At 53.9% G+C, this 277,149-nt stretch overlaps 13 protein-coding genes across 22 annotated transcripts in view; 4 read left to right on the top strand and 9 right to left on the bottom strand.

The window, feature by feature from the left end:
* Positions 1-17,004, top strand: part of LOC135983296 (RING finger protein 112-like) — a 22,802-nt gene extending 5,798 nt beyond the window's left edge. Inside the window, exons 3-13 of the mRNA XM_065594147.1 lie at positions 4,882-5,097; positions 5,475-5,612; positions 5,966-6,070; positions 6,468-6,518; positions 7,615-7,671; positions 7,878-7,964; positions 8,905-9,034; positions 9,191-9,321; positions 9,528-9,581; positions 12,375-12,449; positions 13,922-17,004. Coding sequence (XP_065450219.1) covers positions 4,882-5,097; positions 5,475-5,612; positions 5,966-6,070; positions 6,468-6,518; positions 7,615-7,671; positions 7,878-7,964; positions 8,905-9,034; positions 9,191-9,321; positions 9,528-9,581; positions 12,375-12,449; positions 13,922-14,428 — 1,551 coding nt within the window. The 3' untranslated portion in view covers positions 14,429-17,004. The remainder of the gene's footprint in view (positions 1-4,881; positions 5,098-5,474; positions 5,613-5,965; positions 6,071-6,467; positions 6,519-7,614; positions 7,672-7,877; positions 7,965-8,904; positions 9,035-9,190; positions 9,322-9,527; positions 9,582-12,374; positions 12,450-13,921) is intronic.
* Positions 17,005-30,001: 12,997 nt separating this feature from the next.
* LOC101939242 (RING finger protein 112-like) lies at positions 30,002-42,859 on the bottom strand. Of its 2 annotated transcripts, none has more exons than XM_065594137.1 (14): positions 42,733-42,859; positions 42,051-42,157; positions 41,554-41,869; positions 40,847-41,059; positions 40,071-40,208; positions 39,792-39,896; positions 39,658-39,708; positions 38,154-38,210; positions 37,923-38,009; positions 37,629-37,758; positions 37,377-37,507; positions 36,656-36,709; positions 35,869-35,943; positions 30,002-35,166 (listed from the first exon to the last, which is right to left on the bottom strand). In XM_065594137.1, exons 2-14 carry the CDS (start codon positions 42,071-42,073, stop codon positions 34,657-34,659), a joined length of 1,890 nt encoding a protein of 629 aa, XP_065450209.1. In that variant the 5' UTR covers positions 42,074-42,157; positions 42,733-42,859; the 3' UTR covers positions 30,002-34,656. The 2 variants fall into 2 exon arrangements, with proteins under 2 accessions (XP_065450209.1, XP_065450208.1); XM_065594136.1 differs by having other exon boundaries at positions 30,004-35,166; positions 40,847-41,062.
* An 8,769-nt stretch (positions 42,860-51,628) lies between these two features.
* LOC135983293 (RING finger protein 112-like) lies at positions 51,629-66,061 on the bottom strand. Its single transcript, XM_065594139.1, has 14 exons — positions 65,961-66,061; positions 65,280-65,386; positions 64,783-65,098; positions 64,083-64,298; positions 63,308-63,445; positions 63,028-63,132; positions 62,894-62,944; positions 61,204-61,260; positions 60,973-61,059; positions 60,679-60,808; positions 60,427-60,557; positions 59,796-59,849; positions 59,009-59,083; positions 51,629-56,656 (listed from the first exon to the last, which is right to left on the bottom strand). The coding sequence occupies exons 2-14, from the start codon at positions 65,300-65,302 to the stop codon at positions 56,177-56,179; spliced, it is 1,863 nt and encodes a 620-aa protein (XP_065450211.1). The 5' UTR covers positions 65,303-65,386; positions 65,961-66,061; the 3' UTR covers positions 51,629-56,176.
* A 6,463-nt stretch (positions 66,062-72,524) lies between these two features.
* Positions 72,525-85,429, bottom strand: LOC135983292 (RING finger protein 112-like). Its single transcript, XM_065594138.1, has 14 exons — positions 85,345-85,429; positions 84,663-84,769; positions 84,166-84,481; positions 83,459-83,674; positions 82,684-82,821; positions 82,404-82,508; positions 82,270-82,320; positions 80,730-80,786; positions 80,498-80,584; positions 80,204-80,333; positions 79,951-80,081; positions 79,322-79,375; positions 78,534-78,608; positions 72,525-77,524 (listed from the first exon to the last, which is right to left on the bottom strand). Exons 2-14 carry the CDS (start codon positions 84,683-84,685, stop codon positions 77,042-77,044), a joined length of 1,866 nt encoding a protein of 621 aa, XP_065450210.1. The 5' UTR covers positions 84,686-84,769; positions 85,345-85,429; the 3' UTR covers positions 72,525-77,041.
* Positions 85,430-94,961: 9,532 nt separating this feature from the next.
* LOC135983294 (RING finger protein 112-like) lies at positions 94,962-108,137 on the bottom strand. 4 transcript variants are annotated; one of them, XR_010600869.1, is made up of 15 exons: positions 108,057-108,137; positions 107,375-107,481; positions 106,879-107,193; positions 106,172-106,387; positions 105,420-105,557; positions 105,140-105,244; positions 105,006-105,056; positions 103,495-103,551; positions 103,266-103,352; positions 102,980-103,109; positions 102,728-102,858; positions 102,006-102,059; positions 101,218-101,292; positions 96,742-99,929; positions 94,962-96,253 (listed from the first exon to the last, which is right to left on the bottom strand). XR_010600869.1 is itself a non-coding variant. In XM_065594140.1 (14 exons), exons 3-14 carry the CDS (start codon positions 107,152-107,154, stop codon positions 99,420-99,422), a joined length of 1,830 nt encoding a protein of 609 aa, XP_065450212.1. In that variant the 5' UTR covers positions 107,155-107,193; positions 107,375-107,481; positions 108,057-108,137; the 3' UTR covers positions 94,962-99,419. The 4 variants fall into 4 exon arrangements, 3 of the variants coding, with proteins under 3 accessions (XP_065450212.1, XP_065450213.1, XP_065450215.1); XM_065594140.1 differs by having other exon boundaries at positions 94,962-99,929; XM_065594141.1 differs by having other exon boundaries at positions 94,962-99,929; positions 106,172-106,384.
* A 9,070-nt stretch (positions 108,138-117,207) lies between these two features.
* Positions 117,208-121,331, bottom strand: LOC135983297 (RING finger protein 112-like). Its single transcript, XM_065594149.1, has 5 exons — positions 121,072-121,331; positions 120,820-120,950; positions 120,282-120,335; positions 119,472-119,546; positions 117,208-118,881 (listed from the first exon to the last, which is right to left on the bottom strand). The coding sequence occupies exons 1-5, from the start codon at positions 121,235-121,237 to the stop codon at positions 118,372-118,374; spliced, it is 936 nt and encodes a 311-aa protein (XP_065450221.1). The 5' UTR covers positions 121,238-121,331; the 3' UTR covers positions 117,208-118,371.
* Positions 121,332-136,401: 15,070 nt separating this feature from the next.
* LOC135983295 (RING finger protein 112-like) lies at positions 136,402-157,642 on the top strand. 3 transcript variants are annotated; one of them, XM_065594144.1, is made up of 13 exons: positions 136,402-136,583; positions 140,838-141,104; positions 145,680-145,895; positions 146,275-146,412; positions 146,763-146,867; positions 147,064-147,114; positions 148,198-148,254; positions 148,458-148,544; positions 149,530-149,659; positions 149,814-149,944; positions 150,151-150,204; positions 152,988-153,062; positions 154,557-157,642. In XM_065594144.1, the coding sequence occupies exons 2-13, from the start codon at positions 140,856-140,858 to the stop codon at positions 155,064-155,066; spliced, it is 1,803 nt and encodes a 600-aa protein (XP_065450216.1). In that variant the 5' UTR covers positions 136,402-136,583; positions 140,838-140,855; the 3' UTR covers positions 155,067-157,642. The 3 variants fall into 3 exon arrangements, with proteins under 3 accessions (XP_065450216.1, XP_065450218.1, XP_065450217.1); XM_065594146.1 differs by lacking the exon at positions 140,838-141,104 and having other exon boundaries at positions 145,683-145,895; XM_065594145.1 differs by lacking the exon at positions 140,838-141,104 and having other exon boundaries at positions 136,405-136,583.
* A 12,994-nt stretch (positions 157,643-170,636) lies between these two features.
* Positions 170,637-183,520, bottom strand: LOC135983291 (RING finger protein 112-like). Of its 2 annotated transcripts, XR_010600868.1 has the most exons (15): positions 183,394-183,520; positions 182,712-182,818; positions 182,215-182,530; positions 181,508-181,723; positions 180,732-180,869; positions 180,453-180,557; positions 180,319-180,369; positions 178,813-178,869; positions 178,582-178,668; positions 178,288-178,417; positions 178,036-178,166; positions 177,315-177,368; positions 176,528-176,602; positions 172,613-175,825; positions 170,637-172,131 (listed from the first exon to the last, which is right to left on the bottom strand). XR_010600868.1 is itself a non-coding variant. In XM_065594135.1 (14 exons), the coding sequence occupies exons 2-14, from the start codon at positions 182,732-182,734 to the stop codon at positions 175,316-175,318; spliced, it is 1,893 nt and encodes a 630-aa protein (XP_065450207.1). In that variant the 5' UTR covers positions 182,735-182,818; positions 183,394-183,520; the 3' UTR covers positions 170,639-175,315. The 2 variants fall into 2 exon arrangements, 1 of the variants encoding a protein (XP_065450207.1); XM_065594135.1 differs by having other exon boundaries at positions 170,639-175,825.
* Positions 183,521-195,051: 11,531 nt separating this feature from the next.
* On the bottom strand, positions 195,052-257,644 carry LOC103306818 (RING finger protein 112-like). The gene is made up of 17 exons (XM_065590976.1): positions 257,471-257,644; positions 256,183-256,320; positions 255,551-255,766; positions 253,599-253,736; positions 251,968-252,072; positions 251,716-251,766; positions 250,849-250,905; positions 250,554-250,640; positions 250,261-250,390; positions 249,991-250,121; positions 249,298-249,351; positions 247,768-247,842; positions 246,986-247,190; positions 241,291-241,301; positions 237,019-237,033; positions 195,966-196,016; positions 195,052-195,375 (listed from the first exon to the last, which is right to left on the bottom strand). Exons 1-17 carry the CDS (start codon positions 257,642-257,644, stop codon positions 195,052-195,054), a joined length of 1,962 nt encoding a protein of 653 aa, XP_065447048.1.
* On the bottom strand, positions 196,654-198,743 carry LOC135982844 (RING finger protein 112-like). The gene is made up of 5 exons (XM_065591187.1): positions 198,030-198,743; positions 197,860-197,946; positions 197,566-197,695; positions 197,314-197,444; positions 196,654-196,829 (listed from the first exon to the last, which is right to left on the bottom strand). Exons 1-5 carry the CDS (start codon positions 198,084-198,086, stop codon positions 196,743-196,745), a joined length of 492 nt encoding a protein of 163 aa, XP_065447259.1. The 5' UTR covers positions 198,087-198,743; the 3' UTR covers positions 196,654-196,742.
* Positions 215,224-235,687, top strand: LOC101939519 (RING finger protein 112-like). Of its 3 annotated transcripts, XM_065591179.1 has the most exons (14): positions 215,224-215,376; positions 218,941-219,207; positions 222,890-223,105; positions 223,482-223,619; positions 223,971-224,075; positions 224,286-224,336; positions 225,433-225,489; positions 225,695-225,781; positions 226,768-226,897; positions 227,052-227,182; positions 227,389-227,442; positions 232,557-232,631; positions 232,928-233,197; positions 233,720-235,687. In XM_065591179.1, exons 2-14 carry the CDS (start codon positions 218,959-218,961, stop codon positions 234,248-234,250), a joined length of 2,094 nt encoding a protein of 697 aa, XP_065447251.1. In that variant the 5' UTR covers positions 215,224-215,376; positions 218,941-218,958; the 3' UTR covers positions 234,251-235,687. The 3 variants fall into 3 exon arrangements, with proteins under 3 accessions (XP_065447251.1, XP_065447252.1, XP_065447253.1); XM_065591180.1 differs by lacking the exon at positions 222,890-223,105; XM_065591181.1 differs by lacking the exon at positions 218,941-219,207 and having other exon boundaries at positions 215,227-215,376.
* Positions 257,645-259,120: 1,476 nt separating the features above from the next.
* LOC135982843 (uncharacterized) lies at positions 259,121-261,687 on the top strand. Its single transcript, XM_065591178.1, has 2 exons — positions 259,121-260,123; positions 261,118-261,687. The coding sequence occupies exons 1-2, from the start codon at positions 259,547-259,549 to the stop codon at positions 261,591-261,593; spliced, it is 1,053 nt and encodes a 350-aa protein (XP_065447250.1). The 5' UTR covers positions 259,121-259,546; the 3' UTR covers positions 261,594-261,687.
* A 6,809-nt stretch (positions 261,688-268,496) lies between these two features.
* LOC101951237 (RING finger protein 112-like) overlaps positions 268,497-277,149 on the bottom strand; it is a 10,894-nt gene continuing 2,241 nt past the window's right edge. Inside the window, exons 5-14 of the mRNA XM_065591183.1 lie at positions 276,581-276,718; positions 276,301-276,405; positions 276,167-276,217; positions 274,650-274,706; positions 274,421-274,507; positions 274,127-274,256; positions 273,875-274,005; positions 273,336-273,389; positions 272,549-272,623; positions 268,497-271,486 (exon numbers count right to left, since the gene is read on the bottom strand). Coding sequence (XP_065447255.1) covers positions 270,968-271,486; positions 272,549-272,623; positions 273,336-273,389; positions 273,875-274,005; positions 274,127-274,256; positions 274,421-274,507; positions 274,650-274,706; positions 276,167-276,217; positions 276,301-276,405; positions 276,581-276,718 — 1,347 coding nt within the window. The 3' untranslated portion in view covers positions 268,497-270,967. The remainder of the gene's footprint in view (positions 271,487-272,548; positions 272,624-273,335; positions 273,390-273,874; positions 274,006-274,126; positions 274,257-274,420; positions 274,508-274,649; positions 274,707-276,166; positions 276,218-276,300; positions 276,406-276,580; positions 276,719-277,149) is intronic.

Genomic DNA, 277,149 nt, shown 5'->3' with positions numbered 1-277,149 from the left:
AGGGAGTTGGGGTGCAGGAGGAGCGCGGTGTGCGATGGGGGCTCAGGGCAGGGAGTTGGGGCGCAGGAGGAGTGCGGTGTGCGACGGGGGCTCAGGGCAGGGAGTTGGGGCGCAGGAGGAGTGCAGTGTGCGATGGGGGCTCAGGGCAGGGAGTTGGGGCGCAGGAGGGGTGCAGTGTGCGACGGGAGCTCAGGGCAGGAGGTTGGGGTGCAGGAGGAGTGCGGTGTGCGATGGGGGCTCAGGGCAGGGAGTTGGGGTGCAGGAGGAGTGCGGTGTGCGACGGGGGCTCAGGGCAGGGAGTTGGGGCGCAGGAGGGGTGCAGTGTGCGACGGGAGCTCAGGGCAGGAGGTTGGGGTGCAGGAGGAGTGCGGTGTGCGATGGGGGCTCAGGGCAGGGAGTTGGGGTGCAGGAGGAGTGCGGTGTGCGATGGGGGCTCAGGGCAGGGAGTTGGGGCGCAGGAGGGGTGCAGTGTACGACGGGAGCTCAGGGCAGGAGGTTGGGGTGCAGGAGGAGTGCGGTGTGCGACGGGGGCTCAGGGCAGGGAGTTGGGGCGCAGGAGGAGTGCGGTGTGCGACGGGGGCTCAGGGCAGGGAGTTGGGATGCAGGAGGAGTGCGGTGTGCGACGGGGGCTCAGGGCAGGGAGTTGGGGCGCAGGAGGGGTGCAGTGTACGACGGGAGCTCAGGGCAGGAGGTTGGGGTGCAGGAGGAGTGCGGTGTGCGACGGGGGCTCAGGGCAGGGAGTTGGGGCGCAGGAGGAGTGCGGTGTGCGACGGGGGCTCAGGGCAGGGAGTTGGGGCGCAGGAGGAGTGCGGTGTGCGATGGGGGCTCAGGGCAGGGAGTTGGGATGCAGGAGGAGTGCGGTGTGCGATGGGGGCTCAGGGCAGGGAGTTGGGGTGCAGGAGGAGTGTGGTGTGCGATGGGGGCTCAGGGCAGGGAGTTGGGGCGCAGGAGGGGTGCAGTGTGCGACGGGGGCTCAGGGCAGGGAGTTGGGGCGCAGGAGGAGTGCGGTGTGCGACGGGAGCTCAGGGCAGGAGGTTGGGGTGCAGGAGGAGTGCGGTGTGCGACGGGGGCTCAGGGCAGGGAGTTGGGATGCAGGAGGAGTGCGGTGTGCGATGGGGGCTCAGGGCAGGGAGTTGGGATGCAGGAGGAGTGCGGTGTGCGATGGGGGCTCAGGGCAGGGAGTTGGGATGCAGGAGGAGTGCGGTGTGCGACGGGGACTCAGGGCAGGCAGTTGGGGTGCAGGAGGGGTGCAGTGTGCGACGGGAGCTCAGGGCAGGAGGTTGGGGTGCAGGAGGAGTGCGGTGTGCGACGGGGGCTCAGGGCAGGGAGTTGGGGCGCAGGAGGAGTGCGGTGTGCGACGGGAGCTCAGGGCAGGGAGTTGGGGCGCAGGAGGAGTGCGGTGTGCGACGGGGGCTCAGGGCAGGGAGTTGGGGCGCAGGAGGGGTGCGGTGTGCGACGGGGGCTCAGGGCAGGGAGTTGGGGCGCAGGAGGGGTGCAGTGTACGACGGGAGCTCAGGGCAGGAGGTTGGGGTGCAGGAGGAGTGCGGTGTGCGACGGGGGCTCAGGGCAGGGAGTTGGGGCGCAGGAGGGGTGCAGTGTGCGACGGGAGCTCAGGGCAGGAGGTTGGTGTGCAGGAGGAGTGCGGTGTGCGATGGGGGCTCAGGGCAGGGAGTTGGGGTGCAGGGAGGGGTGCGGAGTGAGGCAGGGGGCTCAGGGCAGGGGGTTGGGGTTCAGGAGGGGTGCGGAGTGAGGCAGGGGGCTCAGGGCAGGGGGTTGGGGTTCAGGAGGGGTGCAGCAGGGGTCTCAGGGCAGGGAGTTGGGGCGCAGGAGGAGTGCGGTGTGTGACGGGAGCTCAGGGCAGGAGGTTGGGGTGTGGGGTGCAGGGGGGTTGGGGTGCCGTCTCCGGCCCAGCGCTGCTTACCTTGAGCAGCTCTGGGGTGGCAGCAGCACGCAGGGACATGGTGCCTGCCGCTTCTGGAAGCAGCGCGGGACAGGGCAGGCAGGGAGCCTGCCTTAGCCCCACAGCCCCATGGGAGTGGCAATCCCCTGGGATGGATCCAAAGCCCTGATGGGCCGGATGTGGCCTGCGGGCTGTAGTTTGCCCACCCCTGGTTTAAAGACTTCAAGTTACAGAGAATCCACCATTTACACTAGTTCAAACCGGCAAGTGACCTGTGCCCCATGCTGCAGGGGAAGGTGAAACCCCCCAGGTCTCTGCCCATCCGACCGGGGGGGGATTCCTTCCTGACCCCAAATATGACGATCAATTAGACCCTCAGCATGTGGGTGAGTCCCACCAGCCAGACCCCTGGGAAAGAATTCTCTGTAGTAACTCACAGCCCTCCTCATCTAGTGTCCCATCTCCAGCCATTGGAGATATTTGCTACTAGCAGTTACAGATCGGCTACATGCCATGGTGGGCAGTCTCGTCATCCCATCCCCTCCATAAACTTATCAAGCTCAGCCGTGAAGCTTCAGAGCTGTGCGGCTGGAGAGCGGCGGCGGCTGGCTGGGAGCCCAGCTCTGAAGGCAGAGCCGGTGCCAGCAGCAGCGCAGAAGGAAGGATGTCAGGGTATGATACTGCCACCCCTACTTCTGCGCTGCTGCTGGCAGGGCGCTACCTTCAGAACTGGGTGCCCGGCCACCAGCTGCCGCTCTCCAGACACACAGCTCTGAAGGCAGCGCAGAATTCAGGGTGGCAATACTGTGACCCCCCCTAAAATAAAATTGCGACCCCCCCCACAATTCCCTTATGGGTCAGGACCCTCAATTTGAGAAATGCTCATGGCCCCTTCCTCCCTCCCCTGAGAACCGCTGACTAGGGACATTTGTAGCAACAGATTGTTGCAAAGAACTGTATTTCCAAGATAAAAATGTCTGTGTGACATGGGTAATGCTGTGACTAATAGATGGGGTGGGTACACTAACAGGATGGGTGTTTCTATTACTCAATAAGGGTTTGGGGGGTTGTAACAGATGTAGGCGTTTACACACTAACTTAGATAAAGAGTGTGCTGTAACTAATCCAGCGCTTACTCGACAATTTGGTTGACAGGAACAAGTATCGCAATAAAGAAGCCTGTACTCATATCCACCTCTGGGTCAACCTGCTCCTTTTCCTGCTAACAGAGTCCCTGCCTATATCTTTAGGTGTTGGCCCATGCAACCTGTCGCTTTTATCTCCACCCCATCCTGAGCGCTTGACGGTCCCACTTCTTCTTTCCTTGTTTTCTTTTTCTTTATAAGGCTGAAGAACTTTTTACTGTTGGTTTTAATTTTTTTTGCAAGCTCAATTCTGCTTGGCTTTTGGCAGTTCTCACTTTATCCCTATACGGATTCCTCCCATTTTCCATTCCTTGTAGGCTTTCTGCTTTCTCTTCATCACCAATGTGAGATCCTTGTTCGTCCAGTTTGGTCAGCAACCCCTCCCTACTGGCTTTTTCCTGGACGCAGACTCCAGAGAGTTCCTGCATCTTTGACAAGCCCCCTCCATATTCAGATCCTTCAGCTTTGCAGGCCGGGTCACTTCCCTCCCTAATTCCCTTAATTTTTTGCAGTTTGCCTGTTTGAAATCCAGGACCAGCAGCTGCCGACCTGTTTTGGTTCATCCTTCCATTTAGTTAAACTGAATTAGCTCCTGGTCACTCAAACCAAGGCTGTTCTCTACAGCCAGGTCTTCAGTGAGGTCCTCACTACTTACCAGTGCTAAATCTAAACTGGCATCACCGCTTGTTGGTTCAGTGACTATTTAGTGAAGAAATCTGTCGGCTGTCACATCCAGGAATATCCGGGCCCTACCATTATTAGTAGCACTTCTCCCCCAATCTCTGTCTGGAAAACTAAAGTCTCTCATGATCACACAATTCCAAGTGGTAATTATTTCATTCAATCTATTAAAGGGGTCTCTATCCACACCCAAACTGGACCCATGGGTCTGTAGCAGACCCCAAGAACTATCCCAGGGGAGCCTCTGGTAGTTTTCTTCCCCACAGTGATTATGACCCAAACAGATTCTGTTTTACCCATTCCAGCCCTTCTCATTTCTTTCCACCCCACCTCGTCATGAACATACAATGTTACTCCACAACCTTTGCCCTTTTCCTTTCTTTCCTGTAATCCAGCCATGGCTGTACTGCCCCATGGTTCTGTTCTCCCAATAATATCTGGTTTCCCATCCCACACCCGTAGTTCTACTTCCTCCATTTTGTCACCCGGCGCCTGGCGTTGCTGAGCAGACAACTCACTGCTTCCGCTTGGCTTTGCTCAGATTTCTCACCCGGGTAGGTACAGTCATTTTACTGCCAGTATCGGCCACCTGACTGTTAGTGTCGGTGCTCTTGGCACTGTAGTTCCTCTTGTCGTCCATTCTCCCGCCCTCTGTCCTTCCTTTCTCCACTGCTGTGCCCTGTCCTACTTGATTTGCCTCCCGCTCAGTCCGGTGGTCGAACTTCCCCAAGGCCTCCTTAGCCCCACTGCCTGAGCCACCTGGTGATCATCAGCATCTTGTCTCCCCTTCACTCTCCTCCTCCCACTGAAGATCACCCAAGCCTCCATTTCTTTAAGGGTCTTCCCCAGCCTGGCGCAGTCTCCCTTGATGTGTTCCAGCAAGAATCTAGGGGCTTTCCCCTCCAGAGAGTTCTGGCTCTGATCCAGCCCCAGGGCAGGGGGATTGGCTGGCTTGAGAGGGTGGGAATGGGGCACGGGGCTCTGATCTCGGGCACTGGCTGTGTTGGGGGTTGGGAATGGGGCATGGGGCTCTGATGCAGGGGACTGTCTATCTCAGGGGGGTGAGAATGGGGCACGGAGCTCTGATCACGGAGCCGTGGGACAGGCTCTCTTGGGGGGTGGAGTCCGAGCTCTGACCCTGCTCTCTTCCTGCAGCAGGGGCCGGGGGCTGCACCGGAGATGGGGCGCCCGGTGCAGCTGATGCAGCTGGACGAGGAAGGGGGCCTGATCCTGGACGAGGAGGCCCTGAGCCGCTGCCTGGAGCAGGGTGGGGTGGGGAACGCTCCAGTCTGCCTGGTGTCCATCATCGGGGAGCAGCGCTGGGGCAAATCCTTCCTGCTGAACTACCTGCTGCGCCGGCTCCGGAGCCCGGTGAGTGGGGACGGGAGCAGGAGTGAGCTGGGGTGTGAACAGCCCCATCCTGCCCCCTGCTGGTGGGTCAGAGCTGCACACGTGTCTGTGAACATCCCATCCCCAAACATGTCCGGTTAGCTCGGGCCATGGCTGGACCCTAAGGTGTCTGTCTGCCTGTCTGGAACACAGAGTGTCTCTCTCTGTGTCTACACAGCAGTGAGTCGGTTTGTCTATCAGATTATGAGTACACCCATCACCATGTATCCTCCCCGCCCCACACTAGTACAATTAACCCCGTCCCCTCTCAGGGTTTGCAGCCTGAGATAGGAGGAGGGGACCAGTCACTCTCCTCCCCCACCCTGCACTGACCTCCCCCCCATGATTCCTCCACGCAGGACGCGAGGGACGGGTCATGGATGGGCCAGGAGGACGAGCCCCTGGAGGGGTTTGAGTGGCGTGCGGATGAGGACCGAGTCACCAAGGGGGTGTGGGCATGGAGTCAGCCCTTCTGGGTCCCGTCCAAGGGGGGAAAGGTAAGTGGGGTTGCTGGGGGTGCATAGGGAAGGGGGAGGAGGCCATGGGGGGCTGGGAGAAGGAAAGGGGAACAGGGTAGAGGGCTGGGAACAGAGGGAATGGGGGAAACAGGGAGGGATGGACAGAGACGTGGGGAAGGAGGCCCCAGGGAACCAGTGGAGAGAGAACAGGGGGAACGGAGAAGAGACAGAAATAGGGAGCTAACACTGGGGGATTTCTGGGGAAGGCAAGAATGAGATGCCAGGTGCCATGGGGGTGGAGCAGGGGGCAGGCTCTGGGGGCAGAGGGGCCGTGGGTGACTGGACAAAGCCGGGAGCTGACCTGGGGCTCTCACTCTTGCCCCCCCCCACAGGTGGCCGTGCTGCTGGTCGACACCGAGGGCACCATGGACATTGAAAGGAACAAGGAGACCTGCATCAAACTCTCCGCCATGTCCATGCTGCTCAGCTCCTACCAGGTTGGGGGGTTCCCCAGGGGGCGCTGTGCTGCAGGGAGCGGGGCAGGGGCTCAGTAGGGGGCGCTCTCCCCAGCAATCAGAGCTGGCCCCGATGCCCCATGCGGCACCAGGGGGCGCTGTGCTGCAGGGAGCGGGGTGGGGCACAGCAGGGGGCGCTCTCCCCTGGCACTCAGGGCTGTCCCCGATGCCCCATGTGGCACTAGGGGGCGCTGTGCTGCAGGGAGTGTACCAGGGGCTCAGTAGGGGGCGCTCTCCACTGGCAGTCAGGGCTGCCCCCGATGCCCCACGCGGCACTAGGGGGCGCTGTGCTCGGGGCGGGTGACGTGGTTGGGAAGTGGCCTGGAGCGGCCATCACTGCTCGTTGCTGTAGCTCTGTCTATCTCCTGACTATTTGCAGATACTGAACATTGGCCGTCGGGTGAAGGACCCGGATTTCGAATACCTGGAGGTGAGGCCGGGCAGCGCGATGCAGAACGTGGCCGGGCCAGGTCCTCCCATTAGCCCCACAGGGTTATTATCCCTCCCCATAGCTCCTGTGGGGAAACTGAGGCCCAGAGAGAGAAGCTGACTCTCCCACGGTCACATTGGCCTCTGGAGTCAGCGCTGTCACTGCACGGCCCAGCCTGGCTCTCTGCTCCCAGGTGTCCGGCATCAGCCACTGGGCCAAAGTTCGGACCCCTCCCTCCCCTCCAGCCCAGCTCCGTTGGTGGGAAGCTGCTGGGGCCAGGGCCTGGGGCGGTCGCTCTGCCCCCTGCTCTGCTCTGCTCTGCTCCTCTCTCCAGGCTCTTACCCAGCCCCACCCCTGCCAGACTGAGCCTTTGTCAGTCACGCCCTTAGTGACGTCACTGCCGCCTGCGGCATATGTCGTGTCCTGCCCCTGTACCGCACCCCGGGGGGATTCTCTGTGCAGGGGAGGGGTTGGCTTGGGAGGGGTTTATCTGCCCTCGCTGCCCTGGGTTCTGTCACTGGCAAATACCTGGCTCATGCAGAGATACGGAGGCCCAGGCAGAGCTCAGGGAAATGCCGTGTGGCCGAGATTGTTCCAGGCGTGAGCAGAGCCGTGATTTGACCCCTGGGGCTGCACTAAGAAAGTTGGTAGCGTCCATCAGCCTAAGGCAATGGGATGTTTGTGGAGTGGGACTCCTTGGTAAAAGGACCCCAAATTTCGATCACTGACACCCCCCCACACACCTCTATGGAGCGCCCTGGAGAGAAGGAGAAAGCCCTGAAACTGGACAGAGGAGGGGTGTGCACTGACAGTCGTCCCCCAACACCACCAGACCCTTTGTCCCATGGCCTCCCCCTGCCACTCCCATGGCCGGGTGCAGCCTCTTTCTCTCTGCGCCGCTGAAATCCTCTCTGTCCATCGCACGATTCGTTTCGCACTCGCTGGGCCTCGCTCTTGGCCCTGGGCAGAGGGAGACGCTCACATGTGGGGATGGAGGGTGATCAGGCCCCTTTCTGTCCACAGGCAGGATTACCTGCCCCCAGACTAAACAGCTCCCAGGTCCCAGACTCACCCCGTCCCTCTTCTCTCTCCACAGATGTTTGTGCAGGTGGCCGAAGTGGTTGGAAAGGAATACAGACTGGAGCCCATTCAGGTGAAATGGCTTCCCCCCCAATCACCCGCCCTGCCCCATGTATCCCCACATTGCACCCCTCCCCCACTCCACAGCATGCTCCTGCCCCATGCACTCCCTGCCCCACTCCCGAGGGGTTGAGGTTACCCCAGCCGACACCGTCCTTCTTCATGTCCCAGCCTCCCCCACCCTCAGTGACCCCCACTCCCCACCTGTCTCCCCTGCAGCATCTAGACCTGCTGGTGCGAGATTCGAATATCCCCGGGGTCCTCGGAGCCCAGGGTGGGGAGCAGTATCTGAGACGCGTCAGACAGGTGAGTGTGGGACTTCGGGGGGGGGAATGGGACCTAGGGTCTGTCCCCTCTGGGGGAACCAGCTGCGATCCAGACCCAGTGTTGGGGACTGGCTGGCTAGGGGGATGGTAGCCTCACCCTTTATGAAGGTTTCCTGACAAATCCCATTATAAGACCCCTTTAAAGTTACTTATAACTTTGCCAAACTTTAAATGTTTGGGCTGAAATTTTCCATGCTTGTTCTCTGCCTCCTGCTGGATTCGTGCTTCCTCTAGCTGTTTCTGAGAATGAGGCTAAAGAAAAACACATTGTTTAGCAATATTGAAAGAAAATTCTGATGTTCCTTTTTTTTAACAACTCTAGCCCCCCCGGGCCCCGGCCCTCCCTACTTTGGAGTAAGGACTGTACATTTGGCAGGGGGTGGGGTGGCCAGTGTGTCAGAGAGACGCCAGAGTCCGTCCACACTGACCATGCTCCAGCCCCTCACAGCTCCACATGGTGCCCAGACTGAGCGTGCTCCGTCCCCACAGAGCGACCCAGTGTGCTCCAGCCGGGGGTTGCAGTAGCAAAGCTGGACTTCCCCCGCACTTGCTGCTCCAGGCCGGGCACCAGATCTGAGAGGGGATTTCCTGTCTCTCCCACGCTCTCAATGAGCCCAGGTGGGGTGGAGAAGGAAGCTGCTTGATTGCAGTGTGGAGGGGAGAAAAGCCAGACCAGGGGGAGGGAGAGGAGCAGGCTGGGACAAGACATCTGGATAGACTGGGTACAGGGTGGGGGAGGTTGAGACCTGGGACTCACTCCTGTCTCTTCCTGCCATCCCCTACTTCATTCACTGCATCCCTTCCAATGCCTACCACAAACGAGGCTGGGCCCCTCCAGCCCCTCTCTGACTGCCCGGCAGGTCGGGCTGATGTTAACAGGTGTTTGTGTGTCAATGTAACGATTCCCCCGGCTCCGGCAGAAGCTGGCGGCGACGTCCCCTTGCAAACACCCCAAGACCCTGGAAGCGCTGAGCAGAAGCAGCAGCTGCTGTTACTTGATGCCCTCCCCTGGCGAGCGGATCGTGAGTGGAAGCGAGGGAAGGCTGAGAGGTAACGGTCCCAGGACAGTGTCTCTGAGCCCCCTGCCATGTGCAGAGCAATGCAACTGGGGCGCTGATCATGCCTACACGTGGAAGGTAGAGAGAAGGGGGATCAGACAGGCCCTATATTATCCCCCACGATTGTCCATCTCTCGCCCCTTTGCAGACATGGGTGAGAATTTCCGGGAGAGCCTGAGGGAATACATCACCACCCTGGGGAGCTCGGCCGGTCAACACATCCGGACGGACCGGCATGGGGAGCTGCTCACCGGGACACAGCTCGCTACCAAGATAAAGGTGGGGACCGGCCAGCTGTGCTGGAGGGAGCAGGAAGGGGATGCTCTCTCCTTGCAGTCAGTGATGACCCCAATACCCCCAAATCCCCAGCTGCCCCACCCCAGAGGTGGCTGCATCTCAGCGCCAGGCGAGCCGTCCCCATGTTCACAGCCTTTCTAAGCCCTGTGGAGTCTGTGATGTGATGATTTCTTTTGGTTCCTTTGCAGAATTTATCTGATGTGATGAAGAAACATCGCTCCGGCTTCTCCTCTCCCTGTCAGGTACCGTCTCTGTCTCTGACCTGATCATGGGGTGTCTCCTCTCTCACGTCCATACCAGCGCTGGTGAGGTGCTGGGAACTCAGGCCATGCTACTGGAAGTGACCGGGAAAGGGTCTCAGGTTCTTGGACTCCAAGGTAGAAGAATTTGACTAGACTAGAGGGTGGCTGATGCTGGAGGGTTTGCTCAGTGTACGGATGCGTCTCCAGTTCATTGGGCCCAAAACATCAACATGCCTGTCCCCGGGCATGGGGACATACCTGCCCTATGTGTTTTGGCATGTAAATGACAGACATTTATCAGAGCTGGCCCAAAAGTGGGGATTTTTGTTTAGGTTTTTTGTGCAGAACCCGTTGAGTTTCCTACAAACCTCCCCATTTGGCAATGCTGCCGAGGTGGCTCCTAGGAACTGTAGATCATGTTTCTCACATGCCTCATACTTCTCTATGGGTTGGTGTGATGGGGGGACACTCACCTCTCATGAGCGGCTCCTGTCAGCTGGGTGCGATCCTGCACTCTTCCCTTTTTCTCATCCTGGTGCCCCCTGTTGGCGGTTCTCATTGTCAGGGGTACCTCAGCCCTCCGGCTAAGTCACACACAGTCTAAAGACACACGAAGGAACCCCTTCCCGGGTAACACAGTCCAACAAACGGTTGGCCTCTCTGGGCTCTGGAGCCTCATCTCTGGGCCTGTTTAAACTCTAGCTCCCTTCTCAGGCTCCAAAACTAAACTTGCCCCCTTCTTAGGGGGCAGGCGCTAGGAAGTCTGGGATACAGGTGATTGCACTCAGGCCTGCATAATGCAGTGTAGATGCTGGAGCTCCGAGCTGGAACCCAGGGTTCAACGAGTCCTAACCTGGGGTTACAAATGAGTGTAGACGCTCCAGTCCTAGGTTAGCAACCCCAGGGGCTGCTAACTCGATTCCTACTCACTCTGGGCTTACATCTCACTGTAGACAGAACCATAGCCATGGACTGTAAAGTTCTCTTGGGTGTCAGCCTCAGATCCGCTGGGAGAGGTGCTATCCAGGCCCCAGGAGCGCCACCAGCTTTTTTGCCGCCCCAGGCGGCGGAAGGTCCTGCCCCCAAAATGCCGACGACGACTGGGGCAGCCGAAGAACCGGCCGCCGCGGTCGCCGCCCCCCAAATGTTAGCACCCTAGGCAACTGCCTAGGTCACCTAATAGGTTGCGCCGGCCCTGCTGGGCCCTCTTCTAGAGGAGAATGGGGGGACTCAGTTTATGTACATGGGGGGAATAGACCAGCCTAACTATTCCAGAATAACTACACCCCAATAACCACTCCAGAATAGCACCACAGCAGAGACTGTCCCAGAGTCATTGTGTTACCCGGTCAATTTAGGGCCCCCAGCCTATACCCTGCCTAGGACTCAAAGTGTGACCCAGTCAATTTAAGGCACCCTCACCCTTTCCTGACTGAGGGCTTGGGGGGTAAGACACATAAGTGCATAAGAACGGCCAGACTGGGTCAGACCAAAGATCCATCTAGCCCAGTATCCTGTCTGCCGACAGTTGCCAGTGCCAGATGTCCGAGAGGGAATGAACAGAACAGGGAGGTGATCCATCCCCTGTCGCCCATTCCCAGTTTCTGGCAAACCTATCCTTACCCACAGGACTGAGGAATAAACCTGGTCAATTTAAGTACCCGCCCTTCCCCTCGGGGCTCGGGGCTGTACGGGTCTGCAGAACCTTTTCCCAGCGAAAGAGACTTACACAGTTGTGCTCTAAACATCTGTTTATTAGAAACACACACAGAATACATATACCAAGCAAATCCCTTATGCTCACCGCTCCCAACATCCAGACACATTTCACCCAATGGCCAGTCAGGATCCACTCATCCGGGGGTTCCTGGTGCCCACACACGTCACGATCATGCAGGGGGTCGGATGTTTTGCAGTTTGATGTTCCCCTGCAGTCCGGAGTTGATTCCCAAAGAGCATAGTTTTTCATTTACATTCTATAGGTAAAATTAGCTCCCTCCTTCCAATGTATTAAACCTATCACATTATCCCACACTCCTAAATGACAGAAATTTTAACCAATTACGCACTGGCACCTAGGTGTCCTTCTTCCTGCCCAAGTTCTTTACATTTTCTCTTTCGTCCCCAAATGGTAACTTGTTTGTGACCTTCTCTGTTTGTGCAGATGGTCAGCATAAAACACTGGTCAGAGCTTATCTTCCCATTTGTTGAGTCTCTTTCTGTATCCGCCCTAATTTCCCAGTGCCTGGGCGTCTCTACTTTACCACCTTGGTGGTTATAACTCTCGTTAGGGACATTCCTGAGGTGGTTTAATATGGGGGGGTTGATCAGGTCTCAGGCCAACAATTGCTCCTCCACAACAAGAGTTAACCCAGCCCAAAGCCCCTTCCCCCCAACCAAAAAAAGAGCTGAGATTCACACCCAAACCACCTGCCTCCTGCAGATTGATAAAAGCCCCCAAATACCACCAGACCCGTGAGAGCCGGTGTCACTGATGTGCTGTCAGGGGTCAGCTTCAGGCCGAGCCCGGCTGGGACAGGGGTTTGCAGAGTCCTTGGCTCCAGGACTGTGCTGCAAGTGCAAAGTGCAGGTCGGGGCGGGGAAGGGAGCTGAGACTGGGTTGCCATGAGGAACAAACTGGAGACCGGCGGCACCGGAAGTCCCAAGCAGCTGCCACCCCAGCTAGCGGCGTCGCTCTGTTACATGAGGCTGCTGCGGTGGAAGCTGCAGCCACTAGGTAGAAACAGGTCCCCATAAACTGCAGCTCACCCCGGCCTTGTCCTCCCTGCACAGATGACCATCACCTTCCACAACCAGAATGTCCTGGACAGAGCCCACGCAGACCACGCTCTCTTTCTGAAGGAGAAGGTGAGTCCAAGGGGGCAGCTGTGTCCCCAGCCAGGGGAACCCCAGGGAAACTTCCTAGCCAGTCCTGCAGGCTCTGGGCTTTGGGGCAAGAGATAGGAGTTCATACCTCTAGCTCCCAGGGTGGCTGCACAGATGGGAGAGTCCAAACCTGGCACAAGAGGGGGCCCAGTCTCGAACCTGAGGCCTGTGCAGCAACTTGCATGACGGGGCCCGGCGTGATGGGAGCTCTGATCTCAGTTAAGGGTTGTCTGTATGACCAGTAGGGTGACCAGACGTCCCGATTTTATCGGGACAGTCCCGATATTTCCTTCTTTGTTCCGCGTCCCGTCCGATGTTCGGTCAGGACACTGGACAAAAAAGCAAATTTGCCCTCCGCTCCGGCGCTCACGCCCCCCCAACCCCGACTCCGCCCCCTCCTTCCCCCATTGGATCTCTCAATGGAGGGAGGAGGTTAGGAGGAGGGTCGGGCAACTACTAGGAGCCTGGGAGGGGAAGGGAAAGTTGCCGCGGCCCCGCCGGGAAGGAGCCGCTGGAGCGCAGCCGAGCGGGAGAGGCGCGGGGCTCCCTGCCGGCGGCGGGACGCGCCGCATGTGCCCATGGCGGGCTGGGGAGCGGGAGGCTCTGCAGGGCTGGGAAAAGCCCTGGCTCCTGCCCGTTGCCCAGCCTGGAGCCCCGGGGAGCCCCTCAGGAGACCGGCCGCTACTGTGGAGGCAGCAGCCGGGGCTGGCTCTGGCCCGGGTGGGCAGCGTGGGCCGCCGGAGACATGCGGCGAAGAGAGGCTGCGGGGGCGAGACTTGTCCCAGGCAGGGAGGCCGGCGGACAGGGGTGAGGGGCCAGCCGGGGTCCCCATAAACTTCCCCGCCGCTGCCAGGGAGCCCCGCGCCTCTCTTGCTCGGCTGCACTCCAGCGGCTCGCCCCGCCTGGAAGGAGCCGCTGGAGCGCAGCCGAGCAGGAGAGGCGCGGGGCTCCCTGCCGGCGGCGGGACGCGCCGCATGTGCCCACGGCGGGCTGGGGGGCAGGAGGCTCTGCAGGGCTGGGAAAAGCCCTGGCTCCTGCCCGTTGCCCAGCCTGGAGCCCCTCAGGTGACCGGCCGCTGCTGTGGCTCGGCTGTGCCAGCCCTGGCCCCTTGCACGCCCGCGCCGCGGCCAGCCCCGGACTTTGCTACTATCCCGAGCCCCTTCTGCATCGGGGCAGCACGTGCGCCCAGCGCGGCTGGGGCCTGCTAATGCCCCCCGCCCCTGCGAAACTGTTTTTTTTTTTTTTTGCTCCGCCGCCATTTTTTTTTTTGCTCCGCCCCGCGTCCCGATATTTCATCCCTGTGATCTGGTCACCCTAATGACCAGGGCTCTGATCTCAGTTGGTGAGGGGGTCTGTGCAATGCCCCATGTGAAGTGGACCCCAATCTTAGGGTGGAGTTGTGCTGTCTCGCCCCTTTTAATGCTCTTGGCCGTCTCCTCTCCCGGCGGACGCAGGACGGCGACTCCCGGAACATGATCGACTGCCTGAAGGTGCGGCCGAGAAAGATGGTGGAGCTGTTGGCGGAGCGGCGTGGGCAGTTGCTGTGGCGGTGCCGGATCGACATGCGGGAGCCGGCGCCGGAGAAAGAGGCCCGGCTGACAGAGCTGGAGGAGGAGCTGACACAGGAGGCTGAGACCTTCCTGGAGACCTACAAGAAGTCCTTCAAGAAATTCGCCATTTTGGCAGGCATGGGTGCGGGGATGGTGGTCCTGGCCCCGGTGGGCGGAGCTGTCGGTGCCGGGATCGGTGCTGGGATCGCCGCTGCTGCCGTCGCCGCCGAGGCGGCTGTGGCCATTGGGGCTGGGACGGGCGCCGCGGCCGGTATCGTCGTGGGCGTGGGCGTGGGCGTGGGCGTGGGTGGGAACATCGCCCGGAGGGATAGGCAGAGGGCTGAGGCCGCTGGTGGGAGGGAGGAGGGGGATGGCACTGAGGATCTATCTGACGACAAACCCCTGATCTGATCGGTGTCTCCCCCTCCCCCCAATCTGGGCTGACGAATGGGGTGACGGGGCTGCAGCATAGCCCAGATACGTCCCCAAGAAGCCACCCCAGAGCGAGGAGCCATCGCCCACAGATTCTAAGAAGGGACATTTAGATCCTCTCGTCTGACCTGCTGTGGCACCCAGGCTGGAGAACGCCGCCCACTTCCTTCTGTGTTAGGCCCGATATCTCCCCTTGGACTAAATCATCTCCCGGAAGGGCGGCCAGTCTGGCTCGGAAGCCGGAAGAGATGGAGACCCCACCGCTTTCCCACTGGTGAATCACCCACGCTGTGAAAAATCCGGCGCCTCATTTCCGATTGGAGTTTGTCTGACTTTAACTTCCAGCCCTCAATCCTCGCTCTGCCTTCCTCTGACATTGCAGGGCCACTCCGGCTGCAACGCGAAGTGCTTGGAAACGCCCGGCCAACGGTCCTGTCCCGAGATCGCCCGCTGGGGGTGACCATGGGTGCCTGGCTGAGTTCCAATGTCGGCAGTCCTGTGGTCCGGTCCTGGGGGATAGATCTCCAGCCGCCCCTCTGAGCGGGAAGGCTGGTCCAGGGGAGAGGGCACAGGAAGACCCTGTGGGTTCCCTGCTCTATCAGGGACTTCCTCTGTGACCTTGGCCAAGTCCCTTAGTTTCTCCGTGCCTCAGTTTCCCATCTGTATAATGAGGGTAATAATGCACTGAAAGATGGTCAGGGGGTCGAGCTCTACTGAGAGAAAACACTATCCAAGAAACCAGCATCATTCTTTATTCCGGGGGAGGGTTATAAAACCATCCAAAGCTAAAAGGAATCGGTTCCACACCCATCAATGCACGCCGAGCACTGGACACCATCTGGCCAACTCCACAGGAAGTCTCAGCTCCCACCCTTCAGCGCTGGTGAGAGGCCAGGACTTGGGTTTGGGGATTTCTAACCAATGGGGGCTCGGGCTAGCGGGACTCTCCAGCTGTTCCACGCCAGCCTCCGCTGGCGCCTACGATCCGATAGACCACTCTAGGGTGAGGTACGGGGTCAGCTCCATCCTGGCCTGGGCTTGGTGAGTCAGGAGCGCCCCTTCCCCTCACAGATTCCAAGGCCTGGGTAATACAGGCATGACCCTGCCCTGAATTAATTCCTGCTTGAACTAGAGCGATCTGTTAGAGAAACTTCCCATCTCAATTTAAAAATGGCCGGAGATGGAGAATCTGCCACGACCCTCGGGGAATTGTTTCAATTGTTCTCACTGGTAAAAATTTCTGCCTGACTTCCAGTCTGAGTTTAGTCTACCTTTAACATCCAGCCATTGGAGCATGTTAGACCTTTCTGTGCTAGACTGAAGGACCCATTATCAAATATTTGTTCCCCAGGTGAGTGAATATAGATATTCAGTCCTGTCTGTAAAGGCCTATAGTTCAAGAACTTAGGTGTATTTTTATCACTTAGCTAGTTACAGGGGTATAAAAACAGAGAATCAAAATCACAGTCTGCCTGTGTCTGGACCTTCTCTCCCTAGGACAGTCTGAGGCCCTGTTCTTAGGTTAAGGCCTTTGGCTAAGCAGCAGGGGAAGCCATAAACCGGGAAATGAAGGGTCACATCCTCACATCCCAAACCAATCACACTGACATAAGGTGCTATTGGGCTATTAGAAATACAACCCTGTCCTGATAATGCCCATCACCACCAGATAAAGATGGTTAAAGAACACTTCGTTTGATAACATCCTGTCTGGCAAGAAATCACTTCTCAATGGTTGTGCTTGTGAAACCCTCATTTCTGTCTGTTTTAGCTTTATGGCCCCCACTTTTCTAGTGTTAATCTGTCTGGTTCTCGAATTGTTTCTGGCTGCTGTATAATTCATTTTGCTAGGGGTAAGTTAATTAGGGTAGTGGGATATAATTGGTTAGAGAATTATGTTACACTATGTTAGGATTGATTAGTTAAATTTCAATAAAATGATTGGTTAACATATAGCTGAGAATATTACTATATAAACTGTGGTCAAACAGGAAGTGGAAGGGAAATTGGAATCATGTTTGCTAAGGAACACAGGCAAGGCTCTGCAGTGTTTAGAGCTGGGAAGGGGGACACGGGGTAACGGCTCCGCGGCGTCGGAGCCAGGAAGCGGGATGCGGGGTAAACGTTCTGCAGCATCGGAGCCGGGAAGGGGGATGCAGGGTAAATGCTCTGCAGCGTTGGAGCCGGGAAGGGGAACGCGGGGTAAACACTCTGTGGTGTCAGAAATGGGAAGGGGGACGCGGGGTAAACGCTGTGCAGTGTTGGAGTCGGGAATGGGGATGTGGGGTAAAGGTTCTGCGGTGTCAGAGACAGGAAGGGGGACGCAGGGTAAATGCTCTGCAGCATCGGAGCCGGGAAGGGGGATGCAGGGTAAACACTCTGCGGCGTCGAGGCCGGGAAGGGGGACACGGGGTAAATGCTCTGCAGCGTCGGAGCTGGGAAGGGAACACTGGGGAACAGACTCTATCGGTGAGTAGAGATAAGCCCGGCTGGTGTGAAGGGCTTTGGAATATGTTTGCTTTGAAACTAACCCCAATAAACATTGCATTGTCTGTGCTTTGGACTTCTGGTTCTTTTGCTGCTTGCTGTCTGCGTGACAAGAACCAGGGAAGTGGGAGGGTGAAGGGGAAGCCCTCTAACAGTGGGTACTTATGGACTGGGATCTAGTCACCCCTTAACCTGCTCTTTGAGTCCTATCTCCCTAAGAACTCCTTGGAAACCTGATATCAGGGCTGCAGGTTTTCAAAGGCTGCACTTCTCGGGACATAGCAAGAGAAAGCAGAAGTCACTTGAGACTGTGGTCTGCAAAGTGGTTCTGCTGGAAGGTGGCCAGTCAATGGGTCCTGGGTGCAGGACAGTCTCAGAGCAATGGAGGCATTTAAGCAATTTCCTTTGTGCACAACAGGAGGAACGGTATTTGGGGTACTGTGTTAGGGTGTCAATGTACCGATAAGTGCGTGCGTTTCTCTGTGAGCACCTGTAAATGACCTCCACCGGGAGTGCTAAAGAGTAATCTCCCAGATGTAAATAACTGTGAAGTTCTGACTCATCAAACCTTGAATGGCGAGTTCCTAGTTTTGGGACAAGTCTCCACAGAAACCATCAGCTGTAATTCAATTAGGGAAAGATGCAATTTCTACCTAATGGAAGGGCTTTAAATTACTCCTGGGGGAATTCTGCACCAAAAAAATTAAAAATCCTGCGCACATCTTAAAATTATGCGAAATTCTGAAAATTTTATTTGTCAAAATAACACTATATAATCATACCAGTTTCAATTATTTTGGTAATTTATTTCAAAATACCTGTCAGCAAGTATTTCTGTAACAGTACAGATACACTCAAAAATTTCCCCAGGAGTAGAAAGTTAAAGAAACCCTGACAACTCAGTTCCTGCTTCTCTGCCCTCTCCCCCCCCAGAGCCCAGCCGGGGGCCAAACACTGACACCCCCTCCCCCCAGATCCCAGCCACTGCCCCCCCGGACCAGACACTCACAGACCCTACCCTCCGAGAGCCCAGGGGTCCAGAGGGAGAAACAGCCTGATGGTAGGTCTGGGGCTGGCACAGACTTTCCTGCATGCCCATAGGTGCTGGAACTAGTGGTGCTGGGTCCAGCACCCCCTAGCAGTGGCCAATATCCCTGCAGCCCGTTTCTGGGTGGGGGGAAATGAAAATCTGTGTGCACAACCTTAATTTTTGCAAAATTCTGTTGTGCGTAGTGGCACTGAATTCCCCCAGGAGTAGGCTTTCTGAACATCTTTATTCCTGGGGAGGACGGGTGGGGGGGACACAGAAGGGGAAACAGTTTAGCTACTATACATAAATATATAACAGGGCCATCTGAACAGGAATTTCATTTGACTCCTCAGGGCATGAGGTAAAAGATAATTTGGCTTCAGTCCTAAACGATCCAGCCAGCTGAGCTGGTTAAGTGCTAAACGGGGTTTATAACTAAAGGGACGACCTCCTCTTTAGATTTCCTCTTTTCTGATGTAAGGATTGAGTCTCACTGCTTTAATTTGGTAGAAATGTGGGCCTGGAAGGGACCTTGAGAAGTCCTTAAGCCCAGTCCTCAGTGCTGAGGCAGGACCAAGTCATCCTAGACCAGCCCTGACAGGGGTTTGTCCCACCTGCTCTTAAAAGCCTCTAATGACGGAGATTCCCTCCCTCGGTAACCTAGTGCAATGCTTGGCTAGCTTTAGGGCTACACACTTTTTACAATGTCCAACCCACGACTCCCTTGCTGCACACTAAGCTGTTTCGTTCTCGTCCTCGCCGTGGAGGACGTGGGGAACAATCGACCACCTTCCTCTTTAGAACAATCTTTGACTTATCGGACAACTGTTCTCAGGTCCCTCCCCAGCCATCTCTTCTCTAAACATACCCAGTTCTTTCAATCATTCCTCATAGGCCCTGTCTTCTAAACCTCCGATCATCTTTGTCACTCTCCTCTGGACTCTCTCCAATTTGTCCATCTGTCTTAAAATGCGATGATGAAAACTGGATATAGGATGCCAGCTGAGGCCTCACCAGTCTCTATTTTCCCTCTTTACACAGGGGTCCATTTTGGAACTTTCTGATCTTTCAGGCTTTTAAACTCAGTGCATATCAATCATGTAGGATCTGTGACAGGTTCCCCTCCTCAGGGTGCCACCTGGACCTGGGGTACCACTGAGCCCCCCTGACCCACCTGCCTGGGCTCCCTTCTACACTGTACCGCTGTGACAAACTGCCAAGCCCTCTCCAGGCTTCAGCCTGCGTTTTTACCAGCACACATACAGGTAAGGACAAGTCCAGCTGAAATTACATGCAGACTCTGACCAGCCCCTGCATGGGAAGGCAACAGCTAGAGCATCTCCCAGTTCTAAGGCACGCCCCCTCTGGAGTATAAATGCAAAATGCAGGGAACTGTACAGCATAAACTCATGAAATTTGCCCCCTCCCTCGGTGTGGAGAGGAATATGCAACAGCTTTCTGCCTCAAGTTATGACTCCCACTCACTGGTTTTAGATAAAGCAAAAACAAGTTTAACAACTACAGAAGATAGATTTTAAGCGATTATAGGAGATGGCAAACAGATCAAAGCAGATTACCCAGCAAATAAACAAAAACTCCAAACTAAAGCTTAATACACTAAATAGTTAGGAGATGAATTGCAAATTCTCACCCTCGGTGACAATACAAGCAGGCTGCAGATTCTTAAGGGGCCAGCTGCACTTGCTCACAGCTTGGAATCCCCAGGTGTTCCATTCACAGGCTAGAAATCCCTTTAGCCTGGGGCCAGCACTTCCCCCACTTCAGTCTTTGTTCCTCAGGTGTTTCCAGGAGTCTCCTTGGGTGGGGGAGTCAGTGAAGAACCACAATTTTGTCACTCCCCTGCCTTATACAGCTTTTGCATATGGTGGGAACCTTTTGTTTCACAGCTTGGTTCCCACGCCAGTCAATGGAAAAATACTGACATCCCAAGATGGAGTCCAGCACCAGGTGACCTGGTCACATGTCCCTGTGGTCACAGCAGCCATTACTCGGAGGCTGTCTGTAGGGTCCTCAGGAAGGCTCCCCAGGTGGGAGAAAAGCTTCTCCTAAGGCCTGTTCTTCTCTTAATGTACCATTGCCCTGACTTCAGATACAGAAATGATACATGAATACAAATAGGATCATCATATTCAGCAAAGCATAACCTTTCCAATGACACCTCGCATGACTTTTCTTGCATAAAAAACATTATAGAATCATAGAATCACAGAACTGAAAGGGACCTCGAGAGGTCATCTAGTCCCATCCCCTGCACTCATGGCAGGACTAAGTATTATCTAGACCATCCCTGACAGGTGTTTGTCCAACCTGCTCTTAAAAATCCCCATGGTGGAAATTCTACAGCCTCCCTAGGCAATTTATTCCAGTGCTTAACCACCCTGACAGGAAGTTTTTCCTAATGTCCAATCTAAACCGCCCTTGCTGCAATTTAAACCCATTGCTTCTTGTCCTGTCCTCAGAGGTTAAGAAGAACAAATTTTCTCCCTCCTCCTTGTAACAACCTTTCATATACTTGAAAACTGTTCTCATGTCCCCTCTCAATCTTCTCTTTTCCACACTAAACAAACCCATTTTTTTCAATCTTCCCTCATAGGTGATGTTTTCTAGACCTTTAATATTTTTGTTGCTCTTCTCTGGACTTTCTCCAATTTCTGAAATGTGGTGCCCTGAAGTGCACACAATACTCCAGTTGAGGCCTAATCAGTGCGGAGCAGAGCGGAAGAATTATTTCTCATGTCTTGCTTACAACACTCCTGCTAATACATCCCAGAATGTGGTCATAATCATATCATAATAATATCCCAGGATAATAATGCATCCCAGGATCGCATTCGCCTTTTTGGCTACAGCGTCACACTGGGAGCTCATGTTCAGCTGATTGTTCACCACAACCCCACAAATGTTTTTCAGAGTCACCGCCCTGCTGGATCGAGTCCCCAGCCTGTAAGTAGGGCCTGCATTCTTTGTTCCTAGATGTATATGAGACATACCCCGGGTACCATCTGAACTGCATAGCAGCACCTGCGAGTTACACTGTCAGTGATCTCCGGCTGCCTACAAGACTTCGCCCCTCCTGGCCGATGATGACTTAGCTTTGGTTATTTACACCATCGCCTCTCCCCTGGGTGACAGCAATGTGACACCCCAAGGCTGCGCTACTCAGGAAACTTCAGCTGTTCCACAATGCAGCAGAGCATCTCCATGAGTGTATCAACCAGCCCTCGACTGCCCACACCGACTTCCCATGGAATACCTGCGATGCTGGTTTGGGTTTCCCGGGGTGTCCGGGGCAACCACCACCCTCTGCTCCCAGCAGGATGGAGCCCTGTCTGTGCCCACCAGGGGATACTCTCGCCTGCCACTGGCGCTGGCAGACCCGGTGTGACATGCTGGGCCTCAAAGCAACACCCTGGCACCCCCATAATCACCGCGGTCATCTAATTATGGTGTGTTTTGTACAAAGTCTGTCTTGTGAGGCATCACTTTAAAAGTCTTGATCTGTTGAACATTAACACCCTGTTGGATGGTGTGAGCTGTCACTGGATGGGAAGGTATAAAGTTTTGCTCTGTGTGTGTCACTGAAATATATTGTGAGGTTGGGAACACCCACAACCAGCCTTTCAGGTGCAACAATAGAGCAGCCAGACGTGCTGGTGGCCCATTAAAGGAATCCACACTCCCAAGGACTGTCATAGGAGCTGGATACAATGGAGACTTCTCAGAGAGAAGCATGTAGCCAATGGAGGCTGCTTGACTCACGTCATAGCAAAGAGCCTTTCCGGCGAGCTGGAAGAAGCTATAAAAGAGGGGAAGTGACATCATCACTTAGCCTTACTCCCCGCCACCCCTAATTGAACACCTGGAAACACGTCTGGAGAACAAAGACTGAACTGGGGAGGGGGACCAGGCTGGACAGAAGAATCCCAGCCTATGTATTAAGGAACTAGACCATCAGGGTGAGACACTGCTTGATTCAAATCCTGTCTAGTTTATAGAACTCAGATTGTGATTTTAACTTTATTTCTTAGGAAACCAACTCTCTCCGTCCCCCTGATCACCCCAGCAGCCCCTCTCTGCACCTGGCCCGGCACAGAGCCCTCTTGCTGCGACATAGAGTGACAGATCCCCGGGCCAGAAGGGACCTTGTGATCACCTAGCCTGAGCTCCCTGTATAACCCGGGCCAGAGAACGGCCCAGAACTAATTCCTAGTTCAACTAGAGCAGATCTGTTAGAAAAACAGTGGTCAGTGATGGAGAATCCCCCGCGCCTCTTGGTAAGCCATGCCAATGGGCAGTGACTCTTACTGTTAAACGTTGACACATTATTTCCAATCTGAATTTGAGTAGCTTCAACTTCCAGTCAATGGGTTGCATCAGACCAAAGAAATGGACGAGGTCTCTAAGATCTAATTTCTATTCCCCTTGTAGGTACGTTCAGATGGGCTCTAGGCTCCCCTGAACCTCCTCGTTGCTAAGCTGAATAGATGGGTGCCAGATTTGGACACAGGATTGCAGACGAGGGCTTCCCAGTGGTCGCGTGATACACAGAACAGAACGCTGTGCAACAGCACTCAGAAATCCCATCCAACCCATTCCTAGTTAGAAGGTTTCACTTCTTTATACGGAAGCTCCATTAGAGGAAATAGCTTTGCTTTCGGTGGATACAGACTCTCTGTCCACCGTCTGGGTGTCCCGTGTGCTCCTCTTCGGAGAACATTGTGCTGCCCTCTCTCAACAAATGCCTCAGGCACCTCGTCAGCACAAAGATGGTGACATGACAATTTTCATTTCATTTCTCTCCATACCCCGACTTTTTAAATTAACCTCTCCCCACCTCTCCAGCTCTCTGACACACACACACACACACACACACTTTTTGAGTATGAGAGAAAAGGAACATAATTTTGTAAAAATGAAAATTGTTTCATATTAGGATTTATTTTTGTCAAGAAAACAATTTTTTTGGACCAGAACATACATTCTCAATTTGGTCCAAAAGCCCAAAAAGTTCTCAATCCACTCTCCTTAAATTATTTCTTGACATTTAGGACAGTGTTTGGCTGGCGAAGTACAAACCCATTATGCCCTTAAGTCATCCTCAGACTTCACAGCCTATAAATGTAAATAGTTAAACAGAGTATAGACCATACAGTGTTGGAGCAGAAGGGAATTACATGCAGAAAACAAGCTGTCGGTACCTGCCTATGGTCTGGTCTACACTATGAGTTTAATTCGAATTTAGCAACGTTAAATTGAATTAACCCTGCACCCGTCCACACAACGAAGCCATTTATTTCGAAATAAAGGGCTCTTAAAATCGATTTCTGTACTCCTCCCCGACGAGCGGAGTAGTGCCAAAATCGATATTGCCATACCGAATTAGGGTTAGTGTGGCCACAATTCGATGGTATTGACCTCGGGGAGCTATCCCACAGTGCACCATTGTGACCGCTCTGGACAGCAATCTGAACTTGGATGCACTGGCCAGATAGACAGGAAAAGCCCCGCGAACATTTGAATTTCATTTCCTGTTTGCCCAGCACAGGACAGCACAGGTGACCACAAAGAGCTCATCAGCACAGGTAACCATGCAGGCCGATAATCGAAAAAGAGCACCAGCATGGACCGTACGGGAGGTACTGGATCTGATCGCTATATGGGGAGAGGATTCAGTGCTAGCAGAACTTCGTTCAAAAAGACGAAATGCCAAAACTTTTGAAAAAATCTCCAAGGGCATGATGGAGAGAGGCCACAATAGGGACTCAGATCAGTGCCGCATGAAAGTCAAGGAGCTCAAACAAGCCTATCAAAAAACAAAGGAGGCAAACGGTCGCTCCGGATCAGAGCCGCGGACATGCCACTTCTACGCTGAGCTGCATGCAATTCTAGGGGGGGCCGCCACCACTACCTCACCTGTGACCGTGGATTCCGAGGCGGGGGTAATCTCATCAGCCACACCTGAGGATTCTGCGGACGGGGAAGAGGAGGAGGAGGAGGAGGAGGACAAGCTTGCAGAGAGCACACAGCACTCCGTTCTCCCCAACAGCCAGGATCTTTTTCTCAGCCTGACTGAAGTACCCTCCCAAGCCTCCCAAGCCAGTATCCAAGACCATGAACCCATGGAAGGGACCTCAGGTGAGTTTACCTTTTAAAATATAAAACTTGTTTTAAAAGCAAGCATTGTTTAATGATTACTTTGCCCTGAGGACTTGGGCTGCATTCACGGCCAGTACAGCTACTGGAAAAGTCTGTTAACATGTCTGGGGATGGAGCGGAAATCCTCCAGGGACATCTCCATGAAGCTTTCCTGGAGGTACTCCAAAAGCCTTGCTACAAAGTTTCTGGGCAGTGCAGCCTTATTCCGTCCTCCATGGTAGGACACTTGACCACGCCATGCTAGTAGCAAGTAATCTGGTATCATTGCATGACAAAGCCTGGCAGTGTATGGTCCCAGTGTTTACTGGCATTCAAGCAACATTCGTTCTTTATCTCGCTGTGTAATCCTCAGAAGAGTGATATCACTCATGGTAACCTGGTTGAAATACGGGAATTTAATTAAGGAGACAGAGGTGGCCCTTCCTACTGGGCTGTTTGCCTGTGGCTGAAAAGAAATCCTTCCCTGCAGTTAGCCAAGCGCGCGGGGGGTGAGGGGAATTGGCCCTGAGCTTTTCGCATTTGGCTAGCAGGGATCTTCCCTGATACCAGCCACGTGGTGGGGGGAGAGATAAAGCGATCATCCAGAGAATTGGATCGGGGGGGGGTTAGTTTGTTTTCTGCTGCTGAAGGTTAACAGGAAAACCGCAGCACTCAATGGGCTTTGCTTGGTATGTGGGAAAGGAGGGCGCAGAAGCCAAAAGACAATGGCTTACCATGGCTGCATGCAAGCCGAATTCTGTTGCCCGGACCTGCGTCTGTGATCTCTAGCAGCAAAGCCACAGGCACTCAATATTAAGAGGCAAAATGCGACCTTGCACAGAAATCACATGTGCTATGTAATGTGAATAGTGTTGTTCACCGTGAAAGAGTATAAGCATTGTTCTGCAAAATGTATCTTTGTAAAAAATTCTCTCTTTTTTCCCTCCCTCCAGCAGCTGCAAATTTTTCAAGCCTCCCTCCTCCGTCCCGAAGGCTATCTCAGATAAGGCGTCGGAAAAAGAGGACGTGAGACGAGATGTTCACGGAAATCATGGAATCCACCCGCAGTGAAAGAGCTTATCTGAATGAGTGGAAGGACACGGTTTCAAAGTATCGGAAAGATGCCAGTGAACATGAGGACAGGAGGGACCAACATGAGGAGAGGAGAGACGCTCGAGATGAGAGGTGGTGGCAGGAAGATCAGAGGAGGCAGGATGCAACGCTGGGGCTGCTGCGTGAGCAAACAGACATGCTCCGGCATCTGGTGGAGCTTCAGGAACGGCAGCAGGATCACAGACTGGCGCTACAGCCCCTGTATAACCCCCCTTTCCCCTCACCATGTTCCATAGCCTCCTCACCCAGACATGTAAGAACGTGGAGGGGGAGGCTCCGTGCACCCTCCCACTCCACCCCAGTGGACAGCCCAAGCAAAAGGCTGTCATTTTTTTATCCCTTTTTTAGTGGCCTTTTCCTTCCCTCCGATCCTCCTCCCAAACCCCACCCGGGTTCTCTCCCTCTTTTTATAATCAATTAATAAAGAATAAATTATTTGTAAACGATAGTGACTTTATTTCCTTTGAAAGCAAGCTGTGATCGAAGTGGGAGGGTGGGTTCCTTACAGAGAATGAATCAATAAAGGGGGCGGGTTTTCATCAAGGAGAAACAAACAGAAATTTCACACTGTAGCCTGGCCAGTCATGAAACTGGTTTTCAAAGCTTCTCTGATGCACAGCACTTCCTGGTGTGCTCTTCTAAGCGCCCTGGTGTCTGGCTGCATGTAATCAGCAGCCAGGCAATTTGCCTCAGCTTCCCACCCCGCCATAAAGGTCTCCCCCTTACTTTCACAGAGATTGTGGAGCACACAGCAAGCAGAAATAACAATGGGGATATTGGTTTGGCTGAGGTCTGACCGAGTCAGTAACGATCGCCAGCGACCTTTTAAACGGCCAAATGCACATTCTACCACCATTCTGCACTTGCTCAGCCTGTAGTTAAACAGCTCCTGACTCCTGTCCAGGCTGCCTGTGTACGGCTTCATGAGCCATGGCATTAAGGGGTAGGCTGGGTCCCCAAGAATAACTATTGGCATTTCAACATCCCCAATGGTTATTTTCTGGTCCGGGAAGTAAGTCCCTTGCTGCAGCCGTTTAAACAGAGTAGTGTTCGCGAAGACGCGAGCGTCATGAACCCTTCCCGCCCAGCCCGCGTTGATGTTGGTGAAATGTCCCTTGTGATCCACCAGTGTTTGCAGCACCATTGAAAAGTACCCCTTGCGGTTTATGTACTGGGTTCCCTAGTGCTCCGGTGCCAAGATAGGGATATGAGTTCCATCTATCGCCCCAGCACAGTTAGGGAATCCCATTGCAGCAAAGCCATCCACTATGACCTGCACATTTCCCAGAGTCACTACCTTTCGTAGCAGCACCTGAGTGATTGCTTTGGCTACTTGTATGACAGCAGCCCCCACAGTAGATTTGCCCACTCCAAATTGATTCCCGACTGACCGGTAGCTGTCTGGCGTTGCAAGCTTCCACAGGGCTATCGCCACGCGCTTCTCAACTGTGAGGGCTGCTCTCATCTTGGTATTCTGGTGCTTCAGGGCAGGGGAAAGCAAGTCACAAAGTTCCATGAAAGTGCCCTTACACATGCGAAAGTTTCGCAGCCACTGGGAATCATCCCACACCTGCAACACTATGCGGTCCCACCAGTCTGTGCTTGTTTCCCGGGCCCAGAATCGGCGTTCCACGGATAGAACCTGCCCCATTAACAACATGATCTCCAAAGCGCCGGGACCCACGGTTTGAGAGAATTCTGTGTCCATGTCCATGTCCTCATCACTCCCGTCGCCGCGCTGCCGTCGCCGCCTCCTCCTCGCCTCGTTTTTCTGGTCCTAGTTCAGCATAAACTGCACGATAATGTGCGAGGTGTTTACAAGTTTCTTGACTGCTGTCTTGAGCTGAGCGGGCTCCATGCTTGCCATGGTATGGAGTCTGCAGTGTTCACCCATGAAAAAAGGTGCAAAACGGTTGTCTGCCGTTGCTTTCATGGGGTGAGGCTGTACCCAGAACCATCTGCGACAATGTTTTTTGCCCCATCAGGCACTGGGATCTCAACCCAGAATTCCAATGGGTGAGGGAGACTGCGGGAACTATGGGATAGCTATGGGATAACTACCCACAGTGCAATGCTCTGGAAATCAACGCTAGCCCCGGTACATGGATCCACACCGCCAAATTAATGTGCTTAGTGTGGCCGCATACATTCGACTTTATACAATCTGTTTCCAAAATTCGAATTCAGTGAATTCGGATTAATCCCGTAGTGTAGACATACCCTATGAGATAGACATGGATTTTCCAACCCAGCCTCTAGACCTCGAGGATTTAGTTCCACTGGGTTCATCTACAATTGACTTGATGCTGGGAGCAGCTGTACGGTTCTTACTAGATTTCAGCACAAGTTTCCTTCAAGAGTCTCTGGATGCGTCTTTGAGGGCAAGTCAGGTAACAAACTTTCATATTTAATAACACATGGCCCATCAAGTTGAACCACTTCTCACTTTAGCTATCATCATTTTTACAGTCTAAGAGAAATACGGGCTGACTCATGTAGTTTCGTTGTTTGCAATAGGATACAATCAACTCCCGATTATCCAAATAGCTTGGGGGGGACATGGATTTTTATTCAGATGATTGGAAGTTTGGATAATCCAGAGGGCAGGAGCCATTCAGCAACGGGGGGGCTCTCACTCATCTGGAGGGGGTCATCGTCCTCCTCCTATTCCTGGCCGGGGGGTCTCTGCTCTATTATCTGGACCTCCACATTGTCCAAATCCCTTCCTGGTCCCGTAGCATGAGATACATGAGACCATGCTGCAGAGGACAAGTGTTTCATGCTGGGGGACAAGGAAGGGACTCGGATAATGCAGAGTTTGGATAACAGGGTTTCAGATAAATAGAAGTACACCGTATATCTATTATTGTGGGGGTTAACTTCAGGATCAGTCATGGGTTACAGACGTCCCTAGATTCTACCTTTCAGAACTTTGCAGCTGGGAGAAGGTTGGCTAACTGCCATGATTTGTCATCTAGGGTTCTCTACACAAACGTCTTGAGGCTTTCTATTGGGGGTCGTGTCCATCACCCAAGAAACGCCAGACTGACCTTTCTAGTTGCTATTTTCCCTCTTTACACAGGTGTCCATTTAGGAACTTTCTGATCTTTCAGGCTTTTAAACTCAGTGCATATCAATGGAGGAGCCAGACACGCTGGTGGTCCATTAAAGGAATCCACACTCCCAAGGATGTCGTAGGAGCTGTATACAATGGAGACTTCTCAGAGAGAGCACATGGACAATGGAGGCTGATTGACTCACATCGTAGCAAAGGCTCTTTCCAGCAAGCTGGAAGAAGCTATAAAAGAGGGGAAGTGACATCATCATTGGGCCTCACTCCCCCCCTCACCTCCAACTGAACATCTGGAGAACAAAGACTGAACTGGGGAGGGGGTCCCAGGCTGGACAGGAGAATCCCAGCCTGTGTAGTAAGGAACTAGACCATCAGGGTGAGACACGGCTTGTTTCAAATCCTGTCTAGTTTATAGAACTCAGATCGGAATTTTACTTTTATTTCAATTACTTTTAAACCAATTTTGATCTGTGCGCTTATTACTTATAATCTCATCAAACCTGTCTTTCTATAGTTGATAAACTAGTTTTATATTTTACCTAAAACAGTGGATTTTGGTTGAAGTGTTTGGGAAATCTGCTTAGGAACAAGAGCTGGTGCATGTCCTCTCTGCATTGAGGGAGGGGTGGACTGGTTATAAACTTACAATGGTCAGGGCAAGATGGTACAGCCCTGGGGTTGTAGGCTGGGGAACTGGGGGGAATTGGCTGGAACCTCTTTATTGTTAGTTCCTGAGTGAACTGGGAGAAGCATCCCTATAACTCAGCAGGGTGTGCCCTTGCCTGTGGAAACACCGTATGTGACAGAGGTTTGTGGCTTAGCAAGAGCATCACAGTGTGAGAGAAAGCCCCACTTGGAGGGACTCAGTGGTACCCCAGTTCCAGGTTACATTCGAGGCACCCTCTCACACCAGGTGCTCTGCAAACCCCTCTGTATCCCACTGCAGGCTGGCCATTTACACACCTGATTCCATTACACTCCAGTGCCCAGTCACCTGCCTTCGGCACACCCGCAATATGCGCCAATCTGCTGCCTCCATGGAAACAGAGCTCCACTGCTCCACTTCAGTTCCATGCTCCCTGCACACCTCGTCCTCAGGCAGGTTTTGTAAGGAGCTGGGGACTAGAACCCAGGTCTGCAGAGCCTGGGGCAGCTGATATTCCCACAGTGCCACCGGGGGCCAGGCGGAGGCACAGCCAGGGAGCACTGTGGGAAATTGGCACCACAGGAAGTGCCGCCCACAAGACCCAGCGTGACAGTACCCTGCCGCCCTCTGATTGGCCAGCTGCCCCTACTTAACCTGCAGGGGAGGGCCAGGAAATTGGCTGGGCAACCACAGACCTTCACCTGCTGCAATGCCAGAGTCCAGTATGTCTCCCGCTCTCCGGTCTCTGACTCCAGCCTGACTCTGAGCCCGACTCCAGTCTACAGGACCTGGCCGTGTGATTCCTCCAACTCCTGAATGGCGACACCCGTCCCTGGTGGGCAGGCCTCAGCCCCGCTGTGACAGCTAGGCCAAACCACCTATGCCCCTGTCTGGGTTCACATCCACACACTGAACTCTGGGGTACAGATGTGGGGACCTGCATGAAAGACCCCCTAAGCTTATCTTCTACCAGCTTAGGTTAAAAACTTCCCCAAGGCACAAATTCCTTTCCTTGTCCTTGGACGGTATTGCTGCCACCACGAAGTGATTTACACAAAAATTCAGGGGTCAGTTGGAATCCCTATTTCCCCAAAATATCCCCCCAAGCCTCTTCACCCCCTTTCCTGGGGAGACTTGAGAATAAAATACCAACCAATTGCTTTAGCAATGTGAGCACAGACCAGACCCTTTGGCTTCAGGACACTGAAAATCAATCGGGTTCTTAAAAGAAGAACTTTATTTATAAAGAAAAAAAATCACACCTGCAAAATCAGGATGGAAGGTAACTTTACAGGGTAATAAAAAGATTTAAAAGACAGAGGATTCCCCTCTGGACTCAGTTTCACAGTCACAAAAAGAGTAATAAAACTACCTCTGTAGCACAGGAAAATTCACAAGCTAGACCAAAGATAACCGAATGCATTTCCTTCCCTTGCTTACAATTTCTGTGGATTTAGATGGATTATTCCAGGTATATTTTCAGGAGATGTTGTACCCGCTTGGCTTCTCCCTCCATCCAGAGAAGGAACAACAACAACAAACAAATCCTCCGCCAGATTTGAAAGTATTTTCTTTTCTTATTGGTCCTTCTGGTCAGGTGCCGACTAGGTTATTTGAACTACTTAATCCCTTACAGGTAAGGCAATTCAGTACAGTTGCCAAGGGTACATAAATCCCCCCTATTCATGACAGTCCCCCTGTCCCTTACAGGTTTACAATCAGATCAAATTGAAGTTCATTTAACAGAGCCTCAGATAGAGATTCAAATAAAAAGCAAGGAACAGGCTTTGGAAACCTGAGGTTACAGGTAAAAGGAAAACATCAGATGCCGTCTAGATCCCGTCCTTGCTAACAGATTCCTTTCCTGTCTGCTGAGGTGTTTCTCTCCCGCTGGTTGGTTCTCACAGCGCTTGTCCAGTCTGGGATCCCTTGTTCCCCCCACTGGCAGAGTCACTCCTCTGTAATGGGCCATTTCTTCTGCTCTGATCCAGGCACAAGCTATTATCTCTGAGCCCAGGGGCCCCCTTGCCTGAGCATTCCCTTGGGGTCGGTTTGTCTCTGTAGATGGCCAGCCTGCATCTCGTCCAGCCAGCAGACAGAGGCTGCCTCCACGGATGTGCATTGTTCTCACATTGACCGGGTTGGCTCCCAGCCTCCCCCCGCCTCAGGATTGACTCCCAGAAGATTCAGAACTCAATGTCCTACCTGGGACCTGGCTCTAAAACCGTTGCTCATACAAACATCTGGCAACAACCGTGACAAGCAGCTGCTTCCCAGCATTCAGCAGAGCCCACACATGACCCCCTTCGGTGAAATATTGAGAAGAAGGCCGGACACAGGGGCCATATGCCCACATCTGTGCTACAATATTGAATCAAGTTCATGGTCTCAGGCTTATCTTCAAGGCACTTCATGTCCTGGGTCCACTGTGTCTGAAAGAGCTGAGAGATCCAGGATGAAGACCATGGTTGACCTGCTGGTCCAATGGAGTTCTCGACAATAAGGGTGAAGCTCATCGCTGTGGGAGACAGACGTTTCTCCGGGGCCTGGTCCAGATGGTGGAATGACCTCCCCCAGGATCTAAGGACCATCCCAAACCTCCCTACCTTCCGCTTCGAGAGTTGGGTGCCTTTTTAGAGGTTGGGGCAAAGGCAGGGGTTGGATGTTAGATGGGTTAGTGGCAGGGTTGGAGGGTGGGAGTTAGAGGTAGGGTTAAAGGTGAGGGTTAGATTTATGGGTTAGATATGGGGGCTGCTTGGGTTAGGCAGGGTTAGGGTTCATGGCCAGATGGCCAGACCAGCTACTCTGAGGTGTATATCACAGGCCCCCCAACACCCCCCAGACGCCCCCACACCAAGCCAACAGCTAGAATTAGACCCAAGCATTACAGCCCTCAGGAGACTGACTGGCTTGTGCCACGGGCAGAGAACAGGAGAGGCTGAGGTGCACCATGACCACGGCCCCTGCAAAGGCAGGGAATTGATTTAAGTGACACATACCCAGTCGGGGGTTAAGGTTATGAGGCGCTGTTAAGGGTTAGGGTTTCCTCTGCAGCTGGGATCAGGGTTCTCTCATGCCAGGCACCAGACAGACCCTATGAGAACCACAGTTACTTTACGGGAAGCTAATGGCTTTCCTCAGCGGCTTGGCTGGTACCAGCCAAAGATTCTCTATGGTTCTGGCCCAAGTTGCTGATTGAAAGAAAAAAAAAAAAAAAGACCCAGTGTGCTTTCTAGCCATTTTGTTACAAGTAAAACAACCCTGAATACAAAATCAAGAAAACAGATCGCTAAGACCAAGCCAACACAAACTCTACCCAACTGACTCGGCCATTCTCCAGTTGAGGTGAAAATAAGATCAAGTAATCAAATTAGCAGCAGCAATATTAGAATCAAGTCATCAACGCAGACAAATCACTAAAGACAAGAGTGTGATGGGGAGTAAAAATGGGAAATGTCATGTTGGGTGTATTAACTGGAAGGTCGTATGTGAGACACGGGAGGTAACTGTCCCACTCTACTCAGCACTGGTGAGGCTTCGGCTCACATCCTATTTCCAGTTTTCATCACTGCATTTCCTTGAATCTATTTCCCCATGTTAAGTATCCTCACACCTTCTTCTCAAACTGTCTTAAATGGGCTATCTTGATGATCACTACAAAGGTTATTTTCTCCTGCTGACAATAGCTCATCTTAATTAATTAGCCTCTTAGAGTTGGTAGGACAACTCCCACCTTTTCACGTTCTCTGTATGTTTATAGATCTCCTCACTATATGTTCCATTCTATGCATCCGATGAAGTAGACTGTAGCCCACGAAAGCTTATGCTCAAATAAATTTGTTAGTCTCTAAGGTGCCACAAGTACTCCTGTTCGTTTAATGGCTAATCTGTTTCCCCTTCTGTGTCCGCCCCCCCCCCCTCCCCGCAACCACAGGAATACACGTTAACAAAGCACTTCCGATTAGCAGCAGCTGTATCTTCCCCTAACCAAATTACAGCTGATGGTTTCTGTGGAGACTTGTCCCAAAACTAGGAACTCGCCATTCAAGGTTTGATGAGTCAAAACTTCACAGTTATTTACATCTGGGAGATTACTCTTTAGCACTCCCCAGGGCGGTTATTTACAGGTGCTCACAGACACACACACGCACTCATCCGTACATTGACACCCTAACCCAGTGCCCCAAATACCTTACCTCCTGTTTCGCACAAAGGAAATTGCTTAAATGCCTCCATTGCTCTGAGACTGTCCTGCACCCAGGACCCGTTGACTGGCCACCTTCCAGCAGAACCACTTTACAGTCCATAGTCTCAAGTGACTTCTGCTTTCTCTTGCTCTGTCCCGAGAGGTGCAGCCTCTGAAAACCCGCAGCCCTGATATCAGGTTTCCAAGGAGTTCTTAGGGAGATAGGACTCAAAGAGCAGGTTAAGGGGTGACTAGATCCCAGTCCATACGTACCCATCCGGGGAACAAATATTTGACAATAGGTCCTTCGGTCTAGCACAGAAAGGTCTAGACTAAACTCAGACTGGAAGTAAGGCAGACATTTTTAACAGTGAGAACAATTGGAACAGATTCTCCATCACTGGACATTGTTATCCAGGCCCTGGAATCTGTGAGGGGAAGGGGCGCTCCCGACTCACCAAGCCCAGGCCAGGATGGAGCTGACCCCCTACCTCACGCTAGAGCGTCTATCGGATCATAGGCACCAGCGGAGGCTGGCGTGGAACAGCTGGAGAGTCCCGCTAGCCCGAGCCCCCATTGGTTGGAAATCCCCAAGCCCAAGTCCTGGCCTTTCACGAGCACTGAAGGGTGGGAGCTGAGACTTCCTGTGGAGTTGGCCAGATGGTGTCCAGTGCTCGGCGTGCATTGATGCGTGTGGAACTGATTCCCTTTAGCTTCGGATGGTTTTATAGCCCTCCCCCGGAATAAAGAATGATGCTGGTTTCTTGGATAGTGTTTTCTCTCAGTAGAGCTCAAACCCCTCACCATCTTTCAGTGCATTATTACCCTCATTATACAGATGGGAAACTGAGGCATGGAAAAACTAAGTGACTTGGCCAAAGTCAGAGAGGAAGTCCATGGTAGAGCAAGAAACCCACGTCTCCCTGTGCCGTCTCCCCTGGACACGTCTTCCCGCTCAGAGGGGCGACTGGAGATCTATCCCCCAGGAGCGGACCACAGGACTGTTCATGTAGGAAGTAAGCCAGGCACCCGTTGTCACCCCCAGTGGGTGATCTCGGGACAGGACCGTCGGCCGGGCATTTCCAAGCGCTTCGTGTTGCAGCCGGAGTGGCCCTGCAATGTCAGAGGAAGGCAGAGCGAGGATTGAGGGCTGGAAGTTAAAGTCAGACAAACTCCAATCGGAAATGAGGCACCGGATTTTTCACAGCGTGGGTGATTCACCAGTGGGAAAGCGGTGGGGTCTCCATCTCTTCTGTCTTCCGAGCCAGACTGGCCGCCCTTCCGGGAGATGATTTAGTCTAATGGGAGATATCGGGCCCAACGCAGGGGGAAGTGGGCGGCGTTCTGCAGCCTGGGTGGCACAACAGGTCAGATGAGAGGATCTAAATGTCCCTTCTTAGAATCTGTGGGTGATGGCTCCCCGCTCTGGGGTGGCTTCTGGGGGATGTATCTGGGCTATGCTGCAGCCCCGTCACCCCATTCGTCAGTCCAGATTGGGGGGAGGGGGAGACACCGATCAGATCAGAGGTTTGTCATCGGATAGATCCTCAGTGCCATCCCCCTCCTCCCTCCCACCACCAGCGGCCTCAGCCCTCTGCCTATCCCTCCGGGCGACATTCCCACCCACGCCCCCGCCCACGCCCCCACCCACGATGATACCGGCCGCGGCGCCCGTCCCAGCCCCAATGGCCACAGCCACCTCGGCGGCGATGGCAGCAGCGGCAATCCCGGCACCGATCCCGGCACCGACAGCTCCGCCCACCGGGGCCAGAGCCAGCGCCCCCGCACCCACGCCTGCCAAAATGGCGAATTTCTTGAAGCGCTTCCCGTAGATCTCCAGGAAGGTCTCAGCCTCCTGTGTCAGCTCCTCCTCCAGCTCTGTCAGCCGGGCCTCTTTCTCCAGCGCCGGCTCCCGCATGTCGGTCCGGCACCGCCACAGCAAGTGCCCGCGCCGCTCCGCCAACAGCTCCACCATCTTGCTCGGCCGCACCTTCAGGCAGTCGATCATGTTCCGGGAGTCGCCGTCCTGCGCCCGCCGGGAGAGGAGACGGCCAAGAGCATTAGAATGGGAAAGCGCAGCACAGACCCCACCCACCCGACCGAGATGGGGGCCCGCCTCGCGCCAGGCACAGCACACACCGGGACTGAGATGGGGGCCCCCCTCACACCAGGCACAACACAGACCTGGGCTGAGGTTCCCCCCTCGCGCTGGCCGCGGCACAGACCCAGCCTGACATGGCCCCCCCCCGCCCACGCCGGGCACGGCATAGACCCAGACTGACATGGTGGGCCCCCCTCACGCTGGGTCCGGCACACAAACTCAGTGAGAGACCATCCCTGCCCCAAAAAGCTCACAGGCTAAAACCCCCGAATGCAGGATCATTCTCCCCCTTTGCTAGATGGGGAAACTGAGGTCCAGAGAGACTCTGTGACTCACCCAGTGGAGTCTGCAGCATTGCAGTGGACAAAATCCAGGAGTTCCTAGTCCTGGTCCAGTCCATTAACCACCTGGGCCATGACTCCTCCACTACTGCAGAAGGCCACAGGGTAAACGTATCCGCCCCCACAACCCTGGTGCAGGAGTTTGAGCCTCTCATCTCCAGCTCCCAGGGTGGCTATAGCGATACGAGGTCCCGTCTCCTACCCCCAAGCCCACAGCCAGTGGCATTCGCTGGGATGGTTCCCTGGGGTTCCCCTGGCTGCGGCACAGACACACCCCCAGACTCACCTTCTCCTTCAGAAAGAGAGCGTGGTCTGCACTGGCCCTGTCCAGGACTCTCTGGTTGTGGAAGGTGATGGCCATCTGCACAGGGAGGACATGGCTGGGGTCAGCCACAGTTTATGGGGCCCTGTCTCCACCTAGCGACTGCAGTTTCCACCACAGCAACCTCATCTAACAGAGCGACGTCACTAGCCAGTGTGAAACTACAACTCCCATGAGCCACTGTGGCAGCTCTGCCTGATGCCAGGCACCCAAACTACAAGCCCCATGATGCTCCACAGCCACGGACTCCCATGATGCATCATCTCCCTCCTCTGTGGTGCATCATGGGAGCTGAAGTCTGACCAGAATTGATTTATGGGAAGAAAAGGGAGCATGCAGAGCCAAGCTATAATTCCCATGAGACACCACAGTGGCATTTCCAAATCGAAGTATTTCGGCTTTTGATATTTCGCCGATAACTAAAATTTAGCTGCGTGGGGAAAAAAAACAAACATACTCCTGAGATGCAGCCACCTCTGGGTCGGAGCATCTGGGAACAGCCACACACAACACTGCAGAGGGATGGCTCACCCAGTGCCGAGATGCAGCCACTTCTGGGGTGGGGCAGCTGGGGAATAGCCTCACAGCAACCCCACACGAGGATGACTTGCCAGACATGAGATGCAGCCACCTTTCGGGCAAGGCAGCAGCAGTAAGACAAAAGTAGGAAGCAGTTTTACATCGGAAGTGAATTCAGGAGGCGGGACACACCCCTAGATCAGGTCAGAGGCAGAGACAGCAGAGAAGGTACCTGAGCGGGAGAGGAGAAGCCACAGTGATGTTTCTTCATCAGATCAGAGAATTTCTGCAAAGAAAGCACAAGAAATCACAATACAGACTCCACAGGGCTTAGAAAACCATGAACATGGGGATGGTTCGCCCGGCACTGAGATACAGCCACCTCTGGGGCAGGGCAGCTGGGGAACGGCCATAAGACAACGGTGGGAATCAGTTTGGCGGGGAAATGAAGAAGTTCCCTGGATGATGTAGGAAGGCTCAGTAGAACCATCCAAGCTGGGATTCTGCTAGGATATAAATACAACCCTAATTCTTAATTAACAGAAATTCAGCAAAAAGGGCTAAGCCCACTCCCCACAGGACAGCGCCCCCTAGTGCCACCAGGGGTACTGGGTACAGCCCTGACTGCTGGGGAGAGCGTCCCTACAGAACCCCCACCCCGCTCCCTGCAGCGCAGCCCCCTTAGTGCCACCAGGGGTACTGGGTACAGCCCTGACTGCTGGGGAGAGCGTCCCTACAGAACCCCCACCCCACTCCCTGCAGCACAGCGCCCCCTAGTGCCACCAGGGGTACTGGGGACAGCCCTGACTGCTGGGGAGAGCGTCCCTACAGAACCCCACCCCGCTCCCTGCAGCGCAGCCCCCTTAGCGCCACATGGGGGCATGGGGCCAGCACTGCCAGCCAGGGTAGAGCGCCCCCTACTGAGACCCCATCCCCAGCTGGCCAGTCCCCACCTTTATGCGAGCAGCAAGCTGTGTCCCGGTCAGCAGCGCCCCATGCCGGTCTCTCCACGCGTGTTGACCGGCCGAGCCCACCAGGGTGGTGACATACTCCCTCAGGCTGTCCCGGAAATCCTCATCCATGTCTGCGAAGGGGAGGGACATGGCAATGAACCCGGAGCCAGAGCATCCCCCCACGGCCCGTTGCTGGGAGAGACGGAGACTCCCCGTCGCACAGGCTCAGAGCCGCTGTCCCGCGTCCGTTACCTCTCAGGCTTCCCTGGTTTCCAGTCATGATCCGCCTGCCAGGGAAGGGCATCAGGTAACAGCGGCTGCTGCTTCTGCTCAGCGCTTCCAGGGCCTTGGGGTGTTTGCAAGGGGACCTCGCCGCCAGCATCTGTCAGAGCCAGGGGAAATCAGCAAAGTGAGACATCAACAGAGGGAAATACCCTGGGACCCATTCCAGGCTCCTTAGAGCCAGCCAGGCCTTTGCCCTGGGGCCGGATCAGAGCCAACACCCTCCAGAGGGGAAAGGCCCCACGTCCCATTCCCCACACTCACCTGTCGGACGTCTCTCAGATGCTCCTTCCCACCGTCACTTCCAAGGACCGTGGAGTTGCTCCAATCCCGCACCAGCAGGTCTAGGTGCTGCAGGGGAGATGGGACGATGTCAGGAGGGGAAGGCTGAACCCCTCGGGTGTGGGGCAGGGGGTGGCTGGGGCAGGAACATCCCATGCAGTGGGGTGAGAGGGTTGCATGGGGCAGGGTGCGGGGTGGGAAATGTAATCTCACCTGAATGGACTCCAGCCCGTATTCCTTTCCCACCTCTTCGGCCACGTGCAGAAACATCTGCAGAGCAGAGAGAGCAGGGGGGTGAGTCTGGGGCTGGGATCTCTGGGGCGGGGAGGCAGTGTGTGCCCTGGGGGTGTGTGGGAGTGGAAATCCTACCAACAAATAGCCCCCCCACACACACACACACACACACACAAGTTGCAGCTCCAGCTTGGTCTCGGTCTGTTACCAGGGTCCCACGGCTTTCCCCCTGTGGTGCAGAGACACCTAGTGGCCAAAGAGCAGAACTGCGGGTCAAGGTTCCCCGCTCCCCTGCCCCATGCCAGGGGCTCTGCTTGCCCACCATGCCCACCAACGGTAGGAACAGAATAGAGCAAGATACCAAATACTGAGACGTTCCCAGAGTCCTGGCAACACCCATGTTCTCAGTAAGCCTGGAGCTCAGGCAGGGGCGAGCTCCAGCCCCTGCACCAGCACAGAAGCTGGGCCCTGCTGGATACAGCCCCAAGACTCCTGGGTTCTCTCCCCAGCTCTGGGAGGGGAGCAGGGTCTAGTGGGTTCTATCTCTGGCTGTTCCACAGACTCCCCATTGACCTCAGCAAGTCACTGATTCTCTCTGGGCCTCAGTTTCCCCAGCTGTAGAATGGGCGGGCTACCCCATTGGGGCTGTGTCATGAACATACAGCTAAGGGAAGCATAAAATCCCTCCTTTACCTCTAAAGGGTTAAGAAGCTCAAATAACCTGGTTGGCACCTGACCAAAAGGACCAATAAGGGGAGAAGATACTTTCAAATCTGTGGGGGAAGGTTTTTGTTTTGTCTCTCTCTGTGTGTTCTCTCCAGGTCAGCGAGGAATCAGGACAGGAAAAATACATCTCCTAAAGCCATACCTGAACTAAGCATCTAAGATTACAAATTGTAAGTAATAGGAAGGAAATGCGTTAGATTATCTTTTGTTTTAGCTTGTGAATTGCCCCTATGCTAAGAGGGAGGTTTATTTCTGGTTTTTTGTAACTTTAAAGTTTTGCCTAGAGGGGAAATCCTCTGTGTTTTGAATCTTATTACCCTGTAAAATTACTTTCTGTCCTGATTTTACAGAGGTGCTTCTTTTACTTTTTTCTTTATAACAAAGTTCTGTTTTTTCAAGTGTCCTAAAAACCCAAGGGTCTGGTCTGTGCTCACCTTGTTAACCTATTCGGTTGGTATATGATTCTCAAGCCTCTCCAGGAAGGGGGATGAAGGGACTTGGGGGGATATTCTGGGGAAACAGGAACTCCAAGTGGTCCTTTTCCTTAATCTTTGTCTAACTCACTTGGTGGTGGCAGCAATACCCATCCAAAGACAAGGAAGGAGTTGTGCCTTGGGGAAGTTTTTAACCTAAGCTAGTAGAAATAAGCTTAGGGGGGTCTTTCATGCGGGTCCCCACAGCTGTACCCCAGAGTGGAGAGGGAACCCTGAGAGGCTGTCTGAGAACGGCGCCACATCCTGCCCTCTCCCTGCTTCACCTCCAGATATGCTAGATCAGGGTCCTTTATCTGGCTGGAAACATTCAGGATCTGCAAGTAATCAGAGAGGACAGGGTTAGATACAGAAACCAGCACGACCCTCCCCCCACAGCACAGCGCCCCCTAGTGCCAACCTGGTAGGAGCCAAGCAGCATGGAGAGGGCGGAGAGTTTGACGCTGGTCTCTGTGTCTCTGACAATGTCCATGGAGCCCTCTGTGTCGACCAGCAGCACGGCCACCTGGGGGGAGCCACAGGCCGGGGTCACAAGTGAGTTCCCCATTCTGTCCCCCGGATGCCCCAGCACTGGGTTCCCTGCCTCCCCTCCCAGGCCTCTGTCGGCTCTGCTCCCCCAAGTAGAGATCTGCTGGGGTCACTCATCCCCCCACCCCATTTTCCCGCCCTTCCCACTCACCTTCCCCCACTCGGTGGGGACCCAGAAGGGCTGACTCCACGCCCACACCCCCTTGGTGACGCTGCGGGCGCCAACTTGCCACTCGAACCCCTCCAAGGGCTCCTCCTCTCGGCCCATCCAGGATCCGTCCTTCACTTCCTGGGGGGGAGGGAGACACAGGGGGAGGGACAATTAATGCAGGGGGGCAGGGGGACTGTGGGTATTTTATTAGCAGGCAGGTAGTGTGGGGACCGGCGCGTTGGAAACATCTGGCCCAGGGTGGGACTGGCAGACTCAGGCTGAGACAGACACACAGACAAGCTCGGTGAGGTCTAAACAAACACTCTTGACACAGACACACAGACGAGGGTCTAGACGGACACACAGACGAGGGTCTAGACGGACACACAGCTCCCCACTCCCCTGACACAGCTGACCGGATGTGGCCAGGGGACAAAGGTCACAGATCTGTGCTGGTCTGAGCCCCACCAGCAGGGGGCAGCAGTTCATACCACTGGTCGGACAGCATGAGATGGGGAGGGGTGAGGTACCAGCCACCCTAGGGCTCCCATCCCCATGCACTGCCCTGTGGGAGGGGAGTGGGGTCTAGTGGGTTAGGGCAGCGGGGGCCGGAAGCCAGGATTCCTGGGTTCTATCTGAGCTCTGGGAAGGGAGTGGGGTCTAGTGGGTTAGAGCAGGGGGAGCTGAGAGCCCGGACTCCTGGGTTCTCTCCCCAGCTCTGGGAGGGGATCAGGGCTGCACTCACTCACACACACTGCACTCCCATTCACACTCACCGGGCTCCGGAGCCGGCGCAGCAGGTAGTTCAGCAGGAAGGATTTGCCCCGGCGCTGCTCCCCGATGATGGACACCAGGCAGACGGGGGCGTTCCCCACCCCACCCTGCTCCAGGCAGCGGCTCAGGGCCTCCTCGTCCAGGGTCAGGCCCCCTTTGTCATCCAGACGCACCAGCTGCACCGGGCGCCCTGATCCCAGCTGAGCCCCCAGCCCCTGCTGCAGGGACAGAGCAGGGTCAGAGCTGGGACCCCACCTCTGAGATGGTGAGTCCCCTGTGCCCTGGATCAGAGCCCAGTACCCCATTCCCATCCCCTGAACCAACCAGTCCCGCCCTGGGCCAGATCCAAGCCAGTGCCCCCTAGAGGGGAAAGGCCCCATGTCCCATCCTCTCCCCCCCACACCCAACCTTCCAGCCAGCTAGCCCCCCCACTGGGGTCCCCTGTATGGAGTCACAGGCTGTTTGCTTGGGGGTTAATTTCTTATCAGGAGGTCTGAGCCCTGAGGTCCAGCTCCCCTCTTATCAGCCCAGGGACCTGACCAGTTGCTAAAGGGACACAGGAATCCCGTTAGCCGGCCTTCCCTCTGACCCCAGGGCCCCAGCGTGGAGTTAGGAGACACTGTGCTGCAGGGAGTGGCCGTGCAGCTGTTCCCTGGCTGCCCCACCCCAGAGGTGGCTGCATCTCTGGACCAGCCATGGCTGCCCCCACCTCAGGGCTCACTGTCCCTGTTGCTGTCAGCGTCTCTTCGCGTGGCAGGTCTCTGATTTTCTCCACCAGGCTTTTGACGCGTGTGTCTGGGATCATCCTGTCCCTGGAGCAGGGAGCTCGGCACTCGGGGCACTGGGATCCCCAGGCTGAGACCCCGCTCCAGTGAGCAGAGAGGCAGCCCCGGCAGAAGTTGTGGCCGCACTCGATGGAGACGGGGTTGTCCAAGATGTCCAGGCAGATGGAGCAGGTGACGTCCTCCTGGAGTCGCTTCACCATCCCCTCTGGAGTTGGCTTTGAGGAGGGGGGTGGGATTGGCCTGGGAGACACACAGCAGGGGGCCTGTGAGCCAGGACTCCTGGGTTCTATCCCAGCTCTAGGACGGGAGGGGAGGGGAGTCTAGGAGGTAGAGCACGAGGGGCTGGGAGCCAGGATTTGTGGACTCTAGCCCCAGCTCTGGAGAAGGTTACACCTGAATTGGGTGGGACTGGAGCACTTACCCTTTATTATTTGCATTTCCCATAACGCAGCAGGTGACAGTCTGGGCTCCAGTTGCCCGAACTCCCCTCCTCCTGGGCTCGGGCTAAAGCCAAACTCTGCTGGAGAACTGAGACAACAGGACATGAATGGATTAACCCCCTCACACCCCCTGTGCTCAAACAGGAGGGCTGGCAGAGGGGGAAACTGTTTAGGTCTGGAAAGCTGTAATACTAGGGAGCCCGGACCCCTGGGTTCTCTCCCCAGCTCTGGGAGGGGAGGGGGTTAGAACAGGGAGGGAGGGGAGCTGAGAGCTGGAACCCCTGGGCTCTGGGTGCAGTGGGGCTGTGGCATGAGGCGCTGGCCAAAGAGGGTTTGCTCATTTCTTGGGGTGCTAGTGGGGATGGGGGGTGTCCCCAGCACTGGGGAACTCAGAGCTCAAGATGTGGAGCGGGGCTGCGCTGGTTGGGCTGGGGCCGGGACCAAGCCACAGTCTGGGGAGTGGCTGGGAAGTCCCTTAGGTGCCTCCCAGAGGCTACTGGTGTCCCTGGTTTGAAACCAGCAATTCAAACCTCAGGTGGGTTGTCTGGGTGGGCAGAAGAGAGGGGAGGGGGCAGGGTACGACTGTCCCCGCTGGAAGGGGGATAGACTGGAAGGGATAATTCTGCCCCCAGGAATTGTAGTTCCCTCCCCCCCATCCATTACCTGTCCCACAGCTCGCTCTGTCAGTGTCCAAGTACAATTTTCTGCTGGAGAAATGAAAGTAAAACATAAGGTCGTTTCTATTTCCTCCTGCCCGGCAGTGGGGCTCTGACACCAAAGGAGATTGGCTACCAGGGCGTGGGAGGGGTGTAGCTGGAGGGGAGGATATTAATAGCCACTGGTAGATGGGGCTGGGAGGGGAGCCAGGACTCCTGGGTTCTCTCCCTAGCTCTGGGAGGGGAGTGGGGTCTAGTGGCTAGAGCGGGAATGCCTGGGAGCCAGGACTCCTGGGTTCTCTCCCTAGCTCTGGGAGGGGAGTGGGGTCTAGTGGTTAGAGCGGGAACGGCGGGAGCCAGGACTCCTGGGTTCTGTCCCCAGCTCTGGGAGGGAAGTGGACTCTAGTGGTTAGAGCGGGGAGGGCTGGGAGCCAGGACTCCTGGGTTCTATCCAGGCTCTGGGAGGGGAGTGAGGTCTAGGGGTTAGAACAGGAGGGACGGGGGGCCAGGACTCCTGGGTTCTGTCCCCAGCTCTGGGAGGGAAGTGAGGTCTAGTGGGTTGGGGGGAGGGCCTAGCAGGGCTCAGTGTAGACATAAATCTCTTTTCTGCACACTCCCTTCTCCCATGTCCCAGGACAAACCCGTTCAGGTGCCAGCGAGGGACGGCTGCAGGCTCTGGCTGTGTTCAGCCTGGGGAAGAGAAGGCTGAGCTGGGACGGGAGAACACGGGTCACTCTGGGGAGCGGTTGTGCTCCGTGTCCAGCGAAGGGGGGACCAGAAGGAAGCAGCTTGGCTTGCAGCAAGGGGCTGGGAATTAGGAAAAACTTTTCTAACTCTCAGGGTAGCTCCGCTCGGGACCAGGCTTCCAGGGAGGTTGATGGATCCCTGGTAGAGGCCTGCCTGCCCTCAAGGGCACCTCTTCCACACTCCCATGCGCCAGAGTTCTTGTAACCCCAACAAGGCTGGGCCCAGGATTCCTGCGGGGCTCGACCCCCACCCTTGTCATGGTCACTTAGGGCAGGGGCCAGAGTTCCTGGGAGGTTTCATCCCCGGTCACTTAGGAACAGAGCATGAACTTTTCTTAAGTGGCAGAGACATCCCAGGTTACGCAGCAAACCTCTTCCTTTGTACCCCGTTACACCTCACACTGCATGTGCTGGGCATTGCATCACCCCCTAGGGACTGGCTGGGTTACGTTGCAGTCCTTGCACAGTATGCGCTGCCCACGCCGTTCCTATGGACGCTGATTTCTACAGACCTAGTTTATCTTTGCCGTTATTCTCAGTATCAGGGTGTTGCTGCTTATCTTGGCTAGCACAGATACCCTGGCTCCAGCACGCTGCTTCGCAATCCCCTAGTTACAACTCACCCTCCCAGTCCCCTTCCCAGGCACGGCCATTAAGGCATGTTCCTTATGGCAAGCCAGGCCTACGCCAAGGGGTGATCATCCCCTCCCGTCTACTCCCTCCTCTACAGGGGGCAGAATCGAACCCTCCAGTTGATTCCCCCTCTGGGGGCAGGATCGTCCCCTCCAGTTCATTCTCAATGGCTCTGCACCTCTCAGGGGGATGTGGCTGGTTGAGGGGACTATAGGCCAGAGTTGGGGGGCTGGGGGAGGCACCGGCAGTACAGCGGTGTCACGGATCCACAGTATCTGTGCTTTGGCCCCAGTTTTTGAACCATCTCTAGGAGGAACCCATCAGCGTACCAGACCCCCTTGGGGGTCTCAATTTTCCTCCAGGTTGAGCCACACAGCTTCACAGCCTCCTTCGACTGGCAGTTCCCCCCAGCAGCTGCACCTCCAGGTCCCAGAAGAAGACACCAGACTCATACATTTGTTGTAACTCTAAAGTTCATTGCACTTTAGAGATTGCTGCACTGAACCTCACCCAAACCACTTCCTCACAGGACTCACCCTTCAAGCTGCAAAGAAACTGGTTTGGTGTAAATACTTTGTAGCTACATTTGCATGAACTGCAGCGATTATGGATTAAAAGGGTGATACGGGAGTTCGGAGCACCCTGGAGTAGGGGGCACCCCCTTCCCTGGCCAGAGTTGACCATGGAGAGATTGAGATAAACTCCCAGGAACCCCTGAGTTCTGTCCTCCCTGTGCAGTGCAAGTCCTGGTCACATGGAGCCCAGAGGGAAAGTCAAGGGTGGGGCAGGGACTGGGGTGAAGTGAATCGGGGCACGGTTTGGATCCTTTTGTCGCTCAGTTCAGCTGGGATAATGTGTCCATAGAGAAAGCTTCCTACTATGGTGGGACAAATCCCCTGCTTACGTGTGCATGGAGTCCACATTGGTGGCGGAGGACAAGAATCTTGGATTGGAGGGACAAGCTGAGACCCTAAGACTCAGAGAAACTGAGGAGTTCCTAGACCACCCTGTCTGGGAAACACCAGTAGCCCAGGTTTAAGGAAGAAAGGAGCTGGCCACCAAGGAACGGGAGAGAGAGAAAGTCAGAGAGGAGGCCTGGCAGCTCATAACCCCCACAGGCAAGAGGTCCCAGAGGCTTTCTACACAGTTGGAGATAGATGAGAATGGGCAGACGGTGGCTGCCAAAGAGAAGAGGACCGGGAAGAATTGCTCACTGCTAGAAGTTTCAAATCAATTCTAGGTCGTCTATGTGGAAGCTGGGGAAGATACCTCTCGAGATCCCGCTGGTCCAAGGGAACGGAGAGATGGACAAGAAGGCAGCTTGGCCCAAACTTTAAAGAAATCAAGCTCACCCACAAACAGTTCTCCAACTGGCCAAGGCAAGGCCGGATTAACTTTTTGTGGGCCTGGCGCCAAACATATTTGTGGGCCCCCCTAGGGAATGAAGGGGCCAGGGGCAAGAGCACAGCGGGCAGGGTGGATCTGTTTTAAATCGCAATTTAAATCACGTGTCAGGAAGACTCAATTTAATCATGGTTTTCTAGACTTTTATGTTCTTGTTGGTTGTTATAACTGTAATACATATTCTTCACAACTCCGAGTAGGGTGACCAGATGTCCCGATTTTATAGGGACAGTCCTGATTTTTGGGTCTTTTTCTTATGTAGACTCCTATTACCCCCACCCCCTGTCCCGATTTTTCACACTTGCTGTCTGGTCACCCTAACTCCGAGATAGATGGAGGTTTCATTTTTAGAAGGTACACACTATACATTTTTAAACACTGATTTATTTTGAAAACTTTTCAGATGAGTTTTACAGCGATATCAGAAAATGAATGATTGTTTGGTTATTTCATGTACCAAAGATAATTGAAGCAGATATTTATGAAGTCATTGGGGGTGCAGTATCTCCAGTTCAACAGGATAATCATTAATATTTGGAGGATTTTCTTGCCAGGCTGTATTAGGAGGAGAACATCACCAGACAGACATTTAAATTGTTTTATTTAACTAAAACAACAACGTTAAGTATTCTGGAATTTTTTCTTCAGCAGCAAACATATAATATTTTAACAAAAAAAGCATATGTCCCTCGCTTCTCACATTAATCTCCAGACTTCTTCTCCTTGTCCAGATCTATTCCACCCCCAACAATCTTCTATTCATTGAACTTTTTGAAACTTTGCACTTTTAAAGAGAGGTAAGGGATTGACTCTGTGTACACACATTTGTAGAGGGACAATAGCGTTGAGGTCTGTTATGTCTCACCTCTATATATTATTTATTTATTTAAAAACATTTTTGCTGTTAACAAGCATGTTACCTCTGGAGACACAAATGCACATTTTGAGACCTGCAAAACTAAGCATCTCTGCTGGTATCTTCTAGACTGAGCACTGGGTCCCATTGGGTAGGTAGAAAGATTAACCTAAATAATCTCTACAGAAGCCTGTGGAACCCCATAAGATTGGATCCCTAATCCATGAACTATTGGAACTCATTTTCAAAACTTTTCTTAAACATGACATGAATATATTGTATCCTACTATAGAATTAGAATTTATAATCCCTATTCCATGATGAGATATAATGTATCTTAACTAAAACTATCTATTTTATTCTTTTTTTAAAAATGATTGATTGTTATCCCCCCCTGACACGGGGCATGGTGGGGGAGAAGGATTGGTCCCCAGCTGGAGTGAGGCAGGGGCCAGGGGCAAGATGAGCACAGTGGGGTATGGGGGGAAGATTAGTCCCTGATGACTGGGGCAAGGCAGGAACCGGGGGCAGAAGCACAGCGGGGCGGGAGCTAAGGTTGGTCCCTGGAGCAAGGGAGGGGCCGGGGGTAAACTGCAAGTGCAGCAGGGCTGGGGAGGGGGTAAACAGGGTCCACTGAGCCATCCTTGGGTTACTTACTCCTGCTTGGGTGGGTTTTCCTGACAATATATATTTTAAGGGGGTGTGGGTGCTCTGAATAATAACGTGATTATCTCCCACTACCACCGCCCCTACTTCCAGTGCCCATATTACTGCCAGACATTCCCTTTCACATGGGCCAAACTTTTGCTATCGGGACTTTTCTGCAAGGGGTCCGCTTGTAACAACACCACAGCCAAGGCCTCAGGACTGGTGGCGACCCTCACATATATGGACTCGCCAACCTGTACGGGTTGCAGTGTCGCTGCTCGCAACAAAGATTGCTTTAGCTCGCCGAAAGCTGCTTCCTGTTCCGGGCCTCCTTGGAACTGGGCCTCCTTCCTCAACAGGCTATAGAGGGGTTTGGTGATACGTGCATAGGCCCATATGTGGGCTCTTACAAAATTAAAAGCCCCTAATATGGCCTGTAGGCCTCTCAAATCTTGGGGGGCTGGTAAATTCTGCAATGCTGACAATTGTTGTTCACTAATAAACCTTCCTCTTTCTGATAGGGTAACCCCAGGTACTCCACCTGTGGTTGTATTAATTGTGCCTTTTCCAGGGACGCCTTCATGCCATACTGTTGAATCACCTCCAGTACTCGTTCAGTCCTCCCTCGGGTATCCGCGTCGTCTATTCCCATTATCAGGATGTCGTCCACATATGAGACCACCCACCCCTTATCCCCTGGAGGGAGATGCTCTAACATTTGAGTCACTACCTTATGTGCAATAGCGGGGGCACTATGAAATCCCCGGCGTACACGGGTCAAGCAATACTGTACCCCATCCACGTGGAATGCGAATCGATCCTGCGATCCTTCCTCGAGCGGGATAGCAAAGAAGCAGTTAGACAAGTCCAGTACAGAAAATCTTCTAGCTTCCCTTGTTATGTCTTGTAACACCTGGGTCATGTTCGCGACTATTGGCGCCCACTGGGGGGTCATCGCATTGACTCTCCGATAGTCGACAGTCAGTCTTCATGAGACACCATCAGCTTTCCTCACAGGCCACATCGGGGAGTTAAAGGGGGAAGTTGTTCTTTTCACTACTCCCCTCTGCTACAGGCCGGCGTGCCGCAGTGAGGATAGGATATTGTTTGGGGGGGGGACCGCTGGTCCTTCTATTTTCACTGGTTCCCCAGTCCATTTGACACAGTCCAGCTTGTGGGCCGCCCATGCCTGGGGAAAGTGCTTCCTCCACTCCTCCCTGCTAACCCCGGTCACTACCGCCACCCCCAGCGTACTACCCGTCCGCAATACAGTATCTCCCTGCCTTACTTCAGGGATCCAGTCTTTCCTTGGCGTCCTCCATAAACCTTTGTTAGCACAATCAACCACTATTCCTCCCTCCCGCAAGCAATCTATGCCCAAAATTGGTTCTGTAGTCGTGGGGCTATAAATCCAGGGCCATCTTCAGGTAAGATTCCCCACCCAGGTGACCAGGCGTCCCAACACTTGTCCCTGCGCCAAGTGGGGAAGAGACATCAGCACTTGGCCTCACTCTCCCCCCTCACACCCCCAACTGAACACCTGGAAACACGTCTGGAGAACAAAGAGTGAACTGGGGCAGGGGGCCCAGGCTGGACGGGAGAATCCCAGCCTCTGTATTAAGGAACTATATTATCAGGGTGAGACATGGCTTGATCCAAATTCTCTCGAGTTTATAGAACTCGGATTGCGATTTTACCTTTATTTCTTAGGAAACCAACTCTCTCCGTCCCCCTGAGCATCCCAGCAGCCCCTCTCTGCACCTGGCCCGGCACAGAGCCCTCTTGCTGCAACATAGAGTCACAGATCCCCGGGCCAGAAGGGACCTTGTGATCACCTAGCCTGAGCTCCCTGTATAAGCCGGGCCAGAGAACGGCCCAGAACTAATTCCTAGTTCAACTAGAGCAGATCTGTTAGAAAAACAGTGGTCAGTGATGGAGAATCCCCCGCGCCCCTTGGTAAGCCGGGCCAATGGGCAGTGACTCACACTGTTAAACATTGACACCCTATTTCCAGTCTGAATTTGTCTAGCTTCAACTTCCAGCCAACGGGTTGCGTCAGACCAAAGAGTTGGACGAGGCCTCTAAGATCTAATTTCTATTCCCCTTGTAGGTATGTTCGGATGGGCTCCAGGTTCCCCTGAACCTCCTCGTCATTAAGCTGAATAGACGGGGGCCAGATTTGGACACAGGATTGCAGACGAGGGCTTCCCAGAGGTCGTGTGATACACAGAACAGAACGCTGTGCAACGGCACTCAGAAATCCCGTCCAACCCATTCCCAGCAAGAAGGTTTCACTTCTTTATACGGAAGCTACATTAGAGGAAATAGCTTTGCTTTCGGTGGATACAGACTCTCTGTCGACCGGCTGGATGTCCCGTGTGTTCGTCTTCGGAGAACATTGTACTGCTCTCTCTCAACAAATGCCTCAGTCACCTCGTCAGCACAAAGATGGTGACATGACAATTTCCATTTCCTTTCAAAATCATTCCGTTTCTCTCCATTCCCCCACTTTTTAAATTAACCTCCTCCACTTCTCTCTCTCTCTCTCTCTCTCACACACACACACACACACACACACACACTTTTTGCGTATGAGAGAAAAGGAACATAATTTTGTAAAAACAAAAATTGTTTCATATTAGGTTTTATTTTTGTCAAGACAACAATTTTTTGGACCAAAACAAACATTTTCAATTTGGCCCAAAAGCCCTTTTTTCTCCAAAAAATGTTTGACAAAAAGTTCTCAACCCGCTCTCCTTAAATTATTTCTTGACATTTAGGACAGCGTTTGGCTGGCAAAGTACAAACCCATTATGCCCTTAAGTCATCTTAAGACTTCGCAGCCTAAAAATGTAAGTAGTTAAACAGAGTCTATCCCATACAGCACTGGAGCAGAAGGGAATTACATGCAGAAAACAAGCCGTTGGTACCTGTCTGTGAGATAGATGTGGATTTTCCAACCCAGCCTCTAGACCTAGATGGAGCTTTAGTTCCGCTGGGTTCCTCTACACTTGAGCTGATGCTGGGAGCACCTGTACGGTTCTTATTAGATTTCGGCACAAGTTTCCTTCAAGGGTCTCAGGCTGCATCTTCAAGGGCAAGTCAGGTGACAAACTTTCATATTTAATAACACGTGGCCAATCAAGTTGAACCACTTTTCACTTTAGCTATCATCCTTTTTACAGTCCGAGAAAAATACGGGCTGACTCATGTAGATTCATTCTTTGCAACAGGATACAGTCAACTCCCAATAATCACTTCACACCCGCCTGTCTGTAGTTAATAAACCGGTTTTATATTTTACCTAAAGCAGTGGGCTTTGCTTGAAGTGCTTGGGAGATCTGCTCCGGAACCAGAGCTGGTGCATGTCCTCTCCGCATTGAGGGAGGGGTGGACTGGGTAATGAACTCGCACCGGCCAGGCTTCTGAGCAGGGAAGACGTACAGCCCTGGGGAAGTGGAGGGAACCTCTTTATTGTTAGTTCATGAGTGAACTGGGAGAAGCATCCCTATAACTCAGCAGGGCGTGCCCTTGCCTGTGGATGTCTGTGTGAGTGCCGTATGTGACAGAGGTTTGTGACTTAGCAACAGCATCAGTGTGAGAGAAAGCCCCGGTTGGAGGGACTCAGCGGTACCCCACGTCCAGGTTACATTCGAGGCACCCTCTCACACCAGGTGCTCTGCAAACCCCTCTGTATCCCACTGCAGGCTGGCCATTTACACACCTGATTCCATTACACTCCAGTGCCCATTCACCTGCCTTCGGCACACCCGCAATATGCGCCAATCTGCTGCCTCCATGGAAACAGAGCTCCCCTGCTCCACTTCAGTTCCATGCTCCCTGCACACCTCGTCCTCAGGCAGGTTTTGTAAGGACCTGGGGACTAGAACCCAGGTCTGCAGAGCCTGGGGCAGCTGATATTCCTACAGTGCCACCGGGGGCCAGGCGGAGGCACAGCCAGGGAGCACTGTGGGAAGTTGGTGCCACAGGAAGTGCCGCCCACAAGACCCAGCATGACAGTACCCTGCCGCCCTCTGATTGGCCAGCTGCCCCTACTTAACCTGCAGGGGAGGGCCAGGAAATTGGCTGGGCAACCAGAGACCTTCACCTGCTGCAACGTCAGACTCCAGTTTGTCTCCCGCTCTCCGGTCTCTGACTCCAGCCTGACTCTGAGCCGGACTCCGGTCTACGGGACCTGGCCGTGTGATTCCTCCAACTCCTGAATAGCGACACCCGTCCCTTGTGGTCAGGCCTCAGCCCCGCTGTGACGGCTAGGCCAAACCACCTATGCCCCTGTCGGGGTTCACATCCACACACTGAACTCTGGGGTACAGATGTGGGGACCCGCATGAAAGACCCCCTAATACTTTACCAGCTTAGGTTAAAAACTTCCCCAAGGCATAAATTCCTTTCCTTGTCCTTGGACGGTATTCCTACCACCACCAAGTGATTTACACAAACATTCAGGAGTCACTTGGAATCCCCATTTCCCCAAAATATCCCCCCAAGCCTCTTCACCCCCTTTCCTGGGGAGACTTGAGAATAAAATATTAACCAATTGTTTTAGCAATGTGAGCACAGACCAGACCCTTTGGCTTCAGGACACTGAAAATCAGTCAGGTTCTTAAAAGAAGAACTTTATAAAGAAAAAAAATAAAAATCACACCTGCAAAATCAGGATAGAAGGTAACTTTACAGGATAATAAAAAGATTTAAAAGACAGAGGATTCCCCTCTGGGCTCAGGTTCACAGTTACAAAAAGAAGAATAAAACTACCTCTGTAGCACAGGAAAATTCACAAGCTAAATCAAAAGATAACCTAATGCATTTCCTTCCCTTGCTTACAATTTCTGTGGCTTTAGATGGATTATTCCAGGTATATTTTCAGGAGATGTTGTACCCGCTTGGCTTCTCCCTCCGTCTGGAGAGGGAACAACAACAACAACAAACAAATCCTCCCCCAGATTTGAAAGTATTTTCTTTTCTTATTGGTCCTTCTGGTCAGGTGCCGACTAGGTTATTTGAACTATTTAACCCCTTACAGGTAAAGCAATTCAGTACAGTTGCCAAGGATACATAAAGGTTGCTACCCTTCCCCCTATTCATGACAGTGCCCCTGTCCCTTACAGGTTTACAATCAGATCAAATTGAAGTTCATGTAACAGAGCCTCAGATAGAGATTCAAATAAAAAGTAAGGAACAGGCTTTGGAAACCTGAGGTGACAGGTAAAAGGAAAACATCAGATGCCGTCTAGAGCCCGTCCTTGCTAACAAAAACAACAAGGAGTCTGGTGGCACCTTAAAGACTAACAGGTTCCTTTCCTGTCTGCTGAGGTGTTTCTCTCCCGTTGGAGGGTTTCACAGCGCTTGTCCAGTCTGGGATCCCCCGTTCCCACCGCTGGCAAAGTCACTTCTCTGTAATGGGCCATTTCCTCTGCTCTGATCCAGGCACAAGCTATTGTCTCTGAGCCCAGGGGCCCCCTCGCCTGAGCATTCCCTTGGGGTCGGTTTGTCTCTGTAGATGGCCAGCCTGCATCTCGTCCAGCCAGCAAACAGAGGCTGAGTCCACGGATGAGCATTGTTCTCACATTGACCGGGTTGGCTCCCAGCCTCCCCCTGCCTCATGTTTGACTCCCAGCAGATTCAGAACTCAATATCCTACCTGGGACCTGGCTCTAAAACCGTGGCTCATACAAAGATCTGGCAACAACCGTGACAAGCGGCTGCTTCCCAGCATTCGGCAGAGCCCACACATGACCCCCTTCGGTGAAATATTGAGAAGAAGGCCGGACACAGGGGCCATATGCCCACATCTGCGCTACAATATTGAATCAAGTTCATGGTCTCAGCCTTATCTTCAAGGCACTTCATGCCCTTGGCCCTCCGTGTCTGAAAGAGCTGAGAGATCCAGAATGAAGACCATGGTTGACTTGCTGTCCCAGTGGCGCTCTCGGCAATAAAGGTGAAGCTCATCGGTGCGGGAGACAGACGTTTCTCTGGGGCCTGGTCCAGATGGTGGAATGACCTCCCCCAAAATCTAAGGACAATCCCAAAACTCCCCACCTTCCGCTCCGAGAGCTGGGTCTCTTTTTAGAGGTTAGTGTAAAGGCAGGGATTAGACATTAGACAAGGGTTAGTGGCAGGGTTGGAGGGTCGGAGTTAGAGGTAGGGTTAAAGGTGAGGGTTAGATTTATGGGTTAGATATGGGGGCTGCTTGGGTTAGGGTTCATGGCCAGACCAGCTACTCTGAGCTGTATATCACAGCTTCCCCCCCCCGCCCCAACATCCCCCAGCCACCCCCACACCAAGCCAACAGCTAGAATTAGACCCAAACATTACAGCCCTCAGGAGACTAAACTGTCTTGTGCCACGGGCAGAGAACAGGAGAGGCTGAGGTGCACCATGACCATGGCCCCTGCAAAGGCAGGGAATTGATTTAAGTGACACATACCCAGTCGGGGATTAAGGTTATGAGGCGCTGTTAAGGGTTAGGGTTTCCTCTGCAGCTGGGATCAGGGTTCTCTCATGCCAGGCACCAGACAGACCCTATGAGAACCACAGTTAGTTTAGGGGAAGCTAATGGCTTTCCTCAGCGGCTTGGCTGGTACCAGCCAAAGATTCTCTATGGTTCCGGCCCAAGTTGCTGATTGAAAAAAAAAAAAAAAAAGACCCAGTGTGCTTTCTAGCCATTTTGTTACAAGTAAAACAACCCTGAATACAAAATCAAGAAAACAGATCGCTAAGACCAAGCCAGTACAAACTCTACCCACCTGACTCGGCCATTCTCCAGTGGAGGTGAAAATAAGATCAAGTAATCAAATTAGCAGCAGCAATATTAGAATCAAGTAATCAACGCAGTCAAATCACTAAAGACAAGAGTGTGATGGGGAGTAAAAATGGGAAATGTCATGTGGGGTGTATTAAGTGGAAGGTCGTATGTGAGACACGGGAGGTAATTGTCCCGCTCTTCTCAGCACTGGTGAGGCTTCGGCTCACATCCTATTTCCAGTTTTCATCACTGATTTTCCTTAAATCTATTTCCCCATGTTAAGTATCCTCACACCTTCTTGTCAAACTGTCTTAAATGGGCTATCTTGATGATCACTACAAAGGTTATTTTCTCCTGCTGACAATAGCTCATCTTAATTAATTAGCCTCTTAGAGTTGGTAGGACAACTCCCACCTTTTCATGTTCTCTGTATGTTTATAGATCTCCTCACTATATGTTCCATTCTATGCATCCAGTGAAGTGGGCTGTAGCCCACGAAAGCTTATGCTCAAATAAATTTGTTAGTCTCTAAGGTGCCACAAGTACTCCTGTTCGTTTAATGGCTAATCTGTTTCCCCTTCTGTGTCCGCCCCCCCCCCCCCCCGCAACCACAGGAATACACGTTAACAAAGCACTTCCGATAAGCAACAGCTGTATCTTCCCCTAACCGAATTAGAGCTGGAGGTTTCTGCGGAGACTTGTCCCAAAACTAGGAACTCGCCATTCAGGGCTCAATGAATCAGAACTTCACATCTGGGAGATTACTCTTTAGCACTCCCCCATGGTGGTCATTTACAGACACACACACACACACACACGCACTCCTTGACGCCTTAACACAGTACCCCAAATATCTTTCCTCCTGTTGCGCACAAAGGAAATTGCTTAAATGCCTCCATTGCTTTGAGACTGTCCTGCACCCAGGACCGTTGACTGGCCACCTTCCAGCAGAACCACTTTGCAGTCCGTAGTCTCAAGTGACTTCTGCTTTCTCTTGCTCTGTCCCGAGAGGTGCAGCCTCTGAAAACCCGCAGCCCTGATATCAGGTTTCCAAGGAGTTCTTAGGGAGATAGGACTCAAAGAGCAGGTTAAGGGGTGACTAGATCCCAGTCCATACGTACCCACCTGGGGAACTAATATTTGATAATAGGTCCTTCAGTCTAGCACAGAAAAGCGTAGACTAAACTCAGACTGGAAGTAAGGCAGACATTTTTAACAGTGAGAACAATTGGAACAGATTCTCCATCACTGGCCATTGTTATCCAGGCCTTGGAATCTATGAGGGGAAGGGGCGCTCCCGACTCACCAAGCCCAGGCCAGGATGGAGCTGACCCCCTACCTCACGCTAGAGCGTCTATCGGATCATAGGCACCAGCAGAGGCTGCGGTGGAACAGCTGGAGAGTCCCGTTAGCCCGAGCCCCCATTGATTCGAAATCCCCAAGCCCAAGTCCTGCCCTTTCACCAGCGCTGAAGGGTCAGAGTTGAGACTTCCTGTGGAGTTGGCCAGACGGTGTCCCCTGCTTGGCGTGCATTGATGGGTGTGGAACCGATTCCCTTTAGCTTCGGATGGTTTTATAGCCCTCCCCCGGAATAAAGAATGATGCTGGTTTCTTGGATAGTGTTTTCTCTCAGTAGAGCTCAAACCCCTCACCATCTTTCAATGCATTATTACCCTCATTATACAGATGGGAAACTGAGGCACGGAGAAACTAAGTGACTTGGCCAAGGTCACAGAGGAAGTCCATGGTTGAGCAGGGAATCCACAGCGTCTTCCTGTGCCCTCTCCCCTGGACCCGCCTTCCCGCTCAGAGGGGCAGCTGGAGATCTATCCCCCAGGAGCGGACCACAGGACTGTTCATGTAGGAAGTAAGCCAGGCGCCCGTTGTCACCCCCAGAGGGCGATCTCAGGACAGGACCGTCGGCCGGGCATTTCCAAGCGCTTCGCGTTGCAGCCAGAGTGGCTCTGCAATGTCAGAGGAAGGCAGAGCGAGGATTGAGGGCTGGAAGTTAAAGTCAGACAAACTCCAATCGGAAATGAGGCACCGGATTTTTCACAGCGTGGGTGATTCACCAGTGGGAAAGCGGTGGGGTCTCCATCTCTTCTGTCTTCCGAGCCAGACTGGCCACCTTTCCAGGAGATGATTTAGTCTAATGGGAGATATGGGGCTTAACGCAGAAAGAAGTGGGCCGCGTTCTCCAGCCTGGGTGGCACAGCAGGTCAGACGAGAGGATCTAAATGTCCCTTCTTAGAATCTGTGGGCGATGGCTCCCCGCTCTGGGGTGGCTTCTGGGGGATGTATCTGGGCTATGCTGCAGCCCCGTCACCCCATTCGTCAGCCCAGATTGGGGGGAGGGGGAGACACCGATCAGATTGGGGGGAGGGGGAGACACCGATCAGATCAGGGGTTTGTCGTCGGATAGATCCTCAGTTCCGTCCCCCTCCTCCCTCCAACCACCAGCGGCCTCAGCCCTCTGCCTATCCCTCCGGGCGACGTTCCCACTCACGCCCCCGCCCACGCCCCCACCCACGACGATACCGGCCGCGGCACACGTCCCAACCCAAATGGCCTCGGCAACGGCGGCGATCCCGGCACCGACAGCTCCGCCCACCGGGCCCAGGACCACCACCCCCGCACCCACGCCTGCCCAAATGGCGAATTTCTTGAAGCGCTTCCCGTAGATCTCCAGGAACATCTCAGCCTCCTGTGTCAGATCCTCCTCAATCTCCGTCAGCCGAGCCTCTGTCTCCGGCACCGGCTCCCGCATGTCGATCCAGCACCGGCACAGCAACTGCCCGCGCCGCTCCGCCAACAACTTCGCCATCTTGCTCGGCCGCACCTTCAGGCAGTCGATCATGTTCCGGGAGTCGCCGTCCTGCGCCCGCCGGGAGAGGAGATGGCCAAGAGCATTAGAAAGGGAAAGCGCAGCACAGACCCCACCCACCCGAGCGAGATGGGGGCCCCCCTCGCGCCAGGCACAGCACACACCGGGACCGAGACGGGGGCCCCCCTCGGGCCAGGCACAGCACACACCGGGACCGAGACGGGGGCCCCCCTCGGGCCAGGCACAGCACACACCGGGACCGAGACGGGGGCCCCCCTCGCGCCAGGCACAGCACACACCGGGACCGAGACGGGGGCCCCCCTCGCGCCAGGCACAGCACACACCGGGACCGAGACGGGGGCCCCCCTCGCGCCAGGCACAGCACACACCGGGACCGAGACGGGGGCCCCCCTCGCGCCAGGCACAGCACACACCGGGACCGAGACGGGGGCCCCCCTCGCGCCAGGCACAGCACACACCGGGACCGAGACGGGGGCCCCCCTCGCGCCAGGCACAGCACACACCGGGACCGAGACGGGGGCCCCCCTCGCGCCAGGCACAGCACACACCGGGACCGAGACGGGGGCCCCCCTCGCGCCAGGCACAGCACACACCGGGACCGAGACGGGGGCCCCCCTCGCGCCAGGCACAGCACACACCGGGACCGAGACGGGGGCCCCCTCGCGCCAGGCACAGCACACACCGGGACCGAGACGGGGGCCCCCTCGCGCCAGGCACAGCACACACCGGGTCCGAGACGGGGGCCCCCTCGCGCCAGGCACAGCACACACCGGGACGGAGACGGGGGCCCCCTCGCGCCAGGCACAGCACACACCGGGACCGAGACGGGGGCCCCCTCGCGCCAGGCACAGCACACACCGGGACCGAGATGGGGGCCCCCTCGCGCCAGGCACAGCACACACCGGGACCGAGATGGGGGCTCCCCTCAGGCCAGGCAAAGCACACACCGGGACCGAGATGGGGGCCCCCTCAGGCCAGGCAAAGCACACACCGGGACCGAGATGGGGGCCCCCTCGCGCCAGGCACAGCACACACCGGGACCGAGATGGGGCCCCCCTCGCGCCAGGCACAGCACACACCGGGACGGAGATGGGGGCCCCCCTCGCGCCAGGCACAGCACACACCGGGACCGAGATGGGGGCCCCCCTCGCGCCAGGCACAGCACACACCGGGACCGAGATGGGGGCCCCCCTCGCGCCAGGCACAGCACACACCGGGACCGAGATGGGGGCCCCCCTCGCGCCAGGCACAGCACACACCGGGACCGAGATGGGGGCCCCCTCGCGCCAGGCACAGCACACACCGGGACGGAGATGGGGGCCCCCCTCGCGCCAGGCACAGCACACACCGGGACCGAGATGGGGGCCCCCCTCGCGCCAGGCACAGCACACACCGGGACCGAGATGGGGGACCCCCTCAGGCCAGGCACAGCACACACCGGGACCGAGATGGGGGACCCCCTCGCGCCAGGCACAGCACACACCGGGACCGAGATGGGGGCCCCCTTGTGCCAGGCACAGCACACACCGGGACCGAGATGGGGGCCCCCTTGTGCCAGGCACAGCACACACCGGGACCGAGATGGGGGCCCCCCTCGCGCCAGGCACAGCACACACCGGGACCGAGATGGGGGCCCCCCTCGCGCCAGGCACAGCACACACCGGGACCGAGATGGGGGCCCCCCTCGCGCCAGGCACAGCACACACCGGGACCGAGATGGGGGCCCCCCTCGCGCCAGGCACAGCACACACCGGGACCGAGATGGGGACCCCCCTCGCGCCAGGCACAGCACACACTGGGACCGAGATGGGGGCCCCCCTCGCGCCAGGCACAGCACACACCGGGACTGAGATGGGGGACCCCCTCGCGCCAGGCACAGCACAGACCTGGGCTGAGGTTCCCCCCTCGCGCTGGGCGTGGCACAGACCCAGCCTGACATGGTGGGCCCCCCTCACGCTGGGTCCGGCACACAAACTCAGTGAGAGACCATCCCTGCCCCAAAAAGCTCACAGGCTAAAACCCCCGTATGCAGGATCATTCTCCCCCTTTGCTAGAGGGGAAACTGAGGTCCAGAGAGACTCTGTGACTCACCCAGTGGAGTCTGCAGCATTGCAGTGGACAAAATCCAGGAGTTCCTAGTCCTGGTCCAGTCCATTAACCACCTGGGCCATGACTCCTCCACTACTGCAGAAGGCCACAGGGTAAACGTATCCGCCCCCACAACCCTGGTGCAGGAGTTTGAGCCTCTCATCTCCAGCTCCCAGGGTGGCTATAGCGATACGAGGTCCCGTCTCCTACCCCCAAGCCCACAGCCAGTGGCATTCGCTGGGATGGTTCCCTGGGGTTCCCCTGGCTGGGGCACAGACACGCCCCCAGACTCACCTTCTCCTTCAGGAAAAGAGCGTGGTCTGCGCTGGCCCTGTCCAGGACTCTCTGGTTGTGGAAGGTGACGGCCATCTGCACAGTGAGGACAAGGCTGGGGTCAGCCACAGTTTATGGGGCCCCGTCTCCACCTAGCGACTGCAGTTTCCACCACAGCAACCTCATCTAACAGAGCGACGTCACTAGCCAGTGTGAAACTACAACTCCCATGAGCCACTGCGGCAGCTCTGCCTGACGCCAGGCACCCAAACTACAAGCCCCATGATGCTCCACAGCCACGAACTCCCATGATGCATCATCTCCCTCCTCTGTGGTGCATCATGGGAGCTGCAGTCTGACCAGAATTGATTTATGGGAAGAAAAGGGAGCAGGCAGAGCCAAGCTATAATTCCCATGAGACACCACAGTGGCATTTCCAAATCGAAGTATTTCGGCTTTTGATATTTCGCCGATAACTAAAATTTAGCTGCGTGCGGAAAAAAACCAAACATACTCCTGAGATGCAGCCACCTCTGGGTCGGAGCATCTGGGAACAGCCACACACAACACTGCAGAGGGATGGCTCACCCAGTGCCAAGATGCAGCCACTGCTGGGGTGGGGCAGATGGGGAATAGCCTCACAGCAACCCCACACGGGGATGACTTGCCAGACAAGAGATGCAGCCACCTTTCGGGCAAGGCAGCAGCAATAAGACAAAAGTAGGAGGCAGTTTTACATCGGAAGTGAATTCAGGAGGTGGGACACACCCCTAGATCAGGTCAGAGGCAGAGACAGCAGAGAAGGTACCTGAGCGGGAGAGGAGAAGCCACAGTGATGTTTCTTCATCAGATCAGAGAATTTCTGCAAAGAAAGCACAAGAAATCACAATACAGACTCCACAGGGCTTAGAAAACCGTGAACATGGGGATGGTTCGCCCGGCGCTGAGATGCAGCCACCTCTGGGGCAGGGCAGCTGGGGAACAGCCATAAGACAACGGTGGGAATCAGTTTGGCGGGGAAATGAAGAACTTCCCTGGATGATGTAGGAAGGCTCAGTAGAACCATCCAAGCTGGGATTCTGCTAGGATATAAATACAACCCTAATTCTTAATTAACAGAAATTCAGCAAAAAGGGCTAAGCCCACTCCCCGCAGGACAGCGCCCCCTAGTGCCACCAGGAGTACTGGGTACAGCCCTGACTGCTGGGGAGAGCATCCCTACAGAACCCCCACCCCGCTCCCTGCAGCACAGCGCCCCCTAGTGTCACCAGGGGTACTGGGTACAGCCCTGACTGCTGGGGAGAGCGTCCCTACAGAACCCCCACACCGCTCCCTGCAGCGCAGCCCCCTTAGTGCCACATGGGGGCATGGGGCCAGCACTGACTGCCAGGGTAGAGCGCCCCCTACTGAGACCCCATCCCCAGCTGGCCAAGCCCCACCTTTATGCGAGCAGCAAGCTGTGTCCCGGTCAGCAGCGCCCCATGCCGGTCTCTCCACGCGTGTTGACCGGCCGAGCCCACCAGGGCGGTGACATAGTCCCTCAGGCTGTCCCGGAAATCCTCATCCATGTCTGCGAAGGGGAGGGACATGGCAATGAACCCGGAGCCGGAGCATCCCAACATGGCCCGTTCCTGGCAGAGACGGAGATGCCCCATCGCGCAGGCTCAGAGCCGCTGTCCCGCGTCCGTTACCTCTCAGGCTTCCCTGGTTTCCAGTCATGATCCGCCTGCCAGGGAAGGGCATCAGGTAACAGCGGCTGCTGCTTCTGCTCAGCGCTTCCAGGGCCTTGGGGTGTTTGCAAGGGGACCTCGCTGCCAGCATCTGCCCGAGCCAGGGGAAATCAGCAAAGTGAGACATCAACAGAGGGAAATACCCCGGGACCCATTCCCGGCTCCCCAGAGCCAGCCAGGCCCTTGCCCTGGGGCCGGATCAGAGCCAACACCCCCCAGAGGGGAAAGGCCCCACGTCCCATTCCCCACACTCACCTGTCGGACGTCTCTCAGATGCTCCTTCCCACCGTCACTTCCAAGGACCGTGGAGTTGCTCCAATCCCGCACCAGCAGGTCTAGGTGCTGCAGGGGAGATGGGACGATGTCAGGAGGGGAAGGCTGAACCCCTCGGGTGCGGGGCAGGGGGTGGCTGGGGCAGGAACATCCCATGCAGTGGGGTGAGAGGGTTGCATGGGGCAGGGTGGAGAGGGGAAAATGTCATCTCACCTGAATGGACTCCAGCCCGTATTCCTTTCCCACCTCTTCGGCCACGTGCAGAAACATCTGCAGAGCAGAGAGAGCAGGGGGGTGAGTCTGGGGCTGGGATCTCTGGGGCGGGGAGGCAGCGTGTGCCCTGGGGGAGGGTGGGGATGGAAATCCTACCAACAGCCGCCCCCCCCCACCACCACCACCTTCCCAAGTTGCAGCTCCAGCTTGGTCTCGGTCTGTTACCAGGGTCCCACGGTTTTCCCCTTGTGGTGCAGAGACACCTAGTGGCCAAAGAGCAGAACTGCAGGTCAAGGTTCCCCGCTCCCCTGCCCCATGCCAGGGGCTCTGTTTGTCCCCCATGCCCACCAACGGTAGGAACAGAATAGACCAAGATATCAAATACTGAGACGTTCCCAGAGTCCTGGCAACACCCATGTTCTCAGTAAGCCTGGAGCTCAGGCAGGGGCGAACTCCAGCCCCTGCACCAGCACAGAAGCTGGGCCCTGCTGGATACAGCCCCAAGACTCCTGGGTTCTCTCCCCAGCTCTGGGAGGGTAGTGGGGGCTGGTGGGTTAGAGCAGGGGGGGCTGGGAGCCAGGACTCCTGCGTTCTCTCCCTAGCTCTGGGAGGGTAGTGGGGGCTGGTGGGTTAGAGCAGGGGGGGCTGGGAGCCAGGACTCCTGGGTTCTCTCCCCAGCTCTGGGAGGGGAGTGGGGTCTAGTGGGTTAGAGCGGGAGCGGGGCTGGGAGCCAGGACTCCTGGGTTCTATCTCTGGCTGTTCCACAGACTCCCCATTGACCTCAGCAAGTCACTGATTCTCTCTGGGCCTCAGTTTCCCCAGCTGTAGAATGGGCGGGCTACCCCATTGGGGCTGTGTCATGAACATACAGCTAAGGGTAGCATAAAATCCCTCCTTTACCTCTAAAGGGTTAAGAAGCTCAAATAACCTGGTTGGCACCTGACCAAAAGGACCAATAAGGGGAGAAGATACTTTCAAATCTGTGGGGGAAGGTTTTTGTTTTGTCTCTCTCTCTGTGTTCTCTCCGGGTCAGCGAGGAATCAGGACAGGAAAAATACATCTCCTAAAGCCAGATCTGAACTAAGCATCTAAGATTACAAATTGTAAGTAATAGGAAGGAAATGCGTTAGATTATCTTTTGTTTTAGCTTGTGAATTGCCCCTATGCTAAGAGGGAGGTTTATTTCTGGTTTTTTGTAACTTTAAAGTTTTGCCTAGAGGGGAAATCCTCTGTGTTTTGAATCTTATTACCCTGTAAAATTACTTTCTGTCCTGATTTTACAGAGGTGCTTCTTTTACTTTTTTCTTTATAACAAAGTTCTGTTTTTTCAAGTGTCCTAAAAACCCAAGGGTCTGGTCTGTGCTCACCTTGTTAACCTATTCGGTTGGTATATGATTCTCAAGCCTCTCCAGGAAGGGGGATGAAGGGACTTGGGGGGATATTCTGGGGAAACAGGAACTCCAAGTGGTCCTTTTCCTTAATCTTTGTCTAACTCACTTGGTGGTGGCAGCAATACCCATCCAAAGACAAGGAAGGAGTTGTGCCTTGGGGAAGTTTTTAACCTAAGCTAGTAGAAATAAGCTTAGGGGGGTCTTTCATGCGGGTCCCCACAGCTGTACCCCAGAGTGGAGAGGGAACCCTGAGAGGCTGCCTGAGAACGGCGCCACATCCTGCCCTCTCCCTGCTTCACCTCCAGATATGCTAGATCAGGGTCCTTTATCTGGCTGGAAACATTCAGGATCTGCAAGTAATCAGAGAGGACAGGGTTAGATACAGAAACCAGCATGACCCTCCCCCCACAGCACAGCGCCCCCTAGTGCCAACCTGGTAGGAGCCAAGCAGCATGGAGAGGGCGGAGAGTTTGACGCTGGTCTCTGTGTCTCTGACAATGTCCATGGAGCCCTCGGTGTCGACCAGCAGCACGGCCACCTGGGGGGGAGCCACAGGCCGGGGTCACAAGCGAGTTCCCCATTCTGTCCCCCGGATGCCCCAGCACTGGGTTCCCTGCCTCCCCTCCCAGGCCTCTGTCGGCTCTGCTCCCCCAAGTAGAGATCTGCTGGGGTCACTCATCCCCCCACCCCATTTTCCCGCCCTTCCCACTCACCTTCCCCCACTCAGTGGGGACCCAGAAGGGCTGACTCCACGCCCACACCCCCTTGGTGACGCTGCGGGCGCCAACTCGCCACTCGAACCCCTCCAGGGGCTCCTCCTCCCGGCCCATCCAGGATCCATCCTTCACTTCCTGGGGGGAGGGAGACACAGGGGGAGGGACAATTAATGCAGGGGGGCAGGGGGACTGTGGGTATTTTATTAGCAGGCAGGTAGTGTGGGGACCGGCGCACTGGAAACATCTGGCCCAGGGTGGGACTGGCAGACTCAGGCTGAGACAGACACACAGACAAGCTCGGTGAGGTCTAAACAAACACTCTTGACACAGACACACAGACGAGGGTCTAGACGGACACACAGACGAGGGTCTAGACGGACACACAGCTCCCCACTCCCCTGACACAGCTGACCGGATGTGGCCAGGGGACAAAGGAAACAGATCTGTGCTGGTCTGAGCCCCACCAGCAGGGGGCAGCAGTTCATACCACTGGTCGGACAGCATGAGATGGGGAGGGGTGAGGTACCAGCCACCCTAGGGCTCCCATCCCCATGCACTGCCCTGTGGGAGGGGAGTGGGGGCTGGTGGGTTAGGGCAGCGGGGGCCGGGAGCCAGGATTCCTGGGTTCTATCCGAGCTCTGGGAAGGGAGTGGGGTCTAGTGGGTTAGAGCAGGGGGAGCTGAGAGCCCGGACTCCTGGGTTCTCTCCCCGGCTCTGGGAGGGGATCAGGGCTGCACTCACTCACACACACTGCACTCCCATTCTCACTCACCGGGCTCCGGAGCCGGCGCAGCAGGTAGTTCAGCAGGAAGGATTTGCCCCGGCGCTGCTCCCCGATGATGGACACCAGGCAGACGGGGGCGTTCCCCACCCCACCCTGCTCCAGGCAGCGGCTCAGGGCCTCCTCGTCCAGGGTCAGGCCCCCTTTGTCATCCAGACGCACCAGCTGCACCGGGCGCCCTGATCCCAGCTGAGCCCCCAGCCCCTGCTGCAGGGACAGAGCAGGGTCAGAGCTGGGACCCCACCTCTGAGATGGTGAGTCCCCTGGATCAGAGCCCAGTACCCCATTCCCATCCCCTGAACCAACCAGTCCCGCCCTGGGCCAGATCCAAGCCAGTGCCCCCTAGAGGGGAAAGGCCCCATGTCCCATCCTCTCCCCCCCACACCCAACCTTCCAGCCAGCTAGTCCCCTCACCGGGGTCCCCTGTATGGAGTCACAGGCTGTTTGCTTGGGGGTTAATTTCTTATCAGGAGGTCTGAGCCCTGAGGTCCAGCTCCCCGCTTATCAGACCAGGGACCTGACCAGTTGCTAAAGGGACACAGGAATCCCGTTAGCCGGCCTTCCCTCTGACCCCAGGGCCCCAGCGTGGAGTTAGGAGACACTGTGCTGCAGGGAGTGGCCGTGCAGCTGTTCCCTGGCTGCCCCACCCCAGAGGTGGCTGCATCTCTGGACCAGCCATGGCTGCACGTACCTCAGGGCTCACTGTCCCTGTTGCTGTCAGCGTCTCTTCGCGTGGCAGGTCTCTGATTTTCTCCACCAGGCTTTTGACATGTGTGTCTGGGATCATCCTGTCCCTGGAGCAGGGAGCCCGGCACTCGGGGCACTGGGACTCCCAGGCTGAGACCCCGCTCCAGTGAGCGGAGAGGCAGCCCCGGCAGACGTTGTGGCCACACTCGATGGAGACGGGGTCCTCCAAGATGTCCAGGCACATGGAGCAGGTGACGTCCTCCTGGAGTCGCTTCACCATCCCCTCTGGAGTTGGCTTTGAGGAGGGGAGTGGGATTGGCCTGGGAGACACACAGCAGGGGGCCTGTGAGCCAGGACTCCTGGGTTCTATCCCAGCTCTAGGACGGGAGGGGAGGGGAGTCTAGGAGGTAGAGCACGAGGGGCTGGGAGCCAGGATTCATGGGTTCTAGCCCCAGCTCTGGAGTAGGTTACACCTGAATTGGGTGGGACTGGAGCACTTACCCTTTATTATTTGCATTTCCCATAACGCAGCAGGTGACAGTCTGGGCTCCAGTTGCCCGAACTCCCCTCCTCCTGGGCTCCGGCTAAAGCCAAACTCTGCTGGAGAACTGAGACAACAGGACATGAATGGATTAACCCCCTCACACCCCCTGTGCTCAAACAGGAGGGCTGGCAGAGGGGGAAACTGTTTAGGTCTGGAAAGCTGTAATACTAGGGAGCCCGGACCCCTGGATTCTCTCCCCAGCTCTGGGAGGGGAGGGGGTTAGAACAGGGAGGGAGGGGAGCTGAGAGCTGGAACCCCTGGGCTCTGGGTGCAGTGGGGCTGTGTCATGAGGCTCTGGCCAAAGAGGGTTTGCTCATTTCTTGGGGTGCTAGTGGGGATGGGGCGTGTCCCCAGCACTGGGGAACTCAGAGCTCAAGATGTGGAGCGGGGCTGCGCTGGTTGGGCTGGGGCCGGGACCAAGCCACAGTCTGGGGAGTGGCTGGGAAGTCCCTTAGGTGCCTCCCAGAGGCTACTGGTGTCCCTGGTTTGAAACCAGCAATTCAAACCTCAGGTGGGTTGTCTGGGTGGGCAGAAGAGAGGGGAGGGGGCAGGGTACGACTGTCCCCGCTGGAAGGGGATAGACTGGAAGGGACAATTCTGCCCCCAGGAACGGTAGTTCCCTCCCCCCCATCCATTACCTGTCCCACAGCTCGCTCTGTCAGTGTCCAAGTACAATTTTCTGCTGGAGAAATGAAAGTAAAACATAAGGTCGTTTCTATTTCCTCCTGCCCGGCAGTGGGGCTCTGACACCAAAGGAGATTGGCTACCAGGGCGTGGGAGGGGTGTAGCTGGAGGGGAGGATATTAATAGCCACTGGTAGATGGGGCTGGGAGGGGAGCCAGGACTCCTGGGTTCTCTCCCTAGCTCTGGGAGGGGAGTGGGGTCTAGTGGCTAGAGCGGGAATGCCTGGGAGCCAGGACCCCTGGGTTCTCTCCTGAGCTCTGGGAGGGGAGTGGGGTCTAGTGGTTAGAGCGGGAACGGCGGGAGCCAGGACTCCTGGGTTCTCTCCCCAGCTCTGGGAGGGGAGTGAGGTCTAGGGGTTAGAACAGGAGGGACGGGGGGCCAGGACTCCTGGGTTCTGTCCCCAGCTCTGGGAGGGAAGTGAGGTCTAGTGGGTTGGGGGGAGGGCCTAGCAGGGCTCAGTATAGACATAAATCTCTTTTCTGCACACTCCCTTCTCCCATGTCCCAGGACAAACCCGTTCAGGTGCCAGCGAGGGACGGCTGCAGGCCCTGGCTGTGTTCAGCCTGGGGAAGAGAAGGCTGAGCTGGGACGGGAGAACACGGGTCACTCTGGGGAGCGGTTGTGCTCCGTGTCCAGCGAAGGGGGTCCAGAAGGAAGCAGCTTGGCTTGCAGCAAGGGGCTGGGAATTAGGAAAAACTTTTCTAACTCTCAGGGTAGCTCCGCTCGGGACCAGGCTTCCAGGGAGGTTGATGGATCCCTGGTAGAGGCCTGCCTGCCCTCAAGGGCACCTCTTCCACGCTCCCATGCGCCAGAGTTCTTGTAACCCCGACAAGGCTGGGCCCAGAATTCCTGCGGGGCTCGACCCCCAACCTTGTCATGGTCACTTAGGGCAGGGGCCAGAGTTACTGGGAGGTTTCACCCCCGGTCACTTAGGAACAGAGCATGAACTTTTCTTAAGTGGCAGAGACATCCCAGGTTACGCAGCAAACCTCTTCCTTTGTACCCCGTTACACCTCACACTGCATGTGCTGGGCATTGCATCACCCCCTAGGGACTGGCTGGGTTACGTTGCAGTCCTTGCACAGTATGCGCTGCCCACGCCGTTCCTATGGACGCTGATTTCTACAGACCTAGTTTATCTTTGCCGTTATTCTCAGTATCAGGGTGTTGCTGCTTATCTTAGCTAGCACAGACACCCTGACTCCAGCACGCTGCTTCGCAATCCCCTAGTTACAACTCACCCTCCCAGTCCCCTTCCCAGGCACGGCCATTAAGGCACGTTCCTTATGGCAAGCCAGGCCTACGCCAAGGGGTATGATCATCCCCTCCCGTCTACTCCCTCCTCTACAGGGGGCAGAATCGAACCCTCCAGTTGATTCCCCCTCTGGGGGCAGGATCGTCCCCTCCAGGTCATTCTCAATGGCTCTGCACCTCTCAGGGGGATGTGGCTGGTTGAGGGGACTATAGGCCAGAGTTGGGGGGCTGGGGGAGGCACCGACAGTACAGCGGTGTCACGGATCCACAGTATCTGTGCTTTGGCCCCAGTTTTCGAACCATCTCTAGGAGGAACCCATCAGCGTACCAGACCCCCTTGGGGGTCTCAATTTTCCTCCAGGTTGAGCCACACAGCTTCACCGCCTCCTTAGACTGGCAGTTCCCCCCAGCAGCTGCACCTCCAGGTCCCAGAAGAAGACACCAGACTCATACATTTGTTGTAACTCTAAAGTTCATTGCACTTTAGAGATTGCTGCACTGAACCTCACCCAAACCACTTCCTCACAGGACTCACCCTTCAAGCTGCAAAGAAACTGGTTTGGTGTAAATACTTTCTAGCTACATTTGCATGAACTGCGGCGATTATGGATTAAAAGGGTGATACGGGAGTTCGGAGCACCCTGGAGTAGGGGGCACCGCCTTCCCTGGCCAGAGTTGACCATGGAGAGATTGAGATAAACTCCCAGGAACCCCTGAGTTCTGTCCTCCCTGTGCAATGCAAGTCCTGGTCACATGGAGCCCAGAGGGAAAGTCAAGGGTGGGGCAGGGACCAGGGTGAAGTGAATCGGGGCACGGTTTGGATCCTTTTGTCGCTCAGTTCAGCTGGGATAATGTGTCCATAAAGAAAGCCTCCTACTATGGTGGGACAAATCCCCTGCTTACGTGTGCATGGAGTCCACATTGGTGGCGGAGGACAAGAATCTTGGATTGGAGGGACAAGCTGAGACCCTAAGACTCAGAGAAACTGAGGAGTTCCTAGACCACCCTGTCTGGGAAACACCAGTAGCCCAGGTTTAAGGAAGAAAGGAGCTGGCCACCAAGGAACGGGAGAGAGAGAAAGTCAGAGAGGAGGCCTGGCAGCTCATAACCCCCACAGGCAAGAGGTCCCGGAGGCTTTCTACACAGTTGGAGATAGATGAGAATGGGCAGGTGGTGGCTGCCAAAGAGAAGAGGACCAGGAGGAATTGCTCACTGCTAGAAGTTTCAAATCAATTCTAAAATACCTCTCGAGATCCTGCTGGTCCAAGGGAATGGAGAGATGGACAAGAAGGCAGCTTGGCCCAAACTTTAAAGAAATCAAGCTCACCCACAAACAGTTCTCCAACTGGCCAAGGCAAGGCCGGATTAACTTTTTGTGGGCCTGGCGCCAAACATATTTGTGGGCCCCCCTAGGGAATGAAGGGGCCAGGGGCAAGAGCACAGCGGGCAGGGTGGATCTGATTTAAATCGTGATTTAAATCACGTGTCAGGAAGACTCAATTTAATCATGGTTTTCTAGACTTTTATGTTCTTGTTGGTTGTTATAACCGTAATACATATTCTTCACAACTCCGAGATAGATGTAGGTTTCATTTTTAGAAGGTACACACTATCCATTTTTAAACACTGATTTATTTTGAAAACTTTTCAGATGAGTTTTACAGCGATATCAGACAATGAATGATTGTTTGGTTATTTCATGTACCAAAGATAATTGAAGCAGATATTTATGAAGTCATTGGGGGGTGCAGTATCTCCAGTTCAACAGGATAATCATTAATATTTGGAGGATTTTCTTGCCAGGCTGTATTAGGAGGAGAACATCACCAGACAGACATTTAAATTGTTTTATTTAACTAAAACAACAACGTTAAGTATTCTGGAATTTTTTCTTCAGCAGCAAACATATAATATTTTAACAAAAAAAGCATATGTCCCTCGCTTCTCACATTAATCTCCAGACTTCTTCTCCTTGTCCAGATCTATTCCACCCCCAACAATCTTCTATTCATTGAACTTTTTGAAACTTTGCACTTTTAAAGAGAGGTAAGGGATTGACTCTGTGTACACACATTTGTAGAGGGACAATAGCGTTGAGGTCTGTTATTTCTCACCTCTATATATTATTTATTTATTTATTTAAAAACATTTTTGCTGTTAACAAGCATGTTACCTCTGGAGACACAAATGCACATTTTGAGACCTGCAAAACTAAGCATCTCTGCTGGTATCTTCTAGACTGAGCACTGGGTCCCATTGGGTAGGTAGAAAGATTAACCTAAATAATCTCTATAGAAGCCTGTGGAACCCCATAAAATTGGATCCCTAATCCATGAACTATTGGAACTCCTTTACAAAACTTTTCTTAAACATGACATTAATATATTGTCTCCTACTATAGAATTAGAATTTATAATCCCTATTCCATGATGAGATATAATGTATCTTAATTAAAACTATCTATTTTATTCTTTTTTTAAAAATGATTGATTGTTATCCCCCCTGACAGCGGGGCATGCGGGGGGAGAAGGATTGGTCCCCAGCTGGAGTGAGGCTGGGGCCAGGGGCAAGATGAGCACAGTGGGGCATGGGGGGAAGATTAGTCCCTGATGACTGGAGCAAGGCAGGAACCGGGGGCAGAAGCACAGCGGGGCGGGAGCTAAGGTTGGTCCCTGGAGCAAGGGAGGGGCCGGGGGTAGGGGGTAAACAGGGTCCACTGAGCCATCCTTGGGTTACTTACTCCTGCTTGGGTGGGTTTTCCTGACAATATATATTTTAAGGGGGTGTGGGTGCTCTGAATAATCAGATTTGGACACAGGATTGCAGACGAGGGCTTCCCAGAGGTCGTGTGATAGACAGAACAGAACGCTGTACAACAGCACTCAGAAATCCCGTCCAACCCATTCCCAGCCAGAAGGTTTCTCTTCTTTATACGGAAGCTACATTAGAGGAAATAGCTTTGCTTTCGGTGGATACAGACTCTCTGTCGACCGGCTGGGTGTCCCGTGTGCTCCTCTTCGGAGAACGTTGTGCTGCCCTCTCTCAACAAATGCCTCAGTCACCTCGTCAGCACAAAGATGGTGACATGACAATTTTCATTTTCTTTCAAAATCATTCTGTTTCTCTTCATTCTCCCACTTTTTAAATTAACCTCCTCCACTTCTCTCTCTCTCTCTGACACACACACACACACACACACACACACACACACACACACACACACACACACTTTTTGCGTATGAGAGAAAAGGAACATAATTTTGTAAAAACAAAAATTGTTTCATATGAGGTTTTATTTTTGTCAAAACAATTTTTTTGGACCAAAACAAACATTTTCAATTTGGCCCAAAAGCCCTTTTTTCTCCAAAAAATGTTTGACAAAAAGTTCTCAACCCGCTCTCAAATTATTTCTTGACATTTAGGATAGCGTTTGGCTGGCAAAGTACAAACCCATTGTGCCCTTAAATCATCTTAAGACTTCGCAGCCTAAAAATGTAAGTAGTTAAACAGAGTGTATCCCATAGAGCACTGGAGCAGAAGGGAATTACATGCAGAAAACAAGCCGTTGGTACCTGTCTGTGAGATAGATGTGGATTTTCCAACCCAACCTCTAGACCTAGATGGAGCTTTAGTTCCGCTGGGTTCCTCTACACTTGAGCTGATGCTGGGAGCAGCTGTACGGTTCTTATTAGATTTCGGCACAAGTTTCCTTCAAGGGTCTCAGGATGCGTCTTTGAGGGCAAGGCAGGTGACAAACTTTCATATTTAATAACACGAGGCCAATCAAGTTGAACCACTTCTCACTTTAGCTATCATCCTTTTTACAGTCCGAGAGAAATACGGGCTGACTCATGTAGTTTCATTCTTTGCAACAGGATACAGTCAACTCCCAATAATCACTTCACACCCGTCTGTCTGTAGTTGATAAACCAGTTTTATATTTTACCTAAAGCAGTGGGCTTTGCTTGAAGTGCTTGGGAGATCTGCTCCGGAACCAGAGCTGGTGCATGTCCTCTCCACATTGAGGGAGGGGTGGACTGGATAATGAACTCGCACCGGCCAGGTTTCTGAGCAGGGAAGACGTACAGCCCTGGGGAACTGGAGGGAGCCTCTTTATTGTTAGTTCATGAGTGAACTGGGAGAAGCATCCCTATAACTCAGCAGCGTGTGCCCTTGCCTGTGGATGTCTGTGAGTGCCGTATGTGACAGAGGTTTGTGACTTAGCAACAGCATCAGTGTGAGAGAAAGCCCCGGTTGGAGGGACTCAGCGGTACCCCAGTTCCAGGTTACAATCGAGGCACCCTCTCACACCAGGTGCTCTGCAAACCCCTCTGTATCCCACTGCAGGCTAGCCATTTACACACCTGATTCCATTACACTCCAGTGCCCAGTCACCTGCCTTCGGCACACCCACAATATGCGCCAATCTGCTGCCTCCATGGAAACAGAGCTCCCCTGCTCCACTTCAGTTCCATGCTCTCCTGCACACCTCGTCCTCAGGCAGGTTTTGTAAGGACCTGGGGACTAGAACCCAGGTCTGCAGAGCCTGGGGCAGCTGATATTCCCACAGTGCCACCGGGGGCCAGGCGGAGGCACAGCCAGGGAGCACTGTGGGAAGTTGGCACCACAGGAAGTCCCGCCCACAAGACCCAGCGTGACAGTACCCTGCCGCCCTCTGATTGGCCAGCTGCCCCTACTTAACCTGCAGGAGAGGGCCAGGAAATTGGCTGGGCAACCACAGACCTTCACCTGCTGCAATGCCAGAGTCCAGTTTGTCTCCCGCTCTCCGGTCTCGGGCTCCAGCCTGACTCTGAGCCCGACTCCGGTTTACGGGACCTGGCCGTGTGATTCCTCCAACTCCTGAATGGCGACACCCGTCCCTGGTGGGCAGGCCTCAGCCCCGCTGTGACGGCTAGACCAGACCACCTACGCCGCTGTCAGGATTCACATCTACACACTCTGAATTCTGGGGTACAGATGTGGGGACCTGCATGAAAGACCCCCTAAGCTTATCTTCTACCAGCTTAGGTTAAAAACTTCCCCAAGGCACAAATTCCTTTCCTTGTCCTTGGACAGTATTGCTGCCACCACGAAGTGATTTACACAAAAATTCAAGGGTCAGTTGGAATCCCTATTTCCCCAAAATATCCCCCCAAGCCTCTTCACCCCCTTTCCTGGGGAGACTTGAGAATAAAATACCAACCAATTGCTTTAGCAATGTGAGCACAGACCAGACCCTTTGGCTTCAGGACACTGAAAATCAATCGGGTTCTTAAAAGAAGAACTTTATTTATAAAGAAAAAAAAATCACACCTGCAAAATCAGGATGGAAGGTAACTTTACAGGGTAATAAAAAGATTTAAAAGAGAGAGGATTCCCCTCTGGACTCAGTTTCACAGTCACAAAAAGAGGAATAAAACTACCTCTGTAGCACAGGAAAATTCACAAGCTAAACCAAAGATAACCGAATGCATTTCCTTCCCTTGCTTACAATTTCTGTGGCTTTAGATGGATTATTCCAGGTATATTTTCAGGAGATGTTGTACCCGCTTGGCTTCTCCCTCCATCCGGAGAAGGAACAACAACAACAACAAACAAATCCTCCGCCAGATTTGAAAGTATTTTCTTTTCTTATTGGTCCTTCTGGTCAGGTGCCGACTAGGTTATTTGAACTACTTAATCCCTTACAGGTAAGGCAATTCAGTACAGTTGCCAAGGATACATAAATCCCCCCTATTCATGACAGTCCCCCTGTCCCTTACAGGTTTACAGTCAAATCAAATTGAAGTTCATTTAACAGAGCCTCAGATAGAGATTCAAATAAAAAGCAAGGAACAGGCTTTGGAAACCTGAGGTTACAGGTAAAAGGAAAACATCTAATGCCAGCTAGAGCCCGTCCTTCCTAACAAGTTCCTTTCCTGTCTGCTGAGGTGTCTCTCCCGCTGGTTGGTTCTCACAGCGCTTGTCCAGTCTGGGATCCCTTGTTCCCCCCACTGGCAGAGTCACTCCTCTGTAATGGGCCATTTCCTCTGCTCTGATCCAGTCACAAGCTATTGTCTCCGAGCCCAGGGGCCCCCTCGCCTGAGCATTCCCTTGGGGTCGGTTTGTCTCTGTAGATGGCCAGCCTGCATCTCGTCCAGCCAGCAAACAGAGGCTGAGTCCACGTGCATTGTTCTCACGTTGACGGGGTTGGCTCCCAGCCTCCCCCTGCCTCAGGTTTGACTCCCAGAAGATTCAGAACTCAATGTCCTACCTGGGACCTGGCTCTAAAACCGTTGCTCATACAAACATCTGGCAATAACCGTGACAAGCGGCTGCTTCCCAGCATTCGGCAGAGCCCACACATGACCCCCTTCGGTGAAATATTGAGAAGATGGCGGACACAGGGGCCATATGCCCACGTCTGTGCTACAATATTGAATCAAGTTTATGGTCTCAGGCTTATCTTCAAGGCACTTCATGTCCTGGGTCCACCGTGTCTGAAAGAGCTGAGAGATCCAGGATGAAGACCATGGTTGACCTGCTGGTCCAATGGAGTTCTCGACAATAAGGGTGAAGCTCATCGCTGTGGGAGACAGACGTTTCTCCGGGGCCTGGTCCACATAGTGGAATGACCTCCCCCAGGATCTAAGGACCATCCCAAACCTCCCTACCTTCCGCTCCGAGAGCCGGGTGCCTTTTTAGAGGTTGGGCCAAAGGCAGGGGTTGGATGTTAGATGGGTTAGTGGCAGGGTTGGAGGGTGGGAGTTAGAGGTAGGGCTAAAGGTGAGGGTTAGATTTATGGGTTAGATATGGGGGCTGCTTGGGTTAGGCAGGGTTAGGGTTCATGGCCAGCTGGCCAGACCAGCTACTTTGAGGTGTATATCACAGGCCCCCCAACACCCCCCAGCCGCCCCCACACCAAGCCAACAGCTAGAATTAGACCCAAACATTACAGCCCTCAGGAGACTGAACTGTCATGTGCCACAGGCAGAGAACAGGAGGAACTGAGGTGCACCATGACCACGGCCCCTGCAAAGGCAGGGAATTGATTTAAGTGACACATACCCAGTCGGGGGTTAAGGTTATGAGGCGCTGTTAAGGGTTAGGGTTTCCTCTGCAGCTGGGATCAGGGTTCTCTCATGCCAGGCACCAGACAGACCCCTATGAGAACCACAGTTAGTTTAGGGGAAGCTAATGGCTTTCCTCAGCGGCTTGGCTGGTACCAGCCAAAGATTCTCTATGGTTCCGGCCCAAGTTGCTGATTGAAAAAAAAAAAAAAAAAGACCCAGTGTGCTTTCTAGCCATTTTGTTACAAGTAAAACAACAACCCTGAATACAAAATCAAGAAAACAGATCGCTAAGACCAAGCCAGTACAAACTCTACCCAACTGACTCGGCCATTCTCCAGTGGAGGTGAAAATAAGATCAAGTAATCAAATTAGCAGCAGCAATATTAGAATCAAGTCATCAACGCAGTCAAATCACCAAAGACAAGAGTGTGATGGGGAGTAAAAATGGGAAATGTCATGTTGGGTGTATTAACTGGAAGGTCGTATGTAAGACACAGGAGGTAATTGTCCCGCTCTACTCAGCACTGGTGAGGCTTCGGCTCACATCCTATTTCCAGTTTTCATCACTGCATTTCCTTGAATCTATTTCCCCATGTTAAGTATCCTCACACCTTCTTCTCAAACTGTCTTAAATGGGCTATCTTGATGATCACTACAAAGGTTATTTTCTCCTGCTGACAATAGCTCATCTTAATTAATTAGCCTCTTAGAGTTGGTAGGACAACTCCCACCTTTTCATGTTCTCTGTATTATATATATCTCCTCACTATATGTTCCATTCTATGCATCCAGTGAAGTGGACTGTAGCCCACAAAAGCTTATGCTCAAATAAATGTGTTAGTCTCTAAGGTGCCACAAGTACTCCTGTTCGTTTAATGGCTAATCTGTTTCCCCTTCTGTGTCCGCCCCTCCCCCCCCCCGCAACCACAGGAATACACGTTAACAAAGCACTTCCGATAAGCAACAGCTGTATCTTCCCCTAACCAAATTAGAGCTGATGGTTTCTGTGGAGATTTGTCCCAAAACTAGGAACTCGCCATTCAAGGTTTGATGAGTCAGAACTTCACAGTTATTTACTGTGGGAGATTTCTCTTTAGCACTCCCCAGGGCGGTCATTTACAGGTGCTCACAGACACATACACGCACTCATCCGTACATTGACACCCTAACCCAGTGCCCCAAATATCTTTCCTCCTGTTGCGCACAAAGGAAATTGCTTAAATGCTTCCATTGCTCTGAGACTGTCCTGCACCCAGGACCCGTTGACTGGCCACCTTCCAGCAGAACCACTTTGCAGACCATAGTCTCAAGTGACTTCTGCTTTGTCTTGCTCTGTCCCGAGAGGTGCAGCCTCTGAAAACCCGCAGCCCTGATATCAGGTTTCCAAGGAGTTCTTAGGGAGATAGGACTCAACAAAGAGCAGGTTAAAGGGTGACTAGACCCCAGTCCATACATAACCACCTGGGGAACAAATATTTGACAATAGGTCCTTCGGTCTAGCACAGAAAAGTGTAGACTAAACTCAGACTGGAAGTAAGGCAGACATTTTTAACAGTGAGAACAATTGGAACAGATTCTCCATCACTGGCCATTGTTATCCAGGCCCTGGAATCTGTGAGGGGAAGGGGCGCTCCCGACTCACCAAGCCCAGGCCAGGATGGAGCTGACCCCCTACCTCATGCTACAGCGGTCTATCGGATCATAGGCACCAGCGGAGGCTGGGGTGGAACAGCTGGAGAGTCCCGTTAGCCCGAGACCCCATTGATTGGAAATCCCCAAGCCCAAGTCCTGCCCTTTCACCAGCGCTGAAGGGTCGGAGCTGAGACTTCCTGTGGAGTTGGCCAGACAGTGTCCCCTGCTCAACGTGCATTGATGGGTGTGGAACCAATTCCCTTTAGCTTCGGATGGTTTTATAGCCCTCCCCCGGAATAAAGAAGGATGCTGGTTTCTTGGATAGTGTTTTCTCTCAGTAGAGCTCAAACCCCTCACCATCTTTCAGTGCATTATTACCCTCATTATACAGATGGGAAACTGAGGCATGGAGAAACTAAGGGACTTGGCCAAGGTCACAGAGGAAGTCCATGGTAGAGCAAGAAACCCACGTCTCCCTGTGCCGTCTCCCCTGGACACGTCTTCCCGCTCAGAGGGGCAACTGGAGATCTATCCCCCAGGAGCGGACCACAGGACTGTTCATATAGGAAGTAAGCCAGGCGCCCATTGTCACCCCCAGTGGGCGATCTCAGGACAGGACCATCGGCCGGGCATTTCCAAGCGCTTCGCGTTGCAGCCGGAGTGGCCCTGCAATGTCAGAGGAAGGCAGAGCGAGGACCGAGGGCTGGAAGTTAAAGTCAGACAAACTCCAATCGGAAATGAGGCACCGGATTTTTCACAGCGTGGGTGATTCACCAGTGGGAAAGCGGTGGGGTCTCCATCTCTTCTGGCTTCCGAGCCAGACTGGCCGCCTTTCCGGGAGATGATTTAGTCCAAGGGGAGATATCGGGCCCAACGCAGGGGGAAGTGGGTGGCGTTCTCCAGCCTGGGTGGCACAGCAGGCCAGACGAGAGGATCTAAATGTCCCTTCTTAGAATCTGTGGGCGATGGCTCCCTGCTCTGGGGTGGCTTCTGGGGGACGTATCTGGGCTATGCTGCAGCCCCGTCACCCCATTCGTCAGCCCAGATTGGGGGGAGGGGGAGACACCGATCAGATTGGGGGGAGGGGGAGACACCGATCAGATCAGGGGTTTGTCGTCAGATAGATCCTCAGTTCCGTCCCCCTCCTCCCTCCCACCACCAGCGGCCTCAGCCCTCTGCCTATCCCTCCGGGCGACGTTCCCACCCACGCCCCCGCCCACGCCTCCACCCACGGTGATACCGGCCGCGGTGCACGTCCCAGCCCAAATGGCCTCGGCAGTGGCGGCAGCAGCGGCGATCCCGGCACTGACAGCTCCGCCCACCGGTCCCAGGACCACCATCCCCACGCCTGCCAAAATGGCAAATTTCATAAAGCGCTTCCCGTAGATCTCCAGGAAGGTCTCAGCCTCCCGCGTCAGCTCCTCCTCCAGCTCTGTCAGCCGGGCCTCTGTCTCCGGCGCCGGCTCCCGCATGTCAGTCCGGCACCGCCACAGCAAGTGCCCGCGCCGCTCCGCCAACAGCTCCACCATCTTGCTCGGCCGCACCTTCAGGCAGTCGATCATGTTCCGGGAGTCGCCGTCCTGTGCCCGCCGGGAGAGGAGACGGCCAAGAGCATTAGAAAGGGAAAGCGCAGCACAGACCCCACCCACCCAACCGAGATGGGGGCCCCCCTCGCGCCAGGCACAGCACACACCGGGACCGAGATGGGGGCCCCCCTCGCGCCAGGCACAGCACACACCGGGACCGAGATGGGGGCCCCCTCACGCCAGGCACAGCACACACCGGGACTGAGATGGGGGCCCCCCTCGCGCCAGGCACAGCACACACCGGGACCGAGATGGGGGCCCCCCTCGCGCCAGGCACAGCACACACCGGGACTGAGATGGGGGCCCCCCTCGCGCCAGGCACAGCACACACCGGGACCGAGATGGGGGCCCCCCTCGCGCCAGGCACAGCACACACCGGGACTGAGATGGGGCCACCCTCTCACGCCAGGCACAGCACACACCGGGACCGAGATGGGGGCCCCCCTCGCGCCAGGCACAGCACACACCGGGACTGAGATGGGGGACACCCTCGCACAAGGCACAGCACCGACCTGGGCTGAGGTTCCACCCTCGCGCTGGGGGGAACCCAGACTGACATGGTGGGCCCCCCTCACGCTGGGTCCGGCACACAAACTCAGTGAGAGACCATCCCTGCCCCAAAAAGCTCACAGGCTAAAACCCCCGAATGCAGGATCATTCTCCCCCTTTGCTAGATGGGGAAACTGAGGTCCAGAGAGACTCTGTGACTCACCCAGTGGAGTCTGCAGCATTGCAGTGGACAAAATCCAGGAGTTCCTAGTCCTGGTCCAGTCCATTAACCACCTGGGCCATGACTCCTCCACTACTGCAGAAGGCCACAGGGTAAACGTATCCGCCCCCACAACCCTGGTGCAGGAGTTTGAGCCTCTCATCTCCAGCTCCCAGGGTGGCTATAGCGATACGAGGTCCCGTCTCCTACCCCCAAGCCCACAGCCAGTGGCATTCGCTGGGATGGTTCCCTGGGGTTCCCCTGGCTGCGGCACAGACACCCCCCCAGACTCACCTTCTCCTTCAGGAAAAGAGCGTGGTCTGCGCTGGCCGTGTCCAGGACTCTCTGGTTGTGGAAGGTGATGGCCATCTGCACAGGGAGGACAAGGCTGGGGTCAGCCACAGTTTATGGGGCCCTGTCTCCACCTAGCGACTGCTGCTTCCACCACAGCAACCTCATGTAACAGAGCGACGCCACTAGCCAGTGTGAAACTACAACTCCCATGAGCCACTGCGGCAGCTCTGCCTGACGCCAGGCACCCAAACTACAAGCCCCATGATGCTCCACAGCCACGAACTCCCATGATGCATCATCTCCCTCCTCTGTGGTGCATCATGGGAGCTGAAGTCTGACCAGAATTGATTTATGGGAAGAAAAGGGAGCAGGCAGAGCCAAGCTATAATTCCCATGAGACACCACAGTGGCATTTCCAAATCGAAGTATTTCGGCTTTTGATATTTCGCCGATAACTAAAATTTAGCTGCGTGGGGAAAAAAAACAAACATACTCCTGAGATGCACCCACCTCTGGGTCGGAGCATCTGGGAACAGCCACACACAACACTGCAGAGGGATGGCTCACCCAGTGCTGAGATGCAGCCACTTCTGGGGTGGGGCAGCTGGGGAATAGCCTCACAGCAACCCCACACGGGGATGACTTGCCAGACATGAGATGCAGCCACCTTTCAGGTGAGGCAGCAGCAGTAAGACAAAAGTAAGAAGCAGTTTTACATCGGAAGTGAATTCAGGAGGTGGGACACACCCCTAGATCAGGTCAGAGGCAGAGACAGGCAGAGAAGGTACCTGAGCGGGAGAGGAGAAGCCACAGTGATGTTTCTTCATCAGATCAGAGAATTTCTGCAAAGAAAGCACAAGAAATCACAACGCAGACTCCACAGGGCTTAGAAAACCGTGAACATGGGGATGGTTCGCCCGGCACTGAGATGCAGCCACCTCTGGGGCAGGGCAGCTGGGGAACGGCCATAAGACAACGGTGGGAATCAGTTTGGCGGGGAAATGAAGAACTTCCCTGGATGATGTAGGAAGGCTCAGTAGAACCATCCAAGCTGGGATTCTGCTAGGATATAAATACAACCCTAATTCTTAATTAACAGAAATTCAGCAAAAAGGGCTAAGCCCACTCCCTGCAGCACAGCGCCCCCTAGTGCCACCAGGGGTACTGGGTACAGCCCTGACTGCTGGGGAGAGCGTCCCTACAGAACCCCACCCCACTCCCTGCAGCACAGCGCCCCCTAGTGCCACCAGGGGTACTGGGTACAGCCCTGACTGCTGGGGAGAGCGTCCCTACAGAACCCCACCCCGCTCCCTGCAGCGCAGCCCCCTTAGTGCCACATGGGGGCATGGGGCCAGCACTGACAGCCAGGGTAAAGCGCCCCCTACTGAGACCCCATCCCCAGCTGGCCAGTCCCCACCTTTATGCCAGCAGCAAGATGTGTCCCGGTCAGCAGCGCCCCATGCCGGTCTCTCCACGCGTGTTGACCGGCCGAGCCCACCAGGGTGGTGACATACTCCCTCAGGCTGTCCCGGAAATCCTCATCCATGTCTGCGAAGGGGAGGGACATGGCAATGAACCCGGAGCCGGAGCATCCCAACATGGCCCGTTCCCCGGCAGAAACAGAGATGCCCCATCGCGCAGGCTCAGAGCCGCTGTCCCGCGTCCGTTACCTCTCAGGCTTCCCTGGCTCCCAGTCATGATCCGCCTGCCAGGAAAGGGCATCAGGTAACAGCGGCTGCTGCTTCTGCTCAGCGCTTCCAGGGCCTTGGGGTGTTTGCAAGGGGACCTCGCTGCCAGCATCTGCCGGAGCCAGGGGAAATCAGCAAAGTGAGACATCAACAGAGGGAAATACCCCGGGACCCATTCCCGGCTCCCCAGAGCCAGCCAGGCCCTTGCCCTGGGGCCGGATCAGAGCCAACACCCCCCAGAGGGGAAAGGCCCCACGTCCCATTCCCCACACTCACCTGTCGGACGTCTCTCAGATGCTCCTTCCCACCGTCAGTTCCAAGGACCGTGGAGTTGCTCCAATCCCGCACCAGCAGGTCTAGGTGCTGCAGGGGAGACGGGATGATGTCAGGAGGGGAAGGCTGAACCCCTCGGGTGTGGGGCAGGAGGTGGCTGGGGCAGGAACATCCCATGCAGTGGGGTGAGGGGGTTGCATGGGGCACGGTGGGGGGGGGGGAAATGTCATCTCACCTGAATGGACTCCAGCCCGTATTCCTTTCCCACCTCTTCGGCCATGTGCAGAAACATCTGCAGAGCAGAGAGAGCAGGGGGGTGAGTCTGGGGCTGGGATCTCTGGGGCGGGGAGGCAGCGTGTGCCCTGGGGGTGGGTGGGAGTGGAAATCTTACCAACAAACAGCCCCCCACACACACACACACAGACACACAAGCTGCAACTCCAGCTTGGTCTCGGTCTGTTACCAGGGTCCCACGGCTTTCCCCCTGTGGTGCAGAGACACCTAGTGGCCAAAGAGCAGAACTGCAGGTCAAGGTTCCCCGCTCCCCTGCCCCATGCCAGGGGCTCTGTTTGCCCCCCATGCCCACCAACGGTAGGAACAGAATAGACCAAGATACCAAATACTGAGACGTTCCCAGAGTCCTGGCAACACCCATGTTCTCAGTAAGCCTGGAGCTCAGGCAGGGGCGAGCTCTAGCCCCTGCACCAGCACACAAGCTGGGCCCTGCTGAATACAGCCCCAAGACTCCTGGGTTCTCGCCCCAGCTCTGGGAGGGGAGTGGGGTCTAGTGGGTTAGAGCAGGAGCGGGGCTGGGAGCCAGGACTCCTGGATTCTATCTCTGGCTGTTCCACAGTCTCCCCATTGACCTCAGCAAGTCACTGATTCTCTCTGGGCCTCAGTTTCCCCAGCTGTAGAATGGGCGGGCTACCCCATTGGGGCTGTGTCATGAACATACAGCTAAGGGTAGCATAAAATCCCTCCTTTACCTCTAAAGGGTTAAGAAGCTCAAATAACCTGGTTGGCACCTGACCAAAAGGACCAATAAGGGGAGAAGATACTTTCAAATCTGTGGGGGAAGGTTTTTGTTTTGTCTCTCTCTGTGTGTTCTCTCCAGGTCAGCGAGGAATCAGGACAGGAAAAATACATCTCCTAACGCCAGATCTAAACTAAGCATCTAAGATTACAAATTGTAAGTAATAGGAAGGAAATGCGTTAGATTACCTTTGTTTTAGCTTGTGAATTGCCCCTATGCTAAGAGGGAGGTTTATTTCTGGTTTTTTGTAACTTTAAAGTTTTGCCTAGAGGGGAAATCCTCTGTGTTTTGAATCTTATTACCCTGTAAAATTACTTTCTGTCCTGATTTTACAGAGGTGCTTCTTTTACTTTTTTCTTTATAACAAAGTTCTGTTTTTTCAAGTGTCCTAAAAACCCAAGGGTCTGGTCTGTGCTCACCTTGTTAACCTATTCGGTTGGTATATGATTCTCAAGCCTCTCCAGGAAGGGGAATGAAGGGGCTTGGGGGGATATTCTGGGGAAACAGGAACTCCAAGTGGTCCTTTTCCTTAATCTTTGTCTAACTCACTTGGTGGTGGCAGCAATACCCATCCAAAGACAAGGAAGGATTTGTGCCTTGGGGAAGTTTTTAACCTAAGCTAGTAGAAATAAGCTTAGGGGGGTCTTTCATGCGGGTCCCCACAGCTGTACCCCAGAGTGGAGAGGGAACCCTGAGAGGCTGTCTGAGAACGGCGCCACATCCTGCCCTCTCCCTGCTTCACCTCCAGATATGCTAGATCAGGGTCCTTTATCTGGCTGGAAACATTCAGGATCTGCAAGTAATCAGAGAGGACAGGGTTAGATACAGAAACCAGCACGACCCTCCCCCCACAGCACAGCGCCCCCTAGTGCCAACCTGGTAGGAGCCAAGCAGCATGGAGACGGCGGAGAGTTTGACGCTGGTCTCTGTGTCTCTGAGAATGTCCATGGAGCCCTCGGTGTCGACCAGCAGCACGGCCACCTGGGGGGGAGCCACAGGCCGGGGTCACAAGCGAGTTCCCCATTCTGTCCCCCGGATGCCCCAGCACTGGGTTCCCTGCCTCCCCTCCCAGGCCTCTGTCGGCTCTGCTCCCCCAAGTAGAGATCTGCTGGGGTCACTCATCTCCCCACCCCATTTTCCCGCCCTTCCCACTCACCTTCCCCCACTCGGTGGGGACCCAGAAGGGCTGACTCCACGCCCACACCCCCTTGGTGACGCTGCGGGCGCCAACTCGCCACTCGAACCCCTCCAGGGGCTCCTCCTCCCGGCCCATCCAGGATCCATCCTTCACTTCCTGGGGGCAGGGAGACACAGGGGGAGGGACAATTAATGCAGGGGGGCAGGGGGACTGTGGGTATTTTATTAGCAGGCAGGTAGTGTGGGGACCGGCGCGTTGGAAACATCTGGCCCAGGGTGGGACTGGCAGACTCAGGCTAAGACAGACACCCAGACAAGCTCGGTGAGGTCTAAACAAACACTCTTGACACAGACACACAGACGAGGGTCTAGACGGACACACAGACGAGGGTCTAGACGGACACACAGCTCCCCACTCCCCTGACACAGCTGACCGGATGTGGCCAGGGGACAAAGGAAACAGATCTGTGCTGGTCTGAGCCCCACCAGCAGGGGGCAGCAGTTCATACCACTGGTCGGACAGCATGAGATGGGGAGGGGTGAGGTACCAGCCACCCTAGGGCTCCCATCCCCATGCACTGCCCTGTGGGAGGGGAGTGGGGGCTGGTGGGTTAGGGCAGCGGGGGCCGGGAGCCAGGATTCCTGGGTTTTATCTGAGCTCTGGGAAGGGAGTGGGGTCTAGTGGGTTAGAGCAGGGGGAGCTGAGAGCCCGGACTCCTGGGTTCTCTCCCCAGCTCTGGGAGGGGATCAGGGCTGCACTCACTCACACACACTGCACTCCCATTCACACTCACCGGGCTCCGGAGCCGGCGCAGCAGGTAGTTCAGCAGGAAGGATTTGCCCCGGCGCTGCTCCCCGATGATGGACACCAGGCAGACGGGGGCGTTCCCCACCCCACCCTGCTCCAGGCAGCGGCTCAGGGCCTCCTCGTCCAGGGTCAGGCCCCCTTTGTCATCCAGACGCACCAGCTGCACCGGGCGCCCTGATCCCAGCTGAGCCCCCAGCCCCTGCTGCAGGGACAGAGCAGGGTCAGAGCTGGGACCCCACCTCTGAGATGGTGAGTCCCCTGTCCCCTGGATCAGAGCCCAGTACCCCATTCCCATCCCCTGAACCAACCAGTCCCGCCCTGGGCCAGATCCAAGCCAGTGCCCCCTAGAGGGGAAAGGCCCCATGTCCCATCCTCTCCCCCCCACACCCAACCTTCCAGCCAGCTAGTCCACTCACCGGGGTCCCCTGTATGGAGTCACAGGCTGTTTGCTTGGGGGTTAATTTCTTATCAGGAGGTCTGAGCCCTGAGGTCCAGCTCCCCCCTTATCAGCCCAGGGACCTGACCAGTTGCTAAAGGGACACAGGAATCCCGTTAGCCGGCCTTCCCTCTGACCCCAGGGCCCCAGCGTGGAGTTAGGAGACACTGTGCTGCAGGGAGTGGCCGTGCAGCTGTTCCCTGGCTGCCCCACCCCAGAGGTGGCTGCATCTCTGGACCAGCCATGGCTGCACCCACCTCAGGGCTCACTGTCCCTGTTGCTGTCAGCGTCTCTTCGCGTGGCAGGTCTCTGATTTTCTCCACCAGGCTTTTGACGCGTGTGTCTGGGATCATCCTGTCCCTGGAGCAGGGAGCTCGGCACTCGGGGCACTGGGATCCCCAGGCTGAGACCCCGCTCCAGTGAGCAGAGAGGCAGCCCCGGCAGAAGTTGTGGCCGCACTCGATGGAGACGGGGTTGTCCAAGATGTCCAGGCAGATGGAGCAGGTGACGTCCTCCTGGAGTCGCTTCACCATCCCCTCTGGAGTTGGCTTTGAGGAGGGGGGTGGGATTGGCCTGTGAGACACACAGCAGGGGGCCTGTGAGCCAGGACTCCTGGGTTCTATCCCAGCTCTAGGACGGGAGGGGAGGGGAGTCTAGGAGGTAGAGCACGAGGGGCTGGGAGCCAGGATTCGTGGACTCTAGCCCCAGCTCTGGAGTAGGTTACACCTGAATTGGGTGAGACTGGAGCACTTACCCTTTATTATTTGCATTTCCCATAACGCAGCAGGTGACAGTCTGGGCTCCAGTTGCCCGAACTCCCCTCCTCCTGGGCTCCGGCTAAAGCCAAACTCTGCTGGAGAACTGAGACAACAGGACATGAATGGATTAACCCCCTCACACCCCCTGTGCTCAAACAGGAGGGCTGGCAGAGGGGGAAACTGTTTAGGTCTGGAAAGCTGTAATACTAGGGAGCCCGGACCCCTGGGTTCTCTCCCCAGCTCTGGGAGGGGAGGGGGTTAGAACAGGGAGGGAGGGGAGCTGAGAGCTGGAACCCCTGGGCTCTGGGTGCAGTGGGGCTGTGGCATGAGGCGCTGGCCAAAGAGGGTTTGCTCATTTCTTGGGGTGCTAGTGGGGATGGGGCGTGTCCCCAGCACTGGGGAACTCAGAGCTCAAGATGTGGAGCGGGGCTGCGCTGGTTGGGCTGGGGCCGGGACCAAGCCACAGTCTGGGGAGTGGCTGGGAAGTCCCTTAGGTGCCTCCCAGAGGCTACTGGTGTCCCTGGTTTGAAACCAGCAATTCAAATCTCAGGTGGGTTGTCTGGGTGGGCAGAAGAGAGGGGAGGGGGCAGGGTACGACTGTCCCCACTGGAAGGGGGATAGACTGGAAGGGATAATTCTGCCCCCAGGAATGGTAGTTCCCTCCCCCCCATCCATTACCTGTCCCACAGCTCGCTCTGTCAGTGTCCAAGTACAATTTTCTGCTGGAGAAATGAAAGTAAAACATAAGGTCGTTTCTATTTCCTCCTGCCCGGCAGTGGGGCTCTGACACCAAAGGAGATTGGCTACCAGGGCGTGGGAGGGGTGTAGCTGGAGGGGAGGATATTAATAGCCACTGGTAGATGGGGCTGGGAGGGGAGCCAGGACTCCTGGGTTCTCTCCCTAGCTCTGGGAGGGGAGTGGGGTCTAGTGGCTAGAGCGGGAATGCCTGGGAGCCAGGACCCCTGGGTTCTCTCCTGAGCTCTGGGAGGGGAGTGGGGTCTAGTGGTTAGAGCGGGAACGGCGGGAGCCAGGACTCCTGGGTTCTCTCCCCAGCTCTGGGAGGGGAGTGAGGTCTAGGGGTTAGAACAGGAGGGACGGGGGGCCAGGACTCCTGGGTTCTGTCCCCAGCTCTGGGAGGGAAGTGAGGTCTAGTGGGTTGGGGGGACGGCCTAGCAGGGCTCAGTGTAGACATAAATCTCTTTTATGCACACTCCCTTCTCCCATGTCCCAGGACAAACCCGTTCAGGTGCCAGCGAGGGACGGCTGCAGGCTCTGGCTGTGTTCAGCCTGGGGAAGAGAAGGCTGAGCTGGGACGGGAGAACACGGGTCACTCTGGGGAGCGGTTGTGCTCCGTGTCCAGCGAAGGGGGGACCAGAAGGAAGCAGCTTGGCTTGCAGCAAGGGGCTGGGAATTAGGAAAAACTTTTCTAACTCTCAGGGTAGCTCCGCTCTGGACCAGGCTTCCAGGGAGGTTGATGGATCCCTGGTAGAGGCCTGCCTGCCCTCAAGGGCACCTCTTCCACGCTCCCATGCGCCAGAGTTCTTGTAACCCCGACAAGGCTGGGCCCAGGATTCCTGCGGGGCTCGACCCCCACCCTTGTCATGGTCACTTAGGGCAGGGGCCAGAGTTCCTGGGAGGTTTCACCCCCGGTCACTTAGGAACAGAGCATGAACTTTTCTTAAGTGGCAGAGACATCCCAGGTTACGCAGCAAACCTCTTCCTTTGTACCCCGTTACACCTCACACTGCATGTGCTGGGCATTGCATCACCCCCTAGGGACTGGCTGGGTTACGTTGCAGTCCTTGCACAGTATGCGCTGCCCACGCCGTTCCTATGGACGCTGATTGCTACAGACCTAGTTTATCTTTGCCGTTATTCTCAGTATCAGGGTGTTGCTGCTTATCTTGGCTAGCACAGATACCCTGGCTCCAGCACGCTGCTTCGCAATCCCCTAGTTACAACTCACCCTCCCAGTCCCCTTCCCAGGCACGGCCATTAAGGCACGTTCCTTATGGCAAGCCAGGCCTACGCCAAGGGGTGATCATCCCCTCCCATCTACTCCCTCCTCTACAGGGGGCAGAATCGAACCCTCCAGTTGATTCCCCCTCTGGGGGCAGGATCGTCCCCTCCAGGTCATTCTCAATGGCTCTGCACCTCTCAGGGGGATGTGGCTGGTTGAGGGGACTATAGGCCAGAGTTGGGGGGCTGGGGGAGGCACCGGCAGTACAGCGGTGTCACGGATCCACAGTATCTGTGCTTTGGCCCCAGTTTTCGAACCATCTCTAGGAGGAACCCATCAGCGTACCAGACCCCCTTGGGGGTCTCAATTTTCCTCCAGGTTGAGCCACACAGCTTCACCGCCTCCTTAGACTGGCAGTTCCCCCCCCCCCCAAGCAGCTGCACCTCCAGGTCCCAGAAGAAGACACCAGAGTCATACATTTGTTGTAACTCTAAAGTTCATTGCACTTTAGAGACTGCTGCACTGAACCTCACCCAAACCACTTCCTCACAGGGCTCACCCTTCAAGCTGCAAAGAAACTGGTTTGGTGTAAATACTTTGTAGCTACATTGGCATGAACTGCGGCGATTATGGATTAAAAGGGTGATACGGGAGTTCGGAGCACCCTGGAGTAGGGGGCACCCCCTTCCCTGGCCAGAGTTGACCATGGAGAGATTGAGATAAACTCCCAGGAACCCCTGAGTTCTGTCCTCCCTGTGCAATGCAAGTCCTGGTCACATGGAGCCCAGAGGGAAAGTCAAGGGTGGGGCAGGGACCAGGGTGAAGTGAATCGGGGCATGGTTTGGATCCTTTTGTCGCTCAGTTCAGCTGGGATAATGTGTCCATAAAGAAAGCCTCCTACTATGGTGGGACAAATCCCCTGCTTACGTGTGTATGGAGTCCACATAAGTGGCGGAGGACAAGAATCTTGGATAGGAGGGACAAGCTGAGACCCTAAGAGTCAGAGAAACTGAGGAGTTCCTAGACCACCCTGTCTGGGAAACACCAGTAGCCCAGGTTTAAGGAAGAAAGAAGCTGGCCACCAAGGAATGGGAGAGAGAGAAAGTCAGAGAGGAGGCCTGGCAGCTCATAACCCCCACAGGCAAGAGGTCCCGGAGGCTTTCTACACAGTTGGAGATAGATGAGAATGGGCAGGTGGTGGCTGCCAAAGAGAAGAGGACCGGGAGGAATTGCTCACTGCTAGAAGTTTCAAATCAATTCTAGGTCGTCTACGTGGAAGCTGGGGAAGATACCTCTCAAGATCCCGCTGGTCCAAGGGGCTGGGGAGGGAGTAAACAGGGTCCACTGAGCCATCCTTGGGTTACTTACTCCTGCTTGGGTGGGTTTTCCTGACAATATATATTTTAAGGGGGTGTGGGTGCTCTGAATAATAACGTGATTATCTCCCACTACCACCGCCCCTACTTCCAGTGCCGATATTACTGCCAGACATTCCCTTTCACATGGGCCAAACTTTTGCTATTGGGACTTTTCTGCAAGGGGTCCGCTTGTAACAACACCACAGCCAAGGCCTCAGGACTGGTGGTGCCCCTCACATATATGGACTCACCAACCTGTACGGGTTGCAGTGTCACTGCTCGCAACAAAGATTGCTTTAGCTCGCCGAAAGCAGCTTCCTGTTCCGGGCCTCGTTGGAACTGGGCCTCCTTCCTCAACAGGCTATAGAGGGGTTTGGTGATACGTGCATAGTCCCATATGTGGGCTCTTACAAAATTAAAAGCCCCTAATATGGCCTGTAGGCCTCTCAAATCTTGGGGGGCTGGTAAATTCTGCAATGCTGACAATAGTTGTTCACTAATAGACCTTCCTCTTTCTGATAGGGTAACCCCAGGTACTCCACCTGTGGTTGTATTAATTGTGCCTTTTCCAGGGACGCCTTCATGCCATCCTGTTGAATCACCTCCAGTACTCGTTCAGTCCTCCCTCGGGTATCCGCGTCGTCTATTCCCATTATCAGGATGTCGTCCACATATGAGACCACCCACCCCTTATCCCCTGGAGGGAGATGCTCTAACATTTGAGTCACTACCTTATGCGCAATAGCGGGGGCACTATGAAATCCCCGGCGTACACGGGTCAAGCAATACTGTACCCCATCCACGTGGAATGCGAATCGATCCTGCGATCCTTCCTCGAGCGGGATAGCAAAGAAGCAGTTAGACAAGTCCAGTACAGAAAATCTTCTAGCTTCCCTTGTTATGTCTTGTAACACCTGGGTCATGTTCGCGACTATTGGCGCCCACTGGGGGGTCATCGCATTGACTCTCCGATAGTCGACAGTCAGTCTTCATGAGACACCATCAGCTTTCCTCACAGGCCACATCGGGAGTTAAAGGGGGAAGTCGTTCTTTTCACTACTCCCCTCTGCTACAGGCCGGTGTGCCGCAGTGAGGATAGGATATTGTTTGGGGGGGGACCGCTGGTCCTTCTATTTTCACTGGTTCCCCAGTCCATTTGACACAGTCCAGCTTGTGGGCCGCCCATGCCTGGGGAAAGTGCTTCCTCCACTCCTCCCTGCTAACCCCGGTCACTACCGCCTCCCACAGCGTACTACCCGTCCGCAATACAGTATCTCCCTGCCTTACTTCAGGGATCCAGTCTTTCCTTGGGGTCCTCCATAAACCTTTGTTAGCACAATCAACCACTATTCCTCCCTCCCGCAAGCAATCTATGCCCAAAATTGGTTCTGTAGTCGTGGGGCTATAAATCCAGGGCCATCTTCAGGTAAGATTCCCCACCCAGGTGACCAGTCGTCCCAACACTTGTCCCTGCGCCAAGTGGGGAAGAGACATCAGCACTTGGCCTCACTCTCCCCCCTCACACCCCCAACTGAACACCTGGAAACACGTCTGGAGAACAAAGACTGAACTGGGGCAGGGGGCCCAGGCTGGACGGGAGAATCCCAGCCTCTGTATTAAGGAACTATATTATCAGGGTGAGACACGGCTTGATCCAAATTCTCTCGAGTTTATAGAACTCAGATTGCGATTTTACCTTTATTTCTTAGGAAACCAACTCTCTCCGTCCCCCTGAGCATCCCAGCAGCCCCTCTCTGCACCTGGCCCGGCACAGAGCCCTCTTGCTGCAACATAGAGTCACAGATCCCCGGGCCAGAAGGGACCTTGTGATCACCTAGCCTGAGCTCCCTGTATAAGCCGGGCCAGAGAACGGCCCAGAACTAATTCCTAGTTCAACTAGAGCAGATCTGTTAGAAAAACAGTGGTCAGTGATGGAGAATCCCCCGCGCCCCTTGGTAAGCCGGGCCAATGGGCAGTGACTCGCACTGTTAAACATTGACACCCTATTTCCAGTCTGAATTTGTCTAGCTTCAACTTCCAGCCAACGGGTTGCGTCAGACCAAAGAGTTGGACGAGGCCTCTAAGATCTAATTTCTATTCCCCTTGTAGGTACGTTCAGATGGCCTCCAGGTTCCCCTGAACCTCCTCGTCGTTAAGCTGAATAGACGGGGGCCAGATTTGGACACAGGATTGCAGACGAGGGCTTCCCAGAGGTCGCGTGATACACAGAACAGAACACTGTGTTGTACTTAAAGTACTGCACAGGATCTTTTCAGGGGGAATAAGGCAAAACGCCACATTTATTAGTAATACATGTATTCACTAACACTGTATTATATGCATATAATATATTACACTCACACACACACACAAACACACTCCGTCTTGTTGTTACCAATTAGTTGCTCCCCTTAACTTCACTGGCCAGGTGAGTTAGATGGGGGAGGGGGTGGAGCCGGGCTTCTGCCGATCCGGATCGATGCTCCCGTGTTGACAAGACAAGACCCGGGGTCCTCTGCAAGACACCTCTCTTTTATAGCAGCTTTCCTCTTATGCAAATCTATACCAGATTCAAACTCTGTGTCTGTGTCCATTGGTCCTTTGTGCGGCTTTCTTTTGAGTGTTGTCCCAATACTGCAAAGAGGGTGTTTCCAAAAGAAGGTGCTTGCTTCTAACCCCCGAGGCCGTCAGTATGTCTGCTTGTTTTCAATGAGCCCACTTGACACGTTTTATTGTCCTTGGGTCTGGCTCCCAGCCCCTCTCCAACAGTTGAGGCTGTCTGGAGGTGCTGCCTTTCATGCCTTGCTCATCCACACCTCATTCATTCAACAGGGCAATTGATTAAGAGGGGGGGGGGGGAGAGCTCTTGTTCTACTCCCAGCAAACAGAAATTTTTCTTCTATCTTATTTTATCCTTAGGGGCTATAATATTATACCAAGGGCAATGCAAAGTTTCTAAATGAGGTTTTGATACAAAGTCCCATGAAAGCAGAGGTCACACGTGGGTAGACCCACCACAAGGTTATATGAAGAGGCACAATGTAAAGACATATGAAAATTATCAGAGATTGATCTACATTGTCCCCCTTTTGACCTCTTAAGAACAATTCTTGAGTGGTCACCATATAAATCAAGCAAATGTAACTAACAATACAAATGTATCAAGAACAAAAATTAACAACAAAATGATTATTAGAGAACCTGACAAAACAAAACAAAATAACCCTGATGCATTGGGGACCAAAGTCTTTTGGACACAAGTGGTGATTGATAAGTTGGATGGAGATGGGGGAAGTAGAGAGAGGAAAAGACATTTACCCTGTCTAGTGTAGTATCCCCTCTCTCTCTGGAACCAATGCTAACACAGGACACCACTAGAGACAGACACAGAACATGCAACACAGAACACTGAACACAGACTTTGTCATGACACTATAACCATGGTATTTTATAACTCTTCAGCTGGTACCAGCTCTCCTGATGTTCTGGTTCAGAGCCTGAAAGATAGAAGCTTGGAAACAAATTAGCACAGTGCTTTCACCCTGGCAGAACCTGCTTAGTCTCTGCCACAGTGTGTTTGGTACTTGGGGCTGCACAAATGCTAATTAAGTGGTGCATTTCTTGTGAGTGTAAATCCTCCCTTTCTTTTAGTAAAAGGGTGTTAACACTCCATCTAGAAAAAAAAAATTCTATTTTAGAATCTCCAGCCATTTTGCCATGGCCTGGAGATCTGAGGCAGAAGCAGGCACTGTTGTTAACTGTTTCAATGGCATTTTGGCCCTGGGAGGAGGAATTTACCCAAATATCCCAAATATCCCCCTTCCCAATCTCCAGAGGGGTCCCAAAGGTCTGCCCCCTTCTGGGGTCTTAAATGTTTCTTCTCCTGATGTTACTGCTGCTGTAAGATTTGAGAGTGCTGTTTTAACTCTCTGTACCCAACCTGTTTTTCAGTTTCTTTATCTGTTGCTTGCCTGGGCCCAATCCTGCTTTTTCCAATAAACAGTTTCTTTTCATGGGCACAAGCCTTGTTCCACTACCAATTTAGCAAGGAGGGTGGGCTTTTCAACTAGCCCCCACCCTTCCTGGTCCCGTTCCTTAAACATTTTCTTCAAAATTGTGAAATTACCACAATATTACTTACAAAAAACAAAACAAAACAAAAAAACATAAACCACAATACACTGCCCAAACTCCTATATCCTTCAGAGTTTGATTTAACAGAACAAGATCTGCATCTTATGTTTTTAACCCACTCTGGGACAGAGGGAGAGACACTAAGCCTCCCTCTGTATTACTCGGTCTGCTACCACCGAGGGTTCATACACCAATTATACAAATCCTTCCCCGGATCAGAGTGAGAAACACTAAGTTCTCCTCTTTAGCTCAGTCTTGTTACGGCTGAGGGTGTATGTACCTCTACAACACAATTTAAACCTAAACTCCTATATCCTTCAGAGTTTGGTTAATTAACTGAAAGTTTACGCTCTTTTTCCTCTAGTGCCAGGCTTGCTAAAGCTGGCGGTGTGCACACCAGTTTGATAATAACTGTGGATTTTATGCTTGCTCCCCCTTCCGCATTCTCCACCAAAATGTGACAACTGTGCAACAGCACTCAGAAATCCCATCCAACCCATTCCCAGCAAGAAGGTTTCACTTCTTTATACGGAAGCTCCATTAGAGGAAATATCTTTGCTTTCGGTGGATACAGACTCTCTGTCGACCGGCTGGGTGTCCCGTGTGCTCCTCTTCGGAGAACGTTGTGCTGCCCTCTCTCAACAAATGCCTCAGGCACCTCGTCAGCACAAAGATGGTGACATGTCAATTTTCATTTCCTTTCAAAATCATTCCGTTTCTCTCCATTCCCCCACTTTTTAAATTAACCTCCTCCACTTCTCTCTCTCTCTCTCTCACACACACACACACACACACACACACACACACTTTTTGCGTATGAGAGAAAAGGAACATAATTTTGTAAAAACAAAAATTGTTTCATATTAGGTTTTATTTTTGTCAAGACAACAATTTTTTGGACCAAAACAAACATTTTCAATTTGGCCCAAAAGCCCTTTTTTGTCCAAAAAATGTTTGACAAAAAGTTCTCAACCCGCTCTCAAATTATTTCTTGACATTTAGGACAGCGTTTGGCTGGCAAAGTACAAACCCATTATGCCCTTAAGTCATCTTCAGACTTCGCAGCCTAAAAATGTAAGTAGTTAAACAGAGTCTATCCCATACAGCACTGGAGCAGAAGGGAATTACATGCAGAAAACAAGCCGTTGGTACCTGTCTGTGAGATAGATGTGGATTTTCCAACCCAGCCTCTAGACCTAGATGGAGCTTTAGTTCCGCTGGGTTCCTCTACACTTGAGCTGATGCTGGGAGCAGCTGTAGGGTTCTAATTAGATTTAGGCACAAGTTTCCTTCAAGGGTCTCAGGCTGCGTCTTTGAGGGCAAGGCAGGTGACAAACTTTCATATTTAATAACACGTGGCCAATCAAGTTGAATGACTTCTCACTTTAGCTATCATCCTTTTTACAGTCCGAGAGAAATACGGGCTGACTCATGTAGTTTCATTCTTTGCAACAGGATACAGTCAACTCCCAATAATCACTTCACACCCGTCTGTCTGTAGTTAATAAACCGGTTTTATATTTTACCTAAAGCAGTGGGCTTTGCTTGAAGTGCTTGGGAGATCTGCTCCGGAACCAGAGCTGGTGCATGTCCTCTCCGCATTGAGGGAGGGGTGGACTGGGTAATGAACTCGCACCGGCCAGGCTTCTGAGCAGGGAAGACGTACAGCCCTGGGGCACTGGAGGGAGCCTCTTTATTGTTAGTTCATGAGTGAACTGGGAGAAGCATCCCTATAACTCAGCAGCGTGTGCCCTTGCCTGTGGATGTCTGTGTGAGTGCCATATGTGACAGAGGTTTGTGACTTAGCAACAGCATCAGTGTGAGAGAAAGCCCCGGCTGGAGGGACTCAGCGGTACCCCAGTTCCAGGTTACAATCGAGGCTCCCTCTCACACCAGGTGCTCTGCAAACCCCTCTGTATCCCACTGCAGGCTGGCCATTTACACACCTGATTCCATTACATTCCAGTGCCCAGTCACCTGCCTTCGGCACACCCGCAATATGCGCCAATCTGCTGCCTCCATGGAAACAGAGCTCCACTGCTCCACTTCAGTTCCATGCTCCCTGCACACCTTGTCCTCAGGCAGGTTTTGTAAGGACCTGGGGACTAGAACCCAGGTCTGCAGAGCCTGGGGCAGCTGATATTCCCACAGTGCCACCGGGGGCCAGGCGGAGGCACAGCCAGGGAGCACTGTGGGAAGTTGGTGCCACAGGAAGTGCCGCCCACAAGACCCAGAGTGACAGTACCCTGCGGCCCTCTGATTGGCCAGCTGCCCCTATTTAACCTGCAGGGGAGGGCCAGGAAATTGGCTGGGCAACCAGAGACCTTCTCCTGCTGCAATGTCAGACTCCAGTTTGTCTCCCGCTCTCAAGTCTCTGACTCCAGCCTGACTCTGAGCCGGACTCCGGTCTACGGGACCTGGCCGGGAGATTCCTCCAACTCCTGAATGGTGACACCCGTCCCTCGTGGTCAGGCCTCAGCCCCGCTGTGACGGCTAGGCCAAACCACCTATGCCCCTGTCGGGGTTCACATCCACACACTGAACTCTAGGGTACAGATGTGGGGACCCGCATGAAAGACCCCCTAATATTTTACCAGCTTAGGTTAAAAACTTCCACAAGGCACAAATTCCTTTCCTTGTCCTTGGACGGTATTGCTGCCACCACCAAGTGATTTACACAAACATTCAGGAGTCACTTGGAATCCCCATTTCCCCAAAATATCCCCCCAAGCCTCTTCACCCCCTTTCCTGGGGAGACTTGAGAATAAAATATCAACCAATTGTTTTAGCAATGTGAGCACAGACCAGACCCTTTGGCTTCAGGACATTGAAAATCAGTCAGGTTCTTAAAAGAAGAACTTTATTTATAAAGAAAAAAAATAAAAATCACACCTGCAAAATCAGGATAGAAGGTAATTTTACAGGATAATATAAAGATTTAAAAGACAGAGGATTCCCCTCTGGGCTCAGGTTCACAGTTACAAAAAGAAGAATAAAACTACCTCTGTAGCACAGGAAAATTCACAAGCTAAACCAAAAGATAACCTAATGCATTTCCTTCCCTTGCTTACAATTTCTGTGGCTTTAGATGGATTATTCCAGGTATATTTTCAGGAGATGTTGTACCCGCTTGGCTTCTCCCTCCATCCAGAGAGGGAACAACAACAACAACCACCACGAAATCCTCCCCCCAGCTTTAAAAGTATTTTCTTTTCTTATTGATCCTTCTGGTCAGGTGCCGACTAGGTTATTTGAACTATTTAACCCCTTACAGGTAAGGCAATTCAGTACAGTTGCCAAGGATACATAAAGGTTGCTACCCTTCCCCCTATTCATGACAGCCCCCCTGTCCCTTACAGGTTTACAATCAAATCAAATTGAAGTTCATTTAACAGAGCCTCAGATAAAGATTAAAAAAAAAAGCAAGTAACAGGCTTTGGAAACCTGAGGTGACAGGTAAAAAGAAAACACCATTTAGAGCCCGTCCTTGCTAACAGGTTCCTTTCCTGTCTGCTGAGGTGTTTCTCTCCAGTTGGAGGGTTTCACAGCGCTTGTCCAGTCTGGGACCCCCCGTTCCCGCCGCTGGCAAAGTCACTTCTCTGTAATGGGCCATTTCCTCTGCTCTGATCCAGGCACAAGCTATTGTCTCTGAGCCCAGGGGCCCCCTCGCCTGAGCATTCCCTTGGGGTCGGTTTGTCTCTGTAGACGGCCAGCCTGCATCTCGTCCAGCCAGCAAACAGAGGCTGAGTCCACGGACGTGCATTGTTCTCACATTGACCGGGTTGGCTCCCAGCCTCCCCCTGCCTCAGGTTTGACTCCCAGAAGATTCAGAACTCAATGTCCTACCTGGGACCTGGCTCTAAAACCGTTGCTCATATAAACATCTGGCAATAACCGTGACAAGCGGCTGCTTCCCAGCATTCGGCAGAGCCCACACATGACCCCCTTCGGTGAAATATTGAGAAGATGCTCGGACACAGGGGCCATATGCCCACGTCTGTGCTACAATATTGAATCAAGTTCATGGTCTCAGCCTTATCTTCAAGGCACTTCATGCCCTGGGCCCTCCGTGTCTGAAAGAGCTGAGAGATCCAGGATGAAGACCATGGTTGACTTGCTGGCCCAGTGGCGCTCTCTGCAATAAAGGTGAAGCTCATCGGTGCGGGAGACAGACGTTTCTCCGGGGCCTGGTCCAGATGGTGGAATGACCTCCCCCAGGATCTAAGGACAATCCCAAAACTCCCCACCTTCCGCTCCGAGAGCTGGGTCTCTTTTTAGAGGTTAGTGAAAAGGCAGGGATTAGACATTAGACAATGGTTAGTGGCAGGGTTGGAGTTAGAGGTAGGGTTAAAGGTGAGGGTTAGATTTATGGGTTAGATATGGGGGCTGCTTGGGTTAGGGTTCATGGCCAGACCAGCTACTCTGAGCTGTATATCACAGCTCCCCCCCTCCCAACACCCCCCAGCCGCCCCCACACCAAGCCAACAGCTAGAATTAGACCCAAGCATTACAGCCCTCAGGAGACTGAACTGTCATGTGCCACAGGCAGAGAACAGGAGGAACTGAGGTGCACCATGACCACGGCCCCTGAAAAGGCAGGGAATTGATTTAAGTGACACATACCCAGTCGGGGGTTAAGGTTATGAGGCGCTGTTAAGGGTTAGGGTTTCCTCTGCAGCTGGGATCAGGGTTCTCTCATGCCAGGCACCAGACAGACCCCTATGAGAACCACAGTTAGTTTAGGGGAAGCTAATGGCTTTCCTCAGCGGCTTGGCTGGTACCAGCCAAAGATTCTCTATGGTTCCGGCCCAAGTTGCTGATTGAAAGAAAAAAAAAAAGACCCAGTGTGCTTTCTAGCCATTTTGTTACAAGTAAAACGACCCTGAATACAAAATCAAGAAAACAAATCGCTAAGACCAAGCCAGTACAAACTCTACCCAACTGACTCGGCCATTCTCCAGTGGAGGTGAAAATAAGATCAAGTAATCAAATTAACAGCAGCAATATTAGAATCAAGTCATCAACGCAGTCAAATCACTAAAGACAAGAGTGTGATGGGGAGTAAAAATGGGAAATGTCACCTGGGGTGTATTAACTGGAAGGTCGTATGTGAGACACGGGAGGTAACTGTCCCACTCTACTCAGCACTGGTGAGGCTTCGGCTCACATCCTATTTCCAGTTTTCATCACTGCATTTCCTTGAATCTATTTCCCCATGTTAAGTATCCTCACACCTTCTTGTCAACTGTCTTAAATGGGCTATCTTGATGATCACTACAAAGGTTATTTTCTCCTGCTGACAATAGCTCATCTTAATTAATTAGCCTCTTAGAGTTGGTAGGACAACTCCCACCTTTTCATGTTCTCTGTGTATATATATCTCCTCACTATATGTTCCATTCTATGCATCCAGTGAAGTGGGCTGTAGCCCACGAAAGCTTATGCTCAAATAAATGTGTTAGTCTCTAAGGTGCCACAAGTACTCCTGTTCTTTTAATGGTTAATCTGTTTCCCCTATTGGGTCGTTCCCCCCCCCCCCCCAACCACAGGAATACACGTTAACAAAGCACTTCCTATAAGCAGCAGCTGTATCTTCCCCTAACCGAATTAGAGCTAGAGGTTTCTGCGGAGACTTGTCCCAAAACTAGGAACTCGCCATTCTGGGCTCAATGAATCAGAACTTCACATCTGGGAGATTACTCTTTAGCACTCCCCCATGGTGGTCATTTACAGACACACACACACACGCACTCCTTGACGCCTTAACACAGTACCCCAAATATCTTTCCTCCTGTTGCGCACAAAGGAAATTGCTTAAATGCCTCCATTGCTCTGAGACTGTCCTGCACCCAGGACCCGTTGACTGGCCACCTTCCAGCAGAACCACTTTGCAGTCCGTAGTCTCAAGTGACTTCTGCTTTCTCTTGCTCTGTCCCGAGAGGTGCAGCCTCTGAAAACCCGCAGCCCTGATATCAGGTTTCCAAGGAGTTCTTAGGGAGATAGGACTCAACAAAGAGCAGGTTAAGGGGTGACTAGACCCCAGTCCATACGTACCCACCTGGGGAACAAATATTTGACAATAGGTCCTTCGGTCTAGCACAGAAAAGTGTAGACTAAACTCAGACTGGAAGTAAGGCAGACATTTTTAACAGTGAGAACAATTGGAACAGATTCTCCATCACTGGCCATTGTTATCCAGGCCCTGGAATCTGTGAGGGGAAGGGGCGCTCCCGACTCACCAAGCCCAGGCCAGGATGGAGCTGACCCCGTATCTCACGCTACAGCGTCTATCGGATCATAGGCGCCAGCAGAGGCTGGGCTGGAACAGCTGGAGAGTCCCGTTAGCCCGAGCCCCCATTGATTGGAAATCCCCAAGCCCAAGTCCTGCCCTTTCACCAGCGCTGAAGGGGCGGAGCTGAGACTTCCTGTGGAGTTGGCCAGATGGTGTCCAGTGCTCGGCGTGCATTGATGGGTGTGGAACCGATTCCCTTTAGCTTCGGATGGTTTTATAGCCCTCCCCCGGAATAAAGAATGATGCTGGTTTCTTGGATAGTGTTTTCTCTCAGTAGAGCTCAAACCCCTCACCATCTTTCAGTGCATTATTACCCTCATTATACAGATGGGAAACTGAGGCACGGAGAAACTAAGTGACTTGGCCAAGGTCACAGAGGAAGTCCCTGGTAGAGCAGGGAATCCACAGGGTCTTCCTGTGCCCTCTCCCCTGGACCCGCCTTCCCGCTCAGAGGGGCGGCTGGAGATCTATCCCCCAGGAGCGGACCACAGGACTGTTCATGTAGGAAGTAAGCCAGGCGCCCGTTGTCACCCCTAGAGGGCGATCTCAGGACAGGACCATCGGCCGGGCATTTCCAAGCACTTCGCGTTGCAGCCGGAGTGGCCCTGCAATGTCAGAGGAAGGCAGAGCGAGGATTGAGGGCTGGAAGTTAAAGTCAGACAAACTCCAATCGGAAATGAGGCACCGGATTTTTCACACCGTGGGTGATTCACCAGTGGGAAAGCGGTGGGGTCTCCATCTCTTCCGGCTTCCGAGCCAGACTGGCCACCTTTCCGGGAGATGATTTAGTCCAAGGGGAGATATCGGGCCCAACGCAGGGGGAAGTGGGCGGCGTTCTCCAGCCTGGGTGGCACAGCAGGTCAGACGAGAGGATCTAAATGTCCCTTCTTAGAATCTGTGGGCGATGGCTCCCTGCTCTGGGGTGGCTTCTGGGGGACGTATCTGGGCTATGCTGCAGCCCCGTCACCCCATTCGTCAGCCCCAGATTGGGGGGAGGGGGAGACACCGATCAGATCAGGGGTTTGTCATCAGATAGATCGTCAGTGCCATCCCCCTCCTCCCTCCCACCACCAGCGGCCTCAGCCCTCTGCCTATCCCTCCGGGCGATGTTCCCACCCACGCCCCCGCCCACGCCACCACCCACGACGATACCGGCCGCGGCGCCCGTCCCAGCCCCAATGGCCACAGCCACCTCGGCGGCGATGGCAGCAGCGGCAATCCCAGCACCGATCCCGGCACCGACAGCTCCGCCCACCGGTCCCAGGACCACCATCCCCACACCCACGCCTGCCAAAATGGCAAATTTCATAAAGCGCTTCCCGTAGATCTCCAGGAACGTCTCAGCCTCCCGCGTCAGCTCCTCCTCCAGCTCCGTCAGCCGGGCCTCTGTCTCCGGCGCCGGCTCCCGCATGTCGGTCCGGCACCGCCACAGCAAGTGCCCGCGCCGCTCCGCCAACAGCTCCACCATCTCACTCGGCCGCACCTTCAGGCAGTCGATCATGTTCCGGGAGTCGCCGTCCTGCGCCCGCCGGGAGAGGAGACGGCCAAGAGCATTAGAAAGGGAAAGCGCAGCACAGACCCCACCCACCCGACCGAGATGGGGGCCCCCCTCGCGCCAGGCACAGCACACACCGGGACCGAGATGGGGGCCCCCCTCGCGCCAGGCACAGCACACACCGGGACCGAGATGGGGGCCCCCCTCGCGCCAGGCACAGCACACACCGGGACCGAGATGGGGGCCCCCCTCGCGCCAGGCACAGCACACACCGGGACCGAGATGGGGGCCCCCCTCGCGCCAGGCACAGCACACACCGGGACCGAGATGGGGACCCCCCCTCGCGCCAGGCACCGCACACACCGGGACCGAGATGGGGGCCCCCCCTCGCGCCAGGCACAGCACACACCGGGACCGAGATGGGGGCCCCCCTCGCGCCAGGCACAGCACACACCGGGACCGAGATGGGGGCCCCCCTCGCGCCAGGCACCGCACACACCGGGACCGAGACGGGGGGCCCCCCTCGCGCCAGGCACAGCACACACCGGGACCGAGATGGGGGCCCCCCTCGCGCCAGGCACAGCACACACCGGGACCGAGATGGGGGCCCCCCTCGCGCCAGGCACCGCACACACCGGGACCGAGATGGGGACCCCCCTCGCGCCAGGCACAGCACACACCGGGACCGAGATGGGGACCCCCCTCGCGCCAGGCACAGCACACACCGGGACCGAGATGGGGGCCCCCCTCGCGCCAGGCACAGCACACACCGGGACCGAGATGGGGGACACCCTCGCGCCAGGCACAGCACAGACCTGAGCTGAGGTTCCCCCCTCGCGCTGGGCGCGGCACAGACCCAGCCTGACATGGTGGGCCCCCCTCACGCTGAGTCCGGCACACAAACTCAGTGAGAGACCATCCCTGCCCCAAAAAGCTCACAGGCTAAAACCCCCGAATGCAGGATCATTCTCCCCCTTTGCTAGATGGGGAAACTGAGGTCCAGAGAGACTCTGTGACTCACCCAGTGGAGTCTGCAGCATTGCAGTGGACAAAATCCAGGAGTTCCTAGTCCTGGTCCAGTCCATTAACCACCTGGGCCATGACTCCTCCACTACTGCAGAAGGCCACAGGGTAAACGTATCCGCCCCCACAACCCTGGTGCAGGAGTTTGAGCCTCTCATCTCCAGCTCCCAGGGTGGCTATAGCGATACGAGGTCCCGTCTCCTACCCCCAAGCCCACAGCCAGTGGCGTTCGCTGGGATGGTTCCCTGGGGTTCCCCTGGCTGGGGCACAGACACCCCCCCAGACTCACCTTCTCCTTCAGGAAAAGAGCGTGGTCTGCGCTGGCCCTGTCCAGGACTCTCTGGTTGTGGAAGGTGATGGCCATCTGCACGGTGAGGACAAGGCTGGGGTCAGCCACAGTTTATGGGGCCCCGTCTCCACCTAGCGACTGCAGTTTCCACCACAGCAACCTCATGTAACAGAGCGACGTCGCTAGCCAGTGTGAAACTACAACTCCCATGAGCCACTGTGGCAGCTCTCCCTGAAGCCAGGCACCCAAACTACAAGCCCCATGATGCTCCACAGCCACGAACTCCCATGATGCATCATCTCCCTCCTCTGTGGTGCATCATGGGAGCTGCAGTCTGACCAGAATTGATTTATGGTAAGAAAAGGGAGCATGCAGAGCCAAGCTATAATTCCCATGAGACACCACAGTGGCATTTCCAAATCGAAGTATTTTGGCTTTTGATATTTCGCCGATAACTAAAATTCAGCTGCGTGGGGAAAAAAACCAAACACACTCCTGAGATGCAGCCACCTCTGGGTCGGAGCATCTGGGAACAGCCACACACAACACTGCATAGCGATGGCTCACCCAGTGTCGAGATGCAGCCACTTCTGGGGTGGGGCAGCTGGGGAATAGCCTCACAGCAACCCCACACGGGGATGACTTGCCAGACATGAGATGCAGCCACCTTTCGGGCAAGGCAGCAGCAGTAAGACAAAAGTAGGAAGCAGTTTTACATCGGAAGTGAATTCAGGAGGTGGGACACACCCCTAGATCAGGTCAGAGGCAGAGACAGGCAGAGAAGGTACCTGAGCGGGAGAGGAGAAGCCACAGTGATGTTTCTTCATCAGATCAGAGAATTTCTGCAAAGAAAGCACAAGAAATCACAATACAGACTCCACAGGGCTTAGAAAACCATGAACATGGGGATGGTTCGCCCGGCACTGAGATACAGCCACCTCTGGGGCAGGGCAGCTGGGGAACGGCCATAAGACAATGGTGGGAATCAGTTTGGCGGGGAAATGAAGAACTTCCCAGGATGATGTAGGAAGGCTCAGTAGAACCATCCAAGCTGGGATTCTGCTAGCATATAAATACAACCCTAATTCTTAATTAACAGAAATTCAGCAAAAAGGGCTAAGCCCACTCCCCACAGGACAGCGCCCCCTAGTGCCACCAGGGGTACTGGGTACAGCCCTGACTGCTGGGGAGAGCGTCCCTACAGAACCCCCACCCCGCTCCCTGCAGCGCAGCCCCCTTAGTGCCACCAGGGGTACTGGGTACAGCCCTGACTGCTGGGGAGAGCGTCCCTACAGAACCCCCACCCCACTCCCTGCAGCACAGCGCCCCCTAGTGCCACCAGGGGTACTGGGGACAGCCCTGACTGCTGGGGAGAGCGTCCCTACAGAACCCCACCCCGCTCCCTGCAGCGCAGCGACCCCTATTGCCACATGGGGGCATGGGGCCAGCACTGACACCCAGGGTAGAGCACCCCCTACTGAGACCCCATCCCCAGCTGACCAGTCCCCACCTTTATGCCAGCAGCAAGCTGTGTCCCGGTCAGCAGCGCCCCATGCCGGTCTCTCCACGCGTGTTGACCGGCCGAGCCCACCAGGGTGGTGACATACTCCCTCAGGCTGTCCCGGAAATCCTCATCCATGTCTGCGAAGGAGAGGGACATGGCAATGAACCCGGAGCCGGAGCATCCCAACATGGCCCGTTCCTGGCAGAAATGGAGACGCCCCATCGCGCAGGCTCAGAGCCGCTGTCCCGCGTCCGTTACCTCTCAGGCTTCCCTGGCTCCCAGTCATGATCCGCTTGCCAGGGAAGGGCATCAGGTAACAGCGGCTGCTGCTTCTGCTCAGCGCTTCCAGGGCCTTGGGGTGTTTGCAAGGGGACCTCGCTGCCAGCATCTGTCAGAGCCAGGGGAAATCAGCAAAGTGAGACATCAACAGAGGGAAATACCCTGGGACCCATTCCCGGCTCCCCAGAGGCCCTTGCCCTGGGGCCGGATCAGAGCCAACACCCCCCAGAGGGGAAAGGCCCCACGTCCCATTCCCCACACTCACCTGTCGGACGTCTCTCAGATGCTCCTTCCCACCGTCAGTTCCAAGGACCGTGGAGTTGCTCCAATCCCGCACCAGCAGGTCTAGGTTCTGCAGGGGAGACGGGATGATGTCAGGAGGGGAAGGCTGAACCCCTCGGGTGTGGGGCAGGGGGTGGCTGGGGCAGGAACATCCCATGCAGTGGGGTGAGGGGGTTGCATGGGGCGGGGGGGGGGGGGAAATGTCATCTCACCTGAATGGACTCCAGCCCGTATTCCTTTCCCACCTCTTCGGCCACGTGCAGAAACATCTGCAGAGCAGAGAGAGCAGGGGGGTGAGTCTGGGGCTGGGATCTCTGGGGCGGGGAGGCAGCGTGTGCCCTGGGGGTGTGTGGGAGTGGAAATCCTACCAACAAATAGCCCCACACACACACACACACACACACACACAGACACAAGTTGCAGCTCCAGCTTGGTCTCGGTCTGTTACCAGGGTCCCACGGCTTTCCCCCTGTGGTGCAGAGACACCTAGTGGCCAAAGAGCAGAACTGCAGGTCAAGGTTCCCCGCTCCCCTGCCCCATGCCAGGGGCTCTGTTTGCCCACCAACAGTAGGAACAGAATAGACCAAGATACCAAATACTGAGACGTTCCCAGAGTCCTGGCAACACCCATGTTCTCAGTAAGCCTGGAGCTCAGGCAGGGGCGAGCTCCAGCCTCTGCACCAGCACAGAAGCTGGGCCCTCCTGGGTTCTCTCCCCAGCTCTGGGAGGGGAGTGGGGTCTAGTGGGTTAGAGCAGGAGCGGGGCTGGGAGCCAGGACTCCTGGATTCTATCTCTGGCTGTTCCACAGTCTCCCCATTGACCTCAGCAAGTCACTGATTCTCTCTGGGCCTCAGTTTCCCCAGCTGTAGAATGGGCGGGCTACCCCATTGGGGCTGTGTCATGAACATACAGCTAAGGGTAGCATAAAATCCCTCCTTTACCTCTAAAGGGTTAAGAAGCTCAAATAACCTGGTTGGCACCTGACCAAAAGGACCAATAAGGGGAGAAGATACTTTCAAATCTGTGGGGGAAGGTTTTTGTTTTGTCTCTCTCTGTGTGTTCTCTCCAGGTCAGCGAGGAATCAGGACAGGAAAAATACATCTCCTAACGCCAGATCTAAACTAAGCATCTAAGATTACAAATTGTAAGTAATAGGAAGGAAATGCGTTAGATTACCTTTGTTTTAGCTTGTGAATTGCCCCTATGCTAAGAGGGAGGTTTATTTCTGGTTTTTTGTAACTTTAAAGTTTTGCCTAGAGGGGAAATCCTCTGTGTTTTGAATCTTATTACCCTGTAAAATTACTTTCTGTCCTGATTTTACAGAGGTGCTTCTTTTACTTTTTTCTTTATAACAAAGTTCTGTTTTTTCAAGTGTCCTAAAAACCCAAGGGTCTGGTCTGTGCTCACCTTGTTAACCTATTCGGTTGGTATATGATTCTCAAGCCTCTCCAGGAAGGGGAATGAAGGGGCTTGGGGGGATATTCTGGGGAAACAGGAACTCCAAGTGGTCCTTTTCCTTAATCTTTGTCTAACTCACTTGGTGGTGGCAGCAATACCCATCCAAAGACAAGGAAGGATTTGTGCCTTGGGGAAGTTTTTAACCTAAGCTAGTAGAAATAAGCTTAGGGGGGTCTTTCATGCAGGTCCCCACAGCTGTACCCCAGAAGGAACCCTGAGAGGCTGTATGAGAACGGCGCCACATCCTGCCCTCTCTCTGCTTCACCTCCAGATATGCTAGATCAGTGTCCTTTATCTGGCTGGAAACATTCAGGATCTGCAAGTAATCAGAGAGGACAGGGTTAGATACAGAAACCAGCACGACCCTCCCCCCACAGCACAGCGCCCCCTAGTGCCAACCTGGTAGGAGCCAAGCAGCATGGAGAGCGCGGAGAGTTTGACGCTGGTCGCTGTGTCTCTGAGAATGTCCATGGAGCCCTCGGTGTCGACTAGCAGCACGGCCACCTGGGGGGGAGCCACAGGCCGGGGTCACAAGCGAGTTCCCCATTCTGTCCCCCGGATGCCCCAGCACTGGGTTCCCTGCCTCCCCTCCCAGGCCTCTGTCGGCTCTGCTCCCCCAAGTAGAGATCTGCTGGGGTCACTCATCTCCCCACCCCATTTTCCCGCCCTTCCCACTCACCTTCCCCCACTCAGTGGGGACCCAGAAGGGCTGACTCCAAGCCCACACCCCCTTGGTGACGCTGTGGGTGCCAACTCGCCACTCGAACCCCTCCAGGGGCTCCTCCTCCCGGCCCATCCAGGATCCATCCTTCACTTCCTGGGGGGGAGGGAGACACAGGGGGAGGGACAATTAATGCAGGGGGGCAGGGGGACTGTGGGTATTTTATTAGCAGGCAGGTAGTGTGGGGACCGGCGCGTTGGAAACATCTGGCCCAGGGTGGGACTGGCAGACTCAGGCTGAGACAGACACACAGACAAGCTCGGTGAGGTCTAAACAAACACTCTTGACACAGACACACAGACGAGGGTCTAGACGGACACACAGCTCCCCACTCCCCTGACACAGCTGACCGGATGTGGCCAGGGGACAAAGGTCACAGATCTGTGCTGGTCTGAGCCCCACCAGCAGGGGGCAGCAGTTCATACCACTGGTCGGACAGCATGAGATGGGGAGGGGTGAGGTACCAGCCACCCTAGGGCTCCCATCCCCATGCACTGCCCTGTGGGAGGGGAGTGGGGGCTGGTGGGTTAGGGCAGCGGGGGCCGGGAGCCAGGATTCCTGGGTTCTATCTGAGCTCTGGGAAGGGAGTGGGGTCTAGTGGGTTAGAGCAGGGGGAGCTGAGAGCCCGGACTCCTGGGTTCTCTCCCCAGCTCTGGGAGGGGATCAGGGCTGCACTCACTCACACACACTGCACTCCCATTCACACTCACCGAGCTCCGGAGCCGGCGCAGCAGGTAGTTCAGCAGGAAGGATTTGCCCCGGCGCTGCTCCCCGATGATGGACACCAGGCAGACGGGGGCGTTCCCCACCCCACCCTGCTCCAGGCAGCGGCTCAGGGCCTCCTCGTCCAGGGTCAGGCCCCCTTTGTCATCCAGACGCACCAGCTGCACCGGGCGCCCTGATCCCAGCTGAGCCCCCAGCCCCTGCTGCAGGGACAGAGCAGGGTCAGAGCTGGGACCCCACCTCTGAGATGGTGAGTTCCCTGTCCCCTGGATCAGAGCCCAGTACCCCATTCCCATCCCCTGAACCAACCAGTCCCGCCCTGGGCCAGATCCAAGCCAGTGCCCCCTAGAGGGGAAAGGCCCCATGTCCCATCCTCTCCCCCCCACACCCAACCTTCCAGCCAGCTAGTCCCCTCACCGGGGTCCCCTGTATGGAGTCACAGGCTGTTTGCTTGGGGGTTAATTTCTTATCAGGAGGTCTGAGCCCTGAGGTCCAGCTCCCCCCTTATCAGCCCAGGGACCTGACCAGTTGCTAAAGGGACACAGGAATCCCGTTAGCCGGCCTTCCCTCTGACCCCAGGGCCCCAGCGTGGAGTTAGGAGACACTGTGCTGCAGGGAGTGGCCGTGCAGCTGTTCCCTGGCTGCCCCACCCCAGAGGTGGCTGCATCTCTGGACCAGCCATGGCTGCACCCACCTCAGGGCTCACTGTCCCTGTTGCTGTCAGCGTCTCTTCGCGTGGCAGGTCTCTGATTTTCTCCACCAGGCTTTTGACGCGTGTGTCTGGGATCATCCTGTCCCTGGAGCAGGGAGCTCGGCACTCGGGGCACTGGGATCCCCAGGCTGAGACCCCGCTCCAGTGAGCAGAGAGGCAGCCCTGGCAGAAGTTGTGGCCGCACTCGATGGAGACGGGGTTGTCCAAGATGTCCAGGCAGATGTAGCAGGTGACGTCCTCCTGGAGTCGCTTCACCATCCCCTCTGGAGTTGGCTTTGAGGAGGGGGTGGGATTGGCCTGGGAGACACACAGCAGGGGTCCTGTGAGCCAGGACTCCTGGGTTCTATCCCAGCTCTAGGATGGGAGGGGAGGGGAGTCTAGGAGGTAGAGCACGAGGGGCTGGGAGCCAGGATTTGTGGACTCTAGCCCCAGCTCTGGAGTAGGTTACACCTGAATTGGGTGAGACTGGAGCACTTACCCTTTATTATTTGCATTTCCCATAACGCAGCAGGTGACAGTCTGGGCTCCAGTTGCCCGAACTCCCCTCCTCCTGGGCTCGGGCTAAAGCCAAACTCTGCTGGAGAACTGAGACAACAGGACATGAATGGATTAACCCCCTCACACCCCCTGTGCTCAAACAGGAGGGCTGGCAGAGGGGGAAACTGTTTAGGTCTGGAAAGCTGTAATACTAGGGAGCCCGGACCCCTGGGTTCTCTCCCCAGCTCTGGGAGGGGAGGGGGTTAGAACAGGGAGGGAGGGGAGCTGGGAGCTGGAACCCCTGGGCTCTGGGTGCAGTGGGGCTGTGGCATGAGGCGCTGGCCAAAGAGGGTTTGCTCATTTCTTGGGGTGCTAATGGGGATGGGGCGTGTCCCCAGCACTGGGGAACTCAGAGCTCAAGATGTGGAGCGGGGCTGCGCTGGTTGGGCTGGGGCCGGGACCAAGCCACAGTCTGGGGAGTGGCTGGGAAGTCCCTTAGGTGCCTCCCAGAGGCTACTGGTGTCCCTGGTTTGAAACCAGCAATTCAAATCTCAGGTGGGTTGTCTGGGTGGGCAGAAGAGAGGGGAGGGGGCAGGGTACGACTGTCCCCGCTGGAAAGGGGATAGACTGGAAGGGACAATTCTGCCCCCAGGAATGGTAGTTCCCTCCCCCCCATCCATTACCTCTCCCACAGCTCGCTCTGTCAGTGTCCAAGTACAATTTTCTGCTGGAGAAATGAAAGTAAAACATAAGGTCGTTTCTAGTTCCTCCTGCCCGGCAGTGGGGCTCTGACACCAAAGGAGATTGGCTACCAGGGCGTGGGAGGGGTGTAGCTGGAGGGGTGGATATTAATAGCCACTGGTAGATGGGGCTGGGAGGGGAGCCAGGACTCCTGGGTTCTCTCCCTAGCTCTGGGAGGGGAGTGGGGTCTAGTGGCTAGAGCGGGAATGCCTGGGAGCCAGGACCCCTGGGTTCTCTCCTGAGCTCTGGGAGGGGAGTGGGGTCTAGTGGTTAGAGCGGGAACGGCGGGAGCCAGGACTCCTGGGTTCTCTCCCCAGCTCTGGGAGGGGAGTGGGGTTTAGTGGTTAAAACAGGGGGGCTGGGAGCCAGGACTCCTGGGTTCTATCCAGGCTCTGGGAGGGGAGTGAGGTCTAGGGGTTAGAACAGGAGGGACGGGGGGCCAGGACTCCTGGGTTCTCTCCCTGGCTCTGGGAAGGGAGTGGGGATCTAGTGGGTTGGGGGGAGGGCCTAGCAGGGCTCAGTATAGACATAAATCTCTTTTCTGCACACTCCCTTCTCCCATGTCCCAGGACAAACCCGTTCAGGTGCCAGCGAGGGACGGCTGCAGGCCCTGGCTGTGTTCAGCCTGGGGAAGAGAAGGCTGAGCTGGGACGGGAGAACACGGGTCACTCTGGGGAGCGCTTGTGCTCCGTGTCCAGCGAAGGGGGGACCAGAAGGAAGCAGCTTGGCTTGCAGCAAGGGGCTGGGAATTAGGAAAAACTTTTCTAACTCTCAGGGTAGCTCCGCTCTGGACCAGGCTTCCAGGGAGGTTGATGGATCCCTGGTAGAGGCCTGCCTGCCCTCAAGGGCACCTCTTCCACGCTCCCATGCGCCAGAGTTCTTGTAACCCCGACAAGGCTGGGCCCAGGATTCCTGCGGGGCTCGACCCCCACCCTTGTCATGGTCACTTAGGGCAGGGGCCAGAGTTCCTGGGAGGTTTCACCCCCGGTCACTTAGGAACAGAGCATGAACTTTTCTTAAGTGGCAGAGACATCCCAGGTTACGCAGCAAACCTCTTCCTTTGTACCCCGTTACACCTCACACTGCATGTGCTGGGCATTGCATCACCCCCTAGGGACTGGCTGGGTTACGTTGCAGTCCTTGCACAGTATGCGCTGCCCACGCCGTTCCTATGGACGCTGATTTCTACAGACCTAGTTTATCTTTGCCGTTATTCTCAGTATCAGGGTGTTGCTGCTTATCTTGGCTAGCACAGATACCCTGGCTCCAGCACGCTGCTTCGCAATCCCCTAGTTACAACTCACCCTCCCAGTCCCCTTCCCAGGCACGGCCATTAAGGCACGTTCCTTATGGCAAACCAGGCCTATGCCAAGGGGTGATCATCCCCTCCCGTCTACTCCCTCCTCTACAGGGGGCAGAATCGAACCCTCCAGTTGATTCCCCCTCTGGGGGCAGGATCGTCCCCTCCAGTTCATTCTCAATGGCTCTGCACCTCTCAGGGGGATGTGGCTGGTTGAGGGGACTATAGGCCAGAGTTGGGGGGCTGGGGGAGGCACTGCCAGTACAGCGGTGTCACAGATCCACAGTATCTGTGCTTTGTCCCCAGTTTTCGAACCATCTCTAGGAGCAACCCATCAGCCTACCAGACCCCCTTGGGGGTCTCAATTTTCCTCCAGGTTGAGCCACACAGCTTCACCGCCTCCTTAGACTGGCAGTTCCCCCCCAGCAGCTGCACCTCCAGGTCCCAGAAGAAGACACCAGACTCATACATTTGTTGTAACTCTAAAGTTCATTGCACTTTAGAGACTGCTGCACTGAACCTCACCCAAACCACTTCCTCACAGGGCTCACCCTTCAAGCTGCAAAGAAACTGGTTTGGTGTAAATACTTTGTAGCTACATTTGCATGAACTGCGGCGATTATGGATTAAAAGGGTGATACGGGAGTTCGGAGCACCCTGGAGTAGGGGGCACCCCCTTCCCTGGCCAGAGTTGACCATGGAGAGATTGAGATAAACTCCCAGGAACCCCTGAGTTCTGTCCTCCCTGTGCAATGCAAGTCCTGGTCACATAGAGCCCAGAGGGAAAGTCAAGGGTGGGGCAGGGACCAGGGTGAAGTGAATCGGGGCATGGTTTGGATCCTTTTGTCGCTCAGTTCAGCTGGGATAATGTGTCCATAAAGAAAGCCTCCTACTATGGTGGGACAAATCCCCTGCTTACGTGTGCATGGAGTCCACATTGGTGGCGGAGGACAAGAATCTTGGATTGGAGGGACAAGCTGAGACCCTAAGACTCAGAGAAACTGAGGAGTTCCTAGACCACCCTGTCTGGGAAACACCAGTAGCCCAGGTTTAAGGAAGAAAGGAGCTGGCCACCAAGGAATACGAGAGAGAGAAAGTCAGAGAGGAGGCCTGGCAGCTCATAACCCCCACAGACAAGAGGTCCCGGAGGCTTTCTACACAGTTGGAGATAGATGAGAATGGGCAGACGGTGGCTGCCAAAGAGAAGAGGACCGGGAAGAATTGCTCACTGCTAGAAGTTTCAAATCAATTCTAGGTCGTCTACGTGGAAGCTGGGGAAGATACCTCTCGAGATCCCGCTGGTCCAAGGGAACGGAGAGATGGACAAGAAGGCAGCTTGGCCCAAACTTTAAAGAAATCAAGCTCACCCACAAACAGTTCTCCAACTGGCCAAGGCAAGGCCGGATTAACTTTTTGTGGGCCTGGCGCCAAACATATTTGTGGGCCCCGCTGGGGAATGAAGGGGCCAGGGGCAAGAGCACAGCGGGCAGGCTGGATCTGTTTTAAATCGCGATTTAAATCACGTGTCAGGAAGACTCAATTTAATCATGGTTTTCTAGACTTTTATGTTCTTGTTGGTTGTTATAACCGTAATACATATTCTTCACAACTCCGAGATAGATGTAGGTGTCATTTTTAGAAGGTACACACTATACATTTTTAAACAGTGATTTATTTTGAAAACTTTTCAGATGAGTTTTACAGCGATATCAGAAAATGAATGATTGTTTGGTTATTTCATGTACCAAAGATAATTGAAGCAGATATTTATGAAGTCATTGGGGGGTGCAGTATCTCCAGTTCAACAGGATAATCATTAATATTTGGAGGATTTTCTTGCCAGGCTGTATTAGGAGGAGAACATCACCAGACAGACATTTAAATTGTTTTATTTAACTAAAACAACAACGTTAAGTATTCTGGAATTTTTTCTTCAGCAGCAAACATATAATATTTTAACAAAAAAAGCATATGTCCCTCGCTTCTCACATTAATCTCCAGACTTCTTCTCCTTGTCCAGATCTATTCTACCCCCAACAATCTTCTATTCATTGAACTTTTTGAAACTTTGCACTTTTAAAGAGAGGTAAGGGATTGACTCTGTGTACACACATTTGTAGAGGGACAATAGCGTTGAGATCTGTTATTTCTCACCTCTATATATTATTTATTTATTTAAAAACATTTTTGCTGTTAACAAGCATGTTACCTCTGGAGACACAAATGCACATTTTGAGACCTGCAAAACTAAGCATCTCTGCTGGTATCTTCTAGACTGAGCACTGCGTCCCATTGGGTAGGTAGAAAGATTAACCTAAATAATCTCTACAGAAGCCTGTGGAACCCCATAAAATTGGATCCCTAATCCATGAACTATACGAACTCATTTACAAAACTTTTCTTAAACATGACATGAATATATTGTCTCCTACTACAGAATTAGAATTTATAATCCCTATTCCATGATGAGATATAATGTATCTTAACTAAAACTATCTATTTTATTCTTTTTTAAAAAATGATTGATTGTTATCCCCCCTGACATGGGGCATGGTGCGGGAGAAGGATTGGTCCCCAGCTGGAGTGAGGCAGGGGCCAGGGGCAAGATGAGCACAGTGGGGTATGGGGGGAAGATTAGTCCCTGATGACTGGAGCAAGGCAGGAACCGGGGGCAGAAGCACAGCAGGGCGGGAGCTAAGGTTGGTCCCTGGAGCAAGGGAGGGGCCGGGGGTAAACTGCAATGGAGCAGGGCTGGGGACGGGGTAAACAGGGTCCACTGAGCCATCCTTGGGTTACTTACTCCTGCTTGGGTGGGTTTTCCTGACAATATATATTTTAAGGGGGTGTGGGTGCTCTGAATAATAACGTGATTATCTCCCACTACCACCGCCCCTACTTCCAGCGCCCATATTACTGCCAGACATTCCCTTTCACATGGGCCAAACTTTTGCTCCACTGGTGTTAAAAGGCGTGAATAGAATGCTATCGGGACTGTTTTCTGCAAGGGGTCCGCTTGTAACAACACCACAGCCAAGGCCTCAGGACTGGTGGTGACTCTCACATATATGGACTCGCCAACCTGTACGGGTTGCAGTGTCGCTGCTCGCAACAAAGATTGCTTTAGCTCGCCGAAAGCTGCTTCCTGTTCCGGGCCTCGTTGGAACTGGGCCTCCTTCCTCAACAGGCTAACATTTGAGTCACTACCTTATGCGCAATAGCGGGGGCACTATGAAATCCCCGGCGTACACGGGTCAAGCAATACTGTACCCCATCCACGTGGAATGCGAATCGATCCTGCGATCCTTCCTCGAGCGGGATAGCACAGAAGCAGTTAGACAAGTCAGTACAGAAAATCTTCTAGCTTCCCTTGTTATGTCTTGTAACACCTGGGTCATGTTCGTGACTATTGGCGCCCACAGGGGGGTCATCGCATTGACTCTCCGATAGTCGACAGTCAGTCTTCATGAGACACCATCAGCTTTCCTCACAGGCACATCAGGGAGTTAAGGGGGAAGTCGTTCTTTTCACTACTCCCCTCTGCTACAGGCCGGCGTGCCGCAGTGAGGATAGGATATTGTTTGGGGGGGGGACCGCTGGTCCTTCTATTTTCACTGGGTCCCCAGTCCATTTGACACAGTCCAGCTTGTGGGCCGCCCATGCCTGGGAAAGTGCTTCCTCCACTCCTCCCTGCTAACCCCGGTCACTACCGCCACCCCCAGCATACTACGCGTCAGCAATACAGTATCTCCCTGCCTTACTTCAGGGATCCAGTCTTTCCTTGGGTCCTCCATAAACCTTTGTTAGCACAATCAACCACTATTCCTCCCGCCCACAAGCAATCTATGCCCAAAATTGGTTCTGTAGTCATGGGCTATAAATCCAGGGCCATCTTCAGGTAAGTTTCCCCACCCAGGTGACCAGTCGTCCCAACACTTATCCCTGCGCCAAGTGGGAAGAGACATCAGCACTTGGCCTCACTCTCCCCCCTCAAACTCCCAACTGAACACCTGGAAACACGTCTGGAGAACAAAGAGTGAACTGGGGCAGGGGCCCAGGGTGGACGGGAGAATCCCAGCCTCTGTATTAAGGAACTATATTATCAGGGTGAGACACGGCTTGATCCAAATTCTCTCTAGTTTATAGAACTCAGATTGCGATTTTACCTTTATTTCTTAGGAAACCAACTCTCTCCGTCCCCCTGAGCATCCCAGCAGCCCCTCTCTGCACCTGGCCCAGCACGGAGCCCTCTTGCTGCAACATAGAGTCACAGATCCCCGGGCCAGAAGGGACCTTGTGATCACCTAGCCTGAGCTCCTTGTATAAGCCAGGCCAGAGAACGGCCCAGAACTAATTCCTAGTTCAACTAGAGCAGATCTGTTAGAAAAACAGTGGTCAGTGATGGAGAATCCCCCGCGCCCCTTGGTAAGCCGTGCCAATGGGCAGTGACTCGCACTGTTAAACATTGACACCCTATTTCCAGTCTGAATTTGTCTAGCTTCAACTTCCAGCCAACGGGTTGCGTCAGACCAAAGAGTTGGACGAGGCCTCTGAGATCTAATTTCTATTCCCCTTGTAGGTATGTTCGGATGGGCTCCAGGATCCCCTGAACCTCCTCATCGTTAAGCTGAATAGACGGGGGCCAGATTTGGACACAGGATTGCAGACGAGGGCTTCCCAGTGGTCGTGTGATACACAGAACAGAACGCTGTGCAACGGCACTCAGAAATCCCGTCCCAACCCATTCCCAGCAAGAAGGTTTCACTTCTTTATACAGAAGCTACATTAGAGGAAATAGCTTTGCTTTCGGTGGATACAGACTCTCTGTCGACCGGCTGGGTGTCCCGTGTGTTCCTCTTAGGAGAATGTTGTGCTGCCCTCTCTCAACAAATGCCTTAGTCACCTCGTCAGCACAAAGATGGTGACATGACAATTTTCATTTTCTTTCAAAATCATTCTGTTTCTCTTCATTCTCCCACTTTTTAAATTAACCTCCTCCACTTCTCTCTCTCTCTGACACACACACACACACACACACACACACACACACATTTTGAGTATGAGAGAAAAGGAACATAATTTTGTAAAAACAAAAATTGTTTCATATTAGGTTTTATTTTTGTCAAGAAAACAATTTTTTGGACCAAAACAAACATTTTCAATTTGGCCCAAAAGCCCTTTTTTCTCCAAAAAATGTTTGACAAAAAGTTCTCAACCCGCTCTCAAATTATTTCTTGACATTTAGGACAGCGTTTGGCTGGCAAAGTACAAACCCATTATGCCCTTAAGTCATCTTCAGACTTCGCAGCCTAAAAATGTAAGTAGTTAAACAGAGTGTATCCCATACAGCACTGGAGCAGAAGGGAATTACATGCAGAAAACAAGCCGTTGGTGCCTGTCTGTGAGCTAGACATGGATTTTCCAACCAGCCTCTAGACCTAGATGGAGCTTTAGTTCCGCTGGGTTCCTCTACAGTTGAGCCCTGAATTTTTGTGTAAATCACTTGGATCAGTTGGAATCCCTATTTCCCCAAAATATCCCCCAAGCCTCTTCACCCCCTTTCCTTGGGAGACTTGAGAATAAAATAACAACCAATTGCTTTAGCAATATGAGCACAGACCAGACCCTTTGGCTTCAGGATACTGAAAATCAATCAGGTTCTTAAAAGAAGAACTTTTATTTATAAAGAAAAAAAATAAAAATCACACCTGCAAAATCAGGATGGAAGGTAACTTTACAGGGTAAAAAAAGATTTAAAAGACAGAGGATTCCCCTCTGGGCTCAGCTTCACAGTTACAAAAAGGGGAATAAAACAACCTCTGTACCATAGGAGAATTCACAAGCTTAACCTAACGCATTTCCTTGCCCTACTTACAATTTCTGTGGCTTTAGATGGATTATTCCAGGTATATTTTCAGGAGATGTTGTACCCGCTTGGCTTCTCCTCCGTCCGGAGAGGGAACAACAACAAACAAATCCTCCACCAGATTTGAAAGTATTTTCTTTTCTTATTGGTCCTTCTGGTCAGGTGCCAACTAGGTTATTTGAACTACTTAATCCCTTACAGGTAAAGCAATTCAGTACAGTTGCCAAGGATATGAAAAGGTTGCTACCCTTCCCCCTATTCATGACAGTCCCCCTGTCCCTTACAGGTTTACAATCAGATCAAATTGAAGTTCATTTAACAGAGCCTCAGATAGAGATTCAAATAAAAAGCAAGGAACAGGCTTTGGAAACCTGAGGTGACAGGTAAAAGGAAAACATCAGATGCCGTCTAGAGCCCGTCCTTGCTAACAGGTTCCTTTCCTGTCTGCTGAGGTGTCTCTCTCCCGCTGCTTGGTTCTCACAGCGCTTGTCCAGTCCAGAGAACTGGGATCACTTCTTCCCCCCGATGGCAAAGTCACTCTCCTGTAATGGGCCATTTCTTCTGCTCTGATCCAGGCACAAGCTATTGTCTCCGAGCCCAGGGGCCCCCTCGCCTCAGCATTCCCTTGGGGTCGGTTTGTCTCTGTAGATGGCCAGCCTGCATCTCGTCCAGCCAGCAGACAGAGGCTGCCTCCACGGATGTGCATTGTTCTCACGTTGACCGGGTTGGCTCCCAGCCTCCCCCTGCCTCAGGTTTGACTCCCAGAAGATTCAGAACTCAATGTCCTACCTGGGACCTGGCTCTAAAACGGTTGCTCATATAAACATCTGGCAACAACCGTGACAAGCGGCTGCTTCCCAGCATTCGGCAGAGCCCACACATGACCCCCTTCGGTGAAATATTAAGATGATGGCCGGACACAGGGGCCATATGCCCACATCTGTGCTACAATATTGAATCAAGTTAATGGTCTCAATCTTATCTTCAAATACTTCATGCACTGGGTCCACTGTGTCTGAAAGAGCTGAGAGATGCAAGCTGAAGACCATGGTTGACTTGCTGGCCCAGTAGAGCTCTCTGCAATAAAGGTGAAGCTCATCGGTGCGGGAGACAGATGTTTCTCCCAGGGCTGGTCCAGATGGTGGAATGAGCTCCCCCAAGATCTAAGGACCATCCCAAACTTCCCCCCTTCCGCTCTGAGAGCTTTTTAGAGGTTAGTGTAAAGGCAGGGATTAGACATTAGACAAGGGTTAGTGGCAGGGTTGGAGGGTCGGAGTTAGAGGTAGGGTTAAAGGTGAGGGTTAGATTTATGGGTTAGATATGGGGGATGCTTGGGTTAGGGTTCATGGCCAGACCAGCTACTCTGAGCTGTATATCACAGCCCCCACGCAACACTCCCCAGCCACCCCCACACCAAGCCAACAGCTAGAATTAGACCCAAGCATTACAGCCTTGTCCCAAAACTAGGAATTCACCCTTCAAGGTTCGATGAGTCAGAATTTCACAGTTATTTAAATCTAGATTAGTCTTTAGCACTCCCCAGGCCGGTCATTTACCGGTGCTCACAGACACATACACACACTCATCAATACATTGACATCCTAACAGTACCCCAAATATCTTTTCTCCTGTTGCGCACAAAGGAAATTGCTTAAATGCCTCCATTGCTCTGAGACTGTCCTGCACCCAGGACCCGTTGACTGGCCACCTTCCAGCAGAACCACTTTGCAGACCATAGTCTCAAGTGACTTCTGCTTTGTCTTGCTCTGTCCCGAGAGGTGCAGCCTCTGAAAACCCGCAGCCCTGATATCATGTTTCCAAGGAGTTCTTAGGGAGATAGGACTCAAAGAGCAGGTTAAGGGGTGACTAGATCCCAGTCCATACATACCCACCTGGGGAACAAATATTTGACAATAGGTCCTTCGGTCCTTCGGTCTAGCACAGAAAAGTCTAGACTAAACACAGACTGGAAGTAAGACAGACATTTTTAACAGTGAGAACAATTGGAACAGATTCTTCATCACTGGCCATTGTTATCCAGGCCCTGGAATCTGTGAGGGGAAGGGGCGCTCCCGACTCATCAAGCCCAGGCCAGGATGGAGCTGACCCCATACCTCACGCTAGAGTGATCTATCGGATCATAGGCACCAGCGGAGGCTGGCGTGGAACAGCTGGAGAGTCCCGCTAGCCCGAGCCCTCATTGGTTGGAAATCCCCAAGACCAAGTCCTGGCCTTTCACCGGTGCTGAAGGGTGGGAGCTGAGACTTTCTGTGGAGTTGGCCAGACGGTGTCCAGTGCTCGGCGTGCATTGATGGGTGTGGAACCGATTCCCTTTAGCTTCGGATGGTTTTATAGCCCTCCCCCGGAATAAAGAACGATGCTGGTTTCTTGGATACCGTTTTCTCTCAGAGCTCAAACCCCTCACCATCTTTCAATGCATTATCACCTTCATTATACAGATGGGAAACTGAAGCATAGAGAAACTAAGTGACTTGGCCAAAGTCACAGAGGAAGTCCATGGTAGAGCAAGAAACCCACATCTCCCTGCGCTGTCTCCCCTGGACCTGCCTTCCTGCTCAGAGGGGCGGCTGGAGATCTATCCCTCAGGACTGGACCACAGGACTGTTCACGTAGGAAGTAAGCCAGCCACTCGTTGTCACCCCCAGCAGGCGATCTCAGGACATGACTGTCAGCAGGGCATTTCCAAGTGCTTTGCGTTGCAGCCGGAGTGGCCCTGCAACGTCGGAGAAAGGCAAAGCGAGAATCAAGGGCTGCAGGTAAAAGTCAAATTCCAATCAGAAATGGGGCACAGCTGATTCACCACTGGGACCAGCTCCTGGGAAACCCGTGGCGTCTCCGTCTCTTCTGGTTTCCGAGCCAGACTGGCCACCTTTCCGGGAGATGATTTAGTGCAATGCAAGATATCAGGCCCAACGCAGGAGGAAGAGGGCGGCGTTCTCTTAATGTCCCTTCTTAGAATCTGTGGGCGATGGCTCCCCGCTCTGGGGTTGCTTCTGGGGGACGTATCTGGGCCACACTGCGGCCCCGTCACCCCATTCGTCAGCCCCAGATTGGGGGGAGGGGGAGACACCGATCAGATCAGGGGTTTGTCGTCGGACAGATCCTCAGTGCCATCCCCCTCCTCCCTCCCGCATCCAGCGGCCTCAGCCCTCTGCCTATCCTTCCGGGCGATGTTTCCACCCACTCCCCCGCCCACGCCTCCACCCACGATGATACCGGACGCGGCGCCCGTCCCAGCCCCAATGGCCACAGCCGCCTCGGCAGCGACGGCAGCAGCGGCGATCCCAGCACCGATCCCGGCACCGACAGCTCCGCCCACCGGTCCCAGGACCACCACCCCCGCACCCACACCCGCAGAAATGGCAAATTTCATAAAGCGCTTCTTGTAGGTCTCCGGGAAGGTCTCAGCCTCCCGCGTCAGGTCCTCCTCAAGTTCTGTCAGCCGGGCCTCTTTCTCCAGCACCGGCTCCCGCATGTCAGTCCGGCACCGCCACAGCAAGTGCCTGCGCCGCTCCGCAAACAGCTCCACCATCTTACTCGGCCGCATCTTCAGACAAGAAAACATGTTCCGGGAGTCGCCGTCCTGCGCCGGCCAGGAGACAAGATGGCCAAGAGCATTAGAAAGGGCAAGTGCTGAACAGACCCCACCCACCCGCCCAAGATGGGGGCCCGCCTCGTGCCGGGCATGGCACAGACCTGGACTGAGATGGTGGGCCCCCCTTGCACCAGGCGCAGCCCACAAACTCAGTGAGAGACCATCTCTCACCCAAAAAGCTCACAGGCTAAAAAAAAAACCCCAAAGGCAGATCATTCTCCCCCTTTGCTAGATGGGGAAAATGAGGCCCAGAGAGACTCTGTGACTTGCCTAGGGGAGTCTGTGGCAGCGCCGTGGACAAAACCCAGGAGTTCTGACTCCTGGTCCAGCCCATTAACGACCTGGGCCATGACACCTCCACTACTGCAGAAGGCCACAGGGCAAAAACTTATTCTCCCCCACCCACCCACACGGTGCAGGAGTTTGAGCCTCTCATCTCCAGCTCCCAGGGTGGCTATAGAGATACGAGGTCCCGTCTCCTACCCCCAAGCCCACAGTCAGTGGCGTTCGCTGGGATGGTTCCCTGGGGTTCCCCTGGCTGGGGCAAAGACACCCCCCCACCTCACCCCCAGACTCACCTTCTCCTTCAGAAAGAGAGCGTGGTCTGCGCTGGCCCTGTCCATGACTCTCTGGTTGTGGAAGGTGATGGCCATCTGCACGGGGAGGACAAGGCTGGGGTCAGCCACAGTTTATGGGGCCCCGTCTCCACCTAGCGACTGCAGTTTCCACCGCAGCAACCTCATGTAACAGAGCGACGCCACTAGCCAATGTGAAACTACAACTCCCATGAGCCACTGCAACAGCTCAGCCTGAAGCCAGGCACTCAAACTACAAGCCCCATGATGCTCCACAGCCATGGACTCCCATGATGCACCATCTCCCTCTTCTGTGGTGCATCATGGGAGCTGCAGTCAGACCAGAGAGCTGATTTATGGGGAGAAAATGGAGCATGCAGAGCTAAACTAGAATTCCCATAAGAGACCGCAGTGGCATTTCCAGATAGAAGTATTTTGGCTTTTGATATTTCGATGGAAACTCAAGTTTCTCTGCAGGGGAAAAAAAAAAAAACATTTTCCAACAAGTGGTAACACACTCCTGAAATACAGCCACCTCTCGGTCGGAGCATCTGGGAATAGCCACACACAACACTGCATAGGGATGGGCTCACCCAGTGCTGAGATGCAGCCACTTCTGGGGTGGGGCAGCTAGGGAATAGTCTCACAGCAACACCACACAGGAATGGCTTGCCCAACAAGAGATGCAGCCACCTTTCGGGTGAGGCAGCAGCAATAAGACAAAAGTAAGAAGCAGTTTTACATCAGAAGTGAATTCAGGAGGTGGGACACGCCCCTAGATCAGGTCAGAGGCAGAGACAGCAGAGAAGGTACCTGAGCGGGAGAGGAGAAGCCACAGTGATGTTTCTTCATCAGATCAGAGAATTTCTGCAAAGAAAGCACAAGAAATCACAATACAGACTCCACAGGGCTTAGAAAACCGTGAACATGGGGATGGTTCGCCCGGCACTGAGATGCAGCCACCTCTGGGGCAGGGCAGCTGGGGAACGGCCATAAGACAATGGTGGGAATCAGTTTGGCGGGGAAATGAAGAACTTCCCTGGATGATGTAGGAAGGCTCAGTAGAACCATCCAAGCTGGGATTCTGCTAGCATATAAATACAACCCTAATTCTTAATTAACAGAAATTCAGCAAAAAGGGCTAAGCCCACTCCCCGCAGGACAGCGCCCCCTAGTGCCACCAGGGGTACTGGGTACACCCCTGACTGCTGGGGAGAGCGTCCCTACAGAACCCCACCCCACTCCCTGCAGCGCAGCCCCCTTAGTGCCACATGGGGGCATGGGGCCAGCACTGACTGCCAGGGTAGAGCGCCCCCTACTGAGACCCCATCCCCAGCTGGCTGGTCCCCACCATTATCCGAGCAGCAAGCTGTGTCCCGGTCAGCAGCGCCCCATGCCGGTCTCTCCACGCGTGTTGACCAGCCGAGCCCACCAGGGTGGTGACATACTCCCTCAGGCTGTCCCGGAAATCCTCATCCATGTCTGCGAAGGGGAGGGACATGGCAATGAACCCGGAGCCGGAACATCCTCCCACGGCCCGTTCCTGGCAGAGACGGAGATGCCCCATCGCGCAGGCTCGGAGCCGCTGTCCCGCGTCCGTTACCTCTCAGGCTTCCCTGGTCCCCAGTCATGATCCGCTTGCCAGGGAAGGGCATCAGGTAACAGCGGCTGCTGCTTCTGCTCAGCGCTTCCAGGGCCTTGGGGTGTTTGCAAGGGGACGTCGCCGCCAGTATCTGCCGGAGCCAGGGGAAATCAGCAAAGTGAGACATCAACAGAGGGAAATACCCTGGGACCCATTCCCGGCTCCCCAGAGCCAGCCAGGCCCTTGCCCTGGGGCCGGATCAGAGCCAACACCCCCCAGAGGGGAAAGGCCCCACGTCCCATTCCCCACACTCACCTGTCGGACGTCTCTCAGATGCTCCTTCCCACCGTCACTTCCAAGGACCGTGGAGTTGCTCCAATCCCTCACCAGCAGGTCTAGGTGCTGCAGGGGAGATGGGACGATGTCAGGAGGGGAAGGCTGAACCCCTCGGGTGTGGGATGGGGGTGGGGGGGGAATGTCATCTCACCTGAATGGACTCCAGCCCGTATTCCTTTCCCACCTCTTCGGCCACGTGCAGAAACATCTGCAGAGCAGAGAGAGCAGGGGGGTGAGTCTGGGGCTGGGATCTCTGGGGCGGGGAGACAGCGTGTGCCCTGGGGGTGGGTGGGGATGGAAATCCTACCAACAGCCTCCCCCTCCCACCCCCCAAGTTGCAGCTCCAGCTTGGTCTCGGTCTGTTACCAGGGTCCCACGGCTTTCCCCCTGTGGTGCAGAGACACCTAGTGGCCAAAAGGCAGAACTGCAAGTCAAGGTTCCCCACTCCCCTGCCAGGGGCTCTGTTTGCCCCCACCCCCTCCCGTGCCCTCCCACGGTAGAACAGATTAGACCAAGATACCAAATACTGAGACTTTCCCAGACTCCGGAGAACACCCATGTGTGATGAACTGGGACTGTTCTTAATGTGGTCTTTGAATGCTGAGAGGGGAGTTCGGCTGGGACAGTCGGCATTGGGGGTGGGAGACTGGCAGAGGGAGGTTATCTGAGCATGTAACAGGAGAACCCAGGAAGGGGTTAGAGGCCAGGTGACACCTTTGCCCGGGAAACTGAACAAAGCCTGGGGGAAGAGACGCTGGGGAGAGAGTTTTCCGAGATGGCTGGTGGAATGGGTGGGAGGCAGACGGGACTCTGACCTCCCAAGGGGGGCTGTGGTGCCTGGGACCCCAAGATGCACCTAACTGGGGGGGTCCTGTTGTCTGTGCCTGCAAGACCTGTCTTGGACTGTGTTCCTGTTGTCTAAAAAAACCTTCTGTGTTACTGGCTGGCTGAGAGTCATGGTGAATCGCAGGAAGCCAGGGGTGCAGGGCCGTGTGTCCCCCCACACTCTGTGACACCATGTTCTCAGTAAGCCTGGAGCTCGGGCAGGGGCGAATTCCAGACCCTGGACCCTGCTAGATACAGCCCCAGGACTCCTGGGTTCTCTCCCCAACTCTGGGAGGGGAGTGGGGTCTAGTGGGTTAGAGCGGGAGGGGGGCTGGGAGCCAGGACTCCTGGGTTCTGGCTGTTCCACAGATTCCCTGTGTGACCTCTGGCAAGTCACTGATTCTTTCTGGGCCTCAGTTTCCCCAGCTGTAGAATGGGCAGATGACCCCATTGGGGCTGTATGAGAACGGCGCCACATCCTGCCCTCTCCCCCTTCACCTCCAGATATGCTAGATCAGTGTCCTTTATCTTGCTGGAAACATTCAGGATCTGCAAGTAATCAGAGAGGACAGGGTTAGGTACAGAACCAGCACGGCCCTCCCCCCGCAGCACAGCGCCCCCTAGCGCCTACCTGGGGCATCGGGGCCAGCCCTGGCTGCCAGGGGAGAGCGCCCCCCGCTGAGCCCTGCCCTGCTCCCCGCAGCACAGCGCCCCCTAGCGCCTACCTGGGGCATCGGGGCCCGGCTGGGCGCTTCCCCTCCCAGGCACCAGCTGCGCTGGGGAAGCGCCGGCTGGGGGCGCAGGGTCTGGAGGCTGCCCGGGAAACCGTGATGCTGGTAGCACTGGGGCAGCCCTTTCCCCCTGGCTGGGAGTGGTAGGGAGGAGGGGGCGGAGTTAGGGTGGGGAAGGGGCGGAGTTGGGGCGGGGCTAGGGGTGGGGAAATGGGCGGGGCCATGGCCCGTGGAGGGTCCTCTTTTTTTATTTATGAGATATGGGAACCCTACTTAGGCCTCATCCCGGGCCTCTGATATAAGGGTTTATGTTTCAGGGAATTGTCTTACCACAGTTTGTAGGACCTTGACTGCAAAATTATTTTTGTTTCTTAAGTAACCAACTCTGATTTCTGCGCTTGCTGTTTAAGATCACTTAAAATCGATCTCTCTGTAGTTAATAAACCTGTTTTATATTTTACCTCAAAGTAAGTTTTGGTTGAAGTGTTTGGGAAATCTCAGCTCAGTTTACAAAGGCTGGTGCGTGTCCTCTGCAAACGGAGGGAGGGGTGAACTGGGTAATGGACTCGCACTAGCCAGGCTTCTGACCACTGCCAGACAGTACAGTTCTGGGGTGCAAGGCGCAGGGGGAATTGGCTGGGGTCTCTCTACTGTTTCTTCACTGGTGGGAGAAGCATCCATGTAACTCAGGTGGGTGCATCGCTGCCTGTGGGTGTCTGTGTGAGTGCAGCGCCTGCCAGAGGCCTGTAGCTTGTCACAGCATCACAGTGTGAGAGGCTCACCCCAGGTTAGTGGGGCAGAGGCCTCCGTGGTCCCACAGTCCAGGTTGCACCCTGTGAGGAAATGGCTTGGGCGAGGTTCAGAGCAACAGTCTCTAAAGAGCAATGAACTTTAGTCACAACAAATTTACGAGTCTGGTGTCTTCTTCCAGGACCTGGCTGTGCTGTGGATGGGGTTCCTCTGGGATGCGTTCAGGGTCTGTGTAATTTAACCCACTCTGAACCTTCAGTTCTAGCCTCCTGTCTGGCCCTTAACACCCTCTGCACTGGCTCTGTTCCCATCAGAGAGGTGCACATCTCTGGGGAATGGACTGGAGGGGACGATCCTGCCCCTGGGGAGGGGGGAATAGACAGGAGACGATCCTGCCCCTGGGTGTAGGCCTGGCTTGACATTAGTAACTTGCCTCATTTCTTAGTGGCCGGGCCTGGGAAAGGGACTGGGAGGGTGAGTTGTAACTAGGGGTTTGCCATGCTGGGTGCTGCAGTCGGGGTGACTGTGCTAGCTAAGATAAGCAGAAGCCTCATGCTGGGGACAAGGAATAGGATAAACCGGGACTGTAAAGATCAGGGTCACATGAACAGGACTGGACACCATGCGCTTCGGAGCAGCAGGGCCTGGAAATGCACATGCTTTAAAGGGCACTGGAAGTACCCAGGGTTGTGACTGTCCTGGGGCCAGAGAGTTTGGCCAGAGCCCTGACAGAGATACAGCCCCCTCAGGAACTACTGGATGTTACCACTTCTTCGCTATACAGAAATAACCTGTCAGGTGCCTCTTCTCAGGAACGAGGTGTTTCTTAGATCTAAAACAAAAACCCTCCTACCAAATATTCGACTCTTTCCAGTGCTGGGTAACAGTCCCCCACCACAGCAATGCAGCCACCTCTGGGGTGGGGCAGCTGGGGAACAGTTGCTTATAATGCTGCCTAGGGTTGCCTCACCTGATGCTGAGATGCAGCCACCTCTGGGGTGGGTTCTTCATATATTTATGAATGGATCTTTTGTTTGGAACTCACTGCCATATGAGCCCCGCTCTGTTCAGAGTGCTCTGTAGCCTGCATCTCTTTGCTCGGGCTTTTTACTGCCATTGGGTATGAACCCTCCTGTCAAGGTTCCTTCCCCACTCTGAACGTTAGGGTACAGATGTAGGGACCTGCATGAAAACCTCTAAGCTCCTCTACCAGCTTAGATCTGCTTTTGCTGCCACCACTCCCAATGTGCTAACTCCCTTCCCTGGGTAGCCTTGAGAGACTCTTCACCAATTCCCTGGTGAACACTGATCCAAAACTTAATCATTCCCTCCCCTTCCCTTTTCCCCCCACCAGTTCCTCGTGAGTCCAGATCAATCCCCTTGGATCTTAAAACAAGGAAAAATCAATCAGGTTCTTAAAAAGAAGGCTTTAATTAAAAAAAGAAAGGTAAAAATCATCTCTGTAAAATCAGGATGGAAAATAACTTTACAGGGTAATCCAATTTAAAGAGCCCAGAGGAACCCCCTCTAGCCTTAGGTTCAAAGTTACAGCAAACAGAGGTAAAATCCTCTCAGCAAAAGGAACATTTACAAGTTGAGAAAACAAAGATAAAACTAACACGCCTTGCCTGGCTGTTTACTTACAAGTTTGAAATAGGAGAGACTTGTTCAGAAAGATTTGGAGAGCCTGGATTGATGTCTGGTCCTTCTTAGTCCCAAGAGCGAACAACCCCCCAAACAAAGAACACAAACAAAAGCCTGCCACCCCCCAAGATCTGAAAGTATCTTGTCCCCTTATTGGTCGTTTGGGTCAGATGTCAGCCAGGTTACCTGAGCTTCTTAACCCTTTACAGGGAAAAGGATTTTGGTGTCTCTGGCCAGGAGGGATTTTATAGTATTGTACACAGGAGGGCTAATACCCTTCCCTTTATAGTTATGACACCTCCTGTTTGATGGTCTCCTGTCTGGTATTTCCCAGTTTCTGGTTCTTTAAAGATGGGGTGAACCACTCCTTAACCTCTGCAGAGAGCCTGACACAACGGCTGTGAGAGGGGTGCAACCTGGCCCCAATACACCTCAATGTGGTGCTAACTCTGATCCCTGCTAAGGGCGACTCACTTCTCCACATCCCAATGGCTTTGCTGTGGATCCCAGGCTTTGAGGCCAGAGGCCAGTGATCATATTATTACGAGCTGCAGGGCCATACGTGAGAGCTGTCAGGTTGCATTGATGTATATCAGTAGTTGGCCATAACACCCTCCACCCTTCCTTAGGTCTGTTTCCTGTCTCTCGCGGGTGGAAAGCAAAAGCAGTGTGGGAACTGATCTTTCAGAGAAACAAGGGGGTTAGCAGAATTCATACTGGCTGCAAAACCAGATAGCAAACAAAGCCCTCAAAAGCCCTGCACCGTTGCAATGCTTCTCAGGCAGGGCCGGCTCCAGCCTTTTTGCCGCCCCCAGCAGCGAAGTGGGGGGGGAGGGGGAATGGGGAAAAAAAGATAAAGCCCCGATCTGAGCAGCTTCATTCTTCGGCGGCAATTCGCTCCAAGAGGGACTGAGGGACCCGCCTCTGAATTGCCGGCAAAGACCCGGACATGCTGCCCTTTCCCATTAGCCGCCCCAAGCACTTGCTTCCTTTGCTGGTGCCTGGAGCCGGCCCTGTTCTCAGGTGATGTACAAGCAGCACGGAGCTGCAGCTGATGCTGGGGTGGGGTGGCTGGGTGACAGCTGCAGAGTCACACTGCAGTTTTCTCAGTAAGGACCTTGCTGTCACCAGAGGTTGTTCTGAAGCTGACATAGGGTGACCAGATGTCCTGATTTTATAGGGACAGTCCTGATTTTGGGTTTTTTTTCTTATATAGGCTTCTATTACCCCCACTCCCCCCCACCCCCTGGCCTGATTTTTCACATTTGCTGTCTGGTCATCCTAAGCTGACAGCTGTAGAGGGCTCCAGGAACACCTCCTTTTTCGAGCTTTTCACTGCCATTGGGTAAGAAACTGCTCCAGTTCCCTGGTTGCTTGACCAGTATCCTGCTCCTTCTTCCCCTTTTAGGGCAATGAGAGCAGCAATGTCTGCCTGCGTCTGCAGAGAGCCTGAAACCGCAGCTCGGAGAGGTGTGAACTGCACCCAGTGTAACTGACACAGCGTCACTGCCTGAGTCTGCAGAGAGCCTGAGCCCATCACTCAGAGAGGTGGAATCTGCCTGTGACATTGCGGGTTTACCCAAGGTGTCCAGGGTGAACCACTATCACCTGCTCACAGTGTGGGAGAGACGTGCCTGTGGCCAGTTGGGGGAAATTCACCCGTAACTGACGGATACTGACAGCGCTGACACTCCGCTCTGAGCTCCCCAAGCCCTGCGCTTTCCTCTGCCAATGAGCAACTTACACACCCCTCTCTGCGGCACGTGAGTGCCCCATCTTTCATTATCGAGACAGCTGCAATGTGCACAGACCCGCTGCTTCCTGCAGCTGGAGGGTAGGGACAGGGTCCAGAATGACCTAGACAAATTGGAGGATTGGGCCAAAAGAAATCAGATGAAGTTCAACAAGGACAAGTGCAGAGTCCTGCACTTAGGACGGAAGAATCCCATGCACTGCTACAGACTAGGGACCGAATGGCTAGGCAGCAGTTCTGCAGAAAAGGACCTAGGGGTCACAGTGGACGAGAAGCTGGATATGAGTCAGCAGTGTGCTCTTGTTGCCAAGAAGGGCGACGGCATATTGGGCAGTATTAGTAGGAGCATTGCCAGCAGATCGAGGGAAGTGATTATTCCCGTCTATTCAGCACTGGTGAGGCCACACCTGGAGTATTGCGTCTAGTTTTCGGCCCCCCACTACAGAAGGGATGTGGACAAATTGGAGAGAGTCCAGCAGAGGGCAACGAAAATGATCAGGGGGCTGGGGCACATGACTTACGAGGAGAGGCTGAGGGAACTGGGGTTATTTAGTCTGCAGAAGAGAAGAATGAGGGGGGATTTGATAGCAGCCTTCAACTATCTGAAGTGCCTAGACTACCTCTGAGCCCATTTTCCCTGCCAGCTTGGGACTTCAGTACCCTGCCTTGTTTGAGCCAGACACGCCAGCCTGCTGCAAACACAGATCCAAGTCTTTACAAAAGTTTTTTTCCCACAAAGCAGGTATGTCCCACGTTTTTAAAGTGTTAACCACTAGGATTAACTCCTTTGTCTTGACCCATAGATGAAGTAGCAAAAGACACAAGATTAAGAGGAAATCTACGGCGGACAGGCTTTGGTCACACAATTTAGCTTGTTTAGTGTCGACTGCATTTCCCAATTCCTTTGTGTACCATGGTAGGTGCTTTGATGCAGATTCTTCTGCCTCTTTGGAGAAGGCTTTCCATTCAGGCCTGTGTTGAGGCTCCGTTAAGGAACGGGTGCACTGCAACCATGCCTGCCCTCAGCCCCTCCCTCTGGAATTTCTTTGGGTTGGACCCCACCCCCTTGTGAAGCTTCCCAAATGCAAAGTTTTTCTTCCCCCAGCCTTGAAAAGACAGGGAAGGCGGAATAACATTCTTTAATGGAGTGCTTTGAATTGGTAAGATTCCCTCGGTTACCTGACTCTCTGCCCCCAACAGATCAGCTGGGTCGGCTCTCCCCTCCAGTCTTCCCTTAACACCTGATCCACAGGAGAGGGATCTGGCATTTTAGATACAGATTTTTCACCCTCCTTACAAAAGGTGGGCAGATCTCCCTGTCCCACCTCACTTTCCATCAGGACTTCCCTCTCTGGGCTCCCATCTGGGTCAGACACTCCCGTGTCCCCCAAAAGGGAAGGTGACCCTAGTCCAGCTGTGGGCTCACAGCTACCAGCTATGACAGACCCCTCACTGGCCCGCAAAATCCCGCCCCCTTTCCCTCAGGTTGGGCTTGCTTCCAGCTACAGAGTCCATGGGGCCTGTTCCCAGTGCAACTGTCACCAGGACCCCAACTTCCATCTCCGGGATACATGTCTCTGTGCCCCCCAGGACAGGACCTGTCCCCTGCTGACCTGTAACTTCCTGGCAGTAAGCAGCTGGGAAGGCCTCCTTGCTACAAGGTGGTACATCCCCCTCCCCCGGGGAGAAGATCACAGGACAGGAGCTGACTCTATCCAGCCCCTCCATCAGGGACTTGCCTTGAGCCCTGGGGCTACAGGAACTGCTTTCAACCGCCCCTTCCCCCAAAGCTGCATTTTCCACTCTTACAGAGGAATTAAAGAGAAATTCTCTTATTTCCCCAGCAGAACATGTGACTTCACCCTCCCTCTGGAGCTTCCAGTGCAAGATTCCTTCTTGCTGCTAACCAATCCTGGGACAGATTCTGCCACATCAAAAAAATCATTCCCAGTAGAAACGGTGCAAAACTGTGTGCCACTGTTGCAACAGTCAGCTCAGCCTACAACTCACCCGTTTCCAGGTGTACCTTCGCTAAAGGTGCAAGGGCTTTGTAACCTCCCACCAGTTCTAATTCTGCCATTTTCCCTGCAACAAATCCTTCTCCTGGATCAGGTCCCTCCTGACCACAGAAATCTCGGCACCTGTATCTCTCAATCCAACGAGTAATTTACCAGTAAGTTTAACCACATGCACATGCTCACTGCTTGGTGGGGAAGAAGCAACCTTTACAAATCCTGTGTGGAAAGAGACAGCAACCTGGGCTACGCCCGTGCTCTGAAAAATAGCAGCTTCATGTGTTACTTGCTGCCTGTTTCCACTCAGCCAAGGACATCTATTCCTCAGGTGCCCAGTGGATTTACAATGATGGCACCTCTTGCGCTCCCCCTGCTTGTGCAGGAGATTTGGGATGAGTAACAAGGGAATGGGGAAGTAAACGCCCAGCCTCCTTTTTCCCAGGGGTAAAACGGTGATTCTGCTTTCCACCAACCCTGTACCCCTCTGCCAGTGGGTTATGTTTAATTGCAGTTTGTGACTGCTCAAAAGAGGAACTCAGCCAATCCACCCAATGCATCCACCTTTTTGTCCCACAAATACTGTTTTACATCATCACTGCACAAATTCAGGAATTGTTCCTGAGTAAGCAAATCACACATTTCTTCCGAGCTTGTAATGCCTTTCCCCCTCACCCACTTGTCTAACAAATCTCTCATTTCATTTACATAAGCCACATTACGCAATCCAGATCCCCTTTTAAGACTGCTAAATTTAACCCAGTAGGTTTCAGGTGTAATCTGAAACTGTTTCAAAACCAGTTCCTTAAATTTACCATAGTTTGAAGCATCATCACTAGGCATCTTATTGAATATGTCCAGAGCTCCTCCAGTCAATTTTGTCATAAACATAGTCATTTTTTGATCATCAGGAATTTCATGGAGGGTGCACAGTCTCTCAAAGGTGATGAAATATTCAGCAATATCACTGGATTCATCATACTGTGGACACAGTCGCTCCCATTTGTGGAGTTTTGGGGAAGTGGAGCCAGCAGCTGGAGGGTTTTGTCTCTTCCCCTCCATAACAGCCAGTTCATGTTTCTGGGCCTCAATCTGGACCTTTATTTCTCTGTCTCTTAACTCCAGAGCTCTTTTGTCCTTAGCTGCTTCTGCTTCCATAGCCTTCTTGTGGGCAGCCTCCTCCCTGGCTGCCTCTCCATTAATTTCCTTTTGGTTTAATTCCATCTTGCTTTTCTGTTTATTCTCTTTCTCAGCTATTTTAAGCCTATGCAGTTCTAGCTTTTTCTGAGCCTCGCTCTCACTCCTGTTGCTGATTTTCCTGCCTCTATTCCCTTCCCTGAAAAAAGCAAACAGAAAATAACACACCAGTAACCACTTTATCTGTTCTCCAGCCACCAAACCCAAAACTCAAAGCAATCAGCTGTGCACAGACCCTGGTCGACTACGCCACTGTGATAGGTTGGGTCACAGAAGACCCCTTGGGACTGCCACCTGATGTGCTGAGACTACCTCTGAACCCGTTTTCCCAAACTGCCTTGCAATGCCTGCAACAGCGTTAGCAACATACAATGCTAATCTGCCTCCCCAGGAAACTAAAACATTCCCATGGGGCTATTTTACTGTAACACTCTAACTCACTAGACCCCACTCCCCTCTCAGAGCTGGGGAGAGAACCCAGGAGTCCTGGCTCCCAGCCTCATTCTCATTGCACGTGTCCAGGGCAAGTCAGGCTGGCATTCTGCAGTGGGTGTCTTACCTGTCTGATTCCAAATCCTCTGAGTACCCAGCGAGTGAAGAAAGAGAAGGCACAGATATTAATGTGTGTGTTGGGTGGCGGGGTTTATGCACAGGCATTGCTGGGACCTGAGAAGGTGTGTGGAGGGGAATGAGTGCCGGTAGCTCCACCCATAATCCCCAAGCTCTGTGCATTATCTCCAGAACAGCCCTGCCATCCTCAGCGCCAGTCAAAATTCTTAGCAGTGTTTCTATTTGATTTACCACCAGTAGGTTCAAGAATCAACACTCCCCATTGATCGGAGAGGGGCAGCTCAGTATTGAATGTACCAATCCAGGCTGGATGGGCTGGGGGGCTCTATTGAGGGCCAAGGGTTGGAGTCCCTTGTTATTCACTAGCCCAGTTCCTTCCCCCACAGTCTGTATCTTGCTCCCCTCCCCCGGAAGGTAGAGGCTGGTCACTACATCCCCACCCGACACTCACTCTGCAATAGGGTCATCGCCAGCAGTGCTGGGGCCAGTGGGGAGCAGAGATGCCCCATGGTTCTGCCTTCTCCAGGCCTGTCTTGGTCAAACGAGGCTGCCCCTATTCCTCCAATCAAAACTCAGCTGGTTAATAAAAATGCTGGGGCAGGTTTTCAGGGGCATGTTTCTGCCCCTCCCTGGATCTATTATTCTCTAATAATGGGGACTGATTTCCTGGGACCCTAAGCAAAGAAATAAGTGCTGCTAATTTCAACGTGCTGAAGAGGGTGTGACCGCTTTCATTCTGCTCTGCCTGATGTCACCCCGGTACAGGGTTCCTTGAAAACCAAATGAAAACAAGTGATGGCCCAGGTGATGGCGTGGAGGCCTATGGTGATTTTCACTTCCCCGTGTTATTGCCCACTGAATACACTAAGAAGAGAGAGAGCCAGGCAAAGATAGTACCCGGGTGAGGGATGTAATTATTATGGGGTTAAAGGTATCATGGGGTTAAGGGCATCATGAGGATTGGGGCTAAGGTTATTATGGATTTCATGATAATGGCATCATGGGGGTTGGGGCTGAGGTTATCATAGGGTGTCTTGGGCATTGGTATTGAAGTTTTCATTTAGTTTCATTTCCAATTCTTTCTTTCTTTCTCAATCCCCTTTTATTATGATTTTTTTTAAATCAAGTCTAGCTACATTTCAGAATAAAGCATTGTTTCTGTAACCCTTCTGCCCATCTGAGTTGGCAGCAACAAGGGCCGGGTTCAGTATCTCGGGTTCCGTTTCAATAACACAATGCAAAACTGGCTTGAGCCCCCACCCAGGGACCTGGGACAATTACATACCACCCCCGGGCGACTCTAAGAGGCAATACTTCCCCTCTCGCAAGCACAGAGTCTGAGTGTAGCAAAAGCCTTTTAATAAAGGAGGGAAACAATGCGGCATTATGTTGGGGAAATGTGGGGATGTATCATCCCTACACCACCCTAATGGAAAGTTCCATGAGGAGGTAAGGGTCACGATGGGACACTTGCAAGGTAATAAATCATGGCCTTATGTAAGGCCCCCCTGGTGGTCTAGGATTATATAAGATGATCATGGCCTTATGTAAGACCCCCTGGTGGTCTAGGATTATATAAGATGATCATGGCCTTATGTAAGGCCCCCTGGTGGTCTAGTATTATATAAGATGAGGTAAACAAATCATGGCCTTATGTAAGGAACGGTTGAACCAATCGGTGTGGGGCTATACATGTGATAAACACATGATTCTCCTTCTTGTCCAATCGGTAGATGTGTGATTATAGCCTAATTGTGTTATGTAATGTTAAGAAAAACTATAAAAGAAAGCTTGTAATAAACAGAATTGGATTCAGCCTGCAACCACATTGGTCGTGTACTTTATCTGCTCCACATGGAACCCCACAGGGAAACACCACAAACAGGATTCATAACACAAAGCATGAGCAAAAGACCCACCCCCAAGTAAGTTTGGCAGTGTCCTTTTCCCCTCAGGGTCTTAAGTCCAGCAACCCAAAAAATCACCCTACGTTCCAAAAGTCCAACACCCCCAAAAGTCTCTGTCCCTGGTCAGTGCAGCCCCAGAGTTCAAAAGTTTACCTGCAGTTTTACCTCCCAGCCTGGGCAGAAATGCAGGGGGGGGGGGGCACAGGGGTGTTAAGGGCCCACCTCTCCATGGGGTTCTGCTGCAGCCTTCACCATGAGCCACTCCGCCAGCCGCTCCACTCCACCAGCCATCCTGTGAGCCGCTCCAACTGTCCCATGAACTGCTCCGCTCCGCCAGCTGCTCAGCCATATATCTTCAGGCTCCCCGTTACTTAACACAACACTCAGTGATTTCAGCTCTTAGTAATTTTAACTCTTTAGTAATTTTGGCTTGTAGTAGGAGAGCCTCAGTGCTTATGCACCATGGGCACAAGGTGAATTCAGCTCAGTAGCCTATAACTAAACTCCTAATAGAATCAAAATTTGCTCTGATATTCCACAGTAGAGAAAGAAAAAGCAGTACAATTGATGTTTCAGAGCCCCCATCCCACCAGATACAAATGCCTGGCACCTACCCCTCCCCAGTTACTGGGTTTTGGAACCCATGGCCCTTGTCTAGCGAGTGCTACTTCGTTGATGGTGAGTCCCTCTGTCATAAAACAGTTCCACTGTTCTGGATTCACATAATCAGGGTAACAACACTTTATTCTTCCTGCCCCAATAACAGAGAAACTGGGGATCCCACAGCAGCCAAAGTGACCATTTCGGTTGCTGTGGGCTCATGCTAGGCGGGGTGGGTGTGCCTATGCAAACAAGATCAGCCCCTGAAGTTCTGTTCCACAACTCGACACAATTCACCACCAGATGTCAGGGTAGAGCTCATCCTGACTCTTCTTACATTTCAAAGCAAAAAAAGTCCAATTGTTTTTTTGGAATATGGCAAAGAAACAGTTCCACTTTTCTTAATTTTTTTTCACCCGAAACTATTTGCAAAATTCAATCTGTATTTGTCAATTGTTCTGGTCGACCCCAAACTGCATATTTCAGCGAATAAACTATCCCTCCAAACGATGTCACTCAGCTGTGCTGACTAGCACAAGAAATACACAGCTCTAGACAAAATAGCCAGCACACCTAAGTACATTTTCCTGGCTCAGGTTCCTCACTGCTCTGGAGAGTTCTTTGGGTTTGAACAGGGTTATGCCCCAGAGCCGGGGATAGATTGGATGCAGCATTCAAAAGCTACCACGTACAGACAAAGAGAGAAACATCCAAACAGGGCAGTGCTGGTCAGTTGAATGTAAAGCATTTTGTGGTATTGGCAAAAAACTTTTCTCCCTCTCCTTAGATTGCAAGTGCTCAGTCGGGGTCTGTGCTGTGCCCACCCAATGGGGACCTGATCTCCGTTGGCAGCTGTGTATTGCCTGGCACAATGTGTCTCTGTAACAATGCGGCCCTTGACGGGACACTACTGAGAGTATCAATTCAGGACAAATTACTTAGAACAGGGCAGTTACAGCTCAAGGCTGGGGGGTTTAAGCCAAACAGAGAGGACTTCAGTTTCACCCCACTGGCTAACCACAAGTCACACAAGCAATTTCCTCAGACACTCCAGTTTCCCAGTATCACCACCAGCACAGCTCCTTGTGGGGATGAATGGTTATGAAAACCAATACCCCAGTAAAAGAAGAAGAGGTTCTCCGGATCCCAAAGGACCAAGCCCCAGACCCAGGTCATATACCAGTCCGATCTTACCCACAAATCACGCTGTTGCCAATCCTTTAGAATCTAAAATCTAAAGATTTATTCATAAAAAGAAAGAAATACAGATGAGAGCTAAAATTGGTTAAATGGGATTAAGTACATACAGTAATGGCAAAGTTCTTGGTTCAGGCTTGTAGCAGTGATGGAATAAACTGCTGGCTTAAGTTAAGTCTCTGGAACATCCCCAGCTTGGATGGGTCACTCAGTCCATTGCTCAGAACTTCAGTTTGTAGCAAAGTTCTTCCAGAGGTCAGAAGCAGGATTGAAGACAAAATGGACGGGTTTCCAGGGCCTTTTATATCCTCTGCCATGTGGAAGGACACCTCTTTGTTCTTACTGTGGAAAATCACAGCAGCAAGATGAAGTTTGGAGTCACATGGGCAAGTCACATGGCCATGCATGACTCAGTTCTTTACAGGTAGAGTAGCCATTGCTCACATGCTACCTTGAACGTTCCCAGGAAGGCTTCGCATATGTGGATTGGCATCTCTCAAGGTCCATTGTCAGTTAAGTGTTTGGAGTCTCCCAAGGTCCATTTTCTTGATTGGGCACTTAATCTGAAGAGTCCCTTCTCAAGAAGCTGGCCAAATGCTTCACTGGTGCTGTTTAGTATCAAACACATTGAGATACAAGCACATAGCCAATATTCATAACTTCAAACACAAAAGTGATACACACATACAGACAGCATCATCATAACCAGCAAATTACAACCTTTTCATAGACACCTCACTTGACCTCCTTTGTACAAGATTTAGTGCAGCTATAGGACCTTGGTTGCAACAATGATCTATACGGTCACACTTCATGTCAATAACATCTCAGTTCCCAATCTCAGTTAGGGTGTGTGCAGCACCTGGCACAACAGGAGCCCCTCACTGAAATGTATAGGGGTTTTTTGGCTGGCCCTGATCCAATAGCAAAAAAAAAAGGAAGGAAGGGCCAAAGAGAAAGCAGGATCCTGAAACTGACAGTCCCCAGGGCCAATGTGGAGTGGGCAGTGCCCCAAGTTAGCCTGATTGACAGGGCAGGCAGGCCAATGAGGGAGTCAGGAGCCCGGGGGCCCATCCTCCATGTGAACTGGGCAGAGCTAAGGGGATCAGTAAGTGGCTGGGGAGAGCAACAGGGGTCCTGGGTAGAGAACCCAGCACAGGAGTTGTCACCACACAAGATGCCTTGCAGGCCGGACTCTGGAGGGGGGGGGACGCTGGGGAGAAGGGTCCTCCCTCCTAGTGCCTGAGGGCTTGTGGCCACCACCAGAGCAGTGTCTGATCCACGGTGTCCCTGCAGCGCAGCCAGGGCCTGGGCGGGAGGCCTGGGACGGGTGAGGAACACACTGTGAGCTTTCCTTATGCCCCAGAGACGGATGTGTGTGGTGTCCCCGTTTCCACAGGGTGGGGTCCTTTTTTCCTTTAACCTGTCCCAGTTTTCCCTTTCTTATAGTTGCTGTTTAATAAATTGTATTTAGTTTTAACTGATTGCAGCGATCAGTGAGTCAGTGGGTCAGGGAAGCGTCCGGTGTGGACAAAGCAACCTGGATTGGGGACACCTGGCCGGGTCCCTGTCCTGAGTGATCACGATTGGGGGGTCAAGCACCGCAGGAGCCCTGGACCCAGCCTTGTCAGAGAGGGGAAGGGGAGTTTTTGAGGTCAGGCCGGCTTCTGGGTAAAGGGCGTTGGAGCGAGGATTCGGAGCCTTTTGCTAAATGATTCCACTGGGGACGTACAGAAACCAGGAAAGTTCCCCACAATCGTGGGACTATCCCCCGATTACACAATCACCCCCTTGGCAAAGGGCTCTAGAGAAAGGAGCCAAGAGCCCCCCCTCAGCCGCACCCACAGCATCCAGTGACCAAACCCAGAGACTGAAAGTAAAACTGAGGGGGAAGGAGACAGCCCATCACTCTGTGCAGACAGACAGGCAGAGAGCGAGGGAGGCAGAGGGGAAACATCAGAGACAAACGTAAAATTAACCTCAGGATCGGTGCTCGAGTCTGTTCACCAGGGTGAGTTATAAGAACAGAGCTGGAGTGGGAGGAAGCCCAGGACTGGGCTAACAGGGGCTGCGGGTCAGGAGTGAGGGGCACCAGTAGAGCTGGGGTGGGGAGCCCAGGGCTGGACTGGCAGGGGCTGTGGGTTGGGAATGAGGAGTACCGGCAGAGCTGGAGTGGGGAGCCCAGGGATGGGCTAGCAGGGGCTGCAAGTCGGGAGTGAGGGGCACCATCAGAGCTGGGGGGGCAGAGCTGGGCTAGCAGGGGGCTGCGGGTCGGGAGTGAGGGGCACCAGCAGGTCGGGGGGGCAGGGCTGGGCTGGCAGGGGGCTGCGGGTCGGGAGTGAGGGGCACCGGCAGAGCTGGGGGGCAGGGCTGGGCTGCAGGGGGCTGCGGGTCGGGAGTGAGGGGCACCGGCAGAGCTGGGGGGGCAGGGCTGGGCTAGCAGGGGCTGCAAGTCGGGAGTGAGGGGCACCGGCAGAGCTGGGGGGCAGGGCTGAGCTAGCAGGGGGCTGCGGGTCGGGAGTTAGGGGCACCGGCAGAGCTGGGGGGCAGGGCTGGGCTAGCAGGGGCTATGGGTCAGGAGTGAGGGGCACCAGCAGATCTGGGGGGGCAGGGCTGGGCTAGCAGGGGCTATGGGTCAGGAGTGAGAGGCACCAGCAGATCTGGGGGGGCAGAGCTGGGCTAGCAGGGGGCTGTGGGTCAGAGTGAGGGGCACCAGCAGAGCTGGGGGGCAGGGCTGTGCTAGCAGGGGCTGCAGGTCGGGAGTGAGGGGCACCGGCAGAGCTGGGGGGGCAGGGCTGGGCTAGCAGGGGCTGCAGGTCGGGAGTGAGGGGCACCGGCAGAGCTGGGGGGGCAGGGCTGGGCTAGCAGGGGCTGCAGGTCGGGAGTGAGGCGCACCGGCAGAGCTGGGGGGGCAGGGCTGGGCTAGCAGGGGGCTGCGGGTCGGGAGTGAGGGGCACCGGCAGAGCTGGGTGGGGCTGGGCTGGGCTGGCAGGGGCTGGGGGTCAGGAGTGAGGGGCACCGGCAGGGCTGGGGGGGGCAGGGCTGGGCTAGCAGGGGGCTGCGGGTCGGGAGTGAGGGGCACTGGCAGAGCTGGGGGGGAGCCCAGGGCTGGGCTGGCAGGGGCTGCGGGTCGGGAGTGAGGGGCACCGGCAGAGCTGGGGGGGGCGGGAGTGAGGGGCACCGGCAGAGCTGGGGGGAGGCCAGGGTTGGGCTGGGAGGGGCTGCGGGTCGGGAGTGAGGGGCACCGGCAGAGCTGGGGGGGGCAGGGCTGGGCTGGGCTGGCAGGGGCTGCGGGTCGGGAGTGAGGGGCACCGGCAGAGCTGGGGGGGGCAGGGCTGGGCTAGCAGGGGCTGCGGGTCGGGAGTGAGGGGCACCGGCAGAGCTGGGTGGGGCTGGGGCTGTTTCTATGTTTGCAGGGCTGAGTTTCCGGCTCTCTTGGCACTGCTCTGTGGTTTGGGGCAGGCGGCAGCGCCGTGCTGGGGGTGGGGGGTCCGATGGGCGCAGCTTCAAATCAGCTGAGTCATGGAAACGTCCAGAGCAGGGGGGAGGGGCTGTGTGGTTCTCCCAGCTGCCCTGCGCCTGTGTGTCCTCGGGGGGGAGGGGAGCTGTGACTGGGAGTGATGGGGGGGCACGGTCGGGATGTTCCCTGTGGGGGGCAATGTTTCCCCCAGTGGAGGGAATAGGGGATGGGGGAGGCTGGGGCTGGGCGTATTTCCTGCCTCGTGCACCAGCCAGCGTCTCTAGGGTCTGGGGGGGCCAGGTGGCGGGAAGGGGGTCAGGGCTCATTGAAGGGGGTGATCCCAGGACACCATGTACTCGAACCCAGACACTGGGGGACAAACACCCCCACACCATGGCCCCCTCCCCCACCTCTGCAGCCCCATCCAATTCTCTGCCCCCCCGAGAGCCCCTCCTTCTCCTCCCCCATCCATCCCCTGCAGCCCCCCTGGGCACCTGCCAACCAAGGCCCTGAAAATAGCAGAAGTCACAGCTCGGCCACATGCTGGCGCCTCTGCTGGGGGGCTGGAGGGGCGGCTCCTCCCCCCTGGGGCCACTTGTAACCATATAAGGGCTGTGACGGGTTGGATCACAGAAACCCCCTTGGAGCTGCCAACTAATGTGCCAAGACTACATCTGCCCCTGCTTTCCCTGCCAGCTCAGGACTCCAGCACCCTGTCTTGCTGAGCCAGACACGCCCGTCTGCTCCAACACGGACCCAGGGTCTGAACCACGTGCCCCAAAGCTGCAGACTTAACTGAAAGCAATTTAAGAAGTGTGCCTGTCTTTGACACTCAGATGCCCAACTCCCAATGGGGTCCAAACCCCAAATAAATCTGTTTTACCCTGTATAAAGTTTATGCAGGGTAAACTCATAAATTGTTCACACTCTATAACACTGATAGAGAGATATGCACAGCTGTTCCCCACCCCCCCTTCCCCAGATATTAATACATATTCCGGGTTAATTAATCAGTAAAAGGTGATTTTATTAAATATGGAATGTAGGATTTAAGTGGTTCCAAGTAGTAACAGACAGAACAAAGTGAATTACTAAGCAAAATAAAATAAAACACGCAAATCTAAGCCTAATACAGTAATAAAACTGAATACCGATAATATCTCACCCTCAGAGATGTTTCAATAAGTTTCTTTCACTGACTGGATGCCTTCTTAGTCTGGGCCCAGTCCTTTCCCCTGGTACAGCTCTTGTTCCAGCTCCGGTGGTAGCTAGGGGATTTTTCATGATGGCTCCTCTCTTTGTTCTGTTCCACCCACTTATATATCTTTTCCATAAGGCAGGAATCCTTTGTCCCTCTCTGGGTTCCCACCTCCTCCTTCTCAATGGAAAAGCACCAGGTTAAAGATGGATTCCAGTTCCAGTGACATGATCACACGTCACTGTAGAACTTCATTACCCACTTGCCAGCACACAGGTATACAGGAAGACTTACAAGTGAAACAGAGCCATCTACAGACAATGGTCCTGGTTAATGGGAGTCATCAAGATTCCAAACCACAATTAATGGCCCACACTTTGCATAATTACAATAGGCCCTCAGAGTTATATTTTATATTTCTAGTTTCAGATACAAGAGTGATAAATTTATACAAATAAGATGACCACACTCAGTAGATGATAAGCTTTGTGAGGATACCTTACAAGAGACGTTTTGCATGAAGCATATTCCAGTCACATTATATTCACACTCATTAGCATATTTATATAAAATCATATAGAGTACATCACAGGAGCATAAGCCTCATCCCACTGCTCAGGGGCCCCTGTGGGACAGGGCCCACACCCTGGGGCTCAGGACTCCTGGGTTCTCTCACGGCTCTGGGAGGGGAGTGGGGTCTGGTGAGTTAGAGCGGGGGAGGTGTGGGAGCCAGGACGCCTGAGTTCTTCCCACTGCTGGGGGGCCCCAAAATCTGCCCCACCCTCCTCCACCTGATGAAAACCCCTTTATCTCCAGGAAGCCATCCGATTTTCAGGGCGGGAGCCACTTCCTGTCCCAAAGCCCCTGACACAACTTTCTGTCTTGTGTGAACCTCAGATCCCAGGGCCCAACCCCAGGGTTAGGCACTGGCAGAGCTAAGGTCCAGGGCTGAGGGTATCTCAGCGGCAGGACGCTCCAAGACTCACCACGTGGCAGAGCAGGGCTGACTCTGGCCATCAGGGCTGCTGGGCTCGGTGCCCAGATCCTTTCCAGTGACCTTCCTTCAATCCCCTCCCCCTGCCTGCGGCTACCGCCTGGGGGTGCGGTTTGCTCTGGCCACTTCTGCTTTTCCAGGAGCCCCGGCGCCCTGTGAGCTGGGGGGGGGATTCAGGATGCCCCTGGCAGCCCCCATTTAATAACGACAGGAGCAAAAGCAGCAGGCGTTTCCGAGGCCCCTTGGCTGGCTAGGCTGGCAGATGCCCAGGGGGCTCTGAGAGTCTCACCCCACGGCTGAGTCCATGTCGTGGCAGGTCGGGTGTTTCTAGTGGGGTGAGCTCAGGGGGCGGGAATGCTTGTCATCCCCATCGGAGTTCAGGGGGCTGTGCTCCCAGACCCCCAGGCAACCCAAAACCCCACAAGCAGAGAGGCATTTGCCAGCTCTGCCCAAAAATGGGAATGGCCCAGCTCACAGCAGTGAATGGAAACTTACGAGCAAAGTGGTGAAAATTAACATTGGAGCCCGGGAGTCCTGGTTCCCAGCCCCCTTGCTCTAGCATGTCAGCCCTGGTGTTCCCATGTGCCAGCTCTGACCCAGTGGATTTCCCCAGGCCTGCAGGGTCAGAGGGATGGAGCAACTCCGGGAGGACGTCACCTGCTCCATCTGCCTGGATGTCTTGAACGATCCCGTCTCCATCGAGTGCGGCCACAACTTCTGCCGGGGCTGCCTCTCCATTCACTGGAGCGAGGTCTCAGCCCAGGGGCGCCGCTGCCCGGAGTGCCGAGCTCCCTGCTCCGGGGGCAGGATGATCCCAGACACACGTGTCAAAAGCCTGGTGGAGAAATTCACCGAGCTCTTGCGGGAAGAGCCGGAGCCGGTGAGACCAGATGGGCTAGATAAGGGGAAAAGGAGCTTTCTCCTGTAGGGGATGCTGGGCCCAATCCAGCTCCAGGGCAGGGACTGCCTGGCTCAGGGTAGCAGGGAATGGGACATGGGGCCTGTCCCCTTTAGAGGGCGCCAGCCCTGATCTAGCCCCAGAGTGGGGACTGGCTGGCTCAGGGGGTGGGGAATGGGACACGCAGACTCAGACTGGTCAGCCAGGAGGGACCATCATGATCATCTAGTCTGACCTCCTGTACATCGCAGGCCACAGAACCTCCCCCACCCGCTCTTGTAATAGACCCCAAACCTCTGGCTGAGTTACTGACATCTTCACATCATGGTTTAAAGCAGGGGGTGGGCAAACTTTATGGCCCGAGGGCCACATCTGGGTGATGAAATTGCATGCTGGGACAAGAATGTAGGGCTGGGGCAGGGGGTTGGGATGTGACAGGGAGTGTGATGTGTGGGAGGGGGGGTGGTGTGCAGGAAGGGGCTCAGGGCAAGGAGTTGGGGTGCAAGAGGGGGTGCGGAGTGCGGGAGGGGTCTAAGGGCCAGGGATTGGGGTGCAGGGAGGGGTGCGGAGTGAGACAGGGGTCTCAGGGCAGGGAGTTGGGGTGCAGGAGGAGTGCGGTGTGCCACGGGGGCTCAGGGCAGGGAGTTGGGGTGCAGGAGGAGTGCGGTGTGCGACGGGGGCTCAGGGCAGGCAGTTGGGGCGCAGGAGGAGTGCGGTGTGCCACGGGGGCTCAGGGCAGGAGGTTGGGGTCTGGGGTGCAGGGGGGTTGGGGTGCCGTCTCCGGCCCAGCGTTGCTTACCTTGAGCAGCTCTGGGGTGGCAGCAGCACGCAGGGACATGGTGCCGGCCGCTTCTGGGAGCAGCGCGGGACAGGGCAGGCAGGGAGCCTGCCTTAGCCCCACAGCGCCATGGGGGTGGCAATCCCCTGGGATGGATCCAAAGCCCTGATGGGCCGGATGTGGCCTGCGGGCTGTAGTTTGCCCACCCCTGGTTTAAAGACTTCCAGTTACAGAGAATCCACCATTTACACTAGTTCAAACCGGCAAGTGACCTGTGCCCCCTGCTGCAGAGGAAGGCGAAACCCCCCAGGTCTCTGCCCATCTGACCGGGGGGGGATTCCTTCCTGACCCCAAATATGACGATCAATTAGACCTCAGCATGTGGGTGAGACCCACCAGCCAGACCCCTGGGAAAGAATTCTCTGTAGTAACTCACAGCCCTCCCCATCTAATGTCCCATCTCCAGCCATTGGAGATATTTGCTGCTAGCAGTTACAGATCGGCTACGTGCCATGGTGGGCAGTCTCGTCATCCCATCCCCTCCATAAACTTATCAAGCTCAGTCGTGAAGCTTCAGAGCTGGGCGGCTGGGGAGCGGCGGCTGCTGGCTGGGAGCCCAGCTCTGAAGGCAGAGCCGGTGCCAGCAGCAGCGCAGAAGGAAGGATGTCAGGGTATGATATTGCCACCCCTACTTCTGCGCTGCTGCTGGCAGGGCGCTACCTTCAGAGCTGGGTGCCTGACCACCAGCTGCCGCTCTCCAGACACACAGCTCTGAAGGCAGTGCAGAATTCAGGGTGGCAATACTGTGACCCCCCCTAAAATAAAATTGCGACCCCCCCCCCACAATTCCCTTATGGGTCAGGACCCTGAATTTGAGAAATGCTGTTTTCCCCATGAAATCTGTGTAGTTTAGGGTAAAAGCACACAAAAGATCAGATTACAAAGGGGGGGGGGACCAGATTTCACGATCTGTGACACGTTTTTCATGGCCATGAATTTGGTAGGACCCAAGATATGACCCCTGACTTTTACAGCTTAATGACAAATCCTTGCTATTGGGCTTGCAATTTCATGTGCCGGTTTCTTTAATATTCGTGGATGGAGATGATCCAGGCCCCCCCAGTTTGGTCCCATTAAGCTGTTTGAATCTGGTTTCCATTTCAGCCAATTCAGGGACAATTTCTACTCCCGTATTCTTGTTCTCATTAGCCATCTTGCCACAAGCTTCTCTTTACGCTTATTGAAAACTGAGGCTCTTGGGATACGTTCGGGTTAAGTAAAGACCTGGGAAGTTGCTGCTGACATGGCATTAGGGGACAAAGGCATAAGCAGGCAGTGTTTCTTTGTTTAATAAATAAGTTGCCATATTTTCCCCTTCCCTGTTGCTTGTGAGAATTGATAAGGCCTGCAGCTGCAGGAGAAATGTAGCTGTCAAATGAATGCCCTTCGTGTGAGAGAAGGTAAAAGAAATGTTCTCTCCCCGCCCTTCCTTTCCCAGCTACATAAACAAGCCCTGGCTCGTGGCCCCTTCCTTCCTCCCCTGAGAACTGCTCATGGCTCCTTCCTCCCTCCCCTGAGAACTGCTCATGGCCCCTTCCTCCCTCCCCTGAGAACTGCTCATAGCCCCTTCCTCCCTCCCCTGAGAAGCGCTGACTAGGGACATTTGTAGCAACAGATTGTTGCAAAGAACTGTATTTCCAAGATAAAAATGTCTGTGTGACATGCATAATGCTGTGACTAATAGATAGGGGTGGGTACACTAACAGGATGGGTGTTTCTATTACTCAATAAGGGTTTGGGGGGTTGTAACGGATGTAGGCGTTTACATACTAACTTAGATAAAGAGTGTGCTGTAACTAATCCAGCGCTTACTCGACAATTTGGTCGACGGGAACAAGTATCGCAATAAAGAAGCCTGTACTCATATCCACCTCTGGGTCAACCTGCTCCTTTTCCTGCTAACAGAGTCCCTGCCTATATCTTTAGGTGTTGGCCCATGCAGCCTGTATCTTTTATCTCCACCCCATCCTCAGAGCTCAGCGGTCCCACTTCTTCTTTCCTTGTTTTTTTTTTTTTTTCTTTATAAGGCTGAAGAACTTTTTACTGTTGGTTTTAATTTTTTTTGCAAGCTCAAATTCTGCTTGGCTTTGGCAGTTCTCACTTTATCCCTATACGGATTCCTCCCATTTTCCATTCCTTGTAGGCTTTCTGCTTTCTCTTCATCACCAATGTGAGATCCTTGTTCGTCCAGTTTGGTCAGCAACCCCTCCCTACTGGCTTTTTCCTGGACGCAGACTCCAGATAGTTCCTTCATCTTTGACAAGCCCCCTCCATATTCAGATCCTTCAGCTTTGCAGGCCGGGTCACTTCCCTCCCTAATTCCCTTAATTTTTTGCAGTTTGCCTGTTTGAAATCCAGGACCAGCAGCTGACAACCTGTGTTAGTTTATCCTTCCATTTAGTTAAACTGAATTAGCTCATGGTCACTCGAACAAAGGCTGTTCTCTACAGCCAGGTCTTCAGTGAGGTCCTCACTACTTACCAGTGCTAAATCTAAACTGGCATCACCGCTTGTTGGTTCAGTGACTATTTAGTGAAGAAATCTGTCGGCTGTCACATCCAGGAATATCCGGGCCCTACCATTATTAGTAGCACTTCTCCCCCAATCTCTGTCTGGAAAACTAAAGTCTCTCATGATCACACAATTCCAAGTGGTAATTATTTCATTCAATCTATTAAAGGGGTCTCTATCCACACCCAAACCGGACCCGTGGGTCTGTAGCAGACCCCAAGAACTATCCCAGGGGAGCCTCTGGTAGTTTTCTTCCCCACAGTGATTATGACCCAAACAGATTCTGTTTTACCCATTCCAGCCCTTCTCATTTCTTCCCACTCCACCTCGTCATGAACACACAATGCTACTCCACAACCTTTGCCCTTTTCCTTTCTTTCCTGTAATCCAGCCATGGCTGTACTGCCCCATGGTTCTGTTCTCCCGATAATCTCTGGTTCCCCATCTTGCACCCGTAGTTCTACTTCCTCCATTTTGTCACCCGGCTCCTGGCGTTGCTGATCAGACATCTCACTGCTTCCGCTTGGCTTTGCTCAGATTTCTCACCCGGGTAGGTTCAGTCGTTTTACTGCCAGTATCGGCCACCTGACTGTTAGTGTCGGTGCTCTTGGCACTATTGTTCCTCTTGTCGTCCATTCTCCCGCCCTCTGTCCTTCCTTTCTCCACTGCTGTGCCCTGTCCTACGTGATTTGCCTCCCGCTCAGTGTGAGAATCGGGCCTGGAGATTCCAAGAGCATCTCCCAGGGTTCCTAGTTTAAAGCCCTTTTCATCAGCTGTGCCAACCTCCATCCTGGAAGTCTATCCCGCACCCTGTTCAGGTGGCTTCCGTCCCATGAGACCAGTCAGCTGTCCGTGAGCGCCTCCCAGTGGTCGAACATCCCCAAGCCCTCCTTAGCCCCACTGCCTGAGCCACCTGGTGATCATCAGCATCTTGTCTCCCCTTCACTCTCCTCCTCCCACTGAAGATCCCCTGAGCCTCCATTTCTTTAAGGGTCTTCCCCAGCCTGGTGCAGTCTCCCTTGATGTGTTCCAGCAAGAATCTAGGGGATTTCCCCTCCAGAGAGTTCTGGCTCTGATCCAGCCCCAGGGCAGGGGGGCTGGCTGGCTTGGGAGGGTGGGAATGGGGCACAGGGCTCTGATCACGGGGCCATGGGACAGGCTCACTTGGTGGGTGGGGTCGGAGGTCTGACCCTGCTCTCTTCCTGCAGCAGGGGCCAGGGGCTCCACCGGAGATGGGGCGCCCGGTGCAGCTGGTGCGTCTGGACGAGGAAGGGGGCCTGACCCTGGACGAGGAGGCCCTGAGCCGCTGCCTGGAGCAGGGTGGGGTGGGGGGCGCCCCCGTCTGCCTGGTGTCCATCATCGGGGAGCAACGCCTGGGTAAATCCTTCCTGCTGAACTACCTGCTGCGCCGGCTCCGGAGCCCGGTGAGTGTGAACGGGAGCAGGAGTGAGCTGGGTGTGAACAGCCCCATCCTGCCCCCTGCTGGAGGGCACAGAGCTGCACACGTGTCTGTGAACATCCCATCCCCAAACATGTCCGGTTAGCTCGGGCCATGGCTGGACCCTAAGGTGTCTGTCTGCCTGTCTGGAACACAGCATGTCACTGTCTCTGTCTACACAGCAGTGAGTCGGTTTGTCTATCAGATTACGAGTACACCTGTCACCATGTATCCTTCCCGCCCCACACTGGTACAATTAACCCCTGTCCCCTCCCAGCGTTTGCAGTCTGGGGTAGGAGGGGGGGAACCAGTCACTCTCCTCCCCCACCCTGCACTGACCTCCCCCCCATGATTCCTCCACGCAGGACGCGAGGGACGGGTCATGGATGGGCCGGGAGGACGAGCTCCTGGAGGGGTTCGAGTGGCGCGCCGACATGCAGCCAGTCACCCACGGCGTGTGGGCGTGGAGTCAGCCCTTCTGGGTCCCCACCGAGGGCGGGAAGGTGAGTGGTGGCATTGGGGGTGCATAGAGAGCAGGGAGGAGGCCATGGGGGGGCTGGAAGAAGGAAAGGGGAACAGGGTAGAGGATTGGGAACAGAGGGAGTGGGGGAAACAGGGAGGGATGGACAGAGACGTGGGGAAGGAGGCCCCAGGGGAACCAGTGGAGAGAGAACAGGGGGGAATGGAGAAGAGACAGAAATAGGGAACTAACACTGGGGGATTTCTGGGGAAGGCGAGAATGAGATGCCAGGTGCCATGGGGGTGGAGCAGGGGGCAGGCTCGGGGGCAGAGGGGCCGTAGGTGGCTGGACAAAGCCGGGAGCTGACCTGGGGCTCTCACTCTTGGCCCCCAGGTGGCCATGCTGCTGGTCGACACCGAGGGATCCATGGACCTTAAAAGCAACAAGGAGACCAGCATCAAACTCTCTGCCATGTCCATGCTGCTCAGCTCCTACCAGGTTGGGAGGTTGCCCGGGAGGGAGCGGCGTGGGGCACAGCAGGGGGCGCGCTCCCCTGGGGGTCAGGGCTGGCCTCAATACCCGGGTGGCACTAGGGGGCGCTATGCTGCGGGGTGGGTGACGTGGCTGGGAAGTGGCCTGGGGCGGCTATCACTGCTCGTTGCTGTAGCTCTGTCTGTCTCCTGGTTATTTGCAGATACTGAACGTTGGCCGTCGGCTGAAGGACCCGGATCTCGAATACCTGGAGGTGAGGCCGGGCAGCGCGACACTGAACGTGGCCAGGCCCGGTTCTCCCGTTAGCCCCACAGGGTTATTATCCCTCCCCATAGCTCCTGTGGGGAAACTGAAGCTGAGAGAGAGAAACTGACTCTCCCACGGTCATGTGGGTTCTCTGGAGTCAGCGCTGTCACTGCACGGCCCAGCCTGGCTCTTCGCTCCCACATGTCTGGTGTTGGCCATTGGGCCAGAGTTCGGACCCCTCCCTCCCCTCCAGCCCAGCTCCACCATCGGTGGGAAGCTGCTGGGGCCAGGGCCTGGGGCGGTCGCTCTGCCCCCTGCTGTGCTTTGCTCTCCAGGCTCTTACCCAGCCCCAGCCCCACCGGTTCAAGCCCCTTAGTGACGTCACTGCCGCCTACGGCATACGGCGTGTCCGGACCCTGTACCGCACCCCGGGGGGATTCTCTGTGCCGGGCACAGGTCGGCTTGGGAGGGGTTTATCTGCTCTCGCTGCCCTGGGTTCTGTCATTGGCAAAAACCTGGTTCACACAGAGATAGGGAGGCCTAGGCAGAGCTCAGGGAAATGCCGCATCACCAGACTGTTCAAGGCGTGAGCAGAGCCTTGACCCCTGGGGCTGTGCAAAGAAAGTTGGTAGCGTCCGTCAGCCTGAGGCAATGGGGTGTTTGTGGAGTGGGACCCCTCAGTACAAGGACCCCAAATTTCGATCACTGCCCCCCCCCCACCCCGCTTCCCCTCCACACCTCTGTGGAGCGCCCTGGAGAGAAGGAGAAAACCCTGAAACTGGACAGAGGAGGGGTGCGCACTGACAGTTATCCGTCCCCGCAACCAGACCCCTGTGTCCTACGGCCTCCCTCCCCGTCCCATGCCCGGGTGCAGCCTCTTTCTCTCTGCCCCGCTGAAATCCTCTCTGTCCATCACACAATTCGTTTCACACTCGCTGGGCCTCGCTCTCGGCCCTGGGCAGAGGGAGAAGCTCCGATTTGGGGGTGGGGGGTGATCAGGCCCCTTTCTGTTCACAGGCAGGATCATCTCCCCCCAGACTAAACACCTCCCAGGTCCCAGACTCACCCCGTCCCTCTTCTCTCTCCACAGATGTTTGTGCAGGTGGCCGAAGTGGTGGGAGAGGCCTACGGACTGGAGCCCATTCAGGTGAGATGGCTTCCCCTCCAATCACCCGCCCTGCCCCATGTATCCCCACATTGCACCCCTCCCCCACTCCACAGAATGCTCCTGCCCCATGCACCAACTGCCCCACTCCCGAGGGGTCGTTACCCCAGCAGACACCGTCCTTCTCCCCGTCCCAGCCTCCCCCACCCTCAGTGACCCCCACTCCCCACCTGTCTCCCCTGCAGCATCTAGACCTGCTGGTGCGAGATTCGAACATCCCCGGGGTCCTCGGAGCCCAGGGTGGGGAGCAGCATCTGAGATACGTCAGACAGGTGACTGTGGGGCTTGGTTGGGTGGGGGGAATGGGACCTAGGGTCTGTCCCCTCTGGGGGGCACCAGCTGCTATCCAGACCCAGTGTTGGGGACTGGCTGGCTCAGGGGATGGGGAATGGGACACAGGGCCTTTCCCCTCCAGGGGGCTGGTAGCCCCACCCTTTATGAAGGTTTCCTGACAAACCCCATTATAAGACCCCTTTAAAGTTGCTTATAACTTTGCCAAACTTTAAATGTTTGGGCTGAAATTTTCCATGCTTGTTCTCTGCCTCCTGCTGGATTCGTGCTTCCTCCAGCTGTTTCTGAGAATGAGGCTAAAGAAATACACATTGTTTAGCAATATTGAAAGAAAATTCTGATGTTCCTTTTTTTTAACATCGCTAGCCCCCTCCGCCCCCCAGCCCTCCCTACTTTGGAGTAAGGACTGTACATTTGGCGGGGGGTGGGGTGGCCAGTGTGTCAGAGAGACACCAGAATCTGTCCACACTGACCATGCTCCAGCCCCTCACAGCTCCACATGGTGCCCAGACTGAGCGTGCTCCGTCCCCACAGAGCGACCCAGTGTGCTCCAGCCGGGGGTTGCAGTAGCAAAGCTGGACTTCCCCCGCACTTGCTGCTCCAGGCCGGGCACCAGACCTGAGAGGGGATGTCCTGTCTCTCCCACGCTCTCAATGAGCCCAGGTGGGGTGGAGAAGGAAGCTGCTTGATTGCAGTGTGGAGGGGAGAAAAGCCAGACCAGGGGGAGGGAGAGGAGCAGGCTGGGACAAGACATCTGGATAGACTGGGTACAGGGTGGGGGAGGTTGAGACCTGGGACTCACTCCTGTCTCTTCCTGCCATCCCCTACCTCATTCACTGCATCCCTTCCAATGCCTACCACAAACGAGGCTGGGCCCCTCCAGACCCTCTCTGACTGCCCGGCAGGTCGGGCTGATGTTAACAGGTGTTTGTGTGTCAATGTAACGATTCCCCCCGGCTCCGGCAGAAGCTGGCGGCGACGTCCCCTTGCAAACACCCCAAGGCCCTGGAAGCGCTGAGCAGAAGCAGCAGCCGCTGTTACCTGATGCCCTCCCCTGGCGAGCGGATCGTGAGTGGAAGCGAGGGAACCCTGAGAGGTAACAGACCCAGGACAGTGTCTCTGAGCTCCCTGCCATGTGTAGAGCAATGTGACTGGGTCACTGATCATGCCTACACGTGGAAGGTAGAGAGAAGGGGGATCAGATAGGCCCTATAATCCCCTACCATTGTCCATCTCTCGCCCCTTTGCAGACATGGGTGAGAATTTCCGGGAGAGCCTGAGGGAATACATCACCATCCTGGTGAGCTCGGCCAGTCAACACGTCCGGACGGACCAGCATGGGGAGCTGCTCACCGGGACACAGCTCGCTACCAAGATAAAGGTGGGGACCGGCCAGCTGTTCTGGAGGGAGCAGGAAGGGGATGCTCTCTCCTTGCAGTCAGTGATGACCCCAATACCCCCAAATCCCCAGCTGCCCCACCCCAGAGGTGGCTGCATCTCAGCGCCAGGCGAGCCGTCCCCATGTTCACAGCCTTTCTAAGCCCTGTGGAGTCTGTGATGTGATGATTTCTTTTGGTTCCTTTGCAGAATTTATCTGATGTGATGAAGAAACATCGCTCCGGCTTCTCCTCTCCCTGTCAGGTACCGTCTCTGTCTCTGACCTGATCATGGGGTGTCTCCTCTCTCACGTCCATACCAGCGCTGGTGAGGTGCTGGGAACTCAGGCCATGCTACTGGAAGTGACCGGGAAAGGCTCTCAGGTTCTTGGACTCCAAGGTAGAAGAATTTGACTAGACTAGAGGGTGGCTGATGCTGGAGGGTTTGCTCAGTGTACGGATGCGTCTCCAGTTCATTGGGCCCAAAACATCAACATGCCTGTCCCCGGGCATGGGGACATACCTGCCCTATGTGTTTTGGCATGTAAATGACAGACATTTATCAGAGCTGGCCCAAAAGTGGGGATTTTTGTTTAGGTTTTTTGTGCAGAACCCGTTGAGTTTCCTACAAACCTCCCCATTTGGCAATGCTGCCGAGGTGGCTCCTAGGAACTGTAGATCATGTTTCTCACATGCCTCATACTTCTCTATGGGTTGGTGTGATGGGGGGACACTCACCTCTCATGAGCGGCTCCTGTCAGCTGGGTGCGATCCTGCACTCTTCCCTTTTTCTCATCCTGGTGCCCCCTGTTGGCGGTTCTCATTGTCAGGGGTACCTCAGCCCTCCGGCTAAGTCACACACAGTCTAAAGACACACGAAGGAACCCCTTCCCGGGTAACACAGTCCAACAAACGGTTGGCCTCTCTGGGCTCTGGAGCCTCATCTCTGGGCCTGTTTAAACTCTAGCTCCCTTCTCAGGCTCCAAAACTAAACTTGCCCCCTTCTTAGGGGGCAGGCGCTAGGAAGTCTGGGATACAGGCGGTTGCACTCAGGCCTGCATAATGCAGTGTAGATGCTGGAGCTCCGAGCTGGAACCCAGGGTTCAACGAGTCCTAACCTGGGGTTACAAATGAGTGTAGACGCTCCAGTCCTAGGTTAGCAACCCCAGGGGCTGCTAACTCGATTCCTACTCACTCTGGGCTTACATCTCACTGTAGACAGAACCATAGCCATGGACTGTAAAGTTCTCTTGGGTGTCAGCCTCAGATCCGCTGGGAGAGGTGCTATCCAGGCCCCAGGAGCGCCACCAGCTTTTTTGCCGCCCTAGGCGGCGGAAGGTCCTGCCCCCAAAATGCCGACGACGACTGGGGCAGCCGAAGAACCGGCCGCCGCGGTCGCCGCCCCCCAAATGTTAGCACCCTAGGCAACTGCCTAGGTCACCTAATAGGTTGCGCCGGCCCTGCTGGGCCCTCTTCTAGAGGAGAATGGGGGGACTCAGTTTATGTACATGGGGGGAATAGACCAGCCTAACTATTCCAGAATAACTACACCCCAATAACCACTCCAGAATAGCACCACAGCAGAGACTGTCCCAGAGTCATTGTGTTACCCGGTCAATTTAGGGCCCCCAGCCTATACCCTGCCTAGGACTCAAAGTGTGACCCAGTCAATTTAAGGCACCCTCACCCTTTCCTGACTGAGGGCTTGGGGGGTAAGACACATAAGTGCATAAGAACGGCCAGACTGGGTCAGACCAAAGATCCATCTAGCCCAGTATCCTGTCTGCCGACAGTTGCCAGTGCCAGATGTCCGAGAGGGAATGAACAGAACAGGGAGGTGATCCATCCCCTGTCGCCCATTCCCAGTTTCTGGCAAACCTATCCTTACCCACAGGACTGAGGAATAAACCTGGTCAATTTAAGTACCCGCCCTTCCCCTCGGGGCTCGGGGCTGTACGGGTCTGCAGAACCTTTTCCCAGCGAAAGAGACTTACACAGTTGTGCTCTAAACATCTGTTTATTAGAAACACACACAGAATACATATACCAAGCAAATCCCTTATGCTCACCACTCCCAACATCCAGACACATTTCACCCAATGGCCAGTCGGGATCCTCTCATCCGGGGGTTCCCAGCACCCACACACGTCACGATCATGCAGGGGGTCGGATGTTTTGCAGTTTGATGTTCCCCTGCAGTCCGGAGTTGATTCCCAAAGAGCATAGTTTTTCATTTACATTCTATAGGTAAAATTAGCTCCCTCCTTCCAATGTATTAAACCTATCACATTATCCCACACTCCTAAATAACAGAAATTTTAACCAATTACGCACTGGCACCTAGGTGTCCTTCTTCCTGCCCAAGTTCTTTACATTTTCTCTTTCGTCCCCAAATGGTAACTTGGTTGTGACCTTCTCTGTTTGTGCAGATGGTCAGCATAAAACACTGGTCAGAGCTTATCTTCCCATTTGTTGAGTCTCTTTCTGTATCCGCCCTAATTTCCCAGTGCCTGGGCGTCTCTACTTTACCACCTTGGTGGTTATAACTCTCGTTAGGGACATTCCTGAGGTGGTTTAATATGGGGGGGTTGATCAGGTCTCAGGCCAACAATTGCTCCTCCACAACAAGAGTTAACCCAGCCCAAAGCCCCTCCCCCCCAACCAAAAAAAGAGCTGAGATTCACACCCAAACCACCTGCCTCCTGCAGATTGATAAAAGCCCCCAAATACCACCAGACCCGTGAGAGCCGGTGTCACTGATGCGCTGTCAGGGGTCAGCTTCAGGCCGAGCCCGGCTGGGACAGGGGTTTGCAGAGTCCTTGGCTCCAGGACTGTGCTGCAAGTGCAAAGTACAGGTCGGGGTGAGGAAGGGAGCTGAGGCTGAGGAACAAACTGGAGACCGGCGGCACCGGAAGTCCCAAGCAGCTGCCACCCCAGCTAGCGGCGTTGCTCTGTTACGTGAGGCTACTGCGGTGGAAGCTGCAGCCACTAGGTAGAAACAGGTCCCCATAAACTGCAGCTCACCCCGGCCTTGTCCTCCCTGCACAGATGGCCATCACCTTCCACAACCAGAATGTCCTGGACAGAGCCCACGCAGACCACGCTCTCTTTCTGAAGGAGAAGGTGAGTCCAAGGGGGCAGCTGTGTCCCCAGCCAGGGGAACCCCAGGGAAACTTCCTAGCCAGTCCTGCAGGCTCTGGGCTTTGGGGCAAGAGATAGGAGTTCATACCTCTAGCTCCCAGGGTGGCTGCACAGATGGGAGAGTCCAAACCTGGCACAAGAGGGGGCCCAGTCTCGAACCTGAGGCCTGTGCAGCAACTTGCATGACGGGGCCTGGCGTGATGGGAGCTCTGATCTCAGTTAAGGGTTGTCTGTATGACCAGTAGGGTGACCAGACGTCCCGATTTTATCGGGACAGTCCCGATATTTCCTTCTTTGTTCCGCGTCCCGTCCGATGTTCGGTCAGGACACTGGACAAAAAAGCAAATTTGCCCTCCGCTCCGGCGCTCACGCCCCCCCAACCCCGACTCCGCCCCCTCCTTCCCCCATTGGATCTCTCAATGGAGGGAGGAGGTTAGGAGGAGGGTCGGGCAACTACTAGGAGCCTGGGAGGGGAAGGGAAAGTTGCCGCGGCCCCGCCGGGAAGGAGCCGCTGGAGCGCAGCCGAGCGGGAGAGGTGTGGGGCTCCCTGCCGGCAGCGGGACGCGCCGCATGTGCCCACGGCGGGCTGGGGAGCGGGAGGCTCTGCAGGGCTGGGAAAAGCCCTGGCTCCTGCCCGTTGCCCAGCCTGGAGCCCCGGGGAGCCCCTCAGGAGACCGGCCGCTGCTGTGGAGGCAGCAGCCGGGGCTGGCTCTGGCCCGGGTGGGCAGCGTGGGCCGCCAGAGACACGCGGCGAAGAGAGGCTGCGGGGGCGAGACTTGTCCCAGGCAGGGAGGCCGGCGGACAGGGGTGAGGGGCCAGCCGGGGTCCCCATAAACTTCCCCGCCGCTGCCAGGGAGCCCCGCGCCTCTCTTGCTTGGCTGCGCTCCAGCGGCTCGCCCCGCCTGGAAGGAGCCGCTGGAGCGCAGCCGAGCAGGAGAGGCGCGGGGCTCCCTGCCGGCGGCGGGACGCGCCGCATGTGCCCACGGCGGGCTGGGGGGCAGGAGGCTCTGCAGGGCTGGGAAAAGCCCTGGCTCCTGCCCGTTGCCCAGCCTGGAGCCCCTCAGGTGACCGGCCGCTGCTGTGGCTCGGCTGTGCCAGCCCTGGCCCCTTGCACGCCCGCGCCGCGGCCAGCCCCGGACTTTGCTACTATCCCTAGCCCCTTCTGCATCGGGGCCAGCTTTTGCCCTGGGATGGGCAGCACGTGCGCCCGGCGCGGCTGGGGCCTGCTAATGCCCCCCGCCCCTGCGAAACTGTTTTTTTTTTTTTTTGCTCCGCCGCCATTTTTTTTTTTGCTCCGCCCCGCGTCCCGATATTTCATCCCTGTGATCTGGTCACCCTAATGACCAGGGCTCTGATCTCAGTTGGTGAGGGGGTCTGTGCAATGCCCCATGTGAAGTGGACCCCAATCTTAGGGTGGAGTTGTGCTGTCTCGCCCCTTTTAATGCTCTTGGCCGTCTCCTCTCCCGGCGGACGCAGGACGGCGACTCCCGGAACATGATCGACTGCCTGAAGGTGCGGCCGAGCAAGATGGTGGAGCTGTTGGCGGAGCGGCGTGGGCAGTTGCTGTGGCGGTGCCGGATCGACATGCGGGAGCCGGCGCCGGAGAAAGAGGCCCGGCTGACAGAGCTGGAGGAGGAGCTGACACAGGAGGCTGAGACCTTCCTGGAGACCTACAAGAAGTCCTTCAAGAAATTCGCCATTTTGGCAGGCGTGGGTGCGGGGATGGTGGTCCTGGCCCCGGTGGGCGGAGCTGTCGGTGCCGGGATCGGTGCTGGGATCGCCGCTGCTGCCGTCGCCGCCGAGGCGGCTGTGGCCATTGGGGCTGGGACGGGCGCCGCGGCCGGTATCGTCGTGGGCGTGGGCGTGGGCGTGGGCGTGGGTGGGAACATCGCCCGGAGGGATAGGCAGAGGGCTGAGGCCGCTGGTGGTGGGAGGGAGGAGGGGGATGGCACTGAGGATCTATCTGACGACAAACCCCTGATCTGATCGGTGTCTCCCCCTCCCCCCAATCTGGGCTGACGAATGGGGTGACGGGGCTGCAGCATAGCCCAGATACGTCCCCAAGAAGCCACCCCAGAGCGAGGAGCCATCGCCCACAGATTCTAAGAAGGGACATTTAGATCCTCTCGTCTGACCTGCTGTGGCACCCAGGCTGGAGAACGCCGCCCACTTCCTTCTGTGTTAGGCCCGATATCTCCCCTTGGACTAAATCATCTCCCGGAAGGGCGGCCAGTCTGGCTCGGAAGCCGGAAGAGATGGAGACCCCACCGCTTTCCCACTGGTGAATCACCCACGCTGTGAAAAATCCGGCGCCTCATTTCCGATTGGAGTTTGTCTGACTTTAACTTCCAGCCCTCAATCCTCGCTCTGCCTTCCTCTGACATTGCAGGGCCACTCCGGCTGCAACGCGAAGTGCTTGGAAACGCCCGGCCAACGGTCCTGTCCCGAGATCGCCCGCTGGGGGTGACCATGGGTGCCTGGCTGAGTTCCAATGTCGGCAGTCCTGTGGTCCGGTCCTGGGGGATAGATCTCCAGCCGCCCCTCTGAGCGGGAAGGCTGGTCCAGGGGAGAGGGCACAGGAAGACCCTGTGGGTTCCCTGCTCTATCAGGGACTTCCTCTGTGACCTTGGCCAAGTCCCTTAGTTTCTCCGTGCCTCAGTTTCCCATCTGTATAATGAGGGTAATAATGCACTGAAAGATGGTCAGGGGGTCGAGCTCTACTGAGAGAAAACACTATCCAAGAAACCAGCATCATTCTTTATTCCGGGGGAGGGTTATAAAACCATCCAAAGCTAAAAGGAATCGGTTCCACACCCATCAATGCACGCCGAGCACTGGACACCATCTGGCCAACTCCACAGGAAGTCTCAGCTCCCACCCTTCAGCGCTGGTGAGAGGCCAGGACTTGGGTTTGGGGATTTCTAACCAATGGGGGCTCGGGCTAGCGGGACTCTCCAGCTGTTCCACGCCAGCCTCCGCTGGCGCCTACGATCCGATAGACCACTCTAGGGTGAGGTACGGGGTCAGCTCCATCCTGGCCTGGGCTTGGTGAGTCGGGAGCGCCCCTTCCCCTCACAGATTCCAAGGCCTGGGTAATACAGGCATGACCCTGCCCTGAATTAATTCCTGCTTGAACTAGAGCGATCTGTTAGAGAAACTTCCCATCTCAATTTAAAAATGGCCGGAGATGGAGAATCTGCCACGACCCTCGGGGAATTGTTTCAATTGTTCTCACTGGTAAAAATTTCTGCCTGACTTCCAGTCTGAGTTTAGTCTACCTTTAACATCCAGCCATTGGAGCATGTTAGACCTTTCTGTGCTAGACTGAAGGACCCATTATCAAATATTTGTTCCCCAGGTGAGTGAATATAGATATTCAGTCCTGTCTGTAAAGGCCTATAGTTCAAGAACTTAGGTGTATTTTTATCACTTAGCTAGTTACAGGGGTATAAAAACAGAGAATCAAAATCACAGTCTGCCTGTGTCTGGACCTTCTCTCCCTAGGACAGTCTGAGGCCCTGTTCTTAGGTTAAGGCCTTTGGCTAAGCAGCAGGGGAAGCCATAAACCGGGAAATGAAGGGTCACATCCTCACATCCCAAACCAATCACACTGACATAAGGTGCTATTGGGCTATTAGAAATACAACCCTGTCCTGATAATGCCCATCACCACCAGATAAAGATGGTTAAAGAACACTTCGTTTGATAACATCCTGTCTGGCAAGAAATCACTTCTCAATGGTTGTGCTTGTGAAACCCTCATTTCTGTCTGTTTTAGCTTTATGGCCCCCACTTTTCTAGTGTTAATCTGTCTGGTTCTCGAATTGTTTCTGGCTGCTGTATAATTCATTTTGCTAGGGGTAAGTTAATTAGGGTAGTGGGATATAATTGGTTAGAGAATTATGTTACACTATGTTAGGATTGATTAGTTAAATTTCAATAAAATGATTGGTTAACATATAGCTGAGAATATTACTATATAAACTGTGGTCAAACAGGAAGTGGAAGGGAAATTGGAATCATGTTTGCTAAGGAACACAGGCAAGGCTCTGCAGTGTTTAGAGCTGGGAAGGGGGACACGGGGTAACGGCTCCGCGGCGTCGGAGCCAGGAAGCGGGATGCGGGGTAAACGTTCTGCAGCATCGGAGCCGGGAAGGGGGATGCAGGGTAAATGCTCTGCAGCGTTGGAGCCGGGAAGGGGAACGCGGGGTAAACACTCTGTGGTGTCAGAAATGGGAAGGGGGACGCGGGGTAAACGCTGTGCAGTGTTGGAGTCGGGAATGGGGATGTGGGGTAAAGGTTCTGCGGTGTCAGAGACAGGAAGGGGGACGCAGGGTAAATGCTCTGCAGCATCGGAGCCGGGAAGGGGGATGCAGGGTAAACACTCTGCGGCGTCGAGGCCGGGAAGGGGGACACGGGGTAAATGCTCTGCAGCGTCGGAGCTGGGAAGGGAACACTGGGGAACAGACTCTATCGGTGAGTAGAGATAAGCCCGGCTGGTGTGAAGGGCTTTGGAATATGTTTGCTTTGAAACTAACCCCAATAAACATTGCATTGTCTGTGCTTTGGACTTCTGGTTCTTTTGCTGCTTGCTGTCTGCGTGACAAGAACCAGGGAAGTGGGAGGGTGAAGGGGAAGCCCTCTAACAGTGGGTACTTATGGACTGGGATCTAGTCACCCCTTAACCTGCTCTTTGAGTCCTATCTCCCTAAGAACTCCTTGGAAACCTGATATCAGGGCTGCAGGTTTTCAAAGGCTGCACTTCTCGGGACATAGCAAGAGAAAGCAGAAGTCACTTGAGACTGTGGTCTGCAAAGTGGTTCTGCTGGAAGGTGGCCAGTCAATGGGTCCTGGGTGCAGGACAGTCTCAGAGCAATGGAGGCATTTAAGCAATTTCCTTTGTGCACAACAGGAGGAACGGTATTTGGGGTACTGTGTTAGGGTGTCAATGTGCGTGCGTTTCTCTGTGAGCACCTGTAAATGACCTCCACCGGGAGTGCTAAAGAGTAATCTCCCAGATGTAAATAACTGTGAAGTTCTGACTCATCAAACCTTGAATGGCGAGTTCCTAGTTTTGGGACAAGTCTCCACAGAAACCATCAGCTGTAATTCAATTAGGGAAAGATGCAATTTCTACCTAATGGAAGGGCTTTAAATTACTCCTGGGGGAATTCTGCACCAAAAAAATTAAAAATCCTGCGCACATCTTAAAATTATGCGAAATTCTGAAAATTTTATTTGTCAAAATAACACTATATAATCATACCAGTTTCAATTATTTTGGTAATTTATTTCAAAATACCTGTCAGCAAGTATTTCTGTAACAGTACAGATACACTCAAAAATTTCCCCAGGAGTAGAAAGTTAAAGAAACCCTGACAACTCAGTTCCTGCTTCTCTGCCCTCTCCCCCCCCAGAGCCCAGCCGGGGGCCAAACACTGACACCCCCTCCCCCCAGATCCCAGCCACTGCCCCCCCGGACCAGACACTCACAGACCCTACCCTCCGAGAGCCCAGGGGTCCAGAGGGAGAAACAGCCTGATGGTAGGTCTGGGGCTGGCACAGACTTTCCTGCATGCCCATAGGTGCTGGAACTAGTGGTGCTGGGTCCAGCACCCCCTAGCAGTGGCCAATATCCCTGCAGCCCGTTTCTGGGTGGGGGGAAATGAAAATCTGTGTGCACAACCTTAATTTTTGCAAAATTCTGTTGTGCGTAGTGGCACTGAATTCCCCCAGGAGTAGGCTTTCTGAACATCTTTATTCCTGGGGAGGACGGGGGGGGGACACAGAAGGGGAAACAGTTTAGCTACTATACATAAATATATAACAGGGCCATCTGAACAGGAATTTCATTTGACTCCTCAGGGCATGAGGTAAAAGATAATTTGGCTTCAGTCCTAAACGATCCAGCCAGCTGAGCTGGTTAAGTGCTAAACGGGGTTTATAACTAAAGGGACGACCTCCTCTTTAGATTTCCTCTTTTCTGATGTAAGGATTGAGTCTCACTGCTTTAATTTGGTAGAAATGTGGGCCTGGAAGGGACCTTGAGAAGTCCTTAAGCCCAGTCCTCAGTGCTGAGGCAGGACCAAGTCATCCTAGACCAGCCCTGACAGGGGTTTGTCCCACCTGCTCTTAAAAGCCTCTAATGACGGAGATTCCCTCCCTCGGTAACCTAGTGCAATGCTTGGCTAGCTTTAGGGCTACACACTTTTTACAATGTCCAACCCACGACTCCCTTGCTGCACACTAAGCTGTTTCGTTCTCGTCCTCGCCGTGGAGGACGTGGGGAACAATCGACCACCTTCCTCTTTAGAACAATCTTTGACTTATCGGACAACTGTTCTCAGGTCCCTCCCCAGCCATCTCTTCTCTAAACATACCCAGTTCTTTCAATCATTCCTCATAGGCCCTGTCTTCTAAACCTCCGATCATCTTTGTCACTCTCCTCTGGACTCTCTCCAATTTGTCCATCTGTCTTAAAATGCGATGATGAAAACTGGATATAGGATGCCAGCTGAGGCCTCACCAGTCTCTATTTTCCCTCTTTACACAGGGGTCCATTTTGGAACTTTCTGATCTTTCAGGCTTTTAAACTCAGTGCATATCAATCATGTAGGATCTGTGACAGGTTCCCCTCCTCAGGGTGCCACCTGGACCTGGGGTACCACTGAGCCCCCCTGACCCACCTGCCTGGGCTCCCTTCTACACTGTACCGCTGTGACAAACTGCCAAGCCCTCTCCAGGCTTCAGCCTGCGTTTTTACCAGCACACATACAGGTAAGGACAAGTCCAGCTGAAATTACATGCAGACTCTGACCAGCCCCTGCATGGGAAGGCAACAGCTAGAGCATCTCCCAGTTCTAAGGCACGCCCCCTCTGGAGTATAAATGCAAAATGCAGGGAACTGTACAGCATAAACTCATGAAATTTGCCCCCTCCCTCAGTGTGGAGAGGAATAACAGCAGCTTTCTGCCCCAAGTTATGACTCCCACTCACTGGTTTTAGATAAAGCAAAAACAAGTTTAACAACTACAGAAGATAGATTTTAAGCGATTATAGGAGATGGCAAACAGATCAAAGCAGATTACCCAGCAAATAAACAAAAACTCCAAACTAAAGCTTAATACACTAAATAGTTAGGAGATGAATTGCAAATTCTCACCCTCGGTGACAATACAAGCAGGCTGCAGATTCTTAAGGGGCCAGCTGCACTTGCTCACAGCTTGGAATCCCCAGGTGTTCCATTCACAGGCTAGAAATCCCTTTAGCCTGGGGCCAGCACTTCCCCCACTTCAGTCTTTGTTCCTCAGGTGTTTCCAGGAGTCTCCTTGGGTGGGGGAGTCAGTGAAGAACCACAATTTTGTCACTCCCCTGCCTTATACAGCTTTTGCATATGGTGGGAACCTTTTGTTTCACAGCTTGGTTCCCACGCCAGTCAATGGAAAAATACTGACATCCCAAGATGGAGTCCAGCACCAGGTGACCTGGTCACATGTCCCTGTGGTCACAGCAGCCATTACTCGGAGGCTGTCTGTAGGGTCCTCAGGAAGGCTCCCCAGGTGGGAGAAAAGCTTCTCCTAAGGCCTGTTCTTCTCTTAATGTACCATTGCCCTGACTTCAGATACAGAAATGATACATGAATACAAATAGGATCATCATATTCAGCAAAGCATAACCTTTCCAATGACACCTCGCATGACTTTTCTTGCATAAAAAACATTATAGAATCATAGAATCACAGAACTGAAAGGGACCTCGAGAGGTCATCTAGTCCCATCCCCTGCACTCATAGCAGGACTAAGTATTATCTAGACCATCCCTGACAGGTGTTTGTCCAACCTGCTCTTAAAAATCCCCATGGTGGAAATTCTACAGCCTCCCTAGGCAATTTATTCCAGTGCTTAACCACCCTGACAGGAAGTTTTTCCTAATGTCCAATCTAAACCGCCCTTGCTGCAATTTAAACCCATTGCTTCTTGTCCTGTCCTCAGAGGTTAAGAAGAACAAATTTTCTCCCTCCTCCTTGTAACAACCTTTCATATACTTGAAAACTGTTCTCATGTCCCCTCTCAATCTTCTCTTTTCCACACTAAACAAACCCATTTTTTTCAATCTTCCCTCATAGGTGATGTTTTCTAGACCTTTAATATTTTTGTTGCTCTTCTCTGGACTTTCTCCAATTTCTGAAATGTGGTGCCCTGAAGTGCACACAATACTCCAGTTGAGGCCTAATCAGTGCGGAGCAGAGCGGAAGAATTATTTCTCATGTCTTGCTTACAACACTCCTGCTAATACATCCCAGAATGTGGTCATAATCATATCATAATAATATCCCAGGATAATAATGCATCCCAGGATCGCATTCGCCTTTTTGGCTACAGCGTCACACTGGGAGCTCATGTTCAGCTGATTGTTCACCACAACCCCACAAATGTTTTTCAGAGTCACCGCCCTGCTGGATCGAGTCCCCAGCCTGTAAGTAGGGCCTGCATTCTTTGTTCCTAGATGTATATGAGACATACCCCGGGTACCATCTGAACTGCATAGCAGCACCTGCGAGTTACACTGTCAGTGATCTCCGGCTGCCTACAAGACTTCGCCCCTCCTGGCCGATGATGACTTAGCTTTGGTTATTTACACCATCGCCTCTCCCCTGGGTGACAGCAATGTGACACCCCAAGGCTGCGCTACTCAGGAAACTTCAGCTGTTCCACAATGCAGCAGAGCATCTCCATGAGTGTATCAACCAGCCCTCGACTGCCCACACCGACTTCCCATGGAATACCTGCGATGCTGGTTTGGGTTTCCCGGGGTGTCCGGGGCAATCACCACCCTCTGCTCCCAGCAGGATGGAGCCCTGTCTGTGCCCACCAGGGGATACTCTCGCCTGCCACTGGCGCTGGCAGACCCGGTGTGACATGCTGGGCCTCAAAGCAACACCCTGGCACCCCCATAATCACCGCGGTCATCTAATTATGGTGTGTTTTGTACAAAGTCTGTCTTGTGAGGCATCACTTTAAAAGTCTTGATCTGTTGAACATTAACACCCTGTTGGATGGTGTGAGCTGTCACTGGATGGGAAGGTATAAAGTTTTGCTCTGTGTGTGTCACTGAAATATATTGTGAGGTTGGGAACACCCACAACCAGCCTTTCAGGTGCAACAATAGAGCAGCCAGACGTGCTGGTGGCCCATTAAAGGAATCCACACTCCCAAGGACTGTCATAGGAGCTGGATACAATGGAGACTTCTCAGAGAGAAGCATGTAGCCAATGGAGGCTGCTTGACTCACGTCATAGCAAAGAGCCTTTCCGGCCAGCTGGAAGAAGCTATAAAAGAGGGGAAGTGACATCATCACTTAGCCTTACTCCCCGCCACCCCTAATTGAACACCTGGAAACACGTCTGGAGAACAAAGACTGAACTGGGGAGGGGGACCAGGCTGGACAGAAGAATCCCAGCCTATGTATTAAGGAACTAGACCATCAGGGTGAGACACTGCTTGATTCAAATCCTGTCTAGTTTATAGAACTCAGATTGTGATTTTAACTTTATTTCTTAGGAAACCAACTCTCTCCGTCCCCCTGATCACCCCAGCAGCCCCTCTCTGCACCTGGCCCGGCACAGAGCCCTCTTGCTGCGACATAGAGTGACAGATCCCCGGGCCAGAAGGGACCTTGTGATCACCTAGCCTGAGCTCCCTGTATAACCCGGGCCAGAGAACGGCCCAGAACTAATTCCTAGTTCAACTAGAGCAGATCTGTTAGAAAAACAGTGGTCAGTGATGGAGAATCCCCCGCGCCTCTTGGTAAGCCATGCCAATGGGCAGTGACTCTTACTGTTAAACGTTGACACATTATTTCCAATCTGAATTTGAGTAGCTTCAACTTCCAGTCAATGGGTTGCATCAGACCAAAGAGATGGACGAGGCCTCTAAGATCTAATTTCTATTCCCCTTGTAGGTACGTTCAGATGGGCTCTAGGCTCCCCTGAACCTCCTCGTTGCTAAGCTGAATAGACGGGGGCCAGATTTGGACACAGGATTGCAGACGAGGGCTTTCCAGTAGTCGCGTGATACAATGAACAAAACACTGCAACAGCACTCAGAAATCCCGTCCAACCCATTCCCAGCAAGAAGGTTTCACTTCTTTATAATGGAAGCTCCATTAGAGGAAATAGCTTTGCTTTCGGTGGATACAGACTCTCTGTCGACCGGCTGGGTGTCCCGTGTGTTCCTCTTAGGAGAACGTTGTGCTGCCCTCTCTCAACAAATGCCTCAGGCACCTCGTCAGCATAAAGATGGTGACATGACAATTTTCATTTCCTTTCTCTCCATACCCCGACTTTTTAAATTAACCTTTCCTCACCTCTCCAGCTCTCTGACACACACACAACACACACACACACGGACACACACACACACTTTTTGAGTATGAGAGAAAGGGAACATAATTTTGTAAAAATGAAAATTGTTTCATATTAGGATTTATTTTTGTCAAGAAAACAATTTTTTTGGACCAGAACATACATTCTCAATTTGGTCCAAAAGCCCATTTTTGTCAAAAAAAGTTTGACAAAAAGTTCTCAATCCACTCTCCTTAAATTATTTCTTGACATTTAGGACAACGTTTGGCTGGCGAAGTACAAACCCATTATGCCCTTAAGTCATCCTCAGACTTCACAGCCTAAAAATGTAAATAGTTAAACAGAGTATAGACCATACAGTGTTGGAGCAGAAGGGAATTACGTGCAGAAAACAAGCTGTCGGTACCTGCCTATGGTCTGGTCTACACTATGAGTTTAATTCGAATTTAGCAACGTTAAATTGAATTAACCCTGCACCCGTCCACACAACGAAGCCATTTATTTCAAAATAAAGGGCTCTTAAAATCGATTTCTGTACTCCTCCCCAACAAGCGGAGTAGCGCCGAAATTGATATTGCCATATCGAATTAGGGTTAGTGTGGCCACAATTCGATGGTATTGACCTCGGGGGGCTATCCCACAGTGCACCATTGTGACCACTCTGGACAGCAATCTGAACTCGGATACACTGGCCAGGTAGACAGGAAAAGCCCCGCGAACATTTGAATTTCATTTCCTGTTTGCCCAGCACAGGACAGCACAGGTGACCACAGATAGCTCATCAGCACAGGTAACCATGCAGGCCGATAATCGAAAAAGAGCACCAGCATGGACCGTACGGGAGGTACCGGATCTGATCGCTATATGGGGAGAGGATTCAGTGCTAGCAGAACTTCGTTCGAAAAGACGAAATGCCAAAACTTTTGAAAAAATCTCCAAGGGCATGATGGAGAGAGGTCACAATAGGGACTCAGATCAGTGCCGCGTGAAAGTCAAGGAGCTCAAACAAGCCTATCAAAAAACAAAGGAGGCAAACGGTCGCTCCAGATCAGAGCCGCGGACATGCCACTTCTACGCTGAGCTGCATGCAATTCTAGGGGGGGCTGCCACCACTACCTCACCTGTGACCGTGGATTCCGAGGCGGGGGTAATCTCATCAGCCACACCTGAGGATTCTGCGGACGGGGAAGAGGAGGAGGAGGAGGAGGAGGACGAGCTTGCAGAGAGCACCCAGCACTCCGTTCTCCCCAACAGCCAGGATCTTTTTCTCAGCCTGACTGAAGTACCCTCCCAAGCCTCCCAAGCCAGTATCCAAGACCATGAACCCATGGAAGGGACCTCAGGTGAGTTTACCTTTTAAAATATAAAACTTGTTTTAAAAGCAAGCATTGTTTAATGATTACTTTGCCCTGAGGACTTGGGCTGCATTCACGGCCAGTACAGCTACTGGAAAAGTCTGTTAACATGTCTGGGGATGGAGCGGAAATCCTCCAGGGACATCTCCATGAAGCTTTCCTGGAGGTACTCCAAAAGCCTTGCTACAAAGTTTCTGGGCAGTGCAGCCTTATTCCGTCCTCCATGGTAGGACACTTGACCACGCCATGCTAGTAGCAAGTAATCTGGTATCATTGCATGACAAAGCCTGGCAGTGTATGGTCCCAGTGTTTACTGGCATTCAAGCAACATTCGTTCTTTATCTCGCTGTGTAATCCTCAGAAGAGTGATATCACTCATGGTAACCTGGTTGAAATACGGGAATTTAATTAAGGAGACAGAGGTGGCCCTTCCTACTGGGCTGTTTGCCTGTGGCTGAAAAGAAATCCTTCCCTGCAGTTAGCCAAGCGCGCGGGGGGTGAGGGGAATTGGCCCTGAGCTTTTCGCATTTGGCTAGCAGGGATCTTCCCTGATACCAGCCACGTGGTGGGGGGAGAGATAAAGCGATCATCCAGAGAATTGGATCGGGGGGGGGTTAGTTTGTTTTCTGCTGCTGAAGGTTAACAGGAAAACCGCAGCACTCAACGGGCTTTGCTTGGTATGTGGGAAAGGAGGGCGCAGAAGCCAAAAGACAATGGCTTACCATGGCTGCATGCAAGCCGAATTCTGTTGCCCGGACCTGCGTCTGTGATCTCTAGCAGCAAAGCCACAGGCACTCAATATTAAGAGGCAAAATGCGACCTTGCACAGAAATCACATGTGCTATGTAATGTGAATAGTGTTGTTCACCGTGAAAGAGTATAAGCATTGTTCTGCAAAATGTATCTTTGTAAAAAATTCTCTCTTTTTTCCCTCCCTCCAGCAGCTGCAAATTTTTCAAGCCTCCCTCCTCCGTCCCGAAGGCTATCTCAGATAAGGCGTCGGAAAAAGAGGACGTGAGACGAGATGTTCACGGAAATCATGGAATCCACCCGCAGTGAAAGAGCTTATCTGAATGAGTGGAAGGACACGGTTTCAAAGTATCGGAAAGATGCCAGTGAACATGAGGACAGGAGGGACCAACATGAGGAGAGGAGAGACGCTCGAGATGAGAGGTGGTGGCAGGAAGATCAGAGGAGGCAGGATGCAACGCTGGGGCTGCTGCGTGAGCAAACAGACATGCTCCGGCATCTGGTGGAGCTTCAGGAACGGCAGCAGGATCACAGACTAGCGCTACAGCCCCTGTATAACCCCCCTTTCCCCTCACCATGTTCCATAGCCTCCTCACCCAGACATGTAAGAACGTGGAGGGGGAGGCTCCGTGCACCCTCCCACTCCACCCCAGTGGACAGCCCAAGCAAAAGGCTGTCATTTTTTTATCCCTTTTTTAGTGGCCTTTTCCTTCCCTCCGATCCTCCTCCCAAACCCCACCCGGGTTCTCTCCCTCTTTTTATAATCAATTAATAAAGAATAAATTATTTGTAAACGATAGTGACTTTATTTCCTTTGAAAGCAAGCTGTGATCGAAGTGGGAGGGTGGGTTCCTTACAGAGAATGAATCAATAAAGGGGGCGGGTTTTCATCAAGGAGAAACAAACAGAAATTTCACACTGTAGCCTGGCCAGTCATGAAACTGGTTTTCAAAGCTTCTCTGATGCACAGCACTTCCTGGTGTGCTCTTCTAAGCGCCCTGGTGTCTGGCTGCATGTAATCAGCAGCCAGGCAATTTGCCTCAGCTTCCCACCCCGCCATAAAGGTCTCCCCCTTACTTTCACAGAGATTGTGGAGCACACAGCAAGCAGAAATAACAATGGGGATATTGGTTTGGCTGAGGTCTGACCGAGTCAGTAACGATCGCCAGCGACCTTTTAAACGGCCAAATGCACATTCTACCACCATTCTGCACTTGCTCAGCCTGTAGTTAAACAGCTCCTGACTCCTGTCCAGGTTGCCTGTGTATGGCTTCATGAGCCATGGCATTAAGGGGTAGGCTGGGTCCCCAAGAATAACTATTGGCATTTCAACATCCCCAATGGTTATTTTCTGGTCCGGGAAGTAAGTCCCTTGCTGCAGCCGTTTAAACAGAGTAGTGTTCCTGAAGACGCGAGCATCATGAACCCTTCCCGGCCAGCCCACATTGATGTTGGTGAAATGTCCCTTGTGATCCACCAGTGTTTGCAGCACCATTGAAAAGTACCCCTTGCGGTTCATGTACTGGGTACCCTGGTGCTCCGGTGCCAAGATAGGGATATGGGTTCCATCTATCGCCCCACCACAGTTAGGGAATCCCATTGCAGCAAAGCCATCCACTATGGCCTGCACATTTCCCAGAGTCACTACCTTTCGTAGCAGCAGCTCAGTGATTGCTTTGGCTACTTGTATGACAGCAGCCCCCACAGTAGATTTGCCCACTCCAAATTGATTCCCGACTGACCGGTAGCTGTCTGGCGTTGCAAGCTTCCACAGGGCTATCGCCACTCCCTTCTCAACTGTGAGGGCTGCTCTCATCTTGGTATTCTGGTGCTTCAGGGCAGGGGAAAGCAAGTCACAAAGTTCCATGAAAGTGCCCTTACACATGCGAAAGTTTCGCAGCCACTGGGAATCATCCCACACCTGCAACACTATGCGGTCCCACCAGTCTGTGCTTGTTTCCCGGGCCCAGAATCGGCGTTCCACGGATAGAACCTGCCCCATTAACAACATGATCTCCAAAGCGCCGGGACCCACGGTTTGAGAGAATTCTGTGTCCATGTCCATGTCCTCATCACTCCCGTCGCCGCGCTGCCGTCGCCGCCTCCTCCTCGCCTCGTTTTTCTGGTCCTAGTTCAGCATAAACTGCACGATAATGTGCGAGGTGTTTACAAGTTTCTTGACTGCTGTCTTGAGCTGAGCGGGCTCCATGCTTGCCATGGTATGGAGTCTGCAGTGTTCACCCATGAAAAAAGGTGCAAAACGGTTGTCTGCCGTTGCTTTCATGGGGTGAGGCTGTACCCAGAACCATCTGCGACAATGTTTTTTGCCCCATCAGGCACTGGGATCTCAACCCAGAATTCCAATGGGTGAGGGAGACTGCGGGAACTATGGGATAGCTATGGGATAACTACCCACAGTGCAATGCTCTGGAAATCAACGCTAGCCCCGGTACATGGATCCACACCGCCAAATTAATGTGCTTAGTGTGGCCGCATACATTCGACTTTATACAATCTGTTTCCAAAATTCGAATTCAGTGAATTCGGATTAATCCCGTAGTGTAGACATACCCTATGAGATAGACATGGATTTTCCAACCCAGCCTCTAGACCTCGAGGATTTAGTTCCACTGGGTTCGTCTACAATTGACTTGATGCTGGGAGCGGCTGTACGGTTCTTACTAGATTTCAGCACAAGTTTCCTTCAAGGGTCTCTGGATGCGTCTTTGAGGGCAAGTCAGGTGACAAACTTTCATATTTAATAACACGTGGCCCATCAAGTTGAACCACTTCTCACTTTAGCTATCATCATTTTTACAGTCTAAGAGAAATACGGGCTGACTCATGTAGTTTCGTTGTTTGCAACAGGATACAATCAACTCCCGATTATCCAAATAGCCTGAGGGGACATGGATTTTATTCAGATGATTGGAAGTTTGGATAATCCAGAGGGCAGGAGCCATTCAGCAACGGAGGGGCTCTCACTCGTCTGGAGGGGGTCATCGTCCTCCTCCTATTCCTGGCCGGGGGTCTCTGCTCTATTATCTGGATCCCCACATTGTCCAAATCCCTTCCTGGTCCCCTAGCATGATATACATGAGACCATGCTGCAGAGGACAAGTGTTTCATACTGGGGACAAGGAAGGGACTCAGATAATGCAGAGTTTGGATAACAGGGTTTCAGATAAACAGAAGTACACCGTATATCTATTATTGTGGAGGTTAACTTCAGGATCAGTCATGGCTTATGGACGTCTCTAGATTCTACCTTTCAGCACTTTGCAGCTGGGAGAAGGTTGGCTAACTGCCATGATTTGTCATGTAGGGTTCTCTACACAAACGTCTTGAGGCTTTCTATTGGGGGTCATGTCCATCATCCAAGAAACGCCAGACTGACCTTTCTAGTTGCTATTTTCCCTCTTTACACAGGGGTCCATTTTGGAACTTTCTGATCTTTCAGGCTTTTAAACTCAGTGCATATCAATGGAGGAGCCAGACGTGCTGGTGGTCCATTAAAGGAATCCACACTCCCAAGGACTGTCGAAGGAGCTGTATACAATGGAGACTTCTCAGAGAGAGCACATGGACAATGGAGGCTGATTGACCCACATCGTAGCAAAGGCTCTTTCCAGCAAGCTGGAAGAAGCTATAAAAGAGGGGAAGTGACATCATCACTGGGCCTCACTCCCCCCCTCACCTCCAACTGAACATCTGGAGAACAAAGACTGAACTGGGGAGGGGGTCCCAGGCTGGACAGGAGAATCCCAGCCTGTGTAGTAAGGAACTAGACCATCAGGGTGAGACACGGCTTGTTTCAAATCCTGTCTAGTTTATAGAACTCAGATCGGAATTTTACTTTTATTTCAATTACTTTTAAACCAATTTTGATCTGTGCGCTTATTACTTATAATCTCATCAAACCTGTCTTTCTATAGTTGATAAACTAGTTTTATATTTTACCTAAAACAGTGGATTTTGGTTGAAGTGTTTGGGAAATCTGCTTAGGAACAAGAGCTGGTGCATGTCCTCTCTGCATTGAGGGAGGGGTGGACTGGTTATAAACTTACAATGGTCAGGGCAAGATGGTACAGCCCTGGGGTTGTAGGCTGGGGAACTGGGGGGAATTGGCTGGAACCTCTTTATTGTTAGTTCCTGAGTGAACTGGGAGAAGCATCCCTATAACTCAGCAGGGTGTGCCCTTGCCTGTGGAAACACCGTATGTGACAGAGGTTTGTGGCTTAGCAACAGCATCAGTGTGAGAGAAAGCCCCACTTGGAGGGACTCAGTGGTACCCCAGTTCCAGGTTACATTCGAGGCACCCTCTCACACCAGGTGCTCTGCAAACCCCTCTGTATCCCACTGCAGGCTGGCCATTTACACACCTGATTCCATTACACTCCAGTGCCCAGTCACCTGCCTTCGGCACACCCGCAATATGCGCCAATCTGCTGCCTCCATGGAAACAGAGCTCCACTGCTCCACTTCAGTTCCATGCTCCCTGCACACCTCGTCCTCAGGCAGGTTTTGTAAGGAGCTGGGGACTAGAACCCAGGTCTGCAGAGCCTGGGGCAGCTGATATTCCCACAGTGCCACCGGGGGCCAGGCGGAGGCATAGCCAGGAAGCACTGTGGGAAATTGGCACCACAGGAAGTGCCACCCACAAGACCCAGCGTGACAGTACCCTGCCGCCCTCTGATTGGCCAGCTGCCCCTACTTAACCTGCAGGGGAGGGCCAGGAAATTGGCTGGGCAACCACAGACCTTCACCTGCTGCAATGCCAGAGTCCAGTATGTCTCCCGCTCTCCGGTCTCTGACTCCAGCCTGACTCTGAGCCCGACTCCAGTCTACAGGACCTGGCCGTGTGATTCCTCCAACTCCTGAATGGCGACACCCGTCCCTGGTGGGCAGGCCTCAGCCCCGCTGTGACAGCTAGGCCAAACCACCTATGCCCCTGTCTGGGTTCACATCCACACACTGAACTCTGGGGTACAGATGTGGGGACCTGCATGAAAGACCCCCTAAGCTTATCTTCTACCAGCTTAGGTTAAAAACTTCCCCAAGGCACAAATTCCTTTCCTTGTCCTTGGACGGTATTGCTGCCACCACGAAGTGATTTACACAAAAATTCAGGGGTCAGTTGGAATCCCTATTTCCCCAAAATATCCCCCCAAGCCTCTTCACCCCCTTTCCTGGGGAGACTTGAGAATAAAATACCAACCAATTGCTTTAGCAATGTGAGCACAGACCAGACCCTTTGGCTTCAGGACACTGAAAATCAATCGGGTTCTTAAAAGAAGAACTTTATTTATAAAGAAAAAAAATCACACCTGCAAAATCAGGATGGAAGGTAACTTTACAGGGTAATAAAAAGATTTAAAAGACAGAGGATTCCCCTCTGGACTCAGTTTCACAGTCACAAAAAGAGTAATAAAACTACCTCTGTAGCACAGGAAAATTCACAAGCTAGACCAAAGATAACCGAATGCATTTCCTTCCCTTGCTTACAATTTCTGTGGATTTAGATGGATTATTCCAGGTATATTTTCAGGAGATGTTGTACCCGCTTGGCTTCTCCATCCATCCAGAGAAGGAACAACAACAACAAACAAATCCTCCGCCAGATTTGAAAGTATTTTCTTTTCTTATTGGTCCTTCTGGTCAGGTGCCGACTAGGTTATTTGAACTACTTAATCCCTTACAGGTAAGGCAATTCAGTACAGTTGCCAAGGGTACATAAATCCCCCCTATTCATGACAGTCCCCCTGTCCCTTACAGGTTTACAATCAGATCAAATTGAAGTTCATTTAACAGAGCCTCAGATAGAGATTCAAATAAAAAGCAAGGAACAGGCTTTGGAAACCTGAGGTTACAGGTAAAAGGAAAACATCAGATGCCGTCTAGATCCCGTCCTTGCTAACAGATTCCTTTCCTGTCTGCTGAGGTGTTTCTCTCCCGCTGGTTGGTTCTCACAGCGCTTGTCCAGTCTGGGATCCCTTGTTCCCCCCACTGGCAGAGTCACTCCTCTGTAATGGGCCATTTCTTCTGCTCTGATCCAGGCACAAGCTATTATCTCTGAGCCCAGGGGCCCCCTTGCCTGAGCATTCCCTTGGGGTCGGTTTGTCTCTGTAGATGGCCAGCCTGCATCTCGTCCAGCCAGCAGACAGAGGCTGCCTCCACGGATGTGCATTGTTCTCACATTGACCGGGTTGGCTCCCAGCCTCCCCCCGCCTCAGGATTGACTCCCAGAAGATTCAGAACTCAATGTCCTACCTGGGACCTGGCTCTAAAACCGTTGCTCATACAAACATCTGGCAACAACCGTGACAAGCAGCTGCTTCCCAGCATTCAGCAGAGCCCACACATGACCCCCTTCGGTGAAATATTGAGAAGAAGGCCGGACACAGGGGCCATATGCCCACATCTGTGCTACAATATTGAATCAAGTTCATGGTCTCAGGCTTATCTTCAAGGCACTTCATGTCCTGGGTCCACTGTGTCTGAAAGAGCTGAGAGATCCAGGATGAAGACCATGGTTGACCTGCTGGTCCAATGGAGTTCTCGACAATAAGGGTGAAGCTCATCGCTGTGGGAGACAGACGTTTCTCCGGGGCCTGGTCCAGATGGTGGAATGACCTCCCCCAGGATCTAAGGACCATCCCAAACCTCCCTACCTTCCGCTTCGAGAGTTGGGTGCCTTTTTAGAGGTTGGGGCAAAGGCAGGGGTTGGATGTTAGATGGGTTAGTGGCAGGGTTGGAGGGTGGGAGTTAGAGGTAGGGTTAAAGGTGAGGGTTAGATTTATGGGTTAGATATGGGGGCTGCTTGGGTTAGGCAGGGTTAGGGTTCATGGCCAGATGGCCAGACCAGCTACTCTGAGGTGTATATCACAGGCCCCCCAACACCCCCCAGACGCCCCCACACCAAGCCAACAGCTAGAATTAGACCCAAGCATTACAGCCCTCAGGAGACTGACTGGCTTGTGCCACGGGCAGAGAACAGGAGAGGCTGAGGTGCACCATGACCACGGCCCCTGCAAAGGCAGGGAATTGATTTAAGTGACACATACCCAGTCGGGGGTTAAGGTTATGAGGCGCTGTTAAGGGTTAGGGTTTCCTCTGCAGCTGGGATCAGGGTTCTCTCATGCCAGGCACCAGACAGACCCTATGAGAACCACAGTTACTTTACGGGAAGCTAATGGCTTTCCTCAGCGGCTTGGCTGGTACCAGCCAAAGATTCTCTATGGTTCTGGCCCAAGTTGCTGATTGAAAGAAAAAAAAAAAAAAAGACCCAGTGTGCTTTCTAGCCATTTTGTTACAAGTAAAACAACCCTGAATACAAAATCAAGAAAACAGATCGCTAAGACCAAGCCAACACAAACTCTACCCAACTGACTCGGCCATTCTCCAGTTGAGGTGAAAATAAGATCAAGTAATCAAATTAGCAGCAGCAATATTAGAATCAAGTCATCAACGCAGACAAATCACTAAAGACAAGAGTGTGATGGGGAGTAAAAATGGGAAATGTCATGTTGGGTGTATTAACTGGAAGGTCGTATGTGAGACACGGGAGGTAACTGTCCCACTCTACTCAGCACTGGTGAGGCTTCGGCTCACATCCTATTTCCAGTTTTCATCACTGCATTTCCTTGAATCTATTTCCCCATGTTAAGTATCCTCACACCTTCTTCTCAAACTGTCTTAAATGGGCTATCTTGATGATCACTACAAAGGTTATTTTCTCCTGCTGACAATAGCTCATCTTAATTAATTAGCCTCTTAGAGTTGGTAGGACAACTCCCACCTTTTCACGTTCTCTGTATGTTTATAGATCTCCTCACTATATGTTCCATTCTATGCATCCGATGAAGTAGACTGTAGCCCACGAAAGCTTATGCTCAAATAAATTTGTTAGTCTCTAAGGTGCCACAAGTACTCCTGTTCGTTTAATGGCTAATCTGTTTCCCCTTCTGTGTCCGCCCCCCCCCCCTCCCCGCAACCACAGGAATACACGTTAACAAAGCACTTCCGATTAGCAGCAGCTGTATCTTCCCCTAACCAAATTACAGCTGATGGTTTCTGTGGAGACTTGTCCCAAAACTAGGAACTCGCCATTCAAGGTTTGATGAGTCAAAACTTCACAGTTATTTACATCTGGGAGATTACTCTTTAGCACTCCCCAGGGCGGTTATTTACAGGTGCTCACAGACACACACACGCACTCATCCGTACATTGACACCCTAACCCAGTGCCCCAAATACCTTACCTCCTGTTTCGCACAAAGGAAATTGCTTAAATGCCTCCATTGCTCTGAGACTGTCCTGCACCCAGGACCCGTTGACTGGCCACCTTCCAGCAGAACCACTTTACAGTCCATAGTCTCAAGTGACTTCTGCTTTCTCTTGCTCTGTCCCGAGAGGTGCAGCCTCTGAAAACCCGCAGCCCTGATATCAGGTTTCCAAGGAGTTCTTAGGGAGATAGGACTCAAAGAGCAGGTTAAGGGGTGACTAGATCCCAGTCCATACGTACCCATCCGGGGAACAAATATTTGACAATAGGTCCTTCGGTCTAGCACAGAAAAGTCTAGACTAAACTCAGACTGGAAGTAAGGCAGACATTTTTAACAGTGAGAACAATTGGAACAGATTCTCCATCACTGGACATTGTTATCCAGGCCCTGGAATCTGTGAGGGGAAGGGGCGCTCCCGACTCACCAAGCCCAGGCCAGGATGGAGCTGACCCCCTACCTCACGCTAGAGCGTCTATCGGATCATAGGCGCCAGCGGAGGCTGGCGTGGAACAGCTGGAGAGTCCCGCTAGCCCGAGCCCCCATTGGTTGGAAATCCCCAAGCCCAAGTCCTGGCCTTTCACGAGCACTGAAGGGTGGGAGCTGAGACTTCCTGTGGAGTTGGCCAGATGGTGTCCAGTGCTCGGCGTGCATTGATGCGTGTGGAACTGATTCCCTTTAGCTTCGGATGGTTTTATAGCCCTCCCCCGGAATAAAGAATGATGCTGGTTTCTTGGATAGTGTTTTCTCTCAGTAGAGCTCAAACCCCTCACCATCTTTCAGTGCATTATTACCCTCATTATACAGATGGGAAACTGAGGCATGGAAAAACTAAGTGACTTGGCCAAAGTCAGAGAGGAAGTCCATGGTAGAGCAAGAAACCCACGTCTCCCTGTGCTGTCTCCCCTGGACACGTCTTCCCGCTCAGAGGGGCGACTGGAGATCTATCCCCCAGGAGCGGACCACAGGACTGTTCATGTAGGAAGTAAGCCAGGCACCCGTTGTCACCCCCAGTGGGTGATCTCGGGACAGGACCGTCGGCCGGGCATTTCCAAGCGCTTCGTGTTGCAGCCGGAGTGGCCCTGCAATGTCAGAGGAAGGCAGAGCGAGGATTGAGGGCTGGAAGTTAAAGTCAGACAAACTCCAATCGGAAATGAGGCACCGGATTTTTCACAGCGTGGGTGATTCACCAGTGGGAAAGCGGTGGGGTCTCCATCTCTTCTGTCTTCCGAGCCAGACTGGCCGCCCTTCCGGGAGATGATTTAGTCTAATGGGAGATATCGGGCCCAACGCAGGGGGAAGTGGGCGGCGTTCTGCAGCCTGGGTGGCACAACAGGTCAGATGAGAGGATCTAAATGTCCCTTCTTAGAATCTGTGGGTGATGGCTCCCCGCTCTGGGGTGGCTTCTGGGGGATGTATCTGGGCTATGCTGCAGCCCCGTCACCCCATTCGTCAGTCCAGATTGGGGGGAGGGGGAGACACCGATCAGATCAGAGGTTTGTCATCGGATAGATCCTCAGTGCCATCCCCCTCCTCCCTCCCACCACCAGCGGCCTCAGCCCTCTGCCTATCCCTCCGGGCGACATTCCCACCCACGCCCCCGCCCACGCCCCCACCCACGATGATACCGGCCGCGGCGCCCGTCCCAGCCCCAATGGCCACAGCCACCTCGGCGGCGATGGCAGCAGCGGCAATCCCGGCACCGATCCCGGCACCGACAGCTCCGCCCACCGGGGCCAGAGCCAGCGCCCCCGCACCCACGCCTGCCAAAATGGCGAATTTCTTGAAGCGCTTCCCGTAGATCTCCAGGAAGGTCTCAGCCTCCTGTGTCAGCTCCTCCTCCAGCTCTGTCAGCCGGGCCTCTTTCTCCAGCGCCGGCTCCCGCATGTCGGTCCGGCACCGCCACAGCAAGTGCCCGCGCCGCTCCGCCAACAGCTCCACCATCTTGCTCGGCCGCACCTTCAGGCAGTCGATCATGTTCCGGGAGTCGCCGTCCTGCGCCCGCCGGGAGAGGAGACGGCCAAGAGCATTAGAATGGGAAAGCGCAGCACAGACCCCACCCACCCGACCGAGATGGGGGCCCGCCTCGCGCCAGGCACAGCACACACCGGGACTGAGATGGGGGCCCCCCTCACACCAGGCACAACACAGACCTGGGCTGAGGTTCCCCCCTCGCGCTGGCCGCGGCACAGACCCAGCCTGACATGGCCCCCCCCCGCCCACGCCGGGCACGGCATAGACCCAGACTGACATGGTGGGCCCCCCTCACGCTGGGTCCGGCACACAAACTCAGTGAGAGACCATCCCTGCCCCAAAAAGCTCACAGGCTAAAACCCCCGAATGCAGGATCATTCTCCCCCTTTGCTAGATGGGGAAACTGAGGTCCAGAGAGACTCTGTGACTCACCCAGTGGAGTCTGCAGCATTGCAGTGGACAAAATCCAGGAGTTCCTAGTCCTGGTCCAGTCCATTAACCACCTGGGCCATGACTCCTCCACTACTGCAGAAGGCCACAGGGTAAACGTATCCGCCCCCACAACCCTGGTGCAGGAGTTTGAGCCTCTCATCTCCAGCTCCCAGGGTGGCTATAGCGATACGAGGTCCCGTCTCCTACCCCCAAGCCCACAGCCAGTGGCATTCGCTGGGATGGTTCCCTGGGGTTCCCCTGGCTGGGGCACAGACACGCCCCCAGACTCACCTTCTCCTTCAGGAAAAGAGCGTGGTCTGCGCTGGCCCTGTCCAGGACTCTCTGGTTGTGGAAGGTGATGGCCATCTGCACAGGGAGGACATGGCTGGGGTCAGCCACAGTTTATGGGGCCCTGTCTCCACCTAGCGACTGCAGTTTCCACCACAGCAACCTCATCTAACAGAGCGACGTCACTAGCCAGTGTGAAACTACAACTCCCATGAGCCACTGTGGCAGCTCTGCCTGACGCCAGGCACCCAAACTACAAGCCCCATGATGCTCCACAGCCACGGACTCCCATGATGCATCATCTCCCTCCTCTGTGGTGCATCATGGGAGCTGAAGTCTGACCAGAATTGATTTATGGGAAGAAAAGGGAGCATGCAGAGCCAAGCTATAATTCCCATGAGACACCACAGTGGCATTTCCAAATCGAAGTATTTCGGCTTTTGATATTTCGCCGATAACTAAAATTTAGCTGCGTGGGGAAAAAAAACAAACATACTCCTGAGATGCAGCCACCTCTGGGTCGGAGCATCTGGGAACAGCCACACACAACACTGCAGAGGGATGGCTCACCCAGTGCCGAGATGCAGCCACTTCTGGGGTGGGGCAGCTGGGGAATAGCCTCACAGCAACCCCACACGGGGATGACTTGCCAGACATGAGATGCAGCCACCTTTCGGGCAAGGCAGCAGCAGTAAGACAAAAGTAGGAAGCAGTTTTACATCGGAAGTGAATTCAGGAGGCGGGACACACCCCTAGATCAGGTCAGAGGCAGAGACAGCAGAGAAGGTACCTGAGCGGGAGAGGAGAAGCCACAGTGATGTTTCTTCATCAGATCAGAGAATTTCTGCAAAGAAAGCACAAGAAATCACAATACAGACTCCACAGGGCTTAGAAAACCATGAACATGGGGATGGTTCGCCCGGCACTGAGATACAGCCACCTCTGGGGCAGGGCAGCTGGGGAACGGCCATAAGACAACGGTGGGAATCAGTTTGGCGGGGAAATGAAGAAGTTCCCTGGATGATGTAGGAAGGCTCAGTAGAACCATCCAAGCTGGGATTCTGCTAGGATATAAATACAACCCTAATTCTTAATTAACAGAAATTCAGCAAAAAGGGCTAAGCCCACTCCCCACAGGACAGCGCCCCCTAGTGCCACCAGGGGTACTGGGTACAGCCCTGACTGCTGGGGAGAGCGTCCCTACAGAACCCCCACCCCGCTCCCTGCAGCGCAGCCCCCTTAGTGCCACCAGGGGTACTGGGTACAGCCCTGACTGCTGGGGAGAGCGTCCCTACAGAACCCCCACCCCACTCCCTGCAGCACAGCGCCCCCTAGTGCCACCAGGGGTACTGGGGACAGCCCTGACTGCTGGGGAGAGCGTCCCTACAGAACCCCACCCCGCTCCCTGCAGCGCAGCCCCCTTAGCGCCACATGGGGGCATGGGGCCAGCACTGCCAGCCAGGGTAGAGCGCCCCCTACTGAGACCCCATCCCCAGCTGGCCAGTCCCCACCTTTATGCGAGCAGCAAGCTGTGTCCCGGTCAGCAGCGCCCCATGCCGGTCTCTCCACGCGTGTTGACCGGCCGAGCCCACCAGGGTGGTGACATACTCCCTCAGGCTGTCCCGGAAATCCTCATCCATGTCTGCGAAGGGGAGGGACATGGCAATGAACCCGGAGCCAGAGCATCCCCCCACGGCCCGTTGCTGGCAGAGACGGAGACTCCCCGTCGCACAGGCTCAGAGCCGCTGTCCCGCGTCCGTTACCTCTCAGGCTTCCCTGGCTCCCAGTCATGATCCGCTTGCCAGGGAAGGGCATCAGGTAACAGCGGCTGCTGCTTCTCCTCAGCGCTTCCAGGGCCTTGGGGTGTTTGCAAGGGGACCTCGCTGCCAGCATCTGTCAGAGCCAGGGGAAATCAGCAAAGTGAGACATCAACAGAGGGAAATACCCTGGGACCCATTCCAGGCTCCTTAGAGCCAGCCAGGCCTTTGCCCTGGGGCCGGATCAGAGCCAACACCCTCCAGAGGGGAAAGGCCCCACGTCCCATTCCCCACACTCACCTGTCGGACGTCTCTCAGATGCTCCTTCCCACCGTCACTTCCAAGGACCGTGGAGTTGCTCCAATCCCGCACCAGCAGGTCTAGGTGCTGCAGGGGAGATGGGACGATGTCAGGAGGGGAAGGCTGAACCCCTCGGGTGTGGGGCAGGGGGTGGCTGGGGCAGGAACATCCCATGCAGTGGGGTGAGAGGGTTGCATGGGGCAGGGTGCGGGGTGGGAAATGTAATCTCACCTGAATGGACTCCAGCCCGTATTCCTTTCCCACCTCTTCGGCCACGTGCAGAAACATCTGCAGAGCAGAGAGAGCAGGGGGGTGAGTCTGGGGCTGGGATCTCTGGGGCGGGGAGGCAGTGTGTGCCCTGGGGGTGTGTGGGAGTGGAAATCCTACCAACAAATAGCCCCCCCACACACACACACACACACACACACAAGTTGCAGCTCCAGCTTGGTCTCGGTCTGTTACCAGGGTCCCACGGCTTTCCCCCTGTGGTGCAGAGACACCTAGTGGCCAAAGAGCAGAACTGCGGGTCAAGGTTCCCCGCTCCCCTGCCCCATGCCAGGGGCTCTGCTTGCCCACCATGCCCACCAACGGTAGGAACAGAATAGAGCAAGATACCAAATACTGAGACGTTCCCAGAGTCCTGGCAACACCCATGTTCTCAGTAAGCCTGGAGCTCAGGCAGGGGCGAGCTCCAGCCCCTGCACCAGCACAGAAGCTGGGCCCTGCTGGATACAGCCCCAAGACTCCTGGGTTCTCTCCCCAGCTCTGGGAGGGGATCAGGGTCTAGTGGGTTCTATCTCTGGCTGTTCCACAGACTCCCCATTGACCTCAGCAAGTCACTGATTCTCTCTGGGCCTCAGTTTCCCCAGCTGTAGAATGGGCGGGCTACCCCATTGGGGCTGTGTCATGAACATACAGCTAAGGGAAGCATAAAATCCCTCCTTTACCTCTAAAGGGTTAAGAAGCTCAAATAACCTGGTTGGCACCTGACCAAAAGGACCAATAAGGGGAGAAGATACTTTCAAATCTGTGGGGGAAGGTTTTTGTTTTGTCTCTCTCTGTGTGTTCTCTCCAGGTCAGTGAGGAATCAGGACAGGAAAAATACATCTCCTAAAGCCATACCTGAACTAAGCATCTAAGATTACAAATTGTAAGTAATAGGAAGGAAATGCGTTAGATTATCTTTTGTTTTAGCTTGTGAATTGCCCCTATGCTAAGAGGGAGGTTTATTTCTGGTTTTTTGTAACTTTAAAGTTTTGCCTAGAGGGGAAATCCTCTGTGTTTTGAATCTTATTACCCTGTAAAATTACTTTCTGTCCTGATTTTACAGAGGTGCTTCTTTTACTTTTTTCTTTATAACAAAGTTCTGTTTTTTCAAGTGTCCTAAAAACCCAAGGGTCTGGTCTGTGCTCACCTTGTTAACCTATTCGGTTGGTATATGATTCTCAAGCCTCTCCAGGAAGGGGGATGAAGGGGCTTGGGGGGATATTCTGGGGAAACAGGAACTCCAAGTGGTCCTTTTCCTTAATCTTTGTGTAACTCACTTGGTGGTGGCAGCAATACCCATCCAAAGACAAGGAAGGAGTTGTGCCTTGGGGAAGTTTTTAACCTAAGCTAGTAGAAATAAGCTTAGGGGGGTCTTTCATGCGGGTCCCCACAGCTGTACCCCAGAGTGGAGAGGGAACCCTGAGAGGCTGTCTGAGAACGGCGCCACATCCTGCCCTCTCCCTGCTTCACCTCCAGATATGCTAGATCAGGGTCCTTTATCTGGCTGGAAACATTCAGGATCTGCAAGTAATCAGAGAGGACAGGGTTAGATACAGAAACCAGCACGACCCTCCCCCCACAGCACAGCGCCCCCTAGTGCCAACCTGGTAGGAGCCAAGCAGCATGGAGAGGGCGGAGAGTTTGACGCTGGTCTCTGTGTCTCTGACAATGTCCATGGAGCCCTCTGTGTCGACCAGCAGCACGGCCACCTGGGGGGAGCCACAGGCCGGGGTCACAAGTGAGTTCCCCATTCTGTCCCCCGGATGCCCCAGCACTGGGTTCCCTGCCTCCCCTCCCAGGCCTCTGTCGGCTCTGCTCCCCCAAGTAGAGATCTGCTGGGGTCACTCATCCCCCCACCCCATTTTCCCGCCCTTCCCACTCACCTTCCCCCACTCGGTGGGGACCCAGAAGGGCTGACTCCACGCCCACACCCCCTTGGTGACGCTGCGGGCGCCAACTTGCCACTCGAACCCCTCCAAGGGCTCCTCCTCTCGGCCCATCCAGGATCCGTCCTTCACTTCCTGGGGGGGAGGGAGACACAGGGGGAGGGACAATTAATGCAGGGGGGCAGGGGGACTGTGGGTATTTTATTAGCAGGCAGGTAGTGTGGGGACCGGCGCGTTGGAAACATCTGGCCCAGGGTGGGACTGGCAGACTCAGGCTGAGACAGACACACAGACAAGCTCGGTGAGGTCTAAACAAACACTCTTGACACAGACACACAGACGAGGGTCTAGACGGACACACAGACGAGGGTCTAGACGGACACACAGCTCCCCACTCCCCTGACACAGCTGACCGGATGTGGCCAGGGGACAAAGGTCACAGATCTGTGCTGGTCTGAGCCCCACCAGCAGGGGGCAGCAGTTCATACCACTGGTCGGACAGCATGAGATGGGGAGGGGTGAGGTACCAGCCACCCTAGGGCTCCCATCCCCATGCACTGCCCTGTGGGAGGGGAGTGGGGTCTAGTGGGTTAGGGCAGCGGGGGCCGGAAGCCAGGATTCCTGGGTTCTATCTGAGCTCTGGGAAGGGAGTGGGGTCTAGTGGGTTAGAGCAGGGGGAGCTGAGAGCCCGGACTCCTGGGTTCTCTCCCCAGCTCTGGGAGGGGATCAGGGCTGCACTCACTCACACACACTGCACTCCCATTCACACTCACCGGGCTCCGGAGCCGGCGCAGCAGGTAGTTCAGCAGGAAGGATTTGCCCCGGCGCTGCTCCCCGATGATGGACACCAGGCAGACGGGGGCGTTCCCCACCCCACCCTGCTCCAGGCAGCGGCTCAGGGCCTCCTCGTCCAGGGTCAGGCCCCCTTTGTCATCCAGACGCACCAGCTGCACCGGGCGCCCTGATCCCAGCTGAGCCCCCAGCCCCTGCTGCAGGGACAGAGCAGGGTCAGAGCTGGGACCCCACCTCTGAGATGGTGAGTCCCCTGTGCCCTGGATCAGAGCCCAGTACCCCATTCCCATCCCCTGAACCAACCAGTCCCGCCCTGGGCCAGATCCAAGCCAGTGCCCCCTAGAGGGGAAAGGCCCCATGTCCCATCCTCTCCCCCCCACACCCAACCTTCCAGCCAGCTAGCCCCCCCACTGGGGTCCCCTGTATGGAGTCACAGGCTGTTTGCTTGGGGGTTAATTTCTTATCAGGAGGTCTGAGCCCTGAGGTCCAGCTCCCCTCTTATCAGCCCAGGGACCTGACCAGTTGCTAAAGGGACACAGGAATCCCGTTAGCCGGCCTTCCCTCTGACCCCAGGGCCCCAGCGTGGAGTTAGGAGACACTGTGCTGCAGGGAGTGGCCGTGCAGCTGTTCCCTGGCTGCCCCACCCCAGAGGTGGCTGCATCTCTGGACCAGCCATGGCTGCCCCCACCTCAGGGCTCACTGTCCCTGTTGCTGTCAGCGTCTCTTCGCGTGGCAGGTCTCTGATTTTCTCCACCAGGCTTTTGACGCGTGTGTCTGGGATCATCCTGTCCCTGGAGCAGGGAGCTCGGCACTCGGGGCACTGGGATCCCCAGGCTGAGACCCCGCTCCAGTGAGCAGAGAGGCAGCCCCGGCAGAAGTTGTGGCCGCACTCGATGGAGACGGGGTTGTCCAAGATGTCCAGGCAGATGGAGCAGGTGACGTCCTCCTGGAGTCGCTTCACCATCCCCTCTGGAGTTGGCTTTGAGGAGGGGGGTGGGATTGGCCTGGGAGACACACAGCAGGGGGCCTGTGAGCCAGGACTCCTGGGTTCTATCCCAGCTCTAGGACGGGAGGGGAGGGGAGTCTAGGAGGTAGAGCACGAGGGGCTGGGAGCCAGGATTTGTGGACTCTAGCCCCAGCTCTGGAGAAGGTTACACCTGAATTGGGTGGGACTGGAGCACTTACCCTTTATTATTTGCATTTCCCATAACGCAGCAGGTGACAGTCTGGGCTCCAGTTGCCCGAACTCCCCTCCTCCTGGGCTCGGGCTAAAGCCAAACTCTGCTGGAGAACTGAGACAACAGGACATGAATGGATTAACCCCCTCACACCCCCTGTGCTCAAACAGGAGGGCTGGCAGAGGGGGAAACTGTTTAGGTCTGGAAAGCTGTAATACTAGGGAGCCCGGACCCCTGGGTTCTCTCCCCAGCTCTGGGAGGGGAGGGGGTTAGAACAGGGAGGGAGGGGAGCTGAGAGCTGGAACCCCTGGGCTCTGGGTGCAGTGGGGCTGTGGCATGAGGCGCTGGCCAAAGAGGGTTTGCTCATTTCTTGGGGTGCTAGTGGGGATGGGGGGTGTCCCCAGCACTGGGGAACTCAGAGCTCAAGATGTGGAGCGGGGCTGCGCTGGTTGGGCTGGGGCCGGGACCAAGCCACAGTCTGGGGAGTGGCTGGGAAGTCCCTTAGGTGCCTCCCAGAGGCTACTGGTGTCCCTGGTTTGAAACCAGCAATTCAAACCTCAGGTGGGTTGTCTGGGTGGGCAGAAGAGAGGGGAGGGGGCAGGGTACGACTGTCCCCGCTGGAAGGGGGATAGACTGGAAGGGATAATTCTGCCCCCAGGAATTGTAGTTCCCTCCCCCCCATCCATTACCTGTCCCACAGCTCGCTCTGTCAGTGTCCAAGTACAATTTTCTGCTGGAGAAATGAAAGTAAAACATAAGGTCGTTTCTATTTCCTCCTGCCCGGCAGTGGGGCTCTGACACCAAAGGAGATTGGCTACCAGGGCGTGGGAGGGGTGTAGCTGGAGGGGAGGATATTAATAGCCACTGGTAGATGGGGCTGGGAGGGGAGCCAGGACTCCTGGGTTCTCTCCCTAGCTCTGGGAGGGGAGTGGGGTCTAGTGGCTAGAGCGGGAATGCCTGGGAGCCAGGACTCCTGGGTTCTCTCCCTAGCTCTGGGAGGGGAGTGGGGTCTAGTGGTTAGAGCGGGAACGGCGGGAGCCAGGACTCCTGGGTTCTGTCCCCAGCTCTGGGAGGGAAGTGGACTCTAGTGGTTAGAGCGGGGAGGGCTGGGAGCCAGGACTCCTGGGTTCTATCCAGGCTCTGGGAGGGGAGTGAGGTCTAGGGGTTAGAACAGGAGGGACGGGGGGCCAGGACTCCTGGGTTCTGTCCCCAGCTCTGGGAGGGAAGTGAGGTCTAGTGGGTTGGGGGGAGGGCCTAGCAGGGCTCAGTGTAGACATAAATCTCTTTTCTGCACACTCCCTTCTCCCATGTCCCAGGACAAACCCGTTCAGGTGCCAGCGAGGGACGGCTGCAGGCTCTGGCTGTGTTCAGCCTGGGGAAGAGAAGGCTGAGCTGGGACGGGAGAACACGGGTCACTCTGGGGAGCGGTTGTGCTCCGTGTCCAGCGAAGGGGGGACCAGAAGGAAGCAGCTTGGCTTGCAGCAAGGGGCTGGGAATTAGGAAAAACTTTTCTAACTCTCAGGGTAGCTCCGCTCGGGACCAGGCTTCCAGGGAGGTTGATGGATCCCTGGTAGAGGCCTGCCTGCCCTCAAGGGCACCTCTTCCACACTCCCATGCGCCAGAGTTCTTGTAACCCCAACAAGGCTGGGCCCAGGATTCCTGCGGGGCTCGACCCCCACCCTTGTCATGGTCACTTAGGGCAGGGGCCAGAGTTCCTGGGAGGTTTCATCCCCGGTCACTTAGGAACAGAGCATGAACTTTTCTTAAGTGGCAGAGACATCCCAGGTTACGCAGCAAACCTCTTCCTTTGTACCCCGTTACACCTCACACTGCATGTGCTGGGCATTGCATCACCCCCTAGGGACTGGCTGGGTTACGTTGCAGTCCCTGCACAGTATGCGCTGCCCACGCCGTTCCTATGGACGCTGATTTCTACAGACCTAGTTTATCTTTGCCGTTATTCTCAGTATCAGGGTGTTGCTGCTTATCTTGGCTAGCACAGATACCCTGGCTCCAGCACGCTGCTTCGCAATCCCCTAGTTACAACTCACCCTCCCAGTCCCCTTCCCAGGCACGGCCATTAAGGCACGTTCCTTATGGCAAGCCAGGCCTACGCCAAGGGGTGATCATCCCCTCCCGTCTACTCCCTCCTCTACAGGGGGCAGAATCGAACCCTCCAGTTGATTCCCCCTCTGGGGGCAGGATCGTCCCCTCCAGTTCATTCTCAATGGCTCTGCACCTCTCAGGGGGATGTGGCTGGTTGAGGGGACTATAGGCCAGAGTTGGGGGGCTGGGGGAGGCACCGGCAGTACAGCGGTGTCACGGATCCACAGTATCTGTGCTTTGGCCCCAGTTTTTGAACCATCTCTAGGAGGAACCCATCAGCGTACCAGACCCCCTTGGGGGTCTCAATTTTCCTCCAGGTTGAGCCACACAGCTTCACAGCCTCCTTCGACTGGCAGTTCCCCCCAGCAGCTGCACCTCCAGGTCCCAGAAGAAGACACCAGACTCATACATTTGTTGTAACTCTAAAGTTCATTGCACTTTAGAGATTGCTGCACTGAACCTCACCCAAACCACTTCCTCACAGGACTCACCCTTCAAGCTGCAAAGAAACTGGTTTGGTGTAAATACTTTGTAGCTACATTTGCATGAACTGCAGCGATTATGGATTAAAAGGGTGATACGGGAGTTCGGAGCACCCTGGAGTAGGGGGCACCCCCTTCCCTGGCCAGAGTTGACCATGGAGAGATTGAGATAAACTCCCAGGAACCCCTGAGTTCTGTCCTCCCTGTGCAGTGCAAGTCCTGGTCACATGGAGCCCAGAGGGAAAGTCAAGGGTGGGGCAGGGACTGGGGTGAAGTGAATCGGGGCACGGTTTGGATCCTTTTGTCGCTCAGTTCAGCTGGGATAATGTGTCCATAGAGAAAGCTTCCTACTATGGTGGGACAAATCCCCTGCTTACGTGTGCATGGAGTCCACATTGGTGGCGGAGGACAAGAATCTTGGATTGGAGGGACAAGCTGAGACCCTAAGACTCAGAGAAACTGAGGAGTTCCTAGACCACCCTGTCTGGGAAACACCAGTAGCCCAGGTTTAAGGAAGAAAGGAGCTGGCCACCAAGGAACGGGAGAGAGAGAAAGTCAGAGAGGAGGCCTGGCAGCTCATAACCCCCACAGGCAAGAGGTCCCAGAGGCTTTCTACACAGTTGGAGATAGATGAGAATGGGCAGACGGTGGCTGCCAAAGAGAAGAGGACCGGGAAGAATTGCTCACTGCTAGAAGTTTCAAATCAATTCTAGGTCGTCTATGTGGAAGCTGGGGAAGATACCTCTCGAGATCCCGCTGGTCCAAGGGAACGGAGAGATGGACAAGAAGGCAGCTTGGCCCAAACTTTAAAGAAATCAAGCTCACCCACAAACAGTTCTCCAACTGGCCAAGGCAAGGCCGGATTAACTTTTTGTGGGCCTGGCGCCAAACATATTTGTGGGCCCCCCTAGGGAATGAAGGGGCCAGGGGCAAGAGCACAGCGGGCAGGGTGGATCTGTTTTAAATCGCGATTTAAATCACGTGTCAGGAAGACTCAATTTAATCATGGTTTTCTAGACTTTTATGTTCTTGTTGGTTGTTATAACCGTAATACGTATTCTTCACAACTCCGAGATAGATGTAGGTTTCATTTTTAGAAGGTACACACTATACATTTTTAAACAGTGATTTATTTTGAAAACTTTTCAGATGAGTTTTACAGCGATATCAGAAAACGAATGATTGTTTGGTTATTTCATGTACCAAAGATAATTGAAGCAGATATTTATGAAGTCATTGGGGGGTGCAATATCTCCAGTTCAACAGGATAATCATTAATATTTGGAGGATTTTCTTGCCAGGCTGTATTAGGAGGAGAACATCACCAGACAGACATTTCAATTGTTTTATTTAACTAAAACAACAACATTAAGTATTCTGGCATTTTTTCTTCAGCAGCAAACATATAATATTTTAACAAAAAAAGCATATGTCCCTCGCTTCTCACATTAATCTCCAGACTTCTTCTCCTTGTCCAGATCTATTCCACCCCCAACAATCTTCTATTCATTGAACTTTTTGAAACTTTGCACTTTTAAAGAGAGGTAAGGGATTGACTCTGTGTACACACATTTGTAGAGGGACAATAGCGTTGAGGTCTGTTATGTCTCACCTCTATATATTATTTATTTATTTAAAAACATTTTTGCTGTTAACAAGCATGTTACCTCTGGAGACACAAATGCACATTTTGAGACCTGCAAAACTAAGCATCTCTGCTGGTATCTTCTAGACTGAGCACTGGGTCCCATTGGGTAGGTAGAAAGATTAACCTAAATAATCTCTACAGAAGCCTGTGGAACCCCATAAGATTGGATCCCTAATCCATGAACTATTGGAACTCATTTTCAAAACTTTTCTTAAACATGACATGAATATATTGTATCCTACTATAGAATTAGAATTTATAATCCCTATTCCATGATGAGATATAATGTATCTTAACTAAAACTATCTATTTTATTCTTTTTTTAAAAATGATTGATTGTTATCCCCCCCTGACACGGGGCATGGTGGGGGAGAAGGATTGGTCCCCAGCTGGAGTGAGGCAGGGGCCAGGGGCAAGATGAGCACAGTGGGGCATGGGGGGAAGATTAGTCCCTGATGACTGGGGCAAGGCAGGAACCGGGGGCAGAAGCACAGCGGGGCGGGAGCTAAGGTTGGTCCCTGGAGCAAGGGAGGGGCCGGGGGTAAACTGCAAGTGCAGCAGGGCTGGGGAGGGGGTAAACAGGGTCCACTGAGCCATCCTTGGGTTACTTACTCCTGCTTGGGTGGGTTTTCCTGACAATATATATTTTAAGGGGGTGTGGGTGCTCTGAATAATAACGTGATTATCTCCCACTACCACCGCCCCTACTTCCAGTGCCCATATTACTGCCAGACATTCCCTTTCACATGGGCCAAACTTTTGCTATCGGGACTTTTCTGCAAGGGGTCCGCTTGTAACAACACCACAGCCAAGGCCTCAGGACTGGTGGCGACCCTCACATATATGGACTCGCCAACCTGTACGGGTTGCAGTGTCGCTGCTCGCAACAAAGATTGCTTTAGCTCGCCGAAAGCTGCTTCCTGTTCCGGGCCTCCTTGGAACTGGGCCTCCTTCCTCAACAGGCTATAGAGGGGTTTGGTGATACGTGCATAGGCCCATATGTGGGCTCTTACAAAATTAAAAGCCCCTAATATGGCCTGTAGGCCTCTCAAATCTTGGGGGGCTGGTAAATTCTGCAATGCTGACAATTGTTGTTCACTAATAAACCTTCCTCTTTCTGATAGGGTAACCCCAGGTACTCCACCTGTGGTTGTATTAATTGTGCCTTTTACAGGGACGCCTTCATGCCATACTGTTGAATCACCTCCAGTACTCGTTCAGTCCTCCCTCGGGTATCCGCGTCGTCTATTCCCATTATCAGGATGTCGTCCACATATGAGACCACCCACCCCTTATCCCCTGGAGGGAGATGCTCTAACATTTGAGTCACTACCTTATGCGCAATAGCGGGGGCACTATGAAATCCCCGGCGTACACGGGTCAAGCAATACTGTACCCCATCCACGTGGAATGCGAATCGATCCTGCGATCCTTCCTCGAGTGGGATAGCACAGAAGCAGTTAGACAAGTCCAGTACAGAAAATCTTCTAGCTTCCCTTGTTATGTCTTGTAACACCTGGGTCATGTTCGCGACTATTGGCGCCCACTGGGGGGTCATCGCATTGACTCTCCGATAGTCGACAGTCAGTCTTCATGAGACACCATCAGCTTTCCTCACAGGCCACATCGGGGAGTTAAAGGGGGAAGTTGTTCTTTTCACTACTCCCCTCTGCTACAGGCCGGCGTGCCGCAGTGAGGATAGGATATTGTTTGGGGGGGGGACCGCTGGTCCTTCTATTTTCACTGGTTCCCCAGTCCATTTGACACAGTCCAGCTTGTGGGCCGCCCATGCCTGGGGAAAGTGCTTCCTCCACTCCTCCCTGCTAACCCCGGTCACTACCGCCACCCCCAGCATACTACGCATCAGCAATACAGTATCTCCCTGCCTTACTTCAGGGATCCAGTCTTTCCTTGGGGTCCTCCATAAACCTTTGTTAGCACAATAAACCACTATTCCTCCCTCCCGCAAGCAATCTATGCCCAAAATTGGTTCTGTAGTCGTGGGGCTATAAATCCAGGGCCATCTTCAGGTAAGATTCCCCACCCAGGTGACCAGTCGTCCCAACACTTGTCCCTGCGCCAAGTGGGGAAGAGACATCAGCACTTGGCCTCACTCTCCCCCCTCAAACTCCCAACTGAACACCTGGAAACACGTCTGGAGAACAAAGACTGAACTGGGGCAGGGGGCCCAGGGTGGACGGGAGAATCCCAGCCTCTGTATTAAGGAACTATATTATCAGTGTGAGACATGGCTTGATCCAAATTCTCTCTAGTTTATAGAACTCAGATTGCGATTTTACCTTTATTTCTTAGGAAACCAACTCTCTCCATCCCCCTGAGCATCCCAGCAGCCCCTCTCTGCACCTGGCCCGGCACAGAGCCCTCTTGCTGCAACATAGAGTCACAGATCCCCGGGCCAGAAGGGACCTTGTGATCACCTAGCCTGAGCTCCCTGTATAAGCCGGGCCAGAGAACGGCCCAGAACTAATTCCTAGTTCAACTAGAGCAGATCTGTTAGAAAAACAGTGGTCAGTGATGAAGAATCCCCCGCGCCCCTTGGTAAGCCGGGCCAATGGGCAGTGACTCGCACTGTTAAACATTGACACCCTATTTCCAGTCTGAATTTGTCTAGCTTCAACTTCCAGCCAACGGGTTGCGTCAGACCAAAGAGTTGGACGAGGCCTCTGAGATCTAATTTCTATTCCCCTTGTAGGTATGTTCGGATGGGCTCCAGGTTCCCCTGAACCTCCTCGTCGTTAAGCTGAATAGACGGGGGCCAGATTTGGACACAGGATTGCAGACGAGGGCTTCCCAGTGGTCGTGTGATACACAGAACAGAACGCTGTGCAACGGCACTCAGAAATCCCGTCCAACCCATTCCCAGCAAGAAGGTTTCACTTCTTTATACGGAAGCTACATTAGAGGAAATAGCTTTGCTTTCGGTGGATACAGACTCTCTGTCGACCGGCTGGGTGTCCCGTGTGCTCCTCTTCGGAGAACATTGTACTGCTCTCTCTCAACAAATGCCTCAGTCACCTCGTCTGCACAAAGATGGTGACATGACAATTTTCATTTTCTTTCAAAATCATTCTGTTTCTCTTCATTCTCCCACTTTTTAAATTAACCTCCTCCACTTCTCTCTCTCTCTGACACACACACACACACACACACTTTTTGAGTATGAGAGAAAAGGAACATAATTTTGTAAAAACAAAAATTGTTTCATATTAGGTTTTATTTTTGTCAAGAAAACAATTTTTTGGACCAAAACAAACATTTTCAATTTGGCCCAAAAGCCCTTTTTTCTCCAAAAAATCTTTGACAAAAAGTTCTCAACCCGCTCTCAAATTATTTCTTGACATTTAGGACAGCGTTTGGCTGGCAAAGTACAAACCCATTATGCCCTTAAGTCATCTTAAGACTTCGCAGCCTAAAAATGTAAGTAGTTAAACAGAGTCTATCCCATACAACACTGGAGCAGAAGGGAATTACATGCAGAAAACAAGCCGTTGGTACCTGTCTGTGAGACAGATGTGGATTTTCCAACCCAGCCTCTAGACCTAGATGGAGCTTTAGTTCCGCTGGGTTCCTCTATACTTGAGCTGATGCTGGGAGCAGCTGTAGGGTTCTAATTAGATTTCGGCACAAGTTTCCTTCAAGGGTCTCAGGCTCCGTCTTTGAGGGCAAGTCAGGTGACAAACTTTCATATTTAATAACACGTGGCCAATCAAGTTGAATGACTTCTCACTTTAGCTATCATCCTTTTTACAGTGCGAGAGAAATACGGGCTGACTCATGTAGTTTCATTCTTTGCAACAGGATACAGTCAACTCCCAATAATCACTTCACACCCGTCTGTCTGTAGTTAATAAACCAGTTTTATATTTTACCTAAAGCAGTGGGCTTTGCTTGAAGTGCTTGGGAGATCTGCTCCGGAACAAGAGCTGGTGCATGTCCTCTCCGCATTGAGGGAGGGGTGGACTGGGTAATGAACTCGCACCGGCCAGGTTTCTGAGCAGGGAAGACGTACAGCCCTGGGGAACTGGAGGGAGCCTCTTTATTGTTAGTTCATGAGTGAACTGGGAGAAGCATCCCTATAACTCAGCAGCGTGTGCCCTTGCCTGTGGATGTCTGTGGGAGTGCCGTATGTGACAGAGGTTTGTGACTTAGCAACAGCATCAGTGTGAGAGAAAGCCCCAGTTGGAGGGACTCAGCGGTACCCCAGTTCCAGGTTACAATCGAGGCTCCCTCTCACACCAGGTGCTCTGCAAACCCCTCTGTATCCCACTGCAGGCTGGCCATTTACACACCTGATTCCATTACACTCCAGTGCCCAGTCACCTGCCTTCGGCACACCCGCAATATGTGCCAATCTGCTGCCTCCATGGAAACAGAGCTCCACTGCTCCACTTCAGTTCCATGCTCCCTGCACACCTCGTCCTCAGGCAGGTTTTGTAAGGACCTGGGGACTAGAACCCAGGTCTGCAGAGCCTGGGGCAGCTGATATTCCCACAGTGCCACCGGGGGCCATGCGGAGGCACAGCCAGGAAGCACTGTGGGAAGTTGGTGCCGCAGGAAGTGCCACCCACAAGACCCAGCGTGACAGTACCCTGCGGCCCTCTGATTGGCCAGCTGCCCCTACTTAACCTGCAGGGGAGGGCCCAGGAAATTGGCTCGGCAACCAGAGACCTTCACCTGCTGCAATGTCAGACTCCATTTTGTCTACCACTCTCCGGTCTCTGACTCCAGCCTGACTCTGAGCCGGACTCCGGTCTACAGGACCTGGCCGTGTGATTCCTCCAACTCCTGAATGGTGACACCCGTCCCTGGTGGGCAGGCCTCAGCCCCGCTGTGACAGCTAGGCCAGACCACCTATGCCCCTGTCGGGCTTCACATCTACACACACTGAATTCTGGGGTACAGATGTGGGGACCCGTATGAAAGACCCCCTAAACTTATATTCTAGCAGCTTAGGTTAAAAACTTTCTCAAGGCACAAATTCCTTTCCTTGGACGGTATTGCTGCCACCACCAAGTGATTTACACAAAAATTCAGGCATCAGTTGGAATCCCTATTTCCCCAAAATATCCCCCCAAACCCCTTCACCCCCTTTCCTTGGGAGACTTGAGAATAAAATACCAACCAATTGCTTTAGCAATATGAGCACAGACCAGACCCTTTGGCTTCAGGATACTGAAAATCAATCAGGTTCTTAAAAGAAGAACTTTATTTATAAAGAAAAAAAAATAAAAATCACACCTGCAAAATCAGGATGGAAGGTAACTTTACAGGGTAATAAAAAGATTTAAAAGACAGAGGATTCCCCTCTGGGCTCAGCTTCACAGTTACAAAAAGGGGAATAAAACAACCTCTGTACCATAGGAGAATTCACAAGCTAAACCAAAGATAACCTAACGCATTTCCTTGCCCTACTTACAATTTCTGTGGATTTAGATGGATTATTCCAGGTATATTTTCAGGAGATGTTGTACCCACTTGGCTTCTCCCTCCGTCTGGAGAGGGAACAACAACAAACAAATCCTCCACCAGATTTGAAAGTATTTTCTTTTCTTATTGGTCCTTCTGGTCAGGTGCCAACTAGGTTATTTGAACTACTTAATCCCTTACAGGTAAAGCAATTCAGTACAGTTGCCAAGGATATGAAAAGGTTGCTACCTTTCCCCCTATTCATGACAGTCCCCCTGTCCCTTACAGGTTTACAATCAGATCAAATTGAAGTTCATTTAACAGAGCCTCAGATAGAGATTCAAATAAAAAGCAAGGAACAGGCTTTGGAAACCTGAGGTGACAGGTAAAAGGAAAACATCAGATGCCGTCTAGAGCCCGTCCTTGCTAACAGGTTCCTTTCCTGTCTGCTGAGGTGTCTCTCTCCCGCTGCTTGGTTCTCACAGCGCTTGTCCAGTCCAGAGAACTGGGATCCCTTCTTCCCCCCGATGGCAAAGTCACTCTCCTGTAATGGGCCATTTCTTCTGCTCTGATCCAGGCACAAGCTATTGTCTCTGAGCCCAGGGCCCCCCTCGCCTGAGCATTCCCTTGGGGTCGGTTTGTCTCTGTAGATGGCCAGCCTGCATCTCGTCCAGCCAGCAGACAGAGGCTGCCTCCACGGATTAGCATTGTTCTCACGTTGACCGGGTTGGCTCCCAGCCTCCCCCTGCCTCAGGTTTGACTCCCAGAAGATTCAGAACTCAATGTCCTACCTGGGACCTGGCTCTAAAACCGTTGCTCATACAAACATCTGGCAATAACCGTGACAAGCGGCTGCTTCCCAGCATTCGGCAGAGCCCACACATGACCCCCTTCGGTGAAATATTAAGATGATGGCCGGACACAGGGGCCATATGCCCACGTCTGTGCTACAATATTGAATCAAGTTCATGGTCTCAACCTTATCTTCAAATACAGTGGACCCAGTGCATGAAGTGTCTGAAAGAGCTGAGAGATGCAAGCTGAAGACCATGGTTGACTTGCTGGCCCAGTGGCGCTCTCTGCAATAAGGCTGAAGCTCATCGGTGCGGGAGACAGATGTTTCTCCCAGGGCTGGTCCCAGATGGTGGAATGACCTCCCCCAAGATCTAAGGACCATCCCAAACTTCCCCACCTTCTGCTCTGAGAGCCAGGTGCCTTTTTAGAGGTTAGTGTAAAGGCAGGGATTAGACATTAGACAAGGGTTAGTGGCAGGGTTGGAGGGTCGGAGTTAGAGGTAGGGTTTAAGGTGAGGGTTAGATTTATGGGTTAGATATGGGGGATGCTTGGGTTAGGGTTCATGGCCAGACCAGCTACTCTGAGCTGTATATCACAGCCCCCACGCAACACTCCCCAGCCACCCCCACACCAAGCCAACAGCTAGAATTAGACCCAAGCATTACAGCCTTGTCCCAAAACTAGGAATTCACCCTTCAAGGTTCGATGAGTCAGAATTTCACAGTTATTTAAATCTAGATTAGTCTTTAGCACTCCCCAGGCCGGTCATTTACCGGTGCTCACAGACACATACACGCACTCATCACTACATTGACATCCTAACACAGTGCCCCAAATACCTTTTCTCCTGTTGGGCACAAAGGAAACTGCTTAAATGCCTCCATTGCTCTGAGACTGTCCTGCACCCAGGACCTGTTGACTGGCCACCTTCCAACAGAACCACTTTGCAGACCATAGTCTCAAGTGACTTCTGCTTTATCTTGCTATGTCCCGAGAGGTGCAGCCTCTGAAAACCCGCAGCCCTGATATCATGTTTCCAAGGAGTTCTTAGGGAGATAGGACTCAACAAAGAGCAGGTTAAGGGGTGACTAGACCCCAGTCCATACATACCCATCCGGGGAACAAATATTTGACAATAGGTCCTTCGGTCTAGCACAGAAAAGTCTAGACTAAACTCAGACTGGAAGTAAGACAGACATTTTTAACAGTGAGAACAATTGGAACAGATTCTTCATCACTGGCCATTGTTATCCAGGCCTTGGAATCTGTGAGGGGAAGGGGCGCTCCCGACTCATCAAGCCCAGGCCAGGATGGAGCTGACCCCATACCTCACGCTAGAGTGATCTATCGGATCATAGGCACCAGCGGAGGCTGGCGTGGAACAGCTGGAGAGTCCCGCTAGCCCGAGCCCTCATTGGTTGGAAATCCCCAAGACCAAGTCCTGGCCTTTCACCGGTGCTGAAGGGTGGGAGCTGAGACTTTCTGTGGAGTTGGCCAGACGGTGTCCAGTGCTCGGCGTGCATTGATGGGTGTGGAACCGATTCCCTTTAGCTTCGGATGGTTTTATAGCCCTCCCCCGGAATAAAGAACGATGCTGGTTTCTTGGATACCGTTTTCTCTCAGAGCTCAAACCCCTCACCATCTTTCAATGCATTATCACCTTCATTATACAGATGGGAAACTGAAGCATAGAGAAACTAAGTGACTTGGCCAAAGTCACAGAGGAAGTCCATGGTAGAGCAAGAAACCCACATCTCCCTGTGCTGTCTCCCCTGGACCTGCCTTCCTGCTCAGAGGGGCGGCTGGAGATCTATCCCTCAGGACTGGACCACAGGACTGTTCACGTAGGAAGTAAGCCAGCCACTCGTTGTCACCCCCAGCAGGCGATCTCAGGACATGACTGTCAGCAGGGCATTTCCAAGTGCTTTGCGTTGCAGCCGGAGTGGCCCTGCAACGTCGGAGAAAGGCAAAGCACCCACACCCGCAGAAATGGCAAATTTCATAAAGCGCTTCTTGTAGGTCTCCGGGAAGGTCTCAGCCTCCCGCGTCAGGTCCTCCTCAAGTTCTGTCAGCCGGGCCTCTTTCTCCAGCACCGGCTCCCGCATGTCAGTCCGGCACCGCCACAGCAAGTGCCTGCGCCGCTCCGCAAACAGCTCCACCATCTTACTCGGCCGCATCTTCAGACAAGAAAACATGTTCCGGGAGTCGCCGTCCTGCGCCGGCCAGGAGACAAGATGGCCAAGAGCATTAGAAAGGGCAAGTGCTGAACAGACCCCACCCACCCGCCCAAGATGGGGGCCCGCCTCGTGCCGGGCATGGCACAGACCTGGACTGAGATGGTGGGCCCCCCTTGCACCAGGCGCAGCCCACAAACTCAGTGAGAGACCATCTCTCACCCAAAAAGCTCACAGGCTAAAAAAAAAACCCCAAAGGCAGATCATTCTCCCCCTTTGCTAGATGGGGAAAATGAGGCCCAGAGAGACTCTGTGACTTGCCTAGGGGAGTCTGTGGCAGCGCCGTGGACAAAACCCAGGAGTTCTGACTCCTGGTCCAGCCCATTAACGACCTGGGCCATGACACCTCCACTACTGCAGAAGGCCACAGGGCAAAAACTTATTCTCCCCCACCCACCCACACGGTGCAGGAGTTTGAGCCTCTCATCTCCAGCTCCCAGGGTGGCTATAGAGATACGAGGTCCCGTCTCCTACCCCCAAGCCCACAGTCAGTGGCGTTCGCTGGGATGGTTCCCTGGGGTTCCCCTGGCTGGGGCAAAGACACCCCCCCACCTCACCCCCAGACTCACCTTCTCCTTCAGAAAGAGAGCGTGGTCTGCGCTGGCCCTGTCCATGACTCTCTGGTTGTGGAAGGTGATGGCCATCTGCACGGGGAGGACAAGGCTGGGGTCAGCCACAGTTTATGGGGCCCCGTCTCCACCTAGCGACTGCAGTTTCCACCGCAGCAACCTCATGTAACAGAGCGACGCCACTAGCCAATGTGAAACTACAACTCCCATGAGCCACTGCAACAGCTCAGCCTGAAGCCAGGCACTCAAACTACAAGCCCCATGATGCTCCACAGCCATGGACTCCCATGATGCACCATCTCCCTCTTCTGTGGTGCATCATGGGAGCTGCAGTCAGACCAGAGAGCTGATTTATGGGGAGAAAATGGAGCATGCAGAGCTAAACTAGAATTCCCATAAGAGACCGCAGTGGCATTTCCAGATAGAAGTATTTTGGCTTTTGATATTTCGATGGAAACTCAAGTTTCTCTGCAGGGGAAAAAAAAAAAAACATTTTCCAACAAGTGGTAACACACTCCTGAAATACAGCCACCTCTCGGTCGGAGCATCTGGGAATAGCCACACACAACACTGCATAGGGATGGGCTCACCCAGTGCTGAGATGCAGCCACTTCTGGGGTGGGGCAGCTAGGGAATAGTCTCACAGCAACACCACACAGGAATGGCTTGCCCAACAAGAGATGCAGCCACCTTTCGGGTGAGGCAGCAGCAATAAGACAAAAGTAAGAAGCAGTTTTACATCAGAAGTGAATTCAGGAGGTGGGACACGCCCCTAGATCAGGTCAGAGGCAGAGACAGCAGAGAAGGTACCTGAGCGGGAGAGGAGAAGCCACAGTGATGTTTCTTCATCAGATCAGAGAATTTCTGCAAAGAAAGCACAAGAAATCACAATACAGACTCCACAGGGCTTAGAAAACCGTGAACATGGGGATGGTTCGCCCGGCACTGAGATGCAGCCACCTCTGGGGCAGGGCAGCTGGGGAACGGCCATAAGACAATGGTGGGAATCAGTTTGGCGGGGAAATGAAGAACTTCCCTGGATGATGTAGGAAGGCTCAGTAGAACCATCCAAGCTGGGATTCTGCTAGCATATAAATACAACCCTAATTCTTAATTAACAGAAATTCAGCAAAAAGGGCTAAGCCCACTCCCCGCAGGACAGCGCCCCCTAGTGCCACCAGGGGTACTGGGTACACCCCTGACTGCTGGGGAGAGCGTCCCTACAGAACCCCACCCCACTCCCTGCAGCGCAGCCCCCTTAGTGCCACATGGGGGCATGGGGCCAGCACTGACTGCCAGGGTAGAGCGCCCCCTACTGAGACCCCATCCCCAGCTGGCTGGTCCCCACCATTATCCGAGCAGCAAGCTGTGTCCCGGTCAGCAGCGCCCCATGCCGGTCTCTCCACGCGTGTTGACCAGCCGAGCCCACCAGGGTGGTGACATACTCCCTCAGGCTGTCCCGGAAATCCTCATCCATGTCTGCGAAGGGGAGGGACATGGCAATGAACCCGGAGCCGGAACATCCTCCCACGGCCCGTTCCTGGCAGAGACGGAGATGCCCCATCGCGCAGGCTCGGAGCCGCTGTCCCGCGTCCGTTACCTCTCAGGCTTCCCTGGTCCCCAGTCATGATCCGCTTGCCAGGGAAGGGCATCAGGTAACAGCGGCTGCTGCTTCTGCTCAGCGCTTCCAGGGCCTTGGGGTGTTTGCAAGGGGACGTCGCCGCCAGCATCTGTCAGAGCCGGGGGAAATCAGCAAAGTGAGACATCAACAGAGGGAAATACCCCGGGACCCATTCCCGGCTCCCCAGAGCCAGCCAGGCCCTTGCCCTGGGGCCGGATCAGAGCCAACACCCCCCAGAGGGGAAAGGCCCCACGTCCCATTCCCCACACTCACCTGTCGGACGTCTCTCAGATGCTCCTTCCCACCGTCACTTCCAAGGACCGTGGAGTTGCTCCAATCCCGCACCAGCAGGTCTAGGTGCTGCAGGGGAGATGGGACGATGTCAGGAGGGGAAGGCTGAACCCCTCGGGTGTGGGATGGGGGGGGGGAAAATGTCATCTCACCTGAATGGACTCCAGCCCGTATTCCTTTCCCACCTCTTCGGCCACATGCAGAAACATCTGCAGAGCAGAGAGAGCAGGGGGGTGAGTCTGGGGCTGGGATCTCTGGGGCGGGGAGGCAGCGTGTGCCCTGGGGGTGGGTGGGGATGGAAATCCTACCAACAGCCTCCCTCCCCACCCCCCAAGTTGCAGCTCCAGCTTGGTCTCGGTCTGTTACCAGGGTCCCACGGCTTTCCCCCTGTGGTGCAGAGACACTTAGTGGCCAAAAGGCAGAACTGCAAGTCAAGGTTCCCCACTCCCCTGCCAGGGGCTCTGTTTGCCCCCACCCCCTCCCGTGCCCTACCACGGTAGAACAGATTAGACCAAGATACCAAATACTGAGACTTTCCCAGACTCCGGAGAACACCCATGTGTGATGAACTGGGACTGTTCTTAATGTGGTCTTTGAATGCTGAGAGGGGAGTTCGGCTGGGACAGTCGGCATTGGGGGTGGGAGACTGGCAGAGGGAGGTTATCTGAGCATGTAACAGGAGAACCCAGGAAGGGGTTAGAGGCCAGGTGACACCTTTGCCGGGGAAACTGAACAAAGGCTGGGGGAAGAGACGCTGGGGAGAGAGTTTTCCGAGATGGCTGGTGGAATGGGTGGGAGGCAGACGGGACTCTGACCTCCCAAGGGGGGCTGTGGTGCCTGGGACCCCAAGATGCACCTAACTGGGGGGGTCCTGTTGTCTGTGCCTGCAAGACCTGTCTTGGACTGTGTTCCTGTTGTCTAAAAAAACCTTCTGTGTTACTGGCTGGCTGAGAGTCATGGTGAATCGCAGGAAGCCAGGGGTGCAGGGCTGTGTGTCCCCCCACACTCTGTGACACCATGTTCTCAGTAAGCCTGGAGCTCGGGCAGGGGCGAATTCCAGACCCTGGACCCTGCTAGATACAGCCCCAGGACTCCTGGGTTCTCTCCCCAACTCTGGGAGGGGAGTGGGGTCTAGTGGGTTAGAGCGGGAGGGGGGCTGGGAGCCAGGACTCCTGGGTTCTGGCTGTTCCACAGATTCCCTGTGTGACCTCTGGCAAGTCACTGATTCTTTCTGGGCCTCAGTTTCCCCAGCTGTAGAATGGGCAGATGACCCCATTGGGGCTGTATGAGAACGGCGCCACATCCTGCCCTCTCCCCCTTCACCTCCAGATATGCTAGATCAGTGTCCTTTATCTTGCTGGAAACATTCAGGATCTGCAAGTAATCAGAGAGGACAGGGTTAGATACAGAACCAGCACGGCCCTCCCCCCGCAGCACAGCGCCCCCTAGCGCCTACCTGGGGCATCGGGGCCAGCCCTGGCTGCCAGGGGAGAGCGCCCCCCGCTGAGCCCTGCCCTGCTCCCCGCAGCACAGCGCCCCCTAGCGCCTACCTGGGGCATCAGGGCCCGGCTGGGCGCTTCCCCTCCCAGGCACCAGCTGCGCTGGGGAAGCGCCGGCTGGGGGCGCAGGGTCTGGAGGCTGCCCGGGAAACCGTGATGCTGGTAGCACTGGGGCAGCCCTTTCCCCCTGGCTGGGAGTGGTAGGGAGGAGGGGGCGGAGTTAGGGTGGGGAAGGGGCGGAGTTGGGGCGGGGCTAGGGGTGGGGAAATGGGCGGGGCCATGGCCCGTGGAGGGTCCTCTTTTTTTATTTATGAGATATGGGAACCCTACTTAGGCCTCATCCCGGGCCTCTGATATAAGGGTTTATGTTTCAGGGAATTGTCTTACCACAGTTTGTAGGACCTTGACTGCAAAATTATTTTTGTTTCTTAAGTAACCAACTCTGATTTCTGCGCTTGCTGTTTAAGATCACTTAAAATCGATCTCTCTGTAGTTAATAAACCTGTTTTATATTTTACCTCAAAGTAAGTTTTGGTTGAAGTGTTTGGGAAATCTCAGCTCAGTTTACAAAGGCTGGTGCGTGTCCTCTGCAAACGGAGGGAGGGGTGAACTGGGTAATGGACTCGCACTAGCCAGGCTTCTGACCACTGCCAGACAGTACAGTTCTGGGGTGCAAGGCGCAGGGGGTATTGGCTGGGGTCTCTCTACTGTTTCTTCACTGGTGGGAGAAGCATCCATGTAACTCAGGTGGGTGCATCGCTGCCTGTGGGTGTCTGTGTGAGTGCAGCGCCTGCCAGAGGCCTGTAGCTTGTCACAGCATCACAGTGTGAGAGGCTCACCCCAGGTTAGTGGGGCAGAGGCCTCCGTGGTCCCACAGTCCAGGTTGCACCCTGTGAGGAAATGGCTTGGGCGAGGTTCAGAGCAACAGTCTCTAAAGTGAAATGAACTTTAGTCACAACAAATTTACGAGTCTGGTGTCTTCTTCCAGGACCTGGCTGTGCTGTGGATGGGGTTCCTCTGGGATGCGTTCAGGGTCTGTGTAATTTAACCCACTCTGAACCTTCAGTTCTAGCCTCCTGTCTGGCCCTTAACACCCTCTGCACTGGCTCTGTTCCCATCAGAGAGGTGCACATCTCTGGGGAATGGACTGGAGGGGACGATCCTGCCCCTGGGGAGGGGGGAATAGACAGGAGACGATCCTGCCCCTGGGTGTAGGCCTGGCTTGACATTAGTAACTTGCCTCATTTCTTAGTGGCCGGGCCTGGGAAAGGGACTGGGAGGGTGAGTTGTAAGTAGGGGTTTGCCATGCTGGGTGCTGCAGTCGGGGTGACTGTGCTAGCTAAGATAAGCAGAAGCCTCATGCTGGGGACAAGGAATAGGATAAACCGGGACTGTAAAGATCAGGGTCACATGAACAGGACTGGACACCATGCGCTTCGGAGCAGCAGGGCCTGGAAATGCACATGCTTTAAAGGGCACTGGAAGTACCCAGGGTTGTGACTGCCCTGGGGCCAGAGAGTTTGGCCAGAGCCCTGACAGAGATACAGCCCCCTCAGGAACTACTGGATGTTACCACTTCTTCGCTATACAGAAATAACCTGTCAGGTGCCTCTTCTCAGGAACGAGGTGTTTCTTAGATCTAAAACAAAAACCCTCCTACCAAATATTCAACTCTTTCCAGTGCTGGGTAACAGTCCCCCACCACAGCAATGCAGCCACCTCTGGGGTGGGGCAGCTGGAGAACAGTTGCTTATAATGCTGCCTAGGGTTGCCTCACCTGATGCTGAGATGCAGCCACCTCTGGGGTGGGTTCTTCATATATTTATGAATGGATCTTTTGTTTGGAACTCACTGCCATATGAGCCCCGCTCTGTTCAGAGTGCTCTGTAGCCTGCATCTCTTTGCTCGGGCTTTTTACTGCCATTGGGTATGAACCCTCCTGTCAAGGTTCCTTCCCCACTCTGAACGTTAGGGTACAGATGTAGGGACCTGCATGAAAACCTCTAAGCTCCTCTACCAGCTTAGATCTGCTTTTGCTGCCACCACTCCCAATGTGCTAACTCCCTTCCCTGGGTAGCCTTGAGAGACTCTTCACCAATTCCCTGGTGAACACTGATCCAAAACTTAATCATTCCCTCCCCTTCCCTTTTCCCCCCACCAGTTCCTCGTGAGTCCAGATCAATCCCCTTGGATCTTAAAACAAGGAAAAATCAATCAGGTTCTTAAAAAGAAGGCTTTAATTAAAAAAAGAAAGGTAAAAATCATCTCTGTAAAATCAGGATGGAAAATAACTTTACAGGGTAATCCAATTTAAAGAGCCCAGAGGAACCCCCTCTAGCCTTAGGTTCAAAGTTACAGCAAACAGAGGTAAAATCCTCTCAGCAAAAGGAACATTTACAAGTTGAGAAAACAAAGATAAAACTAACACGCCTTGCCTGGCTGTTTACTTACAAGTTTGAAATATGAGAGACTTGTTCAGAAAGATTTGAAGAGCCTGGATTGATGTCTGGTCCCTCTTAGTCCCAAGAGCGAACAACGCCCAAAACAAAGAACACAAACAAAAGCCTGCCACCCCCCAAGATCTGAAAGTATCTTGTCCCCTTATTGGTCCTTTGGGTCAGGTGTCAGCCAGGTTACCTGAGCTTCTTAACCCTTTACAGGGAAAAGGATTTTGGTGTCTCTGGCCAGGAGGGATTTTATAGTATTGTACACAGGAGGGCTAATACCCTTCCCTTTATAGTTATGACACCTCCTGTTTGATGGTCTCCTGTCTGGTATTTCCCAGTTTCTGGTTCTTTAAAGATGGGGTGAACCACTCCTTAACCTCTGCAGAGAGCCTGACACAACGGCTGTGAGAGGGGTGCAAGCTGGCCCCAATACACCTCAATGTGGTGCTAACTCTGATCCCTGCTAAGGGCGACTCACTTCTCCACATCCCAATGGCTTTGCTGTGGATCCCAGGCTTTGAGGCCAGAGGCCAGTGATCATATTATTACGAGCTGCAGGGCCATACGTGAGAGCTGTCAGGTTGCATTGATGTATATCAGTAGTTGGCCATAACACCCTCCACCCTTCCTTAGGTCTGTTTCCTGTCTCTCGCGGGTGGAAAGCAAAAGCAGTGTGGGAACTGATCTTTCAGAGAAACAAGGGGGTTAGCAGAATTCATACTGGCTGCAAAACCAGATAGCAAACAAAGCCCTCAAAAGCCCTGCACCGTTGCAATGCTTCTCAGGCAGGGCCGGCTCCAGCCTTTTTGCCGCCCCCAGCAGCGAAGTGGGGGGGGAGGGGGAATGGGGAAAAAAAGATAAAGCCCCGATCTGAGCAGCTTCATTCTTCGGCGGCAATTCGCTCCAAGAGGGACTGAGGGACCCGCCTCTGAATTGCCGGCAAAGACCCGGACATGCTGCCCTTTCCCATTAGCCGCCCCAAGCACTTGCTTCCTTTGCTGGTGCCTGGAGCCGGCCCTGTTCTCAGGTGATGTACAAGCAGCACGGAGCTGCAGCTGATGCTGGGGTGGGGTGGCTGGGTGACAGCTGCAGAGTCACACTGCAGTTTTCTCAGTGAGGACCTTGCTGTCACCAGAGGTTGTTCTGAAGCTGACATAGGGTGACCAGATGTCCTGATTTTATAGGGACAGTCCTGATTTGGGGGTTTTTTTCTTATATAGGCTTCTATTACCCCCACCCCCCCCCCACCCCCTGGCCTGATTTTTCACATTTGCTGTCTGGTCATCCTAAGCTGACAGCTGTAGAGGGCTCCAGGAACATCTCCTTTTTCGAGCTTTTCACTGCCATTGGGTAAGAAACTGCTCCAGTTCCCTGGTTGCTTGACCAGTATCCTGCTCCTTCTTCCCCTTTTAGGGCAATGAGAGCAGCAATGTCTGCCTGCGTCTGCAGAGAGCCTGAAACCGCAGCTCGGAGAGGTGTGAACTGCACCCAGTGTAACTGACACAGCGTCACTGCCTGAGTCTGCAGAGAGTCTGAGCCCATCGCTCGGAGAGGTTGAATCTGCCTGTGACACTGCGGGTTTACCCAAGGTGTCCAGGGTGAACCACTATCACCTGCTCACAGTGTGGGAGAGACGTGCCTGTGGCCAGTTGGGGGAAATTCACCCGTAACTGACGGATACTGACAGCGCTGACACTCCGCTCTGAGCTCCCCAAGCCCTGCGCTTTCCTCTGCCAATGAGCAACTTACACACCCCTCTCTGCGGCACGTGAGTGCCCCATCTTTCATTATCGAGACAGCTGCAATGTGCACAGACCCGCTGCTTCCTGCAGCTGGAGGGTAGGGACAGGGTCCAGAATGACCTAGACAAATTGGAGGATTGGGCCAAAAGAAATCGGATGAAGTTCAACAAGGACAAGTGCAGAGTCCTGCACTTAGGACGGAAGAATCCCATGCACTGCTACAGACTAGGGACCGAATGGCTAGGCAGCAGTTCTGCAGAAAAGGACCTAGGGGTCACAGTGGACGAGAAGCTGGATATGAGTCAGCAGTGTGCTCTTGTTGCCAAGAAGGGCGACGGCATATTGGGCAGTATTAGTAGGAGCATTGCCAGCAGATCGAGGGAAGTGATTATTCCCGTCTATTCAGCACTGGTGAGGCCACACCTGGAGTATTGCGTCTAGTTTTCGGCCCCCCACTACAGAAGGGATGTGGACAAATTGGAGAGAGTCCAGCAGAGGGCAACGAAAATGATCAGGGGGCTGGGGCACATGACTTACGAGGAGAGGCTGAGGGAACTGGGGTTATTTAGTCTGCAGAAGAGAAGAATGAGGGGGGATTTGATAGCAGCCTTCAACTATCTGAAGTGCCTAGACTACCTCTGAGCCCATTTTCCCTGCCAGCTTGGGACTTCAGTACCCTGCCTTGTTTGAGCCAGACACGCTAGCCTGCTGCAAACACAGATCGAAGTCTTTACAAAAGTTTTTTTCCCACAAAGCAGGTATGTCCCACGTTTTTAAAGTGTTAACCACTAGGATTAACTCCTTTGTCTTGACCCATAGATGAAGTAGCAAAAGACACAAGATTAAGAGGAAATCTACGGCGGAGAGGCTTTGGTCACACAATTTAGCTTGTTTAGTGTCGACTGCATTTCCCAATTCCTTTGTGTACCATGGTAGGTGCTTTGATGCAGATTCTTCTGCCTCTTTGGAGAAGGCTTTCCATTCAGGCCTGTGTTGAGGCTCCGTTAAGGAACGGGTGCACTGCAACCATGCCTGCCCTCGGCCCCTCCCTCTGGAATTTCTTTGGGTTGGACCCCACCCCCTTGTGAAGCTTCCCAAATGCAAAGTTTTTCTTCCCCCAGCCTTGAAAGACAGGGAAGGCGGAATAACATTCTTTAATGGAGTGCTTTGAATTGGTAAGATTCCCTCGGTTACCTGACTCTCTGCCCCCAACAGATCAGCTGGGTCGGCTCTCCCCTCCAGTCTTCCCTTAACACCTGATCCACAGGAGAGGGATCTGGCATTTTAGATACAGATTTTTCACCCTCCTTACAAAAGGTGGGCAGATCTCCCTGTCCCACCTCACTTTCCATCAGGACTTCCCTCTCTGGGCTCCCATCTGGGTCAGACACTCCCGTGTCCCCCAAAAGGGAAGGTGACCCTAGTCCAGCTGTGGGCTCACAGCTACCAGCTATGACAGACCCCTCACTGGCCCGCAAAATCCCGCCCCCTTTCCCTCAGGTTGGGCTTGCTTCCAGCTACAGAGTCCATGGGGCCTGTTCCCAGTGCAACTGTCACCAGGACCCCAACTTCCATCTCCGGGATACATGTCTCTGTGCCCCCCAGGACAGGACCTGTCCCCTGCTGACCTGTAACTTCCTGGCAGTAAGCAGCTGGGAAGGCCTCCTTGCTACAAGGTGGTACATCCCCCTCCCCCGGGGAGAAGATCACAGGACAGGAGCTGACTCTATCCAGCCCCTCCATCAGGGACTTGCCTTGAGCCCTGGGGCTACAGGAACTGCTTTCAACCGCCCCTTCCCCCAAAGCTGCATTTTCCACTCTTACAGAGGAATTAAAGAGAAATTCTCTTATTTCCCCAGCAGAACATGTGACTTCACCCTCCCTCTGGAGCTTCCAGTGCAAGATTCCTTTTTGCTGCTAACCAATCCTGGGACAGATTCTGCCACATCAAAAAAATCATTCCCAGTAGAAACGGTGCAAAACTGTGTGCCACTGTTGCAACAGTCAGCTCAGCCTACAACTCACCCGTTTCCAGGTGTACCTTCGCTAAAGGTGCAAGGGCTTTGTAACCTCCCACCAGTTCTAATTCTGCCATTTTCCCTGCAACAAATCCTTCTCCTGGATCAGGTCCCTCCTGACCACAGAAATCTCGGCACCTGTATCTCTCAATCCAACGAGTAATTTACCAGTAAGTTTAACCACATGCACATGCTCACTGCTTGGTGAGGAAGAAGCAACCTTTACAAATCCTGTGTGGAAAGAGACCGCAGCCTGGGCTACGCCCGTGCTCTGAAAAATAGCAGCTTCATGTGTTACTTGCTGCCTGTTTCCACTCAGCCAAGGACATCTATTCCTCAGGTGCCCAGTGGATTTACAATGATGGCACCTCTTGCGCTCCCCCTGCTTGTGCAGGAGATTTGGGATGAGTAACAAGGGAATGGGGAAGTAAACGCCCAGCCTCCTTTTTCCCAGGGGTAAAACGGTGATTCTGCTTTCCACCAACCCTGTACCCCTCTGCCAGTGGGTTATGTTTAATTGCAGTTTGTGACTGCTCAAAAGAGGAACTCAGCCAATCCACCCAATGCATCCACCTTTTTGTCCCACAAATACTGTTTTACATCATCACTGCACAAATTCAGGAATTGTTCCTGAGTAAGCAAATCACACATTTCTTCCGAGCTTGTAATGCCTTTCCCCCTCACCCACTTGTCTAACAAATCTCTCATTTCATTTACATAAGCCACATTACGCAATCCAGATCCCCTTTTAAGACTGCTAAATTTAACCCAGTAGGTTTCAGGTGTAATCTGAAACTGTTTCAAAACCAGTTCCTTAAATTTACCATAGTTTGAAGCATCATCACTAGGCATCTTATTGAATATGTCCAGAGCTCCTCCAGTCAATTTTGTCATAAACATAGTCATTTTTTGATCATCAGGAATTTCATGGAGGGTGCACAGTCTCTCAAAGGTGATGAAATATTCAGCAATATCACTGGATTCATCATACTGTGGACACAGTCGCTCCCATTTGTGGAGTTTTGGGGAAGTGGAGCCAGCAGCTGGAGGGTTTTGTCTCTTCCCCTCCATAACAGCCAGTTCATGTTTCTGGGCCTCAATCTGGACCTTTATTTCTCTGTCTCTTAACTCCAGAGCTCTTTTGTCCTTAGCTGCTTCTGCTTCCATAGCCTTCCTGGCTGCCTCTCCATTAATTTCCTTTTGGTTTAATTCCATCTTGCTTTTCTGTTTATTCTCTTTCTCAGCTATTTTAAGCCTATGCAGTTCTAGCTTTTTCTGAGCCTCGCTCTCACTCCTGTTGCTGATTTTCCTGCCTCTATTCCCTTCCCTGAAAAAAGCAAACAGAAAATAACACACCAGTAACCACTTTATCTGTTCTCCAGCCACCAAACCCAAAACTCAAAGCAATCAGCTGTGCACAGACCCTGGTCGACTACGCCACTGTGATAGGTTGGGTCACAGAAGACCCCTTGGGACTGCCACCTGATGTGCTGAGACTACCTCTGAACCCGTTTTCCCAAACTGCCTTGCAATGCCTGCAACAGCGTTAGCAACATACAATGCTAATCTGCCTCCCCAGGAAACTAAAACATTCCCATGGGGCTATTTTACTGTAACACTCTAACTCACTAGACCCCACTCCCCTCTCAGAGCTGGGGAGAGAACCCAGGAGTCCTGGCTCCCAGCCTCATTCTCATTGCACATGTCCAGGGCAAGTCAGGCTGGCATTCTGCAGTGGGTGTCTTACCTGTCTGATTCCAAATCCTCTGAGTACCCAGCGAGTGAAGAAAGAGAAGGCACAGATATTAATGTGTGTGTTGGGTGGCGGGGTTTATGCACAGGCATTGCTGGGACCTGAGAAGGTGTGTGGAGGGGAATGAGTGCCGGTAGCTCCACCCATAATCCCCAAGCTCTGTGCATTATCTCCAGAACAGCCCTGCCATCCTCAGCGCCAGTCAAAATTCTTAGCAGTGTTTCTATTTGATTTACCACCAGTAGGTTCAAGAATCAACACTCCCCATTGATCGGAGAGGGGCAGCTCAGTATTGAATGTACCAATCCAGGCTGGATGGGCTGGGGGGCTCTATTGAGGGCCAAGGGTTGGAGTCCCCTGTTATTCACTAGCCCAGTTCCTTCCCCCACAGTCTGTATCTTGCTCCCCTCCCCCGGAAGGTAGAGGCTGGTCACTACATCCCCACCCGACACTCACTCTGCAATAGGGTCATCGCCAGCAGTGCTGGGGCCAGTGGGGAGCAGAGATGCCCCATGGTTCTGCCTTCTCCAGGCCTGTCTTGGTCAAACGAGGCTGCCCCTATTCCTCCAATCAAAACTCAGCTGGTTAATAAAAATGCTGGGGCAGGTTTTCAGGGGCATGTTTCTGCCCCTCCCTGGATCTATTATTCTCTAATAATGGGGACTGATTTCCTGGGACCCTAAGCAAAGAAATAAGTGCTGCTAATTTCAACGTGCTGAAGAGGGTGTGACCGCTTTCATTCTGCTCTGCCTGATGTCACCCCGGTACAGGGTTCCTTGAAAACCAAATGAAAACAAGTGATGGCCCAGGTGATGGCGTGGAGGCCTATGGTGATTTTCACTTCCCCGTGTTATTGCCCACTGAATACACTAAGAAGAGAGAGAGCCAGGCAAAGATAGTACCCGGGTGAGGGATGTAATTATTATGGGGTTAAAGGTATCATGGGGTTAAGGGCATCATGAGGATTGGGGCTAAGGTTATTATGGATTTCATGATAATGGCATCATGGGGGTTGGGGCTGAGGTTATCATAGGGTGTCTTGGGCATTGGTATTGAAGTTTTCATTTAGTTTCATTTCCAATTCTTTCTTTCTTTCTCAATCCCCTTTTATTATGATTTTTTTTAAATCAAGTCTAGCTACATTTCAGAATAAAGCATTGTTTCTGTAACCCTTCTGCCCATCTGAGTTGGCAGCAACAAGGGCCGGGTTCAGTATCTCGGGTTCCGTTTCAATAACACAATGCAAAACTGGCTTGAGCCCCCACCCAGGGACCTGGGACAATTACATACCACCCCCGGGCGACTCTAAGAGGCAATACTTCCCCTCTCGCAAGCACAGAGTCTGAGTGTAGCAAAAGCCTTTTAATAAAGGAGGGAAACAATGCGGCATTATGTTGGGGAAATGTGGGGATGTATCATCCCTACACCAACCTAATGGAAAGTTCCATGAGGAGGTAAGGGTCACGATGGGACACTTGCAAGGTAATAAATCATGGCCTTATGTAAGGCCCCCCTGGTGGTCTAGGATTATATAAGATGATCATGGCCTTATGTAAGACCCCCTGGTGGTCTAGGATTATATAAGATGATCATGGCCTTATGTAAGGCCCCCTGGTGGTCTAGTATTATATAAGATGAGGTAAACAAATCATGGCCTTATGTAAGGAACGGTTGAACCAATCGGTGTGGGGCTATACATGTGATAAACACATGATTCTCCTTCTTGTCCAATCGGTAGATGTGTGATTATAGCCTAATTGTGTTATGTAATGTTAAGAAAAACTATAAAAGAAAGCTTGTAATAAACAGAATTGGATTCAGCCTGCAACCACATTGGTCGTGTACTTTATCTGCTCCACATGGAACCCCACAAATGGTGACCCCGACGTGATTCGGCTTGGACATCAAGGCAGCCAGGACTTTGCCCAGAGTGAGCTAGCAGAGATCATACTAGACACAGCCGCCAGTGGAGCAGGGATCAATGTTCTCAGACAGTAGACCCAACAGGTGTTGTCTCAAAAGCTGAGCAAAGAGAAAGCAGATCCAACCAGAAAAAGGATCTGAGTGGTCAGACTCTATGTCATCTCTCATGAAGAAACTGGAACAATTGAATTTAGATATTGAAGAGGCTCTCAGTGCTGGCTCTTCTCCTTCCAGCACTCCTTCTACCAAAAAGCGCAAACAGCCGTGCCCTGTTAAGGTGGAAACAGGCCTTCTTCACAAAGATCATCAAAGAAAGGGAATCTGTGGAAATAAGAGGGCAGGTTACCAAGATTTAGATGGTTTGCCAAGCTCAGTGTCAACTGGAGCACGACCAAAAACTGAACATGGTTTGAGAAAAGGCGGAGGCGGCAGCCACGGCAGGAGGTACCGGAGGATACCGGCTCCTGGTCGTCCGAGAGAGACGTTCGTGAGCTCACAGCCGACTGAAGCGTTCGGTAAGAAAAGGCGGAGGTGGCAGCCGTAGCAGGAGGTACCGGAGGATACCGGCTCCTGGTCGTCCGAGAGAGACGTTCGTGAGCTCACAGCCGACTGAAACGTTCGGTGAGAAAAGGCGGAGGTGGCAGCCGCAGCAGGAGGAACCGGAGGATACCGGCTCCTGGTCGTCCGAGAGAGACGTTCGTGAGCTCACAGCCGACTGAAGCGTTCGGTGAGAAAAGGCGGAGGTGGCAGCCGCAGCAGGAGGTACCGGAGGATACCGGCTCCTGGTCGTCCGAGAGAGACGTTCGTGAGCTCACAGGTGAGCGGCTGCTTTTACTAAAATGGGCTCTGCTTTGTCTGCAGAGGAGGAGACGGTGCATGATTTTTTATTACGCATCGCTAAAAAGCGGGGAGAAAAGCTTCCCTCTGACGCGTTGTCCCGTTTGTTGAAATGGGGGCAGAAACGCGGGAATGTACAAACAGGGCCCTCAGCTACAGGACATGCTGAATCAGTTGTCCCATTTGGCCGGTAAGAGCCATCCCCCGCAGTCCCACACATTGTGAGCGCTAAACCAGCCCAGCTTTCCTGTCACCAATAATGTTTGTACCCCAGAGTTCCGGGCGGAGTTCCCGGGGCAGGGTGAGCAGTTGCGGAATAGGTTGAAAAGAATGGCGGAGCCAGGCTTATCTAACTTTAAAAGGACATATAGGAAAAAACCACCGGATAAGATCCCTCCGGCGAATGATGTAGCTACCCCCGTCCTCGTTGTGGTTTGTGGGGCTGCGCGATTGGGTGCACTGGACGGGATAACGTGTCCACGCACCGGCCACTGGATGTCGCCAACCCGTTTGCTCCAAAGCCTCCGGCATACTCATCCGATGTTTCCACCCTGCGACATGCTTCGGACAATATCCCGGGCGGCTCGGGCCCCCCGGACCCTGTAAGGCGTTGGCACGGACTTATTAGGGAAGCCCATATAGAGGGGGAATTTGCGCCTGCGGCTTATCCAGTAGTAACACCGGATCCACAGAACCCCGTGGCACCGGACCTGCACTTGTTGTTTGTCACAGCCTAAACACCTAATAATGCTGTGCTTCTGTTTGTTCGGACTCCTTATTATAGGAGCAGGGGTCTTTGTATGTCCAAACTCTGTACCTTTTGTTAACCCACGACAAAATGTTTGGATCACCTGGGCGAACCAGACTGGCTTATTGGCTATCCTTATTTACACCCCAATGGTTTTCGTGGGCATTTACGTAATATTACGTTTCCTTATTTAAGGAAAAGGGGGGAGGTGTGGGGATGTATCATCCCTACACCAACTTAATGGAAAGTTCCATGAGGAGGTAAGGGTCACGATGGGACACTTGCAAGGTAATAAATCATGGCCTTATGTAAGGCCCCCCTGGTGGTCTAGGATTATATAAGATGATCATGGCCTTATGTAAGACCCCCTGGTGGTCTAGGATTATATAAGATGATCATGGCCTTATGTAAGGCCCCCTGGTGGTCTAGTATTATATAAGATGAGGTAAACAAATCATGGCCTTATGTAAGGAACGGTTGAACCAATCGGTGTGGGGCTATACATGTGATAAACACATGATTCTCCTTCTTGTCCAATCGGTAGATGTGTGATTATAGCCTAATTGTGTTATGTAATGTTAAGAAAAACTATAAAAGAAAGCTTGTAATAAACAGAATTGGATTCAGCCTGCAACCACATTGGTCGTGTACTTTATCTGCTCCACATGGAACCCCACAGGGAAACACCACAAACAGGATTCATAACACAAAGCATGAGCAAAAGACCCACCCCCAAGTAAGTTTGGCAGTGTCCTTTTCCCCTCAGGGTCTTAAGTCCAGCAACCCAAAAAATCACCCTACGTTCCAAAAGTCCAACACCCCCAAAAGTCTCTGTCCCTGGTCAGTGCAGCCCCAGAGTTCAAAAGTTTACCTGCAGTTTTACCTCCCAGCCTGGGCAGAAATGCAGGGGGGGGGGGGCACAGGGGTGTTAAGGGCCCACCTCTCCATGGGGTTCTGCTGCAGCCTTCACCATGAGCCACTCCGCCAGCCGCTCCACTCCACCAGCCATCCTGTGAGCCGCTCCAACTGTCCCATGAACTGCTCCGCTCCGCCAGCTGCTCAGCCATATATCTTCAGGCTCCCCGTTACTTAACACAACGCTCAGTGATTTCAGCTCTTAGTAATTTTAACTCTTTAGTAATTTTGGCTTGTAGTAGGAGAGCCTCAGTGCTTATGCACCATGGGCACAAGGTGAATTCAGCTCAGTAGCCTATAACTAAACTCCTAATAGAATCAAAATTTGCTCTGATATTCCACAGTAGAGAAAGAAAAAGCAGTACAATTGATGTTTCAGAGCCCCCATCCCACCAGATACAAATGCCTGGCACCTACCCCTCCCCAGTTACTGGGTTTTGGAACCCATGGCCCTTGTCTAGCGAGTGCTACTTCGTTGATGGTGAGTCCCTCTGTCATAAAACAGTTCCACTGTTCTGGATTCACATAATCAGGGTAACAACACTTTATTCTTCCTGCCCCAATAACAGAGAAACTGGGGATCCCACAGCAGCCAAAGTGACCATTTCGGTTGCTGTGGGCTCATGCTAGGCGGGGTGGGTGTGCCTATGCAAACAAGATCAGCCCCTGAAGTTCTGTTCCACAACTCGACACAATTCACCACCAGATGTCAGGGTAGAGCTCATCCTGACTCTTCTTACATTTCAAAGCAAAAAAAGTCCAATTGTTTTTTTGGAATATGGCAAAGAAACAGTTCCACTTTTCTTAATTTTTTTTCACCCGAAACTATTTGCAAAATTCAATCTGTATTTGTCAATTGTTCTGGTCGACCCCAAACTGCATATTTCAGCGAATAAACTATCCCTCCAAACGATGTCACTCAGCTGTGCTCACTAGCACAAGAAGTACACAGCTCTAGACAAAATAACCAGCACACCTAAGTACATTTTCCTGGCTCAGGTTCCTCACTGCTCTGGAGAGTTCTTTGGGTTTGAACAGGGTTATGCCCCAGAGCCGGGGATAGATTGGATGCAGCATTCAAAAGCTACCACGTACAGACAAAGAGAGAAACATCCAAACAGGGCAGTGCTGGTCAGTTGAATGTAAAGCATTTTGTGGTATTGGCAAAAAACTTTTCTCCCTCTCCTTAGATTGCAAGTGCTCAGTCGGGGTCTGTCCTGTGCCCGCCCAATGGGGACCTGATCTCCGTTGGCAGCTGTGTATTGCCTGGCACAATGTGTCTCTGTAACAATGCGGCCCTTGACGGGACACTACTGAGAGTATCAATTCAGGACAAATTACTTAGAACAGGGCAGTTACAGCTCAAGGCTGGGGGGGTTTAAGCCAAACAGAGAGGACTTCAGTTTCACCCCACTGGCTAACCACAAGTCACACAAGCAATTTCCTCAGACACTCCAGTTTCCCAGTATCACCACCAGCACAGCTCCTTGTGGGGATGAATGGTTATGAAAACCAATACCCCAGTAAAAGAAGAAGAGGTTCTCCGGATCCCAAAGGACCAAGCCCCAGACCCAGGTCATATACCAGTCCGATCTTACCCACAAATCACGCTGTTGCCAATCCTTTAGAATCTAAAATCTAAAGATTTATTCATAAAAAGAAAGAAATACAGATGAGAGCTAAAATTGGTTAAATGGGATTAAGTACATACAGTAATGGCAAAGTTCTTGGTTCAGGCTTGTAGCAGTGATGGAATAAACTGCTGGCTTAAGTTAAGTCTCTGGAACATCCCCAGCTTGGATGGGTCACTCAGTCCATTGCTCAGAACTTCAGTTTGTAGCAAAGTTCTTCCAGAGGTCAGAAGCAGGATTGAAGACAAAATGGAGGGGTTTCCAGGGCCTTTTATATCCTCTGCCATGTGGAAGGACACCCCTTTGTTCTTACTGTGGAAAATCACAGCAGCAAGATGAAGTTTGGAGTCACATGGGCAAGTCACATGGCCATGCATGACTCAGTTCTTTACAGGTAGAGTAGCCATTGCTCACATGCTACCTTAAACATTCCCAGGAAGGCTTCGCATATGTGGATTGGCATCTCTCAAGGTCCATTGTCAGTTAAGTGTTTGGAGTCTCCCAAGGTCCATTTTCTTGATTGGGCACTTAATCTGAAGAGTCCCTTCTCAAGAAGCTGGCCAAATGCTTCACTGGTGCTGTTTAGAATCAAACACATTGAGATACAAGCACATAGCCAATATTCATAACTTCAAACACAAAAATGATACACACATACAGACAGCATAATCATAACCAACAAATTACAACCTTTTCATAGACACCTCACTTGACCTCCTTTGTACAAGATTTGGTGCAGCTATAGGACCTTGGTTGCAACAATGATCTATACGGTCACACTTCATGTCAATAACATCTCAGTTCCCAATCTCAGTTAGGGTGTGTGCAGCACCCGACACAACAGGAGCCCCTCACTGAAATGTATAGGGGTTTTTTGGCTGGCCCTGATCCAATAGCAAAAAAACAGGAAGGAAGGGCCAAAGAGAAAGCAGGATCCTGAGACTGACAGTCCCCAGGGCCAATGTGGAGTGGGCAGTGCCCCAAGTTAGCCTGATTGACAGGGCAGGCAGGCCAATGAGGGAGTCAGGAGCCCGGGGGCCCATCCTCCATGTGAACTGGGCAGAGCTAAGGGGATCAGTGAGTGGCTGGGGAGAGCAACAGGGGTCCTGGGTAGAGAACCCAGCACAGGGAGCTGTCACCACACAAGAGGCCTTGCAGGCCGACTCTGGAGGGGGGGGGGATGCTGGGGAGAAGGGTCCTGCCTCCTAGTGCCTGAGGGCTTGTGGCCACCCCCAGAGCAGGTGTCTGACCCACGGTGTCCCTGCAGCACAACCAGGGCCTGGGCGGGAGGCCTGGGACGGGTGAGGAACACATTGTGAGCTTTCCTTATGCCCCAGAGACGGATGTGTGTGGCGTCCCCGTGCCCACAGGGTGGGGTCCTTTTTTCCTTTAACCTGTCCCAGTTTTCCCTTTCTTATAGTTGCTGTTTAATAAATTGTATTTAGTTTTAACTGATTGCAGCGATCAGTGAGTCAGTGGGTCAGGGAAGCGTCCAGTGTGGACAAAGCAACCTGGAGTGGGGACACCTGGCCGGGTCCCTGTCCTGAGTGATCACAACATGATTGGGGGGTCAAGCACCGCAGGAGCCCTGGACCCAGCCTTGTCAGAGAGGGGAAGGGGAGTTTTTGAGGTCAGGCCGGCTTCTGGGTAATGGGCGTTGGAGCGAGGATTCGGAGCCTTTTGCTAAATGATTCCACTGGGGACGTACAGAAACCAGGAAAGTTCCCCACAATCGTGGGACTATCCCCCGATTACACAATCACCCCCTTGGCAAAGGGCTCTAGAGAAAGGAGCCAAGAGCCCCCCCTCAGCCGCACCCACGGCATCCAGTGACCAAACCCAGAGACTGAAAGTAAAACTGAGGGGAAGGAGACAGCCCATCACTCTGTGCAGACAGACAGGCAGAGAGCGAGGGAGGCAGAGGGGAAACATCAGAGACAAACGTAAAATTAACCTCAGGATCGGTGCTCGAGTCTCTTCACCAGGGTGAGTTATAAGAACAGAGCTGGAGTGGGAGGAAGCCCAGGACTGGGCTAACAGGGGCTGCGGGTCAGGAGTGAGGGGTACCAGTAGAGCTGGGGTGGGAAGCTCAGGGCTGGACTGGCAGGGGCTGTGGGTTGGGAATGAGGGGCACCGGCAGAGCTGGGGGGGGCAGGGCTGGGCTGGGCTGGGCTGGCAGGGGCTGCGGGTTGGGAGTGAGGGGCACCGGCAGAGCTGGGGAGGCAGGGCTGGGCTGGCAGGGGCTGCGGGTTGGGAGTGAGGGGCACAGGCAGAGCTGGGGGGGGGGGGCAGGGCTGGGCTAGCAGGGGGCTGCGGGTCGGGAGTGAGGGGCACCGGCAGAGCTGGGGGGAGGCAGGGCTGGGCTGGCAGGGGCTGTGGGTCGGGAGTGAGGGGCACCGGCAGAGCTCGGGGGGGCAGGGCTGGGCTAGCAGGGGCTGCGGGTCGGGAGTGAGGGGCACTGGCAGAGCTCGGGGGGTAGGGCTGGGCTGGCAGGGGGCTGCGGGTCGGGAGTGAGGGGCACCGGCAGAGCTGGGGGGACAGGGCTGGGCTGGCAGGGGCTGTGGGTCGGGAGTGAGGGGCACCGGCAGAGCTGGGGGGGGCAGGGCTGGGCTAGCAGGGGCTGCGGGTCGGGAGTCAGGGGCACCGGCAGAGCTGGGTGGGGCTGGGGCTGTTCCTATGTTTGCAGGGCTGAGTTTCCGGCTCTCTTGGTACTGCTCTGTGGTTTGGGGCAGGCGGCAGCGCCGTGCTGGGGGTGGGGGGTCCGATGGGTGCAGCTTCGAATCAGCTGAGTCATGGAAACGTCCAGAGCAGGGGGGAGGGGCTATGTGGTTCTCCCAGCTGCCCTGCGCCTGTGTGTCCTCGGGGGGGAGGGGAGCTGGGACTGGGAGTGACGGGGGGGCACGGTCGGGATGTTCCCTGTGGGGGGGCAATGTTTCCCCCAATGGAGGGAATAGGGGATGGGGGAGGCTGGGGCTGGGCGTATTTCCTGCCTCATGCACCAGCCAGCATCTCTGGGGTCTGGGGGGGCAGGTGGCAGGGAGAGAGGTCAGGGCTCATTGAAGGGGGTGATCCCAGGACACCATGTACTCGAACCCAGACACTGGGGGACAAACACCCCCACACCACGGCCCCCTCCCCCACCTCTGCAGCCCCATCCAATTCTCTGCCCCCCCGAGAGCCCCTCCTTCTCCTCCCCCATCCATCCCCTGCAGCCCCCCTGGGCACCTGCCAACCAAGGCCCTGAAAATAGCAGAAGTCACAGCTCGGCCACATGCTGGCGCCTCTGCTGGGGGGGTGGAGGGGTGGCTCCTCCCCCCTGGGGCCACTTGTACCCATGTAAGGGCTGTGACGGGTTGGATCACAGAAACCCCCTTGGAGCTGCCAACTAATGTGCCAAGACTACATCTGCCCCTGCTTTCCCTGCCAGCTCGGGACCCCAGCACCCTGTCTTGCTGAGCCAGACATGCCCGTCTGCTCCAACACAGACCCAGGGTCTGAACCACGTGCCCCAAAGCTGCAGACTTAACTGAAAACAATTTAAGAAGTGTGCCTGTCTTTGACACTCAGATGCCCAACTCCCAGTGGGGTCCAAACCCCAAATAAATCCATTTTACCCTGTATAAAGCTTATGCAGGGTAAACTCATAAATTGTTCACCCTCTATAGCACTGATAGAGAGATATGCACAGCTGTCGTCCCACCCCCCACCCCCCGCCCCGGCCAGGTATTAATACATATTCCTGGTTAATTAATAAGTAAAAGGTGATCTTATTAAATACAGAAAGTAGGATTTAAGTGGTTCCAAGTAGTAACAGACAGAACAAAGTGAATTGCAAGCAAAATAAAATAAAACACGCAAATCTATGCCTAGTACAGTAATAAAACTGAATAGAGATAAAATCTCACCCTCAGAGATGTTTCAATAAGTTTCTTTCACAGACTGGATGCCTTGTTAGTCTGGGCACAGTCGTTTCCCCTGGTACAGCCCCTGTTCCAACTCAGATGGTAGTTAGGGGATTTTTCATGATGGCTCCCGCTTTTCTCTGCTCCACCCACTTATATATCTTTTGCATAAGGTGGGAATCCTTTGTCCCTCTCTGGGTTCCCACCTCCTCCTTCTCAATGGAAAAGCACCAGGTTAAAGATGGATTCCAGTTCCAGTGACATGATCACACGTCACTGTAGAACTTCATTACCCACTTGCCAGCACACAGGTATACAGGAAGACTTACAAGTGAAACAGAGCCATCTACAGACAATGGTCCTGGTTAATGGGAGTCATCAAGATTCCAAACCACAATTAATGGCCCACACTTTGCATAATTACAATAGGCCCTCAGAGTTATATTTTATATTTCTAGTTTCAGATACAAGAGTGATAAATTTATACAAATAAGATGACCACACTCAGTAGATGATAAGCTTTGTAATGATATCTTACAAGAGACGTTTTGCATGAAGCATATTCCAGTTACATTATATTCACTCTCATTAGCATATTTTTATAAAATCATATAGACTGCATCACAAGAGCATAAGCCCCATCCCACTGCTCAGGGGCCCCTGTGGGACAGGGCCCACATCCTGGGGCTCAGGACTCCTGGGTTCTCTCCCGGCTCTGGGAAGGGAGTAGGGTCTGGTGGGTTAGAGCGGGGGAGGTGTGGGAGCCAGGACGCCTGAGTTCTTCCCACTGCTGGGGGTCCCCAAAATCTGCCCCACCCTCCTCCACCTGATGAAAACCCCTTTATCTCCAGGAAGCCGTCCGATTTTCAGGGCGGGAGCCACTTCCTGTCCCAAAGCCCCTGACACAACTTTCTGTCTCGTGTGAACCTCAGATCCCAGGGCCCAACCCCACGGTTAGGCACCGGCAGAGCTAAGGTCCAGGGCTGAGGGTATCTCAGCGGCAGGACGCTCCAAGACTCACCACGTGGCAGAGCAGGGCTGACTCTGGCCATCAGGGCTGCTGGGCTCGGTGCCCAGATCCTTTCCAGTGACCTTCCTTCAATCCCCTCCCCCTGCCTGCGGCTACCGCCTGGGGGTGCAGTTTGCTCTGGCCACTTCTGCTTTTCCAGGAGCCCCGGCGCCCTGTGAGCTGTGTGTGGGGGATTCAGGATGCCCCTGGCAGCCCCCATTTAATAACGACAGGAGCAAAAGCAGCTGGCGTTTCCGAGGCCCCTTGGCTGGCTAGGCTGGCAGACGCCCAGGGGGCTCTGAGAGTCTCACCCCATGGCTGAGTCCATGTCGTGGCAGGTCGGGTGTTTCTAGTGGGGTGAGCTCAGGGGGCGGGAACGGCTTGTCATCCCCATCGGAGTTCAGGGGGCTGTGCTCCCAGACCCCCAGGCAACCCAAAACCCCACAAGCAGAGAGGCATTTGCCAACTCTGCCCAAAAATGGGAGTAGCCCAGCTCACAGCAGCTGATCGGAAACTTACCCAGAAAAGTGGTGAAAATTAACATTGGAGCCCGGGAGTCCTGGTTCCCAGCCCCCTTGCTCTAGCATGTCAGCCCTGGTGTTCCCATGTGCCAGCTCCTGACCCAGTCGATCTCCCCAGGCCTGCAGGATCAGAGGGATGGAGCAACTCCGGGAGGACGTCACCTGCTCCATCTGCCTGGACGTCTTGAACAACCCCGTCTCAATTGAGTGTGGCCACAACTTCTGCCGGGGCTGCCTCTCCATTCACTGGAGCGAGGTCACAGCCCAAGGGCGCCGCTGCCCGGAGTGCCGAGCTCCCTGCTCCAGGGGCAGGATGATCCCAGACACACGTGTCGAAAGCCTGGTGGAGAAATTCACCAAGCTCTTGCGGGAAGAACCGGAGCCGGTGAGACCAGATGGGCCGGATAAGGGGAAAAGGAGCTTTCTCCTATAGGGAATGCTGGGTCCAAACCAGCCTTACAAATTTCATTCCATGTCTCTTCCCCACTATGTTTTTTAAATTCATGTAACCCTTCTGCCCATCTGAGTTGGCAGCAACAAGGGCCGGGGTCAGTATCTAGGGGTTCCGTTTCAATAACGCAATGCGAAACCCCCCAGGTCTCTGCCCATCCAACCAGGGGGGGATTCCTTCCTGACCCCAAATATGACGATCAATTAGACCCTCAGCATGTGGGTGAGACCCACCAGCCAGATCCCTGGGAAAGAATTCTCTGTAGTAACTCACAGCCCTCCCCATCTAGTGTCCCATCTCCAGCCATTGGAGATATTTGCTGCTAGCAGTTACAGATCGGCTACGTGCCATGGTGGGCAGTCTCGTCATCCCATCCCCTCCATAAACTTCTCAAGCTCAGCCGTGAAGCTTCAGAGCTGGGCGGCTGGGGAGCGGCGGCTGCTGGCTGGGAGCCCAGCTCTGAAGGCAGAGCCGGTGCCAGCAGCAGCGCAGAAGGAAGGATGTCAGGGTACGATATTGCCACCCCTACTTCTGCGCTGCTGCTGGCAGGGCGCTACCTTCAGAGCTGGGTGCCTGACCACCAGCTGCTGCTCTCCAGACACACAGCTCTGAAGGCAGTGCAGAATTCAGGGTGGCAATACTGTGACCCCTCCAAAATAAAATTGCGACCCCCCCCCCCACAATTCCCTTATGGGTCAGGACCCTCAATTTGAGAAATGCTGTTTTCCCCATGAAATCTGTGTAGTTTAGGGTAAAAGCACACAAAAGATCAGATTACAAAGGGGGGGGGACCAGATTTCACGATCCGTGACACGTTTTTCATGGCCATGAATTTGGTAGGACCCGAGATATGACCGCTGACTTTTACAGCTTAATGACAAATCCTTGCTATTGGGCTTGCAATTTCATGTGCCGGTTTCTTTAATATTCGTGGATGAAGATGATCCAGGCCCCCGCAGTTTGGTCCCATTAAGCTGTTTGAATCTGGCTTCCATTTCAGCCAATTCAGGGACAATTTCTACTCCCGTATTCTTGTTCTCATTAGCCATCTTGCCACAAGCTTCTCTTTACGTTTATTGAAAACAGAGGCTCTTGGGATACGTTCGGGTTAAGTAAAGACCTGGGAAGTTGCTGCTGTGCTGACATGGCATTAGGGGACAAAGGCATAAGCAGGCAGTGTTTCTTTGTTTAATAAATAAGTTGCCATATTTTCCCCTTCCCTGTTGCTTGTGAGAATTGATAAGGCCTGCAGCTGCAGGAGAAATGTAGCTGTCAAATGAATGCCCTTCGTGTGAGAGAAGGTAAAAGAAATGTTCTCTCCCCCGCCCTTCCTTTCCCAGCTACATAAACAAGCCCTGGCTCGTGGCCCCTTCCTCCCTCCCCTGAGAACTGCTCATGGCCCCTTCCTCCCTCCCCTGAGAACCGCTCATGGCCCCTTCCTCCCTCCCCTGAGAACTGCTCATGGCCCCTTCCTCCCTCCCCTGAGAACCGCTGACTAGGGACATTTGTAGCAACAGATTGTTGCAAAGAACTGTATTTCCAAGATAAAAATGTCTGTGTGACATGGGTAATGCTGTGACTAATAGATAGGGGTGGGTACACTAACAGGATGGGTGTTTCTATTACTCAATAAGGGTTTGGGGGGTTGTAACGGATGTAGGCGTTTACATACTAACTTAGATAAAGAGTGTGCTGTAACTAATCCAGCGCTTACTCGACAATTTGGTCGACGGGAACAAGTATCGCAATAAAGAAGCCTGTACTCATATCCGCCTCTGGGTCAACCTGCTCCTTTTCCTGCTAACAGAGTCCCTGCCTATATCTTTAGGTGTTGGCCCATGCAGCCTGTAGCTTTTATCTCCACCCCATCCTGAGCGCTTGACGGTCCCACTTCTTCTTTCCTTGTTTTCTTTTTCTTTATAAGGCTGAAGAACTTTTTCCTGTTGGTTTTAATTTTTTTTGCAAGCTCAATTCTGCTTGGCTTTTGGCAGTTCTCACTTTATCCCTATACGGATTCCTCCCATTTTCCATTCCTTGTAGGCTTTCTGCTTTCTCTTAATCACCAATGTGAGATCCTTGTTCGTCCAGTTTGGTCAGCAACCCCTCCCTACTGGCTTTTTCCTGGACGCAGACTCCAGAGAGTTCCTGCATCTTTGACAAGCCCCCTCCATATTCAGATCCTTCAGCTTTGCAGGCCAGGTCACTTCCCTCCCTAATTCCCTTAATTTTTTGCAGTTTACCCGTTTGAAATCCAGGGCTCCCAGCTGCCGACCTGTGTTGGTTTATCCTTCCATTTAGTTAAACTGAATTAGCTCCTGGTCACTCAAACCAAGGCTGTTCTCTACAGCCAGTTCTTCAGTGAGGTCCTCGCTACTTACCAATGCTAAATCTAAACTGGCATCACCTCTTGTTGGTTCAGTGACTATTTGGTGAAGAAATCTGTCGGCTGTCACATCCAGGAATATCCGGGCCCTACCATTATTAGTAGCACTTCTCCCCCAATCTCTGTCTGGAAAACTAAAGTCTCTCATGATCACACAATTCCAAGTGGTAATTATTTCATTCAATCTATTAAAGGGGTCTCTATCCACACCCAAACCGGACCCGTGGGTCTGTAGCAGACCCCAAGAACTGTCCCAGGGGAGCCTCTGGTAGTTTTCTTCCCCACAGTGATTATGACCCAAACAGATTCTGTTTTACCCATTCCAGCCCTTCTCATTTCTTTCCACTCCACCTCGTCATGAACACACAATGCTACTCCACAACCTTTGCCCTTTTCCTTTCTTTCCTGTAATCCAGCCATGGCTGTACTGCCCCATGGTTCTGTTCTCCCGATAATCTCTGGTTTATCGTCCCACACCCGTAGTTCTACTTCCTCCATTTTGCCACCCGGCTCCTGGCGTTGCTGAGCAGCGATCTTACTGCTTCCGCTTGCCTTTGCTCAGATTTCTCACCCGGGTAGGTTCAGTCGTTTTACTGCCAGTATCGGCCACCTGACTGTTAGTGTCGGTGCTCTTGGCACTATTGTTCCTCTTGTCGTCCATTCTCCCGCCCTCTGTCGTTCCTTTCTCCACTGCTGGGCCCTGTCCTACTTGATTTGCCTCCCGCTCAGTGTGAGAATCAGGCCTGGAGATTCCAAGAGCATCTCCCAGGGTTCCTAGTTTAAAGTCCTTTTCATCAGCTGTGCCAACCTCCATCCCGGAAGTCTATCCCGCACCCTGTTCAGGTGGCTTCCGTCCCATGAGACCAGTCATCTGTCTGTGAGCACCTCCCGGTGGTCGAACATCCCCAAAGCCTCCTTAGCCCCACTGCCTGAGCCACCTGGTGATCATCAGCATCTTGTCTCCCCTTCACTCTCCTCCTCCCACTGAAGATCCCCTGAGCCTCCATTTCTTTAAGGGTCTCCCCCAGCCTGGCGCAGTCTCCCTTGATGTGTTCCAGCAAGAATCTAGGGGCTTCCCCCTCCAGAGAGTTCTGGCTCTGATCCAGCCCCAGGGCAGGGGGGCTGGCTGGCTTGAGAGGGTGGGAATGGGGCACAGGGCTCTGATCACGGGGCCATGGGACAGGCTCACTTGGTGGGTGGGGTCGGAGGTCTGACCCTGCTCTCTTCCTGCAGCAGGGGCCGGGGGCTCCACCGGAAATGGGGCGCCCGGTGCAGCTGGTGCGTCTGGACGAGGAAGGGGGCCTGATCCTGGAGGAGGAGGCTCTGAGCCGCTGCCTGGAGCAGGGTGGGGTGGGGGGCGCCCCCGTCTGCCTGGTGTCCATCATCGGGGAGCAGCACCTGGGTAAATCCTTCCTGCTGAACTACCTGCTGCGCCGGCTCCGGAGCCCGGTGAGTGTGAACGGGAGCAGGAGTGAGCTGGGTGTGAACAGCCCCATCCTGCCCCCTGCTGGAGGGCTCAGAGCTGCACACGTGTCTGTGAACATCCCATCCCCAAACATGTCCGGTTAGCTCGGGCCATGGCTGGACCCTAAGGTGTCTGTCTGCCTGTCTGGAACACAGAGTGTCTCTCTCCTGTCTACACAGCAGTGAGTCGGTTTGTCTATCAGATTACGAGTACACCCATCACCATGTATCCTCCCCGCCCCACACTGGTACAATTAACCCCGTCCCCTCTCAGGGTTTGCAGCCTGAGATAGGAGGAGGGGACCAGTCACTCTCCTCCCCCACCCTGCACTGACCTCCCCCCCATGATTCCTCCACGCAGGACGCGAGGGACGGGTCATGGATGGGCCAGGAGGACGAGCCCCTGGAGGGGTTTGAGTGGCGTGCGGATGAGGACCGAGTCACCAAGGGGGTGTGGGCATGGAGTCAGCCCTTCTGGGTCCCGTCCAAGGGAGGAAAGGTAAGTGGGGTTTCTGGGGGTGCATAGGGAAGGGGGAGGAGGCCATGGGGGGCTGGGAGAAGGAAAGGGGAACAGGGTAGAGGGCTGGGAACAGAGGGAATGGGGGAAAGAGGGAGGGATGGACAGAGACGTGGGGAAGGAAGCCCCAGGGAACCAGTGGAGAGAGAACAGGGGGAACGGAGAAGAGACAGAAATAGGGAGCTAACACTGGGGGATTTCTGGGGAAGGCAAGAATGAGATGCCAGGTGCCATGGGGGTGGAGCAGGGGGCAGGTTCTGGGGGCAGAGGGGCCATAGGTGGCTGGACAAAGCCGGGAGCTGACCTGGGGCTCTCACTCTTGCCCCCTCACAGGTGGCCGTGCTGCTTGTCGACACCGAGGGCTCCATGGACATTGAAAGGAACAAGGAGACCAGCATCAAACTCTCCGCCATGTCCATGCTGCTCAGCTCCTACCAGGTTGGGGGGTTCCCCAGGGGGCGCAGTGCTGCAGGGAGCGGGGTGGGGCACAGCAGGGGGCGCTCTCCCCTGGCACTCAGGGCTGTCCCCGATGCCCCATGCGGCACTAGGGGGCGCTGTGCTCGGGGTGGGTGACATGGCTGGGAAGTGGCCTGGAGCGGCCGTCACTGCTCGTTGCTGTAGCTCTGTCCATCTCCTGACTATTTGCAGATACTGAACATTGGCCGTCGGGTGAAGGACCCGGATTTCGAATACCTGGAGGTGAGGCCGGGCAGCGCGATGCAGGACGTGGCCAGGCCAGGTTCTCCCGTTAGCCCCACAGGGTTATTATCCCTCCCCATAGCTCCTGTGGGGAAACTGAGGCCCAGAGAGAGAAGCTGACTCTCCCACGGTCACATTGGCCTCTGGAGTCAGCGCTGTCACTGCACGGCCCAGCCTGGCTCTCTGCTCCCAGGTGTCCGGCATCAGCCACTGGGCCAAAGTTCGGAGCCCTCCCTCCCCTCCAGCCCAGCTCCGTTGGTGGGAAGCTGCTGGGGCAGGGCCTGGGGCGGTTGCTCTGCCCCCTGCTCTGCTCTGCTCTGCTCCTCTCTCCAGGCTCTGACCCAGCCCCACCCCTGCCAGACTGAGCCTTTGTCAGTCGCGCCCTTAGTGACGTCACTGCCGCCTGCGGCATATGTCGTGTCCTGCCCCTGTACCGCACCCCGGGGGGATTCTCTGTGCAGGGGAGGGGTTGGCTTGGAAGGGTTTTATCTGCCCTCGCTGCCCTGGGTTCTGTCACTGGCAAATACCTGTCTCATGCAGAAATACGGAGGCCCAGGCAGAGCTCAGGGAAATGCCGTGTGGCCGAGATTGTTCCAGGCGTGAGCAGAGCCGTGATTTGACCCCTGGGGCTGCACTAAGAAAGTTGGTAGCGTCCATCAGCCTAAGGCAATGGGGTGTTTGTGGAGTGGGACTCCTTGGTAAAAGGACCCCAAATTTCGATCACTGACACCCCCCCCACACACCTCTATGGAGCGCCCTGGAGAGAAGGAGAAAGCCCTGAAACTGGACAGAGGAGGGGTGTGCACTGACAGTCGTCCCCCAACACCACCAGACCCTTTGTCCCATGGCCTCCCCCTGCCACTCCCATGGCCGGGTGCAGCCTCTTTCTCTCTGCGCTGCTGAAATCCTCTCTGTCCATCGCACGATTCGTTTCGCACTCGCTGGGCCTCGCTCTTGGCCCTGGGCAGAGGGAGACGCTCACATGTGGGGATGGAGGGTGATCAGGCCCCTTTCTGTCCACAGGCAGGATTACCTGCCCCCAGACTAAACAGCTCCCAGGTCCCAGACTCACCCCGTCCCTCTTCTCTCTCCACAGATGTTTGTGCAGGTGGCCGAAGTGGTGGGGGGGGCCTACGGACTGGAGCCCATTCAGGTGAGACGGCTTCCCCTCCAGTCACCCGCCCTGCCCCATGTATCCCCACATTGCACCCCTCCCCGACTCCACAGCATGCTCCTGCCCTATGCACCAACTGCCCCACTCCCGAGGGGTTGAGGTTACCCCAGCCGACACTGTCCTTCTCCCCGTCCCAGCCTCCCCCACCCTCAGTGACCCCCACTCCCCACCTGTCTCCCTGCAGCATCTAGACCTGCTGGTGCGAGATTCGAATATCCCCGGGGTCCTCGGAGCCCAGGGTGGGGAGCAGCATCTGAGACGAGTCAGACAGGTGAGTGTGGGGCTTGGGGGGTGGGGGTGGGGAATGGGACCTAGGGTCTGTCCCCTCTGGGGGGCACCAGCTGCGATCCAGACCCAGTGTTGGGGACTGGCTGGCTCAGGGGATGGGGAATGGGACACGGGGCCTTTCCCCTCCAGGGGGCTGGTAGCCCCACCCTTTATGAAGGTTTCCTGACAAACCCCATTATAAGACCCCTTTAAAGTTGCTTATAACTTTGCCAAACTTTAAATGTTTGGGCTGAAATTTTCCATGCTTGTTCTCTGCCTCCTGCTGGATTTGTGCTTCCTCCAGCTGTTTCTGAGAATGAGGCTAAAGAAATACACATTGTTTAGCAATATTGAAAGAAAATTCTGATGTTCCTTTTTTTTAACAACTCTAGCCCCCCCGCCCCCCAGCCCTCCCTACTTTGGAGTAAGGACTGTACATTTGGCGGGGGGTGGGGTGGCCAGTGTGTCAGAGAGACACCAGAATCTGTCCACACTGACCATGCTCCAGCCCCTCACAGCTCCACATGGTGCCCAGACTGAGCGTGCTCCGTCCCCACAGAGCGACCCAGTGTGCTCCAGCCGGGGGTTGCAGTAGCAAAGCTGGACTTCCCCCGCACTTGCTGCTCCAGGCCGGGCACCAGACCTGAGAGGGGATGTCCTGTCTCTCCCACGCTCTCAATGAACCCAGGTGGGGTGGAGAAGGAAGCTGCTTGATTGCAGTGTGGAGGGGAGAAAAGCCAGACCAGGGGGAGGGAGAGGAGCAGGCTGGGACAAGACATCTGGATAGACTGGGAACAGGGTGGGGGAGGTTGAGACCTGGACTCACTCCTGTCTCTTCCTGCCATCCCCTACCTCCTTCACTGCATCCCTTCCAATGCCTACCACAAACGAGGCTGGGCCCCTCCAGCCCCTCTCTGACTGCCCGGCAGGTCGGGCTGATGTTAACAGGTGTTTGTGTGTCAATGTAACGATTCCCCCTGGCTCCGGCAGAAGCTGGTGGCGACGTCCCCTTGCAAACACCCCAAGACCCTGGAAGCGCTGAGCAGAAGCAGCAGCCGCTGTTACTTGATGCCCGCCCCTGGCGAGCGGATCGTGAGTGGAAGCGAGGGAAGGCTGAGAGGTAACGGTCCCAGGACAGCGGCTCTGAGCCCCCTGCCATGTGCAGAGCAATGTGACTGGGTCACTGATCATGCCTACACGTGGAAGGTAGAGAGAAGGGGAATCAGATAGGCCCTATAATCCCCTACCATTGTCCATCTCTCACCCCTTTGCAGACATGGGTGAGAATTTCCGGGAGAGCCTGAGGGACTACATCACCACCCTGGGGAGCTCGGCCGGTCAACACATCCGGACGGACCGGCATGGGAAGCTGCTCACCGGGACACAGCTCGCTACCAAGATAAAGGTGGGGACCGGCCAGCTGTGCTGGAGGGAGCAGAAAGGGGATGCTCTCTCCTTGCAGTCAGTGATGACCCCAATACCCCCAAATCCCCAGCTGCCCCACCCCAGAGGTGGCTGCATCTCAGCGCCAAGCGAGCTGTCCCCATGTTCACAGCCTTTCTAAGCCCTGTGGAGTCTGTGATGTGATGATTTCTTTTGGTTCCTTTGCAGAATTTATCTAATGTGATGAAGAAACATCGCTCCGGCTTCTCCTCTCCCTGTCAGGTACTGTCTCTGTCTCTGACCTGATCATGGGGTGTCTCCCCTCTCCTGTCCATACCAGGGCTGGGGCAATGTTGGGAACTGGGTCCATGCTGCTGGAGGGGACTGGGAAAGAGTCTGGCTGAAATCTTATTTTCTTGGACTCAGGGTTAGAAGAATTTCACTAGCCTGGAGGGCAGCTGGTGCTAGAGTGTTCATCCCGCCTACGGACACGTCTCCAATCCTTGAGACCCATAGCCCCAAATCCTGTTTATCCCCAGGCAACTCCTGTTGGTGTTTCAATGAGAGGAGTTTTTAAGAGCAGGTCTGAAAATGGGGGTGTTTTTCCTGCAGAAAACTTGGAGTTTCCTGCAAAACCCCCAAATATCCCTTGTGTGGTGTAACGGGGCGGGACTCACCCCTGCGGCGCCTCCTGCTGGTTCATAGGAATTAGCTCTATTTCCAGCTCCGGAGCGCCCTCTGCAGGCCGGTGTCCCGCTTGCCGCTGGCCCGTGTCTCTCCCAGACCCCAGTGCCCTTTGCTCAGGGGGTCTGCCCTCTGCAGTACCCTGCAGTCTCTGGGTCTCCCCTCCCCAGGGAAACCCCAACCCTCTACCCCCACCTTGCCTCAGTCTCTGGCCACTGCCAGTCATCAACGAGCCCCCCTTCCCTGGGGCAGTGTGAAAGCCAAAGGGGGTTTGGACCTGCTGCCTTTGCCTAAGACCGAGGCTGCACCTCTGCAGCCCCCAGTACCTTTTTGTAGGCCCTTAGCAAGGCCTGCAGCTGGGGGTTTACCAGGCTGGAGCTCCCCAGCTCCCTTTGCCCTTCCCCAGCACTGCTCTTCCCTAGGTACCCTCCTCAGCTTCCCAGGAAGCCAGATCCTTCTCTGTCGAAAGGCTAGAGAGAGTCTCTGTTAGCTCCTGACCCACTGCCCCCTTATAAGGGCCAGCTGGGCCCTGATCGAGATGCCACAGCTGTGGCTGCTTCCTTAATCAGCCCAGCTCTCCCCCGCTGCAGCCCTCTCCCAGGCGGCTTTATCCTCTTCAGGCAGGAGCGGGGTAACCCCCCCGCTACATGCGACAGCTCCTGGGAATTGTAGTGCTTGTGCCTCAAGCTCATAGAAGATCAGGATTGGAAGAGACCTCAAGAGGTCATCTAGTCCAACCCCCTGCTCAAAGCAGGACCAATCCCCAACTAAATCATCCCAGCCAGGGCTTTGTCAAGCCGGGCCTTAAAAACCTCCAAGGAAGGAGATTCCACCACCTCTCTAGGGAACCCATTCCAGTGTTTCACCACCCTCCTCGTGAAATAGTGTTTCCTAATATCCAACCTAAACCTTCCCCACTGCAACTTGAGACAATTGCTCCTTGTTCTGTTATCTGCCACCACTGAGAACAGCCGAGCTCCATCCTCTTTGGAACCCCCCCTCAGGTAGTTGAAGGCTGCTATCAAATCCCCCCTCACTCTTCTCTTCTGCAGACTAAACAATCCCAGTTCACTCAGCCTCTCCTCATAAGTCATGTGCTCCAGACCCCTAATCATTTTTGTTGCCCTCCACTGGACTCTTTCCAATTTTTCCACATCCTTCTTGTAGTGTGGGGCCCAAAACTGGACACAGTACTGCAGATGAGGCCTCACCAATGTCGAATAGAGGGGAACGATCACGTCCCTCGATCTGCTGGCAATGCCCCTACTTATACAGCCCAAAATGCCGTTAGCCTTCTTGGCAACAAGAGCACACTGTCGACTCATATCCAGCTTCCCGTCCACTGTAACCCCTAGATCCTTTTCTGCAGAAATACTGCCTAGCCACTCGGTCCCTAGTCTGTAGCAGTGCATGGGATTCTTCCGTCCTAAGTGCAGGACTCTGCACTTGTGTTTGTTGAACCTCATCAGATTTCTTTTGGCCCAATCCTCTAATTTGTCTAGGTCCCTCTGTATCCTATCCCTACCCTCCAGCGTATCTACCACTCCTCCCACTCTGCAAACTTGCTGAGAGTGCAGTCAACACCATCTTCAGATCATTAATGAAGATATTGAACAAAACCGACCCCCGGACCGACCCTTGGGGCACTCCACTTGATACTGACTGCCAATTAGAAATGGAGCCATTGATCACTACTCGTTGAGCCCGACGATCTAGCCAGCTTTCTATCCACCTTACAGTCCATTCATCCAGCCCATACTTCTTTAACTTGCTGGCAAGAATACAGTGGGAGAGCATATCAAAAGCTTTGCTGAAGTCAAGGAATAACACATCCACTGCTTTCCCCTCATCCACAGAGCCAGTTATCTCCTCATTGAAGGCAATTAGGTTAGTCAGGCATGACTTCCCCTTTGTGAATCCATGCTGACTGTTCCTGATCACCTTCCTCTCCTCTAAGTGCTTCAGAATTGATTCCTTGAGGACCTGCTCCATGATTTTTCCAGGGACTGAGGTGAGGCTGACTGGCCTGTAGTTCCCCGGATCCTCCTTCTTCCCTTTTTTAAAGATGGGCACTACATTAGCCTTTTTCCAGTCATCCGGGACCTCTCCCGGTCGCCATGAGTTTTCAAAGATAATGGCCAATGGCTCTGCAATCACAGCCACCAACTCCTTTAGCACCCTCGGATGCAGCGCATCCGGCCCCATGGACTTGTGCACGTCCAGTTTTTCAAAATAGTCCCGAACCACTTCTTTCTCCACAGAGAGCTGGTCACCTCCTCCCCATGCTGTGCTGCCCAGTGTAGCGGTCTGGGAGCTGACCTTGTTCGTGAAGACAGAGGCAAAAAAAGCATTGAGTACATTAGCTTTTTCCACATCCTCGGTCACTAGGTTGCCTCCCTCATTCAGTAAGGGGCCCACACTTTCCTTGACTTTCTTCTTGTTGCTAACATACCTGAAGAAACCCTTCTTGTTACTCTTAACATCTCTTGCTAGCTGCAACTCCAAGTGTGATTTGACCTTCCTGATTTCACTCCTGCACGCCTGAGCAATATTTTTATGCACCTCCCTGCTCATTTGTCCAATCTTCCACTTCTTGTAAGCTTCTTTTTTGCGTTTAAGATCAGCAAGGATTTCACTGTTTAGCCAAGCTGGTCGCCTGCCATATTTACTATTCTTTCTACACATCGGGATGATTTGTTCCTGCAACCTCAATAAGGATTCTTTAAAATACAGCCAGTTCTTCTGACAAGTTTCAGAGTAACAGCCGTGTTAGTCTGTATCCGCAAAAAGAAGAACAGGAGTACTTGTGGCACCTTAGAGACTAACAAATTTATTAGAGCATAAGCTTTCGTGGACTACAGCCCACTTCTTCGGATGCATCCGAAGAAGTGGGCTGTAGTCCACGAAAGCTTATGCTCTAATAAATTTGTTAGTCTCTAAGGTGCCACAAGTACTCCTGTTCTTCTTTTTCCAGTTCTTCTGGACTCCTTTTTCCCTCATGTTATTCTCCCAGGGGATCCTGCCCATCAGTTCCCTGAGGGAGTCAAAGTCTGCTTTTCTGAAGTCCAGGGTCCGTATTCTGCTGCTCTCCTTTCTTTCTTGTGTCAGGATCCTGAACTCGACCATCTCATGGTCACTGCCGCCCAGGTTCCCATCCACTTTTGCTTCCCCAACTAATTCTTCATGGTTTGTGAGCAGCAGGTCAAGAAGAGCTCTACCCCAGTTGGTTCCTCCAGGACTTGCACCAGGAAATTGTCCCCTACACTTTCCAAACACTTCCTGGATTGTCTGTGCTGTATTGCTCTCCCAGCAGATATCAGGGTGATTGATGTCTCCCATGAGAACCAGGGCCTGTGTTCTAGTAACTTCCGTTAGTTGCTGGAAGAAATCTTCGTCCACCTCATCTCTATTCTCCTCTACGGGTTGGGCATCTGGTTGGACTACACATCCCATGATGCACTGCAGGTACCAGACACCACCACTCCTCTCCCCAAGAGGAGAGTCCCTGCTGCTGCATCATGGGGATTGTAGCTCGGGCTCCTCATCCTCCCCATTCTCCTCTATGGGTTGGTCTCACTGCTTGCACTGCACCTCCCATGAGACCAGCCTACAGAGGAGAATGGGAGATTAGGGCAACCAAACTACATCTCCCATCAAGCGCCAGGTATCCTTTCTGGGTGAGGGTGTGGTGCATCAGAGCTGCAGGGCACCATGGGAGGTGTAGTCTGAACTGAGTCCTGGGGGTACAGAGGAGAATCAGGCATCCCATGAACCAGATTTCCCAGGATGCACCAGCATCTCCTCTCTTGGTGCATGTATCATGGCCTGGTGCATCATGGGAGGACATGCAGTGGCAGGGGAAGGGGGCAGGATAAGGTGGATTCGGGGGCTCTGTTCGCTGGCCCCTCTAGGGAATGGGGCATAGCCACAGCACAGCGTTCTCCGGTCATGCCCCCCAGCTGACCCCCTGTGCTCTGGCCAGCAGCACAGACTTTTCCACCTGGCGTCACGGGGCCTCTGGGGAGCTGGGAATTGGGCCGGCTGAGCAGATCTTCTGCCCTGGCTCCTTTGGTCTGATCTGCCAGCCGGGCAGCATCGCAGCACAGCCCGGACCGAGCCCTTGAAGTCACAGTTGTGTCACCTTCCCACACAGCAGGGCTGGACTCAGCGTAGACAGACCCTTAAACATAGTCTGTCAAGTTTTCTTCGGCGTCAGCATCAGATCACCTGAGGAGAACTGGATACAGGGAGCTTCTCTGCATGGGGGGAATCGAGCGGCCTACCTATAACAGAATAACTACTCCACAATAGCTCCACAGCAGAGACTGTTCCAGAGTCGTTGCTCCTCCCAGCCTCCACCCCCAAACAAGAGCTGAGATTCACCTGCCTCCTGGAGATCAATAAAAAAAAAACAAATACCACCAGACCTATGAGAGCCGATGTCACTGACATGCTTTTGGGCACTAGCCTCGGGCTGAGCCCGGCTGGGACAGGGGTTTCCAAAGTCCTCGTCTACAGGAAAGCGCCACAAGTGCAAAGTGCAGGTCGGGGCGGGGAAGGGAGCTGAGGCTGGGCTGCTGTGGGGATCAAATTGAAAAGTGGTGGTACCAGAAGCCCCAAGTGGCTGCCACACTGGCCAATGGCATCACTCTGTTAGGTGAGGTTGATGTGGTGGAAGCTGTGCTCACCCCAGCCTTGTCCTCCCTGCACAGATGGCCATCACCTTCCACAACCAGAGAGTCATGGACAGAGCCCACGCAGACCACGCTCTCTTTCTGAAGGAGAAGGTGAGTTTGGGGGTGTCGCTGTGCCCCCAGCCAGGGGAACCCCAGGGAAACATCACAGCCAACCCCATGGGCTACGGGCTTTGTGGAAGGAGAGGAGACCTCATATCAGCTTTTAGGGGACTGTGGAGATGGGAGACTCCAACCCCGGCACAGCAGTGGCCCTGATCTCAGTCAGGAGGGTGGGGGGAAGTTGCTGTGCTGTAGCCAGAGGATCCATTGGTGAGATGGGGTCACACACTCGCCCCTTCTAACATATTGGACCCCCTACTCTCTCCTTCCTCCCCCACACAACGCAGGACGGCCTGTCCCAGCGCATGGATGACTGTCTGAAGGTGGATCCAGGCGCAATGGTGAAGCAGTTGGTGGAGCAGCGCAGGTCACTGCTGGGGCGGTGCCGGGAGGAGATGAAGGAGCCGGCGGAGACCCTGCTGACGGCGCTGGAGGAAGAGCTGACTCGGGAGGCCAAGACCTTCCTGGAGACCTACAGAAGGCGCTACCAGTGTCACGCCAACCAGAGAGCCATGGACAGAGCCCGCACAGACCACACTGCCTTTCTGAAGGCGAAGGTGAATCTGGGCAGGGAGGGCTGTGCCTCCCACCAGGGGAACCTCAGGGAACCATCCCGGGCAGCCCCCCGGGCTATGGGCTTTGGGGATGAGATGGGAGTTCACATTTCCAGCTCCCAGGGTGGCCGAAGAGAAGAGAGACTCCAGTCCCAACACTGGGGGGGTCCCAACTCAGTTTTGGGGGCTCTGGGCAGCACTTGGCATGATGGCTGCCCCGATCTCAGTCCAGAGAACTGTGCCTCACCCGGCATCATGGGGGCCCAATCTCAGTCATGGGGTGAGGGGTGTGCAGCACCGGGCACAACTGGGGCCCCAGTGTCACTTGGGGGATTGGTCTGTGTAGCAGCTGGCACGATGGGGGGTCCAATTTGAGTTGTGGGATCCGTACATTGCATGGCACGATGGGAGCCCCGAACTCAGTTGGGGGGTGTTTGTACAACGAGGGCCCGGATCGTGGTCAGGGTCTATGCAGCACTTGCCACATCTAATACTCTTGGCTGTCTCCTCTCGCTGCTACTGCAGGACACCGAGTCCAAGAACCCAATTAAATGCCTGAAGGTGCGGCCGAGCAAGATGGCAAAGCTGCTCGCAGAGCAGCGTGGGCAGTTGCTGGAGCGGTGCCGGATGGACATGCTGCCAAAGAAAGAGGCCCTGGGGATGGAGCTGGAGGTGGAGCTGACGCAGAAGAAAGAGGCCCGGCTGATGGAGCTGGAGGCGGAGCTGAAGCAGAAGGCCGAGACCTTCCTGGAGATCTACAGGAAGCGCTTCACGACATTTGCCATTGCGGCAGGCGCTGCTGTGGGGACGGTGGTCCTGGCACCAGTGGGTGGAGCTGCTGCTGCGGGAATTGCCACTGCGGTCGGCGTGGCTGAGGCGGTGGCCATTGGTGTTGGGACAGGTGCCGTGACCGGGATGTGCGTAGGTGGGGGCGTGGGAGGGGGAGTTGGTGGGAACATCGCCCGGCAGGATATGAACCGGGCCGAGGCCACTGCCAGCCAAGGGGAGGAGGGGGACGGCACTGAGGATCTGTCTGATACGGCCCCCCTGATCTGAACAGCGCCCCTCCCCCAATCTAGGGATGATGAATGGGGTGACAGGGCAGTAGCGTGGCCCAGCCATGTCAGCCACAAACCACTCCAGAGCGGGGGAGTCGTCGCCCACACATTCTAAGACGGGACATTGGTCCAACCCGCTCTTAAAAACCTCCAATCACTGTGTGACACACAGGCCTATCGGTCCCAGCTGGCAGAGGGTTCAGTGCCCTGTGTCAGCAACTCCTAACAGGCCTGACAAACTCGCTGCACCTAACACACCGCTGCCATAGTATTTAGCCATAAAGAGTGTCTTGTAATGCATCGAATGCAACCCAGGAGCTCATCTGTGTGAAATGTCGGCCCTGTCGTGAGGTGAGGAGCTACGCATATATGTACATATGGAGAACACATTTTCAAGTCTGAATAAAGGCAAACCTTTGGGGGATAGAAAGAGAAGGTAAACGAATGCTCTTGTATCCTTCACCCATGAAGCAAAGGGGCAGTGATTTGGCAAGAGGGAGCCCAGCCATGTTAGCCAGAGATGCAAGGAGCTTGGTTTAGATGGGGTAACCTACTTTAGCTTGTTCCATTTGGACTCTAGGAAGCATGTTACACTTTTGCTGTCTATGTGCCACCCTTCTGTCAGCAGCATCGGCAGCTACCAGGGCCAGCTCGAGCCGCTCCTCTCTCTCCCCCCAGTCGTCTGGGAACCTGTAACCACGCTGGGCGCCTTTGCCTGGCAAGTCTGTACCCACTCGCCAGCGCAGAGGTTTGAAGGAATGAACTTTGTTGGTGGCGGAAAGAAAACAGAAAGTCTGAGTTGAACTGGGGACGTATATTTACAGTTTAACGTCTTCCGCCGCTGTGTACCTCAGGGTGTATCAGTCACAGTCCCAAACAAAGGGGACCCTGAACGCAGTTTGTTCTGTCCCCCACCCTCAGCTCATGGCTCCTTGTCATAAATATAAAGGGAAGGGTAACAACCTTCATGTATGCAGTAACATTAAATCCCTCAAGGCCAGAGGTACAGAATCAATTACCTGTAAGGGGTTAATCAGTTCCATTAACCTAGTTGGCACCTGACCAGAAGGACCAATGGGAAAAGAAGATACTTTCAAATCTGGGTGGGGGAAGGTTTGTTTGGGCTTGTTTTGTGTGTTCTCTCTTGGGACAAAGAGAGAGACCAAGCACGTAATCCAGCTCCTACTGAAATGATACATCTAAAATTACAGGAATTGTAAGTAATAGCAAGGAAATGCATTTTTTGTTTTAGCTTATGAATTTTCCATATGCAAGAGGGAGGTTTATTCTTGTTTTGTAACTTTGAAGTTGAGTCTAGAGGGGAATCCTCTGTGTTTTAAATCTTTTCATTACCCTGTAAAATTACCGTTCATCCTGATTTTACAGAGGTGCTTCTTTTACGTTTTTCTTTATAATAAAGTTCTTCTTTTAAGAACCTGATTGGTTTTTAGTGTCCTAAAAACCCAAGGGTCTGGTCTGTGCTCACCTTGTTAACCTATTGGTTGGTATATGATTCTCAAGCCTCCCCAGGAAACGGGGGGGGGGAAGACGCTTGGGGGGAAATTTGAGGGGAGTTAGGGCTCCAAGTGGCCCCTCCCTGAATGTTTGTTTAAATCACTTGGTGGTGGCAGCAATACTGTCCACGGACAAGGAATTTGTGCCTTCGGGAAGTTTTTAACCTAAGGTGGTAGAATATAAACTTAGGGGGTCTTTCATGTGGGTCCCCACATCTGTACCCCAGAGTTCAGAGTCGGGAGGGAACCCTGACACTCCCCAACTTCCTCCTCAGAGTTTGAGTTTCTGGGAGTTCAGGAAAATCAGGGTCTCTGGCCATGAGCAGCTCTGGGGCTCTATCACCTGCCCAGCAATTGCGGTTCCAGCTCTTAGCTCAACTCTTCGAGATACAAGGGGGTCAGGGGTTTTAGGTACCAGCCATGTCTCTACCACCCAAAGAGTTATTCCTGCTACGATGTGAAGCCTTTCCATCTTTGCCTTCCAGCTCCATCCAGGGCTGTCATGCTGACTTGGCCAACAACAATGTCATCAGAGTGCCCCCACACCTGGTTCTATACCGTGTGGGTTGCCCGCAGGGGATGCTCAAAAATATGGGCCACAAGTACTAACCTTAGTCCAAGTTTACCCCAATGTCCCCAAACTAGCTGCAGCTATTATGCAAATGATGTACGGACATGCTCAGACGACTTCCTTTGCTCGCCAGTAGGTTCCATCACAGCGACTGATCAGTTACCTCTCCCCCCTGCATCTCTCTCAGGGTCAGATCACAGGGCTCATGTGGGGATGTATCATCCCTACACCAACCTAATGAAAAGTTCCATGAGGAGGTAAGGGTCACGATGGGACACTTGCCAGGTAAACAAATCATGGCCTTATGTAAGGCCCCCTGGTGGTCTAGGATTATATAAGATGATCATGGCCTTATGTAAGGCCCCCTGGTGGTCTAGGATTATATAAGATGATCATGGCCTTATGTAAGACCCCCTGGTGGTCTAGGATTATATAAGATGATCATGGCCTTATGTAAGGCCCCCTGGTGGTCTAGGATTATATAAGATGAGGTAAACAAATCATGGCCTTATGTAAGGAACGGTTGAACCAATCGGTGTGGGGCTATACATGTGATAAACACATGATTCTCCTTCTTGTCCAATCCGTAGATGTGTGATTATTGCCTAATTGTGTTATGTAATGTTAAGAAAAACTATAAAAGAAAGCTTGTAATAAACAGAATTGGATTCAGCTTGCAACCACATTGGTCGTGTGCTTTATCCGCTCCGCATGGGACCCCACAGGCTCACACGTGTAACCGTTCATTTTCCATGACCCTTATACATTATTTGCCTGAACCTCTGAATCTCTGCTCTGTTCAGAAACATAGGTCTGGTTGACACTACAGAGTTAGGGTGACACAAGGAAGCTCAAGTCGACCTCACTCTGGAAGGTCTACCCTTAGATTTCGCTTCCGCCAGTGTAAATCCCCCCCCCCACCCCCCACGCTGTGGCAACAATAACTCCGCCTCCGCGAGTGGCGTAGAGTTAAGGGTGATGTAGTTCGGTCAACACAGTGTCAGTGTAGATACTTCAGTGCTTATGTGAACTGTTCCTGGCTAAGTTGGTCGACTTAATTTGGTCGTGTAGCCATGGCCATAGTCCTGCTTTCACTACAGCTGTAGCCCAGTGTGGATCCTGTGTTGAAATTGTTCCAGCTGCTGCGTCGTGTCCCTGGGGGACCTGGGAGTTCTGTGCGTGTCCAGTGGATCCGGGCTGGATGCTCCAGGGGGACACTCAGGAACACAGGGGGTCAGGGGCTGCCTGTCACTAACCAGCCCACACAGGGCGAGGATTGCAGGGCCCGGGCAGGCAGACCTTGTGAGGATGGAGGCTGGTGGTTTCCAGGAGCTGATCCACACTAGCCCCAGACAAAAATGCTTAGGTGATGGAGGACGTTAGCACTAGAAAGTTAGGAAAAACAGACACAATGACAATAGGGTTTTTGGCAACTGCATCACATTCTTGACTCATATTCCATTTGTCATCCACTGTAGCTCCTGATCCTTTCCAGCTGTACACCCACCTCGCCACTTCTACCCCAGTCTGTAGCCGGGCCTTTGGTTTCTCCTTCCTAAGTGCGGCACTTGGCCCTCGTCTTTATGGAATTTCATCTCGTTCATTTCAGACCAATTCTCCAATGTGTCAAGATCACCTTGAATTCAAACCCTGCCCTCCAGATAGCTAAGCAGAAACCAGCCGCCATTCACAGCTGGAATGGCCTAGCAAGGCAGCGTGAGGATGGGTGTGGTATAAACACCTAGCTAACTAGTTAGATCTATCTATGGACTATGCTCCGTCCAGCTATCCAACCATGTCCCCTCTCAACAATCCCTGTTTCCGGATACCCCTAAAAGTTCTGTCTCCAGCTCTATATGCTTTCTCTCTGTCTCATTATAGGTGAGGGTGGTAGAGATGCCACCAGCCAAGGCTGACCGACACTTTCTATTTTAAGACCTTGTTTTCAGTTGCCTATAACTTTGCCAAACTGTAGCCGCTGGGGCTGAAATTTCCCAGGACAGGTGTCTGCCTCCAGACGAAGATTTGGGAAAGTTTCTCTAAAATGGGTCAATGGTTGCTGGGCTCTTCACCTCACAGATCTGCCCCCTGTTATCCCAGCCCTGGGTCCCTGCTCCCTACAGCCTCTCGCTCCTGACCCGCAGTCCACTGCTATCCCAACCCTCGGCTCCCCCCTTCCCCACCACAGCTCTGCTGCTGCAATTCACCCTGGGGAACAGACTCGAGCGCAGACCCGTTTGTCTCTGATGGTTTCCCTCTGCCTCCCTCGCTCTCTGCGTCTCTCTGCCCAGAGTGACGGGCTGGCTGCTCCCACCTCAGTTTTTATTTCAGTCTCTGCCTTTGGTCACTGGATGCCCTGGACGTGGCTGAGGAATCTTGGCTCCTCTCCCTAGAAATATTTGTAGAGGGGACAGTTGGCACAAGGGTGGAGCCCTGGGCAGGTTCCCGGGACCCTTGGATGGGGTCTGGGCCCTCAGCATTGGGGTATCGGGGTTGAACTAGGAAAGGGAGAAATGGTGACACCCCCAAAACTCCTCCCACAGCTGGACCCCCCTGCACTTGAGACCCCAAAACAAGGGGCTTCTCACAACACCTTGCACCCGTCCTCCCTGCCCAGCTCCAAGCTCAGACTAGCTGCAAGACAGCCAGTGAGGGGGCAGGGCAGAAATTTCCCATCTAAGCAATTTGTGGACTGGAAACTGGGTTTTTTTCCTTTTCCATGCTGGAAAGAGCTGAACCTTCGCTGAGGGTTTTTGTTTCAGTTCGAGAAATGCCTCGTTTCGGAGAAGAGGAAGCAGCTGCGGTGTTATCACCATACGGCGAACAGGCGTTGGCCAAACTGTTCAGTCCTGGGGCGCTCACAACGCCCGGCACTTCCAGTGCCCTTTCAAGCGGGTGCATTTCCGGACCCTGCTGTGCCGGTGGCAGGATCGCCCCCTCTGGTCTGTTCCCTGTGGCTGGGCATCGCGCTGGATGGCTTGGTCCCTCCTACCATGCGCTGGGGACGGCAGCACCAGCAGCAGCATGACCAGCTGGGAGCAGAGCCCCACATGAGCCCTGGGTCGGGACAGCCCCACTCAGCCACTGGGGAGCGCAGCAGCAAACAGCCCCTGGCCTCCGGGCAGCTGGAGCCCAGCTGGAGTCACCCACATGAGTGGGGTGCGGAGTTGGCTTGACCCCAGCTGTGTGCTTCCAGCGGAGCGGCTCCTGGCTCCGGGCCCAGCATTTTCCTGTGTCAGCTCTGATCCACAGGAAAGTGAAAGTAAAAGCTCGTGGTCCTTCATCTCCCTCCCCTCCCCTGCCTGCTGAGAGCTGCCCGTCCACCATTGGCCCATTTCAGTGTAGCTGAGGTCTGGTCCTTGCTGGGCCGTTCCTGTTGGGATGGAAGCACAAGGGAACTACTGGAGTGAGGAGGGTGGGGTAGGGTTACCATATTTTGTGCCTCCAAATGGAGGACACTCCACGGGGCCCCGGCCCCGCCCCCACCCCAACTCCGCCCCTTCCCCAAAGTCTCCGCCCCCTCCCCTGCTTCCCGCGAACATTTGATTCGCGGGAAGCCTGAAGCAGGTAAGGGGGGTGTGGGGGGAGGAGGCGCGGCCCAGGCTGGCCCCCCCGGCGGCTCCAGCCTGGGTCATCTCGGGCCCTGGGGTGCCGGCCCCGGCCAACCACCCCCGGCCCGCCCAGCACTGCCGGCCCCCGGGCCCCCGGCCGAGCACCCCCGGCCTGCCCAGCACTGCCGGCCCCCGGGTCCCCGGCCGAGCACCCCCGGCCCGCCCAGCACCCCCCAGTCCCCGGCCCGCCCAGCACCGCCGGCGCACCCCCCGGCGGCCCAGCACCAGCGGCCCGGCACACCGCCCGGCACCGCCAGCCCCCGGCCGCCCGGCGCACCCCCCGGCCGCCTGGCACCGCCGGCCCGGCGCACCCCCCGGCCGCCTGGCACCGCCGGCCTGGCGCACCCCCCGGCCGCCCAGCACCGCCGGCCCCCGGCGGCCTGGTGCACCCCCCGGCCGCCCAGCACCGCCGGCTCCGGGCCAGCCCCCGGCCCAGCGGCGCCGGATTTTCCCGGACATGTTCGGCTTTTTGGGATTTCCCCCCGGACGGGGATTTGAGTCCCAAAAAGCCAGACATGTCCGGGAAAATCCGGACGTATGGTAACCCTAGGGTGGGGGGTTATATCCAGCCCTTCCTGCAGCTCTGTAGCAACCCCGGGGGTGACTGGGAAGCCGATGGGGAAGGGCCCCACAGCTGTTCTGATCTCGGGACTTGTGCTCTGAAAATCGTCAATAAATCGGTTTTGCAAATTCTGTCTCCTCCCGGCAGCAGCCGCAACCTGCCCTGCAGCAGTTGGCGCCACCTCCCGCTAGGGCCAGTCCTGCCGCCGCCTCCCACCAGCTCCACAACTCGGTATTAGCTGTGGGCTGGCAGAGCGTGGGGGCCGCCCGTCACACCAGGTGCTGCACAGCCCCTCCCGACAGAGATCCAGACCACTGTTCTGCAGGGTCCTGCACAGACCCTGCACTTCAAACAATAGCTGGGCCCCTGTCATGCTGGGCCCTACGCAGGACACACACACCCCCAGACTGAAATCTAGATCCCCATCGTGCCAGGCCCAGCACTGACTTCCCTGACCAAGTGTGACAAAGTGGGAATTTTTTGTAATATTTTTATGATCCCTCGGTGTGCCTCAGTTTCCCCGGTGTGCTGCATTGTTACTCCATTGTTACCTGCACACATAAGGGCTCCAGGTATAACCTGGTTAATTTAAGTACCCACACTCTTTCCCAATACGTAGGGCTCCAGGAGAAAAGCACCTACCCTTACCTGATTCATAGGGCTCAGGGTGTAACTAACCTGGTTAATTTAAGTACCCACACCCTTTCCCAATCCGTAGGGCTCTGGGTGTATACTACTTCCACAGGTGTGCAGGGCCTTTCACCAGTGAAAGAGCCTCACACAGTAATATCCTGAGCCTCTATTAACAATTACCAAGCCGAATACACATTAAGCCTACAATGCCATGCTCACCAATCTGGATCACGCAGGCGGACTTTCCCTGTTGGCCAGGCAAGTTTGGTCTCATCCGGGTCCTAGTTGGTGCCCGTCACGGTTGTGCAGAAGATTCTTCAGCACTGGGAGCCTGTCTACACTGGCGCTTTACAGCGCTGAAACTTGCTGCGCGGGGGTGTGTGTGTGTGTGTGATTTTTTCACACCCCTGAGCAAGAAAGTTTCAACACAGTAACTTGCCTGTGTAGACAAGGCCTAAGACACTGATGTGTAGAGGTCACAGCTGAACGGTGGATGGCGACTGACAATCAGCCGGGGGGCAGCGGAGAGGCGTGATAAGCGGACAGCAGGGGGCGGCGGAGAGGCGTGACAAGCGGCCAGCAGGGGGCGGCGGAGAGGCGTGACGAGCGGCCAGCAGGGGGCGGCGGCGAGGCGTGACGAGCGGCCAGCAGGGGGCGGCGGCGAGGCGTGACGAGCGGCCAGCAGGGGGCGGGGGAGAGGCGTGACGAGCGGCCAGCAGGGGGCGGCGGAGAGGCGTGACGAGCGGCCAGCAGGGGGCGGGGGAGAGGCGTGACGAGCGGCCAGCAGGGGGCGGGGGAGAGGCGTGACGAGCGGCCAGCAGGGGGCGGCGGAGAGGCGTGACGAGCGGCCAGCAGGGGGCGGTGGAGAGCAGTGAGCAGGCGGACGGCGAGCGGCCAGCGGAGCGAGTAAGATGCCTCTTTACCTCCCCGAACCCAGGGTGGGAGGTGAACTCTGCGGATGCACCTCTGAACCCTGAGTCTGCTCTGACCAAGGGCAGCAACTGTGAGTGGGGAACCTGAAGGGGAAAGGACACTCCCCAACCTACTTGGGGGTGGGTCTTTTGCTCATGGTTTATGTCTATGAGCCCTGTTTGCGGTGTTTTCCCAAATTAATGCCGAGTTACTTCCCTCCTTTTATTAAAAGTTTCTTTTCTACACTCAAACTCTGTGCTTGCGAGTGGGGAAGTATTGCCTCTCAGAGTGGGGACGTATTGCCTCTCAGAGGTGCCCAGGGGTGGGTGTACAACCCCATCCCACCAATGCGCCTTCTGGCTACATCTCAGCAATTTCCCCTCACTCCACGGACTGAGATCGGGGCCTCCTTTGTGCTGGGGTTGGAGCCTCCCATCTCCGCAGCTGCCTATGAGGTCCCATCTACTACCCCAAAACCCATAGCCCTTGGGGCAAACCAGGAGTGTTCCTTGGGGTGCCCCTGGCTGGGGGTGCAGCCACCCTCCCCGCGGACTCACCGTCTTCCTCAGATAGAAAGCGTGGTATTGGCAGGCTCTGTCCAGGACTCTCTGGTTGTGGAAGGTGACGGCCATCTGCACAGGGAGGACACGGCTGGGGTGAGCCGCAGTTTGTGGGGCCCTGTCACCACCCAGTGGCTGCAGCTCCCACCGCAGCAGCCTCATGTAACAGAGCGAAGCTGTTAGCTGATGTGGCAGCCGCTTGGGGCTTCTGGTACAGCTGTTCTCCAGTCTGATCCCCACGGCAGCCCAACCTCAGCTCCCTCCACCTCCCCGACCTGCACTTTGCATCTGCAGCACGTTCCTGTAGCCAAGGACTTTGCAAACCCCTGTCCCAGCCGGGCTCAGACCCAAAAGCACATCAGTGACACTGGCTCTGATGGTATTTGGGGGCTTTTATTGTTCGCCAGGTGGCAGCTGGTTTGGGTGTGAATCTCAGCTCTTGTTTGGGGGGGGGAGGAAGGGTATTGTTCTGGGCTGGGTTAAATCTTGTCATGAATCATAGAATATCAGGGTTGGAAGGGACCTCAGGAGGTATCTAGTCCAACCCCCTGCTCAAAGCAAGACCAATCATCAGACAGATTTTTGCTCCAGATCCCAAAATGGCCCCCTCAAGGATTGAGCTCACAACCCTGGGTTTAGCAGGCCAACGCACAAGCCACTGAGCAATCCCTCCCCACAACAGAGGCACTTTGTTTAGCTCTGAGCAAGGAGTGTGGTTCAGTTGGTTAAAGCGGTTGGGAACGCCCACCCCGGGGTTTTATCCTGGCTCTGAGAGGAGAGTGTGTGTAGTTACGTGCTCTTGTAAAACCTTGAATTTATTCCCCCCGTGTCTGTTGCATTTGTCTGCATGCCAAATGGATTGCAGGAGTGCCCTTTTTTGCTGCTTTTAGCTGTTTTTGGGCAACTCCATGTTTTAATGCATCAATTCTAGGTGTTAACCCGCTTCATTTTGGTTTTTTACTTTGAAATTCTTTTTTATTCACTCCCCTGCAATCGAGTCCAGCTCCTGTCTCCTAATGTGCTCTGTGAACTGTTCCAGTTTTTCCTTCATCTGATTTACCAGTTCAGGGAAAGGACTGTGTGCTACTCTTTCCTTCTGTGCACTTACTTGTCCTGTGCTGACAGGCCCCCATCTAGGTCTCAGTTGAAGTTTAACCAGAACCTGGCTTTTATTATAAGCTGGTGGTTGCAATGCAGTGGACCCCATTTCATCTTTTCATTTTGCTAGGGCCCCTTTTCCATTTCTGTCCCCATTCCTCAGACACAGGGGAGCGACCTGAAACCTGCTGTTGACCACAAATATATATAACAGGGGCCGGCACATCTCTTTTGTAGGTTTCTTACAGCTGTTTTCAGTGTTTTATTCTGTTCCTGTGCTGTCTGGCTGTGGGCTGCTTGCTGCCCCGCAAGGAGAGTGAGAGCAGGCCAGGGCTTTGTAGCATCTGCTGAGTCTTTTAACACTTTTGTTGTTTCTTTTACTTGCCCCGCCAACTTTGTGGCCTGTTGTCTTAACCATTTAACAGCCATGGTTATAGTTTGCAATATTCTACATTTCAAGGCGAGTTTCTGCTCTAGCCTTACAAATTTCATTCCATGTCTCTTCCCCACTATGTTTTTTAGGTGCCACAAGTACTCCTGTTCTTCTTTTTATGTTTTTTAAATTCATATGAATCTCTTTTGCTAGCAACCCAGCGGGTCCACGAGTTATCAAACTCTGCAGGGATTTGCAGGGAGGGTTAAGGGGGTTCCCTAGCTCGTGGTTTTCCGTCATGTTAGATAACGATTCCTACAACGGACAGCTTACTCACCAGATCAGCGGTCGGGGTCACCAGTGTTGTCAGACGCCACCGGTGTGGTGCTCTGCTCTGTCCAACGTTGATAACAGTCGGCTGCGTGCGTGTGTTCCCTCTGTGTGCTGCCCCAGCTCTGCGCAGATCACTGACACAGCAGACCCCGAGAGAACCTCCAATGACCACAGACTCCAATAAGGTATGAAGGCACCCGGCCCGGTTTATTATCAAATGAAACACAGTCTCTAGCTCCCCAGATCAGATGTCTACAGTTCTGCTAGTACATATGTGCTCCCTGACAATGGACCGGCTCAGTCAGTGGTGGGACTCTCCATTGCCCCCGCCTCGCGCCCCCCTCTAGCCGAGCTCTTCTTCTCCACCCCCTCGCCCAGCCCGTCCCTCGCTCATGTTCTTCCCTTCTTTTGCCAGCTGTGTTCTTCCCTTGCAATTGCATGTCCTGAATAAAGCTGTCTCTGATTTTGTTGCTTCCAACCTGAGCGTGGAGTTCGTTTCTTCCACAACACTTCCAGAGTCAGGTCGATGTGAGCTGCCTTGTGTTACGCTAGCCAGAGCCGTCCCATCCATGGGATGGATCGGGGCAACTGCCCCAGGCCCTGTGCTTTGGGGGGCCCCGTGCTTCTGGCCTTGTGGTCCAGGGTGGCCTGGGGGGTTAGCGGGGGACCTGGCCCAGGCAACAGCGAGCGACCTGGCCCCACCCCACCCTGCTCTGCTCCATCCCGCCAGCTCCTGGCGTGGGAGGGGGTGGAAGAGGTGGGGTGGTGGTTTAGGGAAAGGGGTGGAGTGGGGGCAGGGCCTGGGCTAGAAGTGGGGGGTGTCCTGGCTGCGCATCCCCCTAGGGACAGCCCTAACCCTAGCTCTATAATGCCAACCAGACCTAAGTTTCTGAACTGAGAACAGAGATTCAAAGGTTCATCGACGTAGTTAATCAGGGCTATGGAAACCGAATGGTGTCGTGTGAGCCCTGTGGCCTGAACCCTACGAGAGACGGGGGGTAACTGAGTGGCTGCTCTGATGGCATCGACTGGAGACCAGGGGCAGTTGACTGAGCACATCGATACTTCATTTGCATGTTAATTGTAGGCAGTTTGGGGACATTGGGGTATCATTGGAATATGTTTGGACTTGGGGCTGTATTTTGGAGCATGCCCTGCGGGGAACCCGCCTGGACAAGGACCAGGCGTCAGGTCACCTCGACGACTCGGTTGTTGGCTGCGGTGGGGTGAGAGGCTCTGGATGGAACATGAGGACAAGCAGAGAGAGGCTGCAGGTTTGTGGAGGGAATCAATTTTGGGGCGTTAGAGACTTGGCTGGTACTTAAAGCCACCGATCCCCTTGTAGCTAGAAGAGCTGAGCTGAGAGCTGGAATTGCCTTGGGCAGAGCTCACCAGGGGGGCCAGTTTTCCAGATGTTAGAGCCCAGCAACCGTTCCGGGTGACTGAGCCACCACAGGAGAGCAGAGGCACGTACCAGAGCAGCAGCCGTCTGCGGCAGCCTAGCGACTCCTGTGAGGCCTGCCTGTCCTAGCTGCTGGAACCGCTATCGCTGGGTGGGCCGTAGAGCTCCGAAGCTGTCCATGGAGCAGGGACCCTGATTTTCCTGAACTCCTGGAACCCCAAACTGTGAGCGAGGAAGTTGGGAAGCCTTGAACTGAGGGGGGGGGGCAGAACAAACTGAGTTCAGGCTCCCCTTTGTTTGAGACTGTGACTGATGCACCCTGAGGTACACAGCGGTGGAAGGCATTAAACTGTAAATATACGTCCCCAGTTCAACCCGGCCCTTCCCTTCCCTTTCCTGCCCTCAGCAAAGTTCATTTCTTCAAACCTCTGTGCTGGCGAGTGGGTATAGACTTGCCAGGCAAAGGCGCCCAGCGTGGTTACAGGTTCCCAGACAACTGGGGGGGCTAGAGCCAAAGGTTAAGAAATTGTAGAGAATCCCCTAAAATAAGGACCCAGCCCTTGTTGCTGATGCTGATGGTGAAAGGGCGGCACGTACGCAGCAAAAGTGTAATGCACTTCCTAGAGTGCAAACGTTAAAGGGTAAAGTAGGTTACCTCACCTAAACCAGGCTCCTTGCATCTCTGACCAATCCCTGGGCCAAATCTTGCTGAATCACTGTCCTTTTGCTTTGGCAGTGAAGGATACAGGTGTGACTTTCTGTACCTCGGGGGAACACCCAGCACCCCATGTTCATCCTTATAATATGATTATGTGGTATCTAATGCAAAGTTTGTCACCTTAGTCGTCACCCCAGACTGGCGGGGGGGCGCTCAGATCAGAGGAGCCTCATCGGACTGCTCCTCATTGTTGTCCCCCTGCTCCCTTTGGCCGGCGGTGGCCTCGGCCCTCTCCTTATCCTTCTGGGAGATATTCCCACCGACTCCCCCACCCACGCCCCCGCCTACACACATCCCAGCCACGGCGCCCACTCCAGCGCCAATGGCTGCCGCCTCAGCCATACCGAGCGCAGCAGCGGCGACCCCGATACCGACAGCTCCCCCGACCGGTGCCAGGACCACCACCCCCGTGCCAACGCCCGCCGCAATGACAAATTTCTTGAAGCGCTTCCTGTAGGTCTCCAGGAAGGTCTCAGCCTCCTGCTTCAGCTCCGCCTCCAGCTCCGTCAGCCGGGCCTCTGTCTCCGGCGCCGGCTGCTGCATGTCCGTCCGGCACCGCCACAGCAACTGCTCGCGCCACTCCGCGAACTGCTGCGCCATCTTGCTGGGCTGCACCTTCAGGCAGTCGAACATGTTCTGGGAGTCGCCGTCCTGCGCCCTCCGGGAGAGGAGATGGCCAAGAGCATTAAAAGGGGCAATTGCTGCACAGAATCCACCCACCCGACCTAAGGAGATAGGGGCCCCCGTCACATGGCACAGACCTGGACTGAGATTGGGGCTCACATCACACCGGGCGCTGCACAGACCTGGCCTGAGTCTGGGGTCATGTCACACCGGGCGCTGCACAGACCCTCACCAAGTGAGATCAGGGCTCCCATCGTGCTGGGCACAGCACAGCTTCCCTGACTGAAATCGGTCCCAGTCATGCGAAGTGCTGCACAGTCCATCCCCCCGCCCCCGACTGACACGGGGGCCCCCATTATGCTGGGTGCTGCACATGCCTCCGGATCGAGATCGCGCTGCGATGGCGCCGGGTGCTGCGCAGACCCTCCGACTGAGATTGGGCTCCCCCTTGTGCAAGGGTTGGAGTCTCCCATCTCTGCAGCCACCCTGGGAGCTGGCGATATGAACTCCCATCTCCTGCTCCAAAGCCCAGAGCCCGTGGGGCTGGCCGGGATGTTTCTCTGGGTTCCCCTGACTGGGGGCACAGCCCCCTCCACAGACTCACCTTCTCTCTCAGAAACACAGCGTGGTCTGCATGGGCTCTGTCCAGGACTCTCTGGTTGTGGAAGGTGATGGCCATCTGTGCAGGGAGAACAAGGCTGGGGTGAGCCGCAGTTCATGGGGCCCCAACTCCACCTACTGTCCCAACCTCCCATTCTCCTCTGTAGGCTGGGCTCATGGCAGATGCAGTCAAAGCAGGAAGACCAAGTGATGGGGTAGACTATACCCAGAGGCCTGCTGCTAGAGGCCTCATGGTCCTGCCACACTCGTCCCAGGAAAGGAGCAGTGAAGAGGTCCTCCAAGCAGGCTTGAGTGGCTGCAGGGGATATGGCCAATCAGAGAGGCTGCAGGGAGCTGCCAATTGGGGCCCAGGAGAGCCCTATAAAAAGGAGCTGCAGAGCCAGAGACAGGCAATTCCTTGCAGGAGCCAGTGGAGTGCAGATGGGGGCTCCTCTCTGGCCAAAGGGAACTGCACCATAATGGAGAGCTCAGTGCTAGGAGGGACCAGGGGAGCGAGGAAGAGCTCCTGGCTGCCAGCTGGGCCTGAACTTAGAAGGGCCCTGAGCTAAAGGGAAATGTGTTGGTGAAGGCTGGGGCCTGTGGAAGTGGCCCAGGGAAGTCAAGGCATTTTTGCTAAAGGGATACAGTTGTGCACGGTTGCTATTGTTAGGGTCCCTGGGGCTGGGACCTGGAGTAGTGGGTGGGCCCGGATCCCGCTTTTAAGCCACTGGGGAAGTGGCCTACACTTGGACAATGATTAAACCCCCAGAAGGGATCTGAGCTCTTAATTGGTCTGGCTGGAGAGCTGGGGTCAGAACAGACCCAGAGAGGGTGAAACCATCGCCTCCAGGGAGAAAGCCCTGGGGTGTGGCCTGATCCTAGGGCCAGGACTGGTTAAAGACGCTCAGACACACCCGACCAGAAGGGGGGCTCACGAGAGGTAGGTGCCGTTACACCAACCCATAGAGGAGATTGGGGAGGATGGATGGGTTGCCCGAGATACATCCCCCATGATGCAGCAGCAGGGGCTTATCTCTTGGGGAGGGGTGGTGGTGCATGATGCCTGCAGTGCATCATGGGAGGTGTAGTCTAACCAGGGTGCCCAACCCATAGAGGAGAATGGAGAACGTGAGGCACAAGAACTACAATTCCCAGGGGCTGCTGCGATGGCCATTTTTCCACACAGAGATATTTGGGCGTTTTACTGGAAACTCCAAGTTTTCTGCAGGAAAAACACCCCTGTCTTTGCACCAGCTCTATCAAACTCTTCTCGTTTAAATGCTGACAGGTGTCCCCTGGGGAAAAACAGGATTTGGTGACACAGGACTCACGGATTGGAGGCTGGGCGAACACTCCAGGGCCAGTCATCCTCTACTCTAGTCAAATTCTTCTACCCCGGAGTCCCAGAACCTAAAATTTCACCCAGACCTTTTCCCAGTCACCTCCAGCAGGATGGACCCAGTTCCCAACATTGTCCCAGCCCTGGCATGGAAGAGTGAGGGGAGACACTCCACAATCAGGTCCGAGACAGTACCTGACAGGGAGAGGAGAAGAGGGAGCGATGTTTCTTCATCATATCAGATAAATTCTGCAAAGGAACAAAAATAAATCATCACATCACAGACTCCACAGGGCTTAGAAAGGCTGTGAACATGGGAGGGCTTGCCAAGCTGTGAGATGCAGCCACCTCTGGGGCGGGGCAGCAGGGGAACAGCCGCACAGTGATGCTGCACGGGCATTGGGATTGTGGAAGCAGAGAAAGAACTAACAGGAAGGGGATTGCAATGCATGACAGTTTGTTCGCAAGAGTCAGGCTAACTGTAACCCTAATAACGCGAGATTTGTAGAAGCGAGGAATGTGTGAGGCGAGTGGGAAAGAACTGTGTGAGAAGTTGTTGTGACCTTGTGTAGAAATATGGAATGTAGACTAAGAGTCTACATTAGTGAGCAAAACAAGATATCAGAATGACCTGTGTATGAACAAAATGCAACTGTTGCTCATTATCGTCTGTAACAAAAGGTATAAATGCTTGCTGTAATTGTTTACCTGTAGAGAGTACTGTTTAACTCTCTCCCTCTATGCAATTGATAGAGAGAAAATAAAGCATCTGATTTGCTGTACCCAAACAAAAAGTGAGAACTCTGTTATTCTCCGACAGGATCATCACTGACTGCCAGAGGAGAGCACCCAATCCCGATCCCTGCAGCACAGCTGGCCGGTCCCCACCTTTATCTTGGCAGTGAGCTGCGTCCCGGTGAGCAGCTCCCCATGCCGGTCCGTCCGGACGTGTCGACCGGCCGAGCCCACCAGCGCAGTGATATAGTCCCTAAGGTTCTCCCGGAAATCCTCATCCATGTCTGCAAAGAGGAGAGAGGCGGACAATGGTGGGTTTAATTCCCCCTCTCTCTACCTTCCACGTGCGGGCATGTGCGGTGACCCAGTCGCGTTGCTCTGCACATAGGAGGGGGCTCAGAACCACTGTCCCGGCTCCGTTACCTCTCAGGGTTCCCTCGTTCTCAATCATGATCCGCTTGCCGGGGAAGGGCATCAGGTAACAGCAGGTGCTGATTCTCTTCAGCGCTTCCAAGGCCTTGGGGTGTTTGCAAGGGGACGTCGCCGCCAGCATCTGCCGGAGCCCGGGGGAATCGTTACATTGATGTACAGAGCTTACACCAGTGAAATGCAGCTAGCAACAATAACTGAAGAGTGGAGAAACACTCGGAGCCGACCCGCGCCAGCCGGGAAAGGCTCCATGTCCCATTCCCCACCGCCCCAAGCCCCACAGTCACCTGTCTGATGTGTCTCAGATACTGCTCCCCACCCTGGGCTCCAAGGACCAGGGAGCTGCTCCAATCCCGCACCAGCAGATCTAGATGCTGCAGGGGAGACAGGCGGGGAGTGGGGGTCACTTGGAGTGTGGAGAGGCTGGGACATGAAGAAGGACGGTGTCTTCTAGGGTAACCTCAACCCCTCGGGAGTGGGGCAGGGAGTGCATGGGGCAGGAGCATACTGTGGAGTGGGGGAGGGGTGCAATGTGGGGATACATGGGGCGGGGCAGGTGATGGGGGGGGGCAGGCGTCTCACCTGAATGGGGTCCAGTCCATATTCCTTTCCAACCACTTCGGCGACCTGCACAAACATCTGCGGAGTGGAGAGAACAATGTGGGGGCGGGTGAGTCTGGGGGCTGGGAGGCGTTGACACTGGGCGGGGAGATCCTTCCTATGAAGCGGAAAGGGGCCTGGTCACCCCCACACCCCATGTGACCTGCTCCCTTCGCAGCGAGGCCCAGCAAGTGTGAAACGAAGCTGGAGATGGACGGAGACATTTTCCATGGGACAGAGAGAAGCGGGATGCTCCCAGTCAAGGAGAGCGGGGAGGCTGTGGGGCATGGGGGTCTGGTGCGGGGGGGATGGCCATTGGGCACACCCCCTTCCTCCATGCCCTACGCTCCATGGAGGAGCAAGTCCGGTTCCAGGGCTCACCAGATCCAACCCGTGTCCCACACAGAGAGTCCCCCCCGGGGCACAGTACAGGGGCAGGATGCGCCGTATGTCACAGGCGGCAGTGATGTGGGACTGCCAGGTGCTCGACCCGGTGCGGCTGGGGCTGGGCACGAGCCTAAAGAGAAGAGCAGAGCAGGGGGCAGAGCGACTGCCCCAGGCCCTGGCCCCAGCAGCTTCCCACCGAGGGCGGAGCTGGGCTGGAGGGGAGGGAGGGGTCCTAACTTTGGCCCAGTGGCCAATGCCGGACACGTAGGAGCAGAGAGCCAGGCTGGGCCGTGCGGTGACAGTGCTGACTCCAGAGAACCCACCTGACCGTTGGAGAGTCAGTTTTTCTCTCTGGGCCTCAGTTTCCCCACAGGAGCTATGGCGGGGGAGGGATAATAACCCTGTGGGGCTAACGGGAGAACCTGGCCCGGCCACATTCTGCATTACGCTGCCCGGCCTCACCTCCAGGTATTCGAAATCCGGATCCTTCACCCGACAGCCAATGTTCAGTATCTGCAAATAGGAGACAGACGGAGCTACAGCAAGGAGCAGTGCTGACCGGCCCAGGCCACTTCCCACCCATGTCACCCACCCCAAGCACAGTGCTGCATGGGGCATCGCGGTCAGCCCTGAGTGCCAGGGGAGAGCGCCCCGTACTGAGCCTCTGCCCTGCTCCCTGTAGCACAGCGCCCCCCACTAAGCCCCCCCCCCAACCTGGTAGGAGCTGAGCAGCATGGACATGGCGGAGAGTTTGATGCAGGTCTCCTTTTTCCTTTCAATGTCCATGGAGCCCTCGGTGTCGACCAGCAGCACGGCCACCTGGGGGCCAAGAGTGAGAGCCCCAGGTCAGCTCCCGGCTTTGTCCAGCCACCCACGGCCCCTCTGCCCCCAGAGCCTGCCCCCTGCACAGCCCCCATGGCACCTGGCATCTCATTCTCGCCTTCCCCAGAAGTCCCGCAGTGTTAGCTCCCTCCTCTCCCTCTTCTCCATTCCCCCCTGTTCTCTCTCCAGCTGTTTCCCCTGATGTTGCACCGCATAATACTTTACGGAAATATGCTTCTGAATGTAAATATGACATAACTGGAATGTGTTTTATGCTACAGATGCCATGTAACATCTCTCTCAAAGGTTATGATCTACTGAATCTATTCATCCTATTTGTATGCATGGATCATTTTTGTATTCGAGGTTATGGATATTGGCTGTTTACTTGTATGATTTTAAGTAGCCTTAGTAAGGCATTTGGGCAGCTTCTTTAGAAAGGAATTTGTAAGTTAAGTGCCCAGTCAAGAAACGCTTAATGGACAATGGATCTTGGAAGGCTCCAATCCACTTAAGAAATCTACCTGAGGACGTTCAAGGTAGCATATGAACCATGGCTGCCACCTGTAAAATTCTGAGTCATTCATGGACATGTGACTTGCCCCTGTGACTCCAAAACTCCATCTTGTAGCTGGGATTCTACACGGGGGAGGGAGGGGTCTCCACCCACAAGAGAAAGTCTATTTAAACCCCTGGGAGACCCCTCCATCTGGTCTTCAGCTAGCTCAAGAGATAGCCTCTCTACCCGCAAAGGATACCTGAAAGAAACTGGAACAAAGGACAGTAACTACAGGGGTGTGAGTGATTGATGGACCCAGACTAGAAGGAGGCTAATCTGTAAAAGAAGCTTACTGAAACATCTCTGAGGGTGAGATTTCATCTGTAATCACTTTCTTACTGTATTAGATTTAGACTTGCATGTTTTATTTTATTTTGTTTGGTAATTTACTTTGTTCTGTCTATTATTACTTGGAACCACTTAAATCCTACTTTTTGTAGTTAATAAAATCACTTTTTACTTATTAATTAACCCAGAGTATTTATAATACCTGGGGGGGGGGGGGGAAACACCTGTGCATATCTGTCTATCAGTGTTATAGAGGGCAAACAATTCATGAGTTTTCCCTGTATAAGCTTTACAGAGTAAAACGGATTTATTTGGGGTTTGGACCCCATTGGGAGCTGGGCATTTGAGTGTTGGAGACAGGAACACTTCTTAAGCTGTTTTCAGCTAAGCCTGCAGCTTCTGGGGGATGTTGTTCAGACCTGGGTCTGGGTTTGTAACCGGCAAGCGTGTCTGGCTCAAACTGGCAAGGTTCTGGAGTTCAAGCTGGCAGGGAAAACGGGTTAGAAGTAGTCTCCGCACATCAGTTGGTAGTTCCCAAGGGGCTTTCTGTGATCCAGCCCGTCACAGTCCCCCATTCTCTCTGTTCCCAGCCCTCTACCCTGTTCCCCTTTCCCTTCTCGCAGCCCCCTCATGGCCTCCTCCCTCTTCCCTGTGCACCCCCAACGCCCCCACTTACCTTTCCCCCCTTGTCAGGGATCCAGAAGGGCTGACTCCAGGCCCACACCCCCTTGGTGACTCGCTGCATGTCAGCGCGCCACTCGAACCCCTCCAGGAGCTCATCCTCCCGGCCCATCCATGAGTCGTCCCTTGCGTCCTGTTGGGAGAGGAGCAGTCAGGTCATGGGGGGGGGATGAGAGTGACTGGGACCATCTCCCACCAACCTGCAAATCCCCAGGCCTTGGGGGGGCGGGTATGGGGGTGTGACACAGGCCAATTGGTGGGTCACTGCTCTGTGTCACCAACTCGTGCCAGGCCTGATGGACTCTGCACCTCACACCCTGGTGTCGGGCTCTGGACCCAACGGGTGGCAGGTGAGATCTCACTGGCAAACTCAGCCCTTGCGTATCTTTAATATTCATGCATGACATCTGCACATTGTGTGCACAAAGGGTCATGCGTGAGAATTAGGTTCTTAAAATGCGTTTGGCAAAGCATGCATCACCCGGGCTGCCCTGGGCCAGGGAATGTGGTAACCTGCTTGACTGGGTCTCCATGGGAAACCGCGGGACATTGGAAATGTATTTACATAGAAGCTACAGAAAGACATCAAGCCACCAAGGGGCAGAGAGAACCCCACGGCGCCCCAGCGGGAGACAGATGCTTACTCTGGATTTGACTTTTCAAAGGACATATTACAATGGTTTCCTGGGCTATAAAGATGTGGGGGAGGGCCTGAACCTCAAATAAATCATTGAATCAACAATATTCCTGTATTATCAAAGTGTCAGAGGCATTTGCTGAAAGCCAGTGACCCACTGGCAATAAATATCACTTTGCAACGTCTGTAGTAATGCTATAGGAAAAATGTGGATACTCGCTGGTATTACGCCTTATACAGAGACATTGAACTTTGGGGTGATAGGAGGGGAGCAAAGAAATATTGGCGTTATCCTGCACTGGTGGGACTAACAAGAACAGAGTTCCTGAAATCACAAGATGGTGGGCCCTTCGACCAAGGGGGCTGAAGGCTCCAGGAAATGACTGTCGGGGAGAAACCCACCTATGCAAAATCTGTAACTTGCAGAAGTTCAGCGTTAGACTGAGAAGCGTATTCTCCCTTCTCTTTCCGTCTCGCCTTTTCCAGCTTTCCTCCTTACACGAGGTGTCACGTAACCTTAATCAGCCTTGTTTGACTTTGAATATTAACCAGCCCAGGGCTGCGATTGGAATCAGAGTGTTTGCCGGACTCGGTTAAATCAACAAGCGGCAGCACATTGTCCCCATAAAGGACCGACACACTGAATGGTTTCTGGGCATGTTGCAGGAGCGGGCTGGGCACTGCAGGGAGACGTCTCTGGGGAGCCCGGGAGTCGGGGTTCCGTGTTTGTTTCCCCCAAGATGAGGACAGGACTTGCCGAGTCCTGAAGGGTTTGCTGGCAGGGCGGACAGGGAGGTTGAGACGGGTGACCCGTAACTCGCAGTTCTGGGAAGCACAGCAATTCATCACCTTGGCAGATGGTTTGGGGGTGACTCGGGACAGGAGGGGTGTTGGGGTCCCTCTGTAAAAAGCGATGGGACAGTGGGAGCCTGGTTGTGGCCTGCAGGCTTGTCGGCTGCCTGTTGGTTTCCGGAAGCCATCACAGCATTGAAGGCGGAGGCCAGCGGTGACACCACCCCTCCCTAGTCTGGGTTGAACCCCAAACCGTCACAGGGAGTTAATTGTCCGAGCGTGGGGTGCGGGTGGTGAGGAATACATGGTGATGGGAATGCTTGGAATCTGATAGACAGACGGACATACTAGGGTGCAAACAGATAGACAGACACGCTAGGGTCCAGCCATGGCTCCAGCTAACTGGACATATGGGGAGGTGGGGCGCTCACAGACACATTTGCAGCTCTGACCCACCAGCAGGGGGCAGGATGGGGCTGTTCACACCCCAGCTCACTCCTGTTCCCGTTCACACTCACCGGGCTCCGGAGCCGGCGCAGCAGGTAGTTCAGCAGGAAGGATTTGCCCCGGCGCTGCTCCCCGACGATGGACACCAGGCAGACGGGAGCGTTCCCCACCCCACCCTGCTCCAGGCAGCGGCTCAGGGCCTCCTTGTCCAGGGTCAGGCCCCCTTCCTCGTCCAAACGCACCAGCTGCACCGGGCACGCCGACTCCGGCTGAGCCCCCGACCCCTGCTGCGGGGACAGAGCAGGGTCAGAGCTGGGACCCCACCCCTGAGCCGGCCAGTCCCCAGCTCCCCAGAGCAGAGCCCCATACCCGATTCCCATCCCCCTGAGCCAGCCTGTCTTCCCCCCTCCCCCAGTGTCAGATGGGAGCTGGTTCCCCCTGGAGGGGAAAGGCCCCATGTCCCATTCCCACCCCCTGGGCCAGCCTGTCACTGGCCTCCTGGATCAGACCCAGCACCCCATAGCGGAGAAAGGCCCCATGTCCCGTTTCCAGCATCCCCTGCCCTCACCCGCTCTGTCTCTCTCCCCTCCTGTGGTGTGTCTCTGATTTTCTCCACCAGGTTTTTGATGCGTGTGTCGGGGATCATCCTGCCCCTGGAGCAGGGGCGGCAGCACTCAGGGCACCGGTATGTCTGGGAAAAGACCTGGCTCCAGTGAGTCGCGAGGCAGCCCTGGCAGAAGTTGTGGCCGCACTCGATGGAGACGGGGTCGTCCAAGATGTCCAAGCAGATAGAGCAGGTCACGTCCTCCCGGAGTCTCTGCATAATCCCCCCTGGGGCTAGCTTCAAGGGACAAACAGACAGAGGGGGGTAGGGTGTAGTGGTTAGACCAGGGCAGGACTGGGAGCCAGGACTACTGGGTTTTATCCTTGGCTCTGGAAGCAGAGTGGGGTCTAGTGGTTGGAGTAAAGGGGAATAGTTTTCAGTTTTCTAATTGAAAGAGAAATGTTCAGGCTCTTATAAAACCTGTGAAACATTCCCCTCTTTTCCTTTCTCCCACGTCTGATTCCCAAGTGAAACTAATGTCAGTCTTGCCGAACGCGTCCTCAGGCCCCGTTCGGCCCAGTGAGTTGACAGCCAGGCAGAGTTAGCGCTATTGGGCTGAGTGGGATACGCTGGGTGGGGGGGTGTATTGACAGCACCACCCACGCCAGGTGATCCAACGGCAGGTGTCTGGTCCCCAGCAAGCGTGAGGTGGAAGTTACACACCCGGGAGATGTCTGAAAAACTAACCGGAAAAGTGAATCGAGGGGCTGCACTGCCCGTGCTGGGATTTCTCCCCTTGGCCAGTCGGCTGCAACACACTCACTTCCCAAATCTCCAGGGCTGCTCTATGCATCAATCCAGAGCCCGGCGGGTTTAGGTGAAAATCGGAAAACCAGAAACGTGGGGCTGGGGGACACATGGAGCCCCTGGTATCTGGGGGGGTCCAGCCAGCAGCTTCAACCAACTCTGAAGGTGGCTGGAGATCAGAGAGCCGGTCACGGGGCGCAACGAACGTGTCCCTGCACTGCAGCCCCTCGGTCTCAGCTGGGTCCCAGCGTCCAGGTGTGGGGAACACGCTGAGACCTTGAATGGATGAATGCCCAGCCAGCGAGGAAACAAATAATAATGGGGGGGTAACAGAGAGTCACTTACAGGGATCAGCCAGGGCTCTGTGTGCCCCCTTCCCCCCATAACTTTCTCCCTGTGCCCCCATTTCCCCCTCCCCCCATGCCAGGGGCTCCATCTGCTCCCATCCCAGGGCCTCCGGGTGCTCCTTCATTCTCCCCAGGCAGCCACACACTGAGCACCTCTCACTGTGGCGATAACAACTTGCAGCTCCCAGTCTCTGTGGACACTTTCCCCCAAACTAGGAACTCCCCATTCCCGGGTCTGGGGGGGCTGATTTCAGCAGTGTTTCAATCTGGGAGATCGCTCCTTAGCACCCTACCATGGCGGCCTGTTGCAGGCGCTCAGGGAGGCGCACGGCCATTCCCACCCTAACACAGCACAGCGACTGGGCCGCCTCCCGGTGAACACGGAAGAAGAAAGAATCAGATCCTTCAGCTAGCAAGGGCTCGACCCCGCTCTGCTCCAACAGGGGTGTCCCAGGCCGCGTCTCCATGTCTGGGATGACAGCGGCACAGCACTGAACTCTCTGCGGACGCCAGTCCCGAATGACTTCTCCTTTCTCTCAACCTCCTTCTCCAGACAAGTTGGGTTTCTTATCCCACCCCCGCAGCCCCCATGGGGAGGCTGTTCCAGAAGCTGCCTTCTCTCGGGGCTGGGAGCCACCTTCTCCTTTCCCACCTCTATTGGTCCAGCCCCCATTGTCCTTCTGCTCCCATGGTTCTTCCCCGTTCTTGGCGTCCCCCCACCCTCATGCCTACAGAGTGAGCAGTCACAGCCCCTCTCACCCTCATATTAGACTGAATGAGCCAGGCTTTTTCAGTCTCCTCCCACAAGATGGGCTCTCCATCCCCCTGAGCATCCCAGCAGCCCCTCTCTGCACCTGGCCCGGCACAGAGCCCTCTTGCTGCAACATAGAGTCACAGATCCCCGGGCCAGAAGGGACCTTGTGATCACCTAGCCTGAGCTCCCTGTATAACCCAGGCCAGAGAACGGCCCAGAACTAATTCCTGGTTCAACTAGAGCAGATCTGTTAGAAAAACAGTGGTCAGTGATGGAGAATCCCCCGCGCCCCTTGGTAAGCCGTGCCAATGGGCAGTGACTCACACTGTTAAACATTGACACCCTATTTCCAGTCTGAGTTTGTCTAGCTTGAACTTCCAGCCAATGGGTTGCGTCAGACCAAAGAGATGGACGAGGCCTCTAAGATCTAATTTCTATTCCTCTTGTAGGTATGTTCGGATGGGCTCCAGGATCCCCTGAACCTCCTCGTCGTTAAGCTGAATAGACGGGATTTGGACACAGGATTGCAGACGAGGGCTTCCCAGTGGTCGCGTGATACACAGAACAGAACGCTGTACAACAGGACTCAGAAATCCCGTCCAACCCATTCCCAGCCAGAAGGTTTCACTTCTTTATACGGAAGCTACATTAGAGGAAATAGCTTTGCTTTCGGTGGGTACAGACTCTCTGTCGACCGGCTGGGTGTCCCGTGTGTTCCTCTTCGGAGAACGTTTTGCTGCCCTCTTTTAACAAATGCCTCAGTCACCTCGTCAGCACAAAGATGGTGACATGACAATTTCCATTTCCTTTCAAAATCATTCCATTTCTCTCCATTCCCCCACTTTTTAAATTAACCTCCCCCCACCTCTCGCTCTCTCTGACAGACAGACAGACACACACACACACACACACACACTTTTTGAGTATGAGAGAAAAGGAACATAATTTTGTAAAAACAAAAATTGTTTCATATTAGGTTTTATTTTTGTCAAGAAAACAATTTTTTGGGACCAAAACAAACATTTTCAATTTGGCCCAAAAGCCCTTTTTTGTCCAAAAAATGTTTGACAAAAAGTTCTCAATCCACTCTCCTTAAATTATTTCTTGACAATTAGGACAGTGTTTGGCTGGCAAAGTAGAAACCCATTATGCCCTTAAATCATCCTCAGACCTCACAGCCTAAAAATGTTAAAAGAACAGGAGTATTTGTGGCACCTTAGGCCTGGTCTACACTAGGCGTTTATGTCGAAGTTAGCGCCGTTAAATCGAATTAACCCTGCACCCGTCCACACTGCGATGCTATTTAGTTCGACATAGAGGTCTCTTTAATTCGACTTCTGTACTCCTCCCCGACGAGGGGAGTAGCGCTAAATTCGACATGGCCATGTCGAATTAGGCTAGGTGTGGATGGAAATCGACGCTAATAGCTCCGGGAGCTATCCCACAGTGCACCACTCTGTTGACGCTCTGGACAGCAGTGCGAGCTCGGATGCTCTGACCAGCCACACAGGAAAAGCCCCGGGAAAATTTGAATTTGAATTCCTTTTCCTGTCTGGCCAGTTTGAATCTCATTTCCTGTCTGGACATCGTGGCGAGCACAGCAGCACTGGCAACGATGCAGAGCTCTCCAGCAGTGATGGCCATGCAGTCTGTGAATAGAAAGAGAGCCCCAGCATGGACTGATCGTGAAGTCTTGGATCTCATCGCTGTGTGGGGCGATGAGTCCGTGCTTTCCGAGCTGCGATCCAAAAGAAGGAATGCAAAGATCTACGAGAAGATCTCTAAAGACATGGCAGAGAGAGGATACAGCCGGGATGCAACGCAGTGCCGCGTGAAAATCAAGGAGCTGAGACAAGGCTACCAGAAGACCAAAGAGGCAAACGGACGCTCCGGATCCCATCCCCAGACATCCCGTTTCTACGAGGCACTGCATTCCATCCTCGGTGCTGCCGCCACCACTACCCCACCAGTGACCGTGGACTCTGAGGATGGGATACTGTCCACGGCCGGTTCCTCAGACATGTTAGGGGACGGGGAAGATGAGGAAGGAGATGAGGAGGGCGAGGCAGTTGGCAGCTCTCACAACGCTGATTTCCCCGACAGCCAGGATCTCTTCATCACCCTTACAGAGATCCCCTACGAAGCGTCCCCAGCCATTACCCCGGACACAGAATCTGGTGAAGGATCAGCCAGTAAGTGTTGTAAACATCTAAACATTTATTTTTAACAAAACAGGAATATTAACAATTAAAAGAATGGGTTGTTCATGATTAGTGTGCCCTAGGCGCTTAACGGTTTAGTAAGGGGCAGTGCAAGTTTTGAAAAGAAATCTAGCAATGTCCGGTTTTCAGTGATTGTCCTGCACAAGCCGCTCTACTGTGTATTCCCTGCTACTGCAGCTACAGTAAAATGCGGTCTATATGTGCGGGGATAGAGCAGTAATCCTCCTGGGACATCTCGATGAAGCTCTCCTGGAGGTAACTTGAAAGCCGTTGCATGAGGTTCTTGGGGAGAGCGGCCTTATTGGGTCCTCCGAAGTACGACACGTTGCCGCGCCACGAGATTATCAGGTACTCGGGGATCATTGCTCTGCACAGCAGGGCGGCATACGGCCCTGGTCTTTGGAGGCTTTCCCGGAGCATTCTCTCTTTGTCGCTCTCGGAGATCCTCATCAGGGTGATGTCGGCCATGGTGACCTGCTTTTAATTAGGTAGGGGAATGTTAGTGTTGGGACTGCTTTCCCGTTCCTTTACAGAACTGTCACCGCTGGTTTGCAGCCACGCGGTGGAGGCGGGAGAGGGGCAGCCGAAAGGGATCGTTCCCGGGGACAGCCGCGAGGGGGTGGGACAGGGGCAGAGTTCCCGCTTGCCGGATTGCTGGCAGCAGGGACTGACATTGATTTAAATGTGAAATGAGGCCAGTGGTAATATAAAAGTTTTAAACTGCCACAAGTGTACGGCTTACCATGTCTGCCTGCAACAGAAATTCCGTTGTGCTGCCTCGCTTCTCAAATGTGCTGTTCAAGACCCCAGGCACAGAATGCGAAGGCCGAGAATTCGACCTTGTGCTGAGTGCGCATGTGAAAGGTGCTGTGCATGGTCTTGTTCACAGAGAAAGACTATGTTCTTTGTTCACAACTACATTTATCTTTCAGAGGAATTCACTCCCTTTTTCCCATTTCCACAGCCCCGTCTGCGACTGTCTCACAACCTAGCCTGGAATCACACTCCCAGAGGCTAGCGCGGATTAGGCGTAGGAAGAAGAGGACACGGGAGGACATGTTCTCTGAGCTTATGGCCTCTTCCCAAGCCCAGGCAGCACAGCAGACCCAGTGGCGGGAGAACTTGACCCGAATGCACCAAGCCAACATGGATCGGGAGGAGAGGTGGCGGCAGGAAGACCAGCAGGCGACTCTAACGCTGCTTGGACTACTGAGGGAGCAAACGGACACACTCCGGCGCCTTGTGGATGTTCTGCAGGAACGGAGGCAGGAGGACAGAGCCCCGCTGCAGTCCATCTCTAACCGCCCTCCCCCGCCACCAAGTCCCATACCCACCTCACCCAAAGTGCAAAGAAGGAGAGGCGGCAGAGTCCCTGCTAACTCTCACTCCACCCCTGCAGAGAGCTCTAGTAGCAGAAGGCTCTCATTTCCCAAAATTTGAAAAGTTCTTTCCTTCCCGCCTGACACAAGCCCACGTCCAAGTTTCACCTCCCAATGCCATGTGTAGTTGATAATAAAAAATTCGTTTCTGTTAACTACTGTTTCAATCATGTTCTTTTGGAGGAGGATGGGAAAGGGGGTTGGTAATTGGACAGGACAGTCTCCTTTGGCAGGGTACATAGTCGGGGGCAGGCACAGCAGCAGGGCACATACACAGTGCAGTGATGCAGTGACTAGTTGCCCCGGTTAGTCTGGGAGGTTGTTTTGATGTAATGTTGGGGGGGGTGGGTTGCTCTGTGACTTTGTGGCGGGGGAGGGCAGTTACAGATCTTAAGCGCCGGTCCTTAGACAGGATCACAGAGCCACACAGCATGGGATCTGTAACCGTCCTCCCCCTGCCACAAAGTCAAATAGACCTCCCATACACACAGTCCCGATCAGGAGGGGTGACAGGCTCCGTTGAAACAAGCATCCCACCGCAGCGGAGCCTGTCAATCCTTGAGTTTAGAAGCTGCATTCGCATCACAACACTAGACCCGCCCCGCACCACAGTCTGCGTCCCAGTTTTAAAAAATTCCCGCTAAAACAGTATTAAAGAAAACGGTGTGCTTTAACAAAGTAGAACTATTTTTATTTCGACACGTGTGTTGGAGGGGGGGTGAAGGGGGTATGTAACTGGATAGGATAGTCAACATTACCTGGGTAAAGAAACGGGGGCAGGTTTAGCTTCTCAGTACACAAACTATAAAATCACAGGTTACCCTGCTCACTCAGGAACTTTGCTTTCAAAGCCTCCCGGATGCACAGCGCTTCCCGCTGGTCTCTTCTAATCGCCCGGCTGTCTGGCTGTGAGTAATCACCAGCCAGGCTATTTTCCTCAACCTCCCACCCCGCCATAAAGGTCTCCCCCTTGCTCTCACAGAGATTGTGGAGCACACAGCAAGCTGCTATAACAATGGGGATATTGGTTTCGCTGAGATCACAGCGAGTCAGTAAGCTTCTCCATCTCCCCTTGAGACGGCCAAAAGCACACTCCACCACCATTCTGCACTTGCTCAGCCGGTAGTTGAAGAGTTCTTTTTCAGTGTCCAGGGCGCCAGTATAGGGCTTCATGAGCCAGGGCATTAGCGGGTAGGCTGGGTCCCCGAGGATGACTATAGGCATCTCCACATCCCCAACAGTTATTTTGTGGTCCGGGAAGTAAATACCTTGTTGCAGCCGTCTAAACAGACCAGAGTTCCTGAAAACACGAGCGTCATGAACCTTGCCCGGCCATCCCACGTAGATGTTGGTAAAACGTCCCCTGTGGTCCACCAGTGCTTGCAGCACCATGGAAAAGTATCCCTTTCGGTTAATGTACTGGGTGGCCTGGTGGTCCGGTGCCAGGATAGGGATGTGAGTTCCATCTATGGCCCCACCGCAGTTTGGGAATCCCATCGCTGCGAAGCCATCTATGATCGCCTCCACGTTTCCCAGGGTCACTACCTTTGGCAGCAGTACATCAACGATTGCCTTCGCTACTTGCATCACAACAACCCCCACGGTAGATTTGCCCACCCCAAACTGGTTCGCGACTGACCGGTAGCTGTCTGGCGTTGCAAGCTTCCACAGGGCTATGGCCACTCGCTTCTGTACACTCAGTGCAGCTCGCAACCGGGTGTCACTGCGCTTCAGGGCAGGGGACAGCAACTCACAAAGTTCCAGGAAAGTTCCCTTCCGCATGCGAAAGTTTCGCAGCCACTGGGATTCATCCCAGACCTGCAGCACTATGCGGTCCCACCACTCAGTGCTTGTTTCCCGTGCCCAGAATCGCCGTTCCACGGCATCAACATGACCCATTGCCACTGTGATGTCCTCGGCGCTGGGTCGCCTGCTTTCTGACAGGTCTGTGCTACTCTCAGACTTCAGGACATCACCGCGGTGCCGTAGCCTCCTTGCCTGACTTTTCTGCATCTGCCTCAGGGAAACCTTTATGATAAGCTGCGAGACGTTGAGAGCGGCCACAACTGCAGCGATGGTCGCAGCGGGCTCCATGCTCGGAGTACAGTGGCGTCCGCGCTGTCAATGACTGGAAAAGCGCGCGAACTGTTTTCCCGCCGGCGCTTTCAGGGAGGGAGGGCGGGAGTGATGGACGGATGACGACAGTTTCCCAAAAGCACCCTCGACTCATTTTGTTACCCAGAAGGCATTGCCGGCTACACCCAGAATTCCAATGGGCAGAGGGGACTGCGGGAACTGTGGGATAGCTGACCACAGTGCACCGCTTCGAATGTCGACGCTATCACCGTTAGTGTGGACGCACAAAGTCGAATTACTGTCCTTAGTGTGGACACACACGTTCGACTTTGCAATATCGATTACAAAAATTCGATGCAAGTAAAATCGAACTACTCTCGTAGTGTAGACAAGGCCTTAGAGACTAACACATTTATTTGAGCATAAGCTATGGCCCACTTCATCGGATGCCTAGAATGGAACATATAGTGAGGAGATATATATACATATAGAGAACATGAAAAGGTGGGAGTTGCCCTACCAACTCTAAGAGGCTAATTAATGTCTGAAATGGGCCATCTTGATTATCACTACAAAAGTTTTTTTTCTCCTGCTGATAATGGCTCATCTTAATTAATTAGCCTCTTAGAGTTGGTAGGACAACTCCCACCTTTTCATGTTCTGTAGGTATATATATCTCCTTACTATATGTTCCATTCTATGCATCCGAAGAAGTGGGCTGTAGTCCACGAAAGCTTATGCTCAAATAAATTTGTTAGTCTCTAAGGTGCCACAAGTACTCCTGTTCTTTTTGTGGATACAGACGAACACGGCTGCTACTCTGAAACCTAAAAATGTTAGTTAAACAGAGTATAGACCATACAGCACTGGAGCAGAAGGTAATTACATGCAGAAAACAAGCCGTTGGTACCTGTCTGTGAGATAGATGTGGATTTTCCAACCCAGCCTCTAGACCTAGATGGAGCTTTAGTTCCGCTGGGTTCCTCTACACTTGAGCTGATGCTGGGAGCAGCTGTACGGTTCTAATTAGATTTCGGCACAAGTTTCCTTCAAGGGTCTCAAGATGCGTCTTTGAGGGCAAATCAGGTGACAAACTTTCATATTTAATAACATGTGGGCATCAAGTTGAACCACTTCTCACTTTAGCTATCATCCTTTTTACAGTCCGAGAGAAATACGGGCTGACTCATGTAGTTTCATTCTTTGCAATAGGATACAATCAACTCCCGATTATCCAAATAGCCTGGGGGGGACATGGATTTTATTCAGATGATTGGAAGTTTGGATAATCCAGAAGGCAGGAGCCATTCAGCAACGGGGTGGCCTCCCTCACATCTGCAAGGGGTCATTGTCCTCCTCCTATTCCTGACCGGGGATCTCTGCTCTATTATCTGGACCTCCACATTGTCCAAATCCCTTCCTGGTCCCCTAGCATGAGATACATGAGATCATGCTGCAGAGGACAGGTGTTTCATGCTGGGGGACAAGGAAGGGACGCAGATAATGCAGAGGTTTGGGTAACAGGATTTTGGATAAACACCGTATATCTACTGTTCTGGGGGTTAACTTCAGGATCAATCATGGGTTACGGATGTCCCTAGATTCTACCTTTCAGCACTTTGCAGCTGGGAGAAGGTTGGCTAACTGCCATGATTTGTCATCTAGGGTTCTCTACACAAACGTCTTGAGGCTTTCTATTGGGGGTCGTGTCCATCATCCAAGAAACGCCAGACTGACCTTTCTAGTTGCTATTTTCCCTCTTTACACAGGTGTCCATTTTGGAACTTTCTGATCTTTCAGGCTTTTAAACTCAATGCATATCAATCATGTAGGATCTGTGACAGGTTCCCCTCCTCAGGGTGCCACCTGGACCTGGGGTACCACTGAGCCCCCCCTGACCCACCTGCCTGGGCTCCCTTCTACACTGAACCGCTGTGACAAACTGCCAAGCCCTCTCCAGGCTTCAGCCTGCGTTTTTACCAGTACACATACAGATAGGGACACATCCACCTGCAATTACTTGCAGATGCTCTGACCAGCCCCTGCATGGGAAGGCTACAGCTAGGGCATCTCCCAGTTCCTAAGGCACGCCCCCTCTGGAGTATAAACCCCAGATTACACTGTTTTGTGCTGTACAAGGAACTATACAGCATAAGCTCATGAAATTCGCCCCCTTGGAGAGGAATATGCAACAGCTTTCTGCCCCAATTTATGACTCCCACTCACTGGTTTAAGATAAAGCAAAAAGAAGTTTATTAACTACAGAAGATAGATTTTAAGTGATTATAGGAGATGGCAAACAGATCAAAGCAGATTACCCAGCAAATAAGCAAAAAATGCAAACTTAGTTTAATACACTAAATAGTTTGGAGATGAATTGCACATTCTCACCCTCGGTCACGATACAAGCAGGCTGCAGATTCTTAAGGGACAAGCTGCACTTGCTCACAGCTTGGAATCCCCAGATGTTCCATTCACAGGCTAGAAATCCCGTTAGCCTGACTCCAGCACTTCCCCCAGTTCAGTCCTTGTTCCTCAGGTGTGTCCAGGAGTCCCTTTGGGTGGGGAGTCAGTGAAGAACCCTGATGATGTCACTCCCCTGCCTTATATCACTTTTGCATATGGCAGGAACCTTTTGTTTCACAGCTTGGTTCCCACGCCAGTCAGTGGAAAAATACTGACATCCCAAGATGGAGTCCAGCACCAGGTGACCTGGTCACATGTCCCTGTGGTCATAGCAGCCATTACTCGGAGGTTGTCTGTAGCATCCTCAGGAAGGCTCCCCAGGTGGGAAATAAGCTTCTCCTAAGGCCTATTGTTCTCTTAATGTGCCATTGCCCTAAATAGGCCCTTCCCCACCCACTGTCCAGAATGAAAACATCTTGTCTAGTGGGCGTTCCCCAGGTGTAAACACATTTGAAATAAGGATACAGAGTCAATATTTCTAACTTCAGATACAGACATGATACATTCATACAAGTAGGATAATCATATTCAGCAAAGCATAACCTTTCCAATGACACCTCACATGACTTTTCTTGCATAAAAAACATTATAGAATCATAAAATCATAGAACTGGAAGGGACCTCGAGAGGTCATCTAGTCCAGTCCCCTGCACTCAAGGCAGGACTAAGTATTATCTAGACCATCCATGTTTGTCCAACCTGCTCTTAAAAATCTCCAATGATGGAGATTCCACAACCTCCCTAGGCAATTTATTCCAGTGCTTAAACATCCTGACAGGAAGTTTTTCCTAATGCCCAACCTAAACCTCCCTTGCTGCAATTTAAGCCCATTGCTCCCTGTCCTATCCTCAGAGTTTAAGAAGAACAAATTTTCTCCCTCCTCCTTGTAACAACCTTTCATGTACTTGAAAACTGTTATCATGTCCCCTCTCAGTCTTCTCTTTTCCACACTAAACAAACCCAATTTTTTCAATCTTCCCTCATAGGTCATGTTTTCTAGATCTTTAATATTTTTGTTGCTCTTCTCTGGACTTTCGCCAATTTGTCCACATCCTTCCTGAAATCTGGTGCCCAGAACTGGACACAATACTCCAGTTCAGGCCTAATCAGGCTGGAGTAGAGCGGAAGAATTACTTCTCGTGTCTTGCTTACAACACTCCTGCTAATACATCCCAGAATGTGGTCATAATCATATCATAATAATATTACTGGGAAGAGTATGGGGTGAAGTGTCATAGGATTTTCTCCGACAGTATTTTCTTTTCTTATTGATCCTTCTGGTTAGGCGCTGACTAGGTTATTTGAACTACTTAATCCCTTACAGGTAAGGCAATTCAGTACAGTTGCCAATGATACATAAAGGTTGGATCCCAGCCTCCCCCTACCTCAGGTTTGACTCCCAGCAGATTCAGAACTCAATATCCTACCTGGGACCTGGCTCTAAAACCGTGGCTCATACAAACATCTGGCAACAACAGTGACAAGCGGCTGCTTTCCAGCATTCGGCAGAGCCCACACATGACCCCCTTCGGTGAAATATTGAGAAGAAGGCCGGACACAGGGGCCATATGCCCACGTCTGCGCTACAATATTGAATCAAGTTCATGGTCTCAGCCTTATCTTCAAGGCACTTCATGCCCTTGGCCCTCTGTGTCTGAAAGAGCTGAGAGATCCAGGATGAAGACCATAGTTGACTTGCTAGCCCAGTGGAGTTCTCTATAATAAGGGTGAAGCTCATCGGTGCGGGAGACAGACGTTTCTCCGGGGCCTGGTCCAGATGGTAGAACGACCTCCCCCAAAATCTAAGGACCATCCCAAACTTCCCCACCTTCCGCTCCGAGAGCCAGGTGCCTTTTGAGAGGTTAGTGTAAAGGCAGGGATTAGACATTAGACAAGGGCTAGTGGCAGGGTTGGAGGCTGGGAGTTAAGGTTAAAGGTGAGGGTTAGATTTATGGGTTAGATATGGGGGCTGCTTGGGTGAGGGTTCATGGCCAGACCAGCTACTCTGAGCTGTATATCACAGATCCACCCCCCACACACATCCCCAAGCCACCCCCACAACAAGCCAACAGCTAGAATTAGACCCAAACATTACAGCCCTCAGGAGACTAAACTGGCTTGTGCCACGGGCAGAGAACAGGAGAGGCTGAGGTGCACCGTGACCACGGCCCCTGCAAAGGCAGGGAATTGATTTAAGTGACACATACCCAGTCGGGGGTTAAGGTTATGAGGCGCTGTTTGGCCTTAGGGTTTCCTCTGCAGCTGGGATCAGGGTTCTCTCATGCCAGGCACCAGACCCCTATGAGAACCAGAGTTACTTTACGGGAAGCTAATGGCTTTCCCAAGTGGCTTGGCTGGTATCAGACAAAGGTTCTCTATGGTTCCGGCCCAAGTTGCTGATTGAAAGAACAAAATGACCCAGTGTGCTTTCTAGCCATTTTGTTACAAGTAAAACAACCCTGAATACAAAATCAAGAAAACAGATCGCTAAGACCAAGCCAGTACAAACTCTACCCAACTGCCTCGGCCATTCTCCAGTGGAGGTGAAAATAAGATCAAGTAATCAAATTAGCAGCAGCAATATTAGAATCAAGTCATCAATGCAGTCAAATCACCAAAGACAAGAGTGTGATGGGGTTGTGAGAAAGAGAAATGTCACCTGGGGTGTATTAACTGGAAGGTCGTATGTAAGACACGGGAGGTAATTGTCCCGCTCTTCTCAGCGCTGGTGAGACTTCGGCTCACATCCTATTTCCAGTTTTCATCACCGCATTTTATTGAATCTATTTCCCCATGTTAAGTATCCTCACACCTTCTTCTCAAACTGTCTTAAATGGGCTATCTTGATGATCACCACAAAGGTTATTTTCTCCTGCTGACAATAGCTCATCTTAATTAATTAGCCTCTTAGAGTTGGTTGGGCAACTCCCACCTTTTCATGTTCTCTGTATGTTTATAGATCTCCTCACTATATGTTCCATTCTATGCATCCGATGAAGTGGGCTGTAGCCCACGAAAGCTTATGCTCAAATAAATGTGTTAGTCTCTAAGGTGCCACAAGTACTCCTGTTCGTTTAATGGCTAATCTATTTCCCCTTCTGTGTTTCCTCTCCCCCGCCCCCCAACCACAGGAATACACATGTTAACAAAGTACTTCCTATAAGCAGCAGCTGTATCTTCCCCTAACCGAATTAGAGCTGATGGTTTCTGTGGAGACTTGTCCCAAAACTAGGAATTCACCCTTCAAGGTTTGATGAGTCAGAACTTCACAGTTATTTACATCTGGGAGATTTCTCTTTAGCACTACCCAGGGCGGTTATTTACAGGTGCTCACAGACACACACACGCACTCATCCGTACATTGACACCCTAACCCAGTGCCCCAAATACCTCACCTCCTGTTGCGCACAAAGGAAATTGCTTAAATGCCTCCATTGCTCTGAGACTGTCCTGCACCCAGGACCCGTTGACTGGCCACCTTCCAGCAGAACCACTTTGCAGACCATAGTCTCAAGTGACTTCTGCTTTCTCTTGCTCTGTCCCGAGAGGTGCAGCCTCTGAAAACCCGCAGCCCTGATATCAGGTTTCCAAGGAGTTCTTAGGGAGATAGGACTCAAAGAGCAGGTTAAGGGGTGACTAGATCCCAGTCCATACGTACCCACCTGGGGAACAAATATTTGACAATAGGTCCTTCGGTCTAGCACAGAAAGGTCTAGACTTAACTCAGACTGGAAGTAAGGCAGACATTTTTAACAGTGAGAACAACTGGAACAGATTCTCCATCACTGGCCATTGTTATCCAGGCCTTGGAATCTGTGAGGGGAAGGGGCGCTCCCGACTCACCAAGCCCCGGTCAGGATGGAGCTGACCCCGTACCTCACGCTAGAGCGTCTATCGGATCATAGGCGCCAGCGGAGGCTAGCGTGGAACAGCTGGAGAGTCCCGCTAGCCCAAGCCCTCATTGGTTGGAAATGCCCAAGTCCTGGCCTTTCACCAAAGGGTGGGAGTTGAGACTTCCTGTGGAATTGGCCAGACGATGGTCCCCTGCTCAGCATGCGTTGATGGGTGTGGAACCGATTCCCTTTAGCTTCGGATGGTTTTATAGCCCTCCCCCGGAATAAAGAACGATTCCTGTTTCTTGGATAGCGCTTTCTCTCAGTAGAGCTTAAACCCCTCACCATCTTTCAGTGCATTATTACCCTCATTATACAGATGGGAAACTGAGGCACGGAGAAACTAAGTGACTTGGCCAAGGTCACAGAGGAAGTCCATGGTAGAGCAGGGGATCCACAGGGTCTTCCTGTGCCCTCTCCCCTGGACCCGCCTTCCCGCTCAGAGGGGCGGCTGGAGATCTATCCCCCAGGAGCGGACCACAGGACTGTTCATGTAGGAAGTAAGCCAGGCGCCCGTTGTCACCCCTAGAGGGCGATCTCAGGACAGGACCGTCGGCCGGTCATTTCCAAGCGCTTTGCGTTGCAGCTGGAGTGGCCCTGCAATGTCAGAGGAAGGCAGAGCGAGGATTGAGGGCTGGAAGTTAAAGTCAGACAAACTCCAATCGGAAATGAGGCACCGGATTTTTCACACTGTGGGTGATTCACCAGTGGGAAAGCGGTGGGGTCTCCATGTCTTCCGGCTTCCGAGCCAGACTGGCCGCCCTTCCGGGAGATGATTTAGTCCAAGGGGAGATATCGGGCCTAACGCAGGGGGAAGTGGGCGGCGTTCTCCAGCCTGGGTGGCACAGCAGGTCAGACGAGAGGATCTAAATGTCCCTTCTTAGAATCTGTGGGCGATGGCTCCCCGCTCTGGGGTGGCTTCTTGGGGACGTATCTGGGCTATGCTGCAGCCCCGTCACCCCATTCGTCAGCCCAGATTGGGGGGAGGGGGAGACACCGATCAGATCAGGGGTTTGTCATCGGATAGATCCTCAGTGCCATCCCCCTCCTCCCTCCCACCAGCGGCCTCAGCCCTCTGCCTATCCCTCCGGGCGATGTTGCCACCCACGCCCCCGCCCACGCCCCCGCCCACGCCCCCACCCACAATGAAACCGGCCACGGCGCCCGTCCCAGCCCCAATGGCCACAGCCGCCTCGGCAGCGACGGCAGCAGCAGCGATCCCGGCACCGATCCCGGCACCGACAGCTCCGCCCACCGGGCTCAGGACCACCATCCCCGCACCCACGCCTGCCAAAATGGCAAATTTCATAAAGCGCTTCCCGTAGATCTCCAGGAAGGTCTTAGTCTCCCGCGTCAGCTCCTCCTCCAGCTCTGTCAGCCGGGCCTCTGTCTCCGGCGCCGGCTCCCGCATGTCGGTCCGGCACCGCCACAGCAAGTGCCCGCGCCGCTCCGCCAACAGCTCCACCATCTTGCTCGGCCGCACCTTCAGGCAGTCGATCATGTTCTGGGAGTCGCCGTCCTGCGCCCGCCGGGAGAGGAGACGGCCAAGAGCATTAGAAAGGGAAAGCGCAGCACAGACCCCACCCACCCGACCGAGATGGGGGCCCCCCTCGCGCCAGGCACCGCACACACCGGGACCGAGATGGGGGCCCCCCTCAGGCCAGGCAAAGCACACACCGGGACCGAGACGGGGGCCCCCCTCGCGCCAGGCACAGCACACACCGGGACCGAGACGGGGGCCCCCCTCAGGCCAGGCAAAGCACACACCGGGACCGAGATGGGGGCCCCCCTCGCGCCAGGCACAGCACACACCGGGACCGAGATGGGGGCCCCCCTCGCGCCAGGCACAGCACACACCGGGACCGAGATGGGGGCCCCCCCTCGCGCCAGGCAAAGCACACACCGGGACTGAGATGGGGGCCCCCCCTCGCGCCAGGCAAAGCACACACCGGGACTGAGATGGGGGCCCCCCTTGCGCCAGGCACAGCACACACCGGGACTCAGATGGAGGCCCCCCTCGCACCAGGCACAACACAGACCTGGGCTGAGGTTCCCCCCTCGCGCTGGGCGCGGCACAGACCCAGCCTGACATGGCCCCCCCGCCCACACCGGGCACGGCATAGACCCAGACTGACATGGTGGGCCCCCCTCACGCTGGGTCCGGCACACAAACTCAGTGAGAGACCATCCCTGCCCCAAAAAGCTCACAGGCTAAAACCCCCGAATGCAGGATCATTCTCCCCCTTTGCTAGATGGGGAAACTTTGGTCCAGAGAGACTCTGTGACTCACCCAGTGGAGTCTGCGGCATTGCAGTGGACAAAATCCAGGAGTTCCTAGTCCTGGTCCAGTCCATTAACCACCTGGGCCATGACTCCTCCACTACTGCAGAAGGCCACAGGGTAAACGTATCCGCCCCCACAACCCTGGTGCAGGAGTTTGAGCCTCTCATCTCCAGCTCCCAGGGTGGCTATAGCGATACGAGGTCCCGTCTCCTACCCCCAAGCCCACAGCCAGTGGCATTTGCTGGGATGGTTCCCTGGGGTTCCCCTGGCTGGGGCACAGACACCCCCCCAGACTCACCTTCTCCTTCAGGAAAAGAGCGTGGTCTGCGCTGGCCCTGTCCAGGACTCTCTGGTTGTGGAAGGTGATGGCCATCTGCACGGTGAGGACAAGGCTGGGGTCAGCCACAGTTTATGGGGCCCCGTCTCCACCTAGCGACTGCAGTTTCCACCACAGCAACCTCATCTAACAGAGCGATGTCACTAGCCAGTGTGAAACTACAACTCCCATGAGCCACTGTGGCAGCTCTCCCTGAAGCCAGGCACCCAAACTACAAGCCCCATGATGCTCCACAGCCACGAACTCCCATGATGCATCATCTCCCTCCTCTGTGGTGCATCATGGGAGCTGCAGTCTGACCAGAATTGATTTATGGGAAGAAAAGGGAGCATGCAGAGCCAAGCTATAATTCCCATGAGACACCACAGTGGCATTTCCAAATCGAAGTATTTTGGCTTTTGATATTTCGCCGATAACTAAAATTCAGCTGCGTGGGGAAAAAAACCAAACACACTCCTGAGATGCAGCCACCTCTGGGTCGGAGCATCTGGGAACAGCCACACACAACACTGCATAGCGATGGCTCACCCAGTGTCGAGATGCAGCCACTTCTGGGGTGGGGCAGCTGGGGAATAGCCTCACAGCAACCCCACACGGGGATGACTTGCCAGACAAGAGATGCAGCCACCTTTCGGGCGAGGCAGCAGCAGTAAGACAAAAGTAGGAGGCAGTTTTACATCGGAAGTGAATTCAGGAGGCGGTACACACCCCTAGATCAGGTCAGAGGCAGAGACAGCAGAGAAGGTACCTGAGCGGGAGAGGAGAAGCCACAGTGATGTTTCTTCATCAGATCAGAGAATTTCTGCAAAGAAAGCACAAGAAATCACAATACAGACTCCACTGGGCTTAGAAAACCGTGAACATGGGGATGGTTCGCCCGGCACTGAGATGCAGCCACCTCTGGGGCAGGGCAGCTGGGGAACGGCCATAAGACAACGGTGGGAATCAGTTTGGCGGGGAAATGAAGAACTTCCCTGGATGATGTAGGAAGGCTCAGTAGAACCATCCAAGCTGGGATTCTGCTAGGATATAAATACAACCCTAATTCTTAATTAACAGAAATTCAGCAAAAAGGGCTAAGCCCACTCCCCACAGGACAGCGCCCCCTAGTGCCACCAGGGGTACTGGGTACAGTCCTGACTGCTGGGGAGAGCGTCCCTACAGAACCCCCACACCGCTCCCTGCAGCGCAGCCCCCTTAGTGCCACATGGGGGCATGGGGCCAGCACTGACAGCCAGGGTAAAGCGCCCCCTACTGAGACCCCATCCCCAGCTGGCCAGTCCCCACCTTTATCCGAGCAGCAAGCTGTGTCCCGGTCAGCAGCGCCCCATGCCGGTCTCTCCACGCGTGTTGACCAGCTGAGCCCACCAGGGTGGTGACATAGTCCCTCAGGCTGTCCCGGAAATCCTCATCCATGTCTGCGAAGGGGAGGGACATGGCAATGAACCCGGAGCCGGAGCATCCCCCCATGGCCCGTTCCTGGCAGAGACGGAGATGCCCCATCGCGCAGGCTCAGAGCCGCTGTCCCGCATCCGTTACCTCTCAGGCTTCCCTGCCTCCCAGTCATGATCTGCCTGCCAGGGAAGGGCATCAGGTAACAGCGGCTGCTGCTTCTGCTCAGCGCTTCCAGGGCCTTGGGGTGTTTGCAAGGGGATCTCGCTGCCAGCATCTGTCAGAGCCAGGGGAAATCAGCAAAGATAGACATCAACAGAGGGAAATACCCCTGGACCCTTTCCAGGCTCCTTAGAGCCAGCCAGGCCCTTGCCCTGGGGCCGGATCAGAGCCAACACCCCCCAGAGGGGAAAGGCCCCACGTCCCATTCTCCACAGTCACCTCTCGGACGTCTCTCAGATGCTCCTTCCCACCGTCACTTCCAAGGACCGTGGAGTTGCTCCAATCCCGCACCAGCAGGTCTAGGTGCTGCAGGGGAGACGGGATGATGTCAGGAGGGGAAGGCTGAACCCCTCGGGTGTGGGGCAGGGGGTGGCTGGGGCAGGAACATCCCATGCAGTGGGGTGAGGGGGTTGCATGGGGCAGGGGGGGGGGGGGAATGTCATCTCACCTGAATGGACTCCAGCCCGTATTCCTTTCCCACCTCTTCGGCCACGTGCAGAAACATCTGCAGAGCAGAGAGAGCAGGGGGGTGAGTCTGGGGCTGGGATCTCTGGGGCGGGGAGGCAGCGTGTGCCCTGGGGGTGGGTGGGAGTGGAAATCCTACCAACAAACAGCCCCCACACACACACACAGACACACAAGCTGCAACTCCAGCTTGGTCTCGGTCTGTTGCCCCAGTCCCACGGCTTTCCCCCTGTGGTGCAGAGACACCTAGTGGCCAAAGAGCAGAACTGCAGGTCAAGGTTCCCCGCTCCCCTGCCCCATGCCAGGGGCTCTGTTTGCCCCCCATGCCCACCAACGGTAGGAACAGAATAGACCAAGATACCAAATACTGAGACGTTCCCAGAGTCCTGGCAACACCCATGTTCTCAGTAAGCCTGGAGCTCAGGCAGGGGCGAGCTCCAGCCCCTGCACCAGCACAGAAGCTGGGCCCTCCTGGGTTCTCTCCCCAGCTCTGGGAGGGGAGTGGGGTCTAGTGGGTTAGAGCAGGAGCGGGGCTGGGAGCCAGGACTCCTGGATTCTATCACTGGCTGTTCCACAGTCTCCCCATTGACCTCAGCAAGTCACTGATTCTCTCTGGGCCTCAGTTTCCCCAGCTGTAGAATGGGCGGGCTACCCCATTGGGGCTGTGTCATGAACATACAGCTAAGGGTAGCATAAAATCCCTCCTTTACCTCTAAAGGGTTAAGAAGCTCAAATAACCTGGTTGGCACCTGACCAAAAGGACCAATAAGGGGAGAAGATACTTTCAAATCTGTGGGGGAAGGTTTTTGTTTTGTCTCTCTCTGTGTGTTCTCTCCGGGTCAGCGAGGAATCAGGACAGGAAAAATACATCTCCTAAAGCCAGATCTAAACTAAGCATCTAAGATTACAAATTGTAAGTAATAGGAAGGAAATGCGTTAGATTATCTTTTGTTTTAGCTTGTGAATTGCCCCTATGCTAAGAGGGAGGTTTATTTCTGGTTTTTTGTAACTTTAAAGTTTTGCCTAGAGGGGAAATCCTCTGTGTTTTGAATCTTATTACCCTGTAAAATTACTTTCTGTCCTGATTTTACAGAGGTGCTTCTTTTACTTTTTTCTTTATAACAAAGTTCTGTTTTTTCAAGTGTCCTAAAAACCCAAGGGTCTGGTCTGTGCTCACCTTGTTAACCTATTCGGTTGGTATATGATTCTCAAGCCTCTCCAGGAAGGGGGATGAAGGGGCTTGGGGGGATATTCTGGGGAAACAGGAACCCCAAGTGGTCCTTTTCCTTAATCTTTGTCTAACTCACTTGGTGGTGGCAGCAATACCCATCCAAAGACAAGGAAGGATTTGTGCCTTGGGGAAGTTTTTAACCTAAGCTAGTAGAAATAAGCTTAGGGGGGTCTTTCATGCGGGTCCCCACAGCTGTACCCCAGAGTGGAGAAGGAACCCTGAGAGGCTGCCTGAGAACGGCGCCACATCCTGCCCTCTCCCTGCTTCACCTCCAGATATGCTAGATCAGTGTCCTTTATCTGGCTGGAAACATTCAGGATCTGCAAGTAATCAGAGAGGACAGGGTTAGATACAGAAACCAGCACAACCCTCCCCCCACAGCACAGCGCCCCCTAGTGCCAACCTGGTAGGAGCCAAGCAGCATGGAGAGGGCGGAGAGTTTGACGCTGGTCTCTGTGTCTCTGACAATGTCCATGGAGCCCTCGGTGTCGACTAGCAGCACGGCCACCTGGGGGGGAGCCACAGGCCGGGGTCACAAGCGAGTTCCCCGTTCTGTCCCCCGGATGCCCCAGCACTGGGTTCCCTGCCTCCCCTCCCAGGCCTCTGTCGGCTCTGCTCCCCCAAGTAGAGATCTGCTGGGGTCACTCATCTCCCCACCCCATTTTCCCGCCCTTCCCACTCACCTTCCCCCACTCAGTGGGGACCCAGAAGGGCTGACTCCATGCCCACACCCCCTTGGTGACGCTGCGGGTGCCAACTCGCCACTCGAACCCCTCCAGGGGCTCCTCCTCCCGGCCCATCCAGGATCCGTCCTTCACTTCCTGGGGGGAGGGAGACACAGGGGGAGGGACAATTAATGCAGGGGGGCAGGGGGACGGTGGGTATTTTATTAGCAGGCAGGTAGTGTGGGGACCGGCGCGTTGGAAACATCTGGCCCAGGGTGGGACTGGCAGACTCAGGCTAAGACAGACACACAGACAAGCTCGGTGAGGTCTAAACAAACACTCTTGACACAGACACACAGACGAGGGTCTAGACGGACACACAGACGAGGGTCTAGACGGACACACAGCTCCCCACTCCCCTGACACAGCTGACCGGATGTGGCCAGGGGACAAAGGAAACAGATCTGTGCTGGTCTGAGCCCCACCAGCAGGGGGCAGCAGTTCATACCACTGGTCGGACAGCATGAGATGGGGAGGAGTGAGGTACCGGCCACCCTAGGGCTCCCATCCCCATGCACTGCCCTGTG

This window comes from Chrysemys picta, chromosome 4 (assembly GCF_011386835.1).
Source record: "Chrysemys picta bellii isolate R12L10 chromosome 4, ASM1138683v2, whole genome shotgun sequence".
NCBI classification, from domain to species: Eukaryota; Metazoa; Chordata; order Testudines; family Emydidae; genus Chrysemys; species Chrysemys picta.
Note: the sequence above shows the minus strand (reverse complement) of the source record. Positions and strands in the feature narration are given on the sequence as shown.

What these genes read in the sequence shown, in the direction of transcription:
- LOC135983292 (XM_065594138.1), bottom strand. Translation starts at nt 84,685, where the DNA reads ATGGGAAATGCAAATAATAAAGG. An exon ending in TGCGCCGGCTCCGGAGCCCG is followed by an intron (nt 82,822 to 83,458) that starts GTGAGTGTGAAT and finishes CCCTGCCCCCAG; the next exon opens with GAAGTGAAGGATGGATCCTG. An exon ending in ACGGGCTGGAGTCCATTCAG is followed by an intron (nt 80,585 to 80,729) that starts GTGAGATGACAT and finishes TCTCCCCTGCAG; the next exon opens with CACCTAGACCTGCTGGTGCG.
- LOC135983297 (XM_065594149.1), bottom strand. Translation starts at nt 121,237, where the DNA reads ATGTCTCACTTTGCTGATTTCCCCTGGCTCCGGCAGATACTGGCGGCG. An exon ending in GGACCAGGGAAGCCTGAGAG is followed by an intron (nt 120,951 to 121,071) that starts GTAACGGACGCG and finishes TCCCCTTCGCAG; the next exon opens with ACATGGATGAGGATTTCCGG. An exon ending in AGCTTGCTGCTCGGATAATG is followed by an intron (nt 120,336 to 120,819) that starts GTGGGGACCAGC and finishes CTTTCTTTGCAG; the next exon opens with AAATTCTCTGATCTGATGAA.
- LOC135983294 (XM_065594140.1), bottom strand. Translation starts at nt 107,154, where the DNA reads ATGGTGAAGCGACTCCAGGAGGACGTCACCTGCTACATCTGCCTGGAC. An exon ending in ATCTGAGAGACGTCCGACAG is followed by an intron (nt 103,110 to 103,265) that starts GTGAGTGTGGGG and finishes TGGCTCTGACAG; the next exon opens with ATGCTGGCAGCGAGGTCCCC. An exon ending in GAGCCAGGGAAGCCTGAGAG is followed by an intron (nt 102,859 to 102,979) that starts GTAACGGACGCG and finishes TCTCCTTCGCAG; the next exon opens with ACATGGATGAGGATTTCCGG.
- LOC103306818 (XM_065590976.1), bottom strand. Translation starts at nt 257,644, where the DNA reads ATGGAGACGCGGCCTGGGACACCCCTGTTGGAGCAGAGCGGGGTCGAG. An exon ending in TGCTGCTCAGCTCCTACCAG is followed by an intron (nt 251,767 to 251,967) that starts GTTGGGGGGGGG and finishes TCCTATTTGCAG; the next exon opens with ATACTGAACATTGGCTGTCG. An exon ending in TCTTCTCCTCTCCCTGTCAG is followed by an intron (nt 247,843 to 249,297) that starts GTACTGTCTCGG and finishes CTCCCTGCACAG; the next exon opens with ATGGCCATCACCTTCCACAA.
- LOC101939519 (XM_065591179.1), top strand. Translation starts at nt 218,959, where the DNA reads ATGGAGCAACTCCGGGAGGACGTCACCTGCTCCATCTGCCTGGACGTC. An exon ending in GCTTCTCCTCTCCCTGTCAG is followed by an intron (nt 227,443 to 232,556) that starts GTACTGTCTCTG and finishes CTCCCTGCACAG; the next exon opens with ATGGCCATCACCTTCCACAA. An exon ending in CTCTCTTTCTGAAGGAGAAG is followed by an intron (nt 232,632 to 232,927) that starts GTGAGTTTGGGG and finishes CACACAACGCAG; the next exon opens with GACGGCCTGTCCCAGCGCAT.
- LOC101939242 (XM_065594136.1), bottom strand. Translation starts at nt 42,073, where the DNA reads ATGGGAAATGCAAATAATAAAGG. An exon ending in CAGGGACAGTGAGCCCTGAG is followed by an intron (nt 41,063 to 41,553) that starts GTGGGGGCAGCC and finishes CTGTCCCTGCAG; the next exon opens with CAGGGGCTGGGGGCTCAGCT. An exon ending in TGCTGCTTGGCTCCTACCAG is followed by an intron (nt 39,709 to 39,791) that starts GTTGGCACTAGG and finishes GATTACTTGCAG; the next exon opens with ATCCTGAATGTTTCCAGCCA.
- LOC135983295 (XM_065594144.1), top strand. Translation starts at nt 140,856, where the DNA reads ATGGAGCAACTCCGGGAGGACGTCACCTGCTCCATCTGCCTGGATGTC. An exon ending in TGCTGCTCAGCTCCTACCAG is followed by an intron (nt 146,868 to 147,063) that starts GTTGGGAGGTTG and finishes GGTTATTTGCAG; the next exon opens with ATACTGAACGTTGGCCGTCG. An exon ending in AGCTCGCTACCAAGATAAAG is followed by an intron (nt 149,945 to 150,150) that starts GTGGGGACCGGC and finishes GTTCCTTTGCAG; the next exon opens with AATTTATCTGATGTGATGAA.
- LOC135982844 (XM_065591187.1), bottom strand. Translation starts at nt 198,086, where the DNA reads ATGTTTCTGCATGTGGCCGAAGAGGTGGGAAAGGAATACGGGCTGGAG. An exon ending in GGACCAGGGAAGCCTGAGAG is followed by an intron (nt 197,445 to 197,565) that starts GTAACGGACGCG and finishes TCCCCTTCGCAG; the next exon opens with ACATGGATGAGGATTTCCGG. An exon ending in AGCTTGCTGCTCGGATAATG is followed by an intron (nt 196,830 to 197,313) that starts GTGGGGACCAGC and finishes CTTTCTTTGCAG; the next exon opens with AAATTCTCTGATCTGATGAA.
- LOC135983293 (XM_065594139.1), bottom strand. Translation starts at nt 65,302, where the DNA reads ATGGGAAATGCAAATAATAAAGG. An exon ending in ACGGGCTGGAGTCCATTCAG is followed by an intron (nt 61,060 to 61,203) that starts GTGAGATGACAT and finishes TCTCCCCTGCAG; the next exon opens with CACCTAGACCTGCTGGTGCG. An exon ending in GCTTCTCCTCTCCCGCTCAG is followed by an intron (nt 59,084 to 59,795) that starts GTACCTTCTCTG and finishes CTCACTGTGCAG; the next exon opens with ATGGCCGTCACCTTCCACAA.
- LOC135982843 (XM_065591178.1), top strand. Translation starts at nt 259,547, where the DNA reads ATGCAGAGCTCTCCAGCAGTGATGGCCATGCAGTCTGTGAATAGAAAG. An exon ending in ATCTGGTGAAGGATCAGCCA is followed by an intron (nt 260,124 to 261,117) that starts GTAAGTGTTGTA and finishes CCATTTCCACAG; the next exon opens with CCCCGTCTGCGACTGTCTCA.
- LOC135983291 (XM_065594135.1), bottom strand. Translation starts at nt 182,734, where the DNA reads ATGGGAAATGCAAATAATAAAGG. An exon ending in ACGGGCTGGAGTCCATTCAG is followed by an intron (nt 178,669 to 178,812) that starts GTGAGATTACAT and finishes TCTCCCCTGCAG; the next exon opens with CACCTAGACCTGCTGGTGCG. An exon ending in AGCTTGCTGCTCGCATAAAG is followed by an intron (nt 177,369 to 178,035) that starts GTGGGGACTGGC and finishes CTTTCTTTGCAG; the next exon opens with AAATTCTCTGATCTGATGAA.